The sequence below is a fragment of the Folsomia candida genome, unplaced genomic scaffold, assembly GCF_002217175.1.
Source record: "Folsomia candida strain VU population unplaced genomic scaffold, ASM221717v1 Fcan01_Sc003, whole genome shotgun sequence".
Taxonomy (NCBI): Eukaryota; Metazoa; Arthropoda; class Collembola; order Entomobryomorpha; family Isotomidae; genus Folsomia; species Folsomia candida.
Genome location: NW_019091195.1, coordinates 15,310,714 through 15,527,869, shown reverse-complemented (window position 1 = coordinate 15,527,869; position 217,156 = coordinate 15,310,714). Strand labels below are relative to the sequence as shown.

Here is a 217,156-nt window from a genome sequence, read left to right as displayed (position 1 = left end):
ATCTAGAGTCGGGCATTCGGCTAGAAATCTAGAACTGGTGAACAAGCGAATTTTAACGGTCAGGTACACGCACAATCTAGACGGTTTAGACAAGAAATCTTACCGGTGAAAACAAATTTAACGGTCACGAAGAACTAGACGGTTGGATAGAAACTACGGAAAAAAATTTAACTGTCAGAAGAAACTAATGTGAATCTTAAACGGCTTAACAAATTTAAACGGTCAGGAAGAATCTATGGATGCAGTAGGCGAAGAATCAAACGGTGAAAACAAATTTAAACGGTCAAAAATAAACGTACCAATTTAATTCAGGAAGAAATCTAGACGGTTAGGAAGAATCTTAAACGGAAACAAATTAAAACGGCGGAAAGAAATCAGAGGTTAGGAAGAAATCTAAACGGTGAAAACCAAAATTTTAAACGGTCAGGAAGATTAGAGAGGCAAGAAATCAACGGTGAAAAAAAATTAAACGGTCAGGAAGAAATCTAGACCGTGATAGGTTCAAATAACGTCAGAAAAACTGGGTGGAAAACTAAAGGTAACAAATTTAAACGCAGAGAATCAGCGAGACGAAATTAACGGTGAAAAATTATCGGAGAATTAGATGGTTAGGAAGAAATCTAAACGGTGAAAACAAATTTAAACCGGTCAGAAGAAATCTAGACGGTTAGGAAGAAATCTAAAACGGTGGAAACCAAACTTTAAAAACGGTCAGGAAGAAATTGAAGGTAGGAAAAAAATCTAAACCGTGAAAACAAATTTAACGTCAGGAAGAATCTGCGGTTAAGAGAGAAATGAAAACGGTGAAAACAAACTTTAAACGGTTCAGGAAGAAATCTAGGCCGGTTAAGCAAGAACTAAACGGTGATAACCAATTTGACGGTCCGGAAGAAAATAGACGGTTAGGAATGCATAAACGGTGAAACACAATTTTAACGGTCAGGAAGAATCTAGACGTTAGGAAGAACACTAACGGTGAAAACAATCTCGGTCAGAGAATCAGAGGTTAGAAGAATCTAGAACGTGAAACAAATTTTTAACGGTCAGGAAGAAATCTAGACGGTTAGGAAGAAAATTAAACGGAAAACAATTTTAAACGGTCAGAAATGAAAATCTAGACGGTGAAAAAAAATTGAAAACGGTCAGGAAGAAATCTAAGACGGTTAGGAAGAAACTAAACGGGAACAAATCAAGTCAAGAAAACTCTAGACGGTTAGGAAGAAATCTTAAGGAAAACAAAATTTAAATCGTAGGTCAAGGAAGAAATCTAGAAGGTTAGTGAACGAGATCTAAAGGTAAGAACAAATCTAGACGTCAGCATCTAGCGAGTAAGAAATCTAAACGGTGAAAACAAATTTAAACGGTCAGGAAGAAATCTAACGGTTAGAAAATAAATCTAAACGGTGAAAATCATGAGAATTTAAACGGTCAGGAAGAAATCTAGGAACGGTTAGGAAGAAATCTAAACGGAAAAAAAATTTAAACGGTCCGGAAAAATAATAGTTATTCGGGTTAGGAAGAAATCTAAACGGTGAAAAACAAAATTTTAAACTGGTCAGGAAGAAATCTAGACGCGTTAGAGGGAATCTAAACGGTGAAAACAAAAATTTAAACGTCAGGAAGAACGCTGACGGCTTATGGACAGAAATCTAAACGTGAAAAACAAAAATTTAAACGTCAGAGTTAGTTAATTACTTACGATGGTTAGGAGAAATCTATAACGTGAAAACAAAATTTAAACGGTCAAGGAAGAAATCAGACGGTTTAGGTAAGACAAATCTAAACGGTGAAAACAAAATTTAAACGGTCCAGGAAGAAATCTAGACGGTTAGGTTATAATAAATCTATATATTCTGGTGAAAACAAAATTAAACGGTCAGAGAAGAAATCAGACGTTAGGAAAAAATCATAAACGGTGAAAACAAAATTTAAACGTCAGGAAGAAATCTAGCACGGTTAAGAAGAAATTAGCATACGGTGCAAAACTCAAATTCCTGAAACAGGTCCGGAAGAAAAAATAAACCGGTTAGGAAGAAATCTAAACGGTGAAAACAAATTTTAAACGGTCAGGAAGAAATCTAGACGGTTAGGAAGAAATCTAAACGGTGAAAACAAATTTTTAACGGTCAGGAAGATATCTAGACGGTTGGAAGAATCATTAACGTGAGAAACAAAATTTAAACGGTCAGGAAAGAAATCTAGACGGTGAAAACAAAATTTAAACGCGGACAAGATATCAAAACTGCGGTTAGGAAGAAAATCTAAAGCGGTGAAAACAAAAATTTAAAACGGTCAGGAAGAAAGCTAGACGGATTAGGAGAAATCTAAACGGTGAAAAAAAAATTTAAACAGGTCAGGACGAAATCTTAGATGGTTAGGAGAAATCTAAAACGGTGAAACAACAAATTTAAACGGTCAGGAAGAATCTAGATAACGGTTAGCGAACAAATCTAAACGGTGAAAACAAAATTTTAAAACGGTCAGGAAAGAAATCATAAACGGTGAAAACAAAATTTAAACTTTCAAGGAAGAAATCTAACCGTTAGAAGAAAATCTAAACGGTTGAAACAAAATTTAAAACGGCCAGGAAGAAATGCTAGATGGTTAGGAAAGAAATCAACACGGTGAAAAACAAAATTTAACACGGTCAGGAAGAAATCTAGACGGTTAGGAAGAAATCTAAACGGTGCAAAACAAAATTTTAACACGTCAGGAAGAAATCTAGACGGTTAGGCGAAAAAATCTAAACGGTGAAGAACCAAAATTTAAAACCGGTCATAGGAAGATAATCTAGACCGGTTAGGAAGAAAACTACAACCGGTGAACAACAAATTTAAACCGGTCAGGAAGAAATACTTAACGGTTAGGAACGAAAATCCTAAACGGTGAAAACAAAAATTTAAACCGGTCAGGAAGAAATCTAGAGGTTAGGAAGAATCTAATAACGGTGAAAACAAAATTTAAAAATACGGTCAGGAAGAAATCTAGAACGGGTTAGGAAAAAATGCTAAACGGTGAAAACAAAATTAACGGTCAAGAGAGAGAAATCGAGACGGTTAAGGAAAATCTAAACCGTGAAAAACAAAATTTAAAGCGTCAGAAGAAATCTAGACGGTGGAAAGAATGAAAAACGGTGAAAACAAATTTAAACGGTCAGGAAGAAATCTAGCCGGTTAGGAAGAAATCTAATACGGTGAAATAACCAAATTTGATAACGGTCCGGAAGAAAAATAGAGCGGTTAGGAGAGAAACTTAAACGTTGAAAACAAATTTTTAAACAGGTCAGGAAGAACATCTAGACGGTTAGGAAGAAATCTAAACGGTGAAACAAATTTTAACGGTCAGGAAAGAAAATCTAGACGTTAGGAAGAAATCTAAACGGTGGAAAACATTTTTAACGGTCAGGAAGAACATCTAGACGGTTAGGAAGAAAATTAAACGGTGAAACAAAAATTAACGGTCAGGAAGAATCTAGACCGGTGAAAACAAAAATTTAAACGGTCAGGAAGAAATCTAGACGGGTTAGGAAAAATCTAAAACCGTGAAAAACAAAAATTTAACACGGTCAGGAAGAAATCTGACGGTTAGGTCCGAAATCTAAAACGGTGAAAACAAAATTTAACGTCAGGAAGAAATCCTAGATGGTTAGCGAAGAAATCCTAACGGTGAAAAACAAAATTTAAACGGTCAGAAGCACAAATCTAGACGGTTAGGAAAAATCTAAAGGCGGTGATAGAACAAAATTTAAATAACGGTCAGGAAGAAATCTAGACGGCTTAAAAGAGAAATCCTAAAACGGTGAAAACAAAAATTTTAAAACGGTCAGGAAGATATCTAGAGGTTAGGAAGAAATCTCAACGGTGAGAATACAAAATTTAACGGTTCGGAAGAAAAATAGACGTTAGAAGAAATCTAAACCGGTGAATTAAATCAAATTTTTAACGGTCAGCGAAGAAATCTAGACCGTTAGGAGGAAATCTACAACGGTGAAAAAAATTAAACGGTCAGCGAAGAATCTAGACCGGTTAGAAAGAATAACAACCCGGTGAAAACAAAATTTAAACGGTCCGGAAAGAAATCTCAGCCGGTTCAGGATGAAATCTAAACGGTGAAAAAAAAACGCTCAGAAAATAAGTAGGGAAACTAAGTACATTAAAACGGTCAGAGAAAATCTAGACGTTAGGTGAAGAATCTAACGGAAAACACACAAATTAATAAAACACGGTCCAGGAAAATCAGATATCGGTTAAAGAAATCTAAACGGTGAAAACAAAATTTAAAAACGGAGTCAGGAACGAATCTAGACGGTTAAACAAGAAATCTAAACGTGGAAAACACAAATTTTAAAACGGTCCGGAAGAAACATAGACGGTTAGGTAAGAATCTAAAACGGGTGCAAAACACAATTTACGTCGGAAAAAAAAATACGGTCATGGAAGAAATCTAGAGAAAACATAACAGGTCAGAAAATTAGGTATAGGTAGAAATCTAAATCGGTGAAAACAAAATTTAAACGGTCAGGAAGAAATCTAAACGGTGTTAGGAAGAAATCTAAACGGTGAAAACAAAATTTAAACGGTGTCAGGAAGAAATCTAGACGGTTAGGAAGAAATCTAAACGGTGAAAACAAAATTTAAACGGTCAGGAAGAAATCTAGACGGTTAGGAAGAAATCTAAACGGTGAAAACAAAATTTAAACGGTCAGGAAGAAATCTAGACGGTTAGGAAGAAATCTAAACGGTGAAACAAAATTTAAACGGTCAGAAGAAATCTAGACGGTTAGGAAGAAATCTAAACGGTGAAAACAAAATTTAAACGGTCAGGAAGAAATCTAGACGGTTAGGAAGAAATCTAAACGGTGAAAACAAAATTTAAACGGTCAGGAAGAAATCTAGACGGTTAGGAAGAACAAATTTAAACGGTCAGGAAGAAATCTAGACGGTTAAAAAGAAATCTAAACGGTGAAAACAAAATTTAAACGGTCAGGAAGAAATCTAGGACCGGGTTTAGGAGGAAATCTAAACGTGAAAAAAATTTAAAGGTCAGGAAGAAATCTAGACGGTTAGGAGGAAATCTAAACGGTGAAAACAAAATTTAAACGGTCAGGAAGAAATCTAGACGGTTAAGAAAAGAAAAATCAAAAACGTGAAAAACAAAATTAACGGTCAGGAAGAAATCTATGACCGGTTAGGAAGAAATCAACGGTGAAAACAAAATTTAAACGGTCAGGAAGAAATCTGACGGTTAGGAAAAATCTAAACGTGAAAACAAAATTTAAACGGTCAGGAAGAAATCTAGACGGTTAGGAAGAAATCTAAACGGTGAAAACAAAATTTAAACGGTCAGGAAGAAATCTAGACGGTGAAAAACAAAAAAAAAAAATAAACGGTCAGGAAAAAATCTAGAACGGTTAAGAAAGAAATCTAAACGGTGAAAACAAAATTTAAACCGTCAGAAGAAATCTAGCGGTTAAAGAAATCTAAACGGTGAAAACAAAATTTAAACGGTCAGGAAGAAATCTAGACGGTTAGGAAGAAATCTAAACGGTGAAAACAAAATTTAAACGGTCAGGAAGAAATCTAGATGGTTAGGAAGAAATCTAAACGGTGAAAACAAAATTTAAACGGTCAGGAAGAAATCTAGACGGTTAGGAAGAAATCTAAACGGTGAAAACAAAATTTAAACGGTCAGGAAGAAATCTAAACGGTAAAAAAATTAACGTGAAAACAAAATTTAAACGTCAGGAAGAATTAGACGGTTAGGAAGAAATCTAAACGGTGAAAACAAAATTTAAACGGTCCGGAAGAAAAATAGACGGTTAGGAAGAAATCTAAACGGTGAAAACAAATTTTAAACGGTCAGGAAGAAATCTAGACGGTTAGGAAGAAATCTAAACGGTGAAAACAAAATTTAAACGGTCAGGAAGAAATCTAGACGGTTAGAAAGAAATCAAAACGGTGAAAACAAAATTTAAACGGTCAGGAAGAAATCTAGCCGGTTAGGATGAAATCTAAACGGTGAAAACAAAATTTAAACGGTCAGGAAGAAGTCTAGACGGTTAAGGAGAAATCTAAACGGTGAAAACAAAATTTAAACGGTCAGGAAGAAATCTAGACCTTTACCATGATCAATTTTTCCTATTTCAATTTATATTCTTCTATTAGGACCCATTTGCATCCTCTGTGCCAAATTTCAGCTTTCTGCTATAATTTTGAAATTTTGGTGCATGATACCCCACCCACTCCGATGACCCCCACCGGTCAACCACTGAACCGATGTCGCCCATCTTCGAACTCGAGTTGTGTATTTGCATAGTCTAGATGCGTGGAAAATTTCAAGTCGATCGGATAAGTTTAAAGATAGTTATCGTCGGACAGACAGACAACACGCGTACATAAGCCCTGGTTCGGGCTAAAAATGTGTATATTACATTTTTGTCAACAATTTTTGTTGTATTTTCAGGAAAATAGTTCATCTCAAGTCTGTCATTCAAATGTACCAACTTCGCCTCAACGTCACTACCGGATAAAAATTCTTCCGCTCTTGCTCGTCCTGTTGATCATGTGGTTGAGATGAACGACCACGTGCCGTGGCATGGAGCTTCTCACGAATCGCCTACTTCGATTACGTTAGCCGATAAAGCCGAATTATCCTATTACAAGTAGTCTCCGAAGCCCGCATTGCGGGCTCTTAGCCTCGGAGACAAATTGGTCAATCCAGGATTATGATTGGGGATTAATTAGTCCCTAATCTCAATCTCTAATCACAATCGTTAATCTTTTAATCCTTAACCCTTAATCCAAAAGTCGACTCACGGCTATAAGGTGGGTGCAAGGGCCCTGGTCAAAAGCCGCCTTGTATAAGGGGCGTGCCCATGTTACAGATCGAGTCTCGACTCTAAGCGATGTTCGAAGGATCAAGCCGGGTTCAATTGGGGGAGTTGTGTGCTCGGTTGTTCTGCTAGTCAACGTTTTGTGAACGTTTTGGCACTTTCAGCTAAAAATATTTCCTCAAAACGCCGATAGGTGTCGCTGACCGTGATTTTAAACAACTTTGGGGTAATATGAGATGCGGGTGTAATCAACCCCCAACTGTTTTAATACATACAATTGAGGATTGATGACCTGATAAATGGCATAACAGTATCAATAGAGGGCGCATAATGCGTGAATATGCAAATATCGATAATCTCATTATGCCCCAATCACTGAAAATCAAGGTGGGGCGATTATGTTTTTATTAAATTTACAATCATAACAAGAATTGTGCAGAGTTGTGTGTGTGTGTGTGTGTTACCTTTTGAAGCAAGCGCTTCACTCGATGACTGTATCACCTTACCCCCAATAGTTCTTAAAATTACCACCCAGCGCCACCTATCCACATTTTTAGGTACTAGGTTGTATTTTATCCGCTAGAGGGCGCTTTTCACCGAAAGTGTCCAAACGTTTCCAAAACGTTGACTAGCACCAGAACAACCGAATACGCCACTAATGGAAAAATTTGAATATCCCCTAAGATTTGATCCGTGATCTGGGAACTACCCTTTAGTCGGCAGTTGAACCGTAACGCGTGCAAACTCCCGCAGTAGACCCGGAACCTGGGAGGCACGCCCATTAAGGTCTACAGTTGACCCAGAACCTGGACACTCGCTATCGTTGGCTTATGAACCTATACCCTTTACACATTATTTAGAGAATTGCCTGACCTGTGACCTAAGCATACCTATGTACAGGCAGAGACTGGCGGATTAAAGACATTGACTGGCGGATTGAGATTGAGGATTACATTTTACAATCTTGGGATTGAGATTGAGGATTAAGGATTAATTTTTAAAATTTTGGGATTAAGGATTGGGATTAGGGATTGAATTTAATCTGGGATTACGATTACCACGGGATTAAATTTAGGGTAATTTTCTTGAATTAGGAATTAATTTAGTCCTGGATTAATTGTTTGCATTAAATTTCATTAGGCAAGATTTTTACATTTGAATTTGAACTTCGGAACAAGTAATGTTTTGAAAATTATCCATGCAAAATTAGATCGCGTAGGAATACAATTTTTAACTAGCAATTTTTCCCACAAAAATTGTTTTACGGGCAAAAATTAATTTTACTCTTGGTACTATTTTTAACGCAAGGCTTTGACCAGAATTTGGGGCATATCAATCACATTTCTTTATGAGGTCACACTAATTTTGCAAATTGTCCATTGAGGATACCACGTTACGAGTGGTTTTGCAAAATGTTAAGCAGTATTTTTAAATATATGACAAAAATTAACGAAATTCAATCAATTTTCGAAAAGGGAGCGATCTTAAGAGAAGTTTGGCTTTTCGAGTTTTCAGTCATTGCAAATTTAATCCCATTTTAATCCCATTGTAATCCCACTTTAGGATTGAAGTTGAAATAGTGGGATTGGGTTAGGATTAAAATTATTAAGGATTAAAATTCTAAAACTTGGGATTAAGGATTGAGATTGAGTGTTAATTAATCCCCAATCCTTAATCCGGGATTGACCAGTCTTTGCCTATAGGTGACTTCTGGCCTCGATACCTTTATATAGATTGGTCACATGACGTGAGACCTAGGCGCATATAAATGTTGCTAAACCTGTGACGTAGGAAAATGACCTATGTACTATGTGGGGTGACCAGACTACTCATTAATAGAGGCAGCCAGGCCAGCGGTGGTAGCACATTAAAGGCAAATGACCTATAGTCCTCATGTAACTTGGGACACATGCGAAAGTCATAAGGTGACCTGGACACACCCCTTTAAGTCGTCAATTGGCCCTTACCGCATACGTAACGATTTTCCGGGTTATTGTTAAGTTTCTCATAAGTTCGTTAAGTAGGCAAATTTAGTTAGGGCCTGAGCATTTTTGAAAAATGGTACATGTCGCAATTCCACGTTCTGTTTCCCTTTGCTTATGGATGTCATTCAGCAAACGCTTAATAATTAAAATCTTTCTATTCTGGAGCCCGCATGCGGGCTTTAGAGACTATAACATAGAGTTGTGTCTCATTTTGGCCCATGTGCAACCAAGTTCCAGCGCACACGTTCAAATTGGACAGACAAACACAGTGAGTCACGGCTATTCTTAGTATTGATTTTCCACCAGCTTATTTTACTTTGGCGTGAAAATTATCCAATTTGTGTCATGAATTTGGGTAATTGAATGACTGTTACGTCGGAATAAAATAAAATAGTGTTAAATAATAGGCAGAGTCCGGATAAATATGTTCTTAAAAAAGAAATATTTATGTAAAATGTTCAATCAAATCGCCAAAATATGTATATAAGACATATTTTTAATTCGCTTTAAATTGCCCCAAATTTAGCTTATTTGACTGCAGAAATTCCAAAAAATGCTTTTACATTTCAAAGTGGCAAACAAAAAACATCTCAACATGCTCTGGTATTATTTCTACGATGATCGGAATTTTTTATGAATTGTGAATTTCTGAGGTTTCTCCAAAAGAATATATTTTTTTCGAAGAAATCGCTTAAATATGTAAAAACATATTTATGTGTATTAAAAATAATATATATTTTTGAAAAAATCGTCGAAATATGTAAAAACATATTTATGTGTATCAAAAAATGCACATTTTCGGCAAAATTGTCGAAATATGTTAAAACATATTTATATGTACCAAAACCTGGAAATATGTAAAATATGTGAAAACATTTTTTTGACCGTGTGACCTATGCGTGAGCAGGAACAATATCCCAAAGTTTCAACCCGATCGGGTTGAAAAAGTTTAAAATACATACTCTGATAAGGTCCCATCCGGACTCTGATAATAGGATAATTCGGCTGATTCGGGTAATGTACTCAATGTGATGAACTCAAGTAACATGAATTGGAGTTTGGATAAGGCTACGGCACTTTTTCAGAGTGGGCGTTATTTAAGCTCAATGCGGACCAATTTTAAATATGAATCCATCCGGAACGCGTTCATATGTACAAGTATGCCAATTATTAAATTTTACAAAAACTAGCAACCAATTTTACACATTTTTTGTAATTTAATAGCCACACAACACCAATACATTTTCATTTTGAACATATTGAAATACTCAAGAAATAACTAATTTCTCCATTTTTGCTTAATTATAAACTTTAAGAGTAACCTAGTCAACTGCAAACAAAAAAATACGTATTAAAATGCTTTAAATTTTTTCACCAATTTTCGTAACTTATTATTTTAATTGCCAATTCTATAAACAAATCTTTTACAAATTCATGCTGCCCCGTTTTCGTTTCATTTCCGTACAAATTCTGTGAATCGAAATAGCACAATTTTGTAGACAATTTTCTCCCTTGTCGTCCCCTTTACTCTACTTTTCGCAACGTTCACTTTTCCTAAAAAATTGCAACATAATTCACAATTAAAAATTACTTACAGACTTTGTACAAATCTGAATACATAAATATGGTTTCGTACTGGTAAAAGTTAGAGCAGCCATTTTTTCTAACTTTTAAAAATACTTGTCGCCATGGAAACAAAAACCAGTGGATAATTAATTACACATTTATATATAGTCAAACTACGGTCATTAATTGATTGAATAATACACTATTTGCATTTTACACCGTAATTTTCCAGATGATCATTAAATTTTACTTCATAATTAGTTAACTATTTGTCACACCCACCCATTTCTCTCTAAATATCAGATAACCGACTACGCAATAAAGTTTTTATTTAATTTAAATATGTTTGTTAACACGCCAGAATTTAATCACTATTGAAACCCGTGAATTTTAGTTAAAACTTTTTCATATTTTTTACAAGTATTTCGCCACATTCATAAATTTTTACATAACATTTCACCTACCAAGTTAATTTTATCCATTGTTTAATTTCTCAAATTTCACAGGTGAATTTCAATCTCATTGTTTTTGTTTCCTTTGTCAATCAGTTATCAATTTCGTGTATTTGTCACATCTTGTTCCCCTCTCGGTTGCCCTGCGTTTATTTGTGTAAACTGGTCCGCTCGTTTAATATAATTGTCGTAAACTCGTCATATTAATTTTTGCATGTGCAAATTTTGCATATTTCGTACTTATTGTGGCTGGTTTCACTTTCTGTAACCGACCGATCGTGTCGGTTATATATAGTCGGTCAATGGTCCCAAAGATTTACACATGATTTAATTTAAGTTTTCATACTTGAATGATTAATTAATTAGCTAAGTACAGTTAATTAATGACTACTTCTATGATTCCCTCACGAACGACTAAGATTTCCCGAATAACTGCCTAATGATCCATTGCCAAGATTAATGATTACATTGTATTTTAGAAGTTACTCTTTAATTACGTAATTAATTATGTACAGAGTCATTGCTTTGCATAATAATAGAAGTGTCGATTAGACGGACTACGTGCTTATCTAGCTACTTATCTAAATTTGACTACATTTCGACTAGATGATAATTTATCTATTTATTTTCTACTTGCTACTTTTTAAGAGAATTGTAATGATTACATTAAGAGTTGACAAGTTAGTTAAAAAGCAAGTAAAAGTACAGCTACTCGATATTGATTGATATCGATTGATAAGATGAAATTGTAACTATATTTTAAATGTAAAGCTAACAACATTAACTTGAATTAAATATGTGATTAGCTCTCGTCCGGTCACACGTTAACCTTTCCATGATGATCTTGGATAAGTCTGGTCCGGTTTTAAATACGTAGTTTTTTTGGTCTTCTGCTGGCTTCGCTGGTTTGATGGTAATTTATGTCTCTTTTTTAATGCCGTAATTTGCCATGTGGCACTAAATCTATTTAGTGTATCAATTTACTAATTAATTTGCATAGTCTATACATAAGTACCGTTAAATAAGTTGTCCTTAATAACTAGTTAGTTAAGTATGGTCTAATATTTTCCTGCATTCTGCGTGACATCTCATAAGCGTTAAACGCATAACAATCGTTCCTAAACTTGTTCAGCAGCAGCGGCATTTCTCCCATCAAAGGGACCATTCATTAATTGCGCGGAGTCCCAATTTTCAGGATCAACTCAACCTCCACGACGCTTCCTTCCACCTTCCACGCAATTAGCGAAGAGTCCTCGGAAGGGAGAACAGCAAGGGTCGTGGTCACACGGCGGCGCCATGCGTCACTACACTTTCTAATCAGATTATTTATTGGTCTCTTGTGTCACCAGGGCCGCTAATTTAAAGGGCCTGCGCCGCTCTATCTAGGGCCGATATTTGCTAAGTTAACAGGGAGAGGAGAATCCGGCAGGGGTTTTTTTCTAATTAAGATTTAATTCTTACGTCCTAGACTTAACCATTTCTAGGATTTACATATGTGCTAACGTATTAGTCAAGAAATTAGCTACGGTTTCATAAATGTGATTTTTAGCATCCTCTTTCTTTGCCGTCTACTAAATTAGCTAAGTATTCACCTTAAAAGTATGCACACAATAGCGGAAGCAATTATTTACCTAATTTTGCATAATATTTAAATTTGCATAATATTTAATAAGTTGCATATGCCGTATACAAGAAATACGGAGAGATTATGATTCTTCATGAATTTTGCTCTACTCCTGGTCCTCTTCGTCATTCTTGTAGTTGACGTAGCGAACGGAGGACTTTTCGCCGAGGATGAGGTTCTTCTGCTCCTCTTTGGTGGGTGGGGCTCGCAGCATGAAGAGGGCCGGCGCGTACATGAAGTTAATGATGGCAATCCCGATCAGCATCCACTCAAAGCCAATGTTCTTCACCAGGGTGCCGCTCATCGCAGGGCCTGAAATAGGGTTCAAGATAGAGATGATGATTTTAAGACGTGGGTACAATGGGCGTCAACATCCATTCATGTGATTTTGGTCAAGGAATGAATTCTACTCAAATGAGAGAAATGTGCGCAAAACTGGGAAGCGTGGCACCAAGTTTGCCCCTCTGGTTCAAATTATGCAGTCAAACTGAAATAATGCTCACCGATGGCAAATCCTAGACAGAAAGCGACATCGCCGATGGCATAGACTGACCCGTAGACGGCGGCGTGACGAATGTCGACCAGATATCCGAGCTCGGGCATCATGGAGGAGTCCACCATTCCAATGGCGAATCCCAGCCCGGCGTTGGGTGCGATCAAGTGATTGATATTCGTGGCAAGTGGAATCTGAGATTGGGCAATCATCATCATCATCATCGCCGAGGAGAAAATGGTGGAAACATGATCCCTTAAAGGACCGTGCAGAAAGAGATGGCATCAAATGGAGGCCGTGACCACCTCCCATGTCAAACACCTGCCCGTGCTGGATGACTGGGAGGGCGAGGTAGTCATGCCACCCTTTCTGCACGGCCCCTTGAGCGTTAACTTACACACAGGAGACAGATGCCGATAACAATGAGTCCAATCATGGCAGCCAACCATCTAAGCATGAGAAGAGAAAGCCGTTAGTCGTGCCAATTTATAAGGCGAATCTTCATTATATTGGTTGCACGGTCAATTTACTCTCCCGACGAGGGCGCAGGGTTCCAAAACATTTCGGGGGTTACTGTCTTTAATTGGGTTGCGGAACTTTGCAAAAAGGGGGAAAGACGGGGTGGACATGTCTTTGAGAACCCTGCGACGAGATTTTGGTTGAGATTATGGTTTTACCTGCCAATCCTGTGACCCAATGGTCCGAAGAGATTGGTTCCGATGAGGTAGGAGATGGAGGCGGGGAGGAAGGCGGCCCCCAACTGCCACTTGGGCGCGTTCATCGTGTCCATCATGTGAATTGGCAGCGACGGCTCCAACATAGCGATTCCCATGTTCGCAAATGTGATGGCCCCTGCTCAACGGAACATGGAAAACGTGCAGTAAAACCGTCCGATTACACGAGCGGTGCAACTCCTTCATGAGTACCGTAATAACTTATGCACAACAATTTGGCTAAAATGAGGCAAAGTGAGACGACTAGAATCCAACACGTGAGCTCAATCCACTCAAGCCATTTCGACTTATCCTTAGAGATATTACTTTTCACTTAAATTAGTCTATCCTTAAAGTCAGATTCGTCCACCATGGAAAAATTGTTACAAACTTGCCCAGATTTGCACTGACAAGTTATACTTTAGCAAATCATGACTTTTGCCATGTGTCGTCACTATTTTGTATCGTATTAAATGGCATAAAGCTCAAAGCCCTAAGATAAATCACGACATGTGACATGTTTGTTATTTTAGCTCGTCTAAATTTCAAGGAAAAATCTGAGCCCCCAAAAAGCGCAAATAAAGAAATCTCGCCACTCCATCGATTACAGGCAGTGATTTGTTTGTCTCCACATTTTCTTCTACTCTACAAGTCCATTACTTAAAATCAAAGTGGAAGGTTTCCCCACGGGTGGAAAAACACACTCTACCTGCCGCCACGATGATGTATGGGTCCATGAGGAGCGCCTTGAGGGACGGGGCCTCCGCCTCTTGACTGCAAAACCAACACAGAAAAAGAGAAAGTCAGTCAACCATTGTCGTCCCCTCTCCAAAAGCGCCGTGCAAAAGGGACGCGTCTCGGCGTCCCCTGCCACCCATCCCATCCGGCCAACCACAGCCCACGTGCACGCCACCCCACACCCGTCAAGTCGAGTGGGAGTAACAGGATCATGATTGAACTCACCGAACAATTCCAGGCTGAAGGACCAAGAGTTGAAGAACTGAGGAAAAAAGAGAAAGTGATATTATTTCACCTCAAATGTTCCGGATTGAAATATCTCCCTCTTTCCTCTCTTCCTCAAACGTACACATTTTCCTGCGACCAGTCAGCCATGAACTTTGGGAGACTTTTTCCACCATTTTTGTACATACTGTGCGTGCTTAAGTAGGTTAAACATGCGGCCCTAGTTGAAACTGCACGTTAAATCCATTCTTTATCTGTGCAAATGTGGTCAGACACGTGGACATGTTAGGGCACAATCTAAACAATTTGGCTTGATGAAGGGCTGTAAAATGGACTTTGACAGCTTTACAAGATTACAGATCACGAAATTTCCCATTCCTTTTTCAGCACGATATTTTAGCACGTTTTTAGGAAACGTACTAAAGTATTCCTCCATTACAAATGATGTCATGCTTGATACACACGTGGTAAGAATTGGGTGCTCACCTCCGTCTCCGAGGGCGAGACAGGCGAGGATGAGAAAGGGTGCCGTTTTCCCGACGAATTGATACATAACTCCGCCGAAAGGGGGGCCGATAAGGACGCCGAGTGCTAAGCCTCCCAGCGCCACCCCCATCGCATTCCCTCGCTCCTTGTCGTCCGGAAATCGCTCCGCCAACATGCCCATCCCTGTTCGCGTGGGAGCAAGAAAGACACTTTTTTGTATTCCAGATTCAATTTCATATCGCATCTGCAGACCGGAAATGACACCGTATCGGCGTCTTCATCAGGCATGAAATGGAATCATGAAAAAAGGAGAAAGGCAAAGATGGACAGCTATTTATTTACAAAGCCCACGTCATCACGTCGCACAAAGAGCTTCGATTGTGATTTCGACAAATTTCCTAAGGTTTCTAATTTTAGAACAGATCAATGTTTTCCAGAGTAGTTTTGCAAACGTAGCTAAATTTTCGCTTGCAAAATAATATTTTGGAAGTGTTTCCTCTGAAAATTCCGGAGGAAAAATAATGTGAGGAATTACCTGACACGCTAGAGCATGAAGATCCAATTCCTTGCAGTGCCCTGGCCAGAAAGAGTACGCTGTAGGAGCGTCCAAATGCAAAAACTAAGCGAAAATGGGACACATTTCATGAAAATCATCTTTTATATATTAACCGTTTCTTCTGCTTGCTTACTAATGGTGGAAAGAAACATGATGATAAATCCGGCAAACATGGGGATGCTGTAGCCAATTCTGTGATAAATATTTATTACAGGAGATAACATATCCGTTCAGTGGTTATCAGAGAGTCGAAAGTAACCTGGACCCACCCACCTGTTCGTTAAGGGACCCACAAACGGGTTGGCTAAGAGTTGGACGAACGCCTTTGATGCAAACATTACGCCAACTTCGACCGTTTCATCCGTCAGCTCGTCGTGCTTGGACCGTCGCGGCTTCTTCGTCGTGATTGGACCAGTCGGGGCGTCCAACATGGTGCCTGAAAAACATGTGAGTTACAAGTGGCTCGAAGGCCGTGAAGGATGCGACCTCGCTTTGAAATCGTGTCAGATTGTCTGATAAGCAATCTCAAAACCAGGTCGCATCCATTCTGCACGGCCCATTCCATGATGAGCGCAATGATGGTGAGGATAAGGTTGTGTTACTCATATTGGCCGGAAATTCGGTGACGAAGAGTGTTTCTGGCGGCGTGGTGGTGGTGGCGAGCCTTGCAGCCGCAGCAGCCGCGGCCTGTTGGGCCAAGTCCGCTTCGAAGCTCTCGTAAGTGATCCCCTCGTCACGGTGGCGAATGTTGTAGAGAAATTCCGGAATTATTGGAACTGGAGTAAAATTAGAATGCTAATTACAGGGCGGCGGACAAGTGAGATTAATGAGGAGAGGTGGGAGACGTATGGGGATGGATTAGGCATGGCAGCCTGTGTGGTCTTCACATTGCATCCATCATGTTGAGAAACGAGGTGGGACGCGTTGTGGGAGAAAGCAGAGGAAAGTACGGTGCTCATGAAATAGGGTTCACAGTCATTTTCGTAATTTTGTAATCTACACATGTTGACTAATGTCAGATTTCTGCCAAAGGCGGGGTGTTATCATTGGCTCCATTAATGTCATTATGAGATTATTTTTTTAATTATTGAAATTTGTGAGGCCTAATTTATTATGATATTTGTGATGCTTGCCATGATTTAAATTACTTATCTCGTGGCGTGGGTGTGACGTGCAATTTCTGTAGTTGTTACTACTCCCCGGCTCGATAAGCGCTTGATGCGGGTAGAGTAAGTTAGTATAAGTGCAATAATAAAAATAAATGAATCCCGCCTTGCCCCAATTCCCCCTGGCTGATGTGAAACCCTGTCCTCCGAGGTATAGGAAGGACAGGGTTTATAGGACTGGAGGAAGGAGCAAGATTGAATTTGGACCACCACCACTTTTCCGACGCTGAATGATGCATTCCTCCACTTTCTCTCCTCGTCGGACTGAATCCACACTTGCTTTCTCCACTCGACTTTTTCCTCCTGCCCATCAGACCCCACTCTGATTCACTTGACTCTAAATGAATTCAACACTCTGGGCAAAATCTCATTGATTCTGATAAATGAATTTTTCATGCCTTTTATGTATAATCATCTCCTCCAAGAGTCGTCATTTTTCCACTCCCCGTCCCACGCGCGCCCATCCCCGACCTCTGCGAGACCTTCGACCAGCTTAATTTATTCCTGGGGTGGGCTGAGACACATTAATTTCGTCACGTGACGTGCCAACTTTCATTCTTCCTCTCCTTGTCTAGCCAACGGACTGACGGACATGAATATATTTCACGTGGGAAAGATGGCATCCCCATTTTTGGAAGACACGGCTAACAAAATGGACTTCCATGCCCTTGAACACATTCACATCCTTTTGAAATCTAGACAACCTAGGCTGTGTTAAGTACTTAAGTAAGCACAATAATGCAGGGGCGATGTAGCATTTGACATTCCCACTTGGCAAGAAATATGGCATGAGAGATCACATCTTTCCAGGAAAATGAGCCAACTAAACCATTTTCCTCTGGTTTTTAGACAAAGTAAGATTGTTTTGGGGATCCGTTTCTGTGAGGATGCAATTTCCAGTCGGTATTTTCGAATAACTTATTATCCCCGTTTGAAGGAATGGCTGTGCTTGTTGCGAATAAAATAAATTGGTCTCTCCACTGACCACCGTTTCACAAGAGGCACACGTGTAGGCCAAAACTCTGAGGATATTACCGTCTCCTCCCTTGCCTGCCCATCATTATCTAAAGTGGTGTTTTGTCTCAAAAAGGAGATACAGACCCCAGAAGAGGAGAGACCATGCATGGGCCCCTACCTCTTCCACCCATCACATTAAAGTGGACCACTTGTAAAGATTTATTTATTCCTCATGAGTCTTGTTTCTCGCTTGGGGGCTGTGCACGCAGAATGGCCTGGGCCTTAGCCTCCTCCTGTTAGTGGGGTAACACGAGAGGTCACGTCCCTTCTGCACGGCTCTGTGGAATGGTAGCCGATAAAATTGAGCATTTTTCTCTCCTTGAAGAAAATATCGAGTTTTTTATCCACTTTGCTGCTCAAAATGTCCCATTTATTTCCCCCTTCTCTGTGGCCATTGAGCATTGATTAACAGAAAAAATGGACATTTCCCACCCAGCGAAATTGCCCGTGTTCTTTCACCAAGCTCTTTCCATGCTCCCTTGTTCTCCACACTGGTGTTTCCTCGAGGATTGGATTCTGGCTAATTGTTGGCTCCACCAGTGCCCGTGTGCTGCAGTTTTACCCACTCCTCCACCTGCATACTTTGAGTTTATGCTGAAAAGTTTGAATTGTGACATACTTTTCTGTATTTCGCAAACGAATCGAATTCCACGTGGACCCGATTTCATATTTCATAGGGTTAAATTTAATGCACCACCGAATAAGCTGAAATCTACCACAAATTTTAGCTGAATTCGCCACCGGATGAATTTTTTCCAACTTTAGCCTTTTCAGCCACCGATTTAGATGGTGGTTACCACAAATTTAGATGAGCTGTCATCACCATATTTAATGAGCATAGGATTATAAAAGCAATATAATTTACAATAATATGATTTAGTTATTTATGTAATACGTCTATATACATGTCTCTTTTATAAATACACCTGAAATTAAATAACCTAAGCGCTTTTTTAGCTTTCGCAACCCTACATTCTTACGCTTTTGGAAAAAGCTTTTACGCAAATGGAACGGTTTTGGCTTCTGGTCTAACATCATAGCGCATATTCTGAACTTCTAAACCAATTATTTCCTTGCGTCCATTTTTCCAGGTCTTCCAACAGAAATTTAAAATTGCTAGATGTCTCTCCAGCCGTAACGGCAAACTGGTTGGGTGAAAAGTATTTTTTCAAATCCAATCCGATCCGATCCAGTTTTATTGGGTCAGAAAAAATCAAGCCAATTCTACCCTGTCGGATTCAGATTGAATTAATCCGGTAAAGTATATATCCTAGGACTCTCTAAAGGAATATTAGACGCAATTGGGCTTGAGTTTCTAAAATTTGGGAGAATTTTCCTCAGAAAGAGAGGATTCGGTATCACTGGTCTAATTAAAAACTTGCGAATACGTCATTTCTTTGGTTTTAAAAAACGTTGCTCAGATAGATATATTTTAACTGCAGGACAACTGTGAGAGTATTGATGACCAGCCGAAAGGTAATATATACGTCACTTCTCCTGCCCAGTCTAGTCAATGATATACAAATATATACACAGGTACATGCAGCAATAAGGTTATCAATAAGGAAATTAGCATGATTTCTTGAGATTATTGTGCTTATATTTTTTTACAAACATAATACCCATGTTTTATCGTCATTAAATATGGTGATGGCAGCTCATCTAAATTTGTGGTAACCACCATCTAAATCGGTGGCTGAAAAGGCTAAAGTTGGAAAAAATTCATCCGGTGGCGAATTCAGCTAAAATTTGTGGTAGATTTCAGCTTATTCGGTGGTGCATTAAATTTAACCCTATTTCATACCGATTTCATGCTTCCATTAAATGCAAAACTATGGTGTGGATGTAAAAAGGGAGTAATTATCTGAGGCGCTTTTTCTCCTCCTGTAAAAGGTGACGAGTATTGTCATGACACCCTTTACGCAGGCCCTCCATTTGCTTGGAGAAAGGCCAAGCCGTGCACATGGTCAGACCACTTTTGCACCGTACGTGCGACCAGATCAGGCTGGTAAAAGTATTCCATTTATTTTTGCAAAGTCATAAAAAGCGAGCTGTTTTCGTTCAGTGGAGGCATGAGCGTCATCGTCGTTACCTCCACATTCCGCCTCCATTCGCCTGCCGCACTGGGTTGGGGAAGAAATGATTAAATTATTTTATTTCGGTCTAATCTAGATTTATTAGGGGCACGTTGACATCGTCACCCACCCCGTTCGCCCTTCACTCAGCAAAGGTGACCAAGGAATCTGACTCCAGTAATGAATTTCCATACCGCTTGTAAAATGCGAGTCTGATCTGACTGAGCAAAGAGAGGTTTCTTGCCCACAAGTTGACGACCAGGGTGTCGCCCAAATTATAATGTACCTCAAGTATGACAAACTATAGCAGTTCGCCCTTCAGATGCGTTGCAGACCTGTCCAATTTTTCTGGATTTACAAAAATTATGATTCTGCGATGCGTCAAGTGGGCGAAATTGATGGAAAATTAGACCAATCGCTGTGACCTCAGAAGCAGAATCATCATGTTCTGGAATAACCCTACTGAGTTTCAACTGGGGGAAACCCTGGTGAAAACTATGAAGCCAAACCTCACGGCCAACAAGTGGTTTAGTTTTCATTTCGTATTCCACCCTCGTCTGGTGGAAAGGTTGGATTTGAAAAGGAGGAGAAAGTCCTCTAATGGAGTTTCCCAGACTGGGAAAACAGATCAAGTTGACGTGTCGAGAAGCGTTTCGTCATAAAATAATAATACCCGCCGTCTTGCCGGATAAATTATGCAACACGCATATTAATTAGTCCACCAGCCAATACCTAATGTTTCATGTTGAGGACGGGAACAGACAAATTTCCGGTTAAAAATGTGCCACAAATTATCCAGCATGTTTTATTTAAAGATAAGTCCTTATCAAAGTAAAATCCACCACGGGGATGATAGAAACTAGGTTGTGACGTGGCAGATTTTCCTAGAAATAAAAGTGTGAGATGGTGAGGTGGTCGGCTTACCCACGGTGGTTAGGAGCATGTTGTCGAGGAGGAGGGCAATGGCGACGATGATAAGAACCAATTTGCGCGACTCCCTACAACCCGCGAACCAGGCGGCGCAGGGCCACCCAGAAACCACATCAGCGACGGCGGCCGTCATGTCGACGTCGCCTCGTCGACGTCGCCTCCTCGGAGTCGGAGTGGTGGTGAAAGTGCAGCTCTTGTTCTATCCGTCGTTCATCACCGATCTCCGCCCAACGCTCCACGCTCGCTCAAAGTCTCGACGTGTGGCCACTGCTGCTCCAGAAAAAATAGACAAATTTTTAATTAATTATTTTCTTCAAGGCTAAAGTCATGATTCATATTTCGATTTTCCCAGCCGAAGGTAGTCACGAAAATGTTGGGATTTCTGGGTATCTTCATCTTGGGAAAAACTTACTCGTGGAAATTCCTCCGCTTTAATCCACCAAGCAGAATTTTGGGAGAAAGTGAAATTGCTGGCCCGAAACGGGAGTAAATGTAAACATTTCGCTTCAACCACTCACACTTTGTTTATATTCAGATTACACAATTTGCCCAGATTTTGTAAGATGCAACCACCATTTGTTCCTGAACGAGTGTAAAAAGGCCCAATTGTAAATAGGAAAGCATCAACTCATGCAAAGAAGATCGTCACATCGTAACGAGTTTTGTTGGAGATGGCGTCTTTATTTGCCAGTCTAACCACCCCCATTTCCATAAACTTCTTGCACTCCAGGGTGTGAAGCTGGGGGAGAGGAGGAGTGGAATTGTCAGGACATGCCGTCACCAAGGAGATGGAAACGCCAAAGTGGACATTCCTCCAAATAAAGTAAACCAAACTTGCCCACTTCGCAGTTTACTTGGTTTCGACGGAATCACGATTCTCATTCTCATCAGGATTGTGTCCTCGTCTGGTGAGGGCTGTGCGGAAAGAATGTCACTGCTTTTGACCCTACCTACAATGTCATGGGTAACATGCAACACGAGGTCACCCAATCCTTGCTGCACGGCCGCCAGAATTCATTGGCTTTATCATCACTTGTTATTTTGCGAGTGGAGAAATTTGGTGCATAGCTACAGGTTGGACTTACATTTATTGGAGCCGTCGTCACACTTGTCACTCGTACCTCGCATCACAAAAGTGTTGACGACTCACTCTCACAAAAACAATAAAATCGTCGGAAAGGAGAAAATCAAGATTTTATTTCCCTTTGCCTTCTTTTTATTCGCCCACTTTCTCCACATCGTCGTGGAAAAAGGGCACGTTTTTCCAGACACACCTTCATTAACGTGTCATCTCGCATCCTACCTACTCAGCCAATTAATTAATTTCGTGCCATAATTTTTCAACCCTGGTTTGTACAAATTTGCTACCTTTGTATCCCCTTAATCGCCATCTCATAGATACGTGTGGCACAATCCCATGGGCACGTATGCATTTATTTATCTGTATCCGTATCGAAACCCCGGCCTGATAAGTGCCATATTTGCCCAGAGATTTGTACCCTTTTAACAATTGACTAAACCTGAACTTTAAACGGATTTGAGTTTAATTTCCTTTTCGCTAAGCAAACTGCCACCCGAGGAGCGAAGGAGGATCGCCGTGTTCAAAAACACTTGGTGATTGCTCTGAGTAAACTTGAGAGTACAGTTTTTGGGAGGATGTTTACCAAAGATTTTCACGAACTGTGTACCAAAATACCGTCCTGAGACCTTTACAACAAGGCGGACTTTCTTCCAGGAGGAAGGGCTGTGCAGAGAGGGCAGCATTCCGACAATGAAGCACACTGAAGGGGTCAAAGTGACCTTACAAAATTCCTACGCCCATTTTGCAAGGCCTCCAAGAAGACTTTGAACGGATACCTGGCGATGCTGAAGGGGTTCTCGGGCTCTCTTGGGATTTCTTTAGCAGCCAAAAAATAAAAGTTCATGACCTCTCGGATGAATATTATTTAAGACTTCCGTACGTAGTATCCGGGGGAAGAAATGGGCTTCATTTCTGAGTATTTATTCATTCCATATTTGGTTAAATTTATGCAATTTGTGTTGCTTTGTTACGTAAGTTGAACCTCTATCCCAATTAATTAAACCCTCAAGTCGGAGAAAGCACAACTTTTTTTTAGAATAATGTTGTAAACCGCACGGTTTTGAATTTATGCAGAAGTTGCAGAGATGCAAAAATTAAAAAAATCTGTACTCTGACTAATTAGCTCTTGAAGGAGTTCCTTAATTAGATAAAATTTGAGAGGTTGTTGTGGTTTTGAATTTTCAGAAGTTTTGAGGATGTGGGATGTAAAGGGTTTCTTACATTCTCATCAGGAAAATCGAATGAGCCAGAAATAAATAAGTAGTTTTTGTAATGCTGACAACAAGAATTTGTTATATTTCTACCATCTTTAAATGACAAAATCGGATTAAAACGTGCCACTTATTTGCAACCTGGCCTAATCACCGATGTCTAAATTTAATTTCATGGTGACGATATGCAATAAATACTTGCACTCTTCGTCAGCTCTTCGTCTGACTAAAGCTTAACACTAAAAGTGACTTAACTAATTTATTTGTAACTTTTGCAGGAGAAAACTGTACAAAAATGTGCACACTTTCTAATGCTCACATATTTCACTAGGGAATCCATACACCCAGATTGAAAATGAGCAACCACTTATTTGCCTCACGGCATAATCAATTACCAAAAATTTATAACTTTGGCAATTTCTAAGTGAACAAAAATGAAAATTTGCTGGCCCAATATTTTGACGACATTGCAAAAAATACAGATTTCTCACATGCTTCGATCGGATGCTTTAGGGAGGGTCCCAGCCAGTCCGTGTCTGCCTCCACGTCGATGGGTATGAGTGTACCAAGGAGCAACTTGCCTTTGTACCGACCTGGTTTTTTTATTACATAAATAGCAATTCGCCCCTAAAACCTCGCCCACTTGGCCTTCTTCTTCTTCTTCTTCTCTGCGAGTGAATTAAAAAGGGAGAAAAAAGCTACAAAGGGAAATTAGACATGCAGGAAATGTGGAGAAAGGAATAAAGGATTTTTCAAGAGAAGAAGCAGGAGCGATCTCTCTCCAGCAAAGAGAAGAATTAAGAGCATTGATTGATTTGGGTGCTGGGGGCCCTGCACAGCGTACGTCTCGCCCAACGAACCCCCAGCTTCATACGTCAAATGTTCAGCAGGAAATAGCGGATTTTTCACTCCCCGTAGTATGTGCAAGGTACGTGGAAGGATTATTTCAGCGTTCTGATTACACACAGGTCGACTTTTTGGTCTTTCCTCTCCTTCAGAAAGGACGAGGAGGAGGAGGAAGAAAGAGAAAGCGAAATGCCGAGGAGTTTTTAGTTCATTGAATTCTAATAGCAGAACAAGAAGAGAGAGAGAGAACACCAGTTGGTTCCGAGTCCAGGGTTTACAACAGCTCGTGATCTTTTCCGTAATGCTTTTGTGCTATTTGCTCCTCGGAAATGACCAAATCTCAACTTTCGAAGTGTGTAAAGCGTACCGAAATAAGTTTCAGACCGGACACAAAGGATGCCCAGTGTACCTCCGCATTTCTTGCAACTTGGATAATGTCCACCGATTGGGCTAGAAAAGTGTTGAGGAGAGGAATCGTGGTTGTTGGGAACCCTGGGTGGCTTAGAGTCGGAGGGTTTGAGGATGAAAAGGATGTCGTGGGTCTGGAGAGAGTGCTTTGATATCAACGTTGCTGGCTCTCCACTTTCTTCCTCTTTTACCTCTCTGGCACAATGGGTCTCATCCTCTCATCCCTCACTCACTCACCATTCCACTCACATTAGCTCCCAATGATTCCTGCCAACCAAGTCATTATGCAGCATCATCACTCTGCCCGGCTTGGCAATACTGCCCGATACGTCAGTTGGCAGACAATAAGCAATGAATCCACGTATGTATGTAGCATCGCAAACAAATACTCTGAGCAAATTTTCATCAATTTGTCCATAGACAAGCTGAAAATCGGTTGTTATTTACGACCCATTCTTCCGGCCGTTCAGATTGGTGAGATTGACTGCTGCATAAGAAGCTATACATGAATACGTCGGAACAGAGTGCAATTCAGGAAATGCCGCGTCAAGGGATCAACTGCTGTTCGACTTGCACTTGCAAGTTGCAAGTTACAAACGAAATTTGTACATACTGAGTCCTGTTCGTTTGATGTCCATCCCATTTTCAAGTACCAAAGTACAATTTTAAAAAGTGACGCCTAAAATACATGGCTTTCCTTAGAAATGATGCAAAACTCAAATTTTCAGACGATTGACGTCCTTATTTTCCTTGATAATTCGTCTCTGAATGCATGCTACCATTGGCAGGCAGGTTTACCTTTATGACAAAGTTGGTTCTTCGATTGATGGGACAAAAATCGGTATGCGGGTGAATCTAAAGCAAAACCCTGTGTCGAAGAAACGACCGAAAACCGTTTTGTAGGGGAAAGTATCACCATGAGCCGTATCTGGCCATCTCTCAATTTGTGTGAATATTTGGTGGGGTGAAAGGTATCAAAGAGCTGACTCACCTCATGAGACGGTTACATGTTGTTGGTGATGAATCTGTGGTCAAGTCGTGTTGAGTGTAGGCCTCTTTTCTGGCAGGAGGTTGTGGTGGTCTCTCTCGTTGTCAGTTCTGCTGCTGCAGGGACCACGACGACGACGACAACGACGACGGGAGAAAGTAGACTGAGACCAAACTCTACGCGTCCGAAGGTTAAGAGAGAAGAGAGAGCAGGCTCTTCTCCACTCACGATGCCTCCTTTCGCCCCAACTCGGTGGTGCACAAAGGATGGCACCTCTTTCCACCCACATCCAACGCTGGAGAAATCCCAGGCTGGTCTTTTTATGAAATTCTATTTTACACCGTCCTCTTTGTGGACGAAATCACGGGAGGAGAAGGGAGCTGGACCCTTCAATTACAGTGTCAAGTACTTATATACTCAAGAGAAAGGAGGGTGAAAGTTTCTCGAAATTGTCAAAATGTGCATATGTCCAGGCCGCCCACACCCGCAAAGGCCAAGCTCTAATTAATTAACTGAACAATTTTCTCTAAATTGATCAGTTCTCAGAAATCAGAAATCTAGTAGATTTCTTAAATAAATAAAAGATTTGTTTATAATCCAAGATTCTGAACTTTCATTATAAGTTCGCATGTTCGTATTGCAATGCAACTTTTTTAAATTGCGAACTAAATACTAGGCTTGGAGACGCGCAAGTTCGCAAATGAATTTTCAAGCCATAACTTTTTTGCGAATCTTGTTTTTTGCTAACAATGCGACCTCGTGATGAATACCCTCAATAGAGTACAGAATGTGGTATCAAAATTGTGACCAAGTGTCAAGGTATCATTATCGGGACTGGATCATGAGGAAATCCTGCGTGCACACCCCGGAGAATGGGGAATGATGAGGATGATATGGTCTCACTCAGCCATGCAGTCATCTGGAAAGTCTCTCTCGCCCTCCGCAGAAATGGGAGTGATATCTGCCTCGTGATGAAGCCGAGAAAGAACAAGTGGGCAGAGAGAAAGGTGAGGAAATCGGAGGAAATCAACTGCCTGCAACTCCAGCCTCCGCCTGGTCCTAGTGGGCAAGCAAGGGGAGAAGAAACCAATATCGGCACTCGTTATAACCTCCAACGCGTCCTAAGCCAAGTCCTCGCTATACAAGTCAATTTGAAATCGGATGCCGTCCTGGAATGACTTTCACTTGGGCAAAAGTGAGGATAAAATAAACGTGGTGGTGGTGAAACAAGGGGAATAATGACGCCAACATGCGAGTATTATGGGTGCGATGCATGTCCATATATCGGCATTCCATTTCTGCACATGTCATCTCAAGATTTTTCGCACAGGGTTGCGAAAAAAATATCCTCCCCCGCAGCCTTTTATCCCAACCAGAAATTCGTACAAATAGTCACACCTACGGCAACCCTGCCCGTCTCAAATTCCCCTAAATCAAGATCTCTCTTCCTTTCATAGGAATGGACTTCCTTTATGCGAATAACCATCATCACGACGATTTCTGAGACAGGAAATGCCTCAAATTTATCCCTGATCGCCTCCTCATGTCTGCACGTTTGATTGATATTCCTCCCTCGCACCACAGTCGTCGGGATGGGAGTAAAGAAAAAAATGCCAGCAAAAAAGTGGTGGTGGTGGTGAGGGTTTTGAGGATCATGAGGCACATTTTTCCCCCGTCGACGTCGACGTCGTCGTTGTGGCCATGACTTGGCTTTCTTTGTCACCCAACTGACTGACTGACTGGTTGAATAGCTCCCTCGAGACGACGAGCAAAGTCGGATTGAATGAATCCCATCCCACCACGAGCTTAAGGACAAGATTCCTCTCTTCATAATGGATCCACTTGTTGAACGAGTCACCTCCTGCTCGGTGGGGGCTGTGCAGGAACGAGGCCACCTATTTCTATTTCTCTCCACCCCTCTCCCCTTAGCAGCTCGACGCCTTGGCCGCGTGTACAATGAGGTGGTGCATGCTCACATCCCTCGCGCACGCCCCGCTCCTTTTGTCATGTCATAGTTTGGAATCTACTGTCTAAATAATTGAGTCTTAAGGGGGGCAAATATTGGACGTTTGGGAGCAGTAAATTTTTAATTTGTTTTTTTTTGTTCTCGGGTCAATTCCAATCTTGTGAGGGGAATAGAATGGAGCTCGATCTCGACTAAAATAAGTCTGGGAGGATGAAATGCGAATCTGGCGAAAGGTTGGCATGGATGAATAATTTAATCTCGATTCGATATCTTTTCCTCACTGGAAATCAATTCTACTTTATTACGATCAGAACAGAACAGAGAGCGAGGGATGGATGGATGTAGAGATTACGAGTTATGATTGAAAAGTGAGTCCTGCTTCGATGCACAAAGGGTACAATAGAGTAGAATTGAACATTATGTATGCGAACAAAATTGATCATGTAAAATCCACACTGATTGTTTTTTTTTTGAAGAAACCAGGAAGTGCTTCAACCCAGAGAGAGAGCAGAGAGAGAAAGTTGGGCAGAGATTCAACCACCAACCACGATCTCCTTGCTGCATATGTATCTAGTCCTGACAGACTGCGGGCACTTCATCCACCTGAACATGGCCAGTGTTTCACCGCGTTCTAAACTGTGGCCTTTACTCGTAAATACTAAAAATTTCTCCCAATTGCGAATTGCAATTCATTCTGATTTGGGACACGCGAAGCTGCAAAATTTCACATTTTGACCCCAATTTCCTCATCTCCCGGGAGCCCGAATTATTTCACGTTTGGTGGGATAGTAAGGCAACCCTGGTGGTTCATGTTATTAATACATAGTCAGCAGTCCGGCTAGTTGAGCTGAGTTACTTTGATGCCAAACTAATTGAATATTTTGATTCTGCTCTTGCTCCGAGGGAGAGAGAGGTTCGCTTCATCTTGTAATTTTGCTGGCATGAAATGATGAGCCGAGCTTTCTCTGGTTCATTTTAAATCTAATTAGCATCACATATTTCCTCCTCACGAGGTCGTGCACGGTTAAAAGGGAAGCATCCCGTTTTAAGCCAATGGCAATTTACCAGCCTGTCGACTAATTCAATAAGCAGGGAAAGGGAATCCTATTTGCTGCTTTCTCTCCGTTTGCACAGCTACACACACACACTAATCACCATGATACGCGATTTACCCAGTGACTAATATTTGCAGACACACCTTCATAATCTGGTCTCTAAAATTAGCCCCTGCATAACAGATAAGCATCGAATTAAGGGTAACAAGGTGGTCACGTTAGGCTCTAGCTACTGGTTCATTATGCATGTGTGGAAAGTATGTTGTCTCAGTTTGCCTCGTTTAAAGTGTTGCTAAAAGTATAAAATGAGACCTTCGTTGTAAATAAATAAGTATGTATAACAGACCAGATTTTGACGCCCATTGGGCACAGATATTTAGAGTTAGTAATAGATGAGTATAGGAAAAGCGAAGAAGGGTTAAGGTCCATGGGCCCTCCAACGACTGCCACACCCACTTAAAGGGAAAAAAGCCACAAAAATAACCATATTCATGTCGCCAAAAATCCAATTTGATCGGATTTTGAAAATCCTCGCAGCATCGTAGTCCCAATTAAACCCGGCATCAAATTCAACTTTCCCTGCACTCATTATTAGGCCCCACAACATGTCCAAAGGGCATCAAAGTCTGGCGTTAAAAGGGTCGTACTACGTTCTCTTCCTAAGTCCTAGTTGCTGCCAGATCACAAGGGTCCGATTGCTTGTAGATCGGACAAGGGACCAATGTTGGATGAACGTGGCACGCACAATCTTCATAAATATATCGAATATTATAGTAATTGAATTCAAAATATTGAATTTAAATATCGATTGAAATACGTAGTCCAAGTTATGAGCAATCGCTGTGTATTTTTTAGTTATGTATCCATGTATCGGGATGAAATATATATGCTCAAATTTTTCCAACTCGAACCGAACGTATAAAAATCATATATTTAATATCGCGGAATATAATAAACCGGATGAAATTTACTCTTGTGCATTCGCATCTCGGGCTGCGAGCACTTGGTGGGAAACAGGGAAGATAAATGTACACACTACATGCCGATTTCAGACTGAAGGTGGCCAGGGTTTCAAAAATCTTCGAGTAATTCCTTTCTTTCCAGAAGTCGGGTAAAAACAGCAAGTCCATGCGGCCAACAGCCCAAGCAACAAATCGTATACAGCAGTGTAAAAAACTTATAATGCACATTTACATATACATTTGTACACATCTAAGTCCTTCGCCAAGCAAATAAATCGAAAGAAAGCGGTTAAACAATGAGTGAAATCACATCCCGTTTAAAAAATCCTGAAAAAGGTAACCCACAAATTGCATAACACGTCTAATTTAAGTTGCAAGGCTCTTGAAAAAACCATTGAAAACGCAGTGAAATCGCAAACCCAGTGAAATCATCGCACTTTGCCCTAAAGAAACCCTTGCCCAAATGACTTCCTACTCGTGGAGAAAGTGAGATATTATTATATTCTCTCGATACCAGAGGAGCATAAAATAAGGAGAGAGAGAAAGACAAGGCCTGCATTTTGATCAGCATCTCTCTCACCACTTTGGCTGACTCATTCGGACGAATTTCGCCAGTCAGTCAGCCAGAGAAAGTCGATTGAGAGAGAAAAATGTCAATTTGATGTTGGCAATGCATCGGAAGTGCTGGGATGGAATGGTGGACTTGAAGTGGGACACTCGCTCGCTCGCTCTCTCACTTTCTCCTCAACTTTCTCTTCCAACACGAAACCATTACGCGAGGGAGAGAGTAAAATTAAATGCCAAACATATTTGAAATGACTTGAGTGACTTGTGGGCGAACAAAAGGAGGGCGACGGCTCGCAAAGTGAGTTGTTGGGGGTTGTGCAGAAGGGGTGAGACCTCTTCTCCTGGGCCGTAGGTCACTCTTCAATGGGGAAAAAATTGGTCCAAAACTAATCACATCGTTTATGCAGGCCTCACTGGAGAGGAATGGATGCCGGTGATGACGACGACGTAAATTTCTACGCTTTTTACCCCAGCAGAATTTCAGATCAAGAGACAGATTCCTTTTCTGGGTGGAGAAGGACAAGTGCAGTAGAGGTGGACATAAAAGTGAAGCCTACTCATCCAGACACCTATAATTCTGTAATCGCGACAAATCGTGTAGGTCTCGAGCCCCACAAGTGAAAACAGGTCCAAGAGGTCAGATTGTGAAATTTCCTTCTATACATAGTGGGTGCAAATCAAGACGTTAGTGGGTCCCAAACGTTTATTTTAAATAATTAATTAATTAATACGTCCAACATTTCCATAAACTTTTCTTTCCAACTTCACGTCCTCGAGATAAATACTACAAAACTTATCCTAACCGCTCCTGGAAAGTCAGAAAAAAAACTTTTTTAGCCCTCGTCACCCACCCAACTGGATCCGAGAAATCATTATCATCCTTTCCTCGCCTTTCATCCAGCACAATTCAACTCTTGACAACAATGCAGCAGCAGCAGCAGAGGCGTCACATGAAGTCAGAGCCAACAAGTCGTCCTAATAACAAAACTCTCCTCTGCTCCATTACACTTCTCGCTCTTTCGATCCGCAGCAGATCTCCGCACTTGAGATCCAATTAAGATACGATTCTCCACTTTCTCTCTCGCTCTCATTCAGCCACAACAACGGAGTCAATTGCTCAGGACGGATCACAGAGTTGTACAAAACGGACGGGAGGAATAATTAGAATGGATCGAGTACGTACCATTGCCACGGCACACAATATAATAATGAACTGCATGCCAAATTACATTTTAATATCAAAATTTAATCTCGCCTCTCCCAATTGATTACCCGACAAAGCACTACACACGGTAATTGAGACAGAAACCTCATAAATGTGGGAACGAGGAATTAATCTAACATGAAAACTGCCAATAATAGAATAGACGTACAAAAGGAATGGTAATAATAAATGTAGTTCAAATTGAGTATTGTGTTCGGTTCTACTTCCTCTTCCGACTCAGAGTCGCACCAGATTTCCCACTCTTTCGCACCATAGAGGCTGAAGTCCCCTGAGATAATAAGTAGAATAGAATTGTGAGATTAAAAATGCATGCATAATTTACGAAATCTGGGGATGAAAATATGTACATACCGGACGAGTTGTGTCACCAGCAGTTTCATCTTGATCTTCTGGGGAGGCAAATGCTGCCTTGAAAGTTCTCGCCTCAATCCGGAAGTCGCGAGCTGTGCTGAGTTTCATGCCGACGAGCATGTCAATCTGGACAAGGATTGAATACAAAATAGAAATATTTAAGTTAACAGGACAAATTTAAACAGCAAACTAATGTTTAATTAGTTATACCTTCACTTTCTTTGAGAGGGCTATAACAAATTGGTCGAATCTTTCGACGTGGTACACCAAATTTGGCACGAGTTTGGTATCCCTGGAAAGTTGGGCCCGCAAATAGGCAGGAAGTCTGGTCGACTTTTTTCCAGCCGTGGCAGTCTCAATTTTGCTGCGTTGTACACGCTGAAAGATAATCAAAAGGTTGCAAAGAATCTATGCATATCCGCCTCAAGACAAGGATGAAACACTTGAAGTATTAAACATTCAAGTTAACTGTGTAGCGTTGTCAATAGTGTAAGTTCTTTGAGATGGGTGGACAAACTGCAATACGGATTGGCGAGAGGCGCATACAAAGGAACTTACAAAGCTTACAAGATTAGTGTGAATTATGATGTTTGATTGATACCTCGACATATTCTATCATCGTTTCAATCTTTGGCTTCATATCCTGTCCGAGATCCGTCACGATCGTTTTGAATCTGCATAAATTACAATAGTTATTAATTCAATGTGTATACAAAAATATATTTAATTCGAGTTGTCCCACCCACCCACGAATATGGGCGGAATGCGAAACGTATCGATTCACATCAATTAAGTGTTCCGCAAAGCTGGAGAGGACGCTGTAATAGCTGGCGACTAGTTTGAGCATAACGGCGACGCAAGGTCCCGCATCGAACTTACTGACCACCAACTCTCGAATGATTCGACGCAGGCATTGAATCATTTCAAAAGATTTGTCACGAATTTCGACGCTTCGATCTTAATCATAACCAAAAATTTGATTAGACAATTTACATGATGGAAATTGTCAAAAAAAGTTTACCATTTCCCAAATATAGTCGATGTGCTTTCAACCGGCCGAGGACTGTGTTCAAAATGGAGATCTGCTTCTCTGCATAGGTGGCGAGACACATCAGCAAAGTTGGCGATGTTTCTGTTGTCACGAACCAAGAGAACAAGCTTCGAGCGGGTGTTGTAGGATCAGCATCCTTCAAAAATTAACACCAAAGATAAAGCAAATGTATAATGATTGTTACTAACGTTCTCTAAAAACGAACCGAGTCCATATTTCCCAGCGTTAATGGCACAGCTTTCGCCAACTTTAAGGCATTTCCCTTTGTCTCGGACGAGTACTCGTGGCACTTTACGTTGCACGTCAGAAAAGTAGAAACACCAACGTCGAGCAATTGTGGGGACGCCTCTTGGTCGGAAGTATTTGTCTTAAAGTGTGTCCAGCACCAGTTGTGAACCTAGAGTCAATATTAAGTCGAGATGTGACAAATTGATTAAAAGATATATATATTTCAACCTTTTCGAGCACGCTGATAACATCGATCGATTTGCACACGGAATGAAGGATGCTAAAGAGGAAGATGTTGGCCTTCGAGCGGAGTCCGTCATGCACGGAGGTCGCCATGCTCAAAATCTTCAACCATTCCTCGAACATGGCTCCACAGAATTCCTCATCGTCACGGGGAGTCCCTTGCACTACATCAGGGATGAAATATGTTACTTTAAATTCAATCTCTAGCTTTAACTTTGGTAGCTCATAAAATTTACACTGTTACAAACAGGTAAATAAGGTAGCCAAACAAAATTAACTTCAAGTTACTACGTACTATATTTGTTAAAGTATTTGACCCTGATGTTGAGGCCCTCATTGTAAAAGTAGTCCATCACATTGGCCACAACTTCCAATCGGGCCTCGAACACTTCAGGGCCTTCGGAGGGGATGACTTCGTCATCGCTGTCATTGTTCAAGTTGTCTGTCCAAGAACGCTCGTTGGCTGCCACGTGTTGCCAAATGGTCCTAATTTAGATTACAAATTAGCATGACATAATTATACAAAATCGGCGTAGATACATAGTTTGCGTACTCGATCAAGTAAGTCAACGAATTGAGCGTGTCCACCGGAGCACGTTGTCTCTCACGGATGGATTCCTTCCCCTTAAGTCTCGCCACTTTGTCTTTGACCGTGTCCAGCAGCATCATTTCAAAGTCGTCGTCACCCCAGACCGAGTTCAAGTGATCTGCTTTGTCCTTCGGTCTGCAAAATTTCAGACAACAAAAATTGAAACTTATTTAGATAGTTTTATGCACATTTCTCATATACCCGTAAAGTTCCCTTAGCATTAGACACACGCTGTCCAAATTGATAATGTGGACGTGTCGGGGTGGTTTCAGTGTAGGTGCGGGCTTCCGAAGTGCGGGTGATGCGGTGGCAACAGCTGCAGTTCCAGTGTCTGATCCGGACGCGACGATCGCCGAATCGTCGACTTGCGTGGCAACTTTTGTGGTATTTCCCTTTTTCTTAGCTGCTGCTGTTTTTCCTTTACCTTTTCCTTTCCCTCCCCCGCCCTTACCCTTCTTCGCGTGCGCGCTCTCCTGTAACAATTATACAACGACATTGTTAAAAATATTAGCCGTACTCATATATCTCCGTATGCATGAATACTATGAGTACTGCAAGAGCAAGCGCCCTGGTTAAAGACCAAAATACCTTCATGTACTTTCCAAATGCTGTGTAATTCCTGAAAATCTTGGCAACTTTCTGCTTCGCTTGGGGCCATTCAGAAACCAAAGCCAAGAACTCCATCAAAGCTTCCATCATTTGCATGGTTTGAATACAAATATTGTCCCGGACGAAACGAATGATGTCGTCGGTTAGAATGCCAGACTCGCCAATAATAGAGGACGTGACCTACATATTACATTTATATACATAATTAACACAATTTGAAATTTATACCAAAATAATTTCCTTATTTGCTTACAATTTCAATAATATTCGTTTCAATCGACCCCGCAAAATTGATGAGTTTGGCGAGAAGTTCTTTGCAATTGGTGAAAAACGTTGTGTCCGAGAGGCTGTCCAAGAATTGGCCCCTGCCGATGGTGGTTTTATTGTGGACAAAGCCAATGCACTGGACGAGGAAGCCGAGTTGGTCCTTAATATAAAATTAAACGAACCGTTAGGTATACACGAATATGAAAAATGATTAAAACAAGATAATCAAGTTACCTTCAAAATCGCTTTGCAGATTTCACTATTTGGCTTAAATTCGAACAGCGCTCGGTAATTGATTCTACAATCGGATGTATCGTCATTCCAAAACTGACCCATATGGGAGTGGAGCTGACCGGAAATTACGTCATTCACTATTGGATTCCGTCTCGCGACGCGGTGCAAGCCTAGAAAAGAGCCCATTTTAAACTTGGTCGTTACTGTATTAGCATACAGTAATACGTCCAGTAGTTACTGGTCATGTAACAGATTTCAATTATAGTTTTGGCAATGTGAATAGTAGTCAATTGTTTTCAAGCGAAAATTGTACACCAAATCGAAGATATTTCAGCTCACGACATACATTTTGAATCGTTGTCAGTCTTATATATTCGTGAATAATTACAAATTATTAACTAGCGAATTACGACTTTTCCTCACCGAGGTAGAGCTGCTCCCTAACTTTATGGTCCAAAAGGAAGAAGCGCTTTCCAAAGTTTAAAACTTCTCGACAAAGTGGCGAGAAGTCAGCGCTCGTACTGTTGCGCGCGGCTGTCTGCGTCAACTGGCTCATGATTAAATCATCATCAACTGCCTCCGGAACAAATTGTGAGCTTCCCACGATTTGTGTGTTGCTCAAAATTACACAAATTATCTCAATACAGATCCGTCCTTGGTCGACAGTTCTAGAATTGAGAACAATTATATATATTGCATTTAGACTGCTATGTTAAATTTTGAACACAAAATTAGTCAGCTTACTTCCAAAACGACTTTCTCAAGACAATCATCAAATCATCGAGCAGAGTAGGTGCCATTTGGAGCGAAGGGAGCAATGATTTCATAATCGCGGACGCAGACTCGACCGACATTGTCGGCAAGTGATGGAGCAGTTCACTAATTCGGCCTTGAAAGTTGCGATTTATAAGCGTTCTGCAACAAATTGTGAGACAGAGTGCCAAACAATCTGATAAAAAGAGGAAATTTGTTACTCTCATTACATGGTTAAACATTAATCAATCAATCAATTCACGCAAACTTTACTTAAAAACACATTAATCCAAAGAACTATGTTAAATAAATACGTTTTGGTGGGCTAACTGATTTAATTTACCAATATGCGCCGGTGATTTTGGTTTCAACAAGTCTTTGAGAAGGGGACCCAGCTGGTCCTTGTCTTGCGTGACGACGGTGGTGATAAGGAAGGTGCCCAGCTCCTTGCAGCGAGTGAAAGTTAGGGGGTACTTCCACTGGTAGCTCCCACTGCTGAGGAGACTAATTCCCAGTTCTTTCAATCCGTCCGACATGTACTCCATGGCTTTTGTGCTATGTAAATTATGGGTCAATTAAAGCCAACATGCAATTAGGGTAATTAATTAAGAACTAGGTACCCATTCTTCACGACGTATTTGAAACATTCCATGATGTCATCTTGGATATCACCAATGGTAGTTTTATACCATAAGCTAACATCGCAGAGGTTCAATTCGTGGAAATTTTTCAGGATGGCGATTTTCAAAGGTTCCGTAATCTGGAGAAAGAAAAGGCATCTAACAATCAATATGAAATTTGGATAAATCTTATCCACTCCCATTTCGTGAGACTAATTAATTTAATTCCTGGTTTTAGACACACTACAAAATATATGCACTATTTATTAACTCTTACCGGCCCTCTCAAATAATCCACGCTCGTAAAGGCCAAAATCACTGAGAGCATGAATGGCGTCATGACAAGGGTATGATCAAAAATGGCCCCCTTGACCCGTTTTACAATTTCTTTTACAATGGGATCACAGTTTTTCGAAGCGTCGACAAAATTGCAGGCTACGATGCCTAGTTTGACACCCTGGATGACGTTCCTCTTTCCCTTCTTGGCCTGCTTCGCTGAAGTGTCATTGTTGGCTCGTTTTTCTTCCGCCTCCTCCTTCTCTTGCAAATAGATGAAGAACTTGTCGTACGTTTGCAGGAGGCGAGCGGGGCGGAGGGAGCCCGTTATGGTGACGATCTGTTCGATACACGAATGGACGACGGTGGGTGGCATGGTGCGCAGGGTGGAGCTAAATTTCTCCAAGATGCTGTCCACCTCAGATCCATCAATCCCCACTATTCCCCTAGATACGAGATTGAATTAATTTCAAACTTCTAAGCCAAGTCCTTTATTTAGTGTTCTTACTCCAACACCGTCAAGTACGACTGAAAGACCGGCCTGGACCAATCCATCCGGCAAATCTCTTCAACAACATTTTTCTTCATTTGTTTTCCATCAATGATATCCGACTCATGTGGGATTTCACCTCTCTCCCCAAGCACGGCAACAAATCGGATAAAGATTTCAGTCCAGCTGCAATAATATATATATTTAAAAATTCTACACGGCTACATACTCGTCAAGTCACCCAAACACACAAAAAACGCATAGACTCAAATATATCTTAAACTGATCGCCTTAATACTCAGGTCCTACGCATAACGCTCGATCTCTCTCTCTTGTACATAATTTTCTTATTACACTTTATGTATCTCTTGCACTCACCGACTACTCAAACTGTCAGACCGGTCAGCATTCTTCATCTCGACGAGGGCATGTTTGAACAAATACTGTGCCAAAACGGAGGAAGTGATGTTTCGAATGGCCGAAATGAGGCATCCCATCATGTCTTCCATGATCTGCGATGGAAGCGACCATTGACCTTGAGCGAGGCCGAAGAGAGTTCGAAGGAGCTGAGAGAAATGCACGATTTTACAGAAAATAGGTTTGTATGCGTAATTGTAACTTTTTTCTTACCACAATCGTACTCTTTTCACTGGTCAGACTCTCATTGACCTTTTTGGAGATGAGGTATGTCCGCTTAAAAAGTTTTCGCAAATATTCAACACTTTTTACACCTGTTTCGATTTTTGCTCTTTTTTGTAACTCCGAGTGAAGAAATGTTATCGCCTGATTAAAATAAGGATTAAATAAAATTCAAGCTTGCCATAACTTTTTTGTAGTGATAAATTAATTTATAACTATTTACTCACCGGGCCCGAGCCTTCTTTTAATTTCTCCAAGTATTCGTCCCACTCGGGGTCATATTCCTCCACTGGTGTCACGTATTGGACGACCCTGTCAGGGAGACAGCAGGTCGCCTTGACCTTGGAGGAGATTTCGGCCAGGGTGGTCATTATCTTGGTTTTCGCCAAGATCGCAACTCACTCAACCTTTGAACCCGTGAAGACAGGTAAGCAACAGGTTAAACTGAAAATAAAGTGAAAAAACTATTGATCTAATTCCAAATTTACTTTGCACACCCAAGAAATCACAAATTACTATAAATCACACCCAAGAATTCACAAATTACTATAAATCACACCCAAGAATTCACAAGCAAAACTATTGACCTCTCTAAGCTAATTTGTAAACCAATTAATTTGGACTAACTTGTAATGACTTGATATCTATTGGCACGTGAATAAAAGATTACTTGACTTGACTTTTCTAAGGAGTAGGGTGTCAGACGGTGGCAGTCACAGATTTTGATGTCATTTGGAAATATTACTTTATTTATTAGTGTGCAAAAAGTGAAGGAGGGTTAAACTCCATGAGCCCATTTACGCCCGCCACACCCCCTCAAAGCCGCCAAAACCCTCAGAGTTGTCGCACTAAAATCATCTCCAAGAATCGAGTTTTGTTCAGATTTGGATGAAATTTACGTTTTTGTGACCCAAAATAGTTTCTCTATCATATCCAATCGCAAACTCAATTTTTTTGACAAGGGTATTGAAAGAATTCGAAAGTTCAGTTTGCGATTGGATATGATAGAGAAACTATTTTGGGTCACAAAAACGTAAATTTCATCCAAATCTGAGCAAAACTCGATGTTTGGCGATGATTTTAGTGCGGCAACTCTGAGCGGCTTTGAGGGGGTGTGGCGGGCGTAAATGGGCTCATGGAGTTTAACCCTCCTTCGCCACTTTTTGCACACTAATAAAGTAATATTTCCAAATGACATCAAAATCTACTACCAACCTCTGACACCGAAGAGAAGACCAGTAAGAAAAGCTCATTCCATCGAATATGTCCAATCTCAAAATTTGATTGATGAAATGAATTGAAATGACGAATTAGCTAAGAAATGACAATAGTTGATGCCACTTACCTAGGGAGTGACCTTTTTGGTGACGACGACGACCCTCACTTGTGACGAAAGATCAAAAAATCAGCAAATCGAGGGAGCGAGCGAGCGAGAAGAGCACAAAGAGTGAGTGAGTGAAGACAAGTCAGTTTCTCTTGGCGGCCAAAGATTCGAGTGCCCTCACAACTTTGTTCACCAACCAACCAGAAAATTCCCACCTCTCCACTCGTCCCAGTTTCATGCAAAAATCCATGAAAAATCCTGTCACTCAACAAGCCTGGACTTTGAATTAATTGGTTACACTCTTCTTCTTCTTCTGCATTAAGATATGTATTTGTTTTTTATTGGAAAAATAGAAAAGTCGGCGTATAAAAAGTACAGCAATGTATGTAATAACGTCTACATATATTATTTGTGTATCTACATGTGTCGTTTAAATAAGTACGTTAAGTATAGGACGGAAGGATTTCATAGTTTCACTCTCATTCCACAGTAGTCACCTGTCACCTTCTAAAGGGTTTAAACTGTGTCCGAGCAATGGGTTAGACGGGTGTTTAACCGCATCTTCATGTAATGTGTTCCTTGGTATCATCGGTAGTCAGTTAATTAAGTAAAATTATTATCTGATTGGTTCACGGGTTCAGTTTTCAGCGTGATGATTCGTTTTGTAACTCATAAATTCTGCCATTGTTTCTTACCCATACCAAATCTGTCCTTATCTCGAAATCACAAGTGTGCGAAAGACATGTCAACGAAAGAGTGGAGGTTTGTAACTTTCACTAATAAAGTTAAGTATATGTGTACGTAAATATAACAGTATTTTGGGAAAATAAAAAACAAACAAGATTCACGTAAGACAAAATATTTCCAAACCACGTATAATTTTTCTACGGCTACCTTTTCAACACGCCAATCTCTATTCGTGTATAAACGATTCATGATTTAACATCATTGTTATTTTTATATAAATTTAACCAACTATTAAATTTCCAGACTTGTTAACTTATTACTTCACATTTTTCACAGACATTTAACAATAACAAGTAAGAGTATTCCTGAAATAACAGATAATTAAATTTCTGTATTACTTAATTTAATTTAATTAATCTACAAAATAAAACGTTTTTGTAAAGACGTATGTACATATGTAACAGAAATGTCGTGACATGTAAAATATCGGGGATAGAAAATAAGTTCCTAGTTTCTTTTTTAAGTAGTCTCATAATTAATCATCATTCATAATAATATCACTACCAACCTGACAAAAATTGATTAGCTCAAGATAACCTTCACAACCTTATCTTGAAGTAATAACAATAAGAAAATTCACAAAGCAAGATCTTTATGCATATAACTTATCGGCTTCTGAAAACATGTAAGCAATTAGCAATTCTTCTAGACAATAAAAGAAAAGTTCAGCAGGTTTATTCTAAGTAATAGGTATGGCTACGTATTCAGTAATCGGAGATGTCACGACACGCCCTTTGACCTCTTAATTTCATTCTGGAAATTGCAAGGATTGATTACATTTGAGACGGGTAGGCGTGATGGTGGTGATCTCTGAACATGGGAGAGGCCGACCGTCCCATGAATTGCTGGTCGTTGTTACTCGACACGGATTGGATTTCCTCGTGACCGTTGATAAATCCCCCGCCGCCACCTAGGTCACGTAAAACATGGGCATTTTTCAATATTGGCCACTTTCATACGAATCAAGTCTAAGCAAGATTAACAAGAGGAATTAAATGCTTTCTTTCGGTCGCCGTTGTCATACCTTGGAAATTTGGCATCTGATTGAGATATGGGATTGGAACAGAGCCCCTTCGAAGGAGCAAGTGAACAGAAGCACCGCCCGTCTTGATTAGATGGATAGCTTGCGAATGTGTCATCCCGTGCGTGCTAATCCCATTAATCTGCAAGATTTGGTCACCCACCTAAACAGAAAAGTCCTATTTTACTCAAGAATCACATCAACACCGTTCTCAGCTAAATTATTTTGCCCAGGGATTAGTTCTGCACATGCGAAGTGGTTTGTCACCAAAACTTTTGGTAAGTATTTTTAAGGTTATTTGTTTCCATATTTATCGACATACCTGCATCCTCCCATCCCCCGCAGCAGGACCATCCTCTGCCAGTCGGAGGACGAACAATGGCATATTCTGGAATTCTTTGCCACCCCGGATGGAGAAACCAAAGCCACGATTCCCTCTGCTCAAATGGACAGAGAAGACTTGGTCAACCCCATTGCTGTCCATGGGGAACGAGGAACCACTGTGGCTGTGAAAAATATTTTGTTATTGCGAAATATACGAGTGTGATATTCCTGAGCATGATGTTTACATACTTGGATCCAAAGTGGACCGGTTGACTTTCCGGATTGATGAAGGCCGTCCCCATGTCGTAGCCTAGATTGTTGTCCTTCAGCGTAAAGTTTTCCATGTCGGTCGTCATCATGTTGTTGTGGTTGATGGGGGAGAGTTGTGAGGAGGTTTGTTGTTGCTGCTGCTGCTGCGGATGGTGCATCCCTCCGCCGTTGGGGTCAATTTGTACTGGAAGGACGCTCAGGGTGAGCATGAGGCCGGAATCTTTGATGAGCTGGACGACCTGGGAGTGATGCAGTTGAGAGATTTCGGTCTGATTTACAGCTAAAATGCGATCACCAACGTTGAGGTGACCACACCTGTCCGCCGGACTTCCGTCCACAATGCGACCTAATGAAAAAAATTATGTTTCAGTACAAATTCACATACTCGATAAGGGTTCATAAATTTTAACATTTTGTGTCCATACCGATCGTCGCCCCAGCTTTTGAAGCACTCGAAATGATGACGAAACCAAATCCTTCGGACGGCTGTCTCTTTAGAATAACGTGGAGCGGAGTCTGAAATCCTGCCGCAGGAGAATGCGACGGCGTGGTCACGGTCCCCATCTCCATGGCCGGTGGGACAGGATTTACGGCGTAGATGGGTCTCCGCACCGTCAGTCTGACCCTGTGTGCCGACGCGGCTCGTGCCATGAGTTGGACCACGGAATGGTGGGAAGCTCCAATGACGGAAATACTGTCCACTGCTATGAGCTGGTCGTTGGTTTGGAGACGACCGTCAACAGCCGCCGCGCCGCGGGGGACAATGTGACCCACGGACACTTGCGATCCCTCCTCCGTCCCTCCCACGATGCGAAAACCAAATCCTTCCTGACGTCTCTGCAGCTCGATCGTCATCTCGATCCAGTCCCTGAAACGGAAGGAACAAGCAAATTATAGAAGGATTTTATAAATCTGTTTATTTTGAGAACAAACTGAATGGTAGTTGCCATCTCCGTTTGACTTAATGGTGTCGATTTTCTGCCCTTTTCGTCTCCCAAAGATTTTAATTTTTCCAGGGATAAACTGAGGAAAGCTACGTTCACTATTTCATCCGTCTCTTCTTCTTAATTAAGTCTCACCTTATGTTGGCCGCATGATGGTTGAGATCTCCCACTTCCCCAGGAGTGACCCTCCCCTCGTTACTGTTTCCCATTCCTCCGGGCGACAACATGGGATGGGCGGCAGGATGACCTTGGACATGGATGCTGTTCGGACTGAGTGGCCCATTCCCGTTGTACATCGCGGCCCCACCATCGCCATTGTAGTGACCATCGAACACGAACACGGGCGTTTTTGACCTCTCGGGTAGACTGTCCCTCAACCTGGGTCGACTCCTCCCCAAGTCTCCCGCTGTGGGCGTCTTACTCCGTGGAGATATCCCCGCACTGTTCAGCGTCACCCGGGAATCGGAGTAGTCGTTGTTACCGGGGCTGAACTTCTTGCTGAAGACTTGTGAATGGACACGTTGGACCGTGAGCGATGCGTCGCGCCCCAGCGGAAAGTCCTTCAGAATTTGGACAACTTGAGTATGACTGAGACCGCGAAGGTCGATTCCGTCGATGGCAATGAGTCGATCCCCCTCATCCAAACCGCCGCAGTGGGTCGAGTCCAGAACCTTTTTTACCTGTGGGGGACAGGTGGCAATGTTAGGGAACAACGTCAAGATTCCCGTCGTCACAGTGGGAATTGTATTTATTTCTACCTTTTGTCCGTTGAGACTGTCGGCAATGGTGAACCCAAAGCCGGCCGTGCCCTTGTTTATGGCCACCGTGAGAAACGTCCCATTCTCCATGGGACGGCCCACGTGTTTCGGCGAGAACCTTTTGTCCGAGGAGCGTTCCCCGAGTAGGTCGACACTGGCGGGGCGGCCGGCCTTCCCGTACCCTCCACCCCCACCCCCCATGATCCGGTCACCCGACAGCTCCGGAAGGGAGTGGGCGGAATGGGCAAGACTGTCCGGTGTGGCAGCTCGTGTCGTCCATTCCAACCTAGTTGAGCAACACGTGGTCAATGCAACATACTTTCACCAGCTTGTTTGCATTATTGCAAAAATTGTGTTGTAGTCAGTACTGTATTTTGGTTTGTACGAGGATGTAGCTGTAAAACACGCTCTTTCTACTTTGAGTAGAATTTGTCGAATTAGTGTGATTACTGTTGAAATAGTTTTGCACAAAAATCAAACCGTTCCTTTTAAATTTGAACTCTCCAGAATGTAAAATTCTATATTTAAATTCCTTTAAACGTTTGTGCGGTTGAAAATTAGGTTCGTGTCGCTTCCAGCCCTTAATTTGGCAGATTGTTGGAGGAATTTACGCTGACTTTTAATAATTTTAAGTAGAATAGTGGAAATTCACCTCTTATCTCCATTCGGATTGAATGGTTCCACCGCGATGGTTGTAACGATTTCCGTGTTGGGATCGGACGGGTCGAAAGGGAGCGGATAACCGCGACAAACCTCCAAGTGAACTTCCTCCCCGGGGGAAATGCTCTGAAATATGGAGACCATCTCCTGATGCGTGTAGCCCAGAACACAGCGCCCATTCACGCGGACAAGAACGTCCCCCGTTCTTAACTTTGCGTCACGCCAGGCCGCTCCGTCAGGAACAACAGATCTGCAAAAATAGTCAGGACAATTTGAAACTTTTGTGCATAACAAAATGGCTGAAGTTCCCTTGTCACTATCGCTCCGCCGATTTTGCCGCACTGGGCAGGATGTACATTTATTTACATTTTACAAGCACGTTAAATGTGAATGAGATGCCTCAGAAGTAAGTCGGACAGAGATGACGAGAGAGAGCGAATTGACTCACTTGATTTGTAGGAACTCGTCCAACCCGTCGTCATCGTCTCCCCCAACAATCGTGAAGCCTAACCCACGCGACGATTTGACAAGAATTGTTCCAATCCGCTCCCCAACGAGTTGAGTCGGATCTCTGGTGAAGAATCTGTTGGGCGATCGCTCCATCGTCTTCACTTTCAAGCCACTCAGACCACCACTGAATTTCGGTATCGCAGAGGACGAGGGGTTATGATTGGACATGAGGGTGGAATGACTATGAGTATGATTTTCAAGAGTTGTGTCGGGTGTTTTCCCTCTCGGGATGGACAGTCGATTGTTGTGATTGGAAGGCTTGGGGTTTGGTGGGGGAGGGTTAGCACTAGAATATCGGGGTGGGAAATTACCCCCGGGTGGGGGTCGACTCTGACTTTGTTGACCATCGGCAAGTAGTTGTTGGTCGGTTAGTCCTACTTTGCTACTGCTGCTCGTGGGGGTGGTTTGTTTGGCCTGGAGGACTGGGTTCTCAAACTGGGTTCGTCGGTTGACATGGTCGATGTAGTAGGTGCCGTAGTGGGGATCGTCGATCCGCTCCCAGCCGAAGGGCAACTCGTTGTCGTCACACTCCTCGAGGGACATTTTCTGCACACGGGATAAACGAGGATCCAACCAATGCGAGGTTCCCGTATTGTGACTAGTGGCAAAATAAATTAAACAAATAACTCCATATCCTTTAAGCTTAAAATCGTGCTAAATACACAGAAAGTGTCGTGGTTTAAATCCTTCTGTCGTGGTTACAAGTGTGGCTTACTCGATGAAGTAGACCTCGCCCTTCTCCGTGTAGGCCATCTCCCAGTTGGAGGGAAGCGGACCCAGCTCGTCCTCCGGGGGTTGGAAGCGTGGTGAGTAGGTGATTGGAGGCACGGTGGGAGGACCTCCACTGCCACCACCTGCATTTGATGGCTGGTCTTCATTAGCGTCATCCCCTGCGCCCAGGGCTTCGACATTGGACCGATTTCGCCTCCGCTTTCCCTCAGAGGAAGGGTGCATCCCTGGCAGAATTGTCCCCTTGCTCGTCATCATCATCGAGTCTGAATTGTTCAAAGAGCTGCCGACAATACTCATGCTATTTCCGCCAACCCCACCACCGGCAAGCATGGAGGACTGGTTACTCATCTCACGAGCTCGGTTCGCCCAGGGTTTCGGAGTTCCGTAATGATTTCCTGAAATAGTAAAAAATACAAGACCATGAAAATGGTTAAATCACAATTATAATTAAATAATACGTGAAATGGGCTTTAGTTTCCCATTTCATTGTGATTGACGTGCCCCCAATTTTTTGGGGGTCGTCACTACGGGCGAAATTGTGGGCTCCCCGTTCTCCCAACGAGCACTAAATACACACTGTGCAAATTAACTTACCGGCATAAACCCCACTCTCGAGCAGACTCCCGTTCCTCTCCAGTTCCATGAACTCCTCCTGGGACAGGAAAGTGTAGTCTACATCGTTGATTTCGCCGGGTCTGGGCGGTCTCGTCGTGACGGGGACGGTTCGGAGGTAGAGATTGTCGCGAACGACGCCTTGCAAGGCGTGGTCGACGGAGCCCTTTTGAAACCTCGTGTTCAAATAAGATCTCAATTCGGGACCCAGACTTCCTACGAGGTCAAAAAACATGTCAAATAATGATAAGCCCCAGGAGCACTTGTTGCATAGAAATATGGCAAAAGAAACGAACCTCTGGGAGCGACGGTGAGATGCGTCGTGTGATTGGCAGGGTTTGATCTGAGACAGTGATGGAGCAGGGAAAGGACGTCGGCCTGCGTGTACCCAGCAACCTGAGAAGGCCCAAAGAATGCTTATCATTCAACTCATTCTCGCAAAACTTATCTAAAGTAAGAACTGTCCACATTCCTCCTAGCCCGATAACACCAGTGATAAGTGTATTATCACTTGAACCACTTAACTATACTGCTTGTTAATTATTATTATGTGTGCACCCCTCACTCACAGATTGAAGAAAATGCCAACGAAGAAATCTGATAAATCGTTCCTCTCTGGTCGCTCTGTTGCTTTTAACTAAATCACTCCAAGAAGAAGAAGAAGAATGCGAATGCACTCTTTTTGGCTCAGGCTCAACATTTTACATTAACACGCGATATCATCTCTCTCTCACACAAGAAGAAAACTTCAGCAGCGAGTTAAATTCCAAAACTGCAAGTGATTTCATGATCTCAGACGGACAGCCATCCATCCATCCATCCATAAAATAATTATTACCTTTTTAACAGTAGCACATTTTTACGATGTTGTCGATAAGAAGGCTGATGGCGACGGCGTTATCTCGCAAAGAGGGCGAAAGATTTGTGTAAGAGATCGTTCATTAATTATGTCAGGGATCAACAGGTCAGGCTCGTATGACACGTTAAAACGGGGGCGGTTTAAAACTTGTAACACGTAAGTAACGAATGTTCCTAAGAAGAACAAGATGCTGAGTAAATCAGTCCAGCTAGAAGAAGACGAGGCAAAAATAATATGTAAGTCCACGTCCTGGCAAAGAAAGAAAGCCATTAAAACTAAAGTAAATATGCCTGTGTGTCCATGGAGGTGAAGACGTTATCTGTAGATAAACAAGCAACTGCGGAAATCGGATATGCACAAGTCAAGAAAGTAACCCTACATTTATCTTTTACATAAACATTTCAACATAATGGTGGAAAAATAAGTAGGATGTAAATCTCCTCTCCGGTTTCATTCAGCCGAGATTGAGACAAATAAGAAAGTTATGGATTCCGTTCCCGTCCGTACGAAATGTGTAGTTAAATTGTGTTGGTATTACTTTACGGATCTTTACGGTGATGATGACGATGGTGGGTCGGGGGGAGACGGAAAAATGTGTAAATAAACAAGTCAGAAAAGATGTAAATTGTGGTGTTAGGTTTTAAAATTAAAAGAAAAAAGCCAGTATATTTTCCTGTCACGTCACATGTCATTAGGTGCAGCATGCCATTTTTAAACACTTTCACATTCTCTTCCTGTGACTCAACCTCATATTTACTCTACGACCCACCACATACGTAGATATTTATTATTCACTCCACCAACCATGCAAAGTGGTACGACAAGGATAATAATAATAAATCTGCATTTTTTAAATAGCCGAATCGTCTCAGGAGGAGTGAAATAATACTAATTTTTCATTCTCCATCCACTTCATGTCAATCGTTGTAACCGTAATATTTATGTAAAAAAAAGTTTACCGAAATCTGCCTAAATACTTTGTCAATCTGCAGAGCTCTAAATTTTTCTTGCGCACACATGTCACAAAATTTGCATACACTTTTAAAAATGTGGCGTTAGAGTCTCTCTTAAATTATTTGCTTGCTAACAAAAAAATTCATAAGGAAGGAAGCCGAGTCACCCACCTGTTGCCCCTGCACGTCCAGGATGATATCACCACTTTGCAAGGAGCCGAAATCAATCCAAGCATCTATCTCGCCCGTGACCTCGCCCACATATGCGAACTGGCCGTTTTCCGACCCTCCATCAATGTCCAGGGGGGGTGGGCCCCCATCGTCACCGTCCTCGTCACCCTCCACCCGGCTTTCTTTGGCAATGCTACTAGTACTATTTAAATCTTGTGACTGTGGGGGCGGAGGCGGCGGAGGTGGTGGCAGTCGTAGGAAGACTTGACGAAGAAGTTGACTCCAGTGACCTCCCCCATTTCGGATTTCTTCGAATAAGTCTCTATTGGGGTTTGGGCGGGAGGGGGGAGGCCCACGGATTGGGGGAGGTTGACCTTGAAGCTCTTCCAGCTCCGAGTTATTGTTCTGGTCGTTGTTGGAGTGGTGGAGAAGGACGTGGCTCGTGCGGGAGAGCGGAGTGGTCCCATGGTTCACGGGGGGAGGAGGTGGTCGGCCGTACTGGGAGGAGGTAGTACTCGGATAAAAGTCTGGACCATTGTTCCCATTGTAGTCGTCGTTGCCGTTGTCGTTGTGGTGGTGGTGATGGTGATGGACGGGGTTCGACGACGATGATGACATGATTCCAGTGTCGGGCATGATTAATATGGATCTCTTATCGTGGTTAGGGGTACTTTAATAACTCGAATTAGCACCCAAATCAAGAAGGGTAAATAGTTTACGTATAAAGCAAATATGTATTGTTGGAAGGGTCAGGATTCTGACAAACTTGACACTTTTTATCTCTTAATATCAAAGTGTGTAATTAATAGTTCAGTCGTATTATTATGTTGTCATATCCTTCTTCGATAGGTGTGTATCAAGTGTTAAAAGGCACAGTCATCAAGCTCGATTTAATAAACCGGGGTCAATTCTTACATTTTTGAGCAATTCGATTCTTTTCAAGTCCACTTTTTCATGATTAAGAATTTACGTGTCATTTTTTGTGAATCTTCTCCAGTTTTATCTTAAAATCATCCCATTTTCACGATATCTCAGTAATTGGTGGCAATAAAACTTGTGTTTTTCCCGACAATGCCATCCATTCCGTTTTTTTCAGATTATAACCTTTGCCTTGATAAAATTGTGATTTTCTCGATAAGTGCACCGAGCTGAGAATGATGAGATTGTCAAAGCACGCTAACTCGATGTCAACCCGTCTCCACCAAAATTAGTCGACTGACATTACGACACCAAAAACACTTTAATTATGACCATTCCCCGTCACACAAACAAACGCCACTTAAAATCACTCGTATATATTTACATGTCTTCACGCATTTTGGCACACTTAGTTTTTCCTCCTCCATCATCTCCTGGCACGAGCAAACTTGTGGAAAAAATTGAAATTTTGTATCACATTTTTTAACAGCTAAAAACCAAGTGTTAATCAAAAGGTATTTGGTAGTCGAGGGGAAAGTAGTACAATGCACACTACATCATGAAAATTTAGCGTCATGACATGACGACCACGCCAAGTTTAAGAATTTCAAACTCATTCATTCCTTCCTCACATCGTTAATTAGTCAGAATTGAGTCAACATTTTTTCCCTTCAAATTTCATCAACTCGACGTTCGATTCAAGTATTTATTATATCCGTCGTTGGTTGGGTTACTTTTTCTTGAACTGAACCACTCAAGTAAAAAAACGCACAAAACTTGACCACTCTTCTCTCTCGCTCTTTCTCTCCTTGATTACCAAATTCTTGGGCCCAAGAGTTTTACACTGGTCAAAAATCCGACCAAATTCGCTCCAAACAGCTTTAATTTTTAAATTTAAAGTTTATTTGACACCCCAGCTGCGTGTAGCCTCCTATGTAAAGTGACTAAGTAAAAGGAGGCTGAATTTGAGAGAGGCCAGTAAAATAATAATACGACGGATTTTTTACTACTCCTATTGTCACTATGCCCTCTCCTGTAATAGAAAATGATGCTATACACTGGGGGACACCGTATTACATACACCAGCACGATTTTACTTTAACAATGAGAATAAGAATTCAAATAATATTTTACTATCCATCCGTCCATCCATCCCCCTCTTTTTCCCATCCCTTCTTCTTCTTCGTCCACCACCTCGTTTTATATGCCAGCAACCACTTTGAAAAAGATGACAGAAAAGCGTGGATTGGACCAACTTATTTTCTCGACGAGAGGGACGGGCTTAAGACCAACTTATAGCAGTAGTAAGTTGCAATATTAACAAGTTTTTTCAGCCCCGGCATCATTTTACTCGCATCTTTCGTACTGCATGCATGTTGTATACCTTGATTTTCTTGACTATATGAGAAAAGTGGTAACAAAACAATGCGTCTTCTTCTTGGTCGTATCGGGAATGAGATAGCACCAGCACCACCACCGTCAAGCGTTCGTATGTATTTAAGACTCTCTCCTCTTGATGATACATCCTGAGAAAAAGAGTTGGACTTGGCTTCTAGTTGGCGTCGTGCAGGGTCCACAGTTTCCCATCAGCCGAGGGTGAAAAGGGTTCTTGCCTTTTGGTATCAACTTCCTCCCGTTTTGCTATTTATTTGTTTAAACTGCGTGTCCTGAATGAAAATGAAAATCCTGCGTCACGAATGAGATGAGAAAAGGGGAAGGGCAAAAATGGCGAGCGGAGCGAGAATTTGCAGTATACAATAAATAGATTTCAGTATTTTGAGAGCCAATAAAACCAAAATTATTTATGTATACGACTTCCTGCCCGTCTCAGGCTGGTGTAAAAATGAATGGAAATCATCACAACAGGATAATAACCGCATGCACCTGGATTGGATGGGGGATGGATCAAGTAGGGGACCAGCATTAAGAATGCGACTTCATTTTGACCTCGTTTCGTGATGGAAAGGACAGCGAAGGGAATTGGCCAAAAGTGAAAAGAGATCACATCCTTTCTGTACAATCCCTACGTAATGCATTTCGGACCAGGATAAAATGATTGCATGAATGCAAACAAATACTCAATTAGACATTGAGCCGCTTGTGCAGAAAATTTCTGCAACTAATAAAACCACGGATTTAGATTAGCGTAACCAAATGAGGCACACGAGTATGAACTTGAAACAAATTATTCCATTATCAGGCCACGTAATTAATAATTCTGTCGCATATATTATTTCATACTCCCGACGGGACGGATGATTCCATCCATATCAAAATCTCTCAATCTATTGAAGTAAAATTCAAACAAGGTTAGCCTTTTGAAGTTTTCCACCTTGATCCTAGTATATCCCACACCCTGCACAGATTCCTGCCACATTATTGAGATAGTCGTCCTGAGTCCGTTTGCATGTATTCCTCAGTTGATTAGTGGAAGCATCGAATAATTGTGGAACATAGCAAATCCACGCTTCATTCACCACTCGCTCACCTGCCTGTGAGTGGGAATGTATGCACAGTGGAGTAATAAAAATACGTCGAGTGATTCAGGCCAGGTAACAGAATGAGACGTAGACCAAACCTGAAATCTCACCGAGTCATAAGAGACGAGAAAAATAAGGCATAAGCAGCATGCGATCTGCTACGGGTTGCATTTTTCAATCAAAATTGTTGATCTGATCTCTCGCCACAGAGTCCACTTTAATGTTGTCCTGGTATTTCTATCTCTTCATTGTTGGTTATCATTCCTCCTACTTTAGTGCAATCTTACTATTGAGGACTGTGCACATATTTAGTCTTGAAACACTTGCTCCATTCCTTGCTCCCCAGACTTGTCAATGTAAAATGATTCGTTGTTCAGTCCACGGAGGAATGCATGTGCAGACCCCCTTTTGCGATATGTTGAAGGAAATTCAGACTCGACATTTGACATATCGTCGCTCTTCGTGCATGATGTGGGCAAACTGCTCCAAGTAAAATATTTGAATCTAACTCACAATCAGTATACATAAATCAGTATGGAAGTTCGGATGCACTTTTTGGCTTGCACATTGCAATGCTTTGCTGACATTGAACTGTTTCCCATTGAGAAATCCAGTCGGCAAAAAATGTCTTTAACCCTGAATAATTTCCCGTGATAAAATACTAAATACATTTTATGGAAAGCCAGCTAAATTGGATTCACTGCATTATTTGGGGGCATACATAATATTTACACAAAATGTCATTGGAAGACGAATGCGATTGTCTGCAATTTTAGATTTCTGCTCAACGAGTGCTTAACTTTTGTAGTTTTTAACCATTTTTGATGGAAACTTTAAGAGTAGAATAGCAACAATTTATTTTCAGAAATTTATAACGGTACATATTTAATTAATCTTCGTCTGGAGAGGTCAAAACTAAACTGATTGCGATCATGAGAATGCATGACTGATAACGGATCTGAATTCATGTCGATTATTTCTTAGCACTTACACGGGCAATGACCAGCTTGCCATTATTTATATTTAATCTCTTTCGTTTACTTGAACTAGTGTTTTAATTGCATTTAAGTTTCCTTGTTTATACATAATTTCCCTCATTCGTTGAGGAAAAAATCCTTTAGCGAAGCAACTATTTAGCAGAGAATGCATACTCGTTATTTGCTCGTTAGTCGTTACTACCCTTGAATCTACTGACGATTTTTTTCAAATAGGGTCCGAGGTCGAGGGAATGTGGGGGTGGTCAATTTTCAGGATGCAGATCGTTCCACAACAACTTTGACGACTTTCTTCACCTTCCGCATCTTCAGCCATTTCAAACGTTTTCTGAATTACAAAAAACTCTATAACCTACTCTGCATGCATGTTCTCGCATGATGTCATTTGGACCAAAAATGAATAAATAAAAATTGTGTTTTTTAACAAATATACAAAATGCATTAAAAAGTTCGGCGTCAACCTGGGACTTTTCATTTTTATACGAATTTATGTATACATATATTAGCACACGAAAAGAACAGAAAATAGAATTACGACATATTTCAAATCAATCATAACTTAGTGTTTTCTTATAGATTGAGCTCATTTTCTAGCAAACTGTAGTAGATGGTTTTACTTTCTGGTGCTTTGCCCTCGTCATATTCGCCAGTTTCGTCTGAATATTCGTATTCTGAATCTTCGCCTGGATCTTGGTCTTGATCTTGACCAAGATCTTGGGGCAAGGGTTCTACAAACTCGGTGAGCATCCTCTTTGGGTGTTTTGCTGGTGGGTTGCTGGTTTCCGGCTGAACTTCACTTCTCGCTTTTCTGCAACTGGATGACTTCACTTTGTCCAAGAGACACTCCTCCTTGTCCTTATCGTAGTAGTGGTCAACTTTGGGCATATCATTCTCCAGTAAGTCATAGAATTGTAATAGGACCAGTGCTGATTAACATTGCGACAATATCGCGTTGGCCACAGAATCACATCCGTGCCAACAATTCTTATTCTTACCTTCACACCCGTAATGATAAGCTTGTCGGTAAAAGCACATGTAGTACATGGTGCAGTCTTTGGGGTCTGCTTGAAATCCATTTTTGTCACAATTTACGGCTAGAAATGAGAAGTATTGTTGTTCGTTACATATTTTTTCATTTTCATTGTTAAAAAATCTGGTAGAGTCGCATATTCTCCGTACTGGTATTGATTTGATAAACTACTACCGGATTGGTAGTAGTTTATTTCTGACAATGGGGGCGAAAACCATGTTCTTCAAACCAGATTATTTTTTGGCCAACTCAATTTGAAGGACCAACGCTTTAGAAACAACATTTGGTACGACACTTGCGCAGATGCGCAAAATTCAGAGCGTTATGAGTGCCTCAAGTTCGCGAAAACGCTCGTGTTTCACGAGGAGTCAGTGCGAGAAAAGGCTGCTGCCACAAGGCCCAGATTTCGCTCGAACACCAAGCGTTTTATTCAAAATTCGCTTAATTTTGCGCATCTGCGAAATGTTGTTTCTAAAGAGAGCTCTTTCAAACCAACATGGCTAAAAAATAATCTGGGTCGAACATGATGGTTTGCATCCCCGTTGTGAGTGGCAAATTTGTCATTTCCACAACATTACTAAGCGGTCCGTTATTACCGTACCGGTGGTGTCATATATGTACTGGGGTCAGTGTTGCCAGTTTTCTAGGACTGTACTCGAATTACCAACCTGCCGGACAAAGAGCCTCAGGAACACTTATCCTCGGCAGACATTCCTTCTTCTCCGGATGGAAGGCGTTTCGAACATCGCAATATTTGAGGAAAGCATTCCCCATGTGGCACAAGTAGTAGCGATCACAACTGGGGTCCTCTGGGTCGGAATAGCGTGCGGTGACTGGGTCCGTGGGACACAAACACCTGTCTCGCCGTTCACATCGGATTGTGGAATTTTTGGCGTCCGAAATAGAGAAGAGGTTGCCAAATGCGAGGACGATTAGTAAACGGGATGGAGAAAGGGCTAGAGTTGGGAACGTCATGATGATGGATTTTTTCTAAATATACTTGATTGGTTAATTGTTCGTGGTTAAAGTTTAAAATGTGATATTTTTATGGTGGAATGTTACTTGCATTATATTGCGCTTCAATGGACTATTGTGTTTTAGAGTTACATGTGAGAATGAATAAGCTAATTGTGATTTGATGTCAATTGTCGATAATGGAAAACAAAACAAAGACTTGGATACCAACTTATAATTACCATTAAAATACATAGGCACTTCCAAACATAATACAATTTGTAATTTTTTTAACTTGACCACCCTCTTTGGAAGAGGCTCTTCCGTTCCTCCAACAAATTCCGCAGCAGGTTGTTGTTCGTATGCATTCTCATTGTAGTAGCAGGGTTTTTGCTCCAGAGTGGACCAATCAATTTATCGCGAGCTATGCCCTACGCCCGAAAAGTCTGTACATATTTATTTCAGATTTGTACATTTTGATTAAGATTTCATTATTAAAGCATTATTTTTATTATAAATACAAAAATCGGGGTTTGGGTGGAAAACTTTGACAATTTTGCATGACTTCATATTTGACTGTACATATACATTTTATTACTGTATTTTATTGATAGTTTACACACTGATTAATTTTAAAATAATTTTCAAACGGTTAATTTTATTGGCATTCAAAATTTAGCATGCAATGCTTTAGGATAACATGAAGCAGAGGGGAGATACTAAAATACACGGTCAATACGGCCACGGTCACGGTCAACTGACCGTGACCGTGACCGTGGCCGTGACCGTGACCGTGACCGTGGATTACAGAAATTTTACCGTGGTTGAATGCAAGTGACCGTGGACACACAAAAGTTGACCGTGGGGCGAAATAAGTGACCGTGGATGACCGTAGGGTCAAATAAGTTGAACGTGGACGCAAATAAGTGACCGTGGATGACCGTAGGGTCAAATAAGTTGACCGTGGACGCAAATAAGTGACCGTGGATGACCGTAGGGTCAAATAAGTTGACCGTGGACGCAAATAAGTGACCGTGGACGCAAATAAGTGACCGTGGATGACCGTAGGGTCAAATAAGTTGAACGTGGACGCAAATAAGTGACCGTGGATGACCGTAGGGTCAAATAAGTTGACCGTGGACGCAAATAAGTGACCGTGGATGACCGTAGGGTCAAATAAGTTGACCGTGGACGCAAATAAGTGACCGTGGACGCAAATAAGTGACCGTGGACACAAATAAGTGACCGTGGAGCCAAATAAGTTGACCGTGGACGCAAATAAGTGACCGTGGGGCCAAATAAGTTGACCGTGGACGCAAATAAGTGACCGTGGATGATCGTGGGGTCAAATAAGTTGACCGAGGACATAAATAAGTGACCGTGCATGACCGTAGTGTCAAATAAGTTGACCGTAGTGTCAAATAAGTTGACCGTGGGTGCAAATAAGTGACCGTGGGGTCAAATAAGTTGAGCGTCGACGGAAATAAGTGACCGTGGGTTCAAATAAGTTGACCGTGGATGACCGCAGAGTCAAATAAGTTGACCGTGGATGACCGCAGAGTCAAATAAGTTGACCGTGGATGACCGCAGAGTCAAATAAGTTGACCGTGGATGACCGCAGAGTCAAATAAGTTGACCCTGGTTCAATATAAGTGACCGTGGGTTCAAATAAGTTGACCGTGGATGACCGTGGGGCCAAATAAGTTGACTGTGGGCGGAAATAAGTGACTGTGGGTCCAAATAAGTTGACCGTGGATGACCGTGGGGCCAATTAAGTTGGACGTGGACGGAAATAAGTTACCGTGTGACCGTAAAATACTGGGTTTAGAAATTTGGGATTGCTTTAAATAGAACGTCCGATGGTTCCGATGAGTTGAGGATTAACTCAATCCAACTCAACAAGAAAAATTGTCGACTCAAACTCAACCTGATTCAAATTCGTTTCGACTCAAACTCAACCTGGTTCAAATTCGTTTCGACTCAAACTCAACCTGATTCAAATTCGTTTCGACTCAAACTCAACTAAACTTAAATGTTGACGACTCAAACTCAAGTCATGAGTGGACTCACGTTTTTAAGAGTAATATATTTATTTAAGTAAATACGTCCAGAAGGGGACACAATTTTTTTTAATACAAAATTTCCAATGAGAACGATATTGCTAGCCACCAATTACAATTTTAATGATTTCCTAGATTGTGAGAATCTATTAATATAAAATTGCTATAGTTAGAATTCCAATAAGGTAATGATAAACATACAGTGCAGACTTGATGTAGCCAGAGTCAGGCCAAGTTGTGGTTACCACTCAATCCGATTTTTTTCATGAAATTTTGCAATAAATGTATTTTAAAAAATTTAAAAATTCAAATTGATTTGGTTTTTTAAAAATTTAAATCCACATTCTTCCATTAATAACAATTGGTAGGCTATTTGACACACTCGATACGAGGATTTCAAAAAATCGGTTTGGGTCACCCAATACGGTTTAGGAATTATAATTAGAGACATTTCCTTATGAGAGTCTCATAAAGAAATGTCATTAATTTTAACCCCTCGACCGTAGGGTACTCCAGATGAAAATTTCTCCTATATTAATTTATATTGTTCCATTAGGAGCTCTTACCAACTTGTCTACCAAATTTCAGTTGGATTTCATGAATTTGAAAAATTGGTATAGGTCAATGACATTTGGCACGAAGGAAGATATTACGGCCGTGTTCTGAATCACAAAAAAATCTCCATATACACTCACACTTTGCTAAGTGGGTGTCGATTCTCCACTCAACTCGGTATTCTCAATGAAATTGGGTCTTCACTCAAGAAAAAGGAGAATTTGTGAGTGTTAGTGTCAGCTGAGAGTGGAGTTTTCAAGTGAAAACCACTGTTGTTTGCCTTTTTCATTTAGGGAATAATTTATTTAGTAATTCAAAATGTCGTCTTCGGACGAATCCACCACCACGGTGAAAGAGTTGAGAACGCTGGTACGTGCCAAATCTCCGGTTATGACCCCTTTCGACAAGGAAATTTTACTGCGAATAGTCGCGACACCTAAATTTAATCTCCCATAACAACTTATAGATTTCTCCTTTGGTGTACAAAACTTAGAAACTTTTTCACTTCAACATGTGCCGAAAAACAGATCGTAGAGGTCATAAAATTTGAATAGAAGAGTATCAATCAATTTATTGGTTCAAATATTATCAGAGGCAAAATAACTTTTGTGAAAAAATGAAACGTCGTGTCGTGTACGACGGTGGAAGAAAAACCTACTCCAAGCAACTTTGTGGGCCATTTAAGATGATATTTGAAAGTCGGACTCCCAATATGTGGAATATTATTAACTTCATGTCACATGTCAGCCTCCCACGACAAATTTGGAACGTTTCTATGACATTTAAATTTTTGTGGGGTCCACCTGATCCACCTAAACGACCACCAACTTCAAATCCCCAACCAACCACTTGACCGATCATGCTATCTCCGAACTCAACCTTACTTTTTGCCCGAAGTTGAAGTATGCAAAATTTCAAGTCGATAGCTTTTGTTTAACCCTTTCCTTCCTAACGATGAGTATATCCATCCCCAAATTTCGAACGTTGCTTCGGAACAAAGAAATTATCCGTCGTCATAAACTTGGCGTTGTGACGGAACGGAATTGATAATTTTCTTAAGAAAGAAATGTTAAAGAGAGTTATCGTGCCTACAGACGGACAGAGAAACGTCGCGACAAATCTATAAGGCCATCTTAAAAAGCCTAAAAGTATCCAAAACAGTACGCAAGGGGTTTGTTCAGAAATTGACCACCATAAAAGGATGACGTCACGATAGGGCATATATAGGACATATGTATGCCAATTAATTAAATATTTATTGTTAATTAATTAATAACAATCTGAAAAAAAGTCATAAGTTACACGGCTGTGTTGCGGAAAACGGAGGCCTACATTAATAATATGAAGTGATAATTTTGTATAACGTTTTGTGAAGAAAAGGCGTGTGAAGTCATCTCGATTGTTATTCGTTTGGCTATTTGAAATGGCGTCGGTTTCTGAGAAAAGCAATCAGGCGCTAGATGGAATTTGGAAAAAAACGTTGACGTTTGACGTTGGTTTCCATTCTGGGGTGAATTAGTCAGCTCGTGTTGAAACTAAAAAATTTGAAATTTTATACATATGAACAGAAGTACATTCACCGTCGACGTGCTTAATGTCAAAATAAATATCACACCGTATTGTATATTTCGTGGCAAGCCTACTTTCTACACAAGTCCTTCTTATGCCTTCTTATTTCCGTCCACAGTCAACTTATTCGGCCCAACGGTCATCCAAGGTCAACTTATTTGAACCCACGGTCACCTATTTCCGTCGACGCTCAACTTATTTGACCCCTCGGTCACTTATTTGCATCCACGGTCAACTTATTTCACCCCACGGTCACTTATTTGCGTCCATGGTCAACCTATTTGGCTCCACGGTCACTTATTTTCATCCACGGTCAGCTTATTTGGCCCCACGGTCACTTATTTGCATCCACGGTCAACTTATTTCACCCCACGGTCACTTATTTGCATCCACGGTCAACTTATTTCACCCCGCGGTCACTTATTTGCGTCCACGGTCAACCTATTTGGCTCCACGGTCACTTATTTGCATCCACGGTCAACTTATTTCACCCCACGGTCACTTATTTGCGTCCATGGTCAACCTATTTGGCTCCACGGTCACTTATTTTCATCCACGGTCAGCTTATTTGGCCCCACGGTCACTTATTTGCATCCACGGTCAACTTATTTCACCCCACGGTCACTTATTTGCATCCACGGTCAACTTATTTCACCCCGCGGTCACTTATTTGCGTCCACGGTCAACCTATTTGGCTCCACGGTCACTTATTTGCATCCACGGTCAACTTATTTCACCCCGCGGTCACTTATTTGCGTCCACGGTCAACCTATTTGGCTCCACGGTCACTTATTTTCATCCACGGTCAGCTTATTTGGCCCCACGGTCACTTATTAGCTCGCCCTGCGTAGCATGAGAGCTATTGAATTCCTCTTGTCCGTCTGTCTGTCTGTCCGTCTGTCTGTCTGTTAACGAGAATTTTGCATCAATTGATGCTAATTAAATAGGACCATGTCCATATTTTAGGATATTAATAGCCCCATTCGTACCGCACAAGCGATGACACAAAATGGTGCCAAGCAATTGGGGGAATTGATGCCATTCGCACCAAAAGTGCAGAATAACCGGTAGTACTACGTACCTACGGCAGGGGGCGAAAAAGTCGAAATTATGTCAAATTTGTTGGTCTATTTTGTCTGCTTATTTTCCACCATTGGTGCCAAATTGTATACATAAAAATGTTGCATCTATTTGCGGGGATTGTAGTGTACCATTCGTGCAAAATTGTGTCAAAATTATGTATCTGATTTGTCCGATTATTTGGCACCTTCGGTGCGAAGTTATGCTCAAATTCTGTTTCAGGGCGAGCTATTTCTAACGTTACAACGGTTTATTTGACCCCACGGTCACTTATTTGCGTCCACGGTCATCGGTCATCCACGGTCACTTATTTGCGTCCACGGTCAACTTATTTGCGTCCACGGTCACTTATTAGCTCACCCTGCGAAGCATGAGAGCTATTGAATTCCTCTCCGTGAATTCCGTCCGTCCGTCTGTCTGGGTGTTCACGAGTTTTTTGCATCAATTGATGCTAATTAATAATCCCCTTGACCATTATAGAATAAATTAGGCGCACCATTGGTATCGAACAATCCGTGGCGCAAATGGTGCGAATTAATTGTGCAAATGGATCGAGAAAGGACTACAATTTTGGAATAGGTAGCACCGTTGGTATTGAACAGTTGGTTATCCAAGCTGATGCGAAACAATTGGATGAGCATCAGTTGATACTCACTAGAATGGATCAGGTCCATTTTTTAATAAATTAATAGCACCGTTGGTATCTAACAATCGGTAACACAAAATGATGCGAAACAATGATGCAAAACGCACCAATGGTACAGAATAGCCGGGAGAATTTATTATATAATTTTGACACAAATTTTTTGAAATTTTATTTGACCCACCACGGTTAATCTCCAACAGTGGTGCAAAATACTTTGCCATCTTCCTCGTCTTTCTGCACCATTGATGCATAATTGCATAATAATTATTGATCTATTTTATGCTTCATTTTTATGCACCACTGGTGCATAATTGCTTAAAAATTATTGATCTATTTTGTTGAACTACTATAATTTTGCACCCAAGGTGCAAAGGTGCCAGGTAATTATATATTACAGGGTGAGCTACTTCTAACGTTACTACGGTTTATTTGACCCTACGGTCATCCACGGTCACTTATTTGCGTCCACGGTCAACTTATTTGACCCTACGGTCATCCACGGTCACTTATTTCACCCCACGGTCAACTTTTGTGAGTCCACGGTCACTTGCATTCAACCACGGTAAAATTTCTGTAATCCACGGTCACGGCCACGGTCACGGTCACGGTCAACCACACCCCCTACATCCATGGGGGAAGTTTTTGGTCCACGGCCACAGCCACGGCCACGGTCACGGTCACGGTCACGGTCAGTTGACCGTGACCGCGGCCGTATTGACCGTGTATTTTAGTATCTCCCAAGCAGAGTTTGATTTTGATTGGCATGCATCACCAAATCACCATCCAGCACCCGTAAAGGGATTACATAGTTTCACATTTCTCTCTTTCAGACCCGGCAGCCACACACTTTTAACACGAGTAGAAAACAACAACGATTTTGCTCCGGAATTTATTCATTGTTTACATTGTTCAAAATAATTAAAAACAGTGAAACCAATTAAGCAGCCAACTGATAACTTGGAATTTTATAACTCGTGTCATGATTACTTGCAATTAGTTGTAACATCTGTTGTTTGTTGAGCAATTTTGATTAGAAATGGCAAATGCCGGTTTTGGTAAGCTTTTCTTAAAATTCTCTTTCAACTTGTCTTTCAACAGAAGCAACCAGTTAATAATTTGCTTGTTTATTATACTCTTTTTAGAGATTGGCGACTCTTCCAATGAAGAGGAAGATGACCCTTCGACCGCTCTCGTCGTGGACCGCGCCGACCTGCAGAACTTGATGGAGGTTCCCTCCGACGATGACGACGGCGGAGAGATGATGATGGACCAAGGTGAAGTCGTTCTCGAAACAATTTCACCAAAACGAAGGTCACGTCCCTCTCCCACTAAATCAACACGGTCCACGAAAAGCAGTCAGAGTGGTGCTGGAGGAGGAAAGAGAAAAAGGCGACTAATCACTGACTTGCGCCCCATGTCGACAAGTGGTCGAGGAGAATCCCCCCAACCAGGAACGTCTCGAGGATCAACGACGAACACATTGACACTGATACAAAACGTGGGTTCGCTCCTTGCAGACGACGATGATGACGATCCCGATGAGGAAATCAGGAGGGCGACGTCACAGTACTTGCAGGGTGAGTAGTCGAAATAACGATTATCAATTAGATATTATAGGTTATCATAACCTGACAATTGTACCTGTTAGGCGAAATGTCAGCGACAGACTTTGCTGCCCGGATGGAGGATTTTGAACGGTACAAAGTACAGCAGGAAGCTGTTGAAAAGGTGAATCAGCCCAGTCTCGTGCTTGTGAATCCGTCCCCGGCTGATAAATCGCCAACGGACGACGTCACCGCCATACACCACCCGGGTGTCGAGGGAGAGGATAGCACCGCAGAAGCCAAATTGCGAGGAGAATTTTTCCGCACGGGCGACGACATGGCCACGTTCAGTGTGAGGAAGAAGAGGAAGATGCCACCCACGATTAAAAACATGATGGGAGAAGCACACGTCCGTTGTGCTCGGGGGGACCTGACGGGTGCAGAGAGCATTTGCTTGGAGATTATTAAAGAGCGTGAGTGTGCAATATATCCAACGAGTTTAAACCCCCGTCAATCGACGGGCAAAAAAGGAGAAAACATAAGTGGCGTGGGGACCTCATTTTCTCTCTCTACTCTGCACAGAGAGAAAATGAGGTACCCACTTCGCAACGATTTGGTGTCAGTTTCCATCCAACAATTGCTGCTCAACGATTGCGATCCTGCTCCAATCACTTGACTGATGTTGCCTACTACAAACACATTGAGGCTTTAATTTTAAAAGTGATTTCGTTACACATATAATGCAAGGGGTTGGGATTAGTATAGAGTGGAAATTGTTGGATGTCAAAGTGCACAATACCCTTCTCAACTATGTCACCGACCCAGTCAGCCAGCAGCGATACACTCCCACGTGGATGTGGATATGGAAATTGACCATGTTTTTTTAATAAATAGAGCCGACATATAAAGATCCGTTCCACACGTTGGCGATGATTTACGAGAATCAGGGTCGAATGAAGAGAGCGTTGCAGTTCTTCCTCATTTCTGGCCTCCTCGACCCCAAAAATTTCGACGACTGGCCAAGATTGGCAGAATTGTCCGTGGAGGAAGGCAATATTCCGCAAGCCGTCATGTGTCTCAGGAAGGGTGAGCTTTTTTTACCTCGTTTTTTGTGATTAATTGTTTTTCGGGAATGTTTTTATTCTATTTTTATTTTTTAGCAATCATGTCGCATCCTACCAACGCCAAATCGTACATGCGACGGAGTGAGCTTCTGGCCGAGACGGGTGACGTGCGGGGAGCATTGCGCGGTTATCACAAGGCGTTGGGAATGTCAGAAGAGGACGCAGAGACGTACATGGACGTGGCCAAGAGGGTGGCAGGCATTCACTTCAAGGCGGACGAGCTCGACCAGGCCTACAACGTCCTCATGGGCGCTGTCACAAAGTTCAGTGATAATGTAACCACGGCCGGTAAAAAAGATAAAATGCTTCGGTTATATCTATATAACCGACCGATAATATATTGATATCTATATAAAAAAAAGTGTGGCAATTAATTTGGAGTTTTTATTTTGGTGCAGAAATGAACCTTTTGGCTGAGGTGTGTATTTCTCTGAAAAAGTACGTAAAGGCGGTGACTTTGTTCATGCGTTTCTCGGGGGTGCGGTTCGAACCGGCCATCCCGAAAATCTCGTTCAAGGAGAGGAGCTCGTTGACGGCATCGCTGGCCGAAGGAGGACGTCGTTGCTGCGTCCCCACCGCCCTCCACTCTGATCTCACTCAAAAACTCTGCATCATCCTCATCCATCTCGAAGCATTCGACATGATCAAAGTAACCCACACACTCTTTAAATTTTATGCAAATTTAGGCAAGTTTATGATTATTGTGTGTTATTTGCAGCCAGTGGTGACCATGTTACGTGAAACGGAGCCGCTGGAAACGTTTGGGATCCAGCTGTACGAGATTGGAGAGGCATACTTGGCCAAGCAGCGGTTCGAGGAATCCCTTTCCATCCTTGAAACTCTCGTCAACACGGACAAGTACTCCATGGTACGCAAAAACTCTACTGGTAAACTGGTGGCAATTTTATATTTATTATTCTGCAGGCCGAGATTTGGCTCCGTTACGCGGAATGTTTATTTCTCCTTAATCGCGTGGAGGACAGTGCGGAGGCCTACTCGACCGTGATCAGGCTGGCTCCTGGACACAAGGTCGCCAGGCTAAATTTGTCCGTCATCCTCCAAAAGTTGGGCAGGTTCGATGTAGCCCTCCAGAGCTTGAGTCAACGTAAGTAGATGGTAGTTTTTGCATACAATTTTTTGCATGTTAATGCAACTTTGTGATTTTGCAGATGAGATGGAGGATTTGATCGACCAGGACTTGATGGTGGAAAAGTGCAACATTCTCTTCAGTCGGAACCGACTCAACGAATTTTACGACACGGCCCTCCAACTCTTTAGCCGACACTGTCCCGAGGTCAGAAATTACGACGAGGCTCACGGTACATATAAATATAATCTTCATTTTGTGCTATATTGCATATTAAATACTTAGTAATTTCGGTAATTGTTTTCATGCAGCGCTGGTAATCACGTCGCAAACGAACCAAATGCTGCAAGGCCTTCGTTCGCTTCGCATCCGGAAAGGTGACTCCCTCCCCGATGGAGACATTAATCGCATCGACCCCAAGCCCACCGACAATGCGACAGGTGAGTGAGTGAAACTAATCGAGTGGACGTTAATTGACGATATGTTATGACAAAACCGACACTGTGTGAAGTGCTGCTTTAGCCCGAGTCAGGGTCAGAGTCTGCTTTTGTGAGAAGACCAAACTAATATTACCAACTGCTATTCGTAATTGCCAAGTTGATTGATTGATTTATTTATTTACAATGAAACACCCCATTTCTGGGTTATTACGTACGCTTCAAGGTTCAAAATGTTCACATAATGTAGCATGCAGAATTTCAGCTTTCTTGGATCGATTTCAAAAACCTTGCTGGGTTCATCTCGCAAAAGTATTCCTAAACTTTGCCTCATATTCTTTAGTCTAATGTGCCCTTACACCTTCAATTTAATTCAATTCAATTCAATTCAACCTTGATACGAATTACAACTTTCTTCAACCTATTTCAAGGGGCAGTGTGGGTGACCCGGTTCAATCCTCTAGAAAAAACTCGTAAAATTTACTTCATATCTGTAACCCTACCCCTGCCGCTTCATGCCAAATTTCTGCGTATTTCTAGGATCATTTTCAAAGATGAGTGGGGTCAGCCTCGTGGGTCCTTCTACACAATAACTTAGTCGTTATAACATTGCATTTTCACTTTAGTACACAATGTCCTGAATATCCGCCTTCTACGATCATTAACCACTTGACTGATGGACTGACGAACATGAGTTCCATAACCCCTGACTCGGGCTAAAAGTTTAACAAATTGTTATGATTTGATTTTCGGATGTCAAAATTTGTATTCAATTTTTGGAAATTTTTAAAATATGAAACAGGAGAGTGGACCGTGTACCTAAAGTTGTTTGACACTTTGCTCACCCTCAATCGGCCTGACCTTTTGTGCCGGCTGGCCTACACTGTCTGGGCGTCGCCCCTTTTCGCCAAGGACGTTCGAATGAAGAAGGACCTCGACCTGCAAGTCTGCTATGCCACCATCCTCAACTGTGACAACGAGCTTGGGCCGATACACGTCCGCTCCCTCATCTCCACCTTCGGATTGTCCACCGTGATTTTGAAACTGATTTCGTTGGCGTGTCGGAAAAGTGGTCATGCCCGATATGGGCGACAACTGGTCAGATTATTGATGAAGCGGCCGTCCGACACGAGGCTGATGATGCTCAATGCCCACATTTCACTCATGAACGGAACCTACAAGTATGCGTTGATGGAGTACATGGCGATTTTGCAGGTCAGTAAAGAATGCAGGTTATCTGTAAAAGCCATTGTATGTGTCTTGTAATCAAAATAATTTGTCAGGTGAGACGAGATGATCCGCTGGTCCACCTCCTCGTGGCCTCCACCCTGATGCACATCTGCTCTCAGAAATCGGTGACGAATCGGAGTGAGCTCGCTGTCCAGGGTATCGCTTTCATCCACAGGTAAAACCAGATTCTTAATTTCTACGTTTTACAGGATATTTAATAAATGCATTGTATGCCCTCTGGTTTCAGGTATGCCGAGTTGAGGGGTGGATGTGGTCAGGAGGTGTGGTACAATTTGGGTCGCTTTTACCACTACTTGGGTCTCTACCGAGGCGCGGTGACGTACTACAAACGTGTCCTCATCAGCGAACCCCTGCCCGACCTCAGGGTGGACACCATCGGATACAACGTCAATGATCTCAGGAGGGAGGCGGCCTTCAATTTGGGACAGATTTACAAGAGCGTGGGCGCCTGGGGGCTGGCAAAGAGATACATTTCCAGATATTGCGTCATATAAACGACGTTATGGTTTATTTATAACGGAATTAGTCAACTGACTTCAATTTATGGACCAACCATAATTAATTAATAAAATTTTTATGTCAAGATCGGATTGCTGTTAAGCTTGAATTTTATTTCATCTATCTTCTATCTCATATTATAAAAAATCCCTTTAAATTTATCAGTTCAACATAAATACGATAACGAATATATTTTTGGTCATCAACTTTCTTCATTAGATTACATTAGATTAGTTAACTTTGTATTTGTTAACTAATTGACATGCATTTACACGGCATTTATAATTCCACCCCCACCCCAACGTATAGTTTAACAACGTATGTAGATACATGTATGCTGAAATCTAAACATAATACAACCCACCCACCGAGATGATGTTTCCTACTTACAAAAATGTGCAACTCTTACCTGTTTGGAGAATACGGCGATATCTTCATTGCAGGACTGTAAAGTAAAGTTCAATTGCTCCAGCACGGTCATGTAGTCGAGAAACCTTCTCCAGAATGGGAATTTGAAGAGGAGGCTGGCCTGCTACACGAAAATGTCGTCGGGGGTGGTGGCAAATGCAGAGTGGGCGATTACGACCAGTAATGTGCCCCTGAGAGATGTTAGCAGCAGCGGCGGTCAGGTTGGCGAGGAGGGGACCGGATGCCACATAAGGGACGAGTCTCTTAAACTTCCCTGAAGTGAATGTGGTTGTTGATGCGACCTGAATACTGGATCGTAGAGCCCAGTAAGTTCAGTTGGTCGCAGCAACAATGAATGTGGGGGCCGTGATAGAGCGGATGTTTCAGTCCTCAAGGGAGGAATTTAGCCATCACGGAGTTCGTAGTCTTCACGGCCCCACGGTTGCAGAATACGTCGAGGAAGAGTTGGCTGACCATGACGAGTCGAACGAGGTCGATGAGCCCGGGGTGCTGTCGTAAATTCTGCGGAAAATCACGTTAAATTGTTTACTTAATGTTGAACTTGCTTGCGTTTTTGCATGGAAGATGATTATTGATTAGCATGTCATTCTCACCCGTGAATCTTTCCATATTTTTCGAAACGTTCCAGTTCGCTGTCTTGGGAAGAACTGACGAAGGTAGTGTAACGTCCCCTGTTCTCCTACGGGGTTTGCGTGTGTCCACACCCACTTTCGCGAATGTCCATTATTTTATGCAATCAATTTGTTGAAGTTCGCCTAAGGAGAATTATAAAATTATAATTAATTATTTGTATCAATACCAACTGAAGAAATGCTTATGTTGTTAAACATGAGGGAGAGCTGATTGATATATTTATATTTCCGAAAGTTACTTTTTCTATTTTTACAAAGATCTTAAATATTAATTTACCTTGAGGGTTGCAAATCTAAACCTTGCAAAGCATCCGGTGTCCACTCTTTCATTTTCTTTGCTCTGTTTACCGTGTATATATTTACTGTTCCTGTTATCGGAACTGTGTCCACGAATCGACCATTGCAACAATTTGAGGGTGGCACTCTTACGCTGAACAAGGGTTTCTGCTTCTCAGAGTTGGTGCCTCATATTTTGGCATATTTTGGCAAGTCGTTGAGACGCTAGCGAGAGCAGGAACAGTACTGCCTCCGATCTTATGGAGCAGAGCTTGAGCGCTGCTACCACCACCCCACGCTCCTCATCCATATCCTCGTCTCCCCTTCGTGGTCCGCTGCTGGTTGATGCGCTCCTTCTCACGACGGTGCCGTGGTTTTTGCTTCCAAGCTGGCAAAAACCATGTTCCCTGGATGCCTATGTGCATTATGTTCCCACCGGAATACAGCGTGGTGCAATGTTGAGAGTGCTTAACATTTGCATAAATCTATGCAGTTTGAATTCCTGACCTTTGACATGCTATGTTGCATGTGCATCGGCATTACAAAGGTTGCAGTAGGTTGCAAAGAGGCCATGGACCTATGGCCTCCCATGTCTCACTTACGGGAAACAAGCCAAAACCATCGTAAAAATGTTCCCTGGACACTGTAATGTCGCAAATCTCTTTTAATTCCATCCTGTATGCATTATTAGCACATTTACTTGGGCACATAATTTTATCCTAAAAGTTCCCAATGTAGTTTGCCTACAACGGCAAAGATAACATCCCCTCAAAGTACTAGTCGACAGACCATTATATTCGCTTGAAAACTACATGACTGATTGTCCAGTAAACGGTATTCGATTTATTCACCTTCCGAATACCATGCGAATTGTCGGAGAATAGATTTTTCTGAGATTGTCTCAAAGTCTCGAATAGCCCACTGTTCTCACATGAGTTGAGGTTTCTGATTCTCTGATGCTCACTTTGAGTGAATCGAATGCTGAGCTGACGAGTTGTATTTGTACATGAGGCATGTTGAGATTTGCATTAACAAGCAACTCTGTGATCCAATGCTTGAAATAGATTACGCTCCCTTCTCCTCTGCTCGTCCAGAGCCACTCCCACTCAGCCTGCCCCACCACCCACCCCACGGTTTATACGCCTCCTCCCACTTCTGAGGCCCAAGATGTGGCACAAATCTATCCCAAGGAGACTCGCTCTTGCAATGACGACGACCCAAACAGTAATTAAGCCTGCACACATTTTGTACAATTTAATAATGTATTGCATAATCTGTAATCTAATATTTGTAACTTTAGTTGAAGAGAGAGCGCAATTGGTTCACTCCACGTACAAAAGGAACAATCCCATGAATTCGAACAGCCGCTTGGACCAATGACGTCTGACGTCGGTCATGTTAGTCTCTTTAACATTTTGACGTCTTCTATATTCGTCTTCCTTTGTGGATTTCAGTGGAAGTCTCACTCACTGCGGACAGGATTCGGTGTGATGCAAACTTTATGACATTATTTAGGTATAAATCAAAATCTACTATAGCCGATAGTATTTAGAAAGCGCAATCATGAATAAATAGAAAATTACCCTTGTTTCTATCGCGTATTAGTTGACAATAGTTTACTAAAAGAAATACATATTTTTCAGACAAATTTCATAATTCTAATTCATACGCATCTTTGTTTCTGCTTCACCTTTGATTTTATTACGTTTTGTGATACTTCTCGTGATAATCTGGTCTCATGAAGGTTTTCTAATGAAGCGGACTAATTCTGTGAAATCAACTATTTTTATAAGAACTCTTTATTAGCATAAACCGGGTCTCGTTACTCTTGCCAAAATCAGAACTTTTTTTACGAGAAAGTGAATGAGACGAGATTATTTCTGCCTGCTTTGAATCCTGCCATCCCGGGAGAAGCTTTTGTGCCTCCAAAATAACTGATTTTCACTTCTCAGTCCAGTTTGTAAAGGGAGATTCAGCTTAATTTGCAGCACTTACAATTAGTTAAGTAAGATGTCATTAGGTCAGGAGCAAGGTCTAAGTTTCGTTTCCGACGACTTGGAGCCTCGCCCAAGAATATCCCGGTATCCGGCACCATTTGACTTTCCGGTAACTTTCTCAGTTTTACTTTCGTGAATCGTTTTATCAAAATAGTGAATAATTAAATTTCACATAATTTAGGAGAAACCAGTCCCTCAAGTACCCGATATATCACTTCTCGAGTCGGACATCATTTCGCTTCCTAGCAATTCTCCTTCTCTATCTAAATTTCTGTCTGGAAACACTCCGAGACCAAATGCTAATTCGTCGCAAAATTCTCCTGGCACAGTGACACCCTCAAGTCGAAACAGTTCTGGGATGGTAGCAACTACTTCGCCAGTAACGATGGTACATTCAAGAAATTCAGAAACGACCTCAGCAAACAATACACTTAATTCGACCGGCCAGGGGAAAATTTTGATAGATAAAGCTAACTCTGGTCAGTCTATGGGTGAAGATGTTTTCAAAGAATTGCAATCACAACGGGAAATGATAGCAAGGATGGAGGAAAAATTAGATAAAATTTTGCAATTCCAAGATGGATTTCTGTCCGAGATCTTCCGTCGAGGCAAGTTTATTTTAGTATATTCTAGATGGTTTTCTTGATGGCCTGTAAGTAACTACTAAGTTGACCACGAATTATTTTAATTCGATTAGGAACCCTTATTTCTCGCCATGTGCAGACGGACGAGGTTATTAATTCTACAGAATTGGCTCATCGCTCCCAACCAAGCAGAACTACAACGACAACAACCACATCAGAGAGTCGCACGCCCAGCCGAACTTCCACCCCAGCCGGGCCTCCCAAACATCATCAACATTTTCACTGCAGTAAGGCGAGAAATAGTGCGGGTGGACAATTGGAGAGAATTCGGACCCAGGAGAGAGGGTATAATAATGACTCCCTGTCAGCTATCCAACTTCCAAGTGTAACCCTCAATGAACCAAGTGCCCTCATCTCTCAGGCGAGTGAGATAAGGTCACTTCAACTTCAGGAGTTTAACGATGATAGCTTTTACAGCGGAAGGTAACAGTTTTATATTGAGGAAAAGCGTATTTATATATTTGTAACCTTCTCTCGTTTTACTTCATTAGTGGAGACAGCCCTGTGCTTCGAAATGGGGGACCATTCTGTTCAGACGGGTCATCCTCTGACGAAGACGGAAACTCGGCTTCCTCTCCTGTGATTAAGGTGAAACCCCCGGGACAAAACGTGATGACCAATACAAATCGCATTTTGAGCGATGCTTCACGAATACCTAAGCAGCAGCAAATTCCTTCTGGGGCCAACTTATGGAAACCATCACCTCAGCCATCACCACATGCGTTTGATAATAATAGAGAAAGGTAAAGAAATTCTCTAATGTTTTCTTAATGTGGTCTCCAGTTAGTGATCAGTATATGCACATGTACACATGTATATTTTATGTAAAAAGGATTACAAACTGGATTGCAAACGGGATAGGAACTAGGAATCAGTTTTCTAAAGAGAATCGCCTTCCGTCTGAACGAAATGGATCTCCAGCTCAAAATTCGTCATCATCATCATCCTCGCCCAATGGTCAAGTGCATTTGTGTCATAATCAACCTCGATTAAAATCCAAACCTGAAGATGAGGTTGTCCTAAATACAAAGAAATATCTGGAAACCTTGGGTGTTCGTTTTACCTCTCCGAACCGAACCAACTCACGCCCGATGCCAAATTTGAACCGAAACAACTACATGATTCAGCAGTGAGAATACGACAGTCATTTTTGCATATTACATGCAACAATTTAATATTTTTTATTGTTTCAGAAATGTCTACAACTCGATCTATATTCCAACCGTAAATTGTGCACCCATAATTCCGGAAACGATGGAGTGCGCTATAACTTCTGGGACGGGTTCGAATTTTCATACCCTTGCACAAAAGTATGCTAATGCAGATGAGTTACGAGAGTTTGATGCGATACAAGGTAAGAGCAATTCTTTGTAATGTGTTATAACCTCTAAATTTTAACTAAAACACCCTTCCTAGCCAACGCTGCTGTTCCAACTGAAACCACCCTTTACGGCATGACAGCATCAAATCTTTCCTTTGCTACAAAGGACTACCTTCAACGATACGGCCTCGTTACCCAACAACCCCCACCTCATCAAAGTCCCAATCCAGTCAATCCACCCCGTGTCCCATCAAAACCACCCCATAAAAAGTCTCCAAGTCTTAAGAGCGACAGAATCCTTAACATGACGGCGATCAAGAATCAACCCATGCTCTTGTGAACCTATGCAAAACATAATTATGATGGCCTACTACACTTTTGCAATTAGTTTGCGAATTAATTGTAGAAGTGTAAAGATGTGATGGTGGAATAAGTGCTCCGAAAGCTCGTGTGATATTTACAATAATTCGTAAATCATGCCCGTCCTCAGAACTATTCTGAAAATAATATTTGTAATAATGTGTATTTATAAACGTGAGAAGTAAAATCATGCATCGCTTTCCAACCGAACGAACAACAATTCGTTGACCCAGTTATTTTATTTTGATTGTGTTCGCTCATATTCCTAGACCATAAACAAGGTTCATATTTCACTGAGTTGGATCGGGTCTAGCCAGTGACATTATGCAGGGAAGACTGTGTGAAGCTTTATCCTCGCTTCATTTCACATTAGTTTTTCCCCTGTCCAAAAAATGATGCGAGCAGAGTCTCTCGTCACAATTCCGGTAGAATCACGAGAAGCTATGAAACATTCGGATCGAATAATGTTATGTCTTTGGGTGGTTTTTCTGCTGGTAAATAGTCAGATTTCTTTGTCGTACGTAACTAATCAGTATTTCCTAAATTGCGTTTTTCCTTATTTGAGGTGGTGCTAACCATGCTGACGATATTTTACGGGTGGACCTTCCTCAATGTTGGCGTTCCCTCCTGCTCCTCGCTCACGGCGTACATAATCCTCGCAGTGTTGACCATGATTCTCTTGACGGTTCTGATCCTTGGCATGTGGAACCTCCGCTGGAGAAAGAACGAGGATTCGAAAGGATTTGCGTTGGGGGTGAGAGAAGGCTGCACTGTAAACTTGTCGCAAAAATAACGAAAATAGATACATATTTCAAGGAATACTTACTCCACTCTGCTAAATTTACAACTAATCGTAGTGTGAATTGTTTAGTACAATGTTGGACTATGCATCGTGCTCCTCTTCACCATGGCGTTGACGTTGTTCTTCGCTCAGAACGTGTCTCGAACAGAGTTGGTGAACTTTTTGGCGAAACCACACCTGGGATCAACCACGTTTTTGAAATACATTCACGATAAGTTTGTACGCTTTAAATATTTTATTATTTTACGATTAACCCACGCACTCTTTGAGAGAGCATTTGAAATTCAGAACTGCTGCGTTCCAATAACCCCGGAAACATTGGCTTCTAACCAGGATTTGGATATCGAAAAGTCGGAGCTGAATAGGATCATCTGTGTTGCTGGTCAAGTGGCTCACCGGGGATGTTTCGACCACCATAGATCGGATATTTTGCGTCCTCCGGCCTCCGCGTACTCCGGCCTCCGGCCGGCCATGCGTACTCCGGCCTCCGCGTACTCCGGCCTCCGGCTGGCCACGCGTACTCCGGCCTCCGCGTACTCCGGCCTCCAGAAAAAGTCGCGTACTCCGGCCTCCGGAGGCCGGAGTACGTACTCCAAGCCCGGAATTCTCCTATCTATGCGATCGGAAATTTTGCGTACTCCGGCCTCCGTACTCCGGCCTCCGGCTGGCCACGTGTACTCCGGCCTCCGCGTACTCCGGCCTCCGGCTGGCCACGTGTACTCCGGCCTCCGCGTACTCCGGCCTCCAGAAAAAGCTGCGTACTCCGGCCTCCGGAGGCCGGAGTACGTACTCCAAGCCCGGAGTACTCCGATCTATGTCGACCACATCACCAGTTTGAACCAACTTTTGTCCCAGAATAAGGAAGCCTATGCCGTTCACATGATGCAAACCTATCTTCCAGTCATCCTTCTCGTTGGCGTGGTCGTGCTCTTGCTTCTCTTCAATGCCTACACGTCCTACGGGGGAGATAAGGACGACTACCGAGACCAGCGAACCCTTCCAGAGGTAGCATCGTCAAAATCTCTCAAATTGTAACTCTGATTCCAGTTTGTTAACCAATTAGTTCCGACGTCCCCGACATGAAGAGCTAGGTTCCGTTTTCTGCGCTGGGTTTGCCCTTCAAGCAGGCACCGTTCTCCCACAACCAGCACCCTTGCCTCGACCCTACCATTCCTAATCTATGACCTCGTCCAAGCTCCACTCCGCCTCGGACGACTACATTCCCCTGCACAATACAAACTAGTCCTCCTCCCCCTCAAGCATTTCTTAATCAATTTTATCCAGTATTCAGTAAATCATTATGCAAAATATTAACGTCCCTTAAATAATATGTATGTATTCACACATTTGTTTTTAGCTTCTGATAAGGCAACAAACTTTTATTCCATTCTTATCTCTGTGTAGTAATAATATAATTATAAAAGTCAACCCACATCATACAAAAGGCGAGAAAAACAAAGTGTGTGTAACTAAAAGCGGTGTGGATGGACAGAGGAAAAGAGGGACAGAGAGAGGACTAAGGAGATCATAAATATCGCATCGATCATCACACACCATCAGGAATATCATTGAAATCACAAAGAGGAAATTGTATGCAGACTTTTTGCTCAAAACAATTGTGTATACTTGGATAACCTACGTGTATAATAATCCTATTAAAAACTTATTTTCGTTGTGTGATAAATAAAGCACCGTCACAAGGTCTGCACGAGTAAATTATTAATCAACAACCAAAACCCCACGTTTTTGCTTGTTTGTGAATTATGCATACACAGTTTTATACAGGCTATTAGTTAAAAAGGCGAAGAACGAGCATATGAGAGGCAAGCAGCTTACACGTTACTGTATAAAAATCCATATTCTTATAATAATTATGCCTGTTTAGTTGAGTGGCGTAAGCGTTTTAAAGAAAATTTCATGTTTGGTATATAACTGATAATGCGGCGGGCGGTATAGGTTCATAAATATCCTGTTGCGTTACATAATTATTATGCGTCGAGTAGCGTCAATCTATCACCGAGTTATTAAGTATGCCTGTACTTCAGTATTAATCATTGCAATTTGTAGTACATGCAGTTTACCCATTTTGAGGCTAAAACATCAGGCAATTATAAATTAACTAATTGTAAGAGTTAATACATAACATCCCCTCAAAATTGAATCATTAATAAGTCATATCATAATTTGTAATAAATGTCGCAATAAAAAATTAATGTATGTATGTACGTGTAGCACAGGTAGGTCGTTTCATGATGAGGAACTTATAGAACGGCATATTAATAATACATATGCTTTCATTTCTAATCTTTGCAGGTCTTGCATTGAATCTCTTCCAACTGTATATAAAATAGTATCATACAAATAAAATACATAAAATAGTAATTTAAGAAACAAATTTTTTGCATTTTTTACGAATGACTAAAACATTATAGTAAAACAATTTTCCATCTTTGCAGTATGGAGACAAGCATAAAAATCCCAGACGGAATGGTGCACACCAATACCAACTATTTACACACCAACATGAATAAAACGTCATTCATTGCCAACATTATACAACTGTTATTATTTCCTTGTGATGTATACATTTATAAAAAAAATCCCTGAGTGGGGAAGCCATGCGGCAAAATATAGTAACAAATAGTACAGCTAGATACCCACATTATGTGAATTTTTCATATAAGTAGATTGACAATCTAAATCAACATCTATGTAACTTCTACGTTCTTCCTTTAATTACTCGCAAGATGATTTGTGGCATTCATTATACAAATATTTTGTCATTCAACTAACTTTATAGCTATTTCTGCTGATATTAACTATATATGTTTATATATAGTTACTAATATGCGGATCTTGTTACCCGCTGATACTGGATTGTGTTATTGTACTAGATTTCATTTTATGGTGTCCGCATTATTGAGGGAATTTCGAAGGGGTTAAAAACATGACGATAAAAATGATGTATTCGTTTTTTTCTTGTATTTCATTTTAATAGTTTTTCAGACTTTTAGTTTCGGGTAGGAGAAAAATCTTCATTCTTATTGTATTTCTTCTACTCCCGTTATCATCACTTTTATTAGTCGAGTGAATGTGCAGGCAGGTGGGATGTACAAGACGACGAGGAAGTGTGAATATACTTGTTATTAGTCTATGCGAGTCTTTCTTGTTCGTGGCCTGGCTCAAATAAATGCAGTCTGAAACCAGGGGAGATTTTAATTTAAAGGCATGCTTGAATTTTTTCAATCCATCCTTGTGCGGAAGATGAGTCACTGGCACAAAAATTGTAAATTCGACGAGTTGTTCGAATCTGTAACGTAAAATCATGTATTTTAAGCCAAATTCCAAATAAATATAACTACTAGCTTTTGTATTTACATCAAAAAAGCATTTGTCTTCGGATTTTTTCGGAGCTCCTGGGGCTGGAGTCCCTGAAGTAACATTGACCACCTCGGATAATTCTGGAATGAAATAAAACATTTGCATTATTTTGGGCTATTCGATTAATACATAACTTTTTGAACCATTAATATAATTACCAATGAACCCTTTAGAGTGCGAATCCTCCATGGCGTCATAGTATCTAAGTTGATGTTTGGTCGAGTCGAGTACAAACCATCGTTGTTTCCACCCTTTGAGCAACGCCCCTCGTTTATACAAGTACCCTTCGTGAGTCCTGTTCTCGGTGACATTTGAGGAAAATTCGTCATAATAACTAGGATGAGAATTCTGCACGGATGGCGTGTCTGAAACAACATTACCATTTAAACTTAATGTCCTCTTTCATTATAAAGTTTTGCAATACACTTTCTTCATATAAAATTACACCACTTACGAGATGACCCGGACAAAGAATCCGATCCGACATTGGCTTGAAGAGACATGGTATTCATTGCATTGTTAGAACCCATACCTGAGCCATGTCCTCCTTTCACACATTTTACACGACACTTGGGAACACCATCAGCACATTTGTCGTGACATTTAGCTCCGCATTCCAGGCAACGAAGGCCAGTCTGTAAAAGTGGTTATGAGTTGTTTTTATTATAAAATTTAAATTTTACTTTCTGCATTTCTTGAATCTTGAAGCGAAAAAAAACCAAAAGCTTTGATTATTACCTTTGCAAGTAGGATGGCCCCACAAGTATCGCAATTTGCTAATGTCGTAAATGTATGCTTTTCGAATCGATGTGGCGAATTATAGACATTCGAAATATCCGAAGATCGCACCAACTTTCCACGAACGAGGATATCCATGGTGGATTTTTTATGGAGAGATCTTCCCAACGCTCGTACTTGTTGGGTTGTGATGGAAGGTTCTCTGATTAGCCCAGTTCCATCTTCAGTTGGTGGAGCTTCTAGCTTGTCAAAAATCTGTTTCCACTTTTGTGGGAGACGACCCCTGTCCTGCTCTAACTGGTGATGCTTGGCAAGGTAGTGACGAAAAGCGTCAGGGATGTGCCGGTCAACGATGTCATAACTATTATAGTACAAAAAGTACATTGACAAATTAGTTGGCAAAGAAAGAGCAGCTCAATTGTATGTGATAATTGAGGATACTTACCCAGCCATTACACATTTTCGTATGTCTTTAGCACCCTCGGCTGGCTGGTCTTCGTCCCCTTGTAACTCCACATAAGCAACTTCAAAATCATACGATGCTCCAATAGACAAATCTTCTTTAGTAAAATACTCCCAAATTTGTAGAGCTGAGGTATGACGCATAGGTCTCAAAACCTGCAAGTTATTATATTAGTAAGCTGTAGAAAATTGTCATATAACCGAGACCAATAAACACTTTAATCTAACCTGTGCAGTTGAATTTTTGTCATACTTTAAATTGAAAAATACACATGACTTGGCATGATGTCTCTCTATGTACTCAAAGACCGACTGCCCGCAATAGTGAGAGTTTGGATTTTTTCCTGGAAATTAGATTAAAACACTACAAGCTATCCAATCGATCAATTGCTGCAGCCATTGAATATTCAACCTACCTGTATTCATCATGTACAAAGTTTCGTCATCCGATCCTGTATCTACCCCTTTATACGGCCGTGGCAAGCTTCCTCGTTTATTATCTGCTGCCATAAATCCATACTCAACCCTTTCCAGTTCGTTATCTGCAAGGAAAGTTCGGAATCTCCCGGATACCGAGTGGAACGCCAGAAATTTGATGAAATATTGATTAAATTCGAACGACAATGGAAACTGATGAAGGAGTTGGTGCACGATGTCCAAAAATTGGAGAAAAATTGGAGCGAATCCAGGATTGGAAGAAGGGCCTTCTGCTCCAGTTACATTATTCCGATGGCTGAATCGATACCCAAAGGCAAGCCATTCTTTTTCTAGCAAGGTCTGGAATCCTTCTATAGTTCGGTAGTACGGATCCAAGCACAACTGGGCGATAGATGTTATTTGACTTGTAATATCAGTACCATCTTCAAGGCAGAGGATAACACTGGATCCGTCATCAATAAGATCTACAACAGCGCCTGATAGCCACATCACGCTAGTCAATTGATTCAACCAATCCGTCCCCTCGAATGCCTTTAGAAACGAGTTTTCCGCGTCCGGACCCCCGTTTGATGGTAGGCAGGCACGCATGAGCTTTTTAAATGATGTCCGAGTTTGGCGTACTTCGACAAAATCTACAGGAACGTACTCAATCTTTGAGTTGTGATCCGTCTTAATACCCTGTCAGATCAAATAAGTATGTTAAAACTGGTCCTTTATATATGCCAATTTAAATTCTTGCTCATTCTTCACCTTGATTTGGGATTTTTCCCCAAAAATATATAATGCGGCTTTTTGAATTCTTGGGGGAGGAATTGGAGGGACATCGCTAATTCCGTTCAGATCTTCTTTCGCCGCTTGTATTTGTGACAAGTAAGGTTGAACAATTATCGGTTGCGACATATTTTTACGAGGTCGGGCAGTGGTCCAGTTCCCGTATATTCCTTTACCCCCACTCGTCCTGAAATGTGAAATACAACAAAAGGTTTCGACACGGCAAACAATATGACGAGTAGAAGCAAAATAAGCTAGAAAGTGCTCGTGCATTGAAACACATTGCATTAACACAGTCAGCTAGCATTGAATAATAATAATATAGTGGAACGAGTCAGCCAGATCATTGATTGATTTCGACCAGGGTTTCCTGTTGCACTACTGCATCTTGGACATCAGTTCATCCTTGAAGTGCTGTTTTTGTGACATCACTATCAGAACCCATTGTAACTCATAACGGCTTTGTCAAATATTTTGAAATAATATTGTTAAACAATCGTAACTTCGTTTGTCGTTATGCTAGACATGGTATGATTTATCTAAACTCGCATGATGAGAACATTCAATGTAAATAATTTGTAAGTGTCATGCGTGCGTGCAATAAGTTTGTTAGTGAAAAAGTTACTCTTAATAAAAATATAGAGAGCACTTGATACGTTGTTTGTTAGTGCAGGTGTAGTGCAACAGGGTCGCAGCGAGAGGCTTGATAAAGTAATAAACCAACTCGTTCCACTTACCCAGCATACCTCAACGTGTTCATAGCCTTCATGAATGAATTCCCTTTCCTTCCAACTTCTGGTGTGATTTGGTGGGAGTAAGACTGAGAATCTTGATGATGGTGGTGAACTCCCATTTTTGGCTGTGCGATTGCATTGGAAATCGAGTCTAGACTGAAAGTGCTGTCACTCATCCACGTGGAACCTGGCTTGACGACAGCAAGTGGGGTAGCATTAACAATAGCTCGCAGAAAGTTTTCGTGCTCAACGTGTGCAGTTGTTTCACTCACACCGCTCCCTTTTTTAAAAAAAGTCACAATTAGTTTTTGTGAATGCACCCTTGTCAAAAATGGGGAAGGCAAAAAAGTTTTTTATTGTCCAATATCAATTACCAGCATGGTGCGGATGTCCTTTCAGGAATGCCATCAGTCCTTTACTATTGAAGGAAGCTCCCCTAACTAACAGCGCTCGACTTCTCGGATGTTTCCATGTGCTATTAACAAAAGATTTGTGAGATTACTGAGGATGAGGGTTATAATATAATATGGGCATATTAGAATTTACTTACGGGACGGGAAATCGACCACTTCGATAACATCTCGCAACTTTTTTTATACTTTCTTCTGAGATGAGATTAGGGACGACCAGGAGAGCCGGGTAGGAACGACAAATCATGTAATTACAATTTACATATGAGATTCGAAAAGATTCTGCTTTTGACAGGATCGTGGAAGCGTTGAGGTTCACAGTTTTGTGAAGGGTTCCGAGTCCCATGCGTTTCCAGTCCTTGTAATAACTTCGCTCCATTAATTTTTCCATACTCTTTGAATCGCTTGCGGAGTTAAGGGAAGTATTCATAGGCGAGTGAGGAAATTCATCGTCAGACACTACACAAAATTGATCAATTTTATAATTAATTACATTCAAACGTACTCATGTATAATCAAATAATACATATGAAAACCAAGTCAAATCCAAACTCAAATGCAAAAAAAACAGTTTGCCGGAACGAGCATTTTTATTATAGAAACTGGCAAACTTACTCTCATTTTGAGAAAGTGAACCCACTAAAATCATCCGCAGCATGGCCAAGATCACGTAGCAGTAAGAAAATATTTAAAACCGCTCAATTATCAGTACACTTTCAAAATGTGATAAAATTGAAACATAGCATGCTCAAAAAGTAATCTAATTTAAAGTTTAAACTTGCATTCAAAACTGGCTTGTATGTAATCGTAAAGAAAAAAATAAAACTGAAAAGTATTCCTCCCAATGATGCATTAGATACTTGGGACAGCCATGGACGCAAACTTATAACTTAAAATTATAAGTATACGTCGACATTTGGCATTTCCATCACTTGTGCATGTATAAATTAAGGCGTACATTGTACATCATAATTTTAAGTTATATGTCCACGGTTGCACCATGAATGTCTTTTATACTCATTTGAAAAACACAAACTTGAGTTTATACTTCTATTCCAAAAAAATCTTGTCTGAAATTTGTATAATTATGTATTCAAATTTTGATATTATTTTGGGAGGAAAAGTTTCCAGGAAAAAACGGAAAACTCACACGACACATCATCCCCATCAAGATTTTCTCTCGAGGGCGGACCATGTTTTAACGGACTAGTAACACCACCGATTGGAAGTTGAAGTTTCGAACCCACAGCTGGCAGCGTCCCTCCATTTCCATGAGACCAACTTCGAAGCTCATATTTTTGCCGTTTAGAAGGTTTTGTCTTCAAACCAGCCTTCTTTGCCGTGTAAATTATGGCCTTTTTGGTGAAACCCCTGCAACATAAAACAAACAGTGTTCAATATCTTGAAAATGGATTGAAAAATGTAAACAATTTTATATACACTCACTTCAACGTTGTGTTCTTATCCTTCGTAACAAGCGGGGCCGTAGGAACCAATTGTTGCCCAGCGAATGCAAAATAACCAGAAATATCTTGAGGGTGGCGATATTTACTTAGTGTCTTTCGAAATACATCGATGCTATCAGAGCTGACTTCTTCGTCAAAGGCAAGTTTCATTAACTAAATAGAGCAGTACAAGAGTACTTAATTAATATTCCTAATTTTAACTATCAACATCTATATCACCTCACCTGAAATGTTGCCGATCGAAGTTGTAGCCCTTCTTGTAAGAGTTGATCTAAATGGGCCAAATACTGAACCGTTATGCGCTTCTCCTTCGTCAATGAAGAAATCGGGAATGATCGGATAACCGTTTGTTCGCATGCATAAGGATCACAAGGTGTCCCTTTGAAAATCAGCCTGTAGTTTGTGAAAAAAATAGCACCTTCCGCCGGAAGAATAACAGGACCTAAAAAACATAGAGCTCGTTTACGTTTCCCAATTGAAATATTTGTGTGCAAGTGATCTATTTCACCCTGACTCGCAATCGTTAATTTTCCAGCTAATCGACATGTTTTCAAGTGAATTAAATTTACTTGAAAGCAAATTTAATTTAATTTAGTTTAAAATCTGGGGCAACAATGGTGCAATAATTTTACAAGTCCAAGAAAAACGGAATTTTTGTCGGGCATTCGAAGAGAGGTTGGTTATGCTGGGTTTTGTGCTTTTAAGTGGCCGTGAGGGGCGTTAAGGACCCATGGACCTTAACACTTCCTCACTTTTCCTACACTAATTAGGCCTCACGACATCAAAATCTGGCGCTGGCAATGTCGTATGTTTCCTTCCTAAGTTGCTTGAAGTTCTTTATACCAGGAACTTTTAAAATTTTTGATTTGCTAAATTGGTAAGTTTTCATGTAATTGGTTGTCTATTCAACTACGTATTTACATTTAATAGTTACTTGCTATCACCCAATTTTGCTGAGTCAGTTTTGGGAATAGTCAACGTAATAAGCATACAAGCAAATATTAATAAGCGACAAAATAATTCTCACCACCCATACTGCCTCCAGTCCCATCTTCTCTACCGTCAGGTAGCAGATATACTCGGATGCTATCCAGCACCATGAGTTCTCCTGGGAGTAATGCAGGGTTTGGAATTTTGGGCTGTGGAAATAGTTCAACAAAATTAAGATACAAACATTATTTGAACGTAAGAAATACAAATATAAAACAATCCGTGCAAAAAACCTTTTGGATTGGTGGAAGACGCTTAGTCTCTTTGTATACATTTTCACAATCTTCTATATGCATATCGACGCATGTTGCAACCATGGCCTGAGTACGTCGAATGTATTCCTCAGAAACACCGCCTTCGACGCAAACCTTATCAATGAATCGTCCTATGAACTTTTTTACTGACGTTCCAGACTCAACGCATGTGTCTTGGTCTTCAAAACCAGATTCACCACCAAGGCTATCGCTTTCAGCCATGCTAGAAGGAAAGATAAATAACATTCATAACATCGGACTTATGTACAAAGGACCAAATGATTTACATATAAATCATATTTAGTGTTTTGTTAACTAACCTAGTAATGTTACTCACTCTCTCCTCATCGAATCCGTAGTGGTTATGGTCTCTCGGTCGCCTTGTGGGGGTGTCGAGAGGGACGAGCATATATGTCATTCTACTTAAAAAATGAACGGCTTGCGCCACGATAGTCGATTCCTCTATAGAGATATTGGTTTTCATTTTTTCTACACAAAATTATGAGGCATAATTAAAGTTAGATAATTCTAAGTATTACTTTGAGTAGAGATTATCTTTATTTGATTAGAGTTTACCGGGGTCTATATTTTGAGCAAGCCTCATCTGCTCCGCAGCAATTTCAAGGGCCGAGTATTCTACAGGGTTATTCGAATTCAACACGGGAAGATTTTCCTCCAATTCGACACTACCACGCTGTGATAATATATATTACGCATTAAGTACGTTCATACCATAAAAGTTTCAGCATTTATGAAATCATACATGTGGTATATTAGAGATCACAGATGAGTAATTGTTTGTTGAAAAAAATGAATTTTCGCGTGGTGGAAGGTACAGCTTTTTAATTTCCTTCTCTACTTCTGTATAAAATACAGATTCCCAAAATTGTTGATTTTTCCATACCGGATGCTCCTGAGTCAAAATAGTTCACATTAATAAGAGTATATGATAGTATTTGCATAATAACGTGCATACCTGAATGCATGTGTATGCAAACTGTTTCACGTTGTTGCATAGTTTGCGGTAAAACTCGCATGCCAGCGGCAGTAGAGCTCCGGCGATGCCATGTTCATCCATTACGGAACAATCCTACAACAAGTAATAAATAAACACATTGTATACAATAATCGTCGTATGGTCGTTCCTTTCCCATATGATTTCTAAGAATAAAGGGATAGGACTTATAGGAGTAGAATGTAATATTATTACTTTGGGTAAACTGCCCGTCATTTGTTCGTACTATTAATAAAAAGTAAATGAACCGTCAGGGATTCTTTACATATGCTGGTGGAAAAAACTTGGTATCTCGGATACCGTGAAATTTTACGGCCGCCATAGATTTGTGATTTCGCAAGATTTTTTATTCACTCTCGTAAAAGTAGTCCAGAAAAAATGAGGATGGTGAAAAAACTGTCAAACAATGCGAAGGAAAATATACAAAAAGGTGATAAAATTGGGAAATTTTTGGGCAATTTTGGGTACATGGAGGAATAGTTTTTTCTACCAGCGTCTGCATACATAAACATGATGATGATGATAATGTACTGATTATGTAGTTTTTGAGGATTGTACATGTGACTTATCAATGAGGGGATTTTTACTTATTACTAGTAGTCGCACTTGACCATGTCGATGTCTTGGTCATGGCAATTCAAACGTGAATATATCTTGTAAATCTCGAAAAAATTGTAATTTGGTTCGGGAGGTGAGAATAGTAAAACTTGCTAATTCAAATTTGAAAACAATATCAATAGCGTAAAGTAATTTAGTATTTCCATTACCTGAAGTGCACAGTGCATCAATTTCACCACCATGTCAAACTGTTGTGCGTTTAAGACCGCCTTCGCTCCCGTTATATGACTTCCAAGTTCCTGACAAAGAACCATTTTTGCACTTTGACTTTTTAGAGCACGGGTGACTGCATGAAAGCTTTTCCTTGCATCAGAAATTTTGTTGTCGAAGATGTACGCGATACAAGTACGCAGAACCTAAACCAATACAACACATTATAGCATTTTACAACTAATTAACGAGTGCATTGTATCATGAAGGAAAAATTTATCATTACTTCAAGTCTTCTGGCTGAATTGTCCACGATTTGATGCTGCCGATAATCCATCAAACCGCACATTGAAGGACCAAACGGAACAATTCTTGGCTGACTATGTTTTGTCATATTATTGAATCTTGCAAGGGCTTGCTTACTTATCCCTTCATTGATCAACTCTTGGACGAGGCCACAATCAAAGGTGGGAAATTGTTTCACGTGGATTCGGGAGTGGGCCCCATCTGGTGGTTTCATTATCTTTGGAACATACTGTTGTGCACTAGGATTCTCGTTGATGAGAAGTAGTTGACCCAACTCCTATAAATATAATAGCGAGTTCTGCTAATACTAATCCCTCCAAGTAATTTTTTAGTAACCGTCTATACCTGTATATGCACCAAGGTTAGTTTACTGTCTTGCGCTTCGGCTTTTAACTTTTCTGGAGTTTCATTATATAAGTCATCCCAAATATCACAAGCTCTCCACGGCGAACCTCTTTCCAAGATGAATTGATTAAAGAACATACAATCCAATAGCCGAATCACAAATTCACTATCTATGAGGCCTCGTCGGCCTAAAAATTTGGACTGAAAATACCAAAAATAATACCACTAAAGAAATGCCGTGCTTGTTAATTATAATAATGAAAATAAACAATAATAAGGAAGTAGTCTTCTTCTTCTTCTTCTTCTTACCTTATGAAATGTAATAACCGCCTTTGCATGAATCCGGATAATAACTAGGCAGGATCGATATCCTTGAAAAAGTTGAGCAAAGAGACGCAAGAAAACTGCTCGGATTTCTTTATCCAATGTGATCGAATTTGAAGATTTGACAACTAGCGGAGGAAATGCAAAATCTGCTGACGTAAGCTCGGGATGCAATACGTATGATAATTGTTCCTGAACTTGGGTAGCAAGTAGGTCTGGCAGAGTTGGGATAGATATTCCATCAGGAACTGTAATTGATCCGCCGTCCAAGTCGACAACTGTTACATCCATCTGTAGACAGAAATATAATTTCATGAAACACCATTAAGAAACTTGCTATTAAACCCGTATGTGCAGTACACTCACCAAATCAGAACACATTGATCTCGCAGAAGAGTGTACCCCAAGCATGAATGGCGTAGGAGAGCTTACAACTTCTATGATCTCGGAAGGTAGAAGAGGAACGTATATATGAATATAACGGAAGGGAAACATTAGAGCTGTCAAGGCATGGCATGCATCGGTCAGTCTGGTTACTTCAAAGACAAAACAATCAATAAATAATGACACAATAAATACTGTAAAAACTATTTATAATAAACTAAATGTATGACATACTGCTATTTGAATGGAAGAGAATCTTGTGTTCCGTCATCACGGCACAAAATAGCGTCAGAACGTTGTTAATTCCTAAATTGATTGGGAAATACATTAACATTTGTATGCTAATTTCCCAGACATTTTTTTCCATACCGAGTTGTTGAAAAAGCTGTGCCACCGAAGAACTTGTAACCGGAATTGAATAATTTATAGGTGGCTGGAAAAATTGTCGGTCGCCCCCACCAAGGCTGAATCTAATCTGCTGTCCTCCAGTTAGCGGAACTTGGAAATTACCTAATAGAGTCCCCACCAATGTTTCTAGTTTTATGTCCATGTTCTCTGAGTGTACGGTGTATATTGTCCCTAGGCAGTTCTAAATAATATCCATCCATAGCATTAAAAAATTCAAATTGTTGTCGTTTGTTTATAATATAACTACCCGAAAGGTTTCGATTTGGTATATTCGTGACATGAGGACCAGGCACTTTGGTGCGTACATGATTGTGTGGTGGTGATGATTCGTTCCACCAGCACTCGGTGCTGCACACATGCTCATGGAGTACGATTCTACACATCCGTAAATGTCTTCCTCCTGCATAGCAAGAATACAAATGAGTTTGGCATTGTTATATGAACAAGAAAGATGAACTAGTTTGGATCGTCACCTCGTCTATCGGCCTTGATGGGGTGATATAAATCGGCTCATGGAAGCTTAGACAAGCACAGAAATGTCGGGTCAAATTGACATCGGTGAGGACAGATACAAAAAATTTAGGCTCCTGCCTTTCTGCAGATAACCTCCATCCTTGCGGCTGACAAAACTAGAATAGCAAGTATCAAAAATTAGTTAACAATTCAACTAATCTCATGAGCATCTAAAAATGGTTTACTAATTCAATTTCAGCAATGAACGGGACATCCTCCCAGTCCTTGGTGGGAAACCGTTGAAGGATTTCCCCAGTCCCTCCCTCTGCAAGAAATATAAAGCTTACAATCTTTTTCTGAATGACATTTCATTTTTTAAAACCTTACTTTGAGCATCATTTTTGTATCCAATCACGACAAAGTAGTCGGCCAGACGAAGCGTAGGAATAACTGGACACTGATGGTTTCTACTCCCGATGATTCCACTGAAAGTTGCAAGGTACACAATTAAGCATAGCTAATTTCATCAGAATATCTTGTTTTAAGTTATCATCAGATCAAAAATGGCAATAAACGATTCTCACTTTTCCTCATGATTCATTCTGGTCACATGAAGAACTCCGTCCTTCCACTTTACCGATAGGATCTCCTCCTCATCTGTAAAGGCTGCAAAGTCCTGTTCCAGCAAGTATCTTCCCACCTAAAGTGATCAAATTCAAGTAAAACATTAGGAAAATATTATTACTTTCATATCTGAAGCTGTGTCGCGTCACTCTTCAACCAAAATTGTATTATTTGCAACCCCACCAAAACCAAATAGCCAGTTATGTAATATCAACAAACGGTCCCTCCATATTTCGCTTAAGGTGACGTTGGATGATGACGCGTTGATGTACCATTGACTTTTCACCTCACCCTACCTCCAGTCAATGTCTTTAAATGCAAATGTCTAAAATGGCATCAATTTTATGAGTTTTGAAATAAATGTAACTTTTGATACTTAAATCTAAAGTTAATTTTTGGTACTACAAAACCATCTTTCGTAGAAATTGGTTAATTCATTTGTCATTTTCTCACCATAAATTTGAATTAACTAGCCTATCTCAAAACTCATGAAATTGAATCGATTTTAGAAATTTCCATTTAAAGACATTGACTAGAGGTAGGGTAAGATGAAAAATCAGTGCCACATCCACGCTTCATCCAAGGGCACCTTAGCTCACACATGTCGACCAATAATCCGAGATAAAAGGTTATCAATCACCACCTTGAATGCTTTCTCCTCCACAATACGATACTTTATTTATGCGCTAATTTCACTAATTGCTAATCTTGTATCACTCAATCTGCAAACCAACCCCAAAACTAACTCATCTACTCTCTTCAAATAGTATGGAAAAGAAAGGACTTTATTCTCTGGCATAAGTAGTAGCTCCTCTCATATCATCATCAAATCCATCATCATCATTATTTGTTTACAATATAAAAGTCTCGCAAATAATTGCAAATTATATTTTGAAATACTGAAAAAAGTGTATTTGGCCATCGCATCAGTACACAGTAAGTACAAAGGTAATTTTTTATATTTTTTTATATTGAATTGATTCATTGCGTACATTTATTTGATTATTTTTTATTTGATGGTGTGCATTTGTAAGTGGAAGGAAAGTCGAGGTTGTCCATTCAGTACGGTGCAAAATTACGTTTTTAAAATTTAGTTTAAAACAGTTTTCAATGAGTAAAAACTAGAGTCTTTTCTGTACACCGTAATGGATGGATGGTCTCGCAAACGAGCTTGGATGCGGCCGGTCTTACGGAGCAGGGGCCGAATTCAGTGCTAGGTTACCATGGTTACCCAGTGCATATTGACTTTAAGCCCAGCTAAGACTAATTTTACCTACGTTTCAACTGGAATTTAATTTCATAAAGCCATTTCTATTATTTTACGCTACAAATTCATTGACACCGAAAGTAAGCATTATCACCCATTTTGGAAAAATAAGATCGAATTGTAATTAAAATTCTGAAGTCTTTTTTGACCAAAGTAGGATACAATCTCTAATTTTACGCGAATGTAGTTGAATAAACAAATAAGTTTTATAAATCTTAAACTTCTAAATCATAGGTCTAACGTGAACAATGGCCTCAAACAGCGCACTTGCGTTGTACCTTCTTGTAAGGTGGTCGATCGAAATCGGGAGATAGATTTATCATGGCATTTGTAAGTCCAACCTGAACTCAATTTTAATGAAATTAGTTAAATATTACAAAACTATAAATTAACAGGTTCCCACATTCGGCCATGCATCAGAAAATGCGTATTAACTGGATCACCATAATTCGAAACCTAACAAATGATCAGGCGTGGGAACCTACTCGTGATTCCAGGATTTGTAGCCGTCATTTCCTAACAGAAGAATTATATACGGCCGGTATTCGACGTAGGCTCAGAGGACAACCTGTCCCAACTCTCTTTCTTCACGATGCTACAATGAGTAAGTCATTTTACGAGAACTTTAGCATTGCTTTCGATCACCCTCCCCTAATAATTTGTTTGACTAGCAGCCGATGTAAATTCTACCGGAATGCAATTGGACGTCCCACAAGTTCCTGACGATGTTCCAGAAGAACCGATGGAGGTCACACCATCAACAGTTAAGTCCCTTGGAACCATCTCTTGCCCTTCATGTGCCAACACATTTTCTGTGACTGAGATCGATGGGAAACTTCAGGGACATTGTGCCACGGATCAGCTACAACCTGGTGAACCAAATTTTCCCCCTAGTAGGTCCAGAAAGCGCCTTTTTCATGATCCAGAAGATGTCGACCACCCATCAGACGTTTCATTGCAAGTCTCATCACCCTCATTTATCACTGTCACCCCAAAGTCAAGGCGAGCTGTTAGGAACGAGCATAGTTATTGCGCATCTCCAGGACAGGCAGCAGACGAACTTAAGACTGTAAAGAAACAACTAGCAGATCTTAGAGTTAAGTATCATCAACTAGAGCTTAAACTTGAACGTCGATATCGTGCTCAGTCCACTCACGTAGATAGTCTGGAAAGCCTTAAAGCTTTAAGTAATCGGCAGGTAGATACTTTGGATGCTAGATTTCCTGAGCTACTTTTCCATATCGTAGAAAATGAAAAACGAGCTTTTAGTATTAAAGGAAAGAGTGGAATGGAGTATGGCGAGGAGATAAAAAAATTTTCTGCCACACTTCATTATCACTCTCCAAAAGCCTATCGTTTTTTGCGTCACTACTTAACTTTGCCGCACCCATCAACCATCACTTCCTGGATGAAATCGTCAGATTGTGGTCCTGGGTATAATTTAGACGTTATCTCTCGATTAGGCGAAGCTAGACTTTCTCACACGAATAATGTCATGACAGATATAGTAATGATCATAGACGAAATGGCTATAAGGAAAGGTTTGGTTTGGGATTCATCTAAGCATTGCTATGTTGGCTTCGTTGATTACGGCACTTCTGACATTGATGAGCCTGAAAATCTTCAATTGGCTGGCAATGTTTTAGTATGCATGATTGCTGGGATATCTGGTGGTTGGAAATGTCCGATAGGGTACATATACACGGATAAAGTTAATGGGGAGACTCAGAGGGCATTCCTGCATAAAGCTTTCGTGCTACTGGAGGAGCAGCAATTTAATGTCTGGGCGTTAATTTCTGATGGCTGTACGTCTAACGTATCACTGTTTGAAGGGTATGGCGTATCTGATAGCGTAATACAAGGGGCTTCTTTCGATATCGATGGTGACTTTCCTTGCAGTTTTCCAAATCCTGCCAATCCTTCTAAAATCGTATACGCAATGTATGACGTAGTTCATATGATGAAATTATGGCGCAATTTGATGGGTCGCTCTTTCGATAAAGGTGGTCGTATCTCATTGGAGGATGGTCGTTGTGTCTCTTGGGGATTTGTTGAAGCTCTTTTCGAACTCCAGACAGTTGAGAAAATTCGAGCAGCCAATAAACTAGGCAGGTATCATGTAGATTTTATAAATCATAAAATGAACGTAAAACTAGCTGTCCAAAGTCTTAGCAGATCTGTAGTTGACGCTATTTCTTTTTGCAGAGACTCGTTAGATTTGCAAGATTTTAGAGGATCTCAAGGAACCACATATTTCATGCAGTTATTAGACACGACTTTCGATATTTTGAATTCGAGGAACTGTGGTCAGAGGGGAGAAAAGTCACCAATAAATATTTCCAACTTTGACCATATGACTTCTATCTTAAACGACTTCTGTAGGACTGTGTTCGGAATGAAATATGTGCAAATTAGAGAGTATAGGAGCACAGGTAAACGTTCGGTGTACGAGAAAAGGTTGATAGATAGCGATTCAAGACGGGCCGCATTAGGAATGATGATATCCATCAAGTCAGTCATTGGTATTAGCAAAGCTCTTCTGGTCAGAGAGTTTAATCCTTTCAAATTCGTGCTGACGTATCGGTTCTGTCAAGATCCTCTAGAACTTTTTTTTAATACAGTGAGGGGAAGATTAGGTAAGAACAATAATCCAACTGTCGTAGTTTAGGAACATCATGAAATCCATCTGGCACCAAAATCTCCTAAAGTCCACCAACACGGGTAACTGCATTGTGCAGATTGACGAAGGTCAAGTTCCTGGTGGTATGTTGCCTCTCAAACGTGTTCGGAAATTGAAGGTGCTCGATATGGATGACATTGATGCGTTGGACATTGTAGATCTTAGCGCCCTCTCTGATCCACATTATTCAGATTTTTATAGGAATTGTCTAGCTTACATTAGCGGGAATGTGGTCAGAGTAGTTGGGACAAAGTTGAAGTGTGAGATTTGTGCCGAATCACTTCTTAACACAGACGCTGATCTTCTTCCTTCTCACTTTGCTAAGCTAATCGAGGCTAAGGATCGCGGAGGCTTATTCACCCCTTGTCATTCCGTTTTCCGTATAGTTGAGCTGACTGATGCATGTTATCGGCAAATTTGCAAAGCTTCTGATGGTTTAATGAAGGTATCTAACCTAGACCGTAGGATTTCTATGATGGTTACTGCACGATGCTTAGAAACCACAATTTTCCCACATCTGACGCATCACGTAATTGACTTTGATCCATTAACTGAAACTAGTCATTTGTCTGATCTCATTTCTCGAATTTCGATGCATTTTTTGAAAATTCGCTTATTTGATCATGGAAATAGGTTTCAAAAGATGCGAGAAATTTCAACTTCTGTACGGCACAAATTTGGCAAATTAACAATATTTACCGAAGCGCATTAGAATAGGTTCAGAATTATTTTACAGATGCTCCTTAGAATTTTTAAGAATATATTTTAAGTGTTTAGAACTATTTGGAATTATTTAAATGTATTTTAAGTTGTATTTAGCATTATTTGGGATTACCTAAATTTAATTGAAGTTGTCTTTAGAATTATGTTAGAGTTAAAATAGTTTAAAATTATCTAAACATTATAGTAAAATTATTTACGAACTATTTTTAAATTGTTCTACGTGACCCAGTCACGTTAAGATGTCTTAAGAGAATTGCATCCCACTAAAAATTGTTAATCAATAAATAAATGCTGTTTCGTAGTTGGACTGTGGATTCTGATTTATTTGCACATAAAAAATATTAAATAGAATGCATAATGTTTTGTTATTACAGTTCATCATGCCATTATTTCCAGGGGATTTGGAAATTGCTGAAGCGATTTTTCGATTGTTTGATCACAAGCAGATTGATTATGTCGTGCGTCACAATTTCATATAAATAAAAATGGATTATAAATTGTTATTAATGAAATTTTTGTATACAGGTCCTCACCAAGCAGGAAGAGCAAATTGCCCTCCAGGCAATTCCAGTACATCTGCGAGAGATGGCGAGGGTTTGGTGCTATGCATCTATTTGCCACTCGAAGCGCTACAATGCAACTTCAGCTTTTAAAAGCTTGTGTACTAATCGTTTATACATGAGATTAGCTAAGTTGCAAAAATTTCTTCGTATTTATGGAATTTATGTTAATTTTTTTTAATAAATATGATTATGAATAAGTTCCAAAATTAATCGAGTTAATTATACGATGATTTATTGCACCTCGTTCGAATACTGAATTTGTCTTAAGCTGGTCTTAACCAAGTGATTTTCAACTCGGTTACTGAATTCAGCTCCTAATACAGGCCAAATCCGACATGTTGCTCTGGCAACAAAGTAGTGAAGCCGATTTATCCCTTCCTTTAGATCCATGGGTATTATTTATGTAGGTGTTTATCACTTTAAGATATTCATATTCCTTTTTTCATATTCGAGCCAATGCAATGATGTAATAATGTTGCCTTCGTTTTTCCTCGACTCCCCTCTGTAAATATTTACCCGCATTAAATCAAGAATAGAAAAAGAAAACGTAACCAACACCAACCACCATCGTCGTCGGATCTCAACGCAACGGAACTAAACGCTCTTCCTTGTTGAATTATGAACCCATGTGAAACATTTGCTTAAAACTGTGTTAACAGGCGATGGCGAATGCATAATTGGTATTACAAATCCACAGCTTTTTTTCTTAACACATCTTTAACTTGTTCACTTGGAGCAAATGAGGCAATCACCCACCACAAAAGTATGTAAAGCTAATGATAATGCTAACAATGCGATGGTGTGAAGTGTAACCCTCCGATTTGGCTGAAATTTTGAAATTAGGTGGTCCAAGTCAATACAACTAACGTTTCTTCAGCCAGTTTGTGCGATGGTTGGAGTTACTCAAAATATTTGAGGTCAAAGTTGAAAAAACGGCCGACTTTTTTCAGGTGGAGTGAGAAAACTCCACTTCGATTCTCTTCTCCTCGCATTGATTTTCACTCCGGAAAATAATTCATTTCATCAATTTTAAATTTAATTCATTATAGAAAAACATTAATTTTTCATTGCACCTGGGTCTTGGTCTTTGTTTTCAAATGAATTGGAAATCAAAATAACAAACGGTTTCGAAATGGAATGTAAGTTAAGTTTTTCCATGTTTATTTGCCGTTAATGAATTTATAATCACATTGTTTTTAGTCATGTTTCTCACACATACGATTTCATACACAAGCATAAGCAGTGATGCAAAATAACCAAAATAAAACATTACTAAATAGGAATTAACTTGCCTCATACTCGCTTAATTTAATTCATAATTGAATAAGTGAGATTTTTATTTCTTTGCATTAAAAATTCATACAAACATTAATTTATAAATTCATTAACGGCAAATAAACTTGGAAAAACTTAACTTGCTTTCCATTTCGAAACCGTTGGTTATTCTGTCTGATTTCCAATTCATTTGAAAACAAAGACCAAGACCATGACCCATGTGCAATGAATAATTAATGTTTTTCTATCATAGATCAAATTTATCATTGATGAAATGAATTATTTTTCGGATTGAAAATCAATGCGAGGAGAAGAGAATCGAAGTGGAGTTTTCTCACTCCGCCTGAAAAAAGTCGGCCGGTTTTTCAACTTTGACCTCAAATATTTTGAGTAACTCTCACCATCGTGAGAGTTACTCAAGAAAGTTACTGAAGAAACGTTAGTTGTATTGACTTGGACCACCTAATTTCAAAATTTCAGCCAAATCGGAGGGTTACACTTTACACCATCGCATTGTAAGAAAAAAACAGTTAGCGAGCACCACTTGCATCAGTTTGTTCGTTTCAAAATATTTAGTATGCGAATATTAAATACTAATAGGCAGACGTATAATAGTAGTTGTTATTGCATGGTATCGATGGATTGTTTTTTGACCTGGACAAATAGTATGTATTAAATGGCTATGGCTTCGTAGTTACCATTACTCCACGCTACCCGGGTTCAGGGTTCAATAGAGTCATAAACATGAAAATGCTAAAAATGAAGAAAACCATGTCCACTTTGGAATTTCCTTCTGTCGTCGTTTCAGCTCAACTCTGCAGAAGCTAAACCTATAGAGCTTGCTGAGTAATCTGATTTTGCAAACCTTCTTGCCGAGTGAGAACTATGGACAAATTATTATCTTTACAACTTAAAGGATAGGCCTAACACGAAAAAATTGGTTTCACACTTTACTCCTTTACGCTTCTTGGCACTTTAACTAATCCCAAAGAAAATAAACATGTCTGGTTTAAATAATAATAATAAAACAAAATGAGGAACAGACAAGCCGGGTGTAGTGAGGTGTAAATTCCTTAAACATACCTAAACTACGCGTTCCGATACATACATGTGTTTTTTACGAAAAGTCTAAAATCCCAAAGACGCGGATCATTTTTTATAAACGTGACCAGAATAAAAACACAAAATATTACGGGAAAATCCTCAAAACATCTAAAATAAGTGCTTTCAAATCGTTTCCCAGCATTCCCACTAAATTATCTCTTAATTTTAAGAGACGTGACGGGTATGTATCATGAACTTAAAAACTTTTTGATGTGTAACCCGGGTGAAACTCCACATAAATCCTTAAAGACATTTTTCTTCCTACAATCACACCCCTGTAAAGAAAAGAGAATTTTAGTGGTTTACTGGAATTGAGTAATCTGTGCAATTTTACATTTCAACTTTTAGTAAACATCATCCCTGATAAAAAAACACCATGTATCGACCGGGCAAAGCATTTGACATCCGGGAGTTCCCTAATTCTGCCTTCTACCTCGGACTGCGTAATGCGTAAGGACGATGACGTGACGTTATAATACTTGCGTCCGTCCATTCGCTTATTGGTGATTCTAAAGAGTAGGGGGTCCTTTTTTAACGGAGTCGTGATTATTTTCTGTTTATACTTTATCTCCCCCTGGACTACACGAACTTTGGTTTGATGCAGGAAAAAATGGAAAATGTTTCATTTCATGCTCTACATTAATCCATCATGACTCTTGTGACTGGTAACAAGACCAGAACCAACTAGGACGACCACCAACTTATTTATCCATTTATTGTATCAACCATGATGCACGACTGGCTATAAACGCAGTGCACAATTTGTTCAGAATCTTATGATGTGTGCTGCTCATCCTCTAAGCATGCATCATACCAATAAAAATAACCATTTCAGTGAGGAGACGAGATGAGACCAAGAAAAGGAGTGAATACACTTTCTTTATCCACACAAGTCGCAATCCAAGCAACAACATGAAGGAATGGAAGCTTAGGAGAATGTCTTAAATAATCTTAATAACGTAGGATGCATGCATTTCGCGTTGCGTATTTTGCTGCGTATTTTTTAAGCGACTACTGTCATCATGTTGACTCAACATTGCTGAGGCCTCTATCCAAGATGAAGACAAGAAGAAGGGTTCCTGTTAAATTAAAATGGAAACTATTTCCTTGTTTAAGCTCGCAAGGATTTTCAATTTTTATTGACGCAATGCATCGTAAAAATCTTGAATATTATCTGTTGCAGAAGCCATTTATTTATTTCGAATCTCCACTGCTCAATAATGCAGTGCATGTTCTGCTCTTAGACCAAATAACTTGACCGGAGATGAAGTTCAATGGAAGATCGAGCCAAAAACGAGTCAAATTACAGAATCAAAAAAGTATGGAACAATCCTCCTCCTCCATTCCACTCCTGTAATGGGATTGAATACCTTTTTTGTTTTGCAGAAAAATACGACGCATGTAATACAAGCGCAAGGAATACTATTTAACGCTTTATGCTTAAAACAATTTATATTCTATCCCTTTCTCTTTCTGGCATTCGTTTCGTGATTATTACTTGCACTTGTGGGATTTGCCGCTCAGATTTTAAGTTTTTTTAGTCAGGTAAGAATCAGACTGTGTCGTGTTTTCGATCCTTGTCTTGCCTAACTTTGAAACAAAATCGTCTTATTAAACTAGGCAACTGGCTAAAAGCAAGTCTTTATAATGTTGATGACGAATCAGTGACAAGATGACATTGCTTTTTCTTCTTCGAATAAACCAGCACAAGGTAAATTGAAGTGAATTAGGAAGAAATCGTATTGTCCAATGATACGTCACTTGAGGTAGAAAAAAATACACATGCAATGCTTTGACATTAGGCCGAATTCCATTAATAAACAATGAAATAATGTCAATATCAAACAATCAAATAGACTACTGGATAATTAATTAACCAATAAGAGTGAAACCCGGAATGGATGATGGTCTCCCTCCAATAAACCTAACTAACTAGCACTCTCATATGAACTTTTTTGTCACCCGTAGTAGTCGAGTGGCAAGTTACATAATGGTTGCAAATAATATGTTGACATGTGATCTTCAGAAGAAGGTGATACCGATAAAATCAATAACTCGATGTTGTATCGATGATTGGTCATCTCGAAACAAGTATGGTGCTCAGGAGTTATGAGGAGCTTTTATGTGCAAACGTGAATTCATGTCAGTGGGTGTATGAAATGAAGACGATTATGTGTTTACTATCCTTCGGGTTAGGACTGGGATGCAGTGCAAACACCTCTAAATCAAAAGTACAACGACATATTACACTTGTACCCAGTCCTGTTCCACTCGTGTAAGATTTACGATTGAAATCTATCTCTTGGATGAGCACCATGACTTTGACTTTTGTGTGCATACCATTAAAGATGCCGACTGACCAAAAATAAGGCATCCATTTATCGAAGACTTGCAAGTCTTCGTACATCTTATTTTAATGTGTATCGATTTTATCGTTAAGATATTGCTTTCTCAATATAAAATCATTGCGCCTTATTTATCAGTAATGCTACTGAATTTCATTTCAGCATTCAGAACGAAAAGCCGACACAATACAAGATAATAAAATTGTGTGGATCTAGATTATTGGACTCCCGTTAAAATGAGAATATATGAGAATAGGTCGACCATTATTTTCAATTTACGCACACAACTTGTCAAAACACAACAAAAAATTAAAAATGACAGCTACCCAAATGAGGAATTTTAATTGCAATTTTGATTATTCGTAGCCCCAGAGAGTAAAAGACATTTGAATTTTTTTTAGCAATCTTGTTCCAATTTTAGTTGTAGGTTCAAAATTATACAGCTTGTATTTTTAAACTCGCAATTACTAATTTCATTAGAAAATGATTTAGAAAATGAAAAACCAAACACATCACCCAAGCCACATATTATTTCAGATCACTCAATTTGTTAATCCTTAGTAAAATTTGCAGAATCTTCCAGCCACCGTTAAAAATGCTAAAATTTGTACGTAGCACTGCCTAGATAACGAACTTACTTCCTCAAACATATTTGACCTGAACAGATGAGATCCACCCAGGAAATCCAATTCATATGTATTTAAAAAGGAAGATGATAAATTACTAATTGATATTGACCAATTGTGTCCAAAGGTCATAAACTAAAAACTAAAATAAATAAAATAGTTAATATGAGAACAAACCTAAAATTGTTGTCACTTACCTAAGTACTAGTATCTCTAACTCTAGTCTTTAGTCAAATTTGAAGACACGGAAGTACTTCAAATCAATGATCCTGACGAATGGCAAATTATTTTCCTCGCACAAACAAATCCGTTGACCACACTTTCACAATTCAATCACATCAGGGATCAAAAATAACAGTGACACTTTTTGACATCAAGATTTACGTCATTTCGAATCATATGATGATGACAGGAAACGAGAGAAACACTCGAAACACCGAAAGAATCTTCTTCTTCAGCCTTTAATCACCATGAGCACTTCCATTCAAATTTCCAGCAAAATTAAATAAGACTGTAAACTTCAATCAATTGGTTGATAATTTCCAGAAAAAGGCAAAACTTGGGTCTGTACGAAAGATAACAAAGACAACAAATTAACAAACTGATGTAACCTTGTCTTTGCAATGTCAAAAAAACTTACTTTTCTTGGCTTTTATTATTGCATAACACTACGAATTGCACATCAGTCGTAATTATTGCAAGCCACTGCTAATCACCCTCCGGCTGGCTGAGTGGATAAGGAATAGTAAGAATAGTAAAGTTCCAATTAAACTAGAATTAGCGAGTGGCGAGCGTTGTTGGATGGAAAAACTTATTTTCGTGTCTCTTCATCCTTGCCCTTTGTGCACTGGTGGAAGTCAGTTGGCTCTTGGCTCGATGGTGGTGGCTCCTGCGATAGCTTTAACTCTTGCAATTCTTAATAATTATTAACTTAATTGTGATGATCAATCCTTTTTGCTGAGCACGATTGACAACAAACTAAACCAACCCCAATAAATCCAAGGCCCAACTGCTGACTCGGTCTCTCACTCACACACAATCTCGCTCTGACTGAGCACTGAGCTCAACTCTCATGAAAAAAGTGGTCGGCAGAAGCTGAATCAAGTTGTGCGAATGAACAGAATGGTCAACTCCGACACTTCATCCACACATCCTCTCTGAAAATCAGTCAAAAAGGTTTGAAAACCAACGTCCATTCCGTTCCATAACTCTATCGTAATCAATTCAAAGTTTTGAATCCCGTATCAAAAATGTAAAAATCCTGCAACGATCCGAACATATCCTCATGCTCACAAGGTGTGTCTCCTTTTATTTGACTTAAGCCTTTATTCGAGTGTTAACTAGTTTATATAAACTGGTTTAAATTCTATAAAGTGATATAACTATGTAAAAATTTAAAATTAAGAAAAAGACAAATGATTATGATTATAGGAGTAAAAACAATGCAAAAACAATGCAAAACCAATTCAGAGTCAAATTTGTAATAAACCAAAAGAAAAATACTTTACTGTATGAGATCAAAAGGTCCCACATCCTATCTCAGCCTTTGGCCATCGCTTATTCTCTTTAACTTTGGAACAAAATAGATAACCAATCGCAATACAACAAGTAGAATTAGAACAAAGGAATGCACACATTTGAGGATCGGATTACAAAAGTGAAATTGTCGTGCCGTTCGTGTAACTTAATCCACTCCGGACTTGTAAATTCGATGCACAATCAAAGATAATGTCAATTTTAGATAAACGGATAGACCGTTTAATTTGAACTCAGAAAATGTGATAACCTTGGCTTCAAAAAATATTAAATTTTTACCTTTTTTATGAAACACAACGGTGTTGATGAGCAGCCTCAGCAAGTTTGACTATCTCTGCTGCTGTGAGTCAGACCAATTCGTGTACCCGCTTTGGCCACGTTCGACTAAAGTTTGGCTCAAGTGTGAACTCACAAGTCGGAAGTTATTTTTTTGATTTTGAAATTTTCAGTAATTGTGGAATAGCTAAGTAATTTTAACCAAACAAATTCCGTTGCGAGGAGGTAAGGAGCACCGTCGTCTGATTGGGGTTCTGCAAGAGACAAGTGCAAGTAATTGCCGACATAACACAACATCTCACATATTGTCATTGACAATTTGTCAAATTGAATGATAATCATTCAATTTGACAAATTGAGGATTGATTATCAATCCTTAATTTTTGTATGCTAAAGTGATAAAAATGTAGTTTCGAGTACGATTTTATAATAGAGTTTCTAGTTCCAAGTCCACTTAATCTTTGATACAATTTACCACTGATTTTAATTTTGGTTGATTGTTTTTTTATCTTTGTCAGGTAAATCTTGTCATTATGAAGGATCGCTCAGGTGTTGGCGTAGAAGCGCCGTGTTACACCCTCATCAATTTTCCAAGCGATGTGGAACAACCGTCCGAGTTGATGTTGAGATCAGAACTAGGTAAGCTTATGGGTTCAAGATTTTGGAATTTTATGAGGAATTTAAAAACTTGAGCTGATGTTTCGCTGTAACTTTAGAAAAGGGCGACTTAAAAGCAAAGACGGAAGCATTAAAGAAAGTTATCTTTATGATTTTGAACGGTGAGAGATTACCCAGTCTGCTTATGACAGTTATTAGATTCTGTCTCCCACTTCAGGTAAACGGCATTCACTAATCTTGAGGAATTTAGTTATATGCACTAAACAATATTGTAATTGTTCCAATTGCAGGATCACATGGTCAAGAAATTGCTCTTGATTTATTGGGAAATCGTTCCGAAAACGTCTCCGGATGGGAAGCTTCTCCACGAAATGATCCTCGTGTGTGACGCCTATCGCAAGGATCTTCAACACCCAAACGAATTTATTCGAGGATCAACCCTTAGATTTCTGTGCAAGTTGAGGGAACCAGAATTGCTGGAACCTCTTATGCCAGCAATCAGAATGTGTTTGGAACACAGACATGCGTATGTCAGGAGGAATGCCGTTCTGGCCATTTTCACCATCTACAAGTAATGGTTCAAGAAGTTATTACTTGTTAATTTAATAATAGAAATAATAATAGCTTATTATGTTAATGTCTTTGTATTGTGTTTGGCTCACAGGAATTTTGAAATGTTAATTCCCGATGCACCAGAAGTTGTTTCAAACTTTTTGGAAGTGGAACAAGACATGGCGTGTAGGAGAAATGCATTCCTTATGCTACTCCAAGTGGACCAGAAACGTGCTCTTGAGTACTTGACGGCATGCTTAGAACAAATTGGTACCTTTGGGGATATCTTACAACTTGTTATTGTTGAACTAATTTATAAAGTGAGCATAATTTTAGTTGTACATTGTCTGAGTTTAACGTTACTTTAATGTTTTATGCTCAAAACTGTGTAACAAAATATTATATTTATAGGTCTGCCATCACAACCCTAGTGAACGGACTCGGTTCATTAGATGTATTTACAATTTGTTAAATTCTAATAGTTCAGCCGTGCGGTACGAATCTGCCGGAACTTTGGTTACTCTATCCACTGCACCCTCTGCAATTAAGGTTAGTGGATACATTACGCCACATTTTTAAAATATCATTACAAATTGCATTAATTTATTTAAATACAAAATATTTAGGCTGCCGCAACTTGCTATATAGAATTGATCGTTAAAGAGAGCGATAACAACGTGAAGCTGATTGTTCTCGAACGTCTTGCCCAACTCAAGGAGACTTCAACGAATGAGAAAGTTATGGAAGACTTGGTCATGGATATTTTACGGATCCTCTCCGCCCCTGACTTGGAAGTGAGGAAGAAAACGTTGAATCTCGTCTTGGAGCTGCTCACGTCGCGAACTGTATCCGAAACAGTAATGTTTCTCCGAAAAGAAGTTGCCCGCACTCACAACTCCGTGGAACACGACGATACCGGAAAATATCGACAACTTCTTGTTAGAACTTTGCATCAGTGTTGCGTCAAGGTGAGTTGAAATTAACGTTGCAAATTCCATGTCTAGTTAACTTTTTGATTTTCAGTTCCCTGATGTTGCTCCCTCCATAATTCCCGTCCTAGCAGAATTCCTCTCTGACTCCAATGAACTTGCAGCCTCCGATGTGCTCCTATTTATGCGCGAGGCCGCCCAAAAGTTTCCACACTTGACGCCCACCATTACAGAAAAACTGTTGGAAATATTCCCGCAAGTTCAATCCGCCAAAGTGATGCGTTTCACAGTGTGGATTTTGGGAGAGTTTGTGAACACCAAGGAAGACATTGAAAGTGTAATAGGGCAAATTAGGACCTGTTTAGGCGAGGTATGTAGGAAACTTTGATGTAACATAGTGTTATAATACACGCACTAGCTGATAAATTTTTTGTTCGCTTTTAGCTCCCACTTTATGAGTCTGAAATGAAAAAGGCTGCTGGTCTCGAAACGGATGAAGAGAAAGAGAACAGAGAGTCGTCTGAAAGTAAACCTGCTGGTTCAGGAGAAAAGTCTTCCAGTCGACTTGTAACATCTGATGGAACATACGCGAGTCAATCAGCATTTTCTATGACACAAACTAAAAAGGTACGCAGGATTTTAGCACAATTTTAATAAATGTATATAGACCTTAACTAAATAAATTTTTTAGACGGTTAATATCCCCTCACTCCGTAAATATCTCATCGACGGAGATTTTTTCATTGGTGCCTCACTCGCTTCATGTCTTGCAAAAATGGTGCGACGTCTCTGTCTCCAAAGAAGAACGACCACCGAGGACCGTCATAAATTCGTGGCGGAGACCGTGTTTATTATGACATCCATTCTCCGTTACGGAGTTTCAACCCTCCCAGCAAAGAAGATCACTGCCGACGATACAGACCGTATCCTCCTCTGCATCAGGGTTCTCGTAGAAGACAATGAACGATTAAACAAAGCTTTCGTTGAAGATTGTGGCAAAGCGTTGGCCTACATGCTTCACGAGCAGGCCGAGTTTGAAGCAATCCACAAAAAGAAAAAGAAGGACGTCATAGTCCAGCCAGATGAACCAATCTTGTTCAACCAACTCGTCTCCAAAAATGATATTGTGAATGGTGAAGACGTCTTTGAAACTAGCTTAAGCCAGGCGGTTGGATTCAACCCGAAAAAGTCTGATGGTGGTGACGTGAGTTGTTTTGCCTATATCACTTGTGCACTAATTTATGTACTAATTCAAGAAATTTCATATTCCTGCCTCTTATAGTTTTCATCTTCTAAGCTTAGCAAAGTTACACAGCTTACTGGATTCTCTGATCCGGTTTATGCCGAAGCGTATATCAATGTGAATCAGTTTGACATTGTCTTGGACGTGCTATTGGTCAACCAAACTGGTATTTAATATTAAGTATAAAAAAACTGTAAAATATTATCTAAATATTAATTGGCTATTGTACAGATGACACTCTGCAAAACTGTACTCTCGAATTAGCAACCTTGGGTGATTTAAAACTTGTCGAGCGTCCTACTCCCATTGTCCTTGGGCCACAGGATTTTACCAATATTCGTGCCAGCATTAAAGTTGCTTCCACAGAAAATGGAGTCATTTTCGGAAACATTGGTTAGTTTTGTTGATAAGAAACCCCATTTCTAATCTATAACCAAACATGAGATAATCTTGATGATATTTTTAATTCCATAGTTTATGACGTTGGTGGTGCAGCATCTGATCGAAACGTCGTTGTTATGAGTGACATCCACATCGACATTATGGATTACATTTTACCTGCATCATGCACAGATGCCGAGTTTAGAGCGATGTGGGCAGAGTTTGAATGGGAAAACAAGGTTTGAGTAACTAAAACTAACAAAAAATAACTAAAACTGCGTTTCACTTTGTGCAAGAATCAAATATTCACCACGATTGTATATTATTTGTGCTAGGTTGGAGTTAACACGAGCATAACCGACCTTCACCAGTATCTTCAACACTTGCTCAAGTCGACAAATATGCAGTGCTTAACCCCAGAGAAGGTAGACATGTGTATATAAATTAGTTCGATCCTAGTTTATGACAATATTCATCGTAATTCAATTGCTATGGAATGTGTTCTGGGACATAAATATACTACCATTTTTTATCAACATTTTTGTATTATATGGTTGACTCGTGTACCCCTTGTTTCAATACTCGATATTAATCGCTATATAGTCATCAACTATTTTTAGCGCTGATTTACTTTTTTTATTAGGCCACCATTATTACATAATCGACTTGATATTTATGGTTGTTTTACTAATCATTAAACAACGGTATGTTAAAACAATTCTGACGTTTGCATAGGCACTTCTCGGTGATTGCGGGTTCATGGCCGCAACTCTCTACGCCAAATCAATCTTTGGAGAGGATGCTCTTGCCAACCTGAGCATTGAGAAGCCTATCGATAATCCAAACTCTGCTGTGACAGGTCACATCAGAATTAGAGCAAAAAGTCAGGTATACCATCCAAATTATGATCAATCATGGCTAAAATTAAATGTTTTCATTATTACTATTATTACCATAGGGCGGATATGTATGCACTTAAATTCCTCAAAATATGTATGTAATATGTGCTTAAAAAACTCGAAAATATCCACATAAAAAATATTTTCCAATTGCAATTTTCTACTGTATTTTTATTTAATTTTCCAGACCTTTCAAATTTTTAACACTTTGATCAACTAATTATTAAATATTTCATTTTAATCTTCACCTAATGACCAATAATGCGACATTAGTTATATTTAAAGATTTTCAGGGATAATTTTTTGGCTTAAAAAATGTGGCAAACTGGATTTGCTAGTCGTTTACATGAAAATTTAATTTTGACAAAACTTTGGCTTCTCAATAAAGAAAAAGATTTTTACATAACAAACCTCGACATATGTATCAAAATATTTGTATTTAGAAAAAGGCTAAAATATGTAGGAAAATATGTGCATGTACTCAAAAAACCTCAAAATATGTATGAAAATATGTATATGTACGAAAACCCTAAAATATGTACAATATGGAAAAGTATGTTTGAATTTTTGAGATCACGCTTCGATGGAATGTCAGTATGCGAAGTTTTAGTGCGATCTGATTTAATATGAATAAGTTAGAAATACATACATATCCGCCCTCTGATTATTACGTATTATTTATCATAGGGGATGGCACTCAGTCTCGGTGATAAGATTAACGTATCCCAAAAACGTTCCTTAAATCAATCCAATCGTGGAGCACATTCCAATGCTCAGCAAGCAGCTTCAGGAGAAAATGCAGAGGAGAATGATTCATCATAGTTTACATAACTTGCCTTTGAAAAATGTTATTAGTTTTTAATCAAGTATTTATTTATATTGCTGGAAAAATCACTGTATTATATCAACAAAATCTGGGTTATATACGGCTGTAATGACACTATATAAGAATAATTCTAAATTATTGTAATATGCACGTCATTGTTCCCAAGTCAGTCTGGAATTGTGCAACTTTTAGAAATTAATAAATGCGGTGGTTCACTTTCTACCAAATAAAACTATATATGTACTTACATGCATGCATAATACTCCTCACTGATTTAATGTCATCCAGTAAAGATTGATTGTGAATTCCACAAATGCCTAAGTTAGCTTCATTAAATTGTGAACCACGATTGCATGTTGTGTTGGTGTCGTATTACTTTATGGCCTGATCGTGGTGTGATTACAGCGAGAGAGAGGAATTTATCCATGCTGAACTAGGTTTTGAACCAAATCATGCGAAATCTCTAAAGAACAAAGGTTGTCTAGATTAACCTAACCAAAGAGCTAAGAACCTTCATCATTCACTGCAAATATCAAACCACTTTAATCACCAGTCAGTAAATTAATCGTAATTATTGAAGGAATGCTTTAGTTGTCTGTCACAAGCCAATACTCGCGTCTATAAAAATGGGAGGCTCATCTGACTACAAGTTTCACTCCCCAGTTTCGCCTTCTTTAAGTAAAAGCTTTCAAGCGGGGATGACTATATTTTCTTTAGTGAGTTTTCAAGTACGGAAAAGTATTTTTCTGAAAAGCACCAGAATTTGTCCCACAAAAGAGTATTGTCCAACGAACAAAAACATTCCTTCCTTTGCATACACAACTTTGGCGTTCACTAGTTCATCCCAGATTTGTTTCAGATTGTTCCAACAAACTAATTGTTCCACTGGTCAGATCTCATCAGCACCTACTTCTAACTGTTGTGATGGGCTTACTTCTCCCCATGGCCTCCAAGTCGTATTTCCGGATGTCTTCCGCCTTCCTCATTTTCCTCGGTCTCGGAGTGGTCCCCCTCCTCGTCTCCCTAATCCATCCAGTCGACGGCAACCCCATGAAACATTACTCCTCCTGCAAAACCTCCCCTGAGCTCATCATGTCCGCCTTCTTCAACTCCTGCAAGCAGAAGCGAAGTCACGGTCGGCGAGAAATGGTGTCTGGCACTCGTCCAGTTTCGGAAGGTATGTGGGAATTTCTGCGGAGAATTTGGCCTAGACTAAAGATAGTAGACTCACGATTTTGATGACCCTTTCAGAGCTTGAGAACCCTGAAGTTTGGGAAATCCTCTTCAACGACATTCACCTCATGAAGGAGTGGACCAACACGATCAAGAAGTACTCCCCCCAACATCCCAAGAGGGAGCCTTCCCCACGTCGCACCAAGAAATCAGTGTCCCGATGGCGCAGAACCACCCCGGCCACATCAACCTCACTATTGTTCGAAGAGCTGGAACTCCCCCATGAAAATGGTGAGATTGACCCTATCGACCCTCAAAAAACTGACTCCTCCTCCAGTTCGGAGGACGATGTGGATGGCAAGTTGTGGAAATGGATGGTGGACGCGTCCCGAGTGATCGGAGGGCGAGACAGGTTGAGGCGCGAGGAGTACGGCCAAGTCGTCGCTGCTGTGCACAAGTGTTGTCATTTTGGCTGCGATGCGTCCGATTTTCCATGTTAGCTTGTTCCATTTTATGATTTTGATTGATTTTCGAGCTCAAAGTATGATATCAATGTCGCCTTTTGTAATAAACTACGACACACAGTTTAATGCACATCAAAATTAAATTCGCTTTATTTTTATACAATTTAAATTTTTGCTTAGTTAATAAATACACGGACATATGCTGAAACATACCGCAATGAAACATCGTATTTTTTCTGAACAAACTTTTTTGAGCTTGAGTCAGATACGGGACGACAAGTTTGATTGACTGTAATATTGTTCACTAATTTCTGATCCTAATTCTTAACGGTAAGTCTTAAGTATATAAAAAATACGGGGTTTCCATAAAAATATAGAGCTCATCCCCAAAGTTGGGGTTCTTGTAAAAAATATTTCTGGTCAGAAAAACACAACATATTTAAACGTATACTTTCTCATCAGCATGTCGTCAGGTACACGATACGTTGCCTATTTTCTTCTGGGTAACTACTGCAGCATATTTAGTGCTCGCTATATAAAATTATAGTCTGGATTATAAATCTGCATATTGACGAGATAAGACTGCCCTCTACAGATACTAGCTCGTGGACTTGATAATTTAGTATTGGATGAATACATTTTGCGACAGACTAGAAAATATTTCGCAACAATTCGACAGGGTTAAAGTATCTAATGTCTCATGAACCTCCTCAGTACTTGAGATCATCCCGCGTACCTCCGCCAGTCCCAATTTCGAAGGAAACACGCTCGTCCGCCACGGGAGTTTCGTCGACAACAAAGAGATTCGTGGGGCGATGTCTGCGAGACTCTGGCTGCTCGGCCCCACTCCCACCCCGGGCGTACGACGGAGTTCCGAATTTCTTAAGAGAAAACAAGGAGTGAAAACTTGCCGTGGATAAAATTAAGTAGTCGGGATCGGGTAGAATTACTCACCGGCTTCACGTTGCTCCCGTCACCGGACGGATATCTGTCCTGCTGCTCCGGCCTCACAATTATGTCCACTTGCCACTCCTCCCTCTGAGCGAGCGGGTTGCGGTGGTGGTTGCGACCCGCACCGAAAATCCGACCGTCCTGATGCTGCAATGGGTGGTGGCGTTCCTTGGATTTTTTAGGAAGGCCCAAAGCCAATAAACTGACGAGGAAGGGTAAAAATGACGACTGCCTTTTTTCGGAGGTCTACATGCGTTCAATTGCAAAAGACTTTCACCTTCTCATGCATGACTTTATTGCCTTGTAAGCCTTTCAATTAAGGACCCTCCTCTCTACGCACACCAAAAAGTACATATCTAAAATCCTCACCTGTTGCTCCAACTGCTCGGGAGGAGATGGTGGTGGGGTGGGTGACGTCGGAGGCGTCGTCGTCGTTGGGGGCGGAGTCGTGGGCGCCATCGTCGTGGTCACGCTGGTCGGACAGAACATGAGGAGCTGCTCGATCCCACACTGCTTCTTGCAACAGGCGTCCACCACATTTTCACTGCGAGGCCAGGAGGGGAAGGGATTCTGACTGCTGGCTCCTCCATCCCCACCATTTTTGGCCGATATGAGCTGCATCCTGGCCATTCGGTGGCGGATCATTACTCGCAGCTGGGTGTATTTGGGGTCGGTGCAGGCTTCTTGGAGATGCCACAAGAGGTTCATTTGACACTGTTGGAATTTCTCCTCCTCTTGATGCGGCGACAGGGTGGGTTCCGACCTTCGAACCGTTTTAAGCGGAAGGGGTCGTGAGGGTCGTGGGGGTCGTCGGGCTGGTTCCTCCTCGGACTGGGGGGATATGACTTCAGGGCCGTCGTTGTAGTACCCGTCCTCGCCTAGGCTCCCGTCTTCTTCCACCTCGCCATATCTCGAGAGAGGACTTCCCAACGCCACGACGACCATCCCCATCACGACGACAAGGAGGAAGCTCAAGGACCCCATCGGATGGAAATTTATTTTATTACGAGGAGGAGGAGGAGAAAGGAACAAATATTCTAAAATAACAAGTTTCTGATCTTATATTTCCCTGAATTTAGTTAGTAAAAACCTCTTCACTTTTCAGAACAAGCGTTATGTTTTTTCCATGTCTTGAATGTATGAAGGAAATCGACTTGCATGCAGGGATGCAAGTCGAGTACTTGTCCCCATTCAGCCACAGTTTCGTCCTTTTTATCCAAATTTTCAACCTCTTGGGCACACCTACGTGTGTGCATCCGCTTATTATGGGTCCACATCTTAACGTCGTTTATCCTGCTAAATCTTTTCATATAATTTGATGCGCATCCAGAATAAATACGTTGCTTATTCCACGTCATACTTCCACTTAATTTGTCCCAATTATCGTTTTGCGAGGAGGCTTCTCCTGCTTTGATGTCTAATAGGCATCCTTTATCCATAGGTGATTGGCTTAATGTCAGGAGTCCTTCCACCATTTAAGCTGGATGATGATGAGCTAGTCACAAACCGGAAATAGGTACGGATCCTTTCTTGTGCATATACAAGTTCTCTCTTGATTTTTGAAATAATGTTTCTCTTCTCCCACTTTTTTGCAATCATTTTTTGCAATCATTCTAATATTGCTCGGGTTCAATTCGACGGAATCGTCGCGTTATAAATAAGTAATCCTCAAACTGTGACTTGAAAAGGGGAATAATTGTCGTTACAATTATTTCAGCTAGATTTTCATTTCGTTGCATATTCGGACACCCAAGCACGTACGTATTTTGGGAACTGCAAAGAAAATTACGACTCCATTCAAAGGATGTGCATTTCACAAGACGACGGAACCCAGATTCTTTGAGCTAAAGGGCACAAATACTTAAGTAAATGCGTCTTGAACATGCATTTCAGAGTGAAGGTGCATATTCCATCTAATCTGTATCTATTTGCATATAGTTCAAAGAGTGAAAGTAATCATGGCACAAAATAAATATGCTGCTTTTGGAGGATGGAGTTACCAGCCAAAATAATTGCATGCGATTGTGCAACATGAGATTGCAGTAAATTAGCAAAATCGTTTAATCTCTTCTAAGATTGATTATAATCTCTTCATTTGAAGGTGATGATTTGCAACGCTTCCAGAACAATCACCCGAACTCGAGACCAATTGGGGAACATGTCCTGATTGAAATATTATAAAACCTTGCAAACTGAAAACAACTTCCAGAACAAAAAGTGTATGGAAATAGATCTGAAGATTTTTTATGATTTCCACTCATTTGGTTACATGTTTGTCATCTTTAACTTATGGTAAAAGACGCGTTGACCGTACATTTATTTATTTATTTATTTATGCTTAAATTCAATTACACGTGTGCACACTGCAAAGATTTGTCTTTCTCTCACTTTTCCTTTTCATTTATTTCACTTAAACAAATCATTAATCATTCCACAACATATTGACATTGTTCGCCATTGTTCAGCCGATCGATGTTATATTGCATTCAAACCCTTCATTGCCATATATTTATTTCTCTTTTGTGATTATTCGACCAAATTCAGAATATTTTTCTATTTCTACTTAGAGTTATGTTTTTCAAGATTGTGACTTGTGCAGAATGCACTCCATAAATCAAATCAGCATTAACACCACCACGAGTACGGATACATATGTACACACATAATACACGATTACATTACGTTACGTTACACTACAAAATGGTAAGTCTCTAGCTTCTTGAAACAAAATCGTAACTTTAACCAGAAATCGATAACTACTTAACAGGTACATTAAACTTGAACTGTTAACCTGCATGCAAACTATTACACAAAAGTGAGCACTGATTTCAAGGAAAAACTAGCAATCAGAATGCAATTAGGATACTAGAAAGAAATAGATTTGCTAAAATTCTATGTGCGAAATATGCTAAAATTTACACTACCTATGTATAAGTTACTTCTTTTAAGAAGATGTGTATTTACAAGATGTGATCACATACTGATTGACAAGTGTAATAAAAACTGTCTTAAAAGCTAGCTATCAATACAGAGTGGATAAATAATTTTGGAACAGTGTCAGCCACGCAAGGAGAGCAACTGATCCCAAGGATGTCTCGAACAGGATGGACGATTGACAGGGTAGGATACTCAAATCCAGGAATACATACGTATAGCAATGTGTGAAATTATAGCTACTTAATTACGACTACCTACCTGCTAAACATCGATAATTATAAACTGCTTTTCCCCCAGTATTAATTAGAAAGTAGTGATATTCATCCACTCATAATAATATTGCGTACGGATGTGCAACAAATTAATGAATAGGGAATACTAACATTTCTAAATTAATTGTATGCTTTACTCACTAATTCTGTCTCTCACTAATTACTTACTAATACTTAACGTTATGTACATAGTAAACTGTAATTAAGTTATGCAAGATCAATGAAGTTGAAGACGTGTAGGACTAGACTGTATTACTCTTGGGTATATAGTAGACAATTAAGTAATATTTATGCTTTAGCTCTAAGAAATCCTTCCGCGTGTCCTCCTTCACACGTGATCACTGTACAGGTTGGGAGTCCAGCGCTAATTGTTGAAGAGGACGCCTTCATGAGTGCCCAGACCGAATCCCACTTTGGTTTCGATGGGGGGGTCCGTGACGACGGATAGCTTCATGTGAGGCCCGCCTGCTGTTGCTGGGCTCTCTTCGGGGTGAGGGGGTCGTCTGTGGGTGGCATGCGACCGCGTGGGATGGGTCGTCCGCCGATGGAAAGAGGGCATTCCAAATATCCCCCCAGAGGTCGTCGTCCCACCCTGACACCAGAATTCGTTAGTGAGCTTTACGGTTAGGTTACGGAGAGTGCAGGATGGACAACTTTCCCGTCAATTTGCATGCACACATTTACTGGGAAACACCCTTGTTAGTTGATTACGAGAGGAAAGAAGAGTACATACATTGATGAAGCGAGACGAATTGGGGATCTGGAGTCGAGACGATGGCGAAATTCGACCACCCGACATTTCGTAAATTAGAGGTGAGTCGGCAATCCTGGGGGAGGACTGAGGTTCCTGTTCCGGTGCCGACTGTTGCTCCGGTTTAGCCGGAATGATCCAAGTCAGCATTCGAAGCAGGTAGGGGTAGATCTGAGACTGCTCCTCCTGAGTGGGTTAAGTTTAGGAACAGATGAAGAAGGGAAACAGGGACAGTAAGATTTAATTTTTTACTTGTTTAGTGAATTTCGGAAATATAGAAAATGATATGAAAAACGATAAGTTAATAGGGACCTTACAAAGAAGAAAATGAAGAAACTGAAGAAAAAAATGGCAAGAAAAAACTAGTATTTTAAGCAAAACTCGTCTACAACTGCTACAATAATGCAGATTACAGATTATTGCAACCTTTGTCATCTTTTGCAGTCTTCTTGTTGGCGAGCATGACTTTACGAGAGGAGAGATCGTCTTGATTTTCCCCACTGCATTTCCTCCCCCGAAATTCTTGGTCCTGTTGGTGGTGGCAACCCTGTGCTTCTTCCCGACCCCTTTCCGACGCGAGGACCCTTCAACCTGCCCACGCCCACTACATTTCGGGTCGTACAAGCAGCGAACGGCTTCCCGAATGAGGTTAACTCGGATCTCATCCTCAGTTCGGGCAGGAGACGACCTGACGACCTCCTGACCCCAAGTGCTGCTTCGAAGCGAGAGTCGATGCCGGGATAGGAGTTGGTTCCACAATGCCTGCTGCTGATTCCAACCAAGAGCAGCAGCAGCAGCAGCACATGAAAAAAGCAGCAGAGACAAAAAATGCATAGCAATGATCAGGCCAACAATTTGCACATTGATTTCACACAAAACAAACACAAATTTTGGTCCTAAGTGAACTAAATTGAATGGAGGAGCACACTTATCCCGATGGGATTGTCTAGCTTACCGGCAATATTCGGGATGGAGGTGGGGGTGGTGGTGTCGTCGTGGTTGTTGTAGCAGGTCGCCCCTGGCCTCTTCTCATGCACACCCATAAAAAGTAGTTTATTAAGTGATCCACCCATCTAAACCATGCTTAACTAGATGGATAAATACGACTGATGAACTACCCGAGTTTACAAAATTGGTGAAATTCGTCCTCCGTGCAGGCGTTTCTGCAACAAGCGTCCACAATGTTCTTCCTCCTGAAGTCCAAATATGAGGAGTCCTCGTCTTCCCTTAAGAGCTCGTCCCCATCGTCGTCGACGACGTCATCGTCAGCCTCGTCACCCTCCTCGTCGTCGTCCCCCTTCTCGTACCCCTCCTGATCCACGAGGCGCGGAAGTCGGAGCATCATCATGTCCCCACTCCGTTTTCTGCTCTCCCCCCCTCCGCCCCCTCCTCCGAAGCCCATCATGTAGCGGAACTGGGAGGGGTTGCGACAGAAGAACTGGATTCCTAGGAGCAGCCGGTCTGAACAAATCATGATGCGCCTCTCCTCCCCGGTGGCGAAGGAGGAAGCGGCCGGATGGGGACTGCTGTTGCCCACGAAGAGGAGGAGGATGGTGAGGGTGAGGAGCAGCGAGGTCCCGGCCAAAGTGGTGACCACACTCACGGGCCTCTGACGCTGGACGTGGTCAGGTGGGTCTGAACTCCTCCCCATCACACTGACAGATCTGACAAAGGACTTTTTCAGCTTTCGGGGCAAAATGATACCAAATGAAAGGACTCTTTTTACACTTTTACGAGTTGCCCACTTTTACAGAGTGGGCAAATTATGCACCCTTTCTTTGACATAAATACCTCCTATGTTAAACTTGACTTTTACCCAATTCTTCGTTTACTTGGTGTCAAATTGACAGCATTAAACTTAACTGTTTACTTATGTCTGCATGTGTTTACCAGTGCAACTAGCTCACTGCGAAATGTTCGTTGCAACCAAAAATCTCAAATTACCTTCCGAAACGCAAGTCGCAAAGACATTGCAATATTTGCAATTCCTAAACTTGTTAAAGTCTAAATTCATAAAAGTTTTAGTCCGTAAAAATCCCTGTCTGATGCAAACACGGAAAATCTAACCTTTTATAGTTTCTGCGTTGACTAGAAAAGTAGAAATAACATTTTTACATTGACCTTTTCAGATGAGACAAGTTTCTGGAATCGCTCTGCGTGCGTAACAGAAATGAGGAACGAGTCGTGTTTCAAGTACTTTCTCTCCATTAGACGAGTGGCAAAATATGTGTTGACAGATCGTGCCGTTACCTGGGATCTGGTGAGTTGAGGTGCCTTTTTCCGAGACCACTTCCTCTGGGCTGAATTAATTTATGCAGCGTCGCGAATAGTCTCTCCTCCGGTCTTCTCCTTCTGATGAGTTGTTGTTGTTTAGTGGCCAGTGGCTACGAGCGTTGTTCCCGAAGGGGAGTGCGGGCTCACCCTTTTTATCCAGAAACTGACGGAGACGGAGATCTCAAGAAGACGGTGGACCTCCTTCTTTTCCTCCCGGTGGCAGCCTGAACGTGTCGGGGTTGCGTTAACGGAGTGCGAGTCAGCGTCGATCCGTCGCCGTCGTCGTCGTCGTCATGATCTCTACAACATGAGCTTATCCGACCCACGGTGTACAAAATTCATTCACATAATGCAGTGCGAAACCTTCTACACCTACGCACCTGAGGAATATGCACGGGTAACATGATGTGCAAAGGCAGAGCTGCTACCCTACCACCTCGGACTCATTCTCCCCATGTCACTGGCAGTGGTGGAAGGGATCAGATCCGAGTGGAAGTAACGCTTATACCGGTGCTTGGTGGTGGTGCTAAGAAAGCATTATCTGCCTACACGGCACTCCAACAAACCCAGCAAGAAGGCTCATGTTCGTCATAGCTGCATAAAAATTGGGACGATTTGCCCAAGTATTGCATAACGAGGGAGATATGTATGCATATTAATGTGGCCATATAAATAGGCCTAGAACCACTCCTAAGCAATCTCAACTAGCAACGTCTCCCAGTTTTAATTTAAGACTTGGCTGTTAAAGGAGCCTAGAAAATTGCCAGAGATCCACTTCCGGTGAAACGGATGTTATGCAGAAAATGCATAAAATAGAACATTGTTAAATTACATGATTCAACAAATGCACTTGTGCACCCATAATGAGCACCACTCCCTCTTCGAACGGGTAAGGTTGTAATTTTCTTGGTCACGTCACAGCAGGGCATTCAGGTCGGAATTAGATTTCCAAAAAAAATATCAATTCTCCGTTCTTTCCAGCCAAAATGGGATTCAATCCAGCCAGTCATTCGTGCAATTCGATTTCATATGCATCAATCGAAGGCAGAATTGCATACAGCCAAACTTTAATGATGATGACACATTTTTATGATCACAGACTTAATTCTTTGCGTGGGTTATAGATCTATGGGACGAAATCTGCTCAGAATCCACCAAAGCGGAAATCTGTACCTCGTCGTCTGAGGGTGCTCTCTTGTTCGAAGGTTGTCGTCACCCACCACCATCATCCTGTGATCAGTCAGAGCCAATTACGGGTAATTTTTGACTGCAATCTAGTCAACCCCACAGTATCGTCACCATTCATTTTAATCATTCAGATATTGTCTGAAATTCGACTCCATTTCCAAACTCACGCAGTGTGCGAGTGTACATATGAAATGTATAAATGCACGAGTCCAAAAATCCCACAGGTAAAATTTTGACACAATCCCATTTTACGGGCTTTAATCTCACCTACCACTGTTTGCGTATGCTTTAACGGAGTGAAACGTGACCCCAGTTTTATTCCGGGTGTCGTAATAATCTTGTAATAAATGAAAAAATCTCTTTGACATGACATTTCATATTTCAAATTTCAACTCGTAAAACAATCTCATTTTCCTTCTTTTTATTTCATTCAGTTCCACCAAATGCATTTATTTATTTTTTATTGTTTCATTCCATATTTTATGTCGTTTTACGATTGCGTATACAGAATGACGACGACGTTGATTCATTATTATTACAACCGTCGTTGTACATTTCTTGTACACGGATACGCCTCTTAGCGAGAAATTTTGTACAGATTGTGTTTGTACTCGTTCCAGTTCATCCGAGTTCCTTATGTCCTCGTAATTAACTGCACAAACTTATTAATGGATGGGAGTTGAACCATGCCACCACTTGTATTTATGCACCATTTATGCACCAAGTCCGACTTTTGGAATTATGCCATGCCAGCTTTTCCTTTAGGTTTTTGCCCCATAACCACCTGTCCCCGTGAGTGAGGACGTGGTGAAAGATTGCGAGGTGAATGATTTGGGGGTCGCAGTATTCATTGTAAGATGAATGTAAAATGAAATATACGAGACTATTGGCTCTGGGTTGGGAACAAATTGTATTTCGACATTTTCATTACTTTCGTTGAATACATTTCTGTATTCATAAGAGAGCGTATTTAAGTAGGAAAACTGGAAGATTCCACGTTTCGGGTAATAGATTTATTTACACGGTTCTATTACATCACATTGATGGATTTTATATGGACCTGCTGTTCCGTATGAGCATGTAAAAGCATGTGAATTGCCAGTCTGTCTGAAGGAGGAGGACGACATTGATTTTTTCCCGTAATTTCCGACAATGACGAATTCTGAAGATGGCTGTGAAGGAAGGAAAAGGATGAAGAAGGTGGATTTATTTTGAGTAAAAAACACAAATTTTCCCATATTATCATCCATCACGGCTTTGCTCCATTCAATTTGGATCCATTGAGAGAGTGGCAATTAGAGAGGGGCGAGAGGCGAGGCGTGCATGTAACCAGATCAGGGTCAAGTTACTCCTCAAGTGGTGCATGGCAGAGTGGTGAGCGTCTCCCCTCGCCTCTCAACTACTTTCTCCTCAACAGCCTGCTTATTACACGGAATAAATTTCTCTCATCAGGAGAGAGGAGGAAATCCTTTTATTTCCAACATTACACTTTTTTATTCAATTTCTCACATTGTCATCGTGTGTGTGTGTGTGTGTGTTCTTCTTGACGACATTTTTTGTTGATGGCACAGGTACATTTCTTATCAAGATGGATGACATAAACTTTTCAAAAGTCTATGCAGCAGGTGAAGGAAGGTGACTAATGTCTCTACTATTTCTAAATATATTACCTAATTATTATTAGTTGTTGTTATTATTATTTTTGTATTATTACGTTGCACAACCGTATTTTTATAGTTATTTGATTTTTCGTACTTTGCTTCGTCACCATAAATACATATCAGTTACAATTATTGCTCCACTGTCGTAGTTCGTTACTCAAGTTCGGTTTGGTATCATCATCATAATCATCGTCAGCAATCATTGCTTATTTTATGTTCATTCTTTTTTAACAAATCTACATAATTTAAAGGTAGAAGGGACTCAAGGTAGTGAAATGAGGAAGTGGGATTCTCAATATGATTGGGAAGATATATACAAGAGAAAGTCCAGCCATCAAATTACGTCTCATTTTGGAAATGAGAAAAGGGGGTTTTAGTTTTAAGTGGTTTGGTAGGCGTGTATTTAGCTCAGGAAGGGAAAGACTTTGCTTTGAGGTAGCTAATTAATAAATACGTATCACTATCAATTAGTGCTTTGTAGTTTTGTTGCTGGTTACATACTTTTAAACGAGTTAAATTATCATTATTATTATTACTATTATTACACACTTAGGATTAGCTGTCTGCTTGGTTTTTCTGCATCATACCTGCTGCAATCGTGTCGTTCTCCTATTCCATTTTGTAACAAGAAGTAACATAGGTAAAAACATTGATATATGTTTTTTTTCTTCTCTAATCAGGGTCTTGTTCCATCCTATTTATCTGAACACGTACCATTAAAATGTACTCAACCCTTGCTATCTGTATTAAATTATATATCAGATGTACCATGATAATACAATGTTGATTTAGTACTACTGAATAATAGCAAAAATTGTATAAATGCAAAGCTAAATGGCTTTAAACAAGTTATAAGTATTACCTAACATATAAAGTGTTGTACTTTTCCGTGTATTAGATAAATGCTGCAGGCAGAATGTATAGTAAAATAAATATGAGGAAGGCAAATAATTAGTTGTAACCTAAGTACAAAATTTAAGAAAAAAACACGAATGAAGCAAAAGTTTAGTTTGACTTTGAAAACTCTGACTAGAAATTATTAATATGGATTTGGTTATTGGCTCCTGAGATTTTGTGTAATGTTTAATCAATGAGATTATCGGATATTTGGGTACTCGTAATACGTATTAGTTATTACTTGTAGTTGGCAATAATACTGGTTTAATTTGGTTATTATACTCGTAGGCAAGTAGGGGCTCAAAAACATGGAGTATTTCAACAACGCCAAGATTCGAATAAGTGTTAGATACAGATGTTGATAGTTTTTCTAATAATGACTTGAGCGATGAGTTGGATTTCGTTATGTTTGGACATTTCCAAAAGTTCCGGGTGGAGGTCGATAGGCTTTCGGAAGTGCAAAAGCTTGTAAACTATTGAACGCATATTTTCGTTGGCCAATATTTTTCAGTGTGTTTTCTCTCCGGCATCCCTCACTGAGAAGACAAAAAAAGGACAGCGGCATATTACACTAAGAGAAATTACGTATCACAAATTGATTTGCGTTTAAGTACCTTCGCATAGCGTCCAGCGCCAATTGGAATTCATGCTCGGCCAAGTCATATTCATGACTGAGGATTTGAGCCTGTTCCAGTGTCACCGACATTGACGTTCGGTCTTTCCCACTTTTACAATTTGTGAATCGAAGACCTGCATATAATTGGGACAAGAATGTGCGTTATAATTCTCGAAATTCGCCTACGAATAGGTTTATCTAAGTTTGTTCACATGTTACCCATGAGAGCTCGACAGATTTGAGCAGAAAAGTGGATAACGTCCACATTCTTTTTCTTCTTGGACAATAACTCAGAGTGCATTTTGTCCAGCAAAATGTCCACGTTAGGCTCAGCCACTTGATTTCCTACACGAAAGAAGTAATTCATTTATAATTTAGTATTCTGCTTCTTTGTTTTAAGGGAAAATAAAACCATGTATAACTCTCACTTTTTGAAGTAAACTTGACTGGAAGTGTCAACTTTTTAAACCTTCTGTAGTATTCGTTGAGTCTTGCAAAGTTGTCGAGATTTCCTTTTTCTTGTGGCTCCATGTTGGCCAACCTCTCGGCCACGGTGGCTTGCTCATTGATACCAATGTTGAAGAGAACGGGCGTAACGAGAAAGCTTGTAGAACGGGAAGAGTCGACAGGCAGCATGGAGAAGACGGCTTCCTGCACCGGGAGAAGGACCTTGAGTCCATTTCGGGACCCATGCACTTTTGGGGTGGGATGCTGACCATCTTCACGTCCAGCACTCAATACCAAGACGAACTCTACCGTTTTGAGGTCCTCAATTGCCACGACCATGTCATTCAACATTTCTGCCTCGTTGGAGAAGCAAGTGAGGAAAGAGTGGAATGAAACGAGTGGACCCAGTCGTGTGAGGATGTAGAGGAAAGATGGATCCGTCTTGCGACACCAAAGCCGTCCCATGAGTCCGGTAACAAGACAAGTTAACTACAATACGACAAATTACAGCTCATTATCATCATCGTTAATTAGTATAATTTATGATAACCATGCTCTGTTAATACTCACCGCATGAGAGAAGCAAACATCCCTCCGATACTTAACAATGTATCCTAGTTGTGCTTTTTCATTATCTTCTTGCAATCGAAATATCGAGTGTGCCAGTCGTGACGTTTTCAGTAGACCGTCCATGGCCAGGCGCAATTTTTTCATGGAAGACCGTAGTTCTTCTGACCAGTCCGTGGTGTTGGTAGAACTCGAGTAAATCATTGTACTTGCAGCCGTGTTGCTGTTGTTGTTATTCAGATGGGCTGGAGGAGGCAAACTGATCTTCAATCCATTGCCTGAAGAAGAGTCCTCACGCAATGACTTTCTCCATTGGATCCCTTCCCCTCCACGAAAGAGAGGAGCGCCACCGGGTGGACCATGAACTGAGTGGACGCGATTAATGAGGGCAGATGGACGAAGAGAATGGTGTTCTATCTCAGCTCCCTAATGACAAAAGTAAAAATTGTAGATCCGGCGTAAAAATGGTACAGTCAGGCTACGATACACGTACAAATTTATTTATCTCTTACCTGACCACAAAGCACCTTGACCTTGGAATTAAGACTGATCACACTTGCCTAAAAGAAGTTGTGGAAAGAATGCCATGTTTACCCCAACAAACGTAATACAAAACTGAATTCTAAATCATTTTGGGATATAAATTTACTTCAATATTTAGTTGAGTCAAATCCCAGGGCTCTGGCTCTTCAGAGGGTCGGTAGTAGTTGGACGATGGGGAATCTAGAAATGATTTCACAATTTCGTCAATGCCGACACCAGAGTCGGGTGTTCTATCCTCAGAATCCTAAATGTAAACAACAACAAAAACGTTAATTTTCGGCATATTCAATCGTTGACATGTGCTTCGCAGCCACCTTGCATCCATTCTCGGCAGCTCGTTTCTTGAATAAATCCACAATCGAGCGCATCGGAGAGTTTGGCGTGTCAATGCCTTCATCCACCATGTGTCCTTGCTTCTCCTGTTGAGAGTCCACATCGAATTCCGTCTCGGTGTTTAGAGTGTCATATCCAGAACAAGAATTTGGGGTCAGTGACAACTTTTGTCTTTCGAAAAAGTCAAAAGCTTCTTCAATGAGGGTTTGATCACAGATAGAGAGCAGAAGTCGGCACTGTACGCGAGGAACAGAAAAAAGAACATCATCAATCTCCATGCACTTTCACCCACGATCTAGTTAGTATTCCATCCATGCATTCTCCCACACCACTTTAGGAATGGGAACAGGGCTCCAACCAAACAAGAAACTGTTGTGTAAGTTTCTAAAGCAAAAGAAACATATGACACCGACACTTTTGAGTTCTCACCCGGTGATAGATTTCTTCAACAAACTTGTGCATCCCAGTAGTCCGTCGCTCCTTGGCCAATCTCATGATAATTTGCATTCGCTCCACAATTTCTTTCCTGAGTCGTTTTATCCCTTGAACCGAGTCATATGTCATGTTCACCTTGTTGGATGAGTACCACCCGACACTGCCTCCCTTGCTCCGATCTCCTTGGCACTTGTAATTTTGGAGAAGTCTGAATAAAACAGTAAATAAATAAAATAAAATTTCCAGTTCAATTTCCAGCTTAAAAGGAAAATTCAACTTGTTCCCACTTACTTGATCAGCCCCCCATTTTCATAGCCCTGTGCATATGCAGTAAAGGCTCCACAGGTTAAATTGTCGTGAAATCCACTCTTGTGCAAGGACTCGTTCTGTGCCCAAATCCGTTGGAGATGTAAATTCAAGGGAACAAATTCATGGGTGGGATCTCCTTTTGCTGATGATTGTCGAAAATCCGAGCTTCCGGAAGAATGATGACCATGATTGAGTAAATTCTGTCGAGCGCTTGTGTATAAATTAATGAGCCAGAGGTGTCGTTCCAGAATCTGCACTTGACGTGAGTGCCAGGGTTCGCGTAGTTCACCTAAGCCAATCATTTCTTGGAGGAGTTCCTTCTCTTCCGCGATCCAGAGTGAGCTGATGGTTACACCAAAACATATTATACTTTCCAACGAATTGACTAACAGACCATTGTTTTTTTGCCCACTTACAGTAATTGTTGCGGAAAACTAAAGCAAAGTTTGGATTCTGCCATGACTTCGTGTAAGAATATGTCTCCTCCCAGACCGGAGTGAAAGCGATATGTCGCCATGTACGGGTTGGAGAAGAGATGTCCAAAATTATTTTGAAGTGGAATCTTCAATTTGCATCCCAATTTTGGTGGGAGGGATTGCGTCCGCCGGTGGGAATATGACGATGAACTCTGTATACAAGCAATCAAATAAAGAAATGATATCACAATTCCATTTGTCTGTTTGATCAAGATTCATTTCACTGTTCTTTTCATCTCTCTCGCTCGCTCTTTGTACAGGGGAAGTTGGTTGGCATTTGTAATAAATTCATCAATTTCACTCCGAAATTCAGCTTGGATTGCATTTTTCACGGATGAATGCATCCAATCCAATCTCACTCGAAATCTGCTGTTTCTCCAGCCAGAGGCATAACCCATATACTTTACATCACGTAAACCTATACATCTAATTAATCTGAGAAGCAGATCATGCTAGAGGAAGAAATAGAGAAAGGAGTCCCGCAACTTTCTCTCCTTTTTTGCCATCATATCTCATAGCCCAACTTGTGGAGTGGGATCGGAGAGCGGTGGTGGCTGGCGTTGGTGCAATGTATCAAACCCATAAATCCAACCTGTCACCCCATTTTTTACAAGGAGAGAAAGAAAGTGGGCCTTCATCTGCAAGTGAATCCACTCTACTCCCACCATAAAACCAGGCTCAATCCCGATTATCCGGCCAGAGAGAGACGGAGAAATCCCTCTTCTGATACCATCTCCGTGTAGTTAAAGCAGTGGTAGGAGAGAAGGAATCAACTGACAGAAGAAGTAACCATCGGCAAAAATGAACAGTTTTCCACCCACTTTCACTCCACATGACAAGTCGACATGTTTATTTCAGAGTTTATCCTGCTCCCCACTGGACACACGCACACTGGCAAAGTTTCCACTAACTTTTACTCTTCCCAAAGTTACAGCTTTACTCTAACCACAACGTAACTCTTCTTATGCCAGGATAAGTAAGTCGTCGTCGTCTTGAGTGTCTATGCCTTCTCTGGGATTTCTATCTTTCTCCGCAAATTGTTAGAAATTGAAATTGAACCATAATTCTTCCCTCACTTTCGTTTCTGCAGAGCTAGTTTAGCGTGCTTTATGGCGGCACAGTGAACGATGACAAATGATTCATGAGAGGACATGTTTAATTTTCTTCAAGAATGAAAACAAATGAGTGTCTTTCTGCTTACCAGGACGATGTGGCTGTGTCGGGGATTGTTGTGATGGTGGGCGTCGTATTTGATGGGATTCGGCCTGCAGGGTGTACTTTCCGTGGAAGATCGCTCCTCTCGCTCCAAGTTCCAGCAGAGGAGGGTGAGGAAACCGGGGTGGGTGTGGTGGTTCGTGCCGCTACTGCTACTGCTACCACTACTGCTTCGGTGACTACTAGCTGTCTGAGGTGAGATGGGCAGGCGAATTCGCTCAATGGATTTCAGTGAGCCGAGTTGAAGGGCGAGGTGACCCACGACGGTCACCGTGCTGGTAGTCAGTTCTCGAACGTCTTGAATGGTGAACCGCACTTCGGAGTTCTCTGTGAGACCGTCAGTCCCACGGAAGGAAATTGTGGTGAGGAACACGGGGTTGGAGGACCGCTAGAGTACATCAAAAATCGAGTACATTAGTCTAGAGGAAGAAGTACGACATCCACACGACTTTCTATCTGACTGGATAGCTTACATGGACAATTTCTGTCACGGCGTACTTAACCCATGACCCCGTATTCAAGTTCCTCACGTGTACAACCACTTTGGGGGATGGGGCTCGACCATGTACATCACATAAGAGGTTATCAGCAGATAAGGATATTTCACAAATGGGTGACTCGGACACATCTGTGACAATCAATTAATTTGAGTTGCTTGCAATGCTTTACTGTGGTCGCAACTAGAAAATCATTACCTGCTACATATCCGCAACTCTTGATCGGAGATACAGCGGATCCTTTTCTTGAACACGTTTCTGCAGAATATGCATGACTTAACCTGGCCTGGATTTCAGCCTTGATAACCTCCACCCGTGCCCTTATCGCGGAGAAGGATGCTGGAGAAAATGAGCAGAGGTCAATCACCCGTTTGGTAGAAAGCGTCCTCTTCTTCCACCATACTCTACTTTTAGTTGAGTTCCGTCAAGTCAAGTCAAGTCAAGTCAAGTAGTTTGTTATTGTTTAGAGTTTAGTTTTTTCTACAAACTTACTTTACTTTCACTTTTAACCCCCCACCACCACCACACCCACAGTCATGGAAAACAACAAGGAACTTCAGGTATAAGGATTCCCTTCTCTCTTTTCTCAATTTATTATTAAGTTACATATATTTTTTGTTTAGGAGCAGTTGGAGTTTCAACAGGAGAAAGTTAAACGATATGAAGAGGTCTTTGATGCAATTTTCCGTAAAACACAAGATACTTCTAGGAAGAGCATGAACACTGCAAACTCGGTCATCCAAGAGTTTAAGACAACAGTATGTTTGTTAAAAATGAAATTACTAACTAGTCATCTTTATTATGAATTTCTTGTTACTAATTTTTATAGGTGGAACACTACAAAACGATGCCAGGTCCTGTTTTTGAGCCAATAAAGGTGGAAAACTGTCTGATTAAGACACAAACAGGATGGAAATGCAGGGTGTGCGATACTCCATTTCAAGACAAATCTAAACAGCATGGAATAGATCACATCATGATAAAGCACATGTGTAAGAATAAATATATTAGTGTATGTAATATGCAGTTGCTATTTCCATTAATTAAGTTTGATTGCATTTTCAGTTCTGCAACCTTATCTCTGTGGAGTTTGCAACATTTCGTTCAGCGAAAAATATGGCTTAACTAAGCACAACAAAACATCACACATTTCTGTTCCTGAAGGTGCAAATCTCTATACTGAGGATAGTAACAAGTATGTTTCCTGCAGGATCTTCAAGAAAGATGATGATGATGGTAAAAATATGTCCTAAACTGTTAATTACTTAATCGAATGAATGCTGATTAATATTAAAATGTCTTCATTTTATGCACAGACGACAATCTCAAATCTCAACTCTACATGATGAAATTCTTCAAGAAGGCTGACAAGACCAAGAAAATCATCTACATAAGTATTGATGTCACCACTTACAAAGATGTGAAAATTGCAGCAGAACTACTCCGACAAAAAACAAGTTAGCTGCAGAAGCACTGGAGAGAGGAGAAATCCCTGTTGGTTGCAGCTATATGCATCTCTTTAAAGACGGGTATGATTTCGACCCTTCAGATGTAGAAGTTCTTCGGATTTATGGAAATAATGAGGCAACTGGAAAAACATTAAAAACCTTTACCCGAGTAGTTACCAAATCCAAGTGTTACCACCTCCCCAAAATTTCAATTGAAAGGATGACAAGTTGTGAGCAAACGTTACTCGACCAAATTGGGGCTTTCGTTTCTAAAATGCCGGAAAGAAATCAAGTTTTCTTCAACACCCAAGCGTGGAAGCAACAGAGTGGTGAAATTGGCTTGTTCGAACCGGAAGACACTTTCTCACCAAAACGAGCTAAATTAGAGTAAAAGTTTTATGATTTAATGATATGCCCAGTAATACTATTTAACGTGTCCTCGTATTTTAAGTTACAGATCTTAATTATAGTTTCTTTATGCAAAAGAACGTCAACTTTTGAGAAATTAGTAGGATATTCGTTAGATATTATTTTTAGTTTTTAAGTTGTTTGTTAATAAACCGTTCCTCAAATTGAATAAATTACCTGCCCCGAGAGCCTCCATCCAAGCGGTTCTCTCCACATCGGTGGACGCACCCAGGGTTATCACACCGCCGGAATGGAAAGCTGAATAAAAGTTCAATTAAATACATGTCTCTCCGTAAGCCGTTCGGAATAATATGCAATAATAAAAACTTGCCAATGTTGAAGCAAAAGTGGTGTTGTGCCACTTTCCCCGAAGTCGCCTCTGTCCCCAGGGCCACGCCATAATTTTCCAGCACAATCACACCCAGAGGTTCCGACCAGTGATCACAATTTCGGAGGTAGAAGAGGAAATTCCCACAGAGACGAAACCATCGCTCCGTTAAAGCTGGGGGGACATTTGTGATGATAATTTCATTAAGAGAGTCAAACTCTACGTGGACAACTTTCTACGTGCGAGGCGACAACGTGGTCCAAAATACACATTCACTAATCTACGACATTACATGCAATGCGCGTCCAAGCAACAATGTGTAATAACGAAAAGCTACTACTTTACTAATACTGGAACTACGTAGGCAAGTGTGCAGTGCGTGACATGCCATGCTTTTCGGGTAAATACCACAACACAGAAAGCTGTACGTGCAGAATTCTTGGACAATTTTTCTTAATCATTTTTAACCAGAATTTCTTACTCCACGAGCATATTTTTTTCTCGTTAATTGCATCACTACACATTTGAATAAAGTACTCATCATCATCATCATCTAAACAAGGAAGCAGACCGTGTTGGTGTTAAACATGGTGAATAAGGAAGTAGTGTAGCAGAGGAGAGAGACAAATTGCTTTTTTCTCCGTGTGAGAGACAGAAGAAGACGACAAGAGAGTCATTATTAAAAGCTGCTGTTAAATATGTAGTGCGTGCAACAAAACACGACTGCCTGAGTATTACTACTAATTGTATCCCTACTGCTGCTCACTACTAGGCATTCCCCCAGCAGTACAACTTTGCGCATACCTTGGGGACTGGGTCCGACACAACTGAAAGAGTCCCGTTTCCCCGTCGATTTTCGTCCTGCTTTTCACCAACGAAAACGTGATTACGTACAACATACACTTTTATCAACGAGTATTATTTGTGAACCAACCCTGTGTTGGATAATATGTAAATGTTTTAATTTATCTTAATTCTCAACATTCTAAATTCTTTGACAAATCTGTATTTTCCTATTTTTCTGTTCTTATACTCATTTCCGAGCAGTAGTAATGGGAGAAAGTCCATCTGTTTTCAACAACCCCACTTGTTCTCTCTCTTTCTCTCTCTCTCGGTAATGCTCCAACTCCTGCTTTCACTCTCGGCAGAGTTAGTTTAACTACAAAATCTCTGCTAATCTCCTTTCCTCTCTTGCTCTTTCACTCCTTTGGTCCAGACCCTGATGGACTTAATGGACTCCCAATTTCCAAACCTATCCTCATCTCCTTGGTCCGTCGCTTGAGACGGAGACTGAGGAGGAAAGGTTCTCAACCATGCACCCTCAGATTTCGATGCCCTTTGGATACTGGATTAGGTGACATTTTTCTCCATGACCCCACCTGCGCCCATTGTAACGTACGCCCCACCATAGACTTGCTGCATTTACAAACCTTCGCTGAAAATCCAATTTTGATCAGATTTTGATAATTTTCCTGATCCTAGATAGTTTTTTATCCTGTCCGACACCAAACTCGTTTTTTCAAAATTTTCGAAAATTTCCTGACCAGGAGTAAGACTTCGAATAAATCAAAATTCCAAAAAAATGAGTTTGGCATAAGAAAGCAACTTTCTTGGACAATGGTACAAGGATTTTTAAAATCTGGTCACATTGGATTTTTGATGCAGCTTAAAAAGACCGAAAACAGAGATTTTTTGTGGTCTTGGGCCCTTTAGGTGGGTGTGGCGTGGTAGGTTTTAATACGCTCACCTGTCCAAAGGACATCAAAATCTGGTAGTGTCGACCTCACAGCCTCTCCTCATGCCTGAGTGAGTCATTAGAAGCAGGGTTTGGAAAACCCCGGGGTTTTTGTAGAAAAACCCAACCCCTGGGGTTTTTCCGGGGTTTTTGGGGTTTTTGTGGGTTTTTGGGTTTTTGTGGGTTTTTGTGGGTTTTTGTAGATTTTGGGGCAGGTTGAACCAGAATTCCTAAAATTATATATTAGAGATAAACTAATTTTATATACAATTTTAACATGCAATTTTAACCGTTATCATTGATTTGGACTGTTACATCGAAAATTTATGTTTGACATGTAAATCTGGATATATGCAATCATATTTGGAAATTCAAGTCGCAAATGAAGATTCTCAAAATTTCAAGATGAAATAGAAAAGTTAATTAGCATTGATCTACGTTGTAGTTTAAGGGATTTTGTTTCAATCTACCTCAAAATCCTACAAAAACCCCGGAAAAACCCACAAAAACCCACAAAAACCCGCAAAAACCCCATTAAGCATTAGGGTTTTTCCGGAGATTTGATACCCCAAAAACCCACAAAAACCCCAAAAACCCCAACCCACAAAAACCCGGGGTAGCGAACCCTGATTAGAAGACTTTGGGAGAAAAAAGTAAAAACAAATGACTGATTTCTAAAAGATCCACAAGTTTTTTAGTATCGCTTTTACTCGTCTGTCGTTTAAGGTTTCTGCTGGATTTCAGACCCGTTTTCGTCTAATGGATGTAACGATGTGCGTAGGTCTGTGTGCAAAGAAATAAGTTTGTCCGTCTTTCAGGTTTTGGCGTGCGAGCAACTATAAACGATTCAGGATAATGAGTTCCAACTTTTGTAGAGTTCTTTCTTTTGGAGAAAACGTTCTATCTCTAATTAACAAAAAAGGCTGTATAGTTTCGTAACAACCAGAGGCATGCACAGTCGCACTACTTACTTTCTCTGTAAAAAAATACGCTATACAACCACAAAAAAGGAAGGATGCAAATTACAGGGCATCTTGCATTATACATATCATCATCGCATTTTTTCATCGTCACTATGCTACGTAGGCATACGGAGGCCAGAAATAACATATTCTCTCATTTCCCAAGACACAATCAACATTTAATGCATTCTTCATGCAAATTTGATTCTTTTATGGACGGACTCAGGCAAACTTTGCCCCCTGCTCACTTTTTTGGCTTTTGGTCTCCATTCTCCTCTATCAAAAAAAGCGTCTGGACATAATTTATTCGGCATTAATGCAAATTAAAATGCGTATGCTTTCCCCATTTAGAAAATATCTCAACTTCGCCTCGAGATGACGTTTTGATAAATAAATTTGCAATAAATTTCATGACCTGTAGCAAAAATACATACAGGAAGAAGGACGAGACCGACGGTGAGACGCAATTTTGAAGGAGAGAAGAGAGACCACCCAAAAATGTCGCAAAACTTTTTTTTTCTACAAACATGAAACTTGCAATACTTACTTTCACTCCTGCGAAAAAAGCTGTCCGACTTTTCCCTGAGGAGAAGAACGCCCTCTTTCTCATACTTGTGAGCTGGTTGGGAGGCAAGGGTCAGGAGCTCTTGCTTGTTGAATCGCATAATGAGAGCGACGACGACGACGACGGACAGGGATTCAGGTCACAATCAGTTCGTTATGGCCGCATCAGCCTATTAAACAAAGCCAAGCAACAATTGTTATTATACAAACACTTTTTTGTAAGAATCTGGTTTAATCTTCATTTCAATTTTCCACTTAAGGGGAGAAAGAGGCATTATTGTGTGGTTGAATGGGGGAATCAATTTTGCCTGGCTGCATGGCAGTGGAGAAGAGATAGAGTTTAATTAAGAGGGCACCCAAGAGGGCAACTTTACTGACTTTTGCACAAAAGAAAGTACAGTAACGAACCAACTTCCTCCTCCTTGGTTGTTTTTTCGATGCCCGTTTTTATCTCATCTGATCTTTGCTTTCTTATGTATTCTAAGCGTACTTTTACACGCGGAAAAATGAGATTTCTTCTTGGTCCTAGCGTAACTGGAGGAATTTTTTAAGACTTGTATAACACGAGATGTGCAATGAAACGCTTTACGTACGACCCAGACAGACGGTACCTAGGAGTATATGGTACGCAAGATAATTGCGGTTTGGGGTAAACTAGACGACACTTGAATAATTTAGCTGGATGCTGTCCTTACTTAAATATGCATAGGTTTCGCAAAGTTGAGTAATGAACCGTGGATGAATGGATTTATGTATAGTTGAACATTTCGGTTTGAAGAAAGGTATCCTCCTCTCATGCATACTGATTACATACGAGTGCACATGGTGACTGGAATAGGCAGCCCTTTGGCATGAAATCTGGAACAACGCACTGTGCATAAAATCTGCTTAAAAATAATCTGGTCAATTACACGAATTGTCCGGATTTGGACTGTGTAGAAGTTAGATAAGGTATATGACTGACTGACTACTAATCCAGAATATATATGTAGCAGTAGTGGACCGTATAACATTGCTGAATGGGAACATTTATGTCACGTCTTGATCCCGTAAAGGCCAATTCTTTGGTTCCATTCAACTTAATGGAAATGGCTACTTTGGTTTTTTTATTCAATGTTGAAATGAAACAGGTCCTGGCGATAAGATTTTCTTGGCCATGGCTAAACAATGCCCATAGACTTGGACATTAGAGAGACGTACATACATAGCACGTCTCTCTAATTTTACATCTCTAACCTTACCTCATTGTTCCATTAACTTTTAAGTGAAAGCTGCATGGACAACTTAAAATTCAATAGGTAAACAGCCTCCCAATCGCTATTCATTTCAGTGAAGCTCGTGCTGTGTTATTCACTGACCTTGTCTTCCACACTTGCTCAATATTCCCCACCACTCCGTCTCCCCAACGTCATTAGATTAATTTAAGAAAGGGAAATGCTTCACAGCCTCTCACGTTCTGCATACAGAAAAGCTACAGACGGACCACTCGACATTTCCGACATTTCATACTTTCCCTGCTTTTTTATATTACTGGCACCCCTCCAAACACCTCGTTAAGCAACAACAACAAATGATTCCATTATTGTTTGTAAATATCGATCACTCTCCTGATTGCACATATTTTACAGACTCTATTACACCCAGTTTTCTCACTTTTCATGTCCACCGATACTTACTTTCACTCGTTTCGCTGGGAGAAAACTGTGGACTGCTCCACACTCCTGCATACACAGAATAGAAACACAAAAAGATTGGCCTAACTGTCCATCTTCACGCTTGACGTGGCACTGCTCACGTAGGGGTAATACACACCACCCACATCCACTCCACTGCCAACCCGTGTGGGCACAATAATCATAATGGGAATGGCATCTTAGAATTTCTAAAGTTTTTCCCCTTTTTTCTCACAATCCGAAATAAATAAATCTCTGCGTTCCTCGCTACCTTCCTTTCTCTCTTGATTCATGAGGACAGCAAACACAAGGAATGACTACTCTGGTGTGCAGACGCTAATTGCAATGGTGGCCGTGATGATGATGTTGTTGTGCCCAAGAAACATGGAGGATATATATCCTGCTCCCAAGGGGAACCAACTATCCGAATCTCAAATTGAAAATTGATTCCCTTCCCGTGGGTCATGATTCTTGGGAAAGGAATAAGAGCCCAGCAACCTTTCTTTCTTCAAGAGTGCAGGTAAGGAAACCACGGGATGATGATGCTGATGGGGATAATGCCACACACCTCTCGTCCTCTCTGAGTGGGTAATAATTTTAAAAGTAAATAAATGATGAGCCCATGATGTTGATGGGACAAGATGAGTTGTGTTAGTAGCGAGTAAAAATTGATTTTCACTCGTAAACTGCCCCTTAGGGAGGATGAAATGGGAAAGGGCCCATTTTTTGGGGAGAATCATGCCCTGTCATACGACTACTTGTACCACTACGTACACCACAACGGCTGGGTGAGGTTGGTTAGGTATCGTCATCCTTATATCAATTCAATATTTTATTTTAGTGCTGTACATTTTTTCCAAGTGTAAGTAAGGCGGGCTGGGTTCGCATTTTTACGACGGGATTATCACACCAACTCAAGCTCTGCTACATACATGCCGTCACACACTCTGCAAAGAATGGCAACCCAAATAAGATGAGAGACGAGGAGAAAGTTTACATACGTAACAGGGCGAAGCAAAAATAACTTTTTGTATTCTGTTTTTTACATCTCATGATGACGACCATGTAGGAGAGTGAAACTATTTGAATATTTGTCCCTTGCTGGAGCTTCTCTCTTTTTCTTGGAAAAAATACTCCCTTCTTGGGGTTTCCCTTCTGGTACTTTTGGACGGATGGAATGACTACAAGCATACTTCAGCCTCAAGTTGGACTAGTTTCTAATGCGAGATTCTTGTCCTACTAAAACATTTCTATTAAACCAAGTTACATTTCCTCCTCCTCGCTTTTATTGTACGCTAAGTGACAGCAAAGTTGATAGAAGCTGATTAAGTTAATTAATTACTTTAATGAATTAACACGCTCACTAGTCGCATACATATATTTACATATCATCTTGTTACCCATCCGTCCAGTCATCTATCCAACTCCTCATAAAATATTCATGCTTCTTCTTCTCCTCCGACGGAAAATAACTAAGTGAAGGGAGACTCTTCCTTCTCCACGTTTGCACATGGATGCGGTTCATCCGTTATCCCTCCACCATCATCACACCACCATCGCCTCTCCTCCTGCTTTACATCTCTTGTGTTTCTCCATTAATTTTAATTTGCTTTCTCCACTCCCCTCAATTTCAGCCAAAGGAAAGTGGGCACACCGACCAAGCACCACCAACACCAACACCACCACCACTTGGAACGGAAGGAAGGAAACGAGGGTAAGAAAGTTTCACACCAAGAAAAACGTGGAGAACCAAGAAAGAAAGTGAAGGAAGGCAGGAGAGGCGCATACGGGGAGCTAAATAAGGCTTAAAAAATCATCTTTCTTTCTTTACTCTCGCCCTCTCCTTTTCTGGGCAAAAATGGATGCAAAAGACATGTTCATGCTATGTTAATAAAACGATAAATCAAGGACTTGATTTTATTTCACTTTCGCGACAAAATAAGAAAGTGAAAACAACAAAGTGCTCGGGGTAGGTATACGCATACGATTTCTTCTCTCTCTCTGTGCGACCACCCCCATAGTCTCATCTGTGGAGGACTTTCCATTTCAATTTATGCTTTTACACCACCACGAGAAGCCCATCTTCTATTCTGCCATGAACACACAGGGGCCATGTAAGCACGTCTTGTTTATTGTGACAATGATCATGGGCCAATAAGTAAAAAGTCGGATTCAGCCAGACTTGTCGACACCGGCTGCTTTTGGATTTCTCACCCCTTTACAACTCTCTCCCTTCTTTCTCCTCGTCGCACCCACTTCGTCCTCTTCTGGACCCATTTATTTATTACTATTGCTTGAATGGGATTAGCACAAAGGGAGGACTAAGGAGGATTTGGATCATGCGAGAAGAATTCTCTCGCTCATTTTCCTTCCCTACTAAAGCCCTCGCATACGTAAATGTAAAACCTCCATTTCCAACACCACCACCAAAGCAAAGGAATGGCAGAAAGAAAGAGAGAGAAAGTGAACGAATAGTGCAATGGAATGCATCCAGGCTGAGCCAACTAAACCCTAAAATCCTTGAAAAATAGGGCTTGGCTTTTCTTCTTATTTCTTTATCCTATTTCCCTCTCCTGTTCTTCTCTTGTTCTTCTTGTTCTTATCTTCTTAGTGTATGTACTCCTACTCTGAGTATAACCTGAAGTTATTCTCTGCAGTCCTGATTGAAACATTTTTCATGTCTCTCTCTCACTCTCTCTCTCCAAGAAAAGTCTCAAGCACTCTCATTCTCAACCAACAAACAACCTGATACGACCCTGATTAGAAAAAAAGTCTAAATAAATATCATTCTCATTCCTCCCTTCACTTGAAGGGATACGAAGCGATACGAAGTATGTGTAATTGTTCCACTTACTGCACATACAATTATAAGTCGTATATATACTTGGGTAGCAAGAAAACCACAAGCTTTGACTCTGCTTGTAATCGTTCAGGTTGTGAATTATTGCCAGTCTGTGGACCAAAATGGGAGAAAAGTGGAAGATTGTGTGGCCTGACTTGATTTCTCGCTGCGACAATGGACCCCATTCATTCCATAACTCTTGGCTGAGGCAGAGGGAGAAAGCAGACCAACGGAGAAAGGGACCCACCAAGCAATTGCATCATTACCCTGCTAGTCAGGCTACCCCGTTCCTCGTCGTCGTGGTGTCGTTGTGGTGAGTGGAGTGGAGAGCTATACATGCCATCACCAATTCTTTAATTGCACTTGGATTTAATCTCGGTTAATTTATGGTCTATGAGCAGTGCCCTCATAGCAAAAGGCCATGAGACCGACGGGAACGAGCCGTCTGAGTCATTCTCGCACCCACAATTACGTACCTTACATCTTATTATTACCTCTCTCCCCACCATTTCGTCCCTAGCATTACTTTGCTGCGGTCTACGAAACACGGCCCAGCGAATTTACTCGAGTTCCGCAACATTTCACTCTTCATCCTCAAACTCCAAAGTAGTTCGCACGAACGGCACAGCGTAATAATGAAGTAAGAGGGTGAAAGTTAGAGGTGGAAACAGAGTAAAATCCGGGTTGGTATAGGAATGGTATAGGAATCTACAATTATTTTTGGAGGTTTTTTACCTGCAAGAATAGAGTCAGTCACGACATAACGCAATATTTAAATAGTTTCGAACTTTCAAAACCACCCAAAAAAGGTGTCTGCCTATAAACCATTGCGCACATTATTATTGTTAAGGTCGGTTGGACCGAGTTAGTTCTAGGAGCTGAATAAATGGAGCGGAAGAAGGTGATGATGAGTGTGTTTCAGCATAAATTACCTAAAATCACCGCATAGTAGGCATGCTCTCGCCTCTCTCCCTCCATGCCTAACTTCCTTCTTCATCATCCTCATTATTTTAATCAAATCAGTATCAAGGGAAATGATGATGCCCTCTCTTCTCTCCTAAACGGTTCAACGGGCATGGAAATCATCAGCATCCTCATCGTTATGCAAGAAAGCGGAAGAATTATTCACGAGAATGCAACCCTGATTACGACATGTACGAATTCATTAAGAGTAGAGAGAGAGAGAACTGTTGCCAGACTCGTTTGGGGAATGGGAAATAGTCCAGGATGATTTCCGAATTGATTTTATTTTGTAAAATAGAAAAGGATGATTAACTCACCATTTTGGAACAGGCTCCAATATTCGTCCTGAGGGAGGAGGGGAAGGGTGGTGTCAACCTTAGTTCCGAATGATAGCAGTATAGCAAATCATTGAAATACTAGGAATTGGACTGTCAACTCGTCGTTTATAGTCTTGGATGAATGACAGCAGCAAAGCAAAAGTTGTGGTTTTGGTTTTCGCAACCAACGTTTCTAAAATTCCATTATTTCTCAAAGAACAAGGTAACCGGAAGGGGAAATGGGAACGCTGGGTGGTCTGGTCTATTGGTGATAAATCCATTCTTTCTAGTCGTCCCCCAAGTTAGTTAATAATATACAAATATATATATTATTCCTCCTCACAAGAGTTAATTCGCAACGACAACAACATCAACTTTTGACAGGGTATCAAATGCACCTCCATGCTTCATCCCCGATTAAATAAAGTGTAGCCGTGGTGGGCAGTTGTGTACTGGTAGATGGATGACCGTTCAAGGGTGACGGTGGCGAGTCCAGTGTCGGTTGATGGATGTGACGACGAAGAAACGGCGACTATTATCGATGACACGGATACACTATTGTTTCCCTTGTTAAATGTCACCAGCTCGATGTTTTGATGGATGACGATGAGGATTGAGAGAAATCTGATCTTTTTTACATTTCCATGTTTTTGGGAAGCAGATTCTGCTTAGCAGAGTGTATGGAGTTCTATAAATGGAATGTAGAGCAGAACCAAGAAAAAAATGAGGTGTTTTGTAATATCGTCCAATGTGTGTACAATAACTGACTAATGAAAGAACAAAATGGAGAAATCTTGTATTGCGAATACACTTTTTCTTAGGTGAAGGAAAAGTAACCATAAAGTGATCATGTTAAAAGATCACCATGGTTACGGCGAAGCCTAAGTATGCATTCAGCTGCAACTTTGAAAAACTCCCACTGAGATTTCGCCCGAACCGTTCATTGCATCGAAAACATGTTGAAACAAAAAAACTAGAGAATTCTGTTTTACAGAGACATTTTTCTTATTTTTCCAAAATTCCAATTCCTTCAGGTAGAAAGTCCGATGTCTAAATTTTCAAATCTATTTCTTGGCACCAAGGAAATGTTTCCGGCCGGGGGTTTGCCATTTTTATTATTCTCCAGGATAATACGCAAATTTTAAGCCTTTGTTCAACTTAATCGGATGAAAACTCACGGAATTAGAGCTTTTTGAAATATTTGCATTAAGCAACCTATTTACGTATTTACGTGTTAGGTTACTGGTTGCTAACGTGCGCTAATAGTTCATTTAGCATCGCTATTCAATACTCAACATATCCAATGTTGCTAGACAATCGAATTACGTTATTATTAGATCGCTAAGTGTCAAGGCATGTTGCAACAGAACAATCCTTAAAATTTAGAAACTGGGGAATTAAATTGGTATGCCACGCATCCACACTCACTGGGGGATTAAATTTGTATGACACGCATCCACACCCACTGGGGGGATTAAATTGGGATACCGCGCATCCACTCACAGGAGAATTAACAACGTTTAAGATTTTATAATTACATATGATTTTATGGATATAAGTTCACAAATCACTAAAAATAATGAAATAAATAAACTTAGGTGAAGGACGCGCTTAAAATATTAAAACAAGAAGCATTAAAAAATGTCATAAATCGTTTAATATTTATTAACTTTTACTGCACCGGGGCCCAACTAACACAGGAAAAAAGTTATGCTTTCAATCATTAGGAACAATGAATCGAAATACGTAACAAGTATGTTTTTGTATATGAAACTTGCAAGATTTGAATCGTTATCTTTCAATAAATCGCGACACCTCTTATAGAGGAAATTTGCTCATGTTCTGGCGTATTTTAATAACTCCCCTGTAATGCTGCACTTAATATTTAATCAAGTCGTTGGTTTAGTTACATTTATTGTTATTCATTGCTTTGAAAATTTAATAGTTGGGCCCCCGGTAAAGTAAAAGTTAATAAATATTAAACGATTTATGACATTTTTTAATGCTTCTTGTTTTAATATTTTAAGCGCGTCCTTCACCTAAGTTTGTTTTTTAAAGTTTATTTATTAAAAGTTGAATATGACAACAAAAGAAACTTAATACTTTAATTAAGAGAAAACAATTTTAGTACCTTGATGATACAGCCCAGTTTAATTTTTGCAGCAACTTCCTTCACAAATTCAACGTTTCCAGGATAAAGTCACATGAACCAATTTTCGCTACTTGCTGCACGCACCACTTAACCGCTTGCCCCTTGTTGTTTCCAGTCAAATTTGTAATTACTAATTCTGCACTTCTCCGAAATGTTATTCTTCCCATCCATAACCCACCGTGTTTTGTCAGATGATAATAACACCGGATGGTGGTGATGATGATGATGACTGCTTACTCCTCCTTGCCGGAATCAGACTGACACTTTTTACATCTCTCGAGCCAACAAAACATTTCACACAGCCGAAAGCTCTTTACTTTTTTTCTGCCATTCTATATTCCTCACAGTAGTGTGTGTATCCGTCTGCCGTGTAATAAATAATACAACAATAATGCAATGCGATGTAGAAGTCTGTGGGTATTAGAAAAATAAGTAAGTGTACACCACACTTTGTTTTGTGAGCAACCCGGTGTTAAAGTCAGAATGGATACATACAGATATACACTGGTCGTCTTGAATATACGTCCAAAAAAGCTGCCCCAGTCGCACCTTGTCTCTATTTCCTTTGTGTATGTAACACGACGACTATACAACTTTGTTGCTCAACTTTTTTTCTCAACTTACTGTTAAATTCCATGCGAGTGAATCATTCAAATTCGGCGTGAGTACCTTTTCTCGTCAGCTCGTTTTATGCACATTCTTGCAAGGTGACGACGACTATGATGTGATGAGAGTTTTTAATTATTTGGCAAGACTCGAGTCCATGATAATGATGAGGAGATGAGTTGACAATGGAATCAGGTGGATGTTTGCAGGTCGTAAAAAGTCAGATGGTTTTCTTTCAGTCGGGGAGTCAGATGGACCCGGACTCACCGAGAAACTCGGACTGGATGAGGAGATCTCTACCCGGATTCTTCACTCTGCTCTCTCCGAAATTCGGACTGGGACACGGGCTTTTTAACCTTAGAACAGTAGTGGAAAGAGAGAGAAAACTGCGCGTTGCGTCATAAAGGAAAGAGATAACCTATTTTACCTCTCGGCTTAGCACTAGCTTAGCATAATATTGGCCTTGTAATTGGAAATGTAATGAGAGATCTTATGATGGGCAGTGTGATGGCAAGTAAGTCGATATCTTTTGATAGCGAGATTTCATATGGGAGATAAGTAGCTTGGCTGTTTTGCATGAACTGAATATTTTAAGAATCTGAGCACATATCTCAATGTTTTTGTAGTTTTTTTTTACTTTTATTATCCCTCGTCTATTATTATAATCATTGATAATGACTAGTTTCTATTTATACAACACTACACTACTAAAAATTAAAATTCAAAAACTGGTGATTTTCCATGAACTTTTAGTGAAACTCGGAGGAGAGTTTCACATTGGACGGGTGGCCAGGGGAGTTCAAATCCTCAAGCTGATTTCTTCCTTTCTTCTTGGAAAAGAGAGGAGACCAATTCATTCCACTTTTGCACCTCGGGCGAGTTGCAAGCATCCACTCGTCACTCCGTCGTCCACTCGCACTTATCGTCGCCTTTCGATGCTCATCAATTGCACCCCACAACCTCACTCAGTTTGGCCCTTGCTTAAGTGTTCCCCAGGACGGGAACAGATTTGTAAGTGTGAAGTGGGGTTGTGCACAGCTAAAATTCAGTTTTTCTAAGTTTTTTTTAAATTCTTTACAATTTTCAGAGTTACGTACTATTTCTCCCCTTCATTCCATTTCATCATGGAGGAGAACGTCCCATTTATGAATGGAAACGGTCCTGTCCCCTCGACAGAACTGGATGATCATGAAGATGAATCATCAATAACTTCAGCCACATTCGAGATGATTGACACTCAGGCTTCGATAATTAGGGGGCGACCAGAACCCATTCCGTACATGCTACCTTCTACCTCTGTTGCCAGTCCTTCTTCAAAGACTTCACCAACCACGGCGACCACCTCGACCTCCACGGCGGCATCGGATGATGAGGGTTCGGGCGAAGAAGAGCTTTCATCCTTCATGGAGTCATATGATTGGGAGAAGGAAAAGATGAAGAAAAATCAGTTTTACGATGACGGAACCATGTCCTTCTTTTGGTTAGTACACAGTAAAATTGATACAGACCTCCTCCTATCTTCCCATTTGAGCTAAGTGTGATTAATAACTTTAATCTTTTGATTGACCAGGCGAGCTCACACCCTTACGACCCTTTTTCTCTTGATTGTCGTCCTCGTGCACGTCGCCCTCTTTGAAAATGCTGTGGAGGATTCAGAATACAATGCGAAACGGGGGATGATGGCGGTGTTGGGTTTCTTTGTCTTGATGGGGGTTACTGTAATTCCGGATGGACCTTTTCTGCGACCGCATCCAGCATTTTGGAGACTCATGTTCTGTTGTTCCATCGTTTACTTTCTTTCACTGATCTACTTGTTGTTTCAAGTAAGCTGTTTGCTGAAGATTTGTAGATTTTCATTACAATTGTTATGAAACTAATAAGATGAAGATTTATTTTTATATTTCAGAACAAAGACGATGCACGTAAATTGCTCAGAATGTTTGATCCATTGCTTGGAACGGAGCTGGAGGAACGAAGTTATGGAGGAAATTGTCGCATTTACGATTCTGACCTGCCAAACGACCCATTTCACAATGTTTGGGACAAGTTTGATTTGTTTGTTCCCATGCACTTTTTTGGATGGTGGCTCAAGACTCTGATTCTTCGAGATTGGTGGCTCTGCACTGTAATTTCAATCATGTTTGAGATTCTGGAGTACACTTTGGAGCACCAGCTGCCAAATTTCAGTGAATGCTGGTGGGATCATGTAAATGCTTTGTTATTATTAAAAGGCGATATGTACTTTAGAAAATTTATTATTAGTTACTAGAATACATATCAACACATTTTCTATTGTTATTTTCTTTGATAGTGGATTCTTGATGCCATGTTTTGTAATGGAGTTGGAATTTTTGTGGGAATTCAAACGCTCAAGTACTTTCGTGTTCGTACTTATCACTGGAGAGGTTTATGGTCAATTCCGGGATACAAGTAAGTTTCATATTCTTCTTAAAAAGGTTTAACCGTTTTTGATTAACTTGTATTGATTTCTATTACAGAGGGAAATTAAAACGTATCCTTGCTCAATTTGGACCACATTCCTGGATAGAGTTTGATTGGAAGCCCACCTCATCGTTGGGTCGGTGGCTTGCCACGTTGGGAATTATTTTCGCTGTAATTAACTTAATTTACTACAGCATTTTGAAAAGTCAATTTATTGAATCCAAAAAATTCTAGTTCCTATTGGCCGAGTTGAATACGTTCTATCTGAAATTCGTCCTTTGGGTCCCTCCTGGCCACTGGCTCAACTTGGTTCGACTCTTTGCCATCCTTTTCTGGGGAGCTGTTTGTCTTCGTGAGACCTTTCAATATTTGGATGATCCGTAAGCAACTCGATAATTATTTGATGTTTTCAAGTATTAAATTCCAAGAGTAATATGATTTTGTACTCTCTTTCATCAGTCAATGCAAGTCTTTTGGACGTCAGTCATGGATGGTTTTAGCAATAATTTCCACCGAGTTTCTCATCGTTGCTAAATTCGACTCTGTCACAATTACTAAACCAATTCCAGGGTATGTTGATACGATATTTTTAGAGTTTATTATAGTGACACTTCATCTATGTTTTTTTAATAAGTAACATTGCTATAATTCTTAGACACATTTCTCTGTTTTGGCTCATCGGTATACTTATCCTCGCAATTTGGACAATCTTGAACTTTGGTTACTTCCGACGAGTGGAAGATAAAGGGCCTGGTCCCATCGGCTCTTCAAAATCCGACTCACATCTCTCCATCCTCAGGAAAAAGGCAATCTTAAATGCTGCAGGGGGTGTTCCAGCAGTTCGCACTAAATCGTTTAATGTACACTTCCGACCCAAATCTTCATAAGTTAAGTATCAAATTTAGGAAATAGCCATAGCCCCATATTGTCAAAAAGCAGACTAAATTTTTGTTGAATTTTTGTAAATACTGGAATCAAATCAACTATAAATCGTCTACATCAGTAGCAAAAGTTATGAATCAATCAGAGCTATTAGCCTGGCTTACTAGGTGTATACTGGTAAATAATTCAGCTTACTACTATATTATATTATATATTTCCACCATATGAATCCAGTAATGGCCATAATTGTTTGCAATATTATATATAATTAATTAGTCACAAGTTTAGTCAGAACCGTCGAAGCCATGGATGTATACGCACGTAGCTCATCAATGCAAAATCATTCATAACAGAATATCCGAGAATTATATTAACCTCTTAATTACGTAGTGAAGTAATCACTTTCTCGAAAGTAACCCCACCAACTTTATATAACTTTTGTACGCCACCAGACAAATTTAAACTAGAAATCTATACATTTTTTTCTTATTCCTTCCCATGTTTAGCGTAGCAGATTCTTAAAAGTACACGAAAATTATGCAATAGACGAATCAACTTCTAAACGGTATACATTAGAAACAAGCTAGAAAGTGAATCTCTTCAAAGGAATGGTGAGATATCACCACTGAATCCGGGTATGGCAGCTATACTGTCATATATAATCTACGTACAATAATGTATGAATTTGTACTAAATGGGAGGGTGGGTGGGATCACGTTGTCGCCTATGTATGTTTCGGTAGTGCTTTATTCTACAAGGAACAGATGCAGACTGATTAGCTTAATGTATCAAAATGTGCCATTTACTAAACTATGTAACTAACTACTAAAACTTAAGAAGGGTGGTGAAGTAGTATAAGTTTAGACCAACTGTAGGTTGTTAGTTACTATGAGATATTAACGAACAAGGTCAACTCATGCATAATATTACCTACCGATTAATTAATTAATTAATGTAACACTACTTTTGTACAAGGAGTATCATACGAGTGAGCGAGAGAGAGAGAAATAGGATCGTACGATTAGCGCAGCACTTATCGACAAATCCGGGTTGTTGACTGGTAGATAATATTAACGTAGTGACTAATAGTGAAAGGCTGCTTTTAGATAAACAGAACAAGGAAAGATCTATCGTATACTTTTATATATCAAACCAAACACATTTTATTATCTGCGATGCTTCCCTTCCAGTAGAGCTGTCCAACATAGTGTTTTTACTTTTTAACCTTTACTCCAGGATGCATGGAGTCAGGAGGAGAGATATCTCTGTCTTTTATTAGTTTTATTAGCATTCTTTACTGATTCTTTACCTTTACTGATGCCAAGCCAAGACGATTAGAGAACTGTAATGAATGAGTCAGCCATAATAACGACCCATATACTTGCATACGCATATGTGGGTCACATTACATTGAACCTCACTTTTTTAATAATTTTTAACCGGATGATACTGGTCATTCTGCATTCGCTGTATTAAATCAGTCAAGGCTGATGGGTTTGTTTACTAAGATGCCATGACACGTGATAAAAACGGAAGGATGGCTCTTGATCTTTCTTGTTCTGCTGATGAGATTCTTCTTTACTTACTTGCTTCCATAAGGATGAATGTAGTGCCAAGCAAACAAATGAATAAAATCCGAGGTAGAAATAGACTGCTCAGGGAGACGAACATGTATGCGTAACTATTAAATAATAAGCATAGTGGTGAGTGAGTAATTAAATGAACAACTAATTTACACCCACCGTATTACTTAAGCTAATAGATCATATGATTTAAGAACAAAATTGTGAATTTCTTATGTTAAGAGGAAGGATGTCGCACAATCAATTAAAAACATAGCAAAACTACTGCTGTAGCTATTTTAAAAAAACTATGCTTTGGTATGGTGCATATGACTATTTGTAAAGTATGGGAAATTGTATAAACGCATTATAGTTTAGTGGATACTAAATTCGAAATTAACAATAATCACTATGGATCAATAATTAACGTGTTTAATTAGTCGTAGATTGATTGACATTATGCTTGGTTTTTGGGTTTTTGGACTTGGATTTTGGATGAGGCATTAGTTTCTTGACTAAATGGACGCACTTGATATTTTATGCAGCCTCATATCGTTTGTTTTAGCCAGATTGTAGTTTTATTATGTGTAGCTGTTGAAGGAAATGTTGACAAAATAAATATTGTGATACAGATAACACTGCTGCTGCTGAGGTCAAAGTTATTTATTAAAGAGATGAACATTTGTAAGTTTCATGACATACATACATATGCAAGTTCCACTACTGCACTCTTTTACAGACACCTCGAGAAGTTGTAAATCATAACATTTCAGAATAAATCATCAATTTCAGAATAATTATTATGAAATCTGCACGTTATGGATGGATGGTAATGAATATCATCGTATCACATTGTGTTCATGTTTCTGGTAAGCAGAGCACCCAAGATGAGAAAAATAACTGCTTGATTTTGTGGGCTTCGTGTTGGATGTCCGCCATTACAGAGTGGCGTCCTGCAAAAGCATTCCTCCCGAAATACGTGCTGATAGGTTTTTTCCTAGAAATACAGTTAGTGAGCATTTTTACAAAATTCCTTTCGCCCACGCGACAATTTTTGAAGAGGAGGAATACCTCGCAACCGCTGCCACCTTCTTTCCTCGTGATATCCCCGTTGGGACAGCCCCGCGTGAAGAAGGACAATGGTGGGCGATTGGGTGCCAGGCTGGAAACTTGCTCCTTGTCCTCCGAGGTGCCCCCACGCAGCTCCAACGTCGTCACAGGACCACCGAGATCTAAATCAAATTTAAACCCAGGACAAAAAGAAGCAGTGTCAAGATGAATGCTGATTCTAATATGTTTATCGTCCAGCATGATTTATTTATCGGTTTATCAAATTCACGGAGCATCGCTACCCTTTCATCTCGCGTCGAGTAAATCCGATTCCAAAAATCTCTACTTTGGAGGATTGGTATGTGTGGGCGTGTGTGTATAAACATGTGCTCACAAGGTGGTGAAAGGGCTAACGAGAAGTAACACGATTTAGAAATGGGGATAAAAATTTAATACAGCAGACCGAAAACGTGGTGGTCTGCACGACTGCTGGGACATTGTCATCAAGAGGATTATGCTCATCTCATCGCCAACTTTTGAGTGGGGCGTGTATTAAATATAGATAAATGAGATTTGAGTTATTGGATTCGACACTGGATGAAGTGAGATAATAAAGGTCGGAGTGATCTGGTTGGAGTATATCGTGTCTAGCATGACGTCGAGATCCAGAGACAGACAGACACACAAATTGCGAGAATTCCTTCAGTTTCAGCGTCAAAGGGCAGCCAAGGTAGTGCTGGCTGGCTGCTAGTTCAATGTACTCGCGTTGGTTGGTGGGGACATATCAGAGGGAAATGTCCAAGCCTTTGCTATCTCGGATCGCGTTCTGGACGCAGCCTGTGCCTGGCGAGAGGAAGGAAGGAAGGAGTTGAGGATGAAAGATATCGAATTGATATTTTATGAGAGAAGAACATTGGATTGGATGAAAATTAGATTTTGTGGGTTTCCTTCGTCGTCCTCCTTTCGCAATCTCTCTGCTATTAGTTTACTTGCTCCGGCATTCTCGCACTCCTCGTCTTCTCATCGCTCCTCCAGCTTTCTCTCCCGGCTAGAGCTTACTTACTTGAGGAGAAAGTGGAGTTACTTTTCAGCCGAGAAGTCCTCACTCTCTGCTCCATTATTTCAGGTACGTGCCACTGCCACCACGAGTCCTGTTTCCCCATCACTTCCAGCTCTACTTTCACCACCGACAAACAAGAATTTTAGGGACACTACTTGAACCATTTAACCTCCACATAGGAAGCATCGCTATGTGCCTATCGACAAACTTGAGAAATCACTTCAACTCCAATCGACGAGATGAACCATCGTCATATTTAACGGCCAGCGGGATGATGTTATCAGCACTCGGAGTGCTAATGCGACTAGCTTCACGAATTATGGATGTCTTGCTTCATTTCCCGTGCCCGTGAAGCCAGCCTAAAGTGCAGAAAATGAGGATAATGTATCAAAAGCGGTCAAATTGTTATACGAAACTTTTCCAGCCAGGGTCCCCCGTGTTTTCGTTCGTCGTCGTTTCTTGGGCAGGGAGAAAGTTTCGCTTCGTGTGCTGCGAGGTGCAAGGCAGGAGCTGTGACCCAATCCAATCCACCCATCAGGCTCCATTAGCACTTTCATTAATTACACCGGTAAACAAAGGAAGCGATGCAGCCCAGGCGAAGGATGCTTTCACTCTCTCACCACTTACTTCCTTCCGAACGTGGATATGAAATGGAAATCGGTCGCCTTTCGACCTCCCTTATTTCGGTCCTACAAATAGTACTCGTCTTCCTCGCCGTCCATAAATTCCGTGTCAAAATTATAATTGGAAGCCTTACTCCAAGTGTTCCAATCAGTGCGAGGTGAGGGTAAAAAGACGAAGGGGAAAAAATTAGATTTCTTAAAAACCTTGAAAACTTGTATTTGACACACGCGTGTCCAAGTTTATGGAATACCCAAGATGGTCTCCTGGTCTGATTACAAATTCATTAAGAGCATGGGAACCTGGCAGAGAGAGGAAGAGAGAGGGAGAGAGGTGCTGGTTAATTGCTTGGTCGGCATGATGCAATCTATTCCCTTTGACTTTGACGTTATCTGGACGAGCTGGTGTCACTCGAGGTGATCAATTCTGGCTGAGTGATGGACATGAAATAAAGAAAACATTGAATTTCACTCAAACTCTTGATGGCGGCGACCACGTTGACGATTTCAGCGAGTGTGGTCCCCCCGACTTGTCACTTCTATCACCCGGACGTTGCTTTATACTTTTGATTTCACGCTCCAGCCACCCCATCATTCCATCCAAAGCGATGTGTCTGAGTGGATTGAAGAGAATTTGATGGCAGGGCAAAGCATCACAGAATGTCAGCCTCTCTCTCTCACTTTTCCTCTCTTTCTCTGTGTGTGTGAAACAGAATGCTTTTACTTTCCCCCTCACTTTCTCTCTCTTTCTCCTTCCCACACAATTGCCCAAATCTTCCCATTTTGTTCGGAAGAGTGAAGAGAAAGCAAAAGCAGAGAGAAAGTAGAGAATCGGTTCTGGATTCCACTCCAGTGACACTTCTCAAAGGAGTGAAAGTCAGTCGTCGTCGTCGCATCTGTCCTCCGCCGATTGTCAACTGTCAATACTTCAACCTTTCTTTATAAACTTTCACCACCACCTTTCTCTCCTCGGCAAAATTGCTTTCTCTCCTCGCTCAAGCTATGGAATAACCACATGTCATGCTACATCACCCCGCAAAATTGTATATTTTGCAGATAATGTTGATTTTATGGCAAGGAAAGTAAGTATTTGGGAAATATCGCCGTGTCCGTTACGACAAGTTCCACAATTGTTGCTCAAATAGTTGGTCCAACTTTTCGATTTGTTTCCACTCTCATTTTTGTGATGGGAAAGTGAAAGTCATTTCGATTTCTATATTTCTTTTGGAAATTTCTTTCACTTCTGCGACGCTGACGGGTGGATTATGACGGAGATTAAGCGACAAACTTTTCTACGTGACTGTTTTTCCAGCAGGAAATTTTTGGAATAGTATTGCACAATACCCAGTCCTGGTTAGTTAATTGCATCCATATGCAAATACCTTAAGTGGTACCCCTTCTTATGCAGAGTGAAAAATCACCATGAGACTAGCCACGACTGAATTGAGAGAGTAAAAAGTAATATGAATGCTGCCTGCATGTCGTTGAATTAATTTAGGCGCAAGATTTTCACTTGTTTCTTCACCTCGAATACTTTCGATTTACTCGGTGCGGCCGAGAAAGAAGTGGAGAACACAATGGAAATTGTCCATGTACAAATATTCTCCTCGCGAGCAAAATAATAATTCCCCTCGTGAAACTAGAATGGAAACAAGAGGCCAAGTTTCTGGGAGAGACGGAACGTAATCCTCATCTGCCGAGTTGTAGTCTAAATTGCCTCGCATTTTGATTTTGATGAAAGCGAAAGTAAGTCGCAAAGTGGGGACAATAATGTCGCGGAGGCCTAAGCTGCTTTACGGGTGCTGCTCCGGGTGTGAAAACTTGTCCACTTTACACCTTATCCTCTTCAAATGGAAACTTGTCTAATTTATTGCCTCATCCATCCCCACCTTCAATCATTCCCCACTTTCCAGCCTCCATTCTCCGCTTTCTCCCCATTTTCTTGCTCGGAATGGGATAAAGGACGACAACTTTCCCTAAGTTCGCTGGCAGTTTTTGAGCTACTTAACCAAAGCGTCGCTGGTCCACTATGTACACTTTCTCTTCCCTGGGATTAAGTCGGAGTGGGAGCTTATTCAGGACGACTCCTCCGCAACCTGTCCTCACCTCGGGGTAATAATGGCAGAAAAGTCATTTCTCTCCGGAGGAAGTGAACTCTGCCCGTGTTTCGCTAGAGCGGATACGATTGTCCTGCGGTTTACTCACCGTCCGTCTCATGTGCCCACAGAATTGGTTGGGGTGCGAGGTCACTCGACTGAAAATCGCTCCTCTTCCTCCTACGACCTTTATGTGCTTGCTTTATTATTATGCTGCTTGCGGTTTGGTTGGGTTGTTGGGTTGGGCAGGGTGCCACGCAATGAAGGACCAAACCCACAGATCCACAAACAAATTCACCCACTCACCCCATTGATTTATGTCCATTTATAAAGTATTCGTCCTTTTCAGCAGATCCGCACAGTTTTATTCCTGCCAAGCTCGGAGGAAGACCGGGGAGCGTGAGTTGTCCCCATTTGGCAGACGGGCTACCCCCATTCATTACAAACAAGCGTGGACAAGAGACTTTGGTAGGCAAGGTCCGAAAAGTGGAGTAAAAGTGATGAATTTATACCAATGTCTCGCAAAAACCGCAACTTTCTTCGTTCCCTTAATGGGACAATTCCACCAACCACAGCAATAATTTATGGCTTGGTTATTTTCCTGCCCCGTTTTAAGAAGACCAAAGTGGCGTCGTTAAATGCCTACGGATGCATGGACAAGTTATTGCAACTCTGCATTTTTTCAAACTTCTCCCTATTCATCGGTAGCGCATAATTTATGGGAGTGGGAGGACTGTGCCTTTTTGACTACTGCTTTCTACCGAGATCACAAATACGTCATAAATAATGGGAGAAATAATAATGCGTGGTCGTGTACTCACCGCCCTCGTACATGCTCGTCGTCATGCATCCCTGGGAACAGGAGATCGTGTTCACTTTGTCCCTCCGGAAGTGTTCTGGGAGGCAGTAGTCCTGCACCGTTTCTGAGTTGAGGTGCGACGTCGAGCTCTGCCAGTTGCAGTCGAAGCACTGCACTTTCACCTCAGCCAGCACACCTGCAAAAATCCATCTTTTTATGCATCTCTGAAAACTTAACTCTTAATCAAGCAGGGGTTCAGACTCCATGTTGATGCACGGGTACACGAATAATGAGAGAGAAACACGACGTGCAAAACTTGTTGTCACAGATTATGAGAATTACAGCTTAATCTCCCGGAAATTGGAGAATCTCAGAGGAAATCCATATCACCCGAGATTACTTTCTCCGCTGGGAAATGTCTGCCCCATCTTCCCAACAACTTTGCTCCTCCAGCAGCAGGGTTCCTCTTTTCTCTCCGTTACTTACGTAAGATTAAACCAGGAAGGGAAGCATTTCTGGGAAACATTCGTTTGTGTAGTCTCACTTGTTCCTCTTATTTCCACTAAGTTTCGACCCTAGATTACCAACACGTTTCGGCAATTTGTTGTAATGTAGCGACCATAAAAAGGAGGAGAAGTTGATCTCTTTTCTCATTCATATTATGGCTTTATCTCCGACAAATCCTACAATTTATGCACACCGTTCGTACGAAGGCATTCTTGCCCGAGAGACCGCCGCCACACGGTGAATTAGTAGAAAAGGCTCCTTCCTCTCCTCGTATGAATTTTAACTCGGGCCACGTTCACCTACAAACTCCGTGCATAACTCAGCACACACCCATCCGTTTCTTTGTTGCACTACTTTCCCAAAGTTTGTACGAGTGCAGAAATAAAAGTGAACGTGAGCACGGGGAAAACCCAATTCAAACAATTCTGGAACAATTTATATTCCGATTATGATTAAAAGTTGAAAGGCAGTAGATCATGAGTCGTGGGAAGAAAGAAAGAATGGCTGGCTGGTCATGGAATTTTCTCCTTTCTTCTCAACTCGTGTACTCGATTAATGCTCTTCTCACCGGTAGATTTTCACCCGCTTTTTACATCTGCTCATTCTCTTTCTCCGTTTAAATTGGTGAACCCATTTGCATGTCTGCCCTAATTGAGTTCGTATTTGCTTTCGGTGGGATAATTTAGATTTCTTCTTTATCAAGTGCTTTCCCGAGAAGAACAGTCGGGTGAGAATGGAATCGTACGTAAAAACCTGAGAATCTAGCAGCCTTGAAGTTTGTGCTTTATTACGACTAAAAATTATGGAACTTAATACTGAAATGTTCTTTACGGTCCCTTCACCATTCGCCTATGGGCGAACCAACCTTCATCTTTTAATTCTCCACATTCCAGTCCAGTCCAGAGCAGACTTCGTTGCTGATCTGTGTTTGTTTTTGAGTGCGGAAAATGCAAGGAATCTGACTTACCGGGACGTGGTGGGAGGACTGATTGAAGTACCAGGACCCAAAAGATAACCCATGTGATGTGCATCTGAGCAAAGAAGGAGGAAGTCGGACAACTACCACGACAATGTGAGAGAAGAGCTTTTACTGCCATTTTTGACCCGATGTGCTTTTCACTGACTTTTGAGTGTGAAGATAATGCAAAGTGTGTGAACACGAGTACGAGGGAAAACTGAGAATAAGTGAACAACTCTAAACTAAAACATACTGTTGTGTATTGCGATTTTTTTCGCTGCAACGTGAAACCACTGTTTCTGCACCACTTCCGCTAGCCCCACAAGACGAAGAGCAAGATTTTAACCGAATGGGTTGGATTCCACTGGGTTTCTGAAGCAGGAACCCGGATCAAGCTCCTTTTTGTTTTCATCATGAGGAGCAGGAGCCTGTTCTCCATGGCAAATTCCGCTGCATATGTTCCCACCAGATCCAGACCAGCGTTGCTTCTCCTCGCTTTCTCCCACTTTCTCCTCTCCTCTGACTCCCAGGGCCGGCCAACAAATCGCTAGATTTTAATTAAATATTTCCCATGCTTAGGTAACCTTGAAATAAGCCAAGAGCAACTATTTGTGCTAAGCCAAGGGGCAAAAACTACACACTTTTTATTTACCGAAATACAATAAACACATTTCTTAGAGTATTGAACTCAACCAATTCTTAAATATTTCTGGAATATCCACCTGTTTGCACAAGTTTAACATATGTGTAATTTTATGACTTATGTGTTTATTACTTATCTTTAAAAACATGCCTTTATAAGTTGTAATGTTGAAAATACAAAACTGGTGACAGGAGCTGGTGCATTCTGTTCTACTCATAAAATCATACAACAAATACCATTGTCTTTGTCTGCAAGAATTAGTCACAACCTCTTTGCTTTATCTTCCTCCTCCTGCAAGTTAATACCGATTCTTAGACAACAATCAGGGAAAAAGTGTGATACAATTAATATAAACGACGAATAAGTTCATTCTACAGTACGAGTCATTTTTCAAGGAAAGCTACACATGCACTTCAACTAATACATCAAATTCGTGAACATTAAGAAACATTAAGAAATTTCAAGGGGATTGATAAATTACAAGAAATATGCAATACAAATGTACATTTGACTGTAAACAATCCAATCTCTTCATTGTGTGTGCAGTACAACATTCTCTGATTCATGGACACACTCTCAAGTAAAGTTTTGTTTTTCATTTGCAGAAGAAGAAGGAATTCAATTTAGTTGTCATTGTATGGCCCACAAGCTGTTTAGCAGCTGGTAATAATTTCTGATAAATCCCATAGAGTACAACGACCATACTTCTGCATGATTCAGCAATACAACGGGGTTAACAATATAAGCTATTCACATCTACTATATATAAGTAATACAAGTTTTATCGAAGAATTTTATTCTTGGTTCGATTATATATTTTTTATCTATGTCATCACATTAGCTTTCCAAAAACCCTTTCGTTTCCTGCTGTCAACCTTTCTTCAAAATTTGTATATGTTTCACAACCTTATTTCGGGCACCCCTTTAACTGTACGACATATTTTATATTTACAAATATAATTTATAAATTTTTATTTGATTTTCCGTGTACATTATCAAGAAATAATTTAGAGACGGACTTGACATGGTCCACCAGAAGTACGTTTACGTTTGCTAATCCTAAGTTACATAAGTAGACCGTTCATTCCCTCATACCAAAATTGGGACATGTGAATAAGTATTTACATACACTTTCAAGTCCAGGTACACACATAAATTATGTCACAAGTTGAAAAGATTGTGCGCATCGTATGCGTCCAAAGATGACAAGAAATATACAGATAGACTTATGTATGCACAGGAAACAACCGTAATGTACAGGAAATAACCAGGAATGAGTTAGGATTGAGTACGCATTTGAAAAAGGTTGTATTTTGTAATGTATTTTGTAAAAATATCAGATTAATAAGATATTTTGTATCTAGTATCAATCATCCCACGTATGTGCAACTTACGGACAATGTGATGGTGTGAAGTGCAACCCTCTGATTTGGTTGAAATTTTAAACTTATACACGTCAAGTCAATACAATCAACGTTTCTTGAGGCAGTTTCTGCGATGGTTTTGGAATTGGTCAAAAATATTTTAGGCCAAAGTTGAGAAAATGGGAGATTCTTACCAATCGGAGGAAGCAAACCTCACTCTCACTCCCTTCGGGAAAGGTGGACCATTTTTCAACTTTGACCACAAATATTTTGCTAATTCCAACCATCGCACAAACTGCGCCAAGAAACGTTGGTTGTATTGACTTGAACTGTATAAGTTTAAAATTTCAACCAAATCGGAGGGTTGCCCTTCACACCATTGCATCGTAAGTACCCGGTCAGAAATGTGCATGCAAATGTTTCTAGTTCTAAATCAACTGAATATCCACTGCTGGATATTATCCAGCAGTCCCAGCACCATACGCGTGTGTCTCTCACTAGTCTCACTGCACGGTAATATGTAGGTCACAGGCATTCAGTCGAGTACAAATTTGATACAGGTTCAATCTTTATGAATTTCCCAGTTTAAACTGAAATTATATACATAATTTTTTTTCTCTGTTTCTCTTCTTACTTTCACCTCTTAAAAGTTAAGCACACGATTCCAATCACGACCTAACATTGGCTTGTAAAGATTAAGCGAATTGCTTGTATTTCCCTTAATATTTTTTTTATAATCTTGAACATCACTTTCAAAGTTTACGCCTGATTTAAACTTGTGAACATTAAGTTGTCATAACTAAATAAATACAAGAGCAAAATCCTTTATAGAACAAGAACATTTTTGAACATTTAGCTGTTTTCGGTTTCCTCGGCGTTCTCTCTTCTGCTGTTGTTATTTTGGGCGACATTCTTTATTCTCGCGTGTTTTACAGCATAACAAAGAATGTCACCCTACAGAAGTAATTTAAGCTCTGGTATCTCCTTTCCATACGACGCATCATTATTATTTAGCACCATTTTCTCATTAAGACGGCTTCGTGTTTTTAGTACAATTCCGTCAACGATCCGCATGACGAAGTGGAGGACGAGTGCCATCCAGGACGAGACGAAGATGCTGCTGTCGTTGGAGCTGGACAGGTTGCCGTTGCAGAGGTCTCGGTGGCAGAAGCAGTCCTCGTGGTACACTCCTGGTCGAGAGACGTCCTAAATTGCATGTCAAATGTCAAATAGTTTGAACTTTCCAATATGGACACCTTGTTTTGTGGCCTCGTTACCATGATGCATCCGGTGTGGTAGGACCTGGCACAGCCTCGAAGGAAGAACTCCATGGGTGGGAGGGTGATGTTGACGGAGTAGTTTTCGTGGGGCTTCCTCCTCAGGGAGACCATATTGTTCCCGAGGAGGTTGATCCCCTTGCTCTTGGCTGCAGTCACGTACGTGCTGAGCAAGTTCTTCTTCCTGTCCCCCAACACCCGCTTGTACTCTTCTGCAAGGAATAAGTCCGAATTTTTAATCAAGAGGTCAACAATTTGGTAAGACTTGGGGCTTATAATTTCCATCAATGGTTTGTCACCTTTTCAAAATTTATGTATGATGAACATTGATAAAAAAGTTCAAAATTCATTCAAAATCTGTTCAAATTTGGAATAAGACAAACCCATGTTGATGAACGCATTCGACTTTTATTTTCCAGCCATCTGTCACTTTTATTCATTTCATTTTCCTGTCTGTTAAATGAAACAAAATTAGACTAAATTTTCAGCTCGTTCAATATGTTTGATCTTTCCGTGGTCCACTAATTACGTGATTGATCAAAGACCAGTTTATAATGAGCTACAAAGGGAGAAAAACTGCATGGTTCATGTACATAGCTGACGACATCCACACGAGGACGGTTTGAAGTACATAAATACATTAGTTTTTCCATAATAAAAATGTGTTTTTCATTTTAAAATTAGAAACAAATTATTTCGATGATAAAAGACGACGGGTTTCCTTCTCCTACGTTACACTTCTAGATAACATAACCTTGATTTCAATAAGGTGTACAAGAAACAACAGAAAATTTCCATTAGAAATAAATGAAGCCCAGATATTTTTGGACCAAGGAAGAAGGAAGGAAAACATGTTTTGATTTGGGGAAGATTCAACCTTAGTTTTTGTGTATTTAGAATTGTGACAAGATTACGAATTTGACAGTGTGGGCCGCACCATCGATCCGCCCCTGCTCATCGTATTGGACGTGTATTGATGAAATCAAAATCCTCAACTTCAAAGGAAATTCTTGTAATTATGTTTACATAAACTTCGAACTTGGATATACTCTGCTGAGCCTCATGCTCTGGTATATCCCTTGAGCTGCGAATATGGTGTCATGATTGCGCTATTGTGTATCAACCAAACCTGAGGAAATAGGGACAGATTTCGATTTTGCAGTATTATTGCCAATTTGTGCAAGTATTACAAATCTCTGGAGATGGGATTGGCGACTGGAAATCCGGGGATGTGGTGTTGAAATGAATAATGAAACATCACGATGCAAGTATTATTTAGCAACTCGGGTATGTTTAACAATGGCTCAATGTCAGATAAATGTGGTGGCCCGACAATGTGCAAAGACAAATGTGCAAACGACAAACGTGCAAAGACAATTGTGCAAACGATAAATGTGCAACCTGACAAATGTGCAGCCCGATAAATGTGCAAACGATAAATGTGCAGGAATTTTTCTAACAAATAGTACAACATATCTTGACATGATTTAAGCTTAAAATTTAGTTATGGACACGCTTCGGGGACATAATTTAAAATGACAGCAAATAAGGAAATCCCGAATTATTTCAAAGAAATTCAGAATTTTTATATAAAATGTACATAATTCCAGGCTATACGATAGGCTAAAATTCACGAATTCACGAAGATGTACGGGGGAATTTATGCACCATAGAAATATTATTTAGTAAAATATTAAGTTAATGATAAATTAATACTGCTCATTATATGTGTATAAGATCAGCAGCTTCAACAGACATCATAAGGGATGTCGCAGCAAGATTAATTTTTCAGAATTCTTATTTTTTGAGGAGATATAATTTGATTTGACTGCTAAAATCATATTAAGATATATTGTACTATTTTTTAGAAAAATTCCTGCACATTTATCGTTTGCACATTTATCGGGCTGCACATTTGTCAGGTTGCACATTTATCGTTTGCACAATTGTCTTTGCACGTTTGTCGTTTGCACATTTGTCTTTGCACATTTGTCACCCCATGGATGAAGATTTAGTTGACATTTATCCAACTAAATCTTCATCCACGAGTTTCCCGTTAGTCGGATTACGAAATTCAGGGACTCAAAATTAGGAGAGCTCATCACTCTGATCATTAAATGTGTTTTACAATGTTTAATGAAATTTAATCTCGCCGCTCCTTTCATAATTTCACGCTGGCATAACTATTTAATAACGATCACATTATGACCAAGTCTAGCAGGGCTACGTTACGTTCGTGGATGGAGAATGGAGAGGAGTGATACACGCCGTTTCGACATCAGGATTGATTCCCAATCTGCATCTCAAGGTTGGCAATTGAGCCAGCAGGCGTGGAGAGCTCGCGTCAGGTACGAGACAAAAGGGGAAGTTTTCAAATTTATTCTGAACACGACTGGCATTTGCACGTGCTTTGCACAAGCCTTGATTTTCTGCAAAGTTTGTTCTCACCCTTGGCGTTAATGTGTTTGGAACAAAGAATTGAGCCCAATATTGCACACACGGATGGGTCTAATTATTTATAAAGGAAAATTTGCGTTTGTTGTCAACCTGCGAGGAGAAGATCTGAGAGGACGAATTTGGAAAGTATTTATAACAATGGACTGAAAATCTGAGAAATGTTTTCGCAATACGTCATCTTTCACATCATCGTTACATGTCGTCCTAATTATGGACAGACTTCCGAGTAAGTGAGGAAGCAATGGGGGTATTAAATTACTTGCCATTCCTTCTATGCCCGTGTAAACTGCGAGTTATTAAAGTAAAGGAGTGGCGAGTACGACGAGTTTGTCGGAACTGCCACGGGATGAAATTTGATTCCTTCTATTTCCAATTTCAAGGTCTCTGCATTGAGTTCATATTTACTCTGGTGAATGTTATCTGGCAGATGAGCCTTGCTGATCCTGCACGGCAATAATTGTGCAAAGGCTTCCTTTATCCTGGCTCAATTTTTAGGTGAAGGATTTTTTAGTGAAATATTTTTCGCTAAACTTGTAATCCGATCCATTAACGGATGCGAATTTGCTAAATGCATGCACTCTGAAATATTATGATAACCCCACAGGCTTATCTCAGGGGGCCGCGATTTGTCCACTTCTTTATGCGGCATTCCAGGATGACATTTGTAAGATCATCACTATATCATTTCTGTTGTATTGTGATGATCTAGTTATATACATATATAGCACAAATATAAAAGACATGATTGAAACTATTAATGTGCAAGCTAGACTTATTGAAAATTGGTATAGTGTGAACAACATGATTATAAATTACAGTAAGACTAAATATCAAATATTTCATAAGCCACAGGATAAGATTCCCAAAGAATTTGTTAATTATAAACTGAATATAAATGGCAATGAGATCGAACAAGTGTCTACGTTTAAATATTTAGGTATTAACATTGATTCTACACTTAACTTTAAAGACCATTTGAGTAGTGTAACGAGTAGAGTGTCTGGTGCTTTGAAATATTTGTATGGCATTAAGAGGTATTTAACGGAAAATGTGGTTTCAATTCTGGTTAATTGTAATGTACATGCTATTATTGATTATTGTAGTGAGATATGGGCGGTGCAGACGCGCTGTCAATTAGTACCACTTCAAGCAAAGGTTGACACTTTTATTTTGCAATATTATTTACCACTTATATATAAGAAAGCCAGAAATAGCAAGAAAAAAGGTCGATTTAAGATTGATATTGATATTAATGAACTAAGAATGAAATGTAATTTATTAACGTTGGAAGAGAGGAGAGATTTATTTTTGTTGAAATATGCTTTTGTTCATTTGTACAAGCATGATGAGACTCGTAGACAGGGACGAAGTTGGCCTCTTCTTCCAGTGTCTTCATGTAACACGACTTTTGCTAATAATAATATAAATTGTCGCAGTATAAAATTATGGAACTCTCTTCCAAGAGATTGGACCATAAAAGACCTTAAGTATAATGAGTTTGTTGAACTATGCAAGGTATTTTTGGTGAAGAGTAGAGATAATGAATTTATATATTTCTGAGGAATATAGTTTGTAGTTGATTAGTATAGACAGATGTTTATTTGCATAGTGTGTTATAACTTGTAAACCAGCCTGATCGACTGAATGTGACTAACACTTGAATAAAGGTAAATTGAAACTCTGGTTTGGCAATTTGATTTATCAAACTGAAATGGAAACTTTGCAAAGACTGAGCAAATAATTTAGTTAGTTTGATTAGTTTAGGTACGACTCAACTAGTGGTTGGGATTTGCATGCAAAATCGGAACTTTTACTTCAGGTAGAACTTAATCAATCTGGCGGAACAATAGGCGACGAAATGCAGGAGGAGTAATTTTATTTCTGTTATTTCAATGGGATACAGATATTAAAAAGCTTTTACGTGGATTGGTCAAAATTCTGAACGTGCAGCAGGATGCACAAATCCAATCTATTTGCTCATGACTCGTATAATCCACCAGAATTTAATAGATTCGTTAAAGTATTGACTTGGTTTAAATTCAATTAATTGAGAAGAGACACGAATGACTCTCTCTCTCACCATCATCCACGCTCCACAACAACATGAATATTGATTGTGATCTGGAAAACGGGAGATCGTCGAGCAGAATGAAATTCACTGATCCAATCAAAACAACTCTTGTGCACACAATTCCTCTTTTTCAGCAAGATTTCCACTCATCGTGTGTCTTCCTGCTTTCACTTCATCATTCCGTCCCCTGCACCGCCATAAATCTGGGCAGAAGTAAACTTTCCTGCATTTATGCCCCATTGTGTGTCCACTGAATCAAATCAACACTGTGACCAAGCACATCTCTCCCAACGACAAATGTAAAACCTTCAAAAGGGAACTTTTCATGTACGTCAGCTGAATCCTGAGCAGGACGACGGTGTCTTATTAGCCCTGCCTCTTTCTCTCCTCTGAGCTTATCTGGGAATGGATTGGTCAAGGAAAATGAGTCAATTTGATAACCAGCCCATTTAAAATCTGCACTCTGTCAAGTTTCACCTTCATTCAGCCACGACACATGTGCTCCACAAATCAGGGATAAGGAAGAGATCAAGCAGTGAATTGAACAAATGGCACAAGGTATGAAATCTACCCGAACTCCTTCCACCAGTTGTCCGAAGAGGATAAGGAAACGAAATTGGTGAAAGGCGAGGAGGAGGACAAACTCTTCTCTCAATTCTGCCTTTGATTCTGGAAATTTTGCTGGAAAACTACTCGTTACAAAACAAAACAATGCCATAAGAACTCGGCGCGTGTACGTAGACAAAGCTTAATAAGTTATAATTAGGCGCATCAGAGCATCAACAAAGTAGGGATTTATTTGTGCTTGCTTAACTTTCGCCAATACGTGCAAAGTTCTGTTGAGCTACTCAAATTAGCTCAGATGACGCAACAGTTGACCAGAAAAGATGAGTGAATTTGTGTATGAGGCATGTATCGGCGAGTTACTGACGTTGCAGCTCCACCCCATTCGAAAAGATTATGCCTTTCTAATTATTCATTCTAAGTGGGAAATCTGGGATTTTGTGAACTTTGTTTTTCTATTTTTAGCATTTCATAATTCCTCATACACGTAATAATGTCCATTTATAATGCAGACTCGTTATTGGGTTTCTTGCCCTCCTCGCTCGCGATATTCTGTCAGCAGAATGGAAATGTCTCCCAAGCGAAAGGGAACTCGCAGCCCTCTTTCTTTCCACGACAAATGATTCTTCGAGCTTCACAAGAATAAGTTTTTTCTGGGGTGCCTGATGGTCCTACATAGAGGAAAGAACGGGCGTCTTCTGTGTGCGTATTTACTCTTTGGAAATGGAAATCCCCGGAAAACGTAGCTATTGTTCAAGGGGAATCAAGGGGTAACTCGCAAGGGGAATCAATCCCCTTCCGGATAGTGGCGTCTTGGAGTAACAGGTGTGCTGCATTTCCAGTTCCAAATGCCCCCATGTACTTGTGCATAACGAGTATATGCTGAACTTCATCCTGCTGACTGAAAAGTAATTATGACCACAAAATCTATACGCATCCTTAATTCTGTGTTCATTAGATTTTGGAGAATGACGATTTCAATATGTTGTTCAACTAATCGTAAGATTATGGATGACTGGGTGCTCAATATGGGGAATCATTTCCTAATAAATTATTGGCCATGTAGCGCCACACCCACCCAGCGACTGAGGTGCACTACCAGGTCCTTATTATGCTACTCACAAGTAATTAATTCTCATACATTCATCCCAACCGTATCTGTACGTTTGTGCATGCATCCATACTTTCCCCATCCATGAAACCACGCTTTTCTATTATTTGCGATATTGTCACCCGTCAGTCGTAATTCCAGTTTTAATAATTTCATCAGTGGTGGAAACATTTGGATCCCGAAAATTGTGACGAACGCAATCAACGACCTTTCACGTACAGATTTGAATAGAGTTTAAAAATAAGTGATAAATTAAGTTCACAGCTTAATGAAAATTGTAATCGGCAGGTTACACGTACAATGTATTGTATGTGGGATACTCAACGTTGGTCTGGACTGGAAAGGTATTTTTTACTAAGATATTGATGCAAATTTGATAAAAGCATAAGTCGTAATTGGAGAAGCATGCCGTTGCTGCTTCTTGTACCGATATGTGGGACAAAAATAGCCCAAAACTCAATTACACCCCAAATCCCATTATTATATGAAACAAGCTTCCCAGAAATTACTTAAGACGGGAAAATGCTACATGCTAAATTTGTCGAGAAGCGTAAGGGGTGAATTCAAGACGGAAGCAGTGAGGTAATTATTTACATGTTTAAACTAACTTTTACATCAATGACTAGCAAATGTTAAATTTTTGCAGTGATTATTTTACATGTTAGGACTAAAAAACTAGCGCAGATGTTTATTTCTTGTGTGTTCTGTCTGATTTGTAAACCAGCATCGCTGATTACCGTGCATATGTATTTATGCGCATTAAGTTTAATGTAGGAACTGTAACCATAATTTTATGTTAATAAATATCATCAAATGATAATTCTGACGCATAAATGTCACCAATTGTTACACCAAAAACGTGGGATATTAATTTTGAAATTTTAATATGGGTGGATTTTAATCTTATGTGTAAAGAAGTGTGGATTGTGCTTACCGGTGGTGTGGACGGCGGAAACGACACATCCCAGTTCGCAGGATTCGATAATCATTGGCAATTTGAAGGAGTGCTGACGACAGATTTCAGACGCGTTTTTGGCCGACGTTAGCTCCGGATTTGGGTACCAGATGCAGTGGAAACATTGGACAGTTCGAATTCCACCACCTCCGCCTAACAGGAAAACCACCATTAACGTGAAAATTGTTCTTTTAAGGATTGGGTCAGTCAATTTACGCATGTTTTTACTTTCCTAACTCGGAATTGCGTATGTCCTGTACATTTTTCTGATACATGTCTTGTGCCATTTCGAATTCCAATTGTTAAACGACATGTAAAAGGTGACATACTATTTATGATGAAAGAGCAGAAGTAGAAAATTGGATGACATCAATAATAGCACAGTTACGCAAAACCATTGACATGCAGCCGTACACGCGGATGACTACTAACAAGCAATACACAAGCTTGCACAACCTCCCACCTGTGGAACAGCCCTGTGCACATTCCACCCACTTTCTAAAACCAAAGGTTATTTTCCTTATTCAATGTGAAAGCCTATCTTACGTTCTTTGACCAAATATGACAAACTAAGAGGGCCACATTTCCCGATATTCTTCTTTTCCCCGTGTAAATTATATGAAGTATTTACAGAAAGTGGTTTGTAGTCATAAAAAGTAAAGTGATGCTCACAACTCTAATTTGCATATCACTTCATAGGAAATCTAATTGTGTCTTCTTTTCGTACAAAGGGAATATATTTTGATTGGCTTACATTGCCAATGTTTCGTATTGTTTTCTTCCTTGAGAGCTCCGAATGTGGCTTTCTTTCTCCAAAACTCAATTATTAAAGTGAAAGTTTGAGTGAAACTTGAAATATTTAAGTTACACAATTTCCAAGAATGAATGCTTTCTTTAGGTTACGAAACAAAATAAGTGGTTTTCACTCCAAAACTTTCGCCTTCCTCCAAGTCACCAGTAATGTGTAGCTCTTGTTTTTTCTCGGATTTCTTTCGCGATTAGGATCGAATCGAAGATACGCATCTGGAGCTCCAACCAAGGCGAGATTTTCTAAAAAGGCTTGGTTTCGTTAGTAGATATTGTAAATCGTCAGCTTCAATCCGGTCGTCCGGTTGATTGCAGATGTCATGCTCCCAATTCCCACGGGTTTTTGCCCCTACTTTATAAATACGCCACTTTTGTCAATGCAAATTCTATGCCGTGTTGCAAATACTATTCCATTTCCTTCCACCCCACCATTTATTTTCATTGCCGTAATGGAGGAAGTAGGGGACCCGTACTTGCGACACACATATTTCGGACGAAACTGGCACATCCGATTAAGAAAAGCATGAATCTTGTGGAATTGATGCACACGAGAAGTTGGTGTTTGGGGCTTTTGTAAACTTTCATATTCTTTCTTTCGACTGACTCCAAAGCTTTTGTAGCAAAGGAACATCATTTACTGTTTTTGTTGATATACTACGCATGCATAATTCGACTGAAAATCTTTAATCAAATTTACAAATTTCCTCAGATTCTTCCAATCTCTCTGTCTGCCAAGTTGTAATGCTTAGATCCTAATCTAAATGTGGAAGGAGTGAAAACTAGGATGACATGAAAGTGGTGAAAAATCCTCATCATTAGAACTCAACGGGTTCAAATAGATAGATGGAAAATCTATGCAAGAAATCACGACGGTGAAAATGTTACAATGTAAAAAAAATGCTGAATATTTAGTTAGAATAAGTAAACAAGCAAAATTTATTTCCTGTTTTTTTTGTCAATATAGATTTTTTTCCATCTTTCTTCCCTCCCTGTGTGCGGTGTGGCCATTTCCTTCCTGTTTACCACTTGCTATTCAATGTACTGCATTTTATAACATTTTACGTATTATCATTACTGCTCCTTTCATGGGCGAGATAAGAGGAGAAGCATGAAAGGATCTTCCACCTCTCTTTTCTGAATAAATAATCTGCAAAATTCCTCCCAAAATTGCTATGCATCACACAAAGGTAAAACTTACAAAGTTGAGTGAAATTCCATTTTTGCACAGACAGAAGTACTACCTCCAAACAGAAAGCACTTTTTCCTAGCTATGCTTTTTCATTCAGTTTAAGACTTTTACAAATAAAAAAACTCTACAAATAAAAAACTGTTGCACAGTTTCGTCTGTGATTCTATTCCGGACATTTTATGTACTTTGTACAGTCTCAATTTAACTCTTTAGTTTGACTTGTCCAACAAACTGAGTTTTGCACTTTCACCTCGTCTTCGCAATGTGATTATCTCCACAACACGTCGCTATCTAGTCTCACTCTGCCTGCGTGAATATAACGTTATGCAACATTGGGTTTGAGTCGTGAATCTTGTTACATGAGTGACATTTGATTTCTTCCGTAATTTACATGGGTACAAGTACGCCTCCCAGATTTAAACTTTCAAACTGCTCCACTTCAGTTCAGCTTACAAGCACTTGTACGCCAACTTTTTAACTTCCTGTAAAGCAACTTTTCGATACGACCAGCACTAAAGCACAGTGACTTTCGCCCCTACTTTGCACTCATCCATCTGTAACATGAGCTGGTCATGATCTTATTTTAATTCAAGCATGTGCTCACTTGCAGATGGTAATGTAGTTAAATAACTTATAAATTATTTCAAAAAGACTTTATCCATCGCTCAACTGAGACTGGTGGCTGATGGAATGCATTGTGGGATGACTTTTTCGACATATTTTCCAATTTCTTCATTGAATAGACCGACTTTTTGGTGGAATAATGTTCCATTCGTTTGCAGAGCTGGATAAATTATTCCTCAGAAAGGACACTCTTTGAATGGGATTTGTCATGGATTTAGCTACGAGTTATGGAGGACTTGGATGGAGCAAGTCGATCGGGTGTGGCACATCTTTGTTGCTAATATTTCTAGGAATTCGGGGGTTTGAGATAACACCTTGGAAATCGCAAGCTGCAAAAATTGGTCTGGAATTTTATGAGTTACGTTGCTCATTTTTTAACCGATTTGTGCATTGATATGTGCATTACGGCTGACCAAAGGTACTGCTAAATGCTGATAATTTTGCATGCAGTAAAGAAAATTGCCAGTTTCTCTACAATTTGTGAATTTGTCATTGCAATCTTGCTGAGCCGTGTATGCAGTACAAGTTTGTTAACCCGCAACCTGGTTGTGGTCATGTTCGAAGTGCTTACGTGCTGCTAGGAAGGTTACATCAGCGACGAAAGTCACTTTGACGACGACGGTCAGTCCGTAGATTAGGGTTCTCTGTAACCTTACACGCTGACAATATTTACTACGAAGCAACAAGTCCTCCTCGTGTGGAATTTCCTGTTGAAGTTTGCTCAAGTCTGAATTTTCCAAGTTTTGAGGCTGACGGACAAGTAAATGCTTCTCGAGAACTTCTCTGTCGAGTTTTTAAGCCAGACAAGATCAACTAAAAACTTTCACATGCTTTCTCTCCTTCCTGCTTAAGACTTCTTTTCAGTTTATGTCCTTATTATTAACGCAACCTTTGAACGGACTCTGCCTGCAGATTAGCTTCCCCTCGCCTTCTGAGTGACTGACACTCAAATCAATGCTGGCTAAGTGGTCGCTTTATCCAGTCCGTCAAAATCAGGGCTGTGAGACTTTCTCCCCTACATTCACTTTCGTGTAATTAATACGTCTCCTTTGTGGACACGAAGGCCTTCTTCACAATGGAAGGGGCAAGTTAATGAAGTACTCACGAACAGATGGATACGCACAGATACGCTGCTTACAAAGCCTACTTCTGCTACTGCAGCCCTTATGAAAATTGCAAATATGTCTCCCAATCAAGACAGTAAAATTTCCCGTAAAAATCCTTCACGACGCCGAAGCAGGCCAACTTGGTAATTGTTTTCAAATAAAGAGGCACATTTTCATCCCTGGCAGACTTTCACGCTCCTCCAGAAAGCAATAAATGGCGAATATGACAGCTGCCAATGCAGAAAGAATTATTGGACTCACCTCCTGAGCATGATAAAAGCCAAAGAAGTCTGGTGTATTGGTATTAGTGGTGTCAGAACTGGTGTGGCAGGGTCACTACAACGCTTCTTCCGGAAGACAAGGAAATCGGATTAGTCCCCAAACCACAAGAGATAAGATAGCAAAGGGGACACTTAAATCCGCAGATTCTTTGTGAGATAGTGCTACAGGCGGAAGAAGAACCCGTTCCGAACTAGTTTCAACTAAAATGGCACCTCGTCTTGCCACGATTTTCGACTTCTCTCACCAGAATATTACTGGACATACTTAAATCTTTTAAGAATTTACATTTTGAAGTAGCAAATGACAGACATGTGATGGGCTTGTAAGCACAACTCTATGATTAACATTTATTTGAGCAGAGCACCTTTTCTCGGAATCATTTGGATGCAAACTCCAAATGTCTATGTATGAAATCAGTCCAGTGGAAGAAATTGTATCCACAACGGAGCATATTTCCTTCTGCGGGTGGGTGTATGATCGATGTCTTTTTTATTCCGCGAATCGTGGCTCATTTTTGAGCTATTTCTGTAGCAAAATGTCATATGCCAGTTCACATCTTGAAGTACCTTTTGCAAATCTTGCTTCGGATATTTATGCGCATACAATTTTACCAGAAGTGGACCAAATTTTGGCATTTGCCTATCCAAAATGCCCACAAAAGAGTAACGCAAATTTACGGTACCATTTAAACTCGCTCTCTCCATTCTGGAGATTCGTGTACAAATGTACGTGCCTTGCAAGGCTTGAGCCTCTACTTGTGTACTTGGGATGGCAGAAAGCAGAGGAACAAAAGATTGCTCATCAACTTGTAATGGCAAAAAATATGTGAGTTGCCAGCAAGAGAAAGCTCAGGCTCTCTCTAGAGAACCACTAGTTGCAGTCAGTAGTCAATACAAAGCGAAAGAAGGACAGCACACACATGGCGAGGAAGGAATAGAGAACAAAAAATGGGTAGAGAAATAGAGAGAAAATCTCAAAATCCCTCTTTTTTTTGGTCCGAGGACATCTATATTTCATGGCGAGAATAATGTGAATCAAAGGAGGAAAAGGGGAATTTCTGAGAATTGTTCTCCTCACCGAGCCCCCTCGTCCGTGCGGATGAGGCGATCATGACGCAGCTGCTGCACATGCAGTAGACGACCAGGAGGAGACCAATCACTTGGAATGACGCTGGCGATGTCCGCCGCCGCTGCTGCTGCCTCCCTGACCTTGACATTCTTCACCCTCGGAAATGACTGTACTGGTGGGGACGGTGGTGAGAGAAACCTTGGCGAACGCTAAAAGTTTGAACAATCAGTTAGCTGGTAAAATGGAGGCGAGGTGAGACGACAGGAGGATTGCTAACCTGCAGAGTGCGTGGAGAAAGTTGAGACGAGGTGAGGAGCGAGAGAGAAAGTGGTGCAGGAAGAGGAGTGTTTGTCGTCCCCCAAGATTGAATGAGACGAGGTGGCAGAGTGTGGCAGGTTTTTGATACCTTTTTCCTTCCACCCCGCCTCCATGTTACCATCCACGGCTGTCTGCTCCTCTGCCCAAACCTGCTTCGTTGTTGCATCTGCTTTCTCCAAATAGGAGACTTGGATGGAACCAGCGGGGAAAATATCTGCCTTGTGTCGTCTCTTTGCTGGGCAGATGATTTTTCCACGAGTGGCGAGGAATGTTATCTTCGGTTGCGACGTTGAGAGGGTCAGACAGAAGATATGAATAGCTGCTGCACGGCTGATAAAACGTCTGACATGTCCACATCAGTCATAATTTGTTGCAATATTTATTTGAAATGAGATTAATGTCGAGAAAATGCGGAGGATCGAGATAACCTTGCAGCTTTTATCGTGAAGATCGCCATTTCAAATTTGTGTATAAATTCTAGGACGTAATTCGTAATATGTGTCACGACCCAGCTTTCCAGCCTGCTACTGACTTATGGATATGCATGAATGGCTACTCAAAGTGTGCGTGATAACCACTACTTTTGAGATATTTCTAGCCAAGTATCTACAAAATCTTGGACATGCATATGCACATATGTACAAATACGTGTGAGTACTAAAAATAAGATCTTTCTCTGTTGGTTAAATTCCCAATGCCAAGATGTCATTATTAACCTGCGCCTATGCAGTTTTACATGACAGCCCTCATCAAGCAGTAAATTGGCTTCGGAGTATTTATTCATTCACTTATCACCGTATTCTCCTGCCTCATACTAAATACGTAATCTCAACATCATCTTCACCGACCTCACGTAACTTATTGTGTATTTAGCTGCATGAACGGAACAAAACACTGGATTTCTTCTATTATTGTTGTTACCAAACCAATCCACTGGCTTGCTCTGCGGTACTTTCCAAACCGTTTATATGCATACGAACCATCTTAAAAGAACTCAACCTGCTTGCAATACACGAACTGATGCACTGTGCCAAAGGCCAAATTCTTCTTCGTCTTCCTCGTCCTCTCCTTATCCAAAAACCAAACCTCATTTGCATTCAATTTAGTAATGGTAATACGTAGAAGTAGTAGTAGTAGTAGTAGAAGCCCCACTACAGTCCTTGCGTATGCATAACTTTTTATACCAACATCTCAAAACATAGCCCCGTCCCATGTCTGCTCTTTAATAAAATGGTTTCAGTGGTGGCTTAACTGACGACGACGACTCCTCTCGATTCTTACAGGCTTGTGGCCTGCTGAACAGTGCTGATTGACTCCATGGTTTTTTACGTCTTGTTGACTGCATTCTCGTCACGACACCACCCAAACCTCCACTTTTCCAGACGGACACAACGTGGAGTAACAACTTTGCCTAAGACTTGACCGAGATTGATAATCCTCGTGGCGAATTAATAATCATCTTTTTTCATTGCCAATCACAATTTAAAATTTCGCAAAGTTATCTTCTTTCAAGAACGTATTAATGTGACAACTTTATTGGAGAACGTTGTCAAGGGATTGTGCACGTCAGTGAGTCAAGTTGTGGAGAAATTACACCGGGTGTTGTAACCAAATATTTGTCGAGGTAAGTGAGCCTACGCTGTTTTTGGTCTCCTTTGCAGCGTATTTCCTCTCATAAAAGCACGCCTCCTTAATTAAAGTCTCAGTCAGTGATGTCACTATCTGGCCTTAACTGGAGTCAAAAGCGTTATGATTATATTCGTCCCAGCAAAAAATTGTTTGTTTCCATTTTACGATGTTTTACATTTTTAGCCGGATTTGGTTTATATTTTGCAATATATTTTGTCTCACTCATTTAATAATAGAAATCGATGAGATTGGTACAAAGAATTGAACTGAAAATGTATCGAAATAGAAATCGTTTAATTTTCCAACACATTTTATTCAAGATTTTATCCACATGTTGTTAAATCTTGAACTAATTTTCATTTGATTCGTGACCTCAATTCGATTTGTGGAGTAGCATGTGCACACATAATAAGCCAGTGATGCTTTTCGAGAGATGAAACACACCAACAACTGTCCGAGTTGATGAGAAAAGTTGGAATTTCGTCTTAAAAGTGTCTCAATTTTTGGAAAAAGCCACACTAACATTGTAAATAAATTTCCACATTTCAAGAAATTGTTGTTACTCTAAATCCGTTGGGAATGGTGGGTAATTAACATGCAAGAGCACGATGGTTACATTCTGTCATTCTCCTGCTAAATATTTGCCTATATGTCGACGAGTTAAGTAGTAAATACATGAATCCATATCAAGAGTATTGCAATATGCAAATTTGTACTAATGTACGATCCAATGAGAATGTAAGCCGTAAGTTGGGCGCATGGTTGAGTCGTGTCGTACGTAGTTAAAGTTGGAGTCAGCTCCTGATGCTGTGACATAACATAATTTTTTGGTCCATGTTCTCTTCATGTTTCTCTGTATGCATACACGCTTCGTGCAGTTTGTAGTTTTAAGGACGCTGCTGCCGTTCTTGGATCAAGGCCGACCACTCAACCCCAATCCATGCTTTGCTGATATTTACTACTCCACAGTCGTAGTAAGAATTGGCTGGACGACGTTGATCATCTTGATCGAGATGAGACGGAAGATGTAATCGCTGATAATGCTAATCCTCCTCCTGCTGCATGAACTAATCAATAACACGAGCAAGATCCACTCTGCCGTGTCTTTGAATGACTGGAATAACATGACATTGCTATTGAAGAGTAAGATTTGTGTATCGTCTGAAAATGATACACGGAAAGCGTGGTGCATCTGCTCGGATTTGACAATATTGTAGTAAGCGAAAGACACGTTGAATGAGTGCTTCCTTCCACTCCGAGAGTCCCGATTCTACCCGCAGCGTATTTAGACTGGCCTCATCTTCGCCCGGTTTCTCTCGTTGGAGAGAGAAGTGGGAAGAGAGAGAGATGTTCTGAATCGGATGATGCTGGGAAAGTATCGCTAGTCACATGTGCTTCCAACACCCAAAATACAACCACACTGAACAAAAGTGTACAAATAATTACGTTTCTCCTCCAGGAAAATGTCGACGGGTCGCGAATCTCGGACAACGCGTCGCTTCTACCGTGTCGACAGTCAGCACGACCTCCTGGCCTATTTGGACCATGGCGAAACGGCCGTGCAAGAACACCGATGGACGCTGGAGATTGCGTGGGAGGCTGCTAACAAAGGTTTGTGAGATCTAGTCGTACTCGGACAATAGTCGTGATCCAACTGATTGTCACCTTAATTTCCAGTGGGAGGAATCTATACGGTCATCAGATCCAAGGCTTACATGTCGACGGAGGAGATGGGTGACCAGTACTGCCTGATGGGTCCCTACAAGGAGCTCTATGCCCGACAGGAAGTGGAAATTGGGGACTTTGAAGCCAACAACCCACTTCAACTCGCTTGCAATAAGATGAGGGAGCTTGGTTTTAATGTAGGCAAACAATCTAATTATCGAACCCCGGTCGTTAATATTTTACCGGATGTGATTTTGTCGGACAAATCTCTAACTTGATTTATTTCAGGTAAAAACTGGTCGCTGGTTGGTGGACGGAAACCCGCAAATCGTGCTATTCGACATTGCCTCCGCGGCGTGGAAATTGAACGAGTGGAAGCAAGAGCTGTGGGATAAGTCCGGGATTGGGATTCCTCACGGAGACGTCGAGTGCAACGATTCGGTCATCTTTGGCTTCCTGGTGGCTCAGTACATTGCAGAGTTTCGGCACTTGGCGGAAGACCATTGCGAGTCGGGACGGCCACGAATCGTGACTCACTTTCACGAGTGGCTCGCAGGCATTGGGCTTATCATGTTGCGAGTGTGGAATGTCGACGTTGCCACCGTATTTACGACACATGCCACACTCTTGGGCCGATTTCTGTGTGCTGGAGCGCTCGACTTTTACAATAATTTGGATAAGGTTCGCCACTCGCTAACTGTGAATATGTAATTTTTTGCTAATTTTTGCTAACTTTTCTAGTTCAACATTGATGAAGAGGCCGGAAAACGTCAAATTTATCACAGATACTGTATGGAACGTGCGGCTTGCCACTTGTCGCACGTGTTCACAACAGTTTCTGAAATTACGGGTATGCATTTTTAAAGGGGGAAACATTTTATTGAAACTTTCAGCTGTGATTTTTGTTTTCATCTTGTAGGATTGGAAGCGGAGCATTTAGTAAAGCGCAAACCTGACATCATCACCCCGAATGGGCTCAACGTCAAAAAGTTTTCGGCACTTCATGAATTCCAAAACCTGCACGCAATTTCAAAAGAGAAAATTAACGAATTTGTCCGTGGTCATTTTTACGGCCACTTTGACTTCGATCTGGACAAGACCATTTATTTCTTCATTGCTGGAAGGTACGAGTTTGGGAACAAGGGAGCTGACATTTTCATTGAGGCCTTAGCCCGGCTGAATCACTACCTCAAGGTTTGCACTGTCTTGCTTTATACGAAAATAAGTAGTAAAATTTATGACACAATTTTAGCAACTTTTTATACTTTAACAGAGTTCAAAATCTGACAAAACGGTCGTCGCGTTTTTAATCTTTCCCACAAAAACGCACAACTTCAACGTGGAAAGCTTACGTGGTCAGGCCGTCACGAAGAGTTTGCGTGAAACAATTAACGACATCCAGTCCAACATTGGGAAACGGATGTATGATATTTGTCTGAGGTGGGTAAGAACTGGAACTTGTACGCACGAATTTGTCTAAAATTTACATATTCAGTGTGTCTGATTTTGCTCAGCGGTCGACTCCCCGTCTCGGACGAACTCCTCTTAAAAGAAGACTTGGTAAAGATTAAGCGTTGCATATTTGGCATGCAGCGGTCCACACTGCCACCAATCACGACCCACAACGTCGTGGATGACTGGAAGGACCCCGTGCTCACGAGCTTGAGAAGATGTCAACTATTCAACTCGGTGCAGGACAGGGTCAAGGTACGCACAACATGCGTGCATATTTAGATACGAAATTGTGCTTTCATATGGGGATTCAACCCACCAATATTTTGGGTTTAGGTCATATTCCACCCCGAGTTCCTCTCCTCGACGAACCCTCTCTTTGGTCTGGACTACGAGGAGTTTGTGCGTGGCTGTCACTTGGGCGTGTTCCCATCCTACTACGAACCATGGGGCTACACCCCCGCGGAGTGCACCGTCATGGGAATCCCTTCCATCACCACAAATCTCTCCGGCTTTGGTTGCTTCATGGCGGAGCATGTCTCGGACACCAAGTCGTACGGGATCTACATCGTGGACCGACGCAACATTGGCCTCGAGGAGTCCGTCACCCAGTTGGCCAAGGACATGTACGAGTTCTGTAAGCTGAATCGAAGACAAAGAATCATTCAGCGAAACCGAACAGAGCGATTGTCGGATTTGTTGGACTGGAGGAATCTGGGCGTGGTACGGGTATTTGACCATAAATCTGGATATTCGGTAACGTAATTCTGTCCCGTTTTGGTGTTGGCAGTACTATCGCCAGGCTAGGATGAAGGCTTTGAAAATGGTCTACCCAGACTTTGACGAGGCGGATGAGAATGGTGTTGGGGGACGTAGCATGAAATATCCGCGTCCCATTTCCGAACCTCCGTCGCCATCCTGGTCCCGAGCAACGACACCTGCCCCGTCGGAACATGGGTCGAGTGAGGACGAGGTAGATTCAGAGGCCGAGGTGGGTCCAATTATAAAAAAAACAATCTGTCATTTGTATCCCAAGAGTGTCTAATTGTAAGATTCGTTACTAGTTGGAGGAACTCATGGGCAAAACCAAAATAGGATTTGGAATCGGGAATGGAAACGGCCGTTAATGAAACTCAAAAGATGTATATTTAGATGGCGTCAATAATTAATCATATCAGAGAGCCCCGTGATATTTTTTTCGACAAGTGTTTCGAGAAATATTGTTAAGCACCCCCAAAAAATAGGAATTGCGTTGAATAAAAATGCCCATTATGCCCCGTAATGGGTTAGTTAGCCTATCTGTCAATTGTGGATTTTAATATGCATGCATATCAAGGCATCCTCGTCATCAACTACCTGTCATACTTACTCCATGGCCGAACTGCTTATTAAATTAGGTTGTGGAACAGAGATAAGGAATGTGAGAAGCTGGACAGAAATATTTAAATGCCGTCTTGCACGTACTCGAGCATCGACCTTGATGTTCACTACCAGAGTCCATACCCAGTCAAGTGCTGCTGGAAGAATTTCTCGCTCACTCTCAGCCCCACAAGTGCAACCCCCTGCCAGCCAACAATGAAGGAGGACATCGCGGTGCATAAGGCTCGGATAAAGTCCTTCCAGATGACCGTGCTCGTAAGCATGGTTTTCGTCATGGTAGGGGAGACAGCAGTGCAAAACATTTACCAGCTACAAAATTCCTAGAAAAAATTTATTTACACTACGAACACAATTCACAATACAATACAACACAACACAATTCAATTTATACTGTGCTATTTTGTTAGGTAATCGGAGGTTGTGTGTTTGGCCTCGGTGTTAAAACACGTCCCGTCCTCCGTATCACGAGAGCGGAAACGTTTCATCATGTATGGAAAAAAATTAATTCAACTTTAGGAAACTTACACATATTTGTATTTGTTTCTTGGTGTCACTGTTAATTAGGTGAAATGGATCTTGGACATGATGATTGCAACGGGCCTGGCCCAACTAGGAACGGCCGGATTGAACTGTTTTGCGACATGTTGCAAACAAATCTGGGTGCTTTACCTGGTACGAACTTATCGTTGTCCTGACCAATTTGTGACGATATAATTATAATTTGGTGCCCCTGGCTTCTTATTTTGCCTTTTGCAGGGCGTTGCTCTCACATCTTTGAACGTGTGTCTGGAACTTGGCTCCATCGGAACGTCCCTTCACTTGCTCCACTCGTCGGATGAGCTGGCGAATGAGGACGTGGTGCATCCCTGGTACTGGGTCGAATGCCAAGTCACCGAGAGCTGCCACTCTGCCCTCCTCTCCTACGTCTACTATTTCGTCATGCCGCAAGTGGCTCTGTCCGCCCTCGCCATCTTCCTCCAGTGTTTGGTCGTCCTCACCATGGGTCGCATGGTGCGAACCGTGGCGGAGCACAGGAAGACCGTGGAGGCTTACAAGGAGTGGTACAGAGAACATGGGGACGACAATGAGGGAGACGCCGACGAGCCTCCACCACCGCCTGTCGTGGCGTCGGGCAGTAAGTCAGGGTCAAAACAGAAGAAGGCTGGTGTGTCGTCAGGGATTGAGATGACGCCGATGAAGCAGGTGAGTGGTGAAGAATAATGAACATGATGGTCAACGCTGTTCAGCTCAAAATAATTAATCCCTCGAATTTGTTCAATGCATAGATTGACGAGCTGGAGGAACCCGACTTCACCATCCTGGGAAAAGTCACGCCCAACGAAGGATCCCTTTCTTCCGTGCAGACGCCTCCCTCTGAGCCCGCTCCCGAGCCCGAGTCCACCTTTGACCATAATTACCACACGCCGTCTTCCATCCTCAAAGTGGACCACGGATACGTCCAAGCCTCCGGAGGTTCACTCGACTACTTGGATTCCCCCAGGAAAAAGGGGGGACTTCGGAAACCGGACACTCCGACCCCACCCAAAGGACTCGCTGGAGCACAGAGCATTACGTTTCAAGAAAATGTGCAAGTTCACTATTATGATCAGAATGCGGAGATATTGGACAGTGAAGACCCCGACAAGCTGTGAAAGTGTATCGAATGTTTACGTATGTAACTATATAAGTTATCCATTTTTCATGTTCAGATATATTTATGCAAATTTATTCACCTTTGTCAGTCAAGGATAATCCTTAAACCACATACAATTTACTTACATGTATATTTTTATCAATGTCCATCTACGTATTATCTCGGTTAAGCTCTACTTTTCGTTGTTGAACGTTTACAAGTGGTTCAATTAAATACGGAATACTACGAATAGTTATTATCTTATCATTTGCGCTGACTACCACTTATCCATCCCATTACATATCTGTTAGTTGAGTTCCATGTAATACGGCTACTCATACGTTCATATGGCACATGTTCATGCTGTGATCTGGAACCTAACCAACGATATCTTGCACAGAAGAAATGACGCCTCGATTTCCTATCCACGCTGCGGTTGGAGAGCAACGAGAAAGCACACTCTTCACCCCGAGAGAGATCATGGACTTCGACTCGTGGGATTCGCAGCGATGAGGACGACGTAGATTCAAACTCACAATATAAACACGACGACTGTCTTTGTTTTTCACTGAAATATACGCGTCATCCAAAATTAAATTAGGTGAGCTGTGCTGAGGTGAGTGGAGATAACACATGACGATGGGTCGGGGTTTATTCGGGGTTAGCATAACCAATTGGGTGATGACGATAATGACGATGAGGTGATGCTAGGAAAACTTTATACTTGAGTTTACATGACAAAAAATGCATACGTGGATTATAGTTAACTTGGTAGCAAAAGGTAGCAAAGAGAAGTCGTTTCTTATGACACTATGAATTGAAAAACCTGTCAGAATTATGGGATGACCCAGGTGCTAGAAGCAGACGAGGCTGAGGAGGAAGTTCTTTCTGACGGATGAAATCACTTGGGGAATACCCAAGGAGCATTTCTGACAAGAATAGATCACTGCGCAAATAAATAAAAAATGACAATCTTATGTAATCCAATCTCGTCAATTGATCCCTTTAACTTGATCGTATAAAAATATGGGCGAAATCACAAGGACATAAAATCACATGAAAACGGAGAGTATGAGCATTTCACGAAATAATATTCGCTCAGCAAATCCATCCTTTCTCGGGATTTAACTGCGTATAATTGAGGTACATGGAAGCCGAGGAGGAAAACATGCCTAAATAATACGCCCGAGTAAAGTAAACGATTCGTCCCATGATTCAAACTACTTGACTTGACTCAAAATACAAGTAATAAGAAAGAACGATCGCATGTACACGCGACTCAAAAACCTTTAAATAGCCCTAACCAGCCCGAAAGAAAGATAAGTCGAGATTCAGCCATGAAAAGGAACATTTCTTAAAGAGATTCTCCTGTATAAAAAAAGACATCGCATTACAGTTGCTCCTCATCAATCATTTCTTTGAAGTGTGTTATTATTAGAAAAAGCGACACAGTCTGTCAATCGTTTTTAAACAATTATATATAAAATCCAACTTTTGTGGCAAGAATTCACGGAAAGAAGCAGAGATTTAAAGGTACTCCCTCGCTTTACTTGTTTTAATTATTTAATAGTTTGTAAGAAAAATTACATACAAATTGGAACTATTCGAGCACAAATCACACACAGTAAAATAATGAGCAGGATAAAAGAGGTATATTTGATAATATGTCATCGCGATCAGATTCATAAACATGAACACAACCCAAATATTTATATTACATGCCAGACCAACCCCCAACAATGAGTAGCTGCATGCATTCTGCAATTTCCTTCCTGATTTGCTCCCATTTCATGATAAGCTAAACAAAGTAAATTGAAATGAAACATGTGCACAGAGCAGAGTGAAGATTAGGGGGACGCGAGTTTGTTGGCTGTCATTACCAGATCAAGTCCAATTCGCGTAACTTTCATTTTCCTATCGACAATTGCAATTAGTGAATTTTGCAGCACGTTAAGAAGATTGAATTGTTGCATGTGGTCATTTGGGAGACCACCTTTTTGTTCCCTTTTGTTAATTCGGTCCACTGACCACTGTCTGCACACACAATACTATTTATTTACCTAATTGTAAATATAACAGAGAGCTCAGCTCGTGTGCAATGTGGATTAGTTGGATAGATATGAATGCAAATTATACCTGCATCATTCATCCATCGAATTATTTATGATCTTAACTTGACCTGAGCACCGTCGACCTCCTTCATTTAATTGCATTTATACGTAACAACAATTAATTAGTTAATTCCTTCCTACATTTCCCACTCCGTCTGCCTCTTGATCTTCTCTGTGCTCCTGGTTATTGCTCCTCACTGGCAAAACTGCACATGCTCTAACTCAAATTTGCATTCAATTGCAGATGAATTTTAGACTTTTAGGACGTGTCAAATCAACACAAACGGAATTTTGCAACTTTTTTAAATTTACATTTATCTCAACGAAATTCATGTATTTTCGCAATCATAAAATGCAAATAGAATTGTGATAAATTCTGATTTATAGCAGTGAGTGTATTGCATCTCGTGGTCTGATGTAACACGAGTCAAAATCTAACTCGCAATTAGTACATAAATAAATAAATAACTAAGCATAAACCATTGGGTTGCATACAATTGCTATGCCTCAACTACGCATCACTGCTGCTGACACCATGCGAATGCACTACCACTTGTCAGCATTAGTCAGCAACAACAATTGTTGGATATGAACGTTGAATATCGTTGTTCCTGCACCAACACCAACGTAGCAAGGCAAACCAACAACACTACATTTCATTCATTCGTCATGATCCCAAAACAAAGGAAATGATTACAGCACAAACATAACTTGCCCCCATAATAAGAAAGCAACATGCAACATGTATTTGACTTGTTGACGTTTCCCCGTAAATCCACTTGAACTATGAATTCATACATTTGTGGAAATGCCTATGAAATCAATACGATAACCAGTGCCTGCAAATAATAACACGCTCGTGGATTGCTCAAAAATTTAATTTGTCGCAAATTCGTTTCTCATTCAGTCTGATTTTACCTTTGTTCTGACAAGGTTGCGACTTTTGGTTTTTTAAGGAGGATAGGAAATTAGACAGGTTTTATACCCACGATTTTTTTACACCACAACTTGGCTTGGCAATTAGACGCAACTTGGTAGACTGTGACCGTATTTGTGCTGGTGTGTTTTCGTTGGAGACGCGCAGTCTGATCTTCCGTTTTCCCCAGATTACATAATTACATTCGTACGAATCCCAATCGAGGTTCACAACTGTAGCTAACTTGCTCTCGTTGTCTTTGACTCCGACAAGATGCGTCCCCACTTAACGGATCTAACCAACAATGGAGGAAGTGCTGAGGAATCCGAGGACGGTTCCACCACCACCCCCGCAGCTTATCATCAAGCCATGATGTGCACCAGGCAGGCTGGTAAGGCCATCATTCGTGTCGTGGGAAGGTGCAATGACGCCAAGGAGAATGAAAATTTGGGTAAGTGCTGAATAAACCCTGCCTCAAAAAATATGACGAGAGAATTGACCGAGAATAACTTTAGAGTTGAGAGTTGAATTAACTTTTTGGACGAGATTGGAAGAGAGAGAGAGAGACTAATTGGAGTATTATTAACTTTGGGTTGTTACCACGTAATGAAATTAAGCAGAAACGGAGTAAAGGATGTGATACGAGTAAAGCGATGTTATCTTTATGTATCTCGAAATGAAACTTGGATCTTGGAAATGAGAGATACGTAGCCAAGAGTTGTCTTTACCTCTCTGAAAATATATTCACTTAAAAATCTTCAATTTCCTGAAATAAGGGAATTTGTTTGTGTACATTTCCAGATTTATCGGACTGTCAATTGATGCAAGTCCCCGACGCAATTTTTCTCCTCATGCGAAACACTAACCTCAAAACTTGTGATTTATCGAGCAATGTCATCACCAAAATCCCTCCACAATTGGGACACAAGTTTTCCTGCATTCGAAGTAAGTAAAATGTGCTTTTGGTAGCTTTGTGAAATCCACGACTGATTCAGACTTTTGCCCCAAGATGCATAAATTCCTCGTACGCCGTTCTCAAAACCGTGCCGTCTTGTGTGTTGTTGTTAGTTAATCACATATAAACTGCGTTACGTCGCCCGCATGGTTTGGCACTCGTCCAGTTGGACGGAACGGAATTGCATTTTACGTAGTAAAATAGCCCCAAAAACCAAAAATAGATTGGACTTCCCCCAACGGCATCATCATCGTCACAACATCACTTGACATTTCACAGAAATAACAGCCACCAGCACGTACTTCTCCTCGGATGAGAAAACATGTGTTTGACATGTTCAATAATATTGGCTGTGGTACGGTTCGAATCGAAGCCACGTTGGGCCAATACTTACGACGACATGGCCATGGACAAGCTCACCGCAAGGTTGACTTGTTCAGTATCATCGTTAAATCCTCGACCTTTTTGTGACATATTTTATAGCATGGCAATTTATTTTGCGCAGATTTGCAATTAGTTGGCAAATCCATAAACATAAGCAATAGATACGAAGCGCTATTCAGATTTATGGAGACATGGTCGTCGTGTAGAATAATGGACACAATATGATTTTGCAATACGGTAAAAAGCAAATACACACACGCTCCTGCTCATTCCACTGAAACTAAACTACGTCGCAATTTAAAATTGTTTTACAGTTGGTAGTAAATATCTTTGATAAGTTCTTTCGAAATTTATTTTTTGCCAGTCTTAAACATAAAAAAGAACAAAAAACAGTTTGGAAATCCCCACTTTGAATGCGAAAAATATTTACCTACTAAAAAACTACATACGTTGCAGTTTATAGTTTCAAATAATGGGCTCAAAACCCTATCATCTCACACTTATCATCAGAATGACACGAGCCAGGCAAGATAAGCTAATACACGAACAACGCAAATTGCTCACACACTTGACCTGATGAGGTTAAGTTGGTGAGCAATTCGCAGAATTATCACTTCATACTTGGTGGCCATGCATAAATCAGAAAAATCATGAGAATTGTTGCGTGGACGCATAATCTCTCCCAAACTACGATGCAGCACATGAGGAACGATGATAATGATGATCGATAAGATGAAAACAAAGGACGTGAAAAAACAAGCACTTCTCCTCTTGTCGCACACAGATCGAACCAACAACGCGTCATTGTCCTCGTCCTCCTGTCATGGGTCAAGTAATCATATGGACGCATTTGCCAAATTCTGTGAAATGAGGGTTCAACAACTCACAAGTCCAATTTTAGAACAAAATGGATGCATATCGCGATATTATTGCGCATTTTCTAGTTTGAGAGATTAGGAAAATAAGGGACGAGAGACCGTATGCACACACTTCTATATACATACATACACTACATATTTACGCAGAGGGAGATGTGTGCAGTCTATGTTTGTTATTTTGTAGCCATTTTTCTAAAAGATTTCTTATTTTCGACAGAACTTAACCTGTCCCACAACCGAATGAGCAAGCTACCCGAAGAGCTTCGAAACTTGGGGCAACTATCAATCCTCAACATTTCGCACAATGCTTTCCTCAACGTGCCACGAATTGTGTATGAGCTTCCCAAATTGGAACAACTTAATGCGGAAAAGAATTACATAGCAGGTACTACAAGCAGCCAAGCTTTGACTGCATTTCTTATACAAATTTGAAGTTTGACACTAAGAAACAAATGTCTACTTGCAGACGTGGACACGGATCGGCTAAGGCGTCGAGTGTCCATAAAACTGGTCAACCTGAAGGAGAACCCCCTCTCGAAAGAGGCCGAGGGACAATTAGCCACCATTTCAAACATCACGATCCATTTCAGCCCCCGAGTTATGGAGGAATGGGAGCAGACTGGGGACGGATATTGAACTTCTACCGCTAAACATAATTACTACCAATTTACAATATTATTTCTAAGGATTTGACTTATTTCATACAGATTTTAATACTTTTCGCTATTACTCAACTTATATCTTGTTATGTTCACTCGCTATATATATACTTTCACTCATGTCATCATATTATGGTGATATTGTCCCTGATAATAATCAGAAAGAAATCTTTTAGAAAAATGGCTACAAAATAACAAACATAGACTGCACACATCTCCCTCTGCGTAAATATGTAGTGTATGTATGTATATAGAAGTGTGTGCATACGGTCTCTCGTTCCTTATTACGTAATAATTAATTTGTGAGAGTTTAAATAGCGAGGAGGAGAGAAATAATGACAATTTACGTTTACACGACCATTTCTAGTCCGGATGTTTTAGTCCTAGTCCTGATTTGATCACATAGTTTAGGAATAGATACAAGTATAGCTTTAGACCAACAAGTCAGATCTTATACATAAAGTGAACGAGTTATGTACTGTGCGGGTGGAGCTAAAACCTACGGCCTCCTAAAGTATCTTGTGCTGAGACTAGGGTTTCTCGTAAGTTTTGCTCCATCCGCACAGTACATAACTCGTTCACTTTATGTATAGTCGTACAAACCTTTACTACTAATCGCGAGTACCCATTTACTACGTTACCTCTGAAGAAAACAGACGTTGCAAATTATTTAGTAACGAAACACGGTACACGCTGTTTCTTTTCGAAGAGTCGTATACACTTTTGTACGTAGTAAATAATGCAAATACACAATACGATCGTTTGATACGTATGAATGTTCGCTCGTTTACTACTAAGGTTTACAATCATAATAGGATGGACAAATAATTGCGAATCAATGATTATTGCATGACATACCTATCTAGTCCTTTGTTAATAAGTAACCCGTGATTTGGAATTTGTATAATCGATTTAGCTAAATTTAGGGAGGATGATTTGGATTCGACATTTAAAAACGGTTAACGTTAGTAGAAGAAAAATTGTTACGATTTAAATTTGGTTGAAAGAAATATAGAATGATACTTATATGTACGAGATATCGCCTTCAGCAGTGCAGCTTTTTCTTTTCTTTGTCCTCTTCATGAGCAGCGAGCAAGGACTGAGATTTGGTTTGCATTTTCTCCTTCATTTTCTATAAATTTCATAAGGAAACCACTAATAATACATAATTCAAATAGAATTAATTAATGGCATAAGAAACGGGGAATATTCATACCTTAAAATCTCCAATCGAAAACCAAGACCGAGTTGAACACAATGAGCTCAAATTGATGGAGGTTTCTCCATCAGGAGGAGCAGGAATGGTTTCTTTCCCAAGTCCAATCAACTCCCGCAGTTTGGTCTGCAATGCTTCCACCTTCTTCTGAAGATTTTGACGTTCCTCGACACCGTCGTTGAGCTAAAGTGATGAGCAAGAAGGCAATATAATTAGTTAGAAAGCACTTTAAACTTGATTATCATATCATACATAATAAGCAAAGGTCACGATTATTTTAGGGTACCATTTTCTGATATAGCTCAATATCCTTTTGCTTCTCATTCATAGCAACGTCAAAGTTTCCTCTCTCCTGGCGAAGTTCTTCAAGCAGACTGCATTTTAGAACGTACTGTTCCTTCCATTGTTCCAACTGGTCAAAGAGGGTCAGGCGGTAATCCTCCCAGGCTTCCTTACTCTTATTGTACCGGGCATGAAGATCGTCAAGTTGTTTCTACAATTTCAAAAGAATATAAAGTCATAAATGTGCAATATGCAAATCTTGTCTCTAATCACCTGGAGACCCGTTTCCCTCTCATGACTCGCCACTAAAGGGTTTTCATAATTTTTCTTGAGCGTTTCGAAATCCTCCTTCATTCGGTAAGAGTGCACCTCCCACAACTTTTTCCATCGCATCTCAATTTCCTTTCGCTCCTCCACGCCAAGAGTTTCCAGTTGTTCATAACGATCTTGTTCGTATTCAAGCTCCTGGTGGAGTTTAGCGACTCTTGTGTCATGTTCTCCTTGTAACTTGATTAAGGATTGGCTCAACTCTTCGTTCTCCTTTTGCAAACCTTTGATTTGGGCTTCGGTTTCTTTGCTTAGCTCATCATTTAAAAACTGAAAGAAATTAAGTTGACATCACAATCTAAAACTTTGAAATTTATTATATTGCAGTAGCATAAATGGTTGTCAAACACTCACACTACGCAGTAGTTTAATCTCATTGGACAAGTATTCAATTTGCGACTCGTGCTCACGGAATCCTTCAAGTGATCTTTTCCTTTCAGCTTGCAATGTTTCAAGTTCTTTCGAAAGACCATCCGCCTTAAAAATTTCTTGATGAAGTTGTGACCGCAGTGTTATGACTTCACTGGCTGCTCCGTTATACTCGGACTGGGAAATTGCAACAAATTTTTAGCTCACATTCATATTTGCTGTCAATTATTATAACCATCTATCTACATACTAAAATACCTTCAAATTTTCAACACATGTTCGCAGGAATCCATGTAACTTGACGGATCCACACGATTTTGACGACTCGCCAATCCCTCCGTTGGCCACGTTTCTGGCTAAATCAGCGTCAGTAATGCCCAAAGCATCCATAAACTCGTGTTGGAAGTCTTTGAGTTGTTTCATCCAACTTTTATAGTTTCCAGTGAGGGCTTCAATTCGCTTATTCAGCTCTGTCATACAATAATAAAATACAAATACATGAAACTTTGAACAATCTAAAATTATTGTTTATTATTTGTTAGTTCATCATGTTCATCCGTGTACCCTTAATCTTCACCACGTAAGCAGTTCTATCCTCTTTGGTAAATCCATCCTTAGCATCCTTCCCACGACCTTCCAAACCGAGTTTCTTTTTGAGATCGGAATTCTCCAAGACGGCCGCATGCAAACGATCATCCAATTCGTCCAACTCCATCTTAAGACTTTCAGCCTCGTCCCGAGTATACTCCAATTCCTCGACCTTTCTCAGTAAACGTGCAATTCGCCTGTCTGAAGCCTCGTTGTCCAGGCGAGACCGATGCAGCTCAAGTTTTAGTTTGGTAGCCTCTTCCATCTCGGACGGAGAAATGCTTGGCTTAGACTTTTTTGGCGATTGTTGCTGATGCGATAATGACTTATCCAAATGTGTTACAGTGCTGGCAACGGAGTTGCTCAATGAGGTTGTATTTGAGGCTGAGGCTGAAGCGCGACCAACGCGACCTTTCCCACTTGCAGTACCAGTAGGGGGAGGAATATACTTAGGTTTACGAGCCGGAGGACGCGGGTTCGGAACTGATGGAAGAACATGTCGTCGCGCTGGAGTAGCGGTGAGTCCACTGGAGGTGGACGCTGATTGTCGTGCCCCCTAAAAAAGAAACAAGAACAGAACCAATTAAATATACTTGATGCGTATAACTTAACTTGAATCTCGCAATCAGCTGGCTTACCTTATACGGAGTATATTTTTGTGGTTGTAGCTGTCTCGTTTGAATAGGAAATTTCTCGACATTCTTTTGCCACATGGCATCCGGGGACATTCTTCCAGCGTAATTTGGTGCCAATGATGTCGTTGAACCCTGTTTGGAGACCAAACTGATTGCAGTCAATAAAAACTTCCTTTCCTATGCACTATACATTACCTTTAAGGGAGGAAACTGAAAAGGTCCTTTCGAAAGACCAAGCGCAACTAAGCGATCCACTGCCGTCGTAACGCTGCGCATCGCTACTGGACAAGTCTTCTCTTGTGGAATCCGAGCTCCTCGTCGCAGTCCAAATCCAGCCATTTCGGAGAACGACACGGGTTGATTTTTCTCCTTTGATCGTGTGTACATTCTTCAAAAAAAGAACAAATGGCAATAAAGAATATTACTCAATAAATCAATCTCTCCTTATCCAACTAACGACCAGTGGTGCTTAATTACTTAAATTAAACAATGTTTTACTTTGGTTTATGTGCAACACGCTCAAGAAGACAGATTGAACAAAAAAACTTATTTCGAAAAATGCCTGCCCTCCTGCTCCTTCTGTTGTTGATAAAACTGATCTACTGCTGATCAATTTTAGTTAATTACTAAAATGAGACACAAAATGGGATGAAAATATGCTCCAGTCGATAACGTGGTGGTTTAATTAATTAGTTAGTTATCCGAATTATGTGTGATGATGAGAAGGGAGTTGGTAGACTGGATGGAACTGGAGGAGCACAACTTCTGTGAGGAGGAGCACAACCACCAACATTGTCCAGGTCATTGACCTGGGTCAGAGTCTTCCCTCAGCTCTCCCTCCGAAACTCGGACAGGCAGAAAACTAAAACAAATTTGTAATGTTAATTAAATTAAGTTAATTAAATGACCATTTGTTGCATCTTGAGGATTTAAGATACCCTGATTTGGTGTTATTTTCATTTTCACGAGCCTGTGGACAAGAAGTTCAAGGAAACTTAGGGTACTTTAGAATAGCAGCGGGTCGATATCGGGTCGGCCGATGTCATTATGCAGAAGAGTTAAAAGATATACATTACCTTGGCATTAGTTTAACAAATAATTTGTGCACTTGATTCGCTGCGTTGCGTTGCATGCAAAAATTGCATATTGCATAATGAATGAATTGTACAAACATGGGTTTCGTTTTACAATCCCCATTAGAAGCGAAATCGAGACGGGGAAAGGGTTCAAATTCCACTAGTCTCGCTGAAGAAAGTTGTCTGCGGTTGAAACTCAACCGTTGAGTTAAAAACATTAAATTTTAAATGCAAATTATAAATTGCGAATTCTTAAAATAGTGTTCACCTCGTAATTTCACCAACATGGAGGGTTACCTTCCCATCAAGGAGATTGGAAAAGGTTCATTTGGAATTGTTCATCTTGCTCAAAGAGTTTGCGATGGAAAAATTGTGGCGATGAAAAAAATTTTAAAGGTAACTTCATGTATGAATCTTAAATTATCGATGTATAACCAGCCTTTAACTTGTACAGTTCCACCGTAATGAAAACGATTTAAAGAGCTTAGGACAGGAATGGGATATTCAAAGAAAATTGAATCATCCAAACATTATCAGGATCCTGGACGCATTTGAAACCCCGGATTGCGTTAGTATATGTTACTATCAATTCAAAATGTGAACTATAATTTTATTGAAATAATCTATTGTCTTGGGCAGATGGTAATTATAACCGAGTACGCACAAAACGGAGAGCTTACCCGACTTATCAATAGCACAAACGGGAAGGGTCTTGACATTACGACTGTGAGGTCGATAACATGTGACCTTGTATCAGCCTTAAATTATTTATTTAACCAGAGAATACTACATAGAGATTTAAAACCACAAAATATTCTTATTGGTTCTGACGGACATTGCAAACTCTGTGATTTTGGATTTGCAAAAACCATTGGGATAAACGATTTCTTGTTGACTTCTATTAAAGGGACCCCTCTTTACATGGCACCTGAAATATTTCAGTACGGTTCATATGACCAGAAGGCAGAGTTATGGTAAGGAGGAAAAAATTAACAATATGGATAGTGAAATAATGAAAATTGCTAATTTGTATTTTTTGGAGGGCAGGTCCTTGGGCTGCATAATCTACGAGTTGTTGTTTGGAAAGCCACCTTTCCTTACAAGCTCATTGTATGAGCTTACAAGAATGATTTATGCCGAAAATATCATATTTCCTCCCGAAATTTTCTTTGGGGATTGTCGTTCATTTGTTAAGGTATGTATATTCAATTTTCTATATTATTTAGTTGTTTTGAAAGAGAAAAATGTTCGAGGCAAATGATTTACATCCATTTATACGTACATTTCTACAGGGCCTTCTAGAAAAGCTTCCAGAAAGACGGATAACTTGGGATCAAATACTTGATCATCCGTTTATTAGAGATCATGCCCGAATTGACAATACAAGAGGAGAATTTTCTTTGGCGAAGGCTTTAAGTCCGTCTCAAGAACTTTTAAGGGAGAAGCAGAAGCAAACCATCCAAAAGAAAATGCACGAATATTCAAGGTTAAAATAGCGAAACTATTTTTTAAATAACTACTTCATGAAATGGATCAATAATAACAATTTTATTTTACTCCTGGTTGATGCTAGGTTAATGTTAAAAACACAAAAGAAAATGCAGAAGGCCCAGAAACAGCTAGAAAATTGTGTACCTGAATCAAAAATAGTGCCAACTCCAATTCATTCCCCAAACACTGGTCAAACTTCAAAAGGTCAACAACAGCAACAAGCTACTATAGCTGAAAGACCTAAACTATCACCCACATCAGCCACGACGACTGGAGGAAGGGTTGTTAATTATCATAATACATCCACCGCAGAAGTAACTAACCTGATTCGAAAAGTTCAAATTGTGGATAATGCTGAAGACAACAACAGTGACTCTTCTTGTGAAACGCTTACATCCAGTTCTGAAGATGATGATGTTGACAGTGACGAGGATATGCGTACCATCGTGAATGGTAGCGGAAACAGTACCGAAGCCAATGAGAAAACTGATAATACCACACAAATTACTGTTCAAAATCCAGTAGCTAGAAAACCGGGGGATTTATTTTGGAAAAGTGGAGCTCTGTTCACGTTACACAGTTTGGGATTGGATAAACCAATTCAAAGTGAAGAATGGATTCATTTTTTGGGTACAACAATGAAGGCAAGTAGTTATAGTTATACATAAGTTCAATTTTTAGAAATATTAACCATACTAATAATTATACTAACATTTATTTTAAAGGAAGTTATGGCCAACCCCCGATGTATCTGCGAGAAGCACTTTCTTACAGTTCTTGTTGCTCCGTTAAGAAACCATTTAACTTCACCAGACGTAATTGAAAGGATTGCTGATGTTCTTGGAGTTCCTTTTACAATGGACGACGACCTCCCTCAAGACCTGGTTTTCCCCTTGCAGTCAATGTATTTGGATTCAAAAGTTGTCCCCAATCTCTTGTATGCTGTCAAAGTAATTGTAAGACGAAGAGGAATAGAAAGCAAGTCGACAGATCTTGATGAAATTGTTAGTTTTCTTAATGAAGAAGACTTTTCTGCCCTCAACAAATGTCTCCGACTGGTACGAAGTAGTTCTTCTTCTCATAATTAGTTACCTCTTAATAAATGGAATTATACTCGATAAGTCAATTCACAAATCTAATTTGACTTTCCTTAGGTTTGTTTCCTAGTTTATTTGGACGAAGGTTATGTTGTTCAATTCTGTGATAGTTTGTGCGTTCTTCAACTATTTCCAACTTTATTGCTCTTGTTGAAACTGGATTCCAACAATGTTTCATTTACTGGGGACATGCTTGCAATTTTGTGTCAACTTATGCGTACGATTCCTTCAAACTATTGCATTGTAGAGGAACTATTTTTTGGTGAGTGGTTAAAATTGGTTGAGCAAAAAAACAGGACTACACATTTTACTTTCATTACAGGGGATTGTCCAATCGCTCGAAACGTGGAGGAACTTTGGAGGCTTTTACAGCATGCAGATACCCGCATCAAGTCCAGAGCAATAAGACTGTTAGCATATTTATCTGTAAACTCGTCTAAAACTGGAGATCAATTTATTAAACATAACGCTCTAAAGCTGTGGAAATGTATACAAAGTGCCCTTCAATCCGAAGTCTCCGAATTGCGAGAGGTAACACTGATGAACCAAGATTTACTTTTACATCATTTCTTCACTAGCAAGATAACAAGTTTTTATTTCCTACTAAATATAGGCAGCCAAATTCGCTTCCAAAAACATTGACATACTGTCCTCAGACAAGGAATCACACTCTCAAAAGTCAATGACGTGTACTAAAGTAGAAATCGTCCGTCCTCCACAAAATATTGAATCTCAATCTCCTTCCACCGCTACAAATCCGTCCAACATTTCAAGTGACGAATCTCGATAGTGCCTTTATAATAATTGTAATACCAATTGTTTTTCTCATCCACAGGTTTATTTTTATATGATGACGTGTTTTATAATCTCGTACTAGTCGTATTGCATGAATCCTAAAAGATGTAATGCAGGAAGATTATTTATTTGCTAATTTTCATTTGTATCTTTATAGACTAAAAATAAATCCTAAGAGTTTATGAAATGTTCCGTGATATGTCCAGGCCAAAATCTCGCCCTCAAATCTCCCGATATCCATATCCATGAAAATTTCTCGCCCTTCAACCTCCAAACCAATATCCATAATCCATTATATCCGCTGAGCTCCGTTCGTAAGCATCAAAATCGGTTATATATTGCCATTGGTAAGTAGTGAAACTCGCCTTGGATTTGCTTGCTTGCTTGTTCGGCATCGAGCATGAATCAGTGGAGCGGCGTATCCAAATCCCTGTCGACTATTTTGTCTACTCGACGGTTGGTATTGCTTAGACTGGAATTATTTACTATTAATTAATTAGTATCAACAAAATGAACAAAGATAATTTTGACATTAATCACGGAGTCGCTCCTCGAGGAAAGGGAACAGAAGTAGGGACTATTTTACAGCTGGAGACATGTCCTTACAACGAAAGTCACCGAATTGGTCACGGATCTTTTGCTGCGCACTTGTACAAGTGTCGAATGGTAATTTTGGTGGCTGGGCATACCAGTCTTAGTTTTTATACTTGATTAAGTGACAACCAGAAATTGTGAATTGAAATATTTAATTTATTTAAAGGCCTTGAAATCGGAAGATCGTGAGCGATACGTCATTTGTGAATATAACGCGACTCACCACATGTTCGCAGAGGTGTACGAAGATCACCTCAAGACGTGCACGGATTTCAGATATTACGAAGCAGATAAGTTCGAAATGCCGCTTGGTATGTTAATATCGTTACCGCAAAGTGCAAAACTTCCTTGTTTTCTAATTTAAATATGGGTACTTCTCTTTAGAATTTTACGGCCATGCCACTGGCAAGAAAGTCGCAGCTAAAGAGTCCGTGTCTGAGCGGGATGAGATTCTAAAACAGCGATATCTTGAGGACGAGATGAAACGGAGGCGGGATGACGACGACCGAAAAACTGGACGAGTTGTCGACGAGCACAACAAACGACACAAAGATTTGGAAGAAAGGATGCAGACGTCGGCTAGACATGCTGTTGAAGAAGATGAATATATGTTATCATTCTAAGCATGAAAGCACGTGATTAATTATAAATACATTGATGCTAAATTGCAGATGTCTTTGTTTTTATTTTTATTTGGGAAAGGCTACAAGATTTTCACCATGATAATAGTTTATCTTTGTACACCATCTTCTACGTTTATCTAGTTGGACATTTTCGTATTATGCAAACAAAATTCGTAAAAAAACCTTGGCTTGGAATTAGTTGGAGTGTTAATTTAGTTTGTATTTATTATCTTGTGGCACGACACATACTTTCATAGATTAATTACACATATATATGATTCATAAACTAATTTAACTAATCATCAATTGGCCAAATTGTATCCTCTAACCAATCCAAGAAAGATTGAACATTTGTGTAAACTCCAGGCTTATCAAGTCCACAATATTTCGAACCAAATGAGGTAATTCCAACCACAAATCGAGGTGACAAGTTAATATTGTCCAGAACTCTCTTTAAAGTAAGTCCGCTCCCAGAATCACCCTGTTAGGAATTTCATTTAATTTCGTAACGCACGTAGCTTTCAGATATTTTTTCGATGACTCACATCACAAGTGTCCTTGGGAATATCATCATCTTCTCCAGCACCGGCACAAAACTGGGAAGGAATAATTTCCTGAGATGACCCATCACTTTCTTGCGAATATGCAGCCACGCACCGTTGCGAACTTTGTCTCCTCAATTCAACGTATTGCAACGTTTCACTTGGGCTTCCTGTGCTCGAAGGTGGGTGCAAAATAGTTGATTCCATGTATGAACTTTACATGCACTTAAAAGTGTATATATACCTGCAAATTCCGTTAAACCCCAACCAGCCGCTGTCAACAAAGACTGATTGTTTCCCATTTCCAAGCGATTTACAGGTTGAGGGAGGCAAGCAGGCTTAACATTGGCCGATAAGACTACCTTGTCCCTCAGCTTGACGAGTCCAATGTCGTTATGTTTCGTGGAAGGGTTGTAGTTGGGATGAATGGTAATTTGGTCTATGGGAACGACACGTCGGGATTTCACCCTGTTGTTCAGATCCACTTTTAGATGTGCATCTCCAATCAACACAAAGGTTGGCTTTCCCCTTCCTCTATTAAAATGATGACAATTAGCATATCGATAACACAATACCTTTCATTCTTAATATGCCCACCTCTTTTCTTGGAGGCAGTGAGCAGCGGTCAGGACGTGGTGGTCACTTACTAGCGTTCCACCGCAAAGCCATGAAATGCGAGATCTGTTTTGTCCAAAACCCAAAGCAGCCTAAAATAATTAAAGACTTATTTTCCTCAACATTCTATAGGTTTCTAATTGCTTTGCAAATATGTGTGTGGCCCAACCATGTATGGAAACTGCCCAACTCGAGCATCCTCCCCTCCGACAACGAAGGCGAGTGGGGTCACCGTTGCAGTCTCCAGGGACCCGGAGCCCCAGCCTTCATTTTCCTTGGGGATATTGGAGGACGGTATATTCGAAGGGAGAAGAAACGTGGGTGCGGCATTCACAGCTTCCTTGTCGTTTCTGGCAGTCGTTTCCGAGTACTCGGCACATTCTTAATTTGGGAATCACATAACCGCAAAATGAGACATTATACATAAATACGAGATTGATGAAAATGTACATTTATTTATTACATACTTTGATAGCTGACCCGACTTCGGGGGTCTGACTCGCAACAAATTAAGGGGGTCCGACTTCCAGATCCACTCTCAGAGCCCTGCATAATTGTGCGTTATGATATTTATATTTTGCATAATCAATCATACTGCCACATCCACTCAAGTTTTTATAATATTTAGTTAACAAAATGGGGTTATAAATCACCACAAAAAGACACGTGACCGGATAAATACCCGCATGGAGATTGGACAATGATCCTGGACATTTCTGGATCGGTTTGCAGACACCCTTGTAATTTCTGCTTTGTCCAAACGAACATGCTGCATTCTCTGAAAATTATTGCGATTATTGAAATTGCATAAGCATGTAAGAAATGAGTGAGCCATTTACCATAATTCCTCGCACTGGCAGCCGACCCTGCATAAATTGTTAGTGAAGTGAGAAGTAATATATGGAGAACAATGCGGCAGAAATTAACGTGTCCTTTCTTAGATTTACAATGAATAAATGTTGCGACGAGGGCCATTCTTAATCATGAATTTACCAAACACTGCTAATTTTGAAGGAACACAAAAAAAGTTCATTAAAAGTTAAAAAAAGTCAAGTGGTGAAATGTCGCAATAAAAAAAAATCCGTGTTTAGATATTGGAACGAAACAATCACATTTTTGTAAGTTTGTAAGTCTTCCTGCTTTTTGGGGCTAGTTTTCCATGCATTATTAAAACTACATATACCATATTGGCTTAAATGCATATTATTATACAAAAATTTTGAGCTTATTACTTACTCATAAGTACGAGTCTATCTACACCCTACACAGCGTTCGAAGACTTCCAATTTACTATCACTCATCATCATGTAGTGCATATGAACAACATGAAAATTGTCAATCAAAACGTGTATATACGTCTAACAATACAAGTCTTTTATTTAAGCCAGGTTAGAAAAGACATGGGATTTCTTAGGTATCTTGCTATCTACCAAACACACAGCATTAAATGCATGTTGTTACCCATGAAAGTGACGAGAAGGGAGAAGTTGAGACAAGTTGGTGACATGATGAGACGCGAGTTAGCAATTTTATGGCAAAATGAGACGCAATTTCTGACAATGGATAGCCTACACATTAGCTGCTTGCCTGACAAATATGTAAATATTCATCAATTGCTTTAATTACCTTGACAGAAATTGTAATTGTATTTTTTCTCGTCGCTATAAATTACTCCTGCTACCACCACGTCACTCCTGCACACACACACACAGAGGTCAGTGCAGGAGAAAAGAAGTCATGATAAAACAGAAGGTAGGTAGATAATAATATCAACAAATGTCTAATATAAGCACGAGGAGCTAATTCTGGGTGACTGATGATGACACCCAACCAGCAACAGGCAGCAACGGTATCAAGTGTCAATAATAAAATCAGCCTTGGTTCGAATGGCCCTAGTCCGAGAGGACACGTCGTCGTCGTCGTCAGTGATCTCGTGTCTTCGTATTTTATGTTGCTTGCTGCTGGCAATAATGAATGGTTGGATCGCAAGTTATAAGAATGGTACGAGCCAGGTCTATTTATTTCTCTCCCTGCCGTTATTAGTCGTAAAATAGGACCAAAAATAAAATAAAGTGCATGTGCATCTCTCCTTCGTCCGTCCACCTGACACAACGTGATGCCAATCAGTCTGAGTTCAGGAGGCATCGAAGGGATGACGTCGCTTCTGCTTCTTGGTTCGTAGAATTGACTGACCATTTCTTGGAAAGTGACGATGGGTGATGCGCCGTAGGAAGAAGCTTAATGGATTCGGGTCAAGGAACATGAACTTGGAAGGAGAGCTTTTTTCTTGCGTGATGTTGAAGGATGCAACGCGTAATTCCTGTCGATCCCTTCTGTAAATTAGTATAGCTAAAATTGCTTATCAGCATTTTCTTTATTCGACGGCCAAAAAGTTAAGCTGGAAATTATTGTCAAGCTTGCAGAAGCGGAAAGTATTGAGTTTTAGTTTTGTTGCTGAAATATGCAGAACCAAATTCCATCTTCTTATCTTGCTGCATGCATATCAATGATACGATATTACAATGTAGTAAAAGTCGAGTAAAAACTAAATTTTAAAATGACTTATCTATTTGTAATATTAAACCGTGCTTACTGCACAGTTTCAACTGCCGCGTTGTCTGTGTTTTATGTACTCGTTTGGTGTTACTTATTTACGTGTAAACTTATTCATTATCTTGAATCATTTGTAAAGTTTTGAGACTGCTAAGAGCTGTAATAATACTCATAAAGTGTAAAGCACATTGCATTGATATCCATTTTCACGAGGACGTCAAATATTATTTTATTACTAACTGCTAATTTTAGTTAAAATGAAGCCATAAATTTGGACAACTAACGCTACCAAGTAAATTTTGCATGCAGATTTACATATCGAAGTGGACTTGACACACAACTTATTACCCACACCACGTGCAACGCTGCACAACCGTAGAGCGAGCGACACTGTTTTTTTTTGCAGTAAAAAATTGCCAGCGTATCGTCAAGTTGCAATGCTAATTTTGTACGTACACCAATTTCAGAGTTGAAATGCCAGCTAGATTGATGGGCTGCATTTTTTCATGTATTTCGCTGAGGCACACAACATTTTTTTGTAGGAAAGGTAATGGTCATTGTAAAGTTATTACCTCTCAAGGTCGATTACTGTAATGATCCAAAGTGTCATTGACTGACTATCTCCTTGCTGGTTTAGGTTTTTATGACATTCTTCTCATTTTCTATCAGCCTCGTCCAGCTTCAAATGTCAACGTCCTTTCACACACTGTATCAATTCTTATGTATGAAAGAGTCGCTTCACTCCTATCGCCAGTTTTCTCCTTCATCTACAAAAGACGGCAGCGATACCTTTCAAAGAATTCCTTAATTAGTACAAAAGGAAAACACAACATGTCTTGAGCAAATAGGACGTGGTGCACATTTTCCTTTGACTTTTACCTTTGGCGTGGTCCCAGCATTCAGTGTGGAATACGTGGAAAAGACAGCAGGAAGGAACAACTCGGGATATAATTAGTGAAAAAGGGATCAAAAACCCTTTTTCATCAAGTTTGACCACGTGCAAACGCATAGTAAGCGAACATTGCTCCGCTCTTGATTTTTTCAAAGTCCAAATTTAACCGAATTTCCGGAGAAAAAATGAAGATTGGACTAATTTGAGCATAATTGTGAAGGGCAAACCTTTCCATGATCAACACCCCTCAGACCACGACCACGATTTTTGTGGATAATAAACAGAAAACGTAATTATTAGGCAGTGGCAATGGTGAAACGACCAGAAAGAAGTACACAAATATTAGCAGCAACTTTCTCCCATGGGAATTTCCAGTCGCCTTGAACTGATTCTGCTCTCACCTTCCTCCAAGTTCTTGAGTCTCATTTCCTACTAACATTGTGACCGACTTGTTCATGGTCATTTCAAACTCCAGTCAATGCACGCGTCCAAAGTGTGCAAGTGGTCACAAAGACGTTGGAAAGATTTGACCAAATTTCGTCATCTTGACCATTGTTTCTTCACCTTGACTGACTTCTGGAGAAAACTGACAAGGGACACTCACGACCTGTCGTTTGAGTCCAGGGTACCCACTATGTTTTTTAGAATCTACTAGGACCCCAGATGAAGGATTCATTCATATTTCCGTGTAAAACTCATATTTGGCGCCATGGCGTGGCGCCAAATTCGCCAAATTTGATGGTTTTTCATTTTAAAACTGCCATAACTTTTGAAATCCTGGACGGATTTTCAAAATTGTTTGCAAAAATCATGACAAGGAGTTCAACTTTCGTATTCTATGAAATTTTTTTCAAAATTATCGTTTTTAACTTTTCGCAAAATTTCGAAATTTCGGGTTCGTCGAAAAAATGCTAAAAATATCTCAAAAATTAAAACTTTTTGATTTTTATTTTTTTCTCTAAAATTTCGACTTTTCTGATCATTTTAAGCATAAAATTTTAAAAATCCGACATAAACTGCAAAAGTTATGGGGGTTTGAAATTGGTCGAAAATGCAAATTTTTAAGTTTAGCGCCACGCCATGGCGCCAAATATGAGTTTTACACGGAAATATGAATGAATCCTTCATCAGGGGTCCTAGTAGATTCTAAAAAACATAGTGGGTACCCTGGACTCAAACGACAGGTCGTGAGTGTCCCTTGTGAGATTCAGTAAAGTCATGACATAGCAAAGTCCGAGCCAGTCCTTGGTTGTAAAATCGTGCCATGTTTGTGAAATCTATTCTGCCTGACTCAAAGATCATTGGACAAGTATGATGCTGGTATAACTTATCATTTATCAATCCATCTCCACACATATTTCACCTTTTATGCAGGTACATGTTGCCTTAGCTGCTTTGGTTATTTAAGTATGGTGGCAGCATTTTGCTACTGAGTCAGTAAGTTAGTTTTTTAGTAAATAGTGAGGTCGACGACCCACTCGTCGTTGAATGAGTGGCATAACACATTACGATCATGTTAAAACTTACTACCGACGGGTGCCAAAAAAGTCAATTTGATCAAACTGCATATCGTCAAACGAAGCGACTCGTATTCCATTTCCCCCGTTTTATTGCAACAATTCACGAGGTAGGTGAATTGGAGTGGTGTAAGGCAGAACGCTTTTTGGACGCGCAGCACAATTTTTCACAAAAGTATTTATCGCATTTTTAGCTACAATTGGAAACGACATTTGTCTATTTTTTCCAAACACGATTCATGTTCGTTCCACAGACACAGAGACGGAGTTGCTCGTCCACTTTGCAAATTTAGCAAAATTGCATCCAATTATGAATTGCATGCCAAAAATGACATGATATCATATTCGCTTACTTTGTTTTATTGTCTCGCAGGAGTAATAAAACGTAACTGCAATGGCATATCTATAATACATCTATATGAATATACATCTATGTAGATTTGCATATATTATGCTAGTGAGCTAATGAGTGGAGCTAATAAATGCAGAAAATGTGTGGCTGCCTGACTGCATGGATTGATTGATTGATGGTGTTCTTACATTTGCATACATTAATGTTATCATTATTTCATCTTTGTCTTCAAACAACTTGTTCTTATTGCGTAGCAGCCGCAGTAGCACCAGTTTTCGCTTAGTGCTCAATCGTGGTTGCACTCAATTACTTAACGAATGCAACAAAGACATGCTCGAGTCGTGTAATGAGGAGGACTCGTTGGACCAATCCATCCCATGGCTGATGAGAAGCATCGAAAACTAATTCTCGTTTTAGAGTTGAACTTTTAAGATCAACTTCAAATCCGTTTCAGAATTAAGGTAGCGATTTTACTCAAACATGATTGTTGTCATTAAAACTGATTTAAAGAAACGTGTTCTTGCCTCAAGAATAATAGGACTTCTCGAAAAGTGCACTTTTAGATACGATCATACGTGCCATTTGTTTAACTTTGGCAATTAGCTGCCACTTTGTGTAGGTGGTGGGGATCACAATAATTGCACCAATACCTGTCCGGACCTCTGGGAATAGAACAGAATATTTCTCGTGGTCAAGATGCATAAATACCTTTTGTACATCTGACACGCATTGCACAGAAATGCGATGTGTAAATTTTATACTCCTTTTATAGCAACAACAACTAATTGTTTAAAAATATAAGCCGACACTCTAAGATAATGTCTGAAAAAACTTCTTGGAAAATCGATAGTCACAATAAGCAATAATAAATCAGCAAATAAGCACCAGAAACGATTCTGCTGAAACTTACCTTTCGGACAAAAAAAGCGTCTTAAGTTTTGCAAATTTGCCTTGTGCCAACTTAATTAGTTCGCAACAATCGAGTTCACTCACTCGCATTTTGTATGCACACCTCAAATTGTGTTGTTTACATGTTTTCATTTTTAGAATCAACATCCCCTGTGTCCTGCAACGAAGGATGGCAAAAGCATCCTCTGCATGCAATTCTGCATAAGGCTCACAGTTCGCAGAATTTTTATTTTTCTGCGAATCGCTTGATTAAAATGTGCATGATATTACTTGGTGTAGATCTTGTGTGTAGAATGCTGACCAGTTTACGCACCACGAGTCCTGCATGTATTGATTTACTACTCGTGGTCATATACTCGGTAGGAGGGTGTGTTCCATATGATGATGAAGATATGGATGCATGTATCACAAATTGTACTAACCCACACCACAGTGAGCTGGCTTATAGTGGGGTCAAGAACCTTTTAATTGTATTTTATATGTTACATAAAAAAGGAGATAAAGTGACGCATTTTGTCTACAAGTTGGCCCACGCCAAAAATGCATTGACCACTTTGCGCGGTGATTTATGTCGTTGGTGTACTCTTGCTGCACTGCTGTAGCAAGTCGTGGTGAGCCAGTGGCACATATCGAACAAAGCCAAAAAAGAAGAAGACGGCCAATAACCTTTCAAGTTGAATTCAATTCAAGTCGGTGGTGTTGTGTACTTTTAGAGGACAAACACCTTTGTGCCTTTTTACCAATGGAATAGGGGGACACGGTGTGCCAGACCTGTTACAACCAGCAGACCAGTCCTAACACAAGAGGCTCACCACCAATAAATATTAGAATCTCTTATCCCCAAGCATATTTATCCTCGAATCACACTTTTATCACGATATGCAAACAAGTACTTAACATAATCAATTGGATAAGCTCCCATTAAATGACAATTAAAAATGCTGCATGACTCCAGTCAATGACTAATATGCATAGGCGTCAATGTGGAAAAGTGCGTGTGTGATCAGTGGTGGGAGTATCCTCATGGGTTCACTTTTTGATTGGACGGAGGTCCACCATGCCTCCAATTTGCACAAATTCACGACTTAACCTTCACATCGTGGGAGGGAAGTGGCAGGATTTGCGAATTGCGACGGATTCTCAATTTCCATGCCGTAGTCGCGTCATTAATGCAAACCAGAATTATGATAATGATGAGAAATAATTAAGAATTTTCTGTTTCACTTTTATTTTCATTTAATTTGAAGCATATCAAAATTTTGGATTTCTTGTTTTCATGGGTTTAGCAGGCGTATTTTATTTTTAGCTATGGTGGTAGACGACCAATAAGATGCATGTTTTGTCACTTTTTCTAGTAAATCCTTACGCTTCCGTTTTTTAGGGCAAGCAAGAGGTGACTTGTTGCATCTCGTCGGTCAATGTGCCCATTATTTCCCACTGTTTCACTTTTGTTTTGCATCTTCCTTTGAAGACAAGAAAAGCCGTGTCACCACTAAAATATTATTGTACTCACTCGGCACCAACAACGCCACCCAGTCCGGCCGAGAGTGGGAACGTGCCCTTAAACCAGTCAGGAGTTGTTGAGATATAATTCCAGTTTCAGACCGGATGCATCATGATCGCATCATGATCTTGCTAACATCATAACCTGAATAAACCCAGAGAATATTTACGTACCTGCACAACAATATGCACTCGAGTCTGGAATACTAACCCACAAAACCACCAACTTGTCAAAGGAGCACCATTGCCTATAGCAGCGGAGATGATGAGATATACAGATGAGGCAACTTTGCTGATGAATGATATGTACAAGTTGATAAGATTACGGTGATGACAAATGCATTAATTGGCCTAGAGATTAGTGACGACTCACTACTAGGTAACCACTATAGTATAGCTGGTGTTTTACCTGCATGTTGATATAGCAGGTGCACTCCAAGGGGCAATGACTCTCCTCACTTCGTCGCCTCACATCTCATTGTGAAAGGACACATTTAGGACAATTGCTTGCATAGAGTAAACAGCAGCCAATTTAAGTTGAAAGATCCTCACTCTTCGCTATGCTTCTGGTACTAAAGTGTTAAATAGTGTGTTTGACACTCCTGGAAGAGTTCTTCTGGAGGAGAAGCCATGACACGAATCTGGCAGGTAAAACCTATTCGTCTCATGTTTGAAACCTTGTTAGCGCATCGTCTCTTGGCTTCAACGCCGCCGCAAACCCCGAGATGGGCGCTCACCCCAGGAGGAGAATGGGAGGAGAACAAGAGGAGAACAAGAAGAACAAAGGGAAGAGAAGAAGGTTTTATTGGAGGATAAATAAATAAAAGGAAAACTGGGCCAAAAAGTCAACGAACGACCTTTTCTCTAATGTAATTCCATTCTAAGGTAAGGAGTAAGACATCGCAGCCACTCGTCTTGTTACCATAACCATCACGATCAGCATATGTATAGCTAAGAAGCAGCAGTATCTCCAAGATGAAGAACTTGCATGCACATTGCATCCCATCGTCGCATACGTACAAACAATCTTAGGCAAACATTGCTTAAAGATCATCATCGCGCATGCAGTTAAGTGTGCATACGCATCCCATGGGCTACAATGTATGTAGAGACGACTGCATCCGATGCATTCTTCTTGCACACATTTTTTGCACTGCAATCCTCGCTGGTCCGAGTCAAGCAGAAGAAGAAGAAGGGCAAGCCAGTGGTACAGATTATCGGCTGAGGACAAATTTGAACTCGTGCTGAGAAGGTATCATTGGCTTGGCCATTTTCCTCACTGCCTTGTTTCACGGTATTAAATACTTCTGCTGGCTCATTTTCCAATGCATTCTACTTATGTGGATGGCTGATGGATCATATATTCTCAATTTGAATAGTTTTGTAATACGATATCCAAATGGGAAACTCTTTTCCCAGGAAGATGACGATCATGTGGAAAGAAGAGTTGCATATTTAGTTAAGATTCTTTGCTGGAGATGCAGTTTTCGAAAGTTGAGAACTCTTCTTCTTCTCAAGATTTTGTAACGGGTTTTCTCAAGGAACTTCAAAATCCTGGCTCCTGTGACCCTTCAAATTCTAAACCAAAAACTACCGTCATTCACTCCGCGTCCGTGTCAAATTGAATCTTAGAAACGGGACCTAGTCTGCATCCACTCATCGAAATACTACAGTTTTCGAGACAGTTTCGAGACGACCTGTCCAGGCTTCTGGCTTCCCTTCCAATCATTTTTTACACATTGATGATGCATGCTTATGGACCAATTGCGAGCAGTAAGATCCGGATTTAAGGTGAGCAAAATATCTGCCCTACAGCAACCTCAGTAAAGAAGACAGCCCAAGACGTTTGGTGGTGTGCGTCCTGATGGAGCAGTGGCAACGGTTGGAGCCCCATGCATGCACAGAGTTCTTGGTGAATGTTGGTACAAAGAAGTCATAAAGTTAAAAAGTGGTGAAGTGGACCTATTACTACAGATACTACGACTACTACACTTTACTCATTTATTGTATTCCACTATTTTGTGTTTATGCCACCTCAATCGGGTCAATGAACCATCAACAGCAACAGTGCACACCGTGGTGCAGGAGTGACGATGGTATTATTGGTAGTGCCCCAGGTCTCTCGCATTAAATTAAAGCTCTTCATCATTAATGCTTCGTAATTACATGCATGACACAACGATCTCCGTCGAGCACCACCTCTGTGCAAAAAAAATGGTTCGGAAGACGAAAATTTCGCACTGCCGTAATTCTTATGCATTCCAGGAAAAGATACGAATCTCCATTTCCACGAGTTCATGTATTTCAAACCCTGTTGTTTTAAATGCGCATGATGAAATGATGCTTTCTTGCATGTCTTGCGTAACCAAATTAGGAGGAATTCATCAAGATGCATTTTCCCAAGGAGGCGGCAGAACTTCTCGGATTTCATGCAATTTCCAAGTGAAATATTCAACGCGAACCTTAAAGTGCACCCAAAAAGTTATGGCCTGATTTCCCAACCACTTGCTTCACTCTTCTGTCTCCCACAACTGTTCACGAATGAAGGAGTAGGAAAGGCGTACAATTCTTGCCCTCTTCCTGTCATCCCCACCAAAGCCTATAAATCCGAAGATAATAAAATAAATGGGATATTTATTGTGCGGGTTTTTGTTGGGCTCTCGTTGAATGAACAAAGGAGAAACGGTGCATATGAACCATTTTAACCATGAATACGACACTCTCGAGAAGAAAGAGACTGTTCCCTTTAACTGTATAAGAGATCCGTTCGTCCTTTTAAAACTCACCTCTCTCTCGCCCCATCCATTTCCTTGGTCTCGGGAGGATGGAGCGGTTTCCTTGTTGGCGTGGAGGGTCAAACCAATATTCGCTCGACCTGGATGGGACACTTACTCATTTGCTCCACCATAAATTAATGCAGACTTCTGGGGACCGGGTCGCGTGGAGTACTTAAAAACAAGCATTGAGAAAACATACGAGTAGATGTATATGATGCTTTAACAAGTATTTATAGACGAGCACATGTTGCAATCAACTTCACGGGACGGCAAGTTTTTAGAACAGATCACATTTCAAAAAGTAAAAATGGATTGATGCAAGGTTAATAATAGTGAGAAAGAGGGGAGAAAAGTTACTTGGCTCATTTCATCTGCATCTCGGTTGGTCAGCACCACTGATGGGCAGTGAGGTCCAGCATCTGTCCACCAAGAGTCAAAATCTCCACTTACTTGTTGCTTACTGCATAAAAAGTGGGGCCTGGTAATTGTTTCCAGCCCAATGATTCGGACTCTGCAAGGACCAACGAGTGGATTGAGAGATTTATTAGTGCTCTGTCGTGCTGAGTGGTGACCCTTAATGATAATTCCTCCTCTTCCGAGTTCCGTCTTGCCTTGGACGACTTGAGAGTCGACTCTGATGTCCAGGAAGCAGATGGGCAATTGACCCACTTTCCTTCTCCTCCGCACCGCATCTGACGCTCTCGGGAGATGACTTCTTCTTCTCCAGTGGAGAAGGAAGACTTGACCGGCCCAAGTCCTGCATGGGCATTCTGCTCCCAAATACTGCTGCTGGGAGAAAAGAAATCTGGGTGTGTTTTCCAGATGGGGAACAATTAGACGCAGAGTTGGAGAAGGATAAGGGAAGTCTCAAGTGAAAAGGGTGACCACCTATTTGGGTTGAAACAAAGCGTGCATATTAACTTCGGACTTTTGACCTAAAAACTTTTCTGGAACTTGGTTGTTGGTGTATCCAACGGCATGAATTATGGTAAACGAGCATCATGAGCAGAGTAGAAAATTCTCAGATTTGGGCGAGGTTCTTGATCTCATGTTGCCTCCTTATGATTTGTGGTCTCGTTCGGAAGCTGTTGGATTTCTCCTTGGGTGAGTACCGTGCATGCTGGTCTGCCAGGACTCAACCCAGGTCGTCATCCCCCTCCCGTCTCAACAACTCTCCGCATTTAATCGTTCAAACCATGCATTTGAAACACTTTGCGTTCCTCCACGAAGCAGCCACCGCGTTGTTCTCGCCCTGTGCAAAGCGTATTTTTATGATTGGAGGACGTTGCCTGACGTACCCTGCAAACTGTACGAGCTGTAGGGGCTCCTTGCGTCGATTGCTGGGAGATATTTGTCGTCTCAGCTGACTGTCATGTCATGGTGCCCACGTATAAAAGAGATGTAGGACGTACCTGAGTCCTCAGATAGTCAGTCCTGGCTGCGGGCCTCGTCACACACGATCACTCTCATCATCAGAGCTCGTTGCATCCCTTCTTCTTCGTCTTCAGCCCCACTCACTTGGTCGTCACCTTTCCTTGGTCTTCTCGTAATATAATCTTTTCAGCTCGGCTCAGCCACTTCTCACTTCACATCCACCTTCACTCCTGTCCACTTCTTGGCTTGGTTGGTGAAGTAGACGTTGTGGTTGTCTCACATTGTGTCGTGGTTCTCTCTTCTCCGGTCACCCCACTAAAGCAGCCAGTGTTCCCTGTCTCCTCCTCCCCCACACACAAGCACGACACGAGTCCACTGCGGAGATTGATTTTCAAAAACTTCTGAGACTGACTAATTGTTAAGCCGTGATAATTAAACGACACAAGATGCTCATCTTCTCCAAAGCGGTGAGTTTGCTGATGGGGAGTGAATTGTGCTGGACACTCGTCAGCTTCCTCCTCGTCCTCGCCCTCGTCAGAGTCGTCCAACTCGTGCTCTACCTGAGAAAACTGCCCCCCGGTCCTTGGGGCGTCCCCTTCCTCGGATTTCTACCCTTCCTCAACGGCATCCCACACCTCCAATTCAACGACATGAGCAAAAAGTACGGCTCGACCTTCTCCGCCAGACTGGGCAACCAATTGCTCGTCGTCCTCTCGGACTACAAGAGTATACGGAAGGCCTTTCGCAAGGAAGCCTTTTCCGGAAGGCCGGAAAACGAGATCTCTGCCATCATTGAGGGATACGGTGAGTTAAGCCTTGTTTATGCTCTAATTTATGGATTATTTGGGGCACAACGTGAGACTCGGGGTCAAATTGAGACTTTTCTTGTCCAGAGCTAAGACACAATGGGCATTCTTTTTTTAATGAACAATCATAATCATCACCATCCACGCAGTCATATAGCAACACTCAAATGTTAATTTGCAAATATATTCATGAGCGCATGCGAGATGAATGGTCGCGTCTCAAAAATTGAGACTGAGGACATTTTAGTAATAAGTTAACTGCGATACTGAGCCAAGCATGTGAGTCCAACAAGTGGTTCTACATGTGTAAATATACATAGAAAAGCAAATATAGACCGTAAGCGACCGTCCTAAATAGCATAAAAGTATATTCCATCCTCCTTCACATGGCTACATATATTTTCTATCGATATCTTTATACATGCAAAGTTGTGGCTGTTCTTCTCGCGCAAATTTAAGCACTTGCTTATTTAGAGCGGATGCTTTATGAATGATAATCACATTCGTATCGGCAGGATTATCATAACATTTCGTACCAACATCGTCACATGGGGTGATCTTGTTTGCAAATATTTTGCAGTTCTGCAATTATTGCAAGGGCGTCCGTCAGTCATCATTGTAAGTGCTGCATGGCATGCCATTCTTACCAATTCAGAATATGAACTTGTTGCACATTTCAAACTGACATAAACTAAATGTTGTTGGTTCAATATTATATTTTAAATGAACAATGTGTGCAATTTGGCTGCAATTGTTAAAGGGCATGCAAATTTTGTTTAAGATTCTCTTTTCAATCGATTGTTTAATGCTGGGTTGTTTAGGATATGGATCGCTTGTAACTTTCACCCAAACAAAAGTGGGTTCATGGCCGAGTCGAGTTTTGGAATTTGAGACAAGTTAAATATACGCATGACTTTTGGTCATTTGGAAGGTGTGGAAATCATATTGAGTAAAACACTATATTTAGAAATGCATGGAAAGTGCATAATACGACCATTTCCAGAACTTACTCGTATTCCAGTACGTCAATCATGCATGTTTCTGTTCCGGTTTTGACAAGGATGAATAAAATTAAGTAGCGATCTCATCCCCACGTGTCACCCTCGTATTCAGACTAAAATTCCGTTAAAGCTTGACATGCCGTACTCATTTAAATTCCGGAGAAACTAAGTCTAAATGTAGTGCATTTGCAATTCCATCCCCACATTTTTATTACGACATACCTAAATAAACAAAAGCTGAAGGCATGGTCGTCGGGTGAATGAACGAAATCGACATTTGCAAAGCTCGCCAATTCCTTAAGCCATTGTCCCGACGAGAAATATTATCATGATTTATACTTTATTTATACTTTTATCACTTTCGTCTCGTTACTCATGCAATTTTTGTATTCCTCTTTCCACACCTTGCTCATTGAAGGGTGGTAGAAAAATCAGTCTGGTTCGCGGAACTGGGAAAGTCGGTCATAAAACACGATGAGAATGAGTCAATCATTTATTGACGAATGCTAATTCCTTTCCTGGAAGCGATGTTTTACAAAATTTATTACAATTCAGAAATAAAAATGCTTAAAATACGTTGACCCCTTCATAATTCGAAACATTATAACCTACCTCACTCCAAAATTAGCATAATTGTTACATTATTTCACCAGAATTATGGAAATAGGAGGCGACTGTCGAGCAAAATGTTGAGCTGAAATTCAAGTCTTTGGGAAACAATGCTTTCTGGTATCAAAAGCTATGCTGATGATATGCACACGAATGTCTACGGCTTTACATTGCATGGGATGAACCCATGTGTGGATTTCCTCGGTAGTGGAGGTAGCAAAGGCCTCTCAGTAAATAATATTTTAAGGTGGTCCTTGATTTCTTATCGGGTTGAATGAACTATCTCATCCCGAACTCGTGGAGACGGACAGTTCAGTTGGTCGGATGCATCGAATTGCCTCCCATTGTTGTCCTGATAAAGAAGCCGGGCGGGGAGGAGGATGTAAAAAGACAGGTAAAAAGCGCTCCAGACTCGCACTCTCCAGGAGCAGCAGGCCACGATCTCAAAGTCCACTGACCCCTTCGTTCCGTAGTTTTATTATATTTGTGTATGCCTCCAAATCCCAAACTGGATTTTGTGTGAGAAAAAGTAGGAGGAGGAGTAGTTTATTTTTTACTGTCGTTAAAAATGCCCTGCTGGAGAATTTTGAACCCTCACTTGCTGCAGCGTCCATGGGTTCATCACCACCAACGGACGTTTAGCAGGTTCCATTTGAGGAGCATATGTCGGTCCGATGTCCGACTCAGGTCCCTCCATCCGCTGGCTTGCTGAGATTAGCCCTTCCTTCCCAGTCATCTAATAAAAATTAAAAAAACTGAGACCCAACAACGTTTCATGATGTGTTTAGAGATAGATTTTCGTTAAAAAAAAGTGGACACGCAAGCTTACATACGACTTATACTAATTTTACTCTTCCTTCCTCTGATTTCAGGCGTGGTGAATGTGGACGGCAAGTTGTGGAAAGAACAGAGAAAGTTTTTACACGAGCAGCTTCGTCGCTTCGGAATGAAACAGGTGGGAGCTGGAAAGGAGCAGTTGGAAGCCAGAATTATGGTGAGACACTCAATCAGCTTTATTATTCATTCATTAATAAATCGGAATGAATCTGAATTTGCAGAATGAGGTGTCCCACTTTTTGGCTCAACTATCCGAGGAACCGGTCGGATCTCCGCTAAGTCTGAACAATGCTCTGACGCTGTCCTTCTCCAACATGATCTGCTCCCTCCTCATGAGCGTCCGCTTTTCCAGAAACGATCCCCGCTTCAAACGCTTCATGGGGCTCATTGAAGAAGGCTTTCAACTCTGCACGTCCACCGGAGCTTCTAATTTCATCCCTTGTCTTCGTCACCTTCCTCGACTCCAGGCTCTCAACGTCAAAATACAAGCTGTACGAATTCAAGTACTTTTAGCTCTTACAGAGAAAAAGTTGCAGTTTTAATGTTTGACGTGATCTTTTGCAGAATCGGGACGAAATGTCCGAGTTTTTCCGAGATATTGTGGAGCAGCATAAGGAGACTTTTGACCCGTCCGACATCCGGGACGTGGTGGACACTTACCTGCTCGAGATTGAGATTGCCAAGCAGGAGGGCAGAGATATGGAGCTGTTCCATGGAAAAGACGCTGGTAAGCAGACACGTGAAGCGAGTTGGTTTGCATGGATGGATGTTTAGTAAGGCGTAGGAGGGTGGGTAGGTGGGTAGGAAGAGATTGTCTCATCTCAACCTACCTCAGCATCACCACATGCAGTTATAGTTTTCAAAAGTTATGATATCATCTTCAGGTGAAGAGTTTATAGATTCTTGGTGATTATCTCATTCTTTGGTTCACTTGGTGAATGAAATGAGCGTCAATTAAGGAACAAACCAGACCAGCTACTTATTACTTGTCTGGTTTACCAAGTCGACTCGAAAATCACGAGGAAAATGTTGTCCCTGGTTAATGGGTACAACAGCAGCCAGAGCCAATTTGTCTACCTCTTTTGCCCTTTTGACTCCTTGAAATTGTAAACTTTTGCTCGATTTCTTGTCAAGTCCGTGTTTTTCATTGACGAATCCTCTCTGAAGACCGTTCATTTCCCCCCTCGCATATCATCTAAGTCTCTGGTAATTCTAGCAAAATATAGGAATTATATACTAGTAGTAGGTACATGTAAGGCAATTGTACTACGTTGTAATTTGCTCATTGGTTGGTTGGTTGGCAGGCACATAGCTAAATACCGAATGTGCTAATAGTGCATGCTAAATAAATATGAGCAAGTGGATGAGTGAGGTACCTACACATCTGCCCAGCCTATGGACGCATATGCACCTCTGTAACTTTTACTAGATGTGCATATTTCTGTTTCCTTTAATAGTTGCAAATTTCTTTGCAAAATTCTTGAGCCAACAACAGGTTATAAAATTTGCTAATTAAGTATGTATGCGAATGTACGTATGCAGATATGGGCTGACTGAAGAAGAAAGATTTTTGGAATATTTTCAATTAAGCTATAATGTAGACATGTGAAATTAGTTGGTTAGGTGGTCCTATAGACGGATGGCTATGCTCGTTACATGGCCGCCGACACAAGTATTCAATAGTTGATAGAGATTTTTAACAAAGGCGAAACTATTGTATAATTGACGCTGCTGCAAGCCATCCAATTAAGTTGGCGTCGCGTCGCAATAAATTTATTATGTTTGTCATGATGCCAAAAGTGAACATGGATGGCGTCTGTTAAGTACAATAGCCATCCATCCATAATAATAAATAGTGCATGTATTTCTGACCCTGCTAATTTTATGAGTTTGTAAGCATTTCGTTGCTTGTACTTGCAGATCGTCAAATCTATCAAATTTTGGGAGACTTGTACTCGGCTGGAATGGAGACGACGAAAACCACGATGAACTGGGCCGTGTTGTACATGCTCCACTATCCCGACATCCTAAAGAAGGTCCAGAATGAGTTGGATGAGGTAATTGGACGACGACGAAACTGTGAACTTTCGCTTAACCATTTCTTTCCATAGTTTTCTGTTCAGAAATGTAATTAGTTTTTGGTCACTGTTCGCAGGTTGTGGGTCGCAACCGTCTCCCATCTTTAGAAGATCTCGCAAACCTGCCCTACACGGAGGCCACCCTGCTCGAAGTGTTTCGCCGTGCTTGCATCGTTCCTTTGGGGACTACACATTCCACAACGACGTGAGTCCTTCATAACCGAATCGACTAGAAATTCCCTCGCAAATTTATGCTTAACGCCACATTGTTTGCACCTGTAGTGACGTGATGCTGGACGGCTTCCTCATACCAAAGAACTCCCAAGTGATCCCACTCATCTACGCCGTGCACATGGACCCCACGCTCTGGTCTGAGCCAGAAAAGTTTGACCCCACGCGATTCCTCAACGCCAAAGGTCGCGTTGTGAAGCCCGAGTTTTACATCCCGGCACGGGACGCCGCATGTGTCTCGGTGACGTGTTGGCTCGTCACCAGCTCTTCCTCTTCTTCACCTCTCTCCTCCACGTCTTCGACATTGAGCCCGTGCAAGGGGCAACTCTCCCTGATCTCGTGGGCAAGAGTGCAGTCACCATCATTCCCGATGAGTACGAGGTCAGCCGCACTCCCTTAAACCCCATTTCATTACAACATTTAATCTATAAAAATTGGCAATTTTCAAACTAAAAATCCATTTCTTTCCACAGCTTTGCATGAAGCCAAGGAACCTCGAGTTGCTCAACAACTCTGTCAAATGTGATCAGTCCAATAATGCAGCCCCAAATGTGGCCAACTCCGAGAAGAGGAACATTGGTCAACACTGAAGCAGCAGGGGAACAAAGATATGTGACGAGATGATGACGACTGACTCGGTCCGTCTGGTCGGAATCTTATTCACTCCTCAAATCCAATATCGATGATCAATCAATCAATCAATTATATTCACCAGTTCGTTGCGCCAGTGCCATTTTATGTATTACCTCAACAACTACTCAGCTCAGGTCATGCCCACCTATGTATCCACCAGTACCAAGGCCACGGCCCCCCTTCCCCCCCACCCCTCGTGGTTTACTGGTTTGGTTGTATCACCATCTTCATAAATATTATGATCAAGTGATTCGTGGTGTCACCTCCCACATTTACCACAAACTAAACCCCTTCAATGTTTGCTATATTATGTTTGCAACTATTTATCGCATTGATGCAGGGATTCTTGTTTTTTGGCGACTTTATTGACCCACCGACTTTTTAAAACAAAAAAACTATATAAATGTACACACACACAAGCACACACACCGACTCGAGTCAGTTCACCAACCAACCATCCTGTAATTGTCCCTTTAGTGATTGATATGCCCTGTGCAAATTGCTCACAGCACTCAAATACGCAAAATGCATACCTGTATGCGTATGTATGTACGTGTATGACGACGACCCTGGGAAAAATTCGGCCAGGGTTCGGTTATGAATGCATTTATTTACACAACACATTTACACAATATCTTAAAAGTTAGGATGACAATATCGACGATAAAGCTCATCCGCAGTCAGGTTTATTTTTTGATCCCACCGAGTTACCGAATATACCTTTAAATAGCCTAGAATTGAATTAAGTGTCACAGCAGCCACGTGACATTTTAATTTCACCCTTATCTCAGCTCTACATAAGTATAAGGCACACGTTAATTAATGCGTGTAATTATAATTACTCAGGTGACTTTGACAGTTTCACAGGCAAAACTTACCCGAAAAAGGGACAAGCTGAGATTGGTTGGTGTTCCTTATCAATGTTTTTATATTACCACTTTTTTGCACGTAGGCTAGAAAATTATATAATAGTTTTTTTTTTAGATATCTATAATAAGTAATAGTGTAATAGTCTTGTAAGTATTTATTGCCCTAGAGCTTAGTTAATTATAATTATCCTTTTAATTATTACTTAGAGATTTAAAATAAATATGACCAAACGACTATTCGTGTTGGTCAAATGTGTCAATTGAGAAAGCGAGAAAGTAAGACTTTCACTCAAAACATGTCAAAGTGTTGGGATTTTGCATTCTGGTGAATTCTGCTTTCTAGTCACGACGACGACGATATTCACTGGATACACTTTCTCCTAATGCTAATCCATAAATAAAATTTGCAAAAGAAAAAAGAGATGAAATTATTTGTCCAAAAAAATTGCAGTTTTAAATTTTGAGTTATGAATGTATATTTACGTAGTCCTAAATTTTATCATTACCCTCTGTCACTTGTCTAAAACTCGTTCTCATGATGACCATGAGTACTTGTGTAATGTAAAAAAACTACAATGATTGCGATTAATATTTTAATTGGTTTAATTATGAACCACTTTGAACCACTGTAATCGTTTTTAGTAAATGTTCTTAGTAAATTATTCATACATACATTTCGTTGTAAACTACTTGCTTATGTTGAAAAATATATTTTAAAAAAATGATACACGTTTAAAAAACTTTCTTAACGCGTTTTTGAAAATGTATGCAATTGGGCTTTCTAATCTGTATGCAACATAACATCTTGAGCATGCAATTTTCATAAAGCACAAGTCTGTTTCAACAGAACAGAACACGTAAGTTTTGCATAATTGGTTTTTATTACTTGCTCAAAGTATATTAGATACATGTTTTTATATGTCGCCCATTATCCGTCGGGCACTTGTTTCAAACAAATTTATTGAGTAAAATTGTTTCTGGTCAACGGTTGTATGAGATAAGATTAAAGTATTTAATTAAAAGAAAAAGCAGCTCAACCTTGAATAAAGCTTGGAAAATAGGGAGACCTGAATCAGTCAAGTATTTGCATAAAATTACAAAATTTTATTCCCAAGAATCGTCCGTGACAGCAGGTTTGGGAGGGGATGAGTTATAATAACGAGGTCTTTTATTGAAACCATTGTCCTGGTCATCATCGTCGTTCTGTCTTTTTGCTCCATAACCCCCACGACCACCTCCACCACGGCCCCTGCTGGACCCATAACTCTCTTCGCCAAAGGAGGGCGACCCACCACCACCCCGAAAACCACCTCTAAAACCACCCCCACCACCATCACTACCGCCTCGACCCCCACGACCCCCACCTCCTCGTCCCCTGGAAGATCCCCTTGAGTCACCTCGACCTCCTCCTCCAAATGAATTCGATGAACCGTAGCTATCATTACCACCACCACCACCTTGACAATGAAAAATAATATTAATGTAGAGTGGTTAAGGTAATGTCCTGCTGTTGCAGTGTATTATCCAATGTTAAATTGAGAATAGGATAGTTTGTTACCTCCTGGCTTTGAGCTTTTGCATTTGAAACACTCTGATCGACTGGCGAAATTGGAAAATCCGCAGTCACAATTCCAATCTTCGCCACGCTGTCCTCCTCCACCGCGTCCACCACCACGGCCCCCTCGTCCTCCTCGTGATGATCCACCAAAATCATCACGACGCCCTCCGTAAGAATTGGCTGGAGTGCTATCTCCGCCACCACCTAATACCCAATGGCACCATGAGCAAATAGTACTTTATTCAATCAATGCTGGTAGTAAAAATTACCTGGTTTAGAGCCTTTGCATTTAAAACACTCTGATCTGCTGGCAAAGTTGGAAAATCCACAGTCACAATTCCAATCCTGACCTCGAGAACCTCCTCCTCCTCCCATTCCACCTCCACCAAATGAACCCCATGAGCCGCTATCATTGCCACCACCACCTCCGCCTTGAAAGTAACGTAAATAAAAGTTGTTCATGTAGTGACTTGTTATGTAAAATTGAGAATATTAAAAAAATGTTGACACCTCCAGGCTTTGAGCTTTTGCATTTAAAACATTCCGATCGGCTGGCGAAATTGGAAAATCCGCAGTCACAATTCCAGTCTTCCCCGCGAGGTCCTCCCCCACCACGTCCAGCACCCCGACCCTCTCTTCCCCCTCGGGATGATCCACCAAAATCATCACGACGCCTTCCGAAAGAGCAAGTCGGAGTCGTATCTCCGCCTCCACCTAACATCCAATCACACCGTAAGCAAATTATGATAATCTATTTAATTGACGTCGACAGTATTACCTGGTTTTGAGCCACAATTCCAATCATCGGCTCGAGAACCTCCTCCAACTCCGTCTCCTCCAGGCGAATTCCAATCGTCGTTGCGGTCTTCGCTGCTACCACCGGCTTGAAAATTAAAAAGAATAGATTTTAGAGTTGCCTTGCTATGTCAAATTGGGAATGTTATGGATGGTCAGATACCTTCTGACTTCACGGGGTCTGCAGTTCTACATCTGAAGGTCAACTGTGGAGGTATCATTCCTGCGATGTGGCCCCTGTCCAGGAATATGCTTCCCACAAGCTGGACTGGTTGGTGCCCACTCAGAGGAGCAGAAGACGCGAGTGAGGGCACGAGCTGATGTTGATCCAGCTCGATAAACACTTTCCCAATCAACTCTGGTGACTTGCAAACGGAACGTTCCAACTTAATTTCAGCCGGTGTGGTTGAAGGTGAAGGTTGTTCCGATTTGGTCCCGACGTCGTCATCATCGTCACGGAATGATGTCGCAGTTTCGGTTTCGCCTCTTCGTCTTGGATCAGGAGCATAGGTAGCTGGGGACGTGATTGGGACGACTATTTTAGGAAGACCGTCGTGAGCTTTCTCAGGCAGCTCAAAATTTGTACTGTCCGTCACGGATTTGGAATTTGGGGCTGCTGTAGGTGCAGGCTCAACTGCCTCCACAACAATGTCCTCTGCCACACCCATTCCTTTGTTTTGGCGTTGAGGACAGGTTAAGAAATTTCGAATTAAAACCTATTCCGTTTGAGGCGGAAGGGAAAATGACGACCTGAGAGGAATAGCTTGTTCTCTTTAAAACTAGAAAATGTAGGCAAATACTAGAAAATGCGGGGATTGTTGGGAGTGTAAACTGTTAAAAGTATATTTAGTCCTTAGCACAGTATCCAGTAGGCTCATACAGACACTAAATACATGAAATTCAATATGAATGATATGCTGATACATGAAATGCAAATCAAGTTCTGTGAGCAAGAGAAAAAATGTCAGAGGTGCAACCTCACTCATAAGCCAAATGTCAACCAAAACGTCCAATTCTACAATCTACTTTTCTATCGGCTTCAGGTAATCGATAGAACGATGTGTATGTAGTGTGTGATTTGGTTTAGCTTAGTTTGGTTACGTATTCATACAAGGCTCAAACCTTAATAATGAGAAATTGAGTTAGTAAGATGAGCACAAAACTACACGGGCAGCGAATTGTTGTCAAGTAGTTTAAATACATTTAATATCAATTTGTTGCGGGTTACCGGTTTTCGACGAAACTTACAAATACAACCTTACGCAAATGTTACTTTATACTCAACTAATTAAGTAGTAGTGAGCAATGTAGCCGAGATTATCGCCCATGAACACTTTGGGTATATTAAAAATGAGCCTGCAGCCAACTGCAGGAACATAATAGTCTGGTACGTAATGTGGACAAATGATAAGTCAAACAGTAAAATAAATAACATAAAATAACAGTCGAAAAGAGAAATACATCATAATAGCATCAGTATCATACACGAAAAATGTCATGAGAATGGAATGAGTCAAGATAAATTCATAAAATCAGAGTCACGAACCCCCTAAAAAAATAGCCAGATGAACAAAATGGATAAAACGGGATAAAGAATAAGTAAATAGGGCCAGTCAAGCAATTTTTAAGCAGTTGGGCCACATCGCCTGGCTACAAGTCCAACTTTTATCCAAGGCTAAGTGCAGCAAAGTCGTCGTCATCGTGTAATGAGGACTCGTTAATCGACAACGGAGAGTCAGTCACAGACGGAGAAGCACCACGTCGACCACGAGAACCCTCAGAGTTCTTGATTCGCTGTAAAGGGCCCTTTCTACTAAAAGGAAAAGCAAAACGAAAAATAAAATAATAAAGAAAGTATAAAAATAAATACATAAATAAACAAAATTAATAAGTGAGGGACGAATGTCCTTTCTCTGTGTAGCCACACCTCTTGGGAGAAATTTTTTCAGTCCCTTTCTTGGTATGTTTTCGCTTTCGCTCCATCGTCCAGTCTTCGTCGTCTTCATCCTCTTCGAAATGCTCTTCTTCAGAAGCAACGTCGCCATTCTGCACAAAATTATATATGTAATCCTAATTCTAATATTGAGTTCAATTTCAGAAATAAAGCATACTTGGAAATCTAATAATCTCGTGTTATTAATTTAACTAACCTGATGACTTTGACTGGAAACCGCCGATCCTGCAGCACTATTCCCTTGATGTGACGACGCTTTTTCGTGCCCCTGAGAACCACTCCCAGTCGATCCATTTCCATTCTGAGAGTTCTGACTCGAAGACCCTTGAGCAAGTCGACGACTCGCGATACGAGAACTGTTCCTACCCATTCCCATACACTTTTCTAAATGCGGTGCGAACCTTTGAGCAGCCAAGGTTCTACGACAGCGAGGACATTCACATTCAAAATTAAACTTTTTTGCTAACGGCTCGCCAAAAATGTCCACACCCGGCGCATCCACCACCTGGTGTTCTAGTTGGACATCCTCCAGTACGCCGAGTCCTTCAAGCTCCCCCCATCGCATCAATCGTCCAGTCTCTTTCCCAATAAAAAATGCTTCTTCTTCAATCAGAAGAGTGGTCATTTCATGAATCGCAGATTTCAAGATAGCCTTAAATTGTGCAAAAAAATGTATCATAAGTACCCAGCAACTAATTATTTATAATGGTACAAGTAAACTAATTTCTTACACTGCTCGTCGTAGCCCCTGCTCGAATGTTGTTGTTATTGTTAATAATATTGTTATGATGCCGGTCTCGATCTCTCTCCCGTTCTCGTTCCCTTTCGCGATGCTCCCGGTCATGCCTACAAAACAGATTTAAAACAAAACAATAAAAACATTATAATCATGCTTTACCATTTTTATTATCGTTTCTGAATTTAAACAACTCACACTACTGTGCGTTGGGGGCTTCGATGTTCATTATTAATATGCCGATCCCGGTCACGATGTCGTTCACTGCGATGTTCTCGATCACTGTGTCGATCCCGGTCATGTCGGTCGCGATTCATGGCTGCCTTTTTCCCCCCCGTCTTAAAATCGTGCTCACCGAAGTGGCGAGTGCAACTATAGAAAACCTAGAAAATTGGAGACGAGCAAATAATCAGTATCCATTTGATTGCTGTGTATATTTGTTGTATATATTTCACTAATTACAAAAAGAAGTAAGGCTTAACGCTGGAAACCACTGAAAATCTTCTCTGTGTCTGCCCTCCTTCTCTACTACCTCACTACCTGCGAGTAACAAGGTACCATTTCCTACTTTAACTGATAAACCATTTATCATACAGAGCCGATGAAATGGTAGCTCGAGTTATATTAGAATGCACGGACTCTACATAATTTTATGTATCACACTACAAACACAGAAATCCAGACTATCTCTCTCTCTCTAAAACATCTCCACAAAAGTGTTAATTTACATATTCTACGGACAAAAGTAATGTACAAAGTAGCTTACCAGAAATCCCTTCCAACTATAATACTGTGTCTTGACTAATGTTAATAAACGACGACGGAGAGCCGCCTTTTTCTGGTCCTCCCCTCCTCTCCGGATCCGAATGTGCAGGCCTCACCTGCCCCGAGGACTAGAGGGGTGAACCATTGTCAATGTCTTGTCCTAAGTTTCAAATTCTTATCCTATTAACCGGAAGAATGCACAAGTCAAGAGTTGCCCAATTCGAGCTGGTCAATGTTATGCGGTTCCCGTAAGCGAGTTTTGGCTGCTGAGTTCTCTCTATTTTTAAGATGGCCAGGTTAAAATTCGAGGGTGGCGCTGGGGCATCTCGACAGCAAATCGCAACAAAGAAACTCACAAAAATAATTACATAACAATCAGGATTATTTCAAATTCCTTTTTAAGGTCAGGTCAGCCCTATGTGAGCCACGTGTCTTTCATTTTTTTCTTAATATGAGATTATAAATGTGGTGGTGGTGCAAAAAAAACAAACACATTTCAGCTCTCATGAACTCTTGCCGGCTTAACTTGTCAGGTAATGATGATGATCATCGCGGGAAGTGATACCCAAAATCTACAGAATCATTCACATCATTATCGTAAACAAAATAGGAGAGAGTGAGATCAATATTTTGTAGAAAAAAATTGAGTCAAATTAGAAATTTGATGGATCAGTGGATAAAATATAAAGTAAATGCATCCATCGACTCGGTGCAATTAAGATAAAAAAAACGGTAATTGAGGGCATCATACATTACGCTGTGACTGCTGGGGTGAGAATGTGTTAATGATATCTTTTGTTATTTTTTAGGAGGAAAGGTCAAGTTCAATCATAATGCAATGTTGCGGTTTTTATGACATGTTTTGTTTTGTTCAGAGGTTTGTTATTATTATGCTTTTTAAAAGGACAATGGAAGTAGTTTAATAATGGGATGATTCTGGTTTGGTTGAGTTTTTAAATGGCAGGGGCTGATGTTTATTTAGGCTTAAAGTTCAAAATTGAACCGTGAAAAGAATTAGTTTGACTTGAGGTATTTAATCTAATCATGCATGGCATCATAATTTATGAATTTTTCCTTATCCGGGTAGTGACGTTGAGGCGAAGTTGGTACGTTTGAATGACAGACTTGAGATGAACTATTTTCCTGAAAATAGAACAAAAATTGTTGACAAAAATGTAACATACACATTTTTTTAATTTCCCATAATAAAAAGATTGACTTACCAATCTTTGAGGCTACAACTTTTTTCCTTCTCCTTTAAAACGGCACGAGCAGTGTCCAGCGTACTTTGCAACTTGACATAGCATCGTCTGAGACACAAGATAGTGCATCAACCATTAAGTGATTTTCAAATTGCGTTATTATTTTATAAATAGTAAAACACCTTAAATTCCCCAATGCTGAGTGCAGCAAACTACACTTCTTACAAGGACGGTCGTTCTGGACCTTTTTCTTCACTGGCAAACTGACTGCTCCGTATAAATCGTAAACCCGATTGCAATGTTGTCTGCAACTTGGACATGTAGTGTGCCCCCTGCAAGAAGAGAATTGCCAGATTGGGTGTCAAATAAGTAAGGGAATCATTTTATTCATTTTGTACTAAAATATGAGAAACATAAATAAAAGAAAACAACCTCTCTTGCCACTGGGCGACGCACTTCCGGTGGAAAACGTGGCCACAATCGGCTACCATGCAGAGCTGAGTTTCATTGGAATTGAAAACATGCGAATCATCACTGCATATTGGACACTCGAAATCCATCTGTTTTGACCGAGTCTGGAAATTAGCCAATTTTCAGAGATGTAGGTTACGGGGAATTACTAAATGAATTGGTACCTTTGTTTAGAAATCCACGAGAAGTCTTGGCTGTATGGAACCTACGCTTTCCAAAAGCCTATTGAATAAGCTCATTGGACTCTGACTAGAAGCTGCAATGATGCTGAGCTTCCTCTTTCCAGAATTTGCTTATCTGCCAGACTTATACATTCTTCGTCCAGCATTGCTTCACGTCAGCATCAGTGATTCTTATTCATTTCATTCTCAGTTCGGTCTAACACATGAATTTCTTCAACGTAGATAAACAAAACCAATTTGCATTAAGGTGAGCCATCCAAATCCAAACAGATATTTATACCTATGATACGGCACGCTGTCACCATTATTCCTCCCCTCTATGCACATGTGTTATTAGTGTGTATTGAAAGGTGTATAGTAAATATTAATAGTCTGTGATTGATACGCAGTTCGAAAAATTTCGTCGCCATGCCATAGTTTCGCCATTTCTCGTCCGATTTGCATGAAATTGAGCACAATTCTTCTTATTGGTGTTGTCGACATGTCGCAAGCTCCCACCCACCGCCATCCCCTCTTTTTCGCCAAATATCGTCGCCATGTGATAATTTCGGCAATTCTCGTCCGATTTCCATCAAATTTAGACAGACATTTCTCATTGGTTTTATCGACGTCTCAACGTCAGACCCACCGTCACCCCCTTGGTTTGGATAAATTTCGTCGCCATGCCGTAATTTCAGCATTTATCCTCCGTGTGGCTAAACGTATTAGGAAGCTAAAAAACACAATCTCATTGGAGTTAGATACTAAAAAATCACATCTTCTTTAAACTCTGCAATTATTAAGCAATCAGCTCACTTCTTTCTTGTTGCTGCGTTATCTGTATTCATTTTCCGTTGGCATCTGTAGTAGAGGACGATAAGGACGGTTCACGCGTTCACATTCCTCTGTACCCATTCTTCTCTGCAACTTCTTAATATAATTCCACCCCTATCTCCTCCTTCCCTTGTGTTCTTTATCGTAATGATAAGATGCCCAATAAATAATTAGAGATTAGATAGCATCGCATCCCTCTCCTTCTGGCTGGTGTACCTGAGGAGGGAGCAATTAGTCTTTGTGGTTCTTTTCGGCAAGTGATAAAATCAAATCTGCACATGCTACATCTCCCACTCCGACAACACAATGCATCTTCTTGGTTGTCCAGTTTTTTACCTGATTCCCTGTCTTCCTCTCTCTCTCTCGTCCTTGTTCTTCCCATTTCTTCCCATGTGCATATGTCATGTTGATTTTACTCTTGGAGACGACGATGTCGGAGGAGGTAAACTTTATGAGAAATTGTGCAACGCCAGGAGACGAAGAAATAAGGCGTCATATCGTGTCCAACAATTTATTTATGGGCATAAATTACGCCACCAAAAAGTAACGCTTCACCTACTCAGCGTCAGAAGCAGGATAAGACCAGCCATGCAGTTTTCCAAGCTACGAAATGAATTGGACGGAGCAGGGCCAAAGTAAAGAAAGGCCGCACCATCAGAACTGTTCATGATCCACATAGCCAAACAATCCTCCAGGTCCTCTCTTCCAGTCGCGTCGTATTTTCCGCCACGCCACTGAATCACGACCCTTCAATCCTTATTCGACCAAACCAACCAAGTCGTGAATTATGATTGGAATCAAAAATCGAGGCGAAATAATGAATTGAAAAAGTGCATGATTTTATATTCTTATTCTTCTCATCGGATTCTCCTCTGCACAGACTGAAGCTGAATCACACTAGTCTATGCAACCCTCTCATTAAGTATTAACCATTCTGCTCATCCATCTCTATTCCCTTTATTCATAAAAAAAGTATGCGCAGGGAGGAATCATTGTTAAAATCTACCAAGTTTCCAGGAGGAGGCATCTGTGTTTGTTCTATTGGTTGCAACACAGCACAGGAGTAACGACGACGATTTGTACAAGCCGTTCGTTACCAGAGATGAAGTACATTTTATTACAGTAATGAAATACCACTTTGCATACCTCACCATCATACAAATCTCGCCACTTAAGCTATGATACTCGTACGTTGTTGAGGATGGATGGATGGATGGTTGGCATCTGTTAAAAAAACTTTATTGTTTTCGCTCTTCAAACTCAGTCACTTATTACTCACTAGCTCACGACGAGGATGTTGAATCATTTCAAGTAAGATGCTCAATGCACACACTGCAATTGTGAGAGTGAAGAGTAAAATACTGCAATTTAATCCGAGCCCAGGCTGATGATATGCGAATGCTCTTCTTATCTTGTCCAGACAGGTAAATCAAGTCTTATATACGTTCTAATCGCTGATAATAAAAGTGCACATCATAATATTTACCACTCGTACAGACGTATCTCCATGCTGAGCGTGTGAACTATCCTCCATTCCATCGTCTCGTTGCCATTGTCCAAAACTTTGCTCAACTTTTTTGTTTCACTCAAATCTGAATCCAAACCCAACGCACCCGTCGACTCCTTTCCCTTTCCATCACAGTTCCAGAAAAAGCAAGCAAGCATTACTCCTCAAAGGACAACTTGGGACAAAGGAACGAAGACGTCGTGTTTTTCTTCTTTTGAAATGTGTGGTCTTTCTTTTTTATTAAGGGAAGCCATTGGTCTCTCTAGTCTTACGTAAGAATAGATGATGATGGTGCAAGG

General features: G+C 40.6%; 25 protein-coding genes and 2 long non-coding RNA genes across 47 annotated transcripts; 10 read left to right on the top strand and 17 right to left on the bottom strand.

Annotated features, from left to right (window-relative positions):
- Positions 1-10,014: 10,014 nt before the first annotated feature.
- On the bottom strand, positions 10,015-25,566 carry LOC110846476 (synaptic vesicular amine transporter). Its single transcript, XM_022093245.2, has 13 exons — positions 25,396-25,566; positions 20,853-21,128; positions 16,273-16,446; positions 15,944-16,106; positions 15,804-15,862; positions 15,650-15,733; positions 15,115-15,297; positions 14,629-14,665; positions 14,375-14,439; positions 13,630-13,804; positions 13,350-13,401; positions 12,963-13,146; positions 10,015-12,771 (listed from the first exon to the last, which is right to left on the bottom strand). The coding sequence occupies exons 2-13, from the start codon at positions 20,989-20,991 to the stop codon at positions 12,566-12,568; spliced, it is 1,521 nt and encodes a 506-aa protein (XP_021948937.1). The 5' UTR covers positions 20,992-21,128; positions 25,396-25,566; the 3' UTR covers positions 10,015-12,565.
- Positions 25,567-31,145: 5,579 nt separating this feature from the next.
- On the bottom strand, positions 31,146-38,991 carry LOC110847458. Its single transcript, XM_022094404.2, has 24 exons — positions 38,863-38,991; positions 37,745-37,961; positions 37,509-37,661; positions 37,257-37,444; positions 36,897-37,064; positions 36,390-36,834; positions 36,113-36,252; positions 35,836-36,047; positions 35,484-35,688; positions 35,163-35,407; positions 34,740-34,909; positions 34,492-34,665; positions 34,218-34,418; positions 33,831-34,102; positions 33,594-33,764; positions 33,336-33,526; positions 33,026-33,204; positions 32,775-32,966; positions 32,540-32,705; positions 32,265-32,475; positions 32,120-32,192; positions 31,729-31,896; positions 31,519-31,644; positions 31,146-31,435 (listed from the first exon to the last, which is right to left on the bottom strand). Exons 2-24 carry the CDS (start codon positions 37,886-37,888, stop codon positions 31,367-31,369), a joined length of 4,263 nt encoding a protein of 1,420 aa, XP_021950096.2. The 5' UTR covers positions 37,889-37,961; positions 38,863-38,991; the 3' UTR covers positions 31,146-31,366.
- A 161-nt stretch (positions 38,992-39,152) lies between these two features.
- On the bottom strand, positions 39,153-49,613 carry LOC110845933 (membrane-associated guanylate kinase, WW and PDZ domain-containing protein 3). 2 transcript variants are annotated; one of them, XM_035849004.1, is made up of 13 exons: positions 47,403-49,613; positions 45,716-45,815; positions 45,402-45,635; positions 44,791-45,202; positions 44,014-44,673; positions 43,558-43,815; positions 42,906-43,191; positions 42,283-42,818; positions 41,629-42,071; positions 41,183-41,549; positions 40,932-41,115; positions 40,613-40,772; positions 39,153-40,498 (listed from the first exon to the last, which is right to left on the bottom strand). In XM_035849004.1, exons 1-13 carry the CDS (start codon positions 48,036-48,038, stop codon positions 40,362-40,364), a joined length of 4,413 nt encoding a protein of 1,470 aa, XP_035704897.1. In that variant the 5' UTR covers positions 48,039-49,613; the 3' UTR covers positions 39,153-40,361. The 2 variants fall into 2 exon arrangements, with proteins under 2 accessions (XP_035704897.1, XP_021948182.1); XM_022092490.2 differs by having other exon boundaries at positions 42,283-42,827; positions 47,403-49,610.
- Positions 49,614-51,649: 2,036 nt separating this feature from the next.
- Positions 51,650-56,536, bottom strand: LOC110847054. Its single transcript, XM_035849416.1, has 4 exons — positions 56,406-56,536; positions 53,494-53,815; positions 52,791-52,889; positions 51,650-52,670 (listed from the first exon to the last, which is right to left on the bottom strand). Exons 2-4 carry the CDS (start codon positions 53,798-53,800, stop codon positions 52,366-52,368), a joined length of 711 nt encoding a protein of 236 aa, XP_035705309.1. The 5' UTR covers positions 53,801-53,815; positions 56,406-56,536; the 3' UTR covers positions 51,650-52,365.
- Positions 56,537-56,639: 103 nt separating this feature from the next.
- Positions 56,640-65,720, top strand: LOC110846677 (general transcription factor 3C polypeptide 3). Of its 4 annotated transcripts, none has more exons than XM_035849414.1 (14): positions 56,640-56,763; positions 60,520-60,744; positions 60,832-61,266; positions 61,338-61,706; positions 62,128-62,319; positions 62,394-62,645; positions 62,756-63,006; positions 63,076-63,225; positions 63,282-63,462; positions 63,527-63,676; positions 63,756-63,884; positions 64,684-65,096; positions 65,165-65,286; positions 65,359-65,718. In XM_035849414.1, the coding sequence occupies exons 2-14, from the start codon at positions 60,726-60,728 to the stop codon at positions 65,624-65,626; spliced, it is 2,931 nt and encodes a 976-aa protein (XP_035705307.1). In that variant the 5' UTR covers positions 56,640-56,763; positions 60,520-60,725; the 3' UTR covers positions 65,627-65,718. The 4 variants fall into 4 exon arrangements, with proteins under 4 accessions (XP_035705307.1, XP_035705306.1, XP_035705308.1 ...); XM_035849413.1 differs by having other exon boundaries at positions 56,718-57,296; XM_035849415.1 differs by lacking the exon at positions 56,640-56,763 and adding an exon at positions 59,582-60,220 and having other exon boundaries at positions 65,359-65,720.
- Positions 65,721-65,722: 2 nt separating this feature from the next.
- LOC110846678 lies at positions 65,723-67,232 on the bottom strand. The gene is made up of 3 exons (XR_002547597.2): positions 66,969-67,232; positions 66,653-66,814; positions 65,723-66,560 (listed from the first exon to the last, which is right to left on the bottom strand). It is a non-coding gene; the product is annotated as an uncharacterized LOC110846678 (long non-coding RNA).
- Positions 67,233-68,870: 1,638 nt separating this feature from the next.
- On the top strand, positions 68,871-71,503 carry LOC110846413. Its single transcript, XM_022093159.2, has 7 exons — positions 68,871-69,073; positions 69,146-69,572; positions 69,662-70,031; positions 70,100-70,351; positions 70,441-70,737; positions 70,802-70,962; positions 71,025-71,503. Exons 1-7 carry the CDS (start codon positions 68,978-68,980, stop codon positions 71,267-71,269), a joined length of 1,848 nt encoding a protein of 615 aa, XP_021948851.1. The 5' UTR covers positions 68,871-68,977; the 3' UTR covers positions 71,270-71,503.
- Positions 71,504-73,449: 1,946 nt separating this feature from the next.
- On the bottom strand, positions 73,450-98,051 carry LOC110845615 (myotubularin-related protein 13). Its single transcript, XM_022092069.2, has 36 exons — positions 97,586-98,051; positions 97,143-97,510; positions 96,958-97,087; positions 86,323-86,438; positions 86,126-86,223; positions 85,984-86,063; positions 85,759-85,914; positions 85,533-85,685; positions 85,247-85,466; positions 85,112-85,183; positions 84,860-85,029; positions 84,479-84,784; positions 84,170-84,370; positions 83,805-84,101; positions 83,518-83,724; positions 82,712-82,825; positions 82,499-82,648; positions 82,312-82,429; positions 82,056-82,224; positions 81,715-81,958; positions 81,519-81,630; positions 80,716-80,933; positions 80,472-80,644; positions 80,176-80,396; positions 79,166-79,484; positions 78,990-79,090; positions 78,619-78,895; positions 77,861-78,068; positions 77,089-77,788; positions 76,901-77,016; positions 76,656-76,828; positions 76,211-76,571; positions 75,927-76,107; positions 75,631-75,837; positions 75,470-75,552; positions 73,450-75,401 (listed from the first exon to the last, which is right to left on the bottom strand). Exons 3-36 carry the CDS (start codon positions 97,075-97,077, stop codon positions 75,312-75,314), a joined length of 6,531 nt encoding a protein of 2,176 aa, XP_021947761.2. The 5' UTR covers positions 97,078-97,087; positions 97,143-97,510; positions 97,586-98,051; the 3' UTR covers positions 73,450-75,311.
- A 780-nt stretch (positions 98,052-98,831) lies between these two features.
- Positions 98,832-104,452, top strand: LOC110845728 (coatomer subunit beta). Of its 3 annotated transcripts, XM_022092212.2 has the most exons (17): positions 98,838-99,030; positions 99,276-99,396; positions 99,474-99,592; positions 99,666-99,946; positions 100,040-100,247; positions 100,339-100,476; positions 100,554-100,895; positions 100,951-101,226; positions 101,301-101,483; positions 101,548-102,060; positions 102,139-102,265; positions 102,331-102,492; positions 102,574-102,719; positions 102,816-102,905; positions 103,216-103,368; positions 103,439-103,473; positions 104,067-104,200. In XM_022092212.2, the coding sequence occupies exons 2-16, from the start codon at positions 99,291-99,293 to the stop codon at positions 103,457-103,459; spliced, it is 2,865 nt and encodes a 954-aa protein (XP_021947904.1). In that variant the 5' UTR covers positions 98,838-99,030; positions 99,276-99,290; the 3' UTR covers positions 103,460-103,473; positions 104,067-104,200. The 3 variants fall into 3 exon arrangements, with proteins under 3 accessions (XP_021947903.1, XP_021947904.1, XP_021947902.1); XM_022092211.2 differs by lacking the exon at positions 103,439-103,473 and having other exon boundaries at positions 98,832-98,982; positions 104,067-104,452; XM_022092210.2 differs by lacking the exon at positions 103,439-103,473 and having other exon boundaries at positions 98,841-99,030; positions 104,067-104,452.
- Positions 104,453-104,861: 409 nt separating this feature from the next.
- LOC110847389 lies at positions 104,862-106,054 on the top strand. Its single transcript, XM_022094323.2, has 2 exons — positions 104,862-105,382; positions 105,457-106,054. Exons 1-2 carry the CDS (start codon positions 105,130-105,132, stop codon positions 105,876-105,878), a joined length of 675 nt encoding a protein of 224 aa, XP_021950015.1. The 5' UTR covers positions 104,862-105,129; the 3' UTR covers positions 105,879-106,054.
- On the bottom strand, positions 105,969-107,952 carry LOC118435086. Of its 3 annotated transcripts, none has more exons than XM_035850272.1 (3): positions 107,163-107,952; positions 106,797-107,039; positions 105,969-106,723 (listed from the first exon to the last, which is right to left on the bottom strand). In XM_035850272.1, exons 1-3 carry the CDS (start codon positions 107,775-107,777, stop codon positions 106,553-106,555), a joined length of 1,029 nt encoding a protein of 342 aa, XP_035706165.1. In that variant the 5' UTR covers positions 107,778-107,952; the 3' UTR covers positions 105,969-106,552. The 3 variants fall into 3 exon arrangements, with proteins under 3 accessions (XP_035706165.1, XP_035706166.1, XP_035706167.1); XM_035850273.1 differs by having other exon boundaries at positions 106,797-106,961; XM_035850274.1 differs by having other exon boundaries at positions 106,797-106,940.
- Positions 107,953-109,268: 1,316 nt separating this feature from the next.
- On the bottom strand, positions 109,269-113,299 carry LOC118435082. Of its 2 annotated transcripts, XM_035850265.1 has the most exons (6): positions 113,004-113,299; positions 111,872-112,417; positions 111,709-111,778; positions 111,180-111,518; positions 110,736-110,939; positions 109,269-110,594 (listed from the first exon to the last, which is right to left on the bottom strand). In XM_035850265.1, exons 2-6 carry the CDS (start codon positions 112,402-112,404, stop codon positions 110,367-110,369), a joined length of 1,374 nt encoding a protein of 457 aa, XP_035706158.1. In that variant the 5' UTR covers positions 112,405-112,417; positions 113,004-113,299; the 3' UTR covers positions 109,269-110,366. The 2 variants fall into 2 exon arrangements, with proteins under 2 accessions (XP_035706158.1, XP_035706159.1); XM_035850266.1 differs by lacking the exon at positions 111,180-111,518 and having other exon boundaries at positions 113,004-113,296.
- A 2,385-nt stretch (positions 113,300-115,684) lies between these two features.
- LOC110847053 (inositol polyphosphate-4-phosphatase type I A) lies at positions 115,685-136,516 on the bottom strand. 4 transcript variants are annotated; one of them, XM_035849369.1, is made up of 20 exons: positions 135,583-136,516; positions 133,452-134,139; positions 127,640-127,826; positions 125,200-125,259; positions 124,399-124,569; positions 124,245-124,325; positions 122,410-122,550; positions 122,188-122,342; positions 121,701-122,102; positions 120,440-120,651; positions 120,006-120,365; positions 119,709-119,922; positions 119,261-119,515; positions 119,053-119,190; positions 118,916-118,963; positions 118,407-118,829; positions 117,818-118,325; positions 117,609-117,734; positions 117,388-117,523; positions 115,685-117,309 (listed from the first exon to the last, which is right to left on the bottom strand). In XM_035849369.1, the coding sequence occupies exons 3-20, from the start codon at positions 127,755-127,757 to the stop codon at positions 117,177-117,179; spliced, it is 3,681 nt and encodes a 1,226-aa protein (XP_035705262.1). In that variant the 5' UTR covers positions 127,758-127,826; positions 133,452-134,139; positions 135,583-136,516; the 3' UTR covers positions 115,685-117,176. The 4 variants fall into 4 exon arrangements, with proteins under 4 accessions (XP_035705262.1, XP_035705264.1, XP_035705263.1 ...); XM_035849371.1 differs by having other exon boundaries at positions 125,200-125,256; XM_035849370.1 differs by lacking the exon at positions 133,452-134,139.
- A 504-nt stretch (positions 136,517-137,020) lies between these two features.
- LOC110846538 (phosphatidylserine synthase 2) lies at positions 137,021-141,731 on the top strand. Its single transcript, XM_022093325.2, has 9 exons — positions 137,021-137,220; positions 137,297-137,689; positions 137,780-138,032; positions 138,116-138,415; positions 138,521-138,639; positions 138,708-138,822; positions 138,886-139,031; positions 139,111-139,221; positions 139,307-141,731. The coding sequence occupies exons 2-9, from the start codon at positions 137,334-137,336 to the stop codon at positions 139,536-139,538; spliced, it is 1,632 nt and encodes a 543-aa protein (XP_021949017.1). The 5' UTR covers positions 137,021-137,220; positions 137,297-137,333; the 3' UTR covers positions 139,539-141,731.
- Positions 141,732-141,741: 10 nt separating this feature from the next.
- LOC110846213 lies at positions 141,742-148,566 on the bottom strand. The gene is made up of 4 exons (XM_022092880.2): positions 148,195-148,566; positions 146,743-146,916; positions 142,167-142,327; positions 141,742-142,092 (listed from the first exon to the last, which is right to left on the bottom strand). The coding sequence occupies exons 1-4, from the start codon at positions 148,322-148,324 to the stop codon at positions 141,943-141,945; spliced, it is 615 nt and encodes a 204-aa protein (XP_021948572.2). The 5' UTR covers positions 148,325-148,566; the 3' UTR covers positions 141,742-141,942.
- A 239-nt stretch (positions 148,567-148,805) lies between these two features.
- On the bottom strand, positions 148,806-165,072 carry LOC118434868. Of its 2 annotated transcripts, XR_004834319.1 has the most exons (6): positions 163,981-165,072; positions 163,713-163,912; positions 158,607-158,780; positions 151,470-151,681; positions 150,570-151,398; positions 148,806-150,217 (listed from the first exon to the last, which is right to left on the bottom strand). XR_004834319.1 is itself a non-coding variant. In XM_035849359.1 (5 exons), exons 2-5 carry the CDS (start codon positions 163,849-163,851, stop codon positions 151,147-151,149), a joined length of 777 nt encoding a protein of 258 aa, XP_035705252.1. In that variant the 5' UTR covers positions 163,852-163,912; positions 163,981-165,072; the 3' UTR covers positions 148,806-151,146. The 2 variants fall into 2 exon arrangements, 1 of the variants encoding a protein (XP_035705252.1); XM_035849359.1 differs by having other exon boundaries at positions 148,806-151,398.
- A 212-nt stretch (positions 165,073-165,284) lies between these two features.
- Positions 165,285-170,065, top strand: LOC110845614 (glycogen [starch] synthase). Its single transcript, XM_022092068.2, has 11 exons — positions 165,285-165,645; positions 167,110-167,261; positions 167,328-167,512; positions 167,604-167,996; positions 168,057-168,165; positions 168,235-168,509; positions 168,589-168,755; positions 168,830-169,022; positions 169,104-169,490; positions 169,558-169,758; positions 169,832-170,065. The coding sequence occupies exons 2-11, from the start codon at positions 167,114-167,116 to the stop codon at positions 169,892-169,894; spliced, it is 2,121 nt and encodes a 706-aa protein (XP_021947760.1). The 5' UTR covers positions 165,285-165,645; positions 167,110-167,113; the 3' UTR covers positions 169,895-170,065.
- Positions 170,066-170,218: 153 nt separating this feature from the next.
- On the top strand, positions 170,219-172,044 carry LOC110847084. The gene is made up of 5 exons (XM_022093934.2): positions 170,219-170,423; positions 170,555-170,635; positions 170,712-170,819; positions 170,904-171,350; positions 171,434-172,044. The coding sequence occupies exons 1-5, from the start codon at positions 170,343-170,345 to the stop codon at positions 171,797-171,799; spliced, it is 1,083 nt and encodes a 360-aa protein (XP_021949626.1). The 5' UTR covers positions 170,219-170,342; the 3' UTR covers positions 171,800-172,044.
- Positions 172,045-173,092: 1,048 nt separating this feature from the next.
- LOC110845733 (leucine-rich repeat-containing protein 20) lies at positions 173,093-178,718 on the top strand. 2 transcript variants are annotated; one of them, XM_022092216.2, is made up of 5 exons: positions 173,093-173,313; positions 175,081-175,258; positions 175,609-175,752; positions 177,242-177,409; positions 177,491-178,718. In XM_022092216.2, exons 2-5 carry the CDS (start codon positions 175,081-175,083, stop codon positions 177,658-177,660), a joined length of 660 nt encoding a protein of 219 aa, XP_021947908.1. In that variant the 5' UTR covers positions 173,093-173,313; the 3' UTR covers positions 177,661-178,718. The 2 variants fall into 2 exon arrangements, with proteins under 2 accessions (XP_021947908.1, XP_021947909.1); XM_022092217.2 differs by lacking the exon at positions 173,093-173,313 and having other exon boundaries at positions 174,732-175,258.
- LOC110845735 (coiled-coil domain-containing protein 102A) lies at positions 178,588-182,193 on the bottom strand. Of its 3 annotated transcripts, XM_035849145.1 has the most exons (11): positions 182,039-182,085; positions 181,599-181,962; positions 181,296-181,488; positions 181,104-181,232; positions 180,442-181,021; positions 180,136-180,347; positions 179,863-180,054; positions 179,455-179,778; positions 179,186-179,392; positions 178,900-179,082; positions 178,588-178,815 (listed from the first exon to the last, which is right to left on the bottom strand). In XM_035849145.1, exons 3-11 carry the CDS (start codon positions 181,485-181,487, stop codon positions 178,729-178,731), a joined length of 2,106 nt encoding a protein of 701 aa, XP_035705038.1. In that variant the 5' UTR covers position 181,488; positions 181,599-181,962; positions 182,039-182,085; the 3' UTR covers positions 178,588-178,728. The 3 variants fall into 3 exon arrangements, with proteins under 3 accessions (XP_035705038.1, XP_035705037.1, XP_021947910.2); XM_035849144.1 differs by having other exon boundaries at positions 181,599-182,193; XM_022092218.2 differs by having other exon boundaries at positions 181,296-182,193.
- Positions 182,194-182,316: 123 nt separating this feature from the next.
- On the top strand, positions 182,317-186,823 carry LOC110845732 (serine/threonine-protein kinase fused). The gene is made up of 12 exons (XM_022092215.2): positions 182,317-182,572; positions 182,631-182,744; positions 182,816-183,150; positions 183,224-183,371; positions 183,469-183,662; positions 183,750-184,311; positions 184,393-184,725; positions 184,822-185,026; positions 185,087-185,295; positions 185,378-186,225; positions 186,320-186,464; positions 186,538-186,823. Exons 1-10 carry the CDS (start codon positions 182,462-182,464, stop codon positions 185,552-185,554), a joined length of 2,388 nt encoding a protein of 795 aa, XP_021947907.1. The 5' UTR covers positions 182,317-182,461; the 3' UTR covers positions 185,555-186,225; positions 186,320-186,464; positions 186,538-186,823.
- A 142-nt stretch (positions 186,824-186,965) lies between these two features.
- LOC110846308 (venom protease) lies at positions 186,966-189,134 on the bottom strand. 2 transcript variants are annotated; one of them, XM_022093010.2, is made up of 8 exons: positions 188,773-189,134; positions 188,587-188,711; positions 188,401-188,479; positions 188,103-188,314; positions 187,916-188,025; positions 187,563-187,852; positions 187,322-187,488; positions 186,966-187,257 (listed from the first exon to the last, which is right to left on the bottom strand). In XM_022093010.2, the coding sequence occupies exons 1-8, from the start codon at positions 188,906-188,908 to the stop codon at positions 187,072-187,074; spliced, it is 1,305 nt and encodes a 434-aa protein (XP_021948702.1). In that variant the 5' UTR covers positions 188,909-189,134; the 3' UTR covers positions 186,966-187,071. The 2 variants fall into 2 exon arrangements, with proteins under 2 accessions (XP_021948702.1, XP_035705039.1); XM_035849146.1 differs by having other exon boundaries at positions 188,616-188,711.
- Positions 189,135-195,373: 6,239 nt separating this feature from the next.
- On the bottom strand, positions 195,374-198,791 carry LOC118434847. Its single transcript, XR_004834294.1, has 3 exons — positions 196,069-198,791; positions 195,871-195,951; positions 195,374-195,804 (listed from the first exon to the last, which is right to left on the bottom strand). It is a non-coding gene; the product is annotated as an uncharacterized LOC118434847 (long non-coding RNA).
- Positions 198,792-199,845: 1,054 nt separating this feature from the next.
- On the top strand, positions 199,846-207,599 carry LOC110847368 (cytochrome P450 18a1-like). Its single transcript, XM_022094303.2, is given in 9 exon segments — positions 199,846-200,614; positions 203,099-203,220; positions 203,285-203,554; positions 203,628-203,790; positions 204,984-205,120; positions 205,219-205,346; positions 205,424-205,587; positions 205,590-205,753; positions 205,846-207,599. Coding segments are annotated over 9 exon segments (1,623 nt in total). The 5' UTR covers positions 199,846-200,256; the 3' UTR covers positions 205,963-207,599.
- Positions 207,600-207,732: 133 nt separating this feature from the next.
- On the bottom strand, positions 207,733-210,126 carry LOC110846374 (loricrin). Its single transcript, XM_022093096.2, has 6 exons — positions 209,391-210,126; positions 209,211-209,315; positions 208,943-209,146; positions 208,702-208,863; positions 208,433-208,636; positions 207,733-208,331 (listed from the first exon to the last, which is right to left on the bottom strand). The coding sequence occupies exons 1-6, from the start codon at positions 209,893-209,895 to the stop codon at positions 207,979-207,981; spliced, it is 1,533 nt and encodes a 510-aa protein (XP_021948788.1). The 5' UTR covers positions 209,896-210,126; the 3' UTR covers positions 207,733-207,978.
- Positions 210,127-210,405: 279 nt separating this feature from the next.
- On the bottom strand, positions 210,406-212,909 carry LOC110846001 (SAGA-associated factor 11 homolog). Of its 3 annotated transcripts, none has more exons than XM_022092588.2 (6): positions 212,684-212,909; positions 212,116-212,300; positions 211,913-212,027; positions 211,378-211,833; positions 211,155-211,273; positions 210,406-211,037 (listed from the first exon to the last, which is right to left on the bottom strand). In XM_022092588.2, the coding sequence occupies exons 2-6, from the start codon at positions 212,232-212,234 to the stop codon at positions 210,893-210,895; spliced, it is 954 nt and encodes a 317-aa protein (XP_021948280.1). In that variant the 5' UTR covers positions 212,235-212,300; positions 212,684-212,909; the 3' UTR covers positions 210,406-210,892. The 3 variants fall into 3 exon arrangements, with proteins under 3 accessions (XP_021948280.1, XP_021948276.1, XP_021948277.1); XM_022092584.2 differs by having other exon boundaries at positions 210,406-211,040; positions 212,684-212,907; XM_022092585.2 differs by lacking the exon at positions 212,684-212,909 and adding an exon at positions 212,380-212,457 and having other exon boundaries at positions 210,406-211,040.
- Positions 212,910-213,627: 718 nt separating this feature from the next.
- LOC110847477 lies at positions 213,628-214,705 on the bottom strand. 2 transcript variants are annotated; one of them, XM_022094427.2, is made up of 5 exons: positions 214,520-214,705; positions 214,317-214,459; positions 214,067-214,216; positions 213,906-213,992; positions 213,628-213,825 (listed from the first exon to the last, which is right to left on the bottom strand). In XM_022094427.2, exons 2-5 carry the CDS (start codon positions 214,442-214,444, stop codon positions 213,744-213,746), a joined length of 447 nt encoding a protein of 148 aa, XP_021950119.1. In that variant the 5' UTR covers positions 214,445-214,459; positions 214,520-214,705; the 3' UTR covers positions 213,628-213,743. The 2 variants fall into 2 exon arrangements, with proteins under 2 accessions (XP_021950119.1, XP_021950120.1); XM_022094428.2 differs by having other exon boundaries at positions 214,317-214,444; positions 214,520-214,672.
- Between the last annotated feature and the right edge of the window lie 2,451 nt (positions 214,706-217,156).

Coding starts and splice junctions, on each gene's coding strand:
- LOC110846677 (XM_035849415.1), top strand. Junction 63,463..63,526: donor CCTCCAGAGCTTGAGTCAAC/GTAAGTAGATGG, acceptor GTGATTTTGCAG/ATGAGATGGAGGATTTGATC. Junction 65,097..65,164: donor AGTACATGGCGATTTTGCAG/GTCAGTAAAGAA, acceptor ATAATTTGTCAG/GTGAGACGAGATGATCCGCT.
- LOC110847389 (XM_022094323.2), top strand. CDS start 105,130: ATGGGCTTACTTCTCCCCATGGCCTCCAAGTCGTATTTCCGGATGTCT. Junction 105,383..105,456: donor CACTCGTCCAGTTTCGGAAG/GTATGTGGGAAT, acceptor TGACCCTTTCAG/AGCTTGAGAACCCTGAAGTT.
- LOC110845615 (XM_022092069.2), bottom strand. CDS start 97,077: ATGACCTTTGGACACAATTGGTCAATATCAATTAGTAATTTATCATCT. Junction 84,102..84,169: donor TAACCTTGGTGCATATACAG/GTATAGACGGTT, acceptor TTATATTTATAG/GAGTTGGGTCAACTACTTCT. Junction 80,397..80,471: donor GATAAGAACACAACGTTGAA/GTGAGTGTATAT, acceptor TTTATGTTGCAG/GGGTTTCACCAAAAAGGCCA.
- LOC110847458 (XM_022094404.2), bottom strand. CDS start 37,888: ATGACCACCCTGGCCGAAATCTCCTCCAAGGTCAAGGCGACCTGCTGT. Junction 32,706..32,774: donor CGCTGGGAAATATGGACTCG/GTTCGTTTTTAG, acceptor TAATTTTTGAAG/GATGCTGATCCTACAACACC. Junction 32,476..32,539: donor TCGACTATATTTGGGAAATG/GTAAACTTTTTT, acceptor GTTATGATTAAG/ATCGAAGCGTCGAAATTCGT.
- LOC110846538 (XM_022093325.2), top strand. CDS start 137,334: ATGGAGGAGAACGTCCCATTTATGAATGGAAACGGTCCTGTCCCCTCG. Junction 137,690..137,779: donor GGAACCATGTCCTTCTTTTG/GTTAGTACACAG, acceptor TTGATTGACCAG/GCGAGCTCACACCCTTACGA. Junction 139,222..139,306: donor ATTACTAAACCAATTCCAGG/GTATGTTGATAC, acceptor TATAATTCTTAG/ACACATTTCTCTGTTTTGGC.
- LOC110846374 (XM_022093096.2), bottom strand. CDS start 209,895: ATGGGTGTGGCAGAGGACATTGTTGTGGAGGCAGTTGAGCCTGCACCT. Junction 209,316..209,390: donor AGACCCCGTGAAGTCAGAAG/GTATCTGACCAT, acceptor TTAATTTTCAAG/CCGGTGGTAGCAGCGAAGAC. Junction 209,147..209,210: donor GAATTGTGGCTCAAAACCAG/GTAATACTGTCG, acceptor ATTGGATGTTAG/GTGGAGGCGGAGATACGACT.
- LOC110845614 (XM_022092068.2), top strand. CDS start 167,114: ATGTCGACGGGTCGCGAATCTCGGACAACGCGTCGCTTCTACCGTGTC. Junction 168,166..168,234: donor AACAGTTTCTGAAATTACGG/GTATGCATTTTT, acceptor TTCATCTTGTAG/GATTGGAAGCGGAGCATTTA. Junction 169,759..169,831: donor AGGTAGATTCAGAGGCCGAG/GTGGGTCCAATT, acceptor ATTCGTTACTAG/TTGGAGGAACTCATGGGCAA.
- LOC118435082 (XM_035850265.1), bottom strand. CDS start 112,404: ATGGGGAGGAGTTCAGACCCACCTGACCACGTCCAGCGTCAGAGGCCC. Junction 111,519..111,708: donor CTCCATCCCGAATATTGCCG/GTAAGCTAGACA, acceptor TGGAATCAGCAG/CAGGCATTGTGGAACCAACT. Junction 110,940..111,179: donor GACTGCAAAAGATGACAAAG/GTTGCAATAATC, acceptor TAACCCACTCAG/GAGGAGCAGTCTCAGATCTA.
- LOC110845933 (XM_022092490.2), bottom strand. CDS start 48,038: ATGCCCGACACTGGAATCATGTCATCATCGTCGTCGAACCCCGTCCAT. Junction 45,636..45,715: donor TCTCACCGTCGCTCCCAGAG/GTTCGTTTCTTT, acceptor TTGACCTCGTAG/GAAGTCTGGGTCCCGAATTG. Junction 43,816..44,013: donor GACGAGTTCCTACAAATCAA/GTGAGTCAATTC, acceptor CTATTTTTGCAG/ATCTGTTGTTCCTGACGGAG.
- LOC110845733 (XM_022092216.2), top strand. CDS start 175,081: ATGCGTCCCCACTTAACGGATCTAACCAACAATGGAGGAAGTGCTGAG. Junction 175,259..175,608: donor CAAGGAGAATGAAAATTTGG/GTAAGTGCTGAA, acceptor GTACATTTCCAG/ATTTATCGGACTGTCAATTG. Junction 175,753..177,241: donor CAAGTTTTCCTGCATTCGAA/GTAAGTAAAATG, acceptor TATTTTCGACAG/AACTTAACCTGTCCCACAAC.
- LOC110846001 (XM_022092584.2), bottom strand. CDS start 212,234: ATGAATCGCGACCGACATGACCGGGATCGACACAGTGATCGAGAACAT. Junction 212,028..212,115: donor AGCCCCCAACGCACAGTAGT/GTGAGTTGTTTA, acceptor TCTGTTTTGTAG/GCATGACCGGGAGCATCGCG. Junction 211,834..211,912: donor CAGGGGCTACGACGAGCAGT/GTAAGAAATTAG, acceptor GCACAATTTAAG/GCTATCTTGAAATCTGCGAT.
- LOC110846308 (XM_022093010.2), bottom strand. CDS start 188,908: ATGGCCCTCGTCGCAACATTTATTCATTGTAAATCTAAGAAAGGACAC. Junction 188,480..188,586: donor CGGTCACGTGTCTTTTTGTG/GTGATTTATAAC, acceptor ACAATTATGCAG/GGCTCTGAGAGTGGATCTGG. Junction 187,489..187,562: donor GGGTTTAACGGAATTTGCAG/GTATATATACAC, acceptor CTTCGAGCACAG/GAAGCCCAAGTGAAACGTTG.
- LOC110846213 (XM_022092880.2), bottom strand. CDS start 148,324: ATGGCAGTAAAAGCTCTTCTCTCACATTGTCGTGGTAGTTGTCCGACT. Junction 146,917..148,194: donor AGTCCTCCCACCACGTCCCG/GTAAGTCAGATT, acceptor GGATTTTTGCAG/GTGTGCTGGCTGAGGTGAAA. Junction 142,093..142,166: donor AAGGTGGCAGCGGTTGCGAG/GTATTCCTCCTC, acceptor CTGTATTTCTAG/GAAAAAACCTATCAGCACGT.
- LOC110845732 (XM_022092215.2), top strand. CDS start 182,462: ATGGAGGGTTACCTTCCCATCAAGGAGATTGGAAAAGGTTCATTTGGA. Junction 183,151..183,223: donor GACCAGAAGGCAGAGTTATG/GTAAGGAGGAAA, acceptor TTTGGAGGGCAG/GTCCTTGGGCTGCATAATCT. Junction 185,296..185,377: donor AAGTCTCCGAATTGCGAGAG/GTAACACTGATG, acceptor TACTAAATATAG/GCAGCCAAATTCGCTTCCAA.
- LOC110847477 (XM_022094427.2), bottom strand. CDS start 214,444: ATGGATTTCGAGTGTCCAATATGCAGTGATGATTCGCATGTTTTCAAT. Junction 214,217..214,316: donor GTCGCCCAGTGGCAAGAGAG/GTTGTTTTCTTT, acceptor CTCTTCTTGCAG/GGGGCACACTACATGTCCAA. Junction 213,993..214,066: donor TCAGCATTGGGGAATTTAAG/GTGTTTTACTAT, acceptor CTTGTGTCTCAG/ACGATGCTATGTCAAGTTGC.
- LOC110847053 (XM_035849369.1), bottom strand. CDS start 127,757: ATGCGATTCAACAAGCAAGAGCTCCTGACCCTTGCCTCCCAACCAGCT. Junction 120,652..121,700: donor GACACAGCCACATCGTCCTG/GTAAGCAGAAAG, acceptor GCTTGTATACAG/AGTTCATCGTCATATTCCCA. Junction 117,735..117,817: donor AGTCAAGTTTACTTCAAAAA/GTGAGAGTTATA, acceptor TCTTTCGTGTAG/GAAATCAAGTGGCTGAGCCT.
- LOC118435086 (XM_035850272.1), bottom strand. CDS start 107,777: ATGGGGTCCTTGAGCTTCCTCCTTGTCGTCGTGATGGGGATGGTCGTC. Junction 107,040..107,162: donor CCGAGCAGTTGGAGCAACAG/GTGAGGATTTTA, acceptor GAACGCATGTAG/ACCTCCGAAAAAAGGCAGTC. Junction 106,724..106,796: donor ACGGGAGCAACGTGAAGCCG/GTGAGTAATTCT, acceptor TTTTCTCTTAAG/AAATTCGGAACTCCGTCGTA.
- LOC110847054 (XM_035849416.1), bottom strand. CDS start 53,800: ATGACGTTCCCAACTCTAGCCCTTTCTCCATCCCGTTTACTAATCGTC. Junction 52,890..53,493: donor TGAGGCTCTTTGTCCGGCAG/GTTGGTAATTCG, acceptor TCTCATTTCTAG/CCGTAAATTGTGACAAAAAT. Junction 52,671..52,790: donor TTATCATTACGGGTGTGAAG/GTAAGAATAAGA, acceptor ATATGCCCAAAG/TTGACCACTACTACGATAAG.
- LOC110846413 (XM_022093159.2), top strand. CDS start 68,978: ATGTCATTAGGTCAGGAGCAAGGTCTAAGTTTCGTTTCCGACGACTTG. Junction 69,074..69,145: donor CGGCACCATTTGACTTTCCG/GTAACTTTCTCA, acceptor CACATAATTTAG/GAGAAACCAGTCCCTCAAGT. Junction 69,573..69,661: donor GTCCGAGATCTTCCGTCGAG/GCAAGTTTATTT, acceptor TAATTCGATTAG/GAACCCTTATTTCTCGCCAT.
- LOC110845735 (XM_022092218.2), bottom strand. CDS start 181,487: ATGTACACACGATCAAAGGAGAAAAATCAACCCGTGTCGTTCTCCGAA. Junction 179,393..179,454: donor AGAGGGAAACGGGTCTCCAG/GTGATTAGAGAC, acceptor TTGAAATTGTAG/AAACAACTTGACGATCTTCA. Junction 178,816..178,899: donor TTTCGATTGGAGATTTTAAG/GTATGAATATTC, acceptor TGAAATTTATAG/AAAATGAAGGAGAAAATGCA.
- LOC110846476 (XM_022093245.2), bottom strand. CDS start 20,991: ATGACGGCCGCCGTCGCTGATGTGGTTTCTGGGTGGCCCTGCGCCGCC. Junction 13,402..13,629: donor TTGGGTCACAGGATTGGCAG/GTAAAACCATAA, acceptor TCTCATGCTTAG/ATGGTTGGCTGCCATGATTG. Junction 13,147..13,349: donor TCGGCATCTGTCTCCTGTGT/GTAAGTTAACGC, acceptor GCCCAATCTCAG/ATTCCACTTGCCACGAATAT.
- LOC110847084 (XM_022093934.2), top strand. CDS start 170,343: ATGAAGGAGGACATCGCGGTGCATAAGGCTCGGATAAAGTCCTTCCAG. Junction 170,424..170,554: donor TAAGCATGGTTTTCGTCATG/GTAGGGGAGACA, acceptor CTATTTTGTTAG/GTAATCGGAGGTTGTGTGTT. Junction 170,820..170,903: donor AAATCTGGGTGCTTTACCTG/GTACGAACTTAT, acceptor TGCCTTTTGCAG/GGCGTTGCTCTCACATCTTT.
- LOC118434868 (XM_035849359.1), bottom strand. CDS start 163,851: ATGTCAAGGTCAGGGAGGCAGCAGCAGCGGCGGCGGACATCGCCAGCG. Junction 158,781..163,712: donor CGCACGGACGAGGGGGCTCG/GTGAGGAGAACA, acceptor TTTTCCTGTTAG/GCGGAGGTGGTGGAATTCGA. Junction 151,682..158,606: donor TTCCGCCGTCCACACCACCG/GTAAGCACAATC, acceptor TATTCCTTGCAG/AAGAGTACAAGCGGGTGTTG.
- LOC110845728 (XM_022092211.2), top strand. CDS start 99,291: ATGAAGGATCGCTCAGGTGTTGGCGTAGAAGCGCCGTGTTACACCCTC. Junction 100,248..100,338: donor TTGTTGAACTAATTTATAAA/GTGAGCATAATT, acceptor TTATATTTATAG/GTCTGCCATCACAACCCTAG. Junction 103,369..104,066: donor GAATTAGAGCAAAAAGTCAG/GTATACCATCCA, acceptor TATTTATCATAG/GGGATGGCACTCAGTCTCGG.